This window comes from Oncorhynchus mykiss, chromosome 23 (genome assembly GCF_013265735.2).
Source record: "Oncorhynchus mykiss isolate Arlee chromosome 23, USDA_OmykA_1.1, whole genome shotgun sequence".
NCBI classification, from domain to species: Eukaryota; Metazoa; Chordata; class Actinopteri; order Salmoniformes; family Salmonidae; genus Oncorhynchus; species Oncorhynchus mykiss.
The window spans coordinates 31,143,661-31,432,018 of record NC_048587.1 but is presented as its reverse complement, the minus strand read 5'-3'; the positions used below and the strand labels follow the sequence as shown (position 1 = coordinate 31,432,018).

General features: G+C 42.4%; 5 protein-coding genes across 11 annotated transcripts in view; 3 read left to right on the top strand and 2 right to left on the bottom strand.

Annotated features, from left to right (window-relative positions):
• Positions 1-8,792, top strand: part of LOC110503101 (zinc finger protein 664) — a 14,001-nt gene extending 5,209 nt beyond the window's left edge. The window contains exons 2-3 of the mRNA XM_036960415.1: positions 4,126-5,085; positions 5,170-8,792. Coding sequence (XP_036816310.1) covers positions 4,126-5,085; positions 5,170-5,339 — 1,130 coding nt within the window. The 3' untranslated portion in view covers positions 5,340-8,792. The remainder of the gene's footprint in view (positions 1-4,125; positions 5,086-5,169) is intronic.
• A 43,002-nt stretch (positions 8,793-51,794) lies between these two features.
• Positions 51,795-75,572, bottom strand: LOC110502577 (sulfotransferase 6B1). Its single transcript, XM_021580723.2, has 7 exons — positions 75,228-75,572; positions 60,012-60,124; positions 58,916-59,005; positions 54,689-54,815; positions 54,445-54,539; positions 54,190-54,346; positions 51,795-52,938 (listed from the first exon to the last, which is right to left on the bottom strand). Exons 1-7 carry the CDS (start codon positions 75,406-75,408, stop codon positions 52,811-52,813), a joined length of 891 nt encoding a protein of 296 aa, XP_021436398.2. The 5' UTR covers positions 75,409-75,572; the 3' UTR covers positions 51,795-52,810.
• An 18,545-nt stretch (positions 75,573-94,117) lies between these two features.
• On the top strand, positions 94,118-176,948 carry LOC110502576 (zinc transporter 6). Of its 6 annotated transcripts, none has more exons than XM_021580718.2 (15): positions 94,118-94,225; positions 103,407-103,453; positions 103,908-103,994; positions 109,372-109,456; positions 136,334-136,376; positions 136,561-136,626; positions 151,260-151,340; positions 152,353-152,388; positions 153,119-153,213; positions 160,163-160,211; positions 170,924-171,043; positions 171,967-172,069; positions 172,675-172,722; positions 175,061-175,129; positions 175,785-176,948. In XM_021580718.2, the coding sequence occupies exons 4-15, from the start codon at positions 109,396-109,398 to the stop codon at positions 176,349-176,351; spliced, it is 1,338 nt and encodes a 445-aa protein (XP_021436393.1). In that variant the 5' UTR covers positions 94,118-94,225; positions 103,407-103,453; positions 103,908-103,994; positions 109,372-109,395; the 3' UTR covers positions 176,352-176,948. The 6 variants fall into 6 exon arrangements, with proteins under 6 accessions (XP_021436393.1, XP_021436391.1, XP_021436394.1 ...); XM_021580716.2 differs by lacking the exon at positions 94,118-94,225 and adding an exon at positions 94,499-94,885; XM_021580719.2 differs by lacking the exons at positions 94,118-94,225; positions 109,372-109,456 and adding an exon at positions 94,689-94,885.
• A 15,868-nt stretch (positions 176,949-192,816) lies between these two features.
• LOC110502574 (acylphosphatase-2) lies at positions 192,817-280,370 on the top strand. Of its 2 annotated transcripts, XM_021580715.2 has the most exons (4): positions 261,996-262,150; positions 262,580-262,596; positions 262,794-262,903; positions 279,845-280,370. In XM_021580715.2, the coding sequence occupies exons 1-4, from the start codon at positions 262,084-262,086 to the stop codon at positions 279,957-279,959; spliced, it is 309 nt and encodes a 102-aa protein (XP_021436390.1). In that variant the 5' UTR covers positions 261,996-262,083; the 3' UTR covers positions 279,960-280,370. The 2 variants fall into 2 exon arrangements, with proteins under 2 accessions (XP_036816061.1, XP_021436390.1); XM_036960166.1 differs by lacking the exons at positions 261,996-262,150; positions 262,580-262,596 and adding an exon at positions 192,817-193,021.
• LOC110502572 (forkhead box protein G1-like) lies at positions 239,804-242,669 on the bottom strand. The gene has a single exon (XM_021580714.2). It carries the CDS (start codon positions 242,600-242,602, stop codon positions 241,463-241,465), a length of 1,140 nt encoding a protein of 379 aa, XP_021436389.2. The 5' UTR covers positions 242,603-242,669; the 3' UTR covers positions 239,804-241,462.
• Positions 280,371-288,358: the final 7,988 nt, after the last annotated feature.

Genomic DNA, 288,358 nt, shown 5'->3' with positions numbered 1-288,358 from the left:
AGCCTTTTTGAGTTTGTACTACAGGATGCAAATTTCTGTTTTAAAAAGCTAGCCTTAGCTTTCCTAAATGCCTGTGTATATTTGTTCCTAACTTACCTGAGAAGTTGCATATCACGGGGGCTATTCGATGCTAATGCAGAACGCCACAGGATGTTTTTATGCTAGTCAAGGGCAGACAGTTCTGGAGTGAACCAAGGACTATATCTATTCCTAGTTCCATTTTTTTTTAATGGGGCATGCTTATTTAAGATGGTGAGGAAAGCACTTTTAAAGAATAGCCAGGCATCATCTTCTGACGGGATGAGGTCAATGTCATTCCAGGATACCCCGGCCAGGTCGATTAGAAAGGCCTGCTCGCAGAAGTGTTTTAGGTAGCGTTTGACAGTGATGAGGGGTGGTCGATTGGTCGCAGACCCATTACGGATGCAGGCAATGAGGCAGTGATCGCTGAGATCTTGATTGAAAACAGCAGAGGTGTATTTGGAGGGTGAGTTATTTAGGATGACATCTATGAGGGTGCCCGTGTTTACGGATTTGGAGTTGTACCTGGTAGGTTCATTGATCATTTGTGTGAGATTGAGGGCATCAAGCTTGGATTGTAGGATGGCCTGGGTGTTAAGCATGTCCCAGTTTAGGTCACCTAGTAGCACAAGCTCAGAAGATAGATGGGGGCAATCAATTCACATATGGTATCGAGGGCACAGCTGGGGGCAGAGGGAGGTCTTGCAAGTGGCAACCGTGAGAGACTTGTTTCTCGAAAGGTGAATTTTTAGAAGTAGAAGCTCAAATTTTTGGGAACAGACTAGAGGTCGACCGATTAATTGGAATGGCCGATTAATTAGGGCCGATTTCAAGTTTTCATAACAATAGGAAATTGGTATTTTTGGGCACCGATTTCCGATAATTTTTTAATAATTTTTTTATTTTCATACCTTTTATTTAACTAGGTAAGTCAGTTAAGAACACATTCTTATTTTCAATGACTGCCAAGGAACTGTGGGTTAACTGCCTTGTTCAGGGGCAGAACGACAGATTTTCACCTTGTCAGCTCAGGGGTTCCAATTTTGCAACCGCACAGTTAACTAGTCCAACGCTCTAACCATTGCACTCCATGAGTAGCCTGCCTGTTATGCAAATGCAGTAGAAGCCAAGGTAAATTGCTAGCTAGCATTAAACTTATTTTATGGGGCGGCAGGGTAGCCTAGTGGTTAGAGCGTTCAAACCCCCGAGCTGACAAGGTACAAATCTGTCGTTCTGCCCCTGAACAGGCAGTTAACCCACTGTTCCTAGGCATTGAAAATAAGAATTTGTTCTTAACTGACTTGCCTAGTTAAATAAAGGTAAAAAAACGTATCTTACTAATCCAGTTTAGCAGGCAATATTAACCAGGTGAAATTGTGTCATTTCTCTTGCATTCATTGCACGCAGAGTCAGGGTATATGCAACTGCCTGGCTCATTGCGATCTAATTTGCCAGAATTTTACGTAATTATGACATACATTGAAGGTTGTGTAATGTAACAAGAATATTTAGACTTAGGGATGCCACCCGTTAGATAAAATACCGAACGGTTCCGTCTTTCACTGAAATAATAAACGTTTTGTTTTCTAAATGATAGTTTCCGGATTCAATCATATTAATGACCTAAGGCTCGTATTTCTGTGTGTTATTATGTTATAATTAAGTCTGATTTGATAGAGCAGTCTGACTGAGCAGCAGCAGGCCTGTAATCATTCATTCAAACAGCACTTTCATGCGTTTTGCCAGCAGCTCTTTGCAAGCACATCGCTGTTTATGATTTCAAGCCTATCAGCCTAATGGCTGGTGTAACCAATGTGAAATGGTTAGCTAGTTAGCTGGGTGTGCGCTAATACTGTTTAAAACGTCACTCGCTTTTAGATTTGGAGTAGTTATTCCCCTTGCGCGGCAAGGGCCGCGGCTTTTGTGGAGCGATGGGTAACAATTGGCTAGCCAGGTAGGGGCGAGGAGGGGGACGGAAGCTATACTGTTACACTGGCAATACTATAGTGCCTATAAGAACATCCAATATTCAAAGGTATATGAAATACAAATGGTATAGAGAGAAAAAGTCCTATAAATACTATATTAACTACAAGCTAAAACCTCTTACCTTGGAATATTGAAGTCTCATGTTAAAAGGAACCACCAACTTTCATATGTTCTCATGTTCTGAGCAAGGAACTTAAACATTAGCTTTTTTATATGGCACACATTTTTACATGGCACATATTACTTTCTTCTCCAACACTTTGTTTTTGCATTATTTAAACCAAATTGAATGTGTTTCATTATTTATTTGAGGCTAAATTGATTTGATTGATGTTTTATATTAAGTTAAAATAAGTGTTAATTCAGTATTGTTCTAATTGTCATTATTACAAATAAAAATATATAAAAATCGGCTGATTAATCGGTATTGGCTCTTTTGGTCCTCCAATAATCGGTATCGTTGTTGAAAAATCATAATCGGTCGACTTCTAGTACAGATTTGAATAGTAATACAGAACTCTGCAGGCTATATTTGCAGTAGATTGCAACACCACCCCCTTTGGCAGTTCTATTTTGGTGGAAAATGTTATAGTTAGCGATGGAGATTTCAGGGTTTTTGGTGGTTTTTCTAAACCAGGATTAAGACATCCGGGTTGGCAGAGTGTGCTAAAGCAGTGAGTAAAACAAACTTAGTGAGTAGGCTTCTAATGTTAACATGCATGAAACCAAGGCTTTTACGGTTGCAGAAGTTAACAAATGAGAGCACCTGGGAGTGGGAGTGGAGCTAGGCACTGCAGGACCTGGATTAACCTCTACATCACCAGAGGAACAGAGGAGAAGTAGGATAAGGGTACGGCTAAATGCTATACGAACTGGCCGTCTAGCACGTTCGGAACAGAATGCCTGATTCACATAGTCTCCTCTGAACAGTTGATGTTGAGATGTGTCTGTTACTTGAACTCTGAAGCATTTATTTGGGCTGCAATCAACTCTAATGAACGTATCCTCTGCAGTAGAGGTAACTGGGTCTTCCTTTCCTGTGACGGTCCTCATGAGAGCCAGTTTCATCATAGCACTTGATGGTTTTTGCGACTGCACTTGAAGAAACTTCTTGAAATGTTTTTGATTACTTTAAGACATGAAGGTCAGTTAATGATGGACTGTCGTTTCTCTTTGCTTATTTGAGCTGTTCTTGCCATAAAATGGACTTGGTCTCATCTTTATACCACCCCTACCTTGTCACAACACAACTGATTGGCTAAAACGCATTAAGAAGGAAAGAAATTCCACAAAGGAACTTTTAACAAGGCACACCGGTCAATTGAAGTGCATTCCTTGTGACTACCTCATGAAGCTGGTTGAGAGAATACCAAGATTGTGCAAAGCTGTCATCAAAGCCTAGGGTGGCTACTTTGAAGAATCTCAAATATATTTTGATTTGTTTAACACTTTTTTTGATTACTACATGATTCCATATGTGTTGTTTCATAGTTTTGATGTCTTCACTATTATTCTACAATGTAGCAAATATTTAAAATAAAGATGAACCCTTTAAAGAGTAGGTGTGTCCAAACTTTTGACTGGTACTGTATATGTGACTAACAGATGCATATCTGTATTCCCAGTCATTTGAAATCCATAGATTAGGGCCTAATGAATTTATTTCAGTTCACTGATTTCCTTATATGAACTGTAACTATGTAAAAACGTTTAAATTGTTGCATGTTGCAGTTATATTTTTGTTCTGTAGAAAATCTTAGCTCACCATTTTTGCTAACATTAGCGTGCACACGGCCCTCATGCGGCAAATTTTAGCAAACCTAGAAGGGAGCCTGCCTATATTGGTGACCAAAAGTAATCTGGCACAGAACGAAGGGTTTCAGAAAGTCTCATTTATTTCTAGCCTAGAATAATCCACTTTACCACTGATGTGAAAAAATATATAATATGACTGTTGTTGTCACTTGACTGTCTTTAAGACAATTGGCAAATACATTTGTAAAAGCATTTATACTTCATTAGACAGTCATGGGAATCACCTTTTAGCTGAAATAAACAGGGGATTTTTGCTGTTGTGGGCCTTTAACCATCTGTCTGACTTTGTTGTTCACACAGGAGAGAGACTTGACTATCGTGGATCCTCTGTAGAGCCTCAACAATATCATGAAGCTGACGAGGCAGAGAAGAGTCTCTCCACATCAGAACACCTCAAGAAAAACCAGCGGAAACCCACAGGGAAGAAATCTCACCGATGCTCCGACTGTGGAAAGAGTTACTCAAGATCAGATACACTAAAGGTACACCAGAGAATTCACAATGGAGAGAAACCTTATACCTGTGATCAATGTGGCAAGAGTTTTGTTACATCTAGCCGTCTGACTATACACCAGAGAACACATACAGGAGAGAAGCCATATAGCTGTGATCAATGTGAGAAGAGTTTTGTTACGTCTAGCCATCTGACTATACACCAGAGAACACACACAGGAGAGAAATCTTACCATTGCTCTGACTGTGGAAAGAGTTACTCAAGATCAGATTCACTAAAAGTACACCAGAGAAGTCACACTGGAGAGAAACCTTTTATCTGTTATCAGTGTGGGAAGAGTTTGAATGATCCAAGCAGCATGAAAACACACCAGGGAATTCAGGCTGGAGAGAAACCTCATTGCTGCTTTGACTGCGGGAGGAGATTCACCCCTTCAGAGGACCTTAAAAAACGTCAGAGAATTCATACAGGAGTGAAACCTTATAACTGTTATCAATGTGGGAAGAGTTTTACTGAATCTAGACAGCTGACAATACATCAGAGAGCACACACAGGAGAGAAACCTTACCCCTGCCCTAACTGTGGAAAGAGTTTTGTTTCTTCAGTACATTTAAAATCACACCAGAGAACACACACTGGAGAGAAGCCTTATAGCTGTAACCAATGTGGGAAGAGTTTTACTCACTCAAGCTGCCTGATGGTACATCGGAGAACACACACAGGAGAGAAACCTTATAGCTGTAACCAATGTGGGAAGAGCTTTGTTACATCTAGCCGTCTGACTATACACCAGAGAACACACACAGGAGAGAAGCCTTATAGCTGTGATCAATGTGGGAATAGTTTTACTACATCTAGCCATCTGACTATGCACCAGAGAACACACACAGGAGAGAAGCCTTATAGCTGTGATCAATGTGGGAAGAGTTTTACTACATCTAGCCATCTGACTATGCACCAGCGGACACACACAGGAGAGAACCCTTATAGCTGTAATCAATGTGGGAAGAGATACACTGGTAGAAAATCTCTGATTAAACATCAGAAAATACATATATGAGGACATTGTACCATGATTTCAATTAAATAATGTCACAATGTAGAATGCTTTTAACATTGTAGTAGGAGTATTTTAATGTCACAATGTATAACCCTAAACTTTTTCCCCCCATTCTATTGATATTAGCCTCATAAGGGCAAAAAAACAGGCTCTGAATTGAAAGAGCACTATTTATGTGATTAACAAAGAAAGTGTTGCGTTACACTTACCGTGTTGGGACCCACTTGAAAAAAAATGCAACACCTCAAAATGTAGCTAGATGTTTTTCAACAAATTGTCCTCTAACCAGTGAGGTAAACATTATTCCCAGATTCCATGTGGTTTTTGAGCTGTTAGTTTTAACAGGACATGTAACCTCATCTCCCCCCTCTCGTGCAACTGATTGGTGAAGCTGGTTGAGAGAATGCAAAGCTGTCATCAAGGCAAAGGGTGGCTACTTTGAAGAAATTCAAATATAAAATATGTTTTCTATATGTTATTTCATAGTTGTGATGTCTTTACTATTATTCTACAATGTATAAAATAGTAAAAACAAAGAAGAACCCTTGAATGAGTGGGTGTGTCCAAACTTTTGACTGGTATTGTACGTTCACTTTTGGTTGACAGTGAAAGTTGAAAATACACATGTTTCAGTTTGTTATTTCAATGACTTGAAAACAACTTAATTTCAAAATACTTGCAGCTTATACACATGGACAGAGTATTAAAAAATTGGTCTATTAACAATTGTATTAACAATCGTACATCACTCTAGTATTTATACACACTATTTATTTACAACATTCAAGTGCTAATTGTATTTATTCCTCTTCTGAAGAAGCGTGACTCAAATCACCTACTCATGTCAAACATCCAGCGTGGCAAAATATATATATTTCGTATTATTCCATGCCTCACCATTAAGGGAATTATTGCCAATACCTATCAACAAAGGGGTGTACATTTGGTTATATATATATATATATATATGTCATATTTACATTTCATGTAACATTTAGTCATCTTAATTATTCATGCAACCAACTTTTTACAAGTATTTTCTTTACAAACAATGGAGTAAAACAAACTTATATTTTGGGTTGGACATTGCATCCTATTCTTATTATTTTAGCTAATGGCATTTCCTGCTCGTTAGTCTTTGTTTTTATCTTTATTCTTTTGTTTTTTATCCTCTTATGTTTGTTGTGTAGTAAATATTTCAGTTCTTTTTTTATTTTTCTATGAAGTGCATTGCATCCATGTCTGAAATGTGCTATATAAATAAAGCATAAGTTAATTTTAACATATTGCTAAACAAATGGAACCAATGACCAACTTCACCCAATCCAGTGCATTTTTGTTGAAAAGGAAAAATGTTGAAATCAATAATGCGTCAAAGGATTCAACTACTGAAAACTGAAACAAACAAATGGATCAAACAGATCAATCCCACTTTTCAAGCCTGCTGAAGGCCTGGTGGCATGGTAAACACCACCCCGGGCTCTACCAGGGGCACACTTGGGGTGGTCTCCCACAGCTCTGCATACTGTATGTGGCAGTAGGTAGTACCAATGCCTGACCTAGCGCCTGAAGACAAAAGTCAGACACAGATTCCAAATGATGGTCATTAAATGATTCCATTAGGTTCAATACATGAAGTAATAGCTTCAAAATAGATGTCTACCATCTCTATAATGAATAGGCTGATCAAAATATAGCATAGTCATTTCGAGTTTCAATAATAATAAATCAGTTATTTATTGCTTTTCTTATGTGCCAAAAGTGCCAAAACAGTGTGAGCCAGCAATCTGTCTTTACATTGAGCATCACCCCTTACCTGCGATATCGTGATTTGCCAAAATGATCAGTGACGCAAAATCTGCATACCTGAACAAAGTTCCTCGTTAGTCGTTGCACAGTCTTGATAGCATAGAGATAGATAGGCCTCAACTTTGTGTCATTGTGGTATCCGTGACCGCATGGGCTGCGCCATTGAGGCTTTACAACCCATAGGAATCCCCACCCAGTTGACAACTCTGACTATTTTAAAATGGTGGAAGCCCTCAATGTCTCTGCCCCACGCTAAAACGGCCATTTGGCCACTAGAGGCCTCTATTATTCTCTATGGTTGACAGATGCTGCTACTGTACAATTTATGTTACCTGCATCTGTCCCTGAGTTTTCTCTCATGGACAGAGTACAGCTGACAAATTACGCAAATTCTGGGTTAACCTAGATTAGTTCATGAGAAATTACAAGTTCCATAAACCATGGTTCATGAACAGAAATTTGCATTTTTGGCAACCGGAGGGAAATGATTGCCAATTTCCTGGTTTGATTTGTGTTTAATGAGGATGAGGGTGTGTTAATGTCTGGAGCTCTCGTCAAACATGAGGTCTGGGCCATGTTGACATTGATGTGCTATTGGCACACAGAAGCCTTGGGCCTCTTTCTCTGTTCCCACTCTCTTCCTCAAATGCAAAACTGGTAACCTGGGAAAAAGGTCTGAACAGAAATTTATCACCGGGCATTAAGTTTATTATCGAGGACCATCCTCCCCAAATGCTCTTTATGGTAAGTATAGGAGCATCACAGGGCCATCAGAGATTATTTAACATCAGATTGAATGTCTGACCTTGTTAGCAACCTTGCTTGGAGAAATCTGAAACCTATTCCTGTCAAATAACAACACAAGACTTACAATAAGAACCACATGGGAAGACTGCATTTGAGCCCTATTCAATCGGATAAGACCGCCAATATATGTAAGGCGCTAACCATGTAGTTTAACATAGGGTACTTGCTGTGTGTTGCCCTATACGACCTCCAAGTACTTCCAAATATCTGAGGTTTTCTGGACACTAATCACACGATTGGTGTAGCAGATGCAACTGTTGGTGTTCGCAAGCAAATAACTGTTAGGCCTCTTAGTGCAATAAATCGTTATGCTTCTGAGTCAATGGAGGTGTTTACTCTACTTACACAGTTCTAACAATGCTCAAGTTTTAGCCCAATTATACTAACCGAGTAATTGAAAATCCACCACAGCTGTGGTTTCTGTATGTGCTTGACTGTATTACTGCATGCATGGTTAATGAATACCACGGTAAAAAACTTTTTAGCCTTTTGGATTACGATTGTTTTCCAAGTAGTCTTGTTATCAAAGATATTAGATGTAACCATAGATCTTGTGGCAATGCTGAGATGCTTAAGCAGTGTTGGAATGTCAACATTTCCAACACTAGGCTCATTGAATAGAGAGCAGGTATGACATCAGTATACTTCTGCTTCAGTATCTAAACACCAGCTGTATACAGACATCATCCACCATGCCCAACCTGTCTGTCCAATAATTGTACTTTTGAATATCGTGAAGTCAGTGTGGAAGAGGTGCAAGACAACAATCATTTTATCTTAAATGTGAGTCTACGATAAAGTGTGTGCCCTCAGGCCTGGCGAGAAGCTAAAGTCATTCCGCTACCCAAGAATAGTAAAGCCCCCTTTACTGGCACAAATAGCCGACCAATCAGCCTGTTACCAACCGTTACTAAACTTCTGGAAAAAATAGTGTTTGACCAGATACAATGCTATTTCACAGTAAACAAATTGACAACAGACTTTCAGCACATTATAGGGAAGAACACTCAAGAAGCACAGCACTTACACAAATGACTGATGATTGGCTGAGAGAAATTGATGATAAAATGATTGTGGGGGCTGTCTTGTTAGACTTCAGTACAGCTTTTGACATTATCGATCATAGTCTGCTGCTGGAAAAACTTGTGTGTTATGGCTTTACACCCCCTGCTATAACGTGGATAAAGAGTTAGTTGTCTAACAGAACACAGAGGGTGTTCTTTAATGGAAGCCTCTCAAACATAATCCAGATAGAATTCCCCAGGATAGCTTTTTAGGCCCCTTGCTTTTTTCAATCTTTACTAACGACATGCCACTGACTTGAGTAAAGCCAGAGTGTCTATGTATGAGGATGACTCAACACTATACACGTCAGCTACTACAGCGACTGAAATGACTGCAGCACTTAAAGAGTTGCAGTTAGTTTCAGAGTGGGTGGGAAGGAATAAGTTAGCCCTAAATATTTCTAAAACTAAAAGCATTGTATTTGGGGACAAATCATTCACTAAACCCTAAACCTCAACTAAATCTGATAGTAAATAATGTGGAAATTGAGCAAGTTGAGATGACTAAACTGCTTGGAGTAACCCTGGATTGTAAACTGTCATGGTCAAAACATATTGATACAACAGTAGCTAAGATGGGGAGAAGTATGTCTATAATAAAGCACTGCTCTGCCTTCTTAACACTATCAACAAGGCAGGTCCTACAGGCCCTAGTTTTGTTGCACCTGGACTACTGTTGAGTCGTGTGGTCCGGTGAGACAAAAAAAGACTTAGGAAAATTGGCTCAGAACAAGGCAGCACGGCTGGCCCTTGGCTGTACACAGAGAGCTAGTATTAATAATATGCATGTCAATCTCTCCTGGATGAAAGTGGAAGAGAGATCGACTTCATCACTACTTTTATTTATGAGAGGTATTGACATGTTGAATGCACCGAGCTGTCTGTCTAAACTACTGGCACACAGCTCGGACACCCATACATATCCCACAAGACATGCCACAGGAGGCCTCTTTACAGTCCCCAAGTCCAGTACAGACTATGGGAGGCGCACAGTACTACTTAGAGCCATGACTACACGGAACTCTATTCCACATCAAGTAACTGATGCAAGCAGTAAAATTTGATTTAAAAAAAACGGATTAAAAAAACACCTTATGATACAGCGGGGACTGTGAAGAGACACAAACATAGACACATGCACACACACACACACACACATAAACATGGATTTAGAACTGCAGATGTGTGGTGGAGTAGGGGCCTGAGGGCACACAGTGTGTTGTGAAATCTGGGAAACATTGAAATATTTTTTTTAATTGTATAAACTGCCTTAATTTTGCTGGACCCCAGGAAGAGTACAGCTAATTGGGATCCATAATAAATATAATACAACGAGAGGAAATCATAGGATGCCTCCTTTCTGTCTCCAAGTGCGTGACATTAACAAAAGCCTACTACTTTGCATCCACACACTGTCATCTGACTGACTTGAGAGTTTTACACAATGTTCTAGCACTAAAACCAACCGTGTGTTTGAGAAGTTCACATAGAACCAGAAGCATCACACAAAGACAAAAATATATCACCTTGAAAATGTTTTCTGAAGGTAAATGTTATGTCTCAAATCAATGCTACAAAGTATTGAATCAATGCTACTTTCTAATAACTAATTAGAAAGGTTCATGCAGGTGACTGACTGATTGTCTATGGAGGAATCCATAGATTCTTGGCAGTATGCCCAGAATATTACTATGGGAACAACCGAGGTATCTCAGTTTCAAGGTCTCAACTTGGAGACAGAGAGCCTCGTGAGATATTGGTCAGTCACATGTGCAAGCCACTGGTAGTGATTAAATCATGCAAATATAACTTGTCGGTGTATAGCCGTATATAAGACAACTGCTGGGACTGCCCCAGAAGAGTGTTTGATAGACCTGTACAGTGTGTATGTCAGTGATTCTACCTGTGGAGCATCCCAGTGAAGGTCTGCGAGGGAACACTGGTGGCGCATTCCATGTGAAGGCATGCAAGGGAAATTCCTGTCTGACCAAAGACGATGTGGACCTGCCCGCTCAGACTTTTACTGTGAGCTGCACCGGGAAGTTGCTAGAGTGAGGGCAGGAGAGGCCACACTGACAATTGTCTGTAAACATTTATATGAAAAGAGACTTCGTGGTCTGAGAACCATTGATAATAGCACATGGTGTTATTTAGGCATTTATGAGAAGTGTATATGTGGTCAAGGAACCACTGCGAATAGCATAAGGTGCACCATAGCATTTATGACAATATAAACTATTGATACTATGATGCTGAGGGACTATAGATGCTGTAGGGACCATAGATGCTATACCTATAGTGACTATGGATGCTATTGGGATTATTGATGCTCAGGGACCATTAATACTGTAGAAACTATGGAGACTAGAGGAACAGCAGAAGATATACACTGCTCAAAAAATAAAGGGAACACAAACAACACAATGTAACTCCAAGTCAATCGCACTTCTGTGAAATCAAACTGTCCACTTAGGAAGCAACACTGATAGACAATACATTTCACATGCTGTTGTGCAAATGGAATAGACAACAGGTGGAAATTATAGGCAATTAGCAAGACACCCCCAATAAAGGAGTGGTTCTGCAGGTGGGGACCACAGACCACTTCTCAGTTCCTATGCTTCCTGGCTGATGTTTTGGTCACTTTTGAATGCTGCCGGTGCTTTCACTGTAGTGGTAGCATGAGTCTACAACCCACACAAGTGGCTCAGGTAGTGCAGCTCTTCCAGGATGGCACATCAATGCGAGCTGTGGCAAGAAGGTCTACTGTGCTGTCAGCGTAGTGTCCAGAGCATGGAGGCGCTACCAGGAGACAGGCCAGTACATCAGGAGACGTGGAGGAGGCCGTAGGAGGGCAACAACCCAGCAGCAGGACCGCTACCTCTGCCTTTGTGCAAGGAGGAGCACTGCCAGAGCCCTGCAAAATGACCTCCAGCAGGCCACAAATGTGCATATGTCTGCTCAAACGGTCAGAAACAGACTCCATGAGGGTGGTATGAGGGCCCGACGTCCACAGGTGGGGGTTGTGCTTACAGCCCAACACCGTGCAGGACGTTTGGCATTTGCCAGAGAACACCAAAATTGGCAAATTCGCCCTGTGCTCTTCACAGATGAAAGCAGGTTCACACTGAGCACATGTGACAGACGTGACAGTCTGGAGACGCCGTGGAGAACGTTCTGCTGCATGCAATATCCTCCAGCATGACCGGTTTGGCGGTGGGTCAGTCATGGTGTGGGTGGCATTTCTTTGGGGGGCCTCACAGCCCTCCATGTGCTCGCCAGAGGTAGCCTGACTGCCATTAGGTACCGAGATGAGATCCTCAGACCCCTTGTGAGACCATATGCTGGTGCGGTTGGCCCTGGGTTCCTCCTAATGCAAGACAATGCTAGACCTCATGTGGCTGGAGTGTGTCAGCAGTTCCTGCAAGAGGAAGGCATTGATGCTATGGACTGGCCCGCCCGTTCCCCAGACCTGAATCCAATTGAGCACATCTGGGACATCATGTCTCGCTCCATCCACCAACGCCACGTTGCACCACAGACTGTCTAGGAGTTGGCGGATGCTTTAGTCCAGGTCTGGGAGGAAATCCCTCAGGAGACCATCCGCCACCTCATCAGGAGCATGCCCAGGCGTTGTAGTGAGGTCATACAGGCACGTGGAGGCCACACACACTACTGAGCCTCATTTTCACTTGTTTTAAGGACATTACATCAAAGTTGGATCAGCCTGTAGTGTGGTTTTCCACTTTCATTTTGAGTGTGACTCCAAATCCAGACCTCCATGGGTTGATAAATCTGATTTCCATTGATCATTTTTGTGTGATTTTGTTGTCAGCACATTCAACTATGTAAAGAAAAAAGTATTTAATAAGAATATTTCATTCATTCAGATGTAGGATGTGTTATTTGAGTGTTCCCTTAATTTTTTTGAGCAGTGTATATGTATGCATAGTAGTTAATGACGAGTGATGCGGGAGATTACTGAGTGTGTTTGGGAATAGTACTAAGTGAATATGGATGAGTGTATTGTGTGCTTGACTAATTAACTGAACAGGGTTTAAGCCCCGGTGTGAATGTGGGATGACGTGTTAAGTTTTTTTCTAAAGAGTTGCACAAAGGGTTTGAGTATGGGAAAGGGAAATAGTAAGAGTAGGATGGAGGATATGTGCTGTGAACCAAAAGGGTCGTGTTGTGTAACGGCAAAATCAATTGGTAGGGTACTGAACCAAACAGAGGACTAGACAGAATGGACAGATGGACATTTCCCTGTTGATGGGACACGAAGCACAGAAAGACTGGAGTTTGTGAGAGGCCAACTTGAAAGTAAAGAAAGGAAACAGAAGAAGGTTAAAGTGAAGTGGGACGATTACAGAAAGTGGGAGAAAGAAGCAGAAAATGCAGAGGATAAGGCTGTCAGAGGACTGATGGTAAAGCAAGTGGAACCGGAGAAGAAAGAGGAAGATGGGAAGAAAAAAAGAAGAAAGAAAAAGAAGAAGCCTGGCTGGCCATTCTCTGTCGGGAACCCTTGCATGGGGCCCCCCTTGTATCCCCCTCTGCCAAATCCTCCACCAGCACACAGAGCTGTGGCCTCCCACCCCCTCCTAACCCAGTTGGGGTTGGGCATGTGCCAGGTGGAGGAGCTGTGGGATTAGGAGCTGTTGGAAGGGCTGCAGGTGCTAAAGACACAAAGCTAACGGCAAAAACAAGGACCAAAGCGAACGAGCCGAGCGGTACAGAGGAGAGAGAGAGAGAGGAGCTAGAAGAGCTCTGGAGAACTGGAGAACTGGAGAAACGTAAGAGAAAGGAGGAAAGTAGAGAAACAGGAAGCAAATTAAGGAGTGCAAACAGGAGGAATTAAGAAGAAAGTAGCCAAGATGATAAAGATAAAAAGAGCAGCAGTGAGGACAGCAATGAAGGCCAAGGAAAGACAGTTGAAGGAAAATTAAACAAAGGACGGAAAGACACTGAAGAAGGCACAGCTGATGTACTACTCTGGAGGAGGAAGAGGACACCAGGAAAATGGTGGCAACCAAGGAAACAGAGGAGGTAGAGAGGTAGAGGCCAAGGGGCCCCTGCTGGAGCTGACATAGGGAGAGACTGGAGCTGCTACAACTGTGGGAAGGTAGGGCATCTTTCTCCCAGTAGGAGAAGTCCAAGGAGAGTGGCTGTCCCCACCTGCAGGTGTGCAGGTGAACAAACCATTTGGAAAAGGAGGCGGACGAGGGGGCTACCAACCATAAGATGAGGCGGAAACAGAAGAAGAAACGAATTAAGAAAACAATGATGAACAACCAGAAGAATCCTGTCAAATACTAAAATGTACCACCTTGTCAACCCAAAACCCCATTAATGATATCTTCGGTAATAAACATAAATTCCATTCTTGGTGGACGCAGGGGCCACGGTCCCAGTGTTTAAAATGTCTGCCCTGTCTGTCTCCCCCTCAAAGAAAACAATGTCAACAGTGAGAGAGTCTGGGCAAATGGAGACACTGATTCCCTATGCCCAGTAAATTTATTAGGAAGAGATTTTATGTGTAAAATGAATTTATCTGTTGCCTGTACTGAAGAAGCATTGTCATTGGGATGGATAGAACATGGAATCTTCCCATTCCTGATTAATTGTTACTATGCTTGGCACCTGAATGATCTCCATATTGAGGGACAGTTGAGATAGCAATCCCTCTCTCCCCGTTGCATGGTAACTGGGAAGTGTCTGAATACCTACATTGTACTGCTGCTGTTCCCTCATGCGAAGAGGATCCAGAATACCAACAGAGATGATCAAAACAAAAAGAGAAAATTGAGATAACCATGAATGGGATATACAGGAGAAGACTTTGTAGCAGCTGGAGTGTTGTTGATGGATACTCAGATGAGTTTGTATGAAGTCCCTGGCTCTGTTTCCCATTGTAGCTTATCAAAAACTCCAGAAAAACAATGGAAAGATGTGGGTATTTGGATGAAGAAAGTGATGGAAGCAACTGATTGGGTGGCCTGGGAAGGGGAAGGACAGTGGTCAGCTTCTACAGCAACTTTCTATTCCCCATACTGGGCTGCTGCAATGACCAAGAAAACAACCAATTCCTGTTGAAACCATGCCTGTGGTATTACAAGATAATTCACATATTGATTTGCTAAAAGATATCCCTGAAGAACATTGGGCTAAATCAAAGCCCAACATTGGATGCATGAAAGGAGCTGCACCAGTTGTGGCAATTCCAAAAAGCATCCACAAAGCTCAGTACCCTCTTAGCAAGGAAGCCGAAAAGGGTATCATTCCCATTCATAGTGTGTTAGTTGAAAGAGGCACTCTGGTTCCCTCCCCGAATTCACCTTGTAACACAGGTTCAGTATGTTTACGATTTGTTGGTTTGCTCAAAATCTTCAAAGAAAGATTAGAGGCAATTTAAGCTTTGCCTAAACCTGTTACCAAGCAGTACATTATATATTTTTTGGGTGTGGCTGGTTAATGTCAACCATGGTTGAAAGACTGTGCAGAGATAGTTCAACTGCTGCAGGATGGTATTTATGGGAGAAAGATGGATGCGAGTGAAGTTGTGGTCTGGACGGATGAGACTGAGGTGGCATTGGTAAAATTGAAACAAGCATTTATATCTACCCCTTGCTTGGGTTTGCCAGAACATAATAAACGCAGTATCATGGGGTGGGATATAGACCTGTTGGTTATTATTCTAAACTATTAGATTAGATAGTGTGATCAGGGGAATGGTTTCCTGTTTGAGATCAGTAGCGGCTACTACTGAGGCTGTTTTGGCATGTTCTGATATTGTGGCTCTCTCCCCCCATACCATCCATGTGCCCCATGCTGTGCACACAGCTATTACACAGGCAAGAACGGCTCATTTGACGCCTGCTAGATTATCAGAACATTCTTTTGACAATGTCTCATTTTACTCTGAAACGATGTTCAATTCTTAACCCCCTCAACTCTTCTCCCTACAGCAGATGCTGGTGAAGATCATGACTGTGACATAGATTGGATTTGAGAGACACCCCGTTAGATAATCCAGACTTCGTTTTTTTGTAGATGGGTCTGCCCAGAGAAATTAAAAAGGGGATCAATTAGTTGGTTTTGCTATTATGACTGTTTTGGAAACTGTGGAGAGTGCTCTACTCCCTTCACACTTATCATCCCAGGCGCCAGAACTTTTTGGCCTGACTAGAGCTTGTATTTTGGGAAAGGACAGCTCTGTTAACATTTACATTGAAGCAGGTATGCATTGTGCATGATTTTGGAACATCGTGGAAGGACAGAGGGTTTTTGACCTTGTCTGGAAAACAGATTGCTCACAGTAACCTTGTTTTGTCTCTGTTACAGGCTATCCAGCTGCCCTCGTCTGTTTCTATAATCAAGTGTCAAGCACATTCTTTCTCTAACGACAACATCTCTCTGGGGAACACTAAAGCTGACCGTGCAGCTATATTGTCTGCTTCCTCTTCTGTTTCCCCCTTCCTACAGATGGCAGCAGTTCCAGCCCCCACCAACCCTTTCTCTGTTGATGACGTGGTTGCTTTGCAGGCAACGGCTGATGAGTCAGAGAGACGCAAGTGGGTTGGGTACTGTTGTAAAGACGCATCGGGTGTATGGCTGGATGAGAGGAGCAAACCGTTGTACTTTCCATTTCCTTGCCAAGTTGTCACATGGTCAGGATCATGTGTCCAAAGGAGGGATAGTGGATCTTGTAAGTAAATATTGGTGTACAGTAGGTTTTATTGGTGTACAGTAGGTTTTACTGTGTTTGCAGAAAATATCTCCAAGAACTGTTTGATTTGCATGACTAATAATATTGGACGTGGCATTTCAGTATCCCCCACGTCCCATCCAAGGCCTGAATGACCTTTTGAGCACTTAATGATGGACTGCATTGATATAAATATAGGGCTTTCTCCTATAGAGCTCCATTTTTATGGAACGGTCTGCCTACCCATGTCAGAGACGCAAACTCGGTCTCAACCTTTAAGTCTTTACTGAAGACTCATCTCTTTAGTGGGTCAAATGATTGAGTGTAGTCTGGCCCAGGAGTGGGAAGGTGAACGGAAAGGTTCTGGAGCAACGAACCGCCCTTGCTGTCTCTGCCTGGCCGGTTCCCCTCTTTCCACTGGGATTCTCTGCCTCTAACCCTGTTACAGGGGCTGAGTCACTGGCTTACTGGGGCTCTCTCATACCGTCCCTGGGAGGGGTGCGTCACCTGAGTGGGTTGAGTCACTGATGTGATCATCCTGTCTGGGTTGGCGACCCCCCCCCTTGGGTTGTGTCGTGGCGGAGATCTTTGTGGGCTATACTCAGCCTTGTCTCAGGATGGTAAGTTGGTGGTTGAAGATATCCCTCTAGTGGTGTGGGGGCTGTGCTTTGGCAAAGTGGGTGGGGTTATATCCTTCCTGTTTGGCCCTGTCCGGGCGTGTCCTCGGATGGGGCCACAGTGTCTCCTGACCCCTCCTGTCTCAGCCTCCAGTATTTATGCTGCAGTAGTTTATGTGTCGGGGGGCTAGGGTCAGTTTGTTAAATCTGGAGTACTTCTCCTGTCCTATTCGGTGTCCTGTGTGAATTTAAGTATGCTCTCTCTAATTCTCTCTTTCTCTCTTTCTTTCTCTCTCTCGGAGGACCTGAGCCCTAGGACCATGCCTCAGGACTACCTGACATGATGACTCCTTGCTGTCCCCAGTCCACCTGGCCGTGCTGCTGCTCCAGTTTCAACTGTTCTGCCTTATTATTATTGGACCATGCTGGTCATTTATGAACATTTGAACATCTTGGCCATGTTCTGTTATAATCTCCACCCGGCACAGCCAGAAAAGGACTGGCCACCCCACATAGCCTGGTTCCTCTCTAGGTTTCTTCCTAGGTTTTGGCCTTTCTAGGGAGTTTTTCCTAGCCACCGTGCTTCTACGCCTGCATTGCTTGCTGTTTGGGGTTTTAGGCTGGGTTTCTGTACAGCACTTTGAGATATCAGCTGATGTATGAAGGGCTATATAAATACATTTGATTTGATTTGATTGAGTTGACCCCTTGTGATGGGAACAAGTATTGTTTGGTGATTGTTGACATGTTTTCTAAATGGATTGAAGCTTTTGACAAAGAACATGGAATGGAGGAATACATGGTTGATTATTGCGTCACCCTTAAATAATGCAGAAAACATCATGGGGTCAGGGTCAAGTCCATTTGTATATTCAGATTGACCCCTATGGAAACTCCCACAAGTGGTAACCTGCTCCTACCTTAATTGGCCCCAACCCACACACCCAACACTCTTTTTGTCCAGATGTAAGATTAGCAACCATTTCTGCTCTAGAGAGGAACAGATTTTCCTCATGGTTATGAGGGCCCAATGATCATCTACTTCTGTGCCACTACTCCGAACCTGCGTTGGCCCCGTTGGCTCAGGACTTATCTCATCCTCTGTCAGGTTTCCAACAATAGGAAAAACCTGCTGTTTTTATTATCACTCCTGTGCTAACACAGAGGAGGGCCACACTGCACCACTTGAACTGGCGAAGCCTCATTTCTCCTGGATCAGGAACTCGTCTGCAGAGCAACACGTGGATCCAGGTGTCTCTCTCAGCAACCTTCACCACAGTAGGGGTGATCAGAAGAACTTGGAACTTGGACCCCTCTTCCAACTCTTTCTTCACTCTTTCTCCTGAAGTCTTTGACCACTACGTAATCACCATGGCTCAAACAGTGCTCAGCTCCACTTGCCAAGTTCAGCAAAGACGCCTTCACTCGAGGAAAGAGAGTCTTGAAAACACTTAATCACATAGACCCACCATCATTTGCTAGGCCAGAGAATACTTTACTCCCACCCATGTCAGTTGGTGCAGAACAGATGTCGCTGCAACCCGATGGTGGTAAGAACTATGTAAACAATGGTTAAACATTGAGAGATTTAGTCAATCCTAAATTTGCAGATCCCGTGTGTATGTGTGTGCAATTCAGATTGTAAAACCCAGAGTGAACGGCTTGTAAGATTGGAGTGTCTAGTGCAACGTATTGATTTCACTTACTTTAATATAACCTCCTTTGATAGAAGCTATAATCTAATGCTTACATAAACATTTTACAATAATTATCACAGTGATAAAATAAGGGAATGTGAGGGAAATGTTATGTTTAATAATCAAATCAATGCTAAAGTATCGAATCAATGCTACTTTCTAATAACTAATTACAAAGGTTCATGCAGGTGACTGACTGATTGTCTATGGAGGAATCCTCACTATCACTGTTCAACTTGGCAGTATGCCCAGAATATTGCTATGGGAACAACTGAGGTATCTCAGTTTCAAGATCTCAACTTACAGACAGAGAGCCTCTTGAGGTATTGGTCAGTCACATGTGCGAGCCACCAGTAGTGAACACAACTGCAGGGACCACCCCAACAGAGCTTCTGATAGATATGTACGGTGTGCAGAGTTTGCTGTAACCTCTCCAGCGTGCTAATAATAAAGAGTGACTCATTTTAAGGTTGGCTTCAGGTGTCCCTGGTGTTGAATTTCCACCACAGTATGATATATTAAGAGCAGTAGATGGTAGGTAGAGGGTTCTTTCCATCCTAAAAACAAGTAAGACCTTCATGCCACCCCCACAGTTAGAGAGACAGAGATACAGGGGAGAGACCCTGATAGTACCCAAAAAAAGGGGCTTACCTGGTTATGAAGGACTCAAGGCAGCTTCCCTAAGGCAAAGCAGCAATATAATCAAGCACATACAGGATGGGTAGATAGCTGTTTAGGTTGTATACTAAGACAGTGAACACTATGGCTGATGCAGAGATATGGGAAGCTGGACACACGTGGCAGAGGAACAGCAGACTCAAGTGAATGATGTCACTTCATGAGGTCATTACTCAGCGATGGTACAGTAACACCGGAATGTATCACATTACCTTGTAAGGAACTCATGAAACGTGTTCAAAGCTTTGTTTCTGAGAACTTTCCATAGAACCTACCTGATGATCAAAAGCAGAGCTTACAGTGGCTTGCGAAAGTATTCACCCCCCTTGGCATTTTTCCTATTTTGTTGCCTTACAACCTGGAATTAAAATATATATTTTTTAAAACATTTTATAATTTGATTTACACAACATGCCTACCACTTTTTATTTATTTATTTTACCTTTATTTAACCAGGTAGGCAAGTTTGAAGATGCAAAATATTTTTATTTTGAAAAACAACAAATAAGACAACAAAAACAGAAAACTTGAGCGTGCATAACTATTCACCCCCAAAGTCAATACTTTGTAGAGCCAACTTGTGCAGCAATTACAGCTGCAAGTCTCTTGGGGTAAGTCTCTATAAGCTTGGCACATCTAGCCACTGGGATTTTTGCCCATTCTTCAAGGCAAAACTGCTCCAGCTCTTTCAAGTTGAATGGGTTCCGCTGGTGTACAGCAATCTTTAAGTCATACTACAGATTCTCAATTGGATTGAGGTCTGGGCTTTGACTAGGCCATTCCAAGACATTTAAATGTTTCCCCTTAAACCACTCGAGTGTTGCTTTAGCAGTATGCTTAGGGTCATTGTCCTGCTGGAAGGTGAACCTCCATCCCAGTCTCAAATCTCTGGAAGACTGAAACAGGTTTCCCTCAAGGATTTCTATGTATTTAGCGCCATCCATCATTCCTTCAATTCTGACCAGTTTCCCAGTCCCTGCCGATGAGAAACATCCACACAGCATGATGCTGCCACCACCATGCGTCACTGTGATGAGAGGTGTTGGGTTTGCACCACAAAGCTAAATTTTAGTCTCATTTGACCAGAGTACCTTCTTCCATATGTTTAGGGAGTCTCCAATGTGCCTTTTGGTGAACATTATTGCTTATTTTTTCTTAAAGCATTGGCTTTTTTTTCTGGCCACTCTTCCGTAAAGCCCAGCTCGGTGGAGTGTACGGCTTAAAGTGGTCCTATGGACAGATACTCCAATCTCCTCTGTGGACCTTTGTAGCTCCTTCAGGGTTATCGTTGGTCTCTGTTGCCTCTCTGATTAATTCCCTCCTTGCCTGGTCTGTGAGTTTTGGTGGGCAGCCCTCTCTTGGCAGGTTTGTTGTAGTGCCATTCTCTTTCCATTTTTTTATAATGGATTTAAACTCTGTGGGATGTTCAACGTTTCTGATATTTTTTTATAACCCAACCCTGATCTGTACGTCTCCAGAACTTTGTCCCTGACCTGTTTGAAGAGCTCCTTGGTCTTCATGGTGCCGCTTGCTTGGTGGTGCCCCTGGCTTAGTAGTGTTGCAGACTCTGGGCCTTTTCAGAACAGGTGTATATATATTGAGATCATGTGACACTTAGATTGCACACAGGTGGACTTTATTTAACTAATTATGTGACTTCTGAAGGTAATTGGTTGCACCATATCTTATTTGGGGGCTTCATAGCAAAGGGAGTGAATACATATGCATGCACCACTTTTCCATTTTTTGTTTTGTAAAATTTTTTGAAACAAGTTATTTTTTTCATTTCACTTCAACAATTTGGACTATTTTGTGTATGTCCATTACATGAAATTCAAATAAAAATCATTTTTTATTACAGGTTGTAATGCAACAAAATAGGACAAATGCCAAGGTGGATGAATACTTTTTGCATGGCACTGTATGGTTTCATACTGAACAGTAAGAGACAGAGGAGTGAAACACTGGTTTCACACATACCTTCATTAGCAAGGTCTGGTCTTCTTCGACTGGGCACACTTGAACTAGAACAAACTGCTCTAGAGTTACTATGGAAACAAAAACAAGCAATGAGGTTAAACAAACAGTGCTATTACCCAGCCAGGCAGTGGGTCACAAATGTTCAGACTCAATGCAGTGACAGTCACACTGAATCACATTTAATGGAAACTTCATGAAATAATGGGTTCTCTTTTACAGTTCATAGCGTTGCCTTATTGTGATACAAAACAGGATACCATATGCACGTGATTAATTATAGTCATTAGATTGAGTAATCAACAAGTATGAATTGATTGACTAAATAAATCCTAACAATAAACACATTAAAGAAAGTATCTGAATATGCATCTTATGTAAATGACATAGAACTTAAATATTATGATATGCATTCCTGAATCACTGTTAAGAAGTATGAGGCAGTTGGCCAATTGTGGTGGCGACACCTACAACCACACTCACTATAGTAGAGGATCTCATCACATTTGGTCATAGTGATACTAGGCATAACCACTAACCCACTCACACTGGGTTATGTGCTACTGCACAAAACTACTATGCAACTACAGTGCAATTGAGGGAACTTTTTTTTCAAATCCTGTTAAAACTCTTTTTGGCAAAGGCATTAAATTGCTAAGGCATAAATATTTAATATTTCAACAAAACCCTTTCACACTGATGGTGCCTCAATGTATCAGTCAGCCCCCAGACCGCTCTTATTTGTCAAACATCAGAGACGTTTGTGTTGTTTATTGCCTTAGGGCTGGTTAAGGTTGTAAGACTGCCTGTGTGTGTTTGTCAGTGGTGTAAAGTATTTAAGTAGTTTTTTTGGGGGGGGGGGTATCTGTTCTTTACTTGACTATTTATATATTTTTGACAACTTTACTTTTACTTCACTACATTCCTAAAGAAAATATTGTACTTTTTACTTCATACATTTTCCCTGACAACCAAAAGTACTTGTTAGATTTTGAATGCTTAGCAGGACAGGACAATTGTCAAATTCACACACTTATCAAAAGAACACATGGTCATCCCATACTGCCTTTGGTCTGGTGCACTCACTAAACAAAAACTTAATATTTTGTAAATAATAGTGTTGGAGTGTGTCCATGGATGTTTTAAAAACAAGAAAATGGTGCTGTCTGCTTTGCTTAATAGAAGGAATTTTAAATTATTTATACTTTTACTTTTGATACTTAAGTATATTTTAGCAATTACATTTACTTTGGAAACTTAAGTATATTTAAAACCGAATACTTTTAGACTTAAGTCGTATTTTAATGGCTGACTGCAAAACTATACAAGTCAGCTACTACAGGGAGGGAAATCACTTAACGAAGTGGGCGGCAAGGAATAGGTTAGTCCTAAATATTTCAAAAACCTAAAGCATTGTATTTGGGACAAATCCTTCACTAAACCATAGACCTCAACTAAATATTGTATTAAATCATGTGGAAATTGAGCAAGTTGAGGTGACTAAAATTGTTTGGAGTAACCCTGGATTGGAAACTGTCATGGTCAGAACATGTACAACAGTAGCTAAGATGGGGAGAAGTCTGTCCATAATAAAGTGCTACTCTACCATCTTAACAACACTATCATCAAGGCAGGTCCTAGTCACACCTGGACTACTGTTCAGTCGTGGTCACGTGCCAAAAGAAGGACATGTACAATTGGCTCAGAACAGGGCAGCACGGCTGGCCCTTAAAGGTACACGGACAGCTAACGTTAATAATATGCATGTCAATCTCTTATGGCTCCAAGTGGAAGAGAGACTGACTTCATCACTACCTGTTATTGTAAGAAGTGTTGACAAGCTGAATGCACCGAGGTGTCTGTTTACACTACTAGCACACAGCTCGTACACCCATACATACCCCACAAGACATGCCACCAGAGGTCTCTTCACAATCCCCAAGTCAAGAAGAGACTATGAGAGGCGCACAGTACTGCACAGAGCCATGGCCACATGGAACTCTATTCCACATCAGGGTAACTGATACAAGCAGTAGAATCAGATTTTTTATTTTAACAGATACAAATACATATTCTGGGACAGGCACAGACACGCATACACATGATAAGACATGCACTCTAAACACATGTACAAATCCATTTTGTATTGAAGATATGTGATAGTGGAGTAGTGGCATGAGGGAACACACTAAATGTATTGGGTATACTGTTATGAAATGTAATGTTGTGTAATATTTTAAATTGTACCTAACTGCCTTAATGTTGCTGGACCCCTGGAAGAGTAGCTGTTGCCTTGGCAGCAGCTAATGGGGATCCTTAATAAATATAAATACAAATACTTGAGTAACTTTCCATTAAGGTATCTATACTTTTACTCAAGTATGACAAATTCATACTGGGTGGGTGGGTGGGTGTGTGTGTGTGATGAAAGTGAGTGAATGGAAAGGTTATTGTCTTATAAGAGACAGAGGTGTCTTTACATAGGTAACACGTTACTGTAGGTGTCCTTATTCATGCATTCATAAAGCCTTTATAAACAGCTATATAACACATTACAACATTTGTTGTAGTTTTAATTAGTTATGAGCATAAGATTTTATAAAACTAGTTATACATGACTTCATTTGACCTCATCAAGCCATGAGGTCAAAGGAATTGTCCGTAGAGCTACGAGGCAGAATCGTGTCAAGGCACAGATCTGGGGAAGGGAACCAAAACATTCCTGCAGCATTGAAGGTCCCCAAGAACACAGTGGACTTCATCATTCTTAAATGGAAGAAGTTTGGAACCACCAAGACTCTTCCTAGAGCTGGCCACCCGGCCAGACGGGGAAATCCGGGGAGAAGGGTCTTGGTCAGGGAGGTGACCAAGACCCCAATGGTCGCTCTGACAGAACTCCAGAGTTCGTCTGTGGAGATGGGAGAATCTTCCAGAAGGACAACCAGCTCTACAGCACACCAACAATCAGACCTTTATGGTAGAGTGACCAGACGGAAGCCACTCCTCAGTAAATGGTACATGACATCCTGCTTGGAGTTTTCCAAAAGGCACCTAAAGACTCTCAGGCCATGAGAAACATGATTCTCTGGTCTGACAAAACCAAAATTGAACTCTTTGGCATGAATGCCAAGCGTCACGTCTGGAGGAAACCTGGCACCATCCCTACGGTGAAGCATGGTGGTTGCAGCATCATGCTGTGGGGACTAGGAGACTAGTCAGGATCGAGGCAAAGATGAATGGAGCAAAGTACAGAGAGATCCTTGATGAAGACCTACTCCAGAACTCTCAGAACCTCAGACTGGGGTGAAGGTTCACCTTCCAACAGGACAACGACCCTAAGCACACAGCCAAGACAACGCAGGAGTGGCTTCAGCACAAGTCTCTGAATGTCCTTGAATGGCCCAGCCAGTGCCCGGACATCTCTGGAGAGACCTGAAAATAGCTTTGCAGCAATGCTCCCCATCCAACCTGACCGAGCTTGAGAGGATATGCAAAGAAGAATGGGAGAACCTCCCCACATACAGCTGTGCCAAGCTTGTAGCGTCATACCCATGAAGACTCAAGGCTGTAATCACTGCCAAAGGTACTTCAACAAATTACTGAGTAAAGAGTCTGAATACTTATGTAAATGTTATATTTTTTATATAAATTAGCAAACAAAAACCTGTTTTGGCTTTGTCGTCATGGGGTATTTTGTGTAGATTGATGAGGGGAAAAAAACAATTTAATAAATGTTATAACAAAGCTGTAGCCTAACAAAACGTGGAAAACGTTAAGCGGTCTGAGTACACGGACACAAACACCCACAAACCAAAAGTGAGACCCAGGCTACCTACGTATGATTCTCAATCAGAGACAACTAACGACACCTGCCTCTGATTGAGAATCATACTTAGGTAGCCTGGGTTTCACTTTTGGTTTGTGGGTGTTTGTTTCCGTGTGAGTGTTTTAGCCACACGGTACTGTTTCGGTTTTGTAAATTCACATTGTTATTTTCTGTTTAGTGTTCTGAGTTTGAATAAAAAATCAGTGCGGGCTATTCCACACTTACCACGCTGCGCTTTGGTACTCCTCTCTATCTCCAGATGACATCCGTTACAGAAACACCCACCACAAAAGGACCAAGCAGCGTGGTAACGGGCAGCAGAAGCAGCGATCGCAGGACTCCTGGACTTGGGAAGAGATTCTGGATGGCAAGGGACCATGGGCACAGGCTGGAGAATATCGCCGCCCCAGCCCCAAGGCTGAGCTGGAGGCAGCGAAAGCTGAGAGGCGGTGGTATGAGGAGGCAGCACGGCGGCGTGGCTGGAAGCCCGAGAGGCAGCCCCAACAAAGTATTGGGGGGGCACATGGGGAGTGTGGCGAAGGCAGGTAGGAGACCTGCGCCAACTTCCCGCGCTTACCGGAGAGAGAGAGGGACCGGGCAGGCACCGTGTTATGCGGTGGAGCGCACGGTGTCTCCGGTGCATGTGCATAGCCCGGTGTGGTACATTCCAGCTCCTCGTATCGGCCGGGCTAGAGTGGGCACCGAGCCAGGTGCCATGAAGCCGTCTCTACGCATCTGGTCTCCAGTGCATCTCCTCGGGCTGGTGTACATGGCACCAGCCTTACGCATGGTGTCCCCGGTTCGCCAGCACAGCCCAGTGCGGGCTATTCCACCTCGCCGCACTGGCCTGGCTACGGGGAGCATTCAACCAGGTAAGGTTGGGCAGGCTCGGTGCTCAAGAGCTCCAGTGCGCCTTCACTGTCCGGTCTGTCCGGTGCCACCTCCACGTACCAGCCCTCCGGTGGCAGCCCCCCGCACCAGGCTGTCTCTCCGTCTCCTTCCTACCGTCTAACCTGAGCTGCCAGAGTCTCCCGTCTGTCCTGAGCCGCCAGAGTCTCCCGTCTGTCCTGAGCCGCCAGAGTCTCCCGTCTGTCCTGAGCCGCCAGAGTCTCCCGTCTGTCCTGAGCCGCCAGAGTCTCCCGTCTGTCCTGAGCCGCCAGAGTCTCCCGTCTGTCCTGAGCCGCCGGAGTCTCCTGCCTGTCCGGCGCTGCCGGAATCTCCCGTCCATTCGGGACTCATGGCTAGGGTCCTCAGTCGGAGGTCGGCGGTGAGGTTCGCCGCTCGTAAGAGGCCACGGGGATGCTTGAAGAGGCGGACAAAAACTGTGGTGAAGTGGGGTCCACGTCCCGCGCCAGAGCCACCACCACGGACAGACGCCCACCCAGACCCTCCCCTATAGGTTCAGGTTTTGCGTCCGGAGTCCGCACCTTTGGGGGGGGGGGGGGGGGGGGGGGGGGGGGTACTGTCATTTCTGACCTTAGTTCCTTTGTTTTGTCTTTGTTTATATGGTCAGGGCGTGAGTTTGAGTTGGGGTGGGCAGTCTGTTTGTTTTTCTATGTTGGTTTTTGAGTTCGGCCTAGTATGGTTCTCAATCAGAGGCAGCTGTCAATTGTTGTCCCTGATTGAGAATCATACTTAGGTAGCCTGGGTTTCAGTTTTGGGTTGTGGGTGTTTGTCTTCCGTGTCAGTGTTTGTCGCCACACGGGACTGTTTCGTTCATTTCACGTTTATTGTTTTGTATTTCGTAGTGTTCAGTTTGTTTTAAAATAAACATTATGGACACTTACCACGCTGCGTTTTGGTCCTCCGATCCTTCTCGCTTCTCCTCAGAAGAGGAGGATGAGGTTTGTTACAATTCTAAGTTACATAATCTGTCTGTAAACAATTACTTGTGTCATGCACAAAGTAGATATCCTAACCGACCTGCCAAAACTATAGTTAGTTAACAAGAAATTTGTAGCGTGGTTGAAAAATGAGTTTTAATGATTCCAACCTTCTGACTTCAACTGTAAACTTCCGACTTCAACTGTATTTCCTATAAATCTGGAAACACTGGACAGTTACAAAACTTAAAAGGGACAGTGCTAACTTAAACCACAGCCCCTTTTGAAAACCAGGCTAATTGCAACAACACTTGCATGCATTCAAACAACTCCCCACATCTCCCACATCCCCTTCTCCGCAACCTCTGTGGATACTAGCCCTTGAGTCATGTACCTTTGGTTTTGTCCACCAGCTTCAAACAGCTGAAAATATGATAATTGTGGTTATTTTAAATGTATTTCACAGCGATTTAGATGGTACAATGATTCTCTACACTCTATATTGCTTTTTTGTCACAAACTGAAATTGTGCGAACAGGTTAGAATTTTAGCAGCCATGAAATGGCAGAGTGTTTTCTACATGTACGTTCACCCCAGTCTGCCAGTCTGAGTGAAGCTGATCGAAGAGAGGGATGGTGCGTCCTTCCAATTTGACAACAAGGAAAAAAATATTGTGAAACACTATTATTCCACTATTACTGTAGATCTATTAGGGACATTTTCTGAAATTACAATGCAAAACTAGATGGTAATTTTCCATGAACAAAAAATGTGTGACAGCTCTTTGAAAGTATTTTTGTGGCAGTGGATAGGATAGCTTGAACATGTGGAAGTTGGTTTGGTGTCTCGAGCTTGAACGGTTCAAGAGTTACTGTTGGGGAGTTATTTTATGCAAATGTTTTAAATGTTTTATGTCACATGCATAAGAACAGTGACATGCCTTTCTTGCAAGCTCCAAACCCAACAATGCAGTAATCAATATCAATGTAGCTCTAAAAATACACAAGGTAGATCAAAAACACATAAGAAATAAAAATGAGAAGTAAGAAGCTATATACAGGGTCAGTTCCAATACCACATTTACAATGTGCAGGAATACTTGAGTGATAGAGGTAGATATGTATAGGGCTAAGGTGACTAGGCATCAAGATATATGTTAAACAGAGTAGCAGCAGTGTATATGATGATTTTATCTGAGTATGTAGAGTCAGTATAAATGTGTGTGTGTGTTATTGTGCCAGTGTGCATAGAGACAGTGCTAACTTAAAAATTAAATACAAGTGTCAACTCAGATTCTGTTAGCTACATAGCAGTCTCATGGATAGAAGCTGTTCAGGAGCCTGTTGGTGTCAGACTATAAATGAATTTTAAGCACTGATATAGAGGTCCTGGATGGCAGGGAGCTCGGTCCCAGTGATGTTCTCGGCTGTCCGCACCACACTCTGTAGCACCATGTGATCGAGGACAGTGCTGTTGCCATATCAAGCAGTGATGTAGCCAGTCAAGATGCTCTAAATGTTGCAGCTGTAGAACTTTTAAGGATTTGAGGCGATGTTGCCTACCCTCACCACCTGGGGTTGGCCCGTCAGGATTTCCAGGATCCAGTTGCAGAGGGAGGTGTTCTGTCCCAGGGTCCTAACCATGGTGATGAGCTTGGAGGGGGCAATGGTGTTGAACACTGAGCTGTAGTCAGCATTCTCACATATGTATTCCCCTTTTCTAGGTGGGTGAGTGGAGTGTGGAATGCAATTACGATTGCGTCGTCTATGGATCTGTTGGGGCGGTATGCAAATTGTTGACATGTGCCAGGGGTGGCAGGTAGCCTAGTGGTTAAAGCGTTGGGCCAGTAACCAAAAGGTTGCAGGATCGAATCCCTGATCCAACAAGGTAAAAAACTGTAATTCTGCCCCTGAACAAGGCAGTTACCCCACTGTTCCCTGGTAGGCTGTCATTGTAAATAAGAATTTGTTCTTAATTGACTTTGCCTAGTTAAATAAAGGTTAAAAAATATATATATAATAAAATAACCAGCCTTTCAAAGCACTTCATGATTACAGATGTGCTACAGGGCAGTCTTAAGACATATGGGGATTACAGACTGGGACAAGGAGAGGTTGAAATTTACCATGAATATGCCTGCAAGCGACCTTGCAAGTGTTGACCTGATTAAAGACCTTACTCAAGCCGGCCTCGAATAGAGTGAAATAACCCAGTCAGTGGGGACTATCAAACCCGGTACGGTGTTGTTATTGTCAAAGTGTTCCTAAAATGCACTGATTTGTCTGGAAGAGAGGCATCTTTAGGCAGATCCCTGCTGGGTCTTCCTTTGTAATTCGTAATGGACTGTAGCCATCGGAGCCTGTGTGGTATGATTCCACCTTATTCCTACATTGTCCGTTAGCTCATTTGAGGTCGTAACAGGACTTCTTGTACTTGTTTCTGTCCTCAGCCATAGCCTCAGGTTTGTCTGCGATATTCCTTTGTGTGGTAGTCCTGTCCTTTATTTTAGCGCCAACCTCAGCTTCTGCTTGTAAACAGAAAAAAGGAGTACGAGTACAGCATCATGATCTGATTTGCCAAATGGTGGACGAGGGAGGGCCTTGTATGCTTGCTTGTGGGTAGAGTAACAGTGGTCTAGGACTTTATCGCCGCTAGTGGCAAAGGAAATGTGTTGATGGAAGTTGGGTATCACGTGTCTTGACGCAGAATGAAAATCACCTGTGACAAGAAAGGCAGCCTCCTGATGTTAATGTTCCTGTTTGTTCCTGCCTCGTACAGTGCATGTAGTTATAGCTGATAAAGATTCTAAAGAATTTGAAGTTAGAATAGCCTAAATGTTTTAAATTTGGTCTTGAAGCTTAGTTAATCTTGTTTACCTTTAACTAGGCAAGTCAGTGAAGAACAAATTCTTATTTACAATGACGGCCTACATCAGCCAAACCCAGACGATGCAGGGTCAATCACGGCCGGATTCAAACCAGGGTGTCTTTAGTGACACCTCTAGCATTGAGAGGCAGTGCCTTAGATGCAGTGCCTTAGACCGCCACGCCACTCGGGAGCTCCCGAGGAGCCAAGGATCATTAATTGGCCAAGGAGGAGGACATTTTGAATAGCTACCTCTGTATTGCTATGGTTCTCATTCAAACCCATGTTAATTTATGCACATTTTAAATGTTTATAGTTCAAAAAGTATATATAGTATCTAAAATATTTTGACAAGCAACCTAAGTAGGGTCAGTCTGAACATCTCAATATTGACTTGGAGTGAAAGAGAAGACTGGTCTAGATAAAAAAAAAAGGTTTTTACCATTCTAGTGTATGGCCCTTTTTTTGCTATTGAAATGCATTGGTATCCATAGCAACGGCTCATTTGGGCTGCTCAATGACAAGACATTAGAGAGCTGTTAGCTGACTTTAGCTAGTTAGTTTTCGTCACTCTAAACTCTGACAAACAGCTGTAGCTTTTGTTTGGTAGCACATCATTCTTATTCCACATCTTGTTGTGATAAAGCCTGAAATCAAAATGTATTACATTATTTTGTTTCTCACATATCACATATCAATGTTTTGCAAATGATTTGAATATAAAATATTGAAATGTCTAATTTATATACAGTATGTATTCACAGCCCTGAGTCAAAACATGTTAGAATCACCTTTGGCAGTGATTACAGCTGTGAAATTGTATGGGTAAACCTAAGAGCTTTGCAGACCTGGATTGTCATCAGGTTCCAGGTCATTATGACCCAGATGCAGACAGTGTCAAAGAAACAAACATTTATTTATACTACAGTTGCAAGCAAACAACAGGTCAAAGGCAGGCAGAGGTCAGTAATCCAGAGAGGGTGCAAAAGGTCCAGAACGGCAGATATTCTCAGGGCAGGCGGGTCAATAATCCAGTGAGGTGGGGCAAGGTATAGAATGGCAGCCTGGTTCAAGGCAGGCAGAGTTGTTAAAACTGGGAAGGACTAGAAAACATGCGCAGGAACAGACAGGAGCAGGGGAACAAGCGCTGGTAGGTTTCACAAAACAAAACGAACTGGCAACAGACAAACAGAGAACACAGGGGATAATAGTAGTCACAGTGGGAACAACATCCCCTACACACCTCCTGATGAACTCTGTCACTGTGTCAGTGTATGCATCAATGTTGTTCTCAAAGGTAACCCGGAACATATCCCAGTCCGCGTGATCAAAAACAATCTTGAGGCATGTATTCCAATTGGTCAGACCAGAGCTGAATAGACCTCAGCACAGGTACTTCCTGTTTGAGTTTCTGCCTATAGGAAGAGAGGAGCAGAATGGAGTCATGATCTCATTTCCCGAAGGGAGGGCGGGGGAGGGCCTTGTAGCCATCCCTGAAGGGAAAATAACAATGTTTGAGAGTTTTTGAAGCACGACTACTACAGGCAATGGGTTGATAGAACTTCGGTAGCGTTTTCCTCAAATTTGCTTCGTTCAAGTCCCCAGTTTTAATAAATGTGGACTCAGGATATGTGATTTCCAGTTTGCACAAAGTCTAGTGAAGTAATTGACGGGGAATATACACGACTGTCACGACATACACTACCGGTCAAAAGTTTTATAGAACACCTTCTCATTCAAGGGTATTTCTTTTTTTTGTTTACTATTTTCTACATTTTAGAATAATAGTGAAAACATAAACTATGAAATAACACATATGGAATCATGTAGTAACCAAACGAAGTGTTAAATAAATCAACATATGTCTACCACTGTCATGGTTAAAAGGGAGTACAAGATGGGGCTGAGCACACACCCCTGGGGGCCTACGTGTTGAGGATCAGCGTGGTGGAGGTGTTGTTGCCTACCATGACAACCTGGGGTCAGCCTGTCAGGAAGTCAAGGACCCAGTTGCACAGGGATGGGTTCAGACCCAGTGATAAGCTTGGAGGGCACTAAGGTATTGAAGGCAGAACTTTAGTCGATGAACAGCATTCTCACATGGGTATTCCTCTTGTCCAGGTGGGATAGGGTAGTGTGCAGTGTAAATGTGATTGCGTGGATCTGTTGGGGCGGTGATATGATATATACAATACAATAACATATAACAAAATATGTTTTATATTTGAGATTCTTCAAATAGCCACCCATTGCCTTGATGACAGCTTTGCACACTCTTGCACACAGCTTTGCACACTTTCGTTTATTATCTATTTCACTTGCTTTGACAATGTACACATGTTTCCATGCCAATAAAGCCCCTTGAATTGAGTGTAAAGTTAATTACTTGTGAGTTCATCAATAGTTAATTCGATAGTTATTTTTTTGCTTTGTCACTGTAAGCCATCATGACTCTCAAAAGCCGTGACAGCCGCAGTTTACTTGTGAAGATAGGGTTTTTAGGGTGGCGCTAAAGTTATTCAAATTCGACACAAAGCTTCTGGATATCAGGACAGCGATCACTCACCTCGGATTAGACAAAGATTTTTTCAACAACAAGCAAGACTCACATGATATTCTCCAAACAACCGGCAGGGCAGGCATCCCAGTTATTCGCAAGAGGAAGCGACGCAGGTACAGAGGACAAAGAGCCGGATGCCTCGTCAGGACCCGCTGAAGGCGAGTAGGAAAGATGCCGTTACCGTCAATATTACGCGCCAACGTGCATTCATTGGACAATAAATTAGACAAGGTACGACCACGAATATCCTACCATTTTAGGTAGGGAAAGGAAATGGAGGAATGGAGGAAATCAGACATTTTCGCAGGATCTGCAGTGGTCTTTGAGGTGTAGAGGTCTTGATAAAACTTTGTGAAACATGCATTAATTTCTTTTGGGTCCCTAATAACAGCTCCTGTACTATATTTAAATATGTGAATAGCTCTATTGGCCTGTATATCTCTCAGCTGGCGCGCCAGTAGTTTCTCCAGTTTGTCACCCAACTCTAAGTGTTTTTGTTTAATCTTTAATGGCATTGTGTTTACTTGGTTAGAGAGAATAGTATTGTATTAATTTGAGTTTTATTATGTCATTCAACTTGGAAGATAAGGGAAATTTCATGAAAATGAAAGTGAAATTGTTCATCATTGAGTAATGTTGGATTAAATCGCCAACTGAATTGAGGCCTTGTTCTGCCGAAATCCATTTGTAATAAAAAATCTAATCAAATTGTATTAGTCACATGCGCCGAATACAACAGGTGTAGACCTTACAGTGAAATGCTTACTTACGAGCCCCTAACCGACAGTAAAGTTTAAAAAAATACAGATAAGAATAAGAGATAAAAGTAACACGTATTTAAAGAGGAGCAGTAAAAAACAACAATACATACAGGTGGGTGCCGGTACAGAGTCAATGTGTGGGGGCACCGGTTAGTTGAGGTAGTATGTACAGTGCATGTAGGTAGAGTTAATTAAAGTGACTATGCATAGATGACAACAGAGTGACAGTGGTGTGCAGAGGGGAGGGGTGGCAATGTGAATAGTCTGGGTAGCCATTTGACTAGATGTTCAGGAGTCTTATGGCTTGGGGGTAGAAGCTGTTTAGAAGCCTTTTGGACCTAGACTTGGCGCTCCGGTACCGCTTGCCGTGTGGTAGCAGAGAGAACAGTCTATGACTAGGGTGGCTGGAGTCTTTGACAATTTTTAGGGTCTTCCTCTGACACCGCCTGGTATAGAGGTCCTGGATGGCAGGAAGCTTGGCCCCAGTGATGTACTGGGCCGTTCGCACTACCTTCTGTAGTGCAGTGTGGAGTGCAATAGAGACTGTATCATCTGTGGATCTGTTTGGGCGGTCCACAGATGATGAGGTCTCCATTGCACTCCACACTGCCCTTTCCCACCTGGACAAAAGGAACACCCTTGCCCACCTGGACATCACAGTTGATGGCCCATGATAATGTCCCTATTTCGATATCTGGGAAATTCATCAGATTTTCCCAAGCACACAAGTCTCTCACCTGAGCCGCCACCACCATTCTGTACAGTCCATTCTGTCTGGTTCATTTTCCCACCAGTGCACCAGCAGCATGAAAGGAGTTTGAACGTGATCCCTCTCCATGCTCACTCCATATGCAAGGTCTCGGGACTCATGCCGCACTCCTGCCACTCGTACACAGGTTGCTGGCTCAGACTCAGGTCTCAGTAGAAGTGGTGCAGGACAGGGCCCTAGTGAACGCCACTTCTTCAGCCGGGTGGGGGGGTGAAGCTCACTGTTCTCGTCGTATTATTCCTTCCATGCATATAGATACAATCAGTAGTCACTATCGCCATAACTTCAAGAGAGGCCAGACCAAAACAACAGTTTAATTAATTTCTGATTCAGAAAATCCAAACAACTATTTACCATATGTGACCCGTATCAGGAAAGTAGGTGCATGTCATGGGTCATTACTTCACAGGAGAGTCATTTGAAGAGCCGTTTGCAATTTTATCAAAATGCATTTTTTGGCATTTTTTGGATATCAGCCTTCTCAAACGTGCATTTTCATGTGCCTTAATAACAAATGTGTATTCCATCTGTAAATATGAATAAAATTGTTAAATTACGAGCCTACTTGTTAGAGCCAAAGAAAATGTTAGCAACCTTCCCACTAGCCATGATTGGCTAATGAGTGTTTCTCTCCATTTTCTGGAGGACTGAGTTTTGAAATCAGTGGAATTTGAGTATGATAGCTAAGGAGATGGAGAAAACACCTGTCTCCGGATTACATCTTCAAACTAAGGGCAACCATGGCATCCGACGGGAGACACGTCCAACCATGAATGATGTATACAGGTAAGATAGTCTAGCTAGCTACATTTTCAGATATTACACGCTTCTAACTTTGACAGAAAGACCCATTTGCTTGGCTAGCTATAGCCTAATGTTAGCTAGCTAACATTGAACCTGGTCGGTTAGCTACCTGCAGATTCATGCAGGGTAGTAATGTCATGAGTTGTGACTATGGTTCATTGTTTACCTAGCTAGCTAGCTAACGTTATCTGGCTGGCTCGCTAGCTAACGTTATGTATATGACCTTATTAGTCGTATCGCAGAGACATTTGCTTAGCTAGCTATAGGCCAATTTTATCTAGCTAACATTGAACCTGGTTGGTTAGCTACCTGCAGATTCATGCAGGGTAGCAACGTCATGAGTTATGATTATGGTTCATTACTTACCTAGCTATTGCTAGCTACATTTCTTAACAACAGACTCCACAATGCAAATAACCATTTCGGTTGCCTTCGTAAATTCAGTCTGGCAACCTACTCCGATTTCAGCGCACTCTTGTGTGAGTGTTCCAGAGAGCGCAGAATAACTGATGTATTTACGAACGCTCAAGACCCATTGTATATGGCCGGTGTTAGTAAACTCATCGGCCAGAGCATCCAGTGTGCGCTCTGAACGGGTTGAGTACACCCGCAACACCCTTCCTTGCTCTGCCGCGTGTCTCTCGCCCTTCGAGTGTTCCTTGGGATATCAGCCTCTTCTCTTCCGTGAGCAAGAGGAAGAAGTCAGCAATCCCTCTGCCTAGATGTTCAACCGCCGCTATCACCGTACCTGGAAGAGAGCCCGGGCCGCTCTGTTGAAGATCACTTCCAGGTATAGGCGACAAGCGGATTGCCACCGGACCCCTGCTCCATGCTATCGGCTCGGGCAGAGGGTATGGCTCTCCACCAGGGACCTGCCCCTCCGGGTGGAGTCCTCTTTCCCCCCGTTTCATCGGCCCGTTCCCCTACTTTCCATGTGTCTAGGATTAAGCCCGTTTCTCACAGCCCTTTGTCTTCTGTTTCCAGGCCCACCCCTCCTCCCCATGTCATCGATGGCCATTTGGTGTACACGGTGAGACGCCTCCTGAGTGTTCGACCACGGGGCAGGGGTTTCCAGTACCTGGTTGACTGGGAGGGTTATGGCCCAGAGGAGAGGTGCTGGGTCCCTGCTAGAGACATCCTGGACCCAGCCCTCATCGCCGACTTCCACCGTTGGCACCACGGTCAACCAGGTATGCGCCCGGGTAGGACGCCATGTGGCGCCCCTGGAAGGAGGGTACTGTCACACCCTGATCTGTTTCACCTGTCGTTGTGATTGTCTCCACCCCGCTCCAGGTGTCACCCATCTTCCCCTGTGTATTTATACCTGTGTTCTCTGTCTGTCTGTTGCCAGTTCATCTTGTTTGTCAAGTCAACCAGCGTTTTTGTTCTCAGCTCCTGCTTTTCCCAGCCTCTCTTTTTCTCGCCCTCCTGGTTTTGAGCCTTTTCTGTCCTGACTCTGAGCCCACCTGCCTGACCACTCTGCCTGCCCCTGACCCTAAGCCTGCCTGCCGACCTGCACCTTTGCCCCACCTCTGGATCATTGAGCTCTGCCTACCCTGACCCTGAGCCTGCCTGCCGACCTGCACCTTTGCCCCACCTCTGGATTATTGAGCTCTGCCTACCCTGACCCTGAGCCTGCCTGCCGACCTGCACCTTTGCCCCACCTCTGGATTATTGAGTGCCTACCCTGACCCTGAACCTGCCTGCCGTCCGGTACTGTTGCCCCACCTCTGGTTTACTGACCACTGCCTGCCTTGACCTGTCTATTGCCTGCCCCTGTTGGATTATTAAACCATTGTTAATTCGATGTTGTCTGCACCTGGGTCTTACCTTCCTACCTGATAGGCGACCTCACCGCAGAGTTACTGGGTCAGAGGGTTAGAGAGCTAACCCTTAGGGAGAAATCCCAACCATACTGCAGACCCAATCTGGTGAGATTTGTATCGAAACAAAACTTAAAACCAAAACAATAACAGCTATACACTTCTTCATATTATACTTAAATCTCACCCAATGGGTGGCAGGTAGCCTAGTGGTTAGAGAGTTTGGCTAGTAACTGAAAGGTTGCTAGATCGAATCCCAGAGCTGACAAGGTAAAAATCTGTCGTTCTGCCCCTGAACAAGGCGGTTAATCTCTCTTGGGTAGGGGGCAGTATTTTGACGTCTGGATGAAAAGCGTGCCCAAAGTAAACTGCCTGTTACTCAGGCCAAGAAGCTAAGATATGCATGTAATTGGTAGATTTACACTCTAAAGTTTCTAAAACTGTTAAAATGATATCTGAGTATAACAGAACTTATATGGCAGTCGAAACCCCGAGGACAAACCATCCCCCCCAAAAATAAATTCAGCCTATCCACAATTTTCAATGGTTACAACTTTTATAATAAGGCCAAGTCCTCCCAGATTGCAGTTCCTAGAGCTTCCACTAGATGTCAACAGTCTTTAGAAAGAGTTTCAGGCTGGTTTTTGGAAAAATGAGCCAGAAATGGTTGTTGACCTAGGTGGCTCCCATTTTGGCTGTAGTGTTTCCAAGCGCGTGGAAGAGAGCGCGTTCTTGGTATTTTTTGTACGTCTTAAATTGTATTGTTTGTTTACGTATTAGGGTCCCTAAGGTTTGATTATAAATGTTGTTTGACTTGTTTGGAAAAGTTTATTAGTAACGTTTGGGATTTATTTTGTATGCATTTTGATGGAGGGAAACTGGGTTGATTATTGACTGAAGCGCGCCAGCTAAACTGAGTTTTTATGGATATAAAGAAGGACATTATCGAACAAAATTACAATTTGTGATGTAACTGGGACCTTTTGGAGTGCCAACAGAAGAAGATCATCAAAGGTAAGGCATTTTTTATATCGCTATTTCTGACTTTCATGTCGCCATTGCCTGGTTGAAATATGTTTTTCGTGTGTTTGTATGCGGGGCGCTGTCCTCAGATAATCACATGGTTTGCCATCGCCATAAAGCCTTTTTGAAATCTGACACAGTGGCTGGATTAAGTTAACCTCTCTGGGATATATGGGACGCTAGCAGAGCGCCAAATTCAAATAAATTACTAAAAAAATCTAACTTTCATTAAATCACACATGCAAGATAGCAAATTAAAGCTACACTTGTTGTGAATCCAGCCAACATGTCAGATTTCAAAAAGGCTTTTCAGCGAAAGCAAACGATGCTATTATCTGAGGATAGCACCTCCGTAAACAAAGAGAGAAACCATATTTCAACCCTGCAGGCGCGACACAAAACGCAGAAATAGAAATATAATTCATGCCTTACCTTTGACGAGTTTCTTTTGTTGGCATTCCAATATGTCCCATAAACATCACAAATGGTCCTTTTGTTCGATTAATTACGTCGTATCCAAAATGTGCATTTATTTGGCGCGTTTGATCCAGAAAACCACTGGTTCCAACATGCTCAACGTGACTACAAAATATCTCAAAAGTTACCTGTAAAATTTACCAAAACATTTCAAACTACTTTTGTAATACAACTTTAGGTAGTTTTTAATGTAAATAATCTATAAAATTGAAGACGGGATGATCTGTGTTCAATACAGGAAGAAAACAAACTGAAGTATGCTTTCTGGTCACGCGCCTCTATCTCAAATCAAATCAAATCACATTTATTTATATAGCCCTTAATCATCAGCTGATATCTCAAAGTGCTGTACAGAAACCCAGCCGAAAACCCCAAACAGCAAGCAATGCAGGTGTAGAAGCACGGTGGCTAGGAAAAACTCCCTAGAAAGGCCAAAACCTAGGAAGAAACCTAGAGAGGAACCAGGCTATGAGGGGTGGCCAGTCCTCTTCTGGCTGTGCCGGGTGGAGATTATAACAGAACATGGCCAAGATGTTCAAATGTTCATAAATGACCAGCATGGTCAAATAATAATAATCACAGGCAGAACAGTTGAAACTGGAGCAGCAGCACGGCCAGGTGGACTGGTGACAGCAAGGAGTCATCATGCCAGGTAGTCCTGAGGCATGGTCCTAGGGCTCAGGTCCTCCGAGAGAGAGAAAGAAAGAGAGAATTAGAGAGAGCATACTTAAATTCACACAGGACACCGGATAAAACAGGAGAAGTACTCCAGATATAACAAACTGACCCTAGCCCCCCGACATAAACTACTGCAGCATAAATACTGGAGGCTGAGACAGGAGGGGTCAGGAGACACTGTGGCCCCATCCAATGATACCCCCGGACAGGGCCAAACAGGAAGGACATAACCCCACCCACTTTGCCAAAGCACAGCCCCCATACCACTAGAGGGATATCTTCAACCACCAGCTTACCATCCTGAGACAAGGCCAAGTATAGCCCACAAAGATCTCCGCCACGGCACAACCCAGGGAGGGGCGCCAACCCTATCTAACAGTATCTAATCTAGTAATCATATTTGAGTTAACTGCAACTGTATACAGCCTACTCTATTTCAATAAGACCAGACATTTTTTATTTAACTAGGCAAGTTAGTTAGAACAAATTCTTATTTACAATGACGTTCTACCATGACCTAACCCGAACGATGCTGGGCCAATTGTGCACCACCCTATAGTACAATCATGAACGGATGTGAATCAGCCTAGATTTGAACCAGGTACTGCAGTGACGCCTCTTGAACTGAAATGCAGTGTCTTAGACCACCGTGCCACTCAGGAGATGTAGTATGTGCACTTGAACTCTCACGCCCAACTAGGAGAGGTAGGCTACTGGTTGAAGCTGCCTATTCTGAGAGTGAATAATATGAAAAATATGTGATTTTAATAGAACAGGTAGGCTAACGCATACAAAGCAGAAAGAGGGCCGTTTCCAAATAATCTGTGCGACAACTCAAATATTTTCATCCCAAAGTCGTCTGTCTGACCGACCGCACCACAAGGATCTCTGTCGGGACTGCAGCCCTCTAGAGCACAGTCAGTACACAACACTGCTCATCATGTCTTAGCAGGATTAGATGGTGACAGGGGTCCCAGCAGGGTCAGACAGCCAGGGAAGACCAGCCTACGGATCTCAGGTGAATTTTGCAGTATATTAACAATATCAGTGAATGATACAAAGTTTCATCTTGAATTGATAGATACACCTACAGTAGCTACAGGACAGCAGTTTAAGCTTAATGCTACAGTTTGGGATCTGGGAATAATAGTAATTTCAATTATTGAACCATTGATTCTATTCTTTCATAATATAATGTATAAATGTACACCAAGGTAATTCTTTGTCAGGCCTCATCTTAGGAGGATCAGATGTTAACAGGGGTCTCAGTAGGGCCAGGCAGCCAGGGAAGACCAGTCTGTGACGGAGTTGAGGTGAATATCTACGGATACAACACTATCCTTTCTGTGGAGCAAACATTGGACAAGCCAGATGCTATTTTAAGGCAGTCTGATAAACCTCAAGTTGATTTCCAAACTGTATCAAGGGTTGAGAGAGGCTTTTCCTGATGACACAAAACATGTCAAACAAATATTTCAGGAAGATCTGGCAGAAGCTATTGATGATGATGAATGGATACAGATATATTTGAATGCCCAGTCACGTTCATATCATCTCAGACATAAATTACTGCAGTTTAAGACCATCCATAGAACGTACTATATGCCAATGAAACTGAACATCATGCACTCAGAAATTGTATTATGGAGATGCAAAGAGGACACATTTGCATATGTTGTGGTCTTGTGAAGGCTGGCTGAATTCTGGCAAAGAGTATGTTCTTTTATGTAATGTCTACAGATTCTCCCTTACCCCTGTTTTTGTTTGCTTGGAACTTATTGATACTGGAGACTTATCTGAAGAAACGGTGTAACCAAGCATTTATAGCGGCTAAGACATGGATTCCCATTCATTGGAACGTTGGTTATCCTCCCACAATGTCAAGTCATGTATCACTAGCATTGATTTATTATCAGATTAAAGGGTATACTGGGCAACTTTCATAAGGTCTGGATGCCTTATACAGAATACAGTATGACTAAAGGAGTTTGTATTGAAAACATGCCCACGTCAGGGGAGATATCTATTTAGGAAATCCCTAGCTGCTGGGCTGCTCAGTCCTGGCCCTGGGGATCTGCCGTCCTGTTGGTTGTCTCTCTGACCCAACACACCCGAAACCAATAACTTCATGTTTCACTAAGATTCTTAAGCTTAGTGGAGTGTGTTGGGGCGCTGCAGAGTGGTGGACCACTAGGGATAGGATGGTGCGATAGGATGGTGCTATTTTGCGTGCAAGTAAAATGCCTATGAGATTAATTATATGTAGAATTTCCTGTTTCTGTGTATTAATGTATGTTAAGAGTTTTTTTTTATCTTTATGTTTACCTTTCCCTTGGGAATTAAACAAAACTGAAGGTGGGAACTGGAAAGGAAATTGTATTGGGAGAGAGTTGAGTTATTGACTAGACTGGTGGGGGTCATGCGTGCAGGTGGGTCGGCCTTGCTGGTCAGTCTGGCTGAAATTTGATATTGAAAATGTATTAATAAAGACAATCAAAAGTTGTTCATTTGTTAGGCTGTTAGTTAAAGGTGCAACACAATATGTATTATTGAATTTACTTTGATCTAGCTCAGCCTTATAAATCGCTTAAACATATTTAATAACGATCTCTTACCTAGCTTTGAATGTGGACATTTTTGCTTACTTTTTGTTCTAAATAGAGACACCATATTTGATTGTGTAAAAGTGCAGGAAATTAGCTTTAGATGCCCCAAAAAATTCTGGAGGAGGACCCCCGGATCCTCCACCAGGTTATGTCCCCCCACACTTCTGTGCACAATGCCAACCGTCGGCCGGAATGGTGTAAATGGTGTAGAGCAGTGGAAAAGTGTTCTCCTGAGTGATGAATCACGCTTCACAATCTGCCAGTCTGATGGGTGAAGATGTCTTTGGCGTATGCCAGGAGAACGTTAGCTGCCCCAATGCATAGTGCCAACTGTAAAGATGAATGGTCTTGGACTGTTTTTCATGGTTCGGGCAAGGCCCCTTAGTTCCAGTGAAGGGAAATCTTAACGCTATAGCATTCTAGTCGATTCTGTGCTTCCAACATTGTGGCAACAGTTTGGTGAAGGTCCTTTCCTGTGCACAAAGCGAGGTCCATACAGAAATGGTTTGTCAAGATCATTGTGGAATAACTTGACTGTCCTGCACAGTGCCCTGACCTCAACTCCATGGAACACCATTGGGATGAATTGGAACAACGACTGCGAGCCAGACCTAATCGCCTACCATCAGGGCTCGACCTCACTAATGCTGTTGTGGCTGAACGGAAGCAAGTCCTCGCAGTAATGTTCCAACATCTAGTTGAAAGCCTTCGAAGAAGAGTGGAGGCTGTTATAACAGCAAAGGGTGGACCAACTCCATATTAATGCCCATGATTTTGGAATGAGATGGTCAACAAACAGGTGTCCACATACTTTTGGTCATTTATGGGCATTAATATGGACTTGGTCCACCCTTTGCTGTTATAACAGCCTCCACTCTTCTTCGAAGGCTTTCAACTAGATGTATGATTGTACAACAGTTGGTCTGACACAAAACCACCTTGTTCACATAGTCACACCCTTGTAAACACACTCCATCAACCAATTCAACCACCTGTCTATAGAGATACAGTTTCATCCTCCATGATGAAATCAAACTTGGACAATGATTTCACAATCCAGTTTTTGAGCTTATAATGAAATAATCTTATTCCTGAGTCTCCCTCTACCTCGACAGCACTGTATCTGAATGGTGACCTTGTTCCTGTTATCTCAGAGTTTTGTGTGTGTGTGTGTGTGTGTGTGTGTGTGTGTGTGTGTGTGTGTGTGTGTGTGTGTGTGTGTGTGTGTGTGTGTGTGTGTGTGTGTGTGTGTGTGTGTGTGTGTGTGTGTGTGTGTGGTAGCTCATCACTTCAACTTCAGTCCAAGTTGCTACGTAGCTCCCCTCTACAAATCGCAAAGGAGAAATGCCCTTCATCCCATAAAGCTGATGGTTCTATGCACAGATCAAGTTATTGCAAATCCAATTGTGTGAAAATGCACACTAACGACCTTTATTCTCAAAGCACAATCACCTTCTAGAAAATCTCAGTCTATAGTTTTTCAAAAAATGTGAGGTTCATCTCACTCGTTTGAGAAACAATGGCAGACTCTGTGATCTCTATCAACACGTTTGTCTAGAAGCCATGGTTAGCATTTAAAACATTTCACATCAAAAGTGTGATGAACAACAAAACAACGTAATATGGTACTTGCAATTTCAGATAAGGGGTGTGGAAAATATTGAAGAGAACTTTGACCTGCTTTTGGTTTTCCTACATGTCACATGATGATGTTGTCACCTTCAAACGTGACAAATACATCTGTTACACTTCAGAGCTGGGATTTGATTCTCCATTATAAAACCCTAACAGAGAGAAGAACACACAGAAACCTGTAATCTACTGGTATTAAGACACACCTCATTTGCATACAGTAGTGATGGGCTTCACATTCATATGTACAGTACGTTAATGAAATGAGTTGTCAGGAACCCTGGTCATAAAATGCCACAGATTATGTTTAAAACAAAATCCAGTCCAGCACTAGAACACCTGATTCAGCAAATCATGGTACAGGGACCAGCAGGGTCGTTGACTAATATGTTGACCAAATTAAATAATAGATCAACGTTACAACCTTGAATATTTTGACTTTTGAGAAATGAGACTCAAACATGTTCACAGTTAATAAAAAAATCACAACGGCTTCACTTCTGAAAGCAGTGAAATGAGCAGGTAAATGTCAGACGATGTCACTACAAAGTGCGGTCTGTGTAGGATCAGACACTCGAGAGATGCGAGCACTCCCACATGACAAAGTGCAGTGTTGTGGTTTCCCAAGTTGCCCTTACATCACCTCAATGAGAAACACTCAAACCTATTCATCACATTATTAGAGACTTGATACAATGAAACCACCCTCTACGACTGCAGTACTGCATCGTCGAAGAACCCTCGGCACTCCTTCATGGACCAGATCCACAACAAGACAATGGGCCTGGGTCTTTAAATGAGTAGTGGGGAGTAGTGGTATTTAAGATAAGATTGGAATAATGCACGTCACATACACGTCTACAAGTGATTGAGAGCTTCAAGTTCCTCAGTGTCCACATCACTAAGGACCTATCATGGTCCAAACACACTAACACAGTCGTAAAGAGGGCACGACAACGCCTCTTCCCCCTCAGGAGGCTGAAAAGATTTGTCAGGGGCTCTTAGATCCTCAAAAAGTTATTCAGCTGCACCATTGAGAGCATCTTGATTGGCTGCATCACCGTTTGGTATGGCTACTGCCTGCGTGTGGCCCAGTACATCACCGGGGGCGAGCTCCCTGCCTTCCAGGACCTCTATACCAGGCGGTGTCTAAGGAAGGCCCTAAAAATGTGATCTCTGCTAACGCACGGCAAGTGATAGCAGAGCACCAAGTCTAGGACCAACAGGCTCCTGAACAGCTTCTATCTCCAAACCATAAGACTGTTGAACAGTTAATCAAATGGCTACCTGTACTATTTGCATTTTGGCTCTATGAACACTCACTGGACTCTACCCACACAGTCACACATACTACACTGACACTCCAACACACACACACACACACACACACACACACACACACTCTTCACATATGCTGCTGCTACTCTGTTTATTATCTATCCTGATTGCCTAGTCACTTTTACCTCGACCTACATATACATATTACCTCAAATAGCTCGTACCCCTGCACATTGACTCTGTACCAGTACTCTTTGTATATAGCCTCGTTGTTGTTATTTTACTGTGTAACTATTCCTATTTGTTTTGCTAATATTATTGTACTTTATAATATTTTTTTCTTTATAGTACTTTATAATATTATAATATTTTTGTACTTTTTAACTCTGCATTGTTGGGAAAGGCCTTGTAAATAAGCATAACAAATACGATTTGATTTGATTTGATAATGCATCATCATAATAGTAAGACTGCCATCTAGTGGCATCAGATACTAGTGCTCTTTTCACCACGAAGTCAGTCATATCTCAAACCCATCAATCGGTATGTGAGGGGAAAAAATGTTTAAGAATAGTGTTTCGGTTTTATATAGCCCAGTGTATGGTCCTGAGAGTGGAGGCAGTTTTAAGTGGTGTTTGATGATGGTCTCCTCTGATATTGGTGTGTCTAGAGGTAGTGTTAAAGAAATGCTCCGGAACTTTGGCGACTACTAAGTATTTTTTAAACCTCCCACTTTGGGCTGTATGTGTCAATGTGTAGTTCATATATGCATAATGTTTGAGCAGAATTACTGTCTTACCTCAATTAGCCACAAAATCCCTAGTTTGAAAGTGACTGTTTCTCTGGAAGCTGTGCTGCCAGATTTTTCCCACATGGGCCAGCCCCCTAGCAATTCCTGTTCAACCAATGAGCTTCAGCCCCTTGCCATTTCAGTGACGGCTAGCAAGAAGCACATGATGCACCCCCAGCAGAGCAAGAGAGAGATAGAGCAATGACGTGGTGCACATATCTGCACATATGTGATGGAATACGCCATTTTCGGGGACCACTTTTGGCTGAAAAGTATACTGGCTAAAAAGTATACAAAAGTACCGGAGGATCTCTTTAACAGTATCTGGTGGTGAAGGTGAGAGCCAGAGCTGAAGCCAGGTGAGGCATCAGTCTGTGGTACTGGGTCTGGTGCTCAATGATCGTCAACTCTTCCTTGTCCTTCTGCCCAAACTGAATGACGACTGGAAGGAGAGAGGAGAGCGGAAGAGAGTGACGAGCGAGTAGAGCCTGAAAGAGGCTTACATTTGTTGTGTGTGCATGTTTTGTCCTGTGAGTATGCATATGCTGATGTGGTGGAACATTAGTTTTGTGGAGTGTATGTTGAGTGGTGAGATGTGGTCATCGCCACACACATGCCTTGATGTGCACCTGTTGCTCTGGAAGCACTACAAAGCTTATCTCTGACTACTGCATATCTAAAACAGCACAGGTGCCTCAGAGGGGAGAGTGGGGGAGGGTTTGGGTAGACAAAGGCGATGGATGGTTTACAGGGTACATGAAGATATTGCCGTCTCAAAAGGAGGCACTGTTATCATTCATCTTCTGATTTCTAGACTGAAAGGCAAAATATACTAACTTTGATGACATAAGCTAACTAACCACGATACTGTAACGTTCATGTAATGTGACACTCAAATGTTTTCATTTAAAAACAATTTTTTAACCTTTATTTATACAGGTGTTTCTCATTGAGATAACATCTCTTTTCCAAGAGAGACCTGGTCCAATAGCAGCAGGTGGAACAAAACAACTTTCAGACAAAACAACTTACATACACTAACACAACATTAAACAAAACTACAAACACACATACAGTACAACAATTACATATTACTTTAAAAACACAGAAGTCTTGACTAAAAACAGCTGTCCTAAAGACAATTAATCTCTTCTATGAGTATTACATCGATCAAGTGTTTAAACTCCACCAACGAAACTAGATCATCACATTTTTTAATATTCAGGAGTAAATTCCAGAACCACGGAGCTAAGTAAATAAAACTATTTCTTCCATTGGCCTGTTCTAATTTTTGGTACTACTGTGACTACTGCAAATTATGTACTTCTGATGTATTGTTTAAGTTGTACACCCCAACTGTACGATTCACAGTCCAATGTTACTGCTAAGATGTGTTAACCAGAAAGATCACACAGATGTTTCTACTATGTCAAGGATTGTCCCCAATCTGCTTTGACACAATGCCAGACCACAGAAAAGAACACACCTGGGTGTTAATACAGAAGGGGAAGTCCTCACGCAGACGACATCCTCACAACCTATCCTCCAAGTACAGTAGTCTCGACTCTGAAGACCAAGCTAACAGTATACAATGTACTGTTCAAACACAGCTACAGTGCCTTCAGAAACTATTCATACCCATTGACTTATTTTGTTGTGTTACAGCCTGAATTCAAAATTGGGGAGAATTTTCCTGGAGTAAAATGACCAAATCGCCCTCTAGTGGCCTCATGCCTGAATTGCTTTAATATTTGTCTTAATTTCTTAATTATTAATTAATTAACATGAAGAAAATTTTAATTCCAGAAATCCAGTGTTTCTATGCCAAACGGTTTTGTTATATTTCAGTCTTATGTGATGAATATAAAGTGTAAAATTGGGACGCAAACTCGAAATTGAATACATTTCAACTTTATATCTGACATGGTATAGGTGTCTTCTTTTTTAAGCCCATACCCATGTGTGTGAGGTGTATACTTTTGTTCCAAATAGATTTGTTTGACTACCAAGAAACACTGTGTGACCCTGATTTAGTCTACTGCAGTAAAAGGTTCAATCTTTTTTCCCCTCACCCATCCACACACCATATTGACAAAGTGAAAAGATGTTTTTAGACAATTTTTTTCTAATTTATTGAAAATTAAATACAGAAATATCTCATTTACATAAGTATTCATAATCACAACCAAGTGTCAATACTTTGTAGAAGCACCTTTGGCAGAGACTACAGCTGCAAGACTTTCTGGGTAAGTCTTTAAGTGTGACATTAGTGCTAGTACGAACTCGGACCCAGGCGCAGAGAAACACAGCAGGCAGAGGTAAGGGTAAATCCAGAATATTTACTTAAGGTCTTCATCGCAAAACAACAACGCAAGGGCACACGAGAACACTGACCAAAACTTGAGACCTGAGCAACTGGCCCAGTCCACAGAGGAACCTAAATTGTCATCCAGCAGGTGATCCCAATAAGCCCAATCAGGGCCACCTCGATACTAGAAGTAACCCAACGGTGCTCTCCAGTGGCAACCGCAGGTAGTACACTCCAGGGAGAAAACCTGACCTAATATTTTTGAGAATTCTTCAAGTTCTGTCAAATTGGTTGTTGACCATTGCTAGACAACGATTTTCGGGTATTGCCATAGATTTGAAAGTAGATTTAAGTCAAAACTGTAACTCGGTCACTCAAGAACATTCACTGTCTTCTTGGGTTATTGTCATACTGAAAGGTTAATTAATCTCCCAGTGTCTGGTGGAAAGCAGACTAAACCAGGTTTTCCTCTAGGATTTTGGCTGTGCTTAGCTCCATCCGTTTATTTTTTTATCCTGGAAAAACTCCCCAGTCCTTAACGATTACAGGCATTCCCGTAACATGATGCAGCTACCACTAGTCTTGAAAATATGGAGAGTGGTACTCTTTGTATTCAGGACAAAAAGTGTACTTTATTACTTTAGTGCCTTGTTGCAAACAGGATGCATGTTTTGGAATGTCTTTATTCTGTACAAGCTTCCTTCTTTTCACTCTGTCAATTAGGTTAGTATCATGGAGTAACTACAATGTTGCTGATCGATCCTTAGTTTTCTCCTATCACAGCCATTAAACTCTGTAACTGTTTAAATTCACCCTGAGCGGTTTCCTTCCTCTCCAGTAACTGAGTTAGGAAGAATGCCTGCATATTTGTAGTGACTGGGATACACCATCCAAAATGTAAGCAATAACTTCATGATGATCAAAGGGATATTCATTGTCTGCTATTTTCTTTTATCCATTTACCCTTATTTGCGAGGCATTCAAAAACCGCCCTTGGCTTTATGGCTGAATCTGTGTTTGAAATGTACTGCTCGGCTGAGGGAGCTTACCAGATAATTGCATGTGTGGAGTACATAGATGAGGTAATCATTCAAAAAGCATGTCAATCACTATTATTGCACACAGAGTGAGTCGATGCAACTTATTATGTGACTTGTTAAGCATATTTTTACGCCTGAACTTATTTAGGCTTGCCATAACAAAGGGGTTGAATACTTATTGACTTGAAAACATTTAATCTCTTCATCTATTATTAATTTGTAAAAATGTTGAAAAACATAATTCCACTTTGACATTAAGGGGTATTATGGGTAAGCCAGTGAAGAAAAAAAAGCTGTTTAATCAATTTTACATTTCGGCTATAACACAACAAAATGTGGAAAAAGTCAAGGGGTGTGAATACATTCTGAAGGCACTGTAACCCTGATTGTATGTCTGACACTCTACGAATGTCTAAAACTGGCCACATGGCCCGAATACACCCCATATATATATATATATATATATATATGTGTGTGTGTGTGTGTGTGTGTGTGTGTGTGTGTGTGTGTGTGTGTGTATACCAAGACCACTACCCCCACTTTAAGTTCTTGAAGGTTTTACTATGTGTGTTGGTTGTGCATTGGTGGGATTGGTGGGGTGGGGGTTCTTGGTTTTGTTGTGGGTTCTTTGTCATGGTGCCAGATGGAAAGCCTGATACCACGGTTAGGTACAGAACAGAACATTTGTCACAAAACAGGAAATGTGTCCTCCATGTGCAGTAGCCTGTATCTACCTTGTGATTGCCTCCCTCCCTCCCTCCCTCTTTTTCTTTCTTTCTTTCTTTCTTTCTTTCTTTCTTTCTTTCTTTCTTTCTTTCTTTCTTTCTTTCTTTCTTTCTCTCCACATGGGGGTTATTCTGGGGATACCAACCACAGAGAGAACCCTCCCCTTCCCCTCCACCCACGCATTTGCCCCCATATTGGAAACTTCAGCAGAACACACGCAACCCACATGTGAGGATGCACAAAAACACAACAACAGATACAGAAAAAAGAGACTCAATAGGGCTGTCAAAAGAACTCTGTTTTCTGAGGTGAACAAAATTATGCTTCATAACAGCTGTTGTTTTCTTTCCATTTTGAGCAGTTAATGCTTTTGTTGACATTCTAAACATATTACACCTAAAAGGAATTAAATGGAGTTGGGTCAGCTCTGAATTGAAATATAGTCATCTACATACATAATGTATTACATACAGTATATTATGCGATGAGCTGGTTTGGAGCTAACCTATCACTTCTATTAGCCTTATGGAAATGTTCCACATAATGAAAATTGCTTCAAATCAACTATTGTGCTTGAGCAGGGAGTACAAAAGGCTACCTCTAAAATGACTGTCAGAACCTTTTACTTTTCAGTTGGAAATACAACTGAGAAAATGATATATTCCAATATCAATCACATGTAATGCATATGTATATGCATACAGTACCAGTCAAAAGATTGGACACACCAACCCATTCAAGGGTTTTTCTTTTTTTACAATTTTTTACTAAAAATAAACCAAAACCCTGGAATGAGTAGTTGTGTCCAAACTTTTGACTGGTACTGTATATAAACTCAGCAAAAAAAGAAACGTCCTCACACTGTCAACTGCGTTTATCTTCAGCAAACTTAACATGTGTAAATATTTGTATGAACATAAGATTCAACAACTGAGACATAAACTGAACAAGATTCACAGACATGTGACTAACAGAAATGGAATAATGTGTCCCTGAACAAAGGGGGGATCAAAATCAAAGTAACAGTCAGTATCTGGTGTGGCAACCAGCTGCATTAAGTACTGCAGAGCATCACCTCCTCATGGACTGCACCAGATTTGCCAGTTCTTGCTGTGAGATGTTACCCCACTCTTCCACCAAGGTACCTGCAAGTTCCCGGACATTTCTGGGGGGAATGGCCCTAGCCCTTACCCTCCGATCCAATAGGTCCCAGACATGCTCAATGGGATTGAGATCTGGGCTCTTCGGTGGCCATGACAGAACACTGACATTCCTGTTTTGCAGGAAATCACTCACATAACGAGCAGTATGGCAGGTGGCATTGACATGCTGTAGGGTCATGTCAGGATGAGCCTGCAGGAAAGGTACCATATGAAGGAGGAGGATGTCTTCCTTGTAACGCACAGTCCGATGATGCTGTGACACACCGCCCCAGACCATGACAGACCCTCCACCTCAAAATCGATCCCGCTCCAGAGGCCTTGGTGTAACGCTCATTCCTTAGATGATAAACACAAATCCGACCATCACCCCTGGTGAGACAAAACCGCGACTCGTCAGTGAAGAGCACTTTTTGCCAGTCCTGTCTGGTCCAGTGACGGTGGGTTTGTGCCCATAGGATACGTTGTTGCCGGTGATGTCTGGTGAGGACCTGCCTTACAACAAGCCTACACGCCCTCAGTACAGCCTCTCTCAGTCTATTGCGGACAGTCGGAGCACTGATGAAGGGATTGTGTGTTCCTGGTGTAACTCGGACAGTTGTTGTTGCCATCCTGTACCTGTCCCGCAGGTGTGATGTTTGGATGTACCGATCCTGTGCAGGTGTTGTTACACGTGGTTTGCCACTGCGAGGACGATCAGCTGCCCATCATGTCTCCCTGTAGCGCTGTCTTAGGCGTGTCACAGTACGGACATTGCAATTTATTTCTCTGGCCATATCTGCAGTCCTCATGCCTCCCTGCAGCATGCCCAAGGCACTTTCACACAGATGAGCAGGGACCCTGGGCATCTTTCTTTTGGTGTTTTTCAGAGTCAGTAGAAAGGCCTCTTCAGTGTCCTAAGTTTTCATAACTGTGACCTTAATTGCCTACCGTCCGTAAACTGTTAGTGTCTTAACGACCGTTCCACAGGTGCATGTTCATTAATTGTTTATGGTTCATTGAACAAGCATGGGAAACAGTTTAAACCCTTTACAATGAAGATCTGTGAAGTTATTTGGATTTTTACAAATTATCTTTGAAAGACAAAAAGGGGTGTTTCTTTTATATAGGGAGTAGATCAGCTTTAATATTGCAAATACAGTAGATTGTGGCTTCTATCAATGTAGTTGTATGCATAATTTCCAATCCCCATATATATTTTGGGATAAATATATATATATATTATTTTATACACATATTTGTTAAATATATTTTCCTTCTTTATTATTTTCTCCTAACCCTTACACCACTCCCCTAATTGGAATAAACTAATGGACAACAATAGTTAGGCTTCTACTTCCAGTTCATACATACACTATATACATTTTAAGGACACAATATATTTGGTTTGTTTTTAGATTCCGTTTAATTACTTAAAAATCATACAAAGTGATTTTCTGTATTTTTGTTTTAGATTCCGTCTCTCACAGTTGAAGTGTACCTATGATAAAAATGACAGACCTCTACATGCTTTGTAATTCGGAAAACCTGCAAAATCGGCAGTGCATCAAATACTTGTTCTCCCCACTGTATATATATTTTTCTAGTATTGTATGCATTTCAATCCAACGGTCTTATTGCGTGTAATCTGTCATATTGTTGGCAAGCATGACCATTACGACAAAAGCCAGTGCCAACGTCAAAAGGCATTCTTCCTAGGACTTTGAACATGATTATTATAGTTCACCTCATGTGGCATGTAATTCATGGAACTACACTGTGTGGTACATATGATCCTGGAGTAAAATTACGTTACTCTGAACTGAATGCTTAATATCATAAAATACAGACAAGGAGGCTGATATCAATCATTGAACCAACTTGAATTGACATACTTAAGTGCAGTGGTATAAAAACAAGGATTACAAGATGTGTATAAAGAATCCAACATGAAGTATATCATGTCTACTCTATCTCATGTCACACTTTCACAAAAATGCCCTTGAATGGCTGCAGTGTAAGACAGTCAAGTGGAGTAACAAGTGTCACACCACCAAATTCCTCATTGTCTATGTCAGTTTAGCTACTGCATACCAGCTCTCCTCCCTGTTGGGGTTGAACTTTCCTAATCTGTCAGTGTTTCCCTTGCGTCCTGTCTCAGTTCAGTCAGTGCTCATCCTGTCTGCTATCTACTTGCAGTACAGGTCATACTTCAGTTTAGCCCCCAGCTTAGTCCCTGCCAGGTGCTTCTCAAATGCTGTGTCCATCTCCTGGCTTTGGGCTGGGCTGAAATGGTTCTTCCAGTCTCCTACTTCACCTGGGGAGGAAATACCCATTAAACACACATGAGCAAGACTAAAACACGTGATCAATGTAGAGCAAGTACATGACATAAGTTATCTTTTGATTACAGTTATTCATAGATTACAGTTGACCTAGTCTTTTAGGTAGTGTGAGGTAACCAACATATTATAAAACATAACTTTGATTGATAATAAGATTACCTCAACCTCACACCTAAGACATGCAGCATACCGTAGTGAATGTGCATGGCGAGTATGAAACATACAGTATAATTACACAAATGTAACCGAGAAATCCCAGTCCACCAAGTTTAACGTTGGTGGTGTGATAATCATGTGTGAAACTAACTAAACAAGTGTGCAACAGCCTTTTAGGATTGTGTATGGAGTGTGCGCTGCTATTATCCATTGTGATCAGTGGACAAAGCTGACATATGATTGCATTATATAACTGGCAGTCAATTAGATTAGCAAGTGGGATTGTTTATTATTTTTATATTTACACATTTGTGATCTCAATTAATCCTAATACACAATGGATAATATTATAATTTGTAAAAATAAAAAAAAACTGCATTTGTATCCCTTAATAAGTTTCAGTGAGCTCAATGTCACATATGCTGTAGAGGGCCATATCTGACCCTTGGCCTGCTATACATGCGCGAATTTCACGTATAAGCTGTTAAACTATCGGCCTAATGTTAAAAGACACGCCCAGCATGAGGCTGTCTGTTCAGCACAGGCATGTTAAGGTTGTGTCAGGTCATGTAGAAAAAGAGAGAGAGAGATGTTCTCCTATGCTAGCTATATCATACCTCAGCAGAGTGACACGACACAAGTCAATGAATGACAGACTATATACTGCACTGTATTTAGGGGTAACAGTCATGGTTTGTTAGGCAGACAGACAGCAATTGATTAATGCATTCAACTTACAGGAGGTTACCAAAGGTTATTAGCTTTCTCTCCCTGAAAAGGACAAGGGTTGTTTTTGGAGGAACATGAGACCTGAGACATGAGTCTGTATTTAAAGTTGACAGACACAATGTCAAGTGTATGTTTGTCTCACCATAATGCCACATTTTCTGTCTCATGTAGGTGGGATTAAACAAACACAGTCACTCTGGAACAAAGCTCACTCATACAGCTCACTCTCTCTCTCTCTCTCTCTCTCTCTCTCTCGGTCTCTCGCTCTCTCGGTCTCTCTCTCTCTCTCTCTCGCTCTCTCTCTCTCTCTCCCTCTCTCTCTCTCAAAAAACACACACCTTTCCTGAACAAGACGTTGCCCATCTGGCCGTGTGAGTCATTGGAGCTCTCCTTCATAGCATTGAAGGTGCTCTCCTCTGAGATGGCCTGGATCTGAGGATCACTGAGACTGAAACCAAAGAACTCAGAGACCCTTCGCACACCTTCACTCAGGTCCTGGGTGGGTCACAATAAACAAGACAGAATGTAAATGAAAAAAAGCTAAACCTATCAAAAATATGGTCTGTATCCAAAACACAAGGAATGTTTGATACCTGTTTTAACTCCTCAAAGGTGACTATTATCACGTTAGGGTCATCCATTCTCCTCTCCCAGCCAAGTACATGGTCGAAATATGAACCCCAGGGAACTAGGAATAGGCACAAACTATTCTGATGAGGGTTTGTAATGTATAGATACATCTCTTACTGTAATACCAATGACTCAAGTTGTATTTTTAGATAAAGCAAACCCCAAAATATAAACCCAATGTTCATAAGAGCTCTTTACTTTAGGTACCTTTTCCACTCATAAACTCTGAGAGGAAGCGGTCCCAAGACTCGGCAGTGGGTAGAAATGGGTTTTTATTGGAGAAGTGATAGAAGGAAACCACTGTGTCTTTCGGGTTCCTGAATATCACCAGCATCTGTTTTTGATCAACAGAAGACCATAACATAATAATAATAACTGATCCAGGCAGTCTGGTCTCATAAACTAGACGCAACGTAGTAAACAAACATCACTCAAATATGGTTGATATGTTATGTTTGGTGTGGTTACATAACATAAAGGTTAATATATATATATATTTTATATATACTGTATATCCATCAATGTAATTGCATAATTTCCAATCCCCCAAATATTTTTTTGTAAATATATATACTACCGTTCAAAAGTTTGGGGTCACTTAGAAATGTCCTTGTTTTTGAAAGAAAAGTACATTTTTTGTCCATTAAAATAACATCAAATTGATCAGAAATACAGTGTAGACATTGTTAATGTTGTAAATGACTACTGTAGCTGGAAAAGGCAGATTTTTATGGAATATCTATATAGGTGTACAGAGGCCCATTATCAGCAACCATCACTCCTGTGTTCCAATGGCACGTTATGTTAGCTAATCCAAGTTTATAATTTTAAAAGGCTAATTGATCATTAGAAAACCCTTTTGCAATTATGTTAGCACAGCTGAAAACTGTTGTGCTGATTAAAAAAAGCAATACAACGGGCCTTCTTTAGACTAGTTGAGTATCTTGAGCATCAGCATTTGTGGGTTCGATTACAGGCTCAAAATGGCCAGAAACAAAGACCTTTCTTCTGAAACTCGTCAGTCTATTCTTGCTCTGAGAAACAATGGCTATTCCATGAGAGAAATTGACTGGCGGTTGGATTGGGGATGGAATCCGGAGGATGGGCTGGCCGACGACCCATTAAAAGTGCAGAACGCCTTCCAGAGCTGAGACGAGAACTGAGGAACGCGGTCGGAGACAATGTCCTCTGGGAGTCCATGGATCTGGAAGATGTGCTGCACCATGAGCTGAGCCGTCTCCTTGGCCGAGGGTAGTTTGGGGAGAGGGATGAAATGGAGAACCGATCCACTACCGTCAGAAAGACGGTGTTGCCATCAGACGGAGGGAGCCCAGTGACAGTCCAGAGAGATATGGGACCAGGGATGAGGGACAGGTAGTGGCTGAAGGAAGCCAGAAGTAGCTTGCCGTGGAGTCTTGTTCTGAGCACACACAGTGCACGTGGCAACAAAGGCAGAGACATCGGGAACCATTGTGGGCCACCACAAATGTTGTCGGAGGAAGGCTAGGGTTTGACCAGAACCTGGATGACAGGTCAGCCTGGAGGAATGAGCCCATTCCAGGACCCGGGACCGGACTGAGTTTGGGGCAAACAACTGGTCAGCCAGGCCCCCTTCAGGTTCAGGCTGGGAGCGTTGGGCCTTGCGAACCAGGGTTTCAATACCACAACCCACTGAATCCGCAAGGCATATGAGGTAGGGAGAATGGTTTCTTAGACCGAGGGTGTGGCAGAGGAATTGTATAGGGTGGAGAGGGTGTCAGGAAGTTCAATCTTGTAAATAACAAAGCCCACCGGGCCTGCCTGGAGTTAAGGCGCTTGGCTGTACGGAGATATTCAATTTTTTTATGGCCGGTCCAAACAAAAAAAGGCTGTTCTGCTCCTTCCAGCCAGTGCCTACACTCTTACAGCACCATCCTGACAGCTAGAAGTTCTCGGTTGCCTACTTCGTAGTTCCTTTCTGCTTGATTGAGACGATGGGACAGGAGGGCACAGGGATGGAGCTGGTCCTGGGCAGATCGCTAGGACAGGACTGCCCCCACTCCAACATCAGAAGCATCAACCTCTACCACAAATTGACGACACAGTTCCGGATGGACGAGGATGGGTGCTGTGGTGAATCAATGCTTCAGGTCCACAATGGCTCTGTCAACATCTGGAGACCATGTGAAAGGTACTTTGGGAGAGGTGAGTGCAGAGAGGGGGGCCGCCAGGGTGCTGTAGCCCCGAATGATTCGGCGGTAGAAGTTGGCGAACCCCAGGAAACGTTGTAACTGCACCCTGGACGTAGGTTGAGGCCAATCCACCACTGCTTTCACCTTTTCAGGCTCCATTTGGACATTTCCACCCGGGGTCTTGATGCAACTTCGATCGGAACAAAGAGGGCTGGGGTTCGAAAATGAGGGAGCACTGGGAAAGGAATGCCAGGCAGGTACCAGGATCACCTGTATAATGCTCCGGAGGAGGTAAGCAGGGTTCTCGGGAAGCCGGGGTAGGTTGAACCAATCCACAATTAGTAGAAAGGTTACTGGGTGGTTGGGAGGTCTCAGATGTGGCGTGCCTATGAGCTACTTCACAGATTTGCTCCATTATCGCCTTAAACCCTTGGTCGTGGCGTTCCATCAGGGAACGAAGCCCTTCCAAAAGGTGCTGAAGTAGCTCCTCATGCCTCCCAAGCTGATGGAGCTGGTCCAAGTCTGATGGGTCTGTCATGGCCAGTTCGTACTATAAGGGCACAAGGCGAGACCCAAATGCAGACACAGGAGGCAGATGGTTGAGCTCCGATATTTATTACGGCAAAAGGGGTAGGCAAAAGGCAGGTCGGGTACAGGTGAGAGTTCATAAACCAGGTCAGAGTCCAAACAGTACCAGGCGATTGGCAGGCTTGAGGTCTGTTGCAGGCAGAGTGGTCAGGCAGGCGGGCTCAGAGTCAGGACAGGCAAGGGTCAAAACCAGGAGAGAGAGAAAAGAGAGACTGGGAAAGCAAGAGCTGAGAAACAAGAACGCTGGTTGACTTGACAAACAAGACGAACTGGCACAGAGAGACAGGAAACACAGGGATAAATACACCAGGGAAAATAATAAGACCACTGATACAAGACCACTGATAATCTCCCTCGATCTGGGGCTCCACGCAAGATCTCACCCCGTGGGGTCAAAATGATCACAAGAACGGTGAGCAAAAATCCCAGAACCACACGGGGGGACCTAGTGAATGACCTGCAGAGAGCTGGGACCAAAGTAACAAAGCCTACCATCAATAACACACTATGCCGCCAGGGACTCAAATTCTGTTGTGCCAGACGTGTCCCCCTGCTTAAGCCAGTACATGTCCAGGCCCGTCTGAAGTTTGCTAGAAAGCATTTGGATGATCCAGAAGAAGATTGGGAGAATGTCATATGGTCAGATGAAACCAAAATATAACTTTTTGGTTAAAACTCAACTCGTCCTGTTTGGAGGACAAAGAATGCAAAGAGTTGCATCCAAAGAACACCATACCTACTGTGAAGCATGGGGGTGGAAACATCATGCTTTGGGGCTGTTGTTCTGCAAAGGGACCAGGACGACTGATCCGTGTAAAGGAAAGAATGAATGGGGCCATGTATCATGAGATTTTGAGTGAAAACCTCCTTCCATCAGCAAGGGCATTGAAGATGAAATGTGGCTGGGTCTTTCAGCATGACAATGATCCCAAACACACCACCCGGGCAACGAAGAAGTGACTTCGTAAGAAGCATTTCAAGGTCCTGGAGTGGCCTAACCAGTCTCCAGATCTCAACCCCATAGAAAATCTTTGGAGGGAGTTGAAAGTCTGCGTTTTCCAGCAACAGCCCCAAAACATCACTGCTCTAGAGGAGATCTGCATGGAGGAATGGGCCAAAATACCAGCAACAGTGTGTGAAAACCTTGTGAAGACTTACAGAAAACGTTCGACTTCTGTCATTGCCAACAAAGGGTATATAACAAAGTATTGAGATAAACTTTTGTTATTGACCAAATACTTATTTTCCACCATAATTTGCAAATAAATTCATAAAGAATCCTACAATGTGATTTTCTGGATTTTTTTTCTCATTTTGTCTGTCATAGTTGAAGTGTACCTATGATGAAAATGACAGGCCTCTCATCTTTTTAAGTGGGAGAACTTGCACAATTGGTGGCTGACTAAATACTTTTTTGCCCCACTGTATCTATGTCTGTGTGGTACTCTAGAAGAGAAACACTAGCTCTGACACTGCACAGGAAAAGCTTTCACAATTACATAACAAGGGAATTACAAGTTGTTGTTTGGAGGAAGTCGTGGTAGAATTTCATATCACTCATTTCAAAAGAGGAAGTTCTGTGGGCCCAAAGCATAAAAACACTGCTGGAAAAATAAACATGGTAATCGTGAGTTCCATCACAACAACACTTAGATACCTGGTTGAAAGTACATACCTTTGTTTTCTTTGTGGTGAAGGATGCAGGAATGTTATCTGGGTGCATGTGTGTCCCTAGAAATCTGGGGGACGGGGCATTGTGAATAACCTGCAAGTTAGACAAGGCGTCCATTTAACGCTACATGAGCCATGGTATGCTGTTGCTCTTATATGCTGAAGAGACACTGTGCATACAGGCATGTTATGTTGTTTTAGGCATAGGGGATCACAGGGAACCAATGTAAGAACAGTTACACACTCTTCAATCCTGATACAGCTGGCCATACAAACCACTGTTATAATATAGCATCTCACTATATCCTCCATGTTAATTGCATTCGGTGTGAGAATCATGGGTGTATACTGTAGGAAGACCACTCTTGTTGGATGAAGTTTAAGGTCTAGCTGTGCTAACATTTCCATACACAAGGGCTCATTAGGGCGTTCATTGGAGGCCACTCACAGCACATGTTTGTAATTCACTAACATTCACTAATGGACCTTACTGGATCACAGCATGATTGCAACACATGCATCTAATTATTGTGACTAGTTACAGAACAGTAAAATGACATTATTGTTTGCCTGTGTAACAGATGGGGGATCTGTGAAACTCACTCCTCAGCCTGAAGTGTCTCCACTTGCACTGGTGAAGAGAAAGCTTTTCGGTGGTGCGACTGGGTAAGATGCTCCAGGGGTGCAATCACATGTGATTGCGAGGCAGAGGTCCTGGGTTGGAGCCTCTGTATGAGCCGAATCATTAGGAAGCAGTACTTGCTAAGCAGCGTGACGTCCTTTACACCTGACTGTATAGACATTCTCTCTGTTTGTAACATAAGTAGGATAGAGAACAGTGTCCTGACCTGACATTGTGTCATGAAAACCTCCTTTATGGACCTAAAGTGGGCTAAAAACTTCCCAGTATAACTACAGCGCCTCTTTATGCTACAGGGAATGTGTGAATGTGTGAAACATACAACCCCACACAACACATACACAGCATTTCCAATTATTACACACAAAGCATATTACATTATTTACATATTTGATTTATTTGAGGCTGACAAACCTGCAGTGTTGCTAAAACTACAGGGGAGTCAAGCAGTATAACACACCTGCTGCATTTCTGGCCCAAAGAACTCCATCAATGGAGGGGTTTGGGATTCTGCTTTCTCACCAATTGCTGCTGCTAGTATTTTACGAAGCACCGCCACCATCCAATTAAAACCTGCCAGAGACAGTGAGCATTCAGGTCCATTAACATTTGAGCATAAGAGAAAGTTTTTCAATTTACACAGAGGGATCAGGAATAGAAAGGGTTAGTGTCCTTTGATATTCTTTTAAAAAATTCCCCACGTTTCACAATTAGGCAAGAGTGTTATTAAGTTATTATCCCAAAATATTTGTCATGTGAGTGGCAATCTGCTAAGGAGCAGTTTCCCAGAGAGATGAAGTCTTGTCTTGGTATAAAAACCATTCTCAATTGAGAATCTCCATTAAAAGTTCATTTTAGTCCAGAACTAGGCTTATTCTGGGTCTGGAAAACTAGCCCTTAGTGTTTTGTAATATCCATAAAATGGTTTCATGGACTGTGAAAGGTACAGCTAAAAAGAAACAGGGTTAGCATCAATGAGGCCGTTTGAGGTTAAAAGGGGAGACAAGGTAAAGGGTGGGACACACCTTCAAAATCAGGATTTGAAATATACTCAGAGTGCACTTTGCATTTTCTAAATTGTCCTTTACAATTTGCATTGTCCTTACAAGATACTTTGAATGGTAGGCTATGTATGCTTTGAACTGTGTACTGAAGATTTCAAAAGGACCAAACATTTAACGATATACCTGTTTTTTTACACCAAATTAACAATGTATAAGGCAGGCAGAGCCACGGGAGGTAGTGGTGCTTGGGGTAGCACCCCCTGTGGTGAAATGGTGAAATGGCACCACTCCCTGCAGAAGAGGTGTAACAATTTGTGTTGTTGCAATGAAAACGACAAAACTATTTTTCCTTTGCACTATTGCTATAAATTATACTAGGATTGGGGTAAGGGAGAGACAAAAAACATGGGATATTTATATAGGGACCCCATTCTTAGGGTGCTCCCGAGTGGTGCAGCAATCTAGGTCCAGGTTATGGTCATTGTAAATAAGAATGTGTTCATGTTTATGAGTGACTGACCTCACTTGCCTAGTTAAATAAAGGTTAAATAAAATAACATCTCTGCATGGAAAGCTCTCAGCTCTGTTTTGTAAGTGGTGCGTTCATGATCTTATCTATTCAGTTGTGGGGGTTTGGAGTCGGAAACACGCTCTTCTGTACAACAGACAGTTCAGTTTGAGTTGAGTCGGGTCTCTCTCTCCCTCTCTGTTCCTCTCTCATCTTTTGCTCCCTCTTCTTTTCTCTCCCCCTTGTGGTGGATATTAAGTGATCTGGAGCATGCTCACAATAGTTTTCCACTTATATTTTCTATAAGTTTACAATTCTAAACTTTGATAAAATGGGAACAATATAAAAAAAGGAGTATGAATTGCACAGCTGTAATTTGTGCTCAGTTTGAATTGTAACAATCTTGTTTTTACTAATTTAGTTACAAAACCCATCTAATTTTCTCTCTCTCTCACACACAGACCCATTGTACTAATGCACTACAAAGACATGTACGGTCTGTTCACAACGGTCTATTTTGTTTTGCAAACAGTCATGAGGTAAATTAACTTAGGCGGTAGTGAATACTGTAACCGAATATTGTCCTATGATTAGGCTACTCGTCACATTAGGAATCGTATACTATTGTTAGCCTGCAAGCGCGTTATTATAAAGGTGCTTTTTTTAAAGATGATTTGGAGATAAAGTTCGGGAAGGAAGGTCTCTTCTACCACATAAAATATGCATCCAAGCCAAGATGAAATCTTATCAGAAACATGTTGGGTCTCTTTCACAGCTTTCTATTTCCTTACAACCAGTCAAATTGATGTACATTTTTAATTTTGCACAGATCTTTCCCATCATTTGTTTTGCCATTCCATTTTCTCCCAGGTCCCTAAACGTCTTTGCTCCGCGCAAGAAGCAGACATGACAGAGAAAACTTTACCAATGTCAACTAGATTGAAGTATTCATTCCATAATTTATGACACTATTCTTTATTCAGTCTAGGGCAACATATAATAACAGAAGAGAAGCTGCGTGTGTGTATATGTCTTATATACAAGTTGACTAACAAATAGCCTAACAAAATGTTGGAAATTATGAGCAGAAACATGTCAAATGTGGTCCATTTTTCTTTTTGCATCCCCTGTCAAAAAACGTGTACCTGTGAGTGTGTGTGCAACGTGCATTTGTGTGTTTGTAATACACATTGAGTCTGTATATGTGGGTATATACCAGTATGTGTGTTACGGTTAAATTAAAGATATATAATACATTCATAACACCTTTATTAAACTATTCATAACCACTTTGTGAATTGTGCAGTATCATTTATTATAACCTGTATAACACATTTATACAATATCATTCATATGAAACCTTCAAAATAAAAGTGTTTTTTCATTACAGCATTACAATTTATTTTATTAGAAATATATTGTGGGAGTGAGCCGGACAGTTGCTGGTGTTACTGCCTGTGTTAGACTTGCTGAGCTAAAGCCAAGTCATTAGCTTGTGGAGCTAATGCAAGTCTCAGGCAAGGTTACTCGACATATTACAATGACACCAATTGCACTGGTGCCCTCAAGACCTGGGTGTAAATAGTATTTGAAATCGTTCCAGTACTTTGAGGGTTTGCCTGGAGTGCCAGAAGAATTCACACTTTTGGGACTACTCCATTGGTTCCATTGCGCCAGGAAAGCACAATCATCAAGTACATTGAGTTAAAGCATTTGAAATATAGGGTCTACAATTTACACCCAGGTCTGGCTCCATTGTGGACTTGAGCCAGGCACATGAACCCAAGGAATATATACTGAACAAAAATACTGCATGAACTCAACATGCAACAATTTCAATAATTTTACTGAGTTTCAGTAAAATCAGTCAACAGAAATAAATTCATTAGGCCCTGATCCATGGATTTCACATGACTGGGCAGGGGTGCAGCCATGGGTGGGCATGGCAGGGCATAGGCCCACCCACTTGGGAGAAAGGCCCAGACAATCAGAATGAGTTTTCCCCCCCACAAAAGTGTCCACCGAAACGATCCCACAGGTGAAGAAGTCAGATGTGGAGGTCCTGGGCTGGCATGGTTACACGTGGTCGGCGGTTGTGAGGCTGATTAGACGTTAAATTCTCTAGAACAACATTGGAGGCAGCTTATGATAGAGAAATTAACATTAAATTCTCTGGCAACAACCCTGGTGTACATTCCTGCAGTCAGCATGCCAATTGCACGCTCCCTCAAAATGTGATACATATTTGGCATTGTGTTGTGTGACAAAACGGCATATTTTAGAGTGACCTTTTACTGTATCCAGCATAATGTGCACCTGTATAATGATCATGCTTAACACTTTTTTGGTTACTACACGATTCCATGTGTTATTTCATAGTTTTGATGTTTTCACTATTATTCTACAATTTAGAAAACAGTTCAAATAAGAAAGACATTTGAATGTATCACATTTTAGGGAGGACCTAGATGCAGACAGTGTCAAAGTAACAAAAGTGTATTACTAGAACAGGGGCAGGCAAATCGACAAGTCAAGGGCAGGCAGAGGTCAGTACTCCAGATCAGAGTCAAAAGGTACAGAATGGCAGGCAGTCTCAGGGGCAGGCAGAGGTCAGTACTCCAGATCAGAGTCAAAAGGTGTGACGGCCCTGAATTATTTTGAGCCGTCTCAGTGCTTCTCCTTCCAATAGGGTGCTTTCCCTTTAATTCCCAATTAAATAGCCAGCATCAGCTGCGCAAAAGTGGCGTTTGTTTTTGGAGACGTGACTGAGGATGTGTTCCCGAAGCTTCTCTATTCCGGTTGTTTTGTTGCTGTTAAACGTGTGTTTTGTAGCCTGAGAGTTTACCCAGGATCGGATCCACTCTTTGCGTCCGTGGACTACTCCTCTCTATTCTTCGTGGCCTTTCTCCGCTGGAGATCTGTTGGCGGATTGGATTGTCTGACTGACCGACTGACTACCACCTTTTTTGTATACGGTATTTCATTTGTTTTGATATGATGTATACGGTGATGATTTATGTAGTTAGATGTAGTTGAGGAATTAGTAAGAGCAGATACGCTTTAAAGTTCTGTGGTAAAATTGTTATATTGATTGTATGATTTAATACTGGGTTTACGCTACACGGGATGAACGGACAAACATTGCGTGACAAAAGTCACTTGAGTTCACTGAACTCCTTTACCGGGCTGGACTCTTTTTAGGCCCGAGGTACAGGACATTTCTGGAGGAACCAGAACTCATTGTGTTATATTATTATGTGTGTGTAATCCATTGATGTTGCTAATACAACCCACGCAAAAGAATAGTTGTTTTTGAAGTTCTTTTCAATGTTTTAAGGGTTTATGAAAAGTTGATTTCCCTTCTGACGTTTACATAAGTCCTTTGTAATGGTGTAGACTTGACGGACCAGATGGGACTCATTCCCTCCCAAACTAAAAGGAGAAACCAATGTTTTCTCTGGTAGGCACAACCTACCTGGCACCCCTATAAAAAACAACCTCAAGTCAAAACCGTTACATAAAAAATGGCACCCCAGATGGGACAGCTCAACATTGAGAACTAACCAAAGCAAATATTTTGTGTGGAATTAAAACAATGGATTCACCCCAAGATAATGTACTCATCCATGTCATACCTGTCAATGGGAATATACAGGGCCATTCTGACCATCAAGCTGACAATACAAATCATAATGTGAATGGAGATACTGGAGTTGATTTGGGCCAGAGCCCTGGGAATCTGAATGCTCGGTCTGAACCACAGGCCACAGGAGGTCTAACCAGTTACTCACTTATTGACATGGATCTGTGTGGAAGTACTGAGCTAGCCCTCCCTCTGACACCCAACCTTCTTCCATTGTCTGGTTTATCTCCAGAGGTGGGAGTCTTACAACTTCAAGGTGACATCCTTGATATTCGTCGGACTCAACAACATCTCCAAACTCTTATCCACTATAAATTCAAATGTCTGAGGGAAGAGCAACAACAGAGTGCCATGGAATTCAGAAACTCACTGAGCACTCTAACCCACACGCTGACAGAGCTCAGTGAGAGTGGAAGACGGGAAATTACTGGTGCCATGGACAGGCAGTTTGACTACCAACGAAACCAACTCACTGCCACTCTCCAATGGCGCCTGCAACATCATCACACTGAGGTCCTCAAGGACGTTAATTCTGTTTTTTCTCCCATGGTTAACACTGTAGACCACTTGCAAACAGAGCTCTCTAATTGTGTTAAAATGTTGGATGACGTGTCTGTGGACATGGCCTCCATTAGGCACAACTCCTTACAGAGTTTCTCTGGTCTCCACTTCTGTTCAGACCACTGAGGGCCAAGCTGGCACCTCTGAAGAGCCAAGACAAGGCCATGCTACAGCCACCCCTTGCAGGATGCAATCCACCATGCATCCTGGTGTTCATTTTCATTGTCCGATAACGCCCTCCCCCTCTACTTCCTCAATCCCTCCTAGCTCGTTTGTTCATGGTGAATTGAGTAGACGTCATGTGGGAGCGATGCCCATTAAATTGCAATTTCCCACCTTTGGGAAAAAAGATGACAGTCCGGATCCGCTAATGTACCTAGAAAGATGTCGTGACTTTCTTGCCCTCAATCCCCTGGCTGACGAAGAACTCCTTGCCACATTGAGGAATGTGTTGCATGGGACAGCTCGAGACTGGTGGGATGTGGCACGTCTCACCACTACCTCCTGGGCTGACTTTGAGGCCAAGTTTTCCTCTGCATTTCTGTCTGAGGACTACACAGATGAGCTGGCAGACAGAGTCAGGAATCGAGTGCAAAGAGAGAAAGAGAGTATCCGTGACTTTGCATACGGTTACCACTCCCTGTGCAGAAGGTGGAAACCTGGCATTGAGGAGGAAGAGGTCATTAAATTGATCTTGAAGAACATCAACCCACTACTAGCCAGTCAACTCCGAGAACGAGTCACCACTGTCGATGGACTGGTTCGCTTGGGACAGCAGTTTGAGAGGGACAGAGAATGCCAACAGCAATATGACCAAAGAAAGAAACAGACACCCAAACAGTTACCCAAGACAGACCATCAACAACAGCCAGAGTCTCAAGCCATGACCCCTCTCATGTTCTGTTGGAGATGTAGCCAAAAGGGACATTCTTCAGCTACATGTCCAAGACCGTATCACGAAAACCCTTCCAGAAACCACAAATCACAACAGGCCAACACACCTAACTCTCTTCGCAGGAATGACCATCCTTCTCTGGGTGCTTTAACCAGAGCTGAAATCCCAAGAGTCACTGCCTACGCCCCCCCATCGACATCCCCTTCCTTTCAGTTCATACCGCACCAACTGGTGTTACCCCTGTCCATAGGCCCATGGACAGGAAGAGCCATCCTGGACACCGGGTCATCCTACACACTGCTCAATGAGAAACTGTGGAAGGAGGTTAAAGGTCCGCAATACAACTTGAAGCCGTGGACAGAAGGTCCACTCTACCTGGCTGATGGTGAGGCTAAACGACCACTTGGATGGAGTGAGGTAGAGTTCCGCCTGTGTAACCGCTCCTATATGATTCCTTCGGTTATCCTACAAACCAAGAACCTTGCTTTTCCTGTCGTGTTGGGAATTGATTTCATGTACTTCAGTGGTGTCCTGATTGATATCGCACACAATTGCTACTGGTTTCCATACAATCCGAGCAAGAAGCATTTCTTCCAATCAGAAGCTACGAAGTTACATGATTGGGGTTCAAATGTGGCAGTCTTCTCTGCCGTTGCTCCGTTACCACTAACCCTTGATAATCCTTCTGACGATCTCCTTTTACAGGCTGTAAGAAGAGCTCAGCTGGAACATCCAGAGGAGTTAAGGCTGTTGGAACAGCTGCAGAATAATGCTGATGTATGTACTTCAAGGCTAGGACGCACCGGGCTCCTGAAGCACAAAATATTCCTTACACAGGAAATGCCGATCAAGCAAAAGCCATATCGTTTGTCCCCAGCGAAGCTAATCATCCAAAAGGGACTCATTAATGATATGTTAACACAAGATATTTTGTTGTTTACACTGATGCAAGTGATGTTGGACTTGGTGCTGTCCTAGTCCAACAGACTGGACTTGGCACTGAAGAAGTGCTAGCGTTTGCCAGTCGGACATTGAATGGAGCAGAACGGAACTACTCCACAACCGAGCAAGAGTGCCTTGCAGTTGTCTGGGCTTTGGAAAAGTGGAGGTACTACCTGGAGGGAAGACACTTCACTGTGGTCACTGACCATTCCTCCCTTGTGTGGGTGTTCAAGACCAACAAACCAAGCACCAGACTCATAAGATGGGCTCTACGGTTGCAAGAGTTCACCTTTGCAGTAGAATACAGGAAAGGAAAATACAACACTGTTCCAGATGCCTTATCCAGGGCTCCTGCTTGTGATAACGGTGGCCCTCATTTTACATGTGCTACTGTCCTGTCAAGCAGTCGAGACTCGCCCAAAACAGACTTTCCCATCTCTGATGAGACCATATGGAAAGCCCAACAGGATGATCCAGAAGTACAGGCTTTGTACCAGACTATCCTGGAAGATGGAGAAAAGATGGTCAATCCTACCACAAAGCTGACCATCATGGAAGACAAAGTCTACCGTGTTGTACAACTACCTCACAGAACCCTCTACCAATTGTACATACCTGAAACTCTACGCCTACAACTGCTTCAACATTTCCATGAAGACCCATTAGCTGGTCATTTGGGCAGGTTCAAAACCTACAAGCGGTTGCAAGCGTTACTGTACTGGCCACATCTGAGCATGGATGTGAAGTCACACATCCGAAACTGTCAGGTTTGTCAAATGTACAAACCCGAAGGTAGAAAGCCTGCTGGCAAGTTGCAGCAAACGGTGGTTACCCGACCTTGGGAAATGCTAGGAGTGGATTTGATGGGTCCATTTCCTAGAAGCTCCAATCAGAATGTGTACATGCTTGTGTTTGTTGATTATTATTCAAAGTGGGTGGAACTCTTTTCCCTGCGTCAGGCCACAGCAAGGACCGTCTCTAACATCCTTACGAAAGAGATCCTGACTCGCTGGGGAGTGCCTGATTACATCCTGTCTGATCGAGGTTCCCAATTTGTCTCTGATCTCTTTGAGGAGACCTGCCAAAGATGGAACCTGAGACAGAAGTTGACCACGGCCTATCACCCACAGACCAATCTCACTGAGAGAGTAAATCGAACCTTGAAGACAATGATTGCTTCCTATGTAGGGACCCAGCACAAACACTGGGACAAGCACCTTCACGAGTTTCGATTTGCCCTGAATTCTGCTGTGCAAGAGTCCACTGGAGTCACACCTGCAGAGCTGAACCTAAGTCGTCCCCTCCGAGGACCCTTGGATATGGTGCTACAGCCCCACCAGATTACTCCAGACGCTGCTTGCTATGACCAGGTAGTCCATCTCCATGACTTGAGAGCTCTTGTCTCAAAGAACATGACCCAGGCTCGACTCAAGCAGAAGAGAAATTATGATAAGAACAGACGAGACATGCAGTTTCAGCTTCGTGATCGGGTGTGGCTTCGCTCTCATCCTTACTCGAAAGCTGAACAATTCTTCTCTGCCAAGCTCGCTCCTAAATGGCAAGGACCATATAGGATTGTGGAGCAGATGGGCCCTTTGAACTACCGAGTGGTGAAAGAGGACACAGGTGAAGATATGCGCGTTGTCCATGTCTCACGCCTTAAGGCCTGTTACCCCTCGGCTGAGGAATTGGAGGCGATTGAGCGCCGCAAGATCTTGGATATCTTTGAAGAGGAAAGTGAGGAGACTTTTCTCGGATTCCCAGACCCAGAAGTCTCACACCTTAAGGCCTGTGACCCCTCAGCTGAGGAGCGTGAGCTCCAAAAAGTCATGAAAATTTTTGTAGAGGAAAGTGATGAGGAGACCTTTCTCGGTTTCCCCGAACAAGATGTGCCTTCCAGGGCAATGGTCGGCTTTTTCCAGGGGAGGGGGTGTGTGACGGCCCTGAATTATTTTGAGCCGTCTCAGTGCTTCTCCTTCCAATAGGGTGCTTTCCCTTTAATTCCCAATTAAATAGCCAGCATCAGCTGCGCAAAAGTGGCGTTTGTTTTTGGAGACGTGACTGAGGATGTGTTCCCGAAGCTTCTCTATTCCGGTTGTTTTGTTGCTGTTAAACGTGTGTTTTGTAGCCTGAGAGTTTACCCAGGATCGGATCCACTCTTTGCGTCCGTGGACTACTCCTCTCTATTCTTCGTGGCCTTTCTCCGCTGGAGATCTGTTGGCGGATTGGATTGTCTGACTGACCGACTGACTACCACCTTTTTTGTATACGGTATTTCATTTGTTTTGATATGATGTATACGGTGATGATTTATGTAGTTAGATGTAGTTGAGGAATTAGTAAGAGCAGATACGCTTTAAAGTTCTGTGGTAAAATTGTTATATTGATTGTATGATTTAATACTGGGTTTACGCTACACGGGATGAACGGACAAACATTGCGTGACAAAAGTCACTTGAGTTCACTGAACTCCTTTACCGGGCTGGACTCTTTTTAGGCCCGAGGTACAGGACATTTCTGGAGGAACCAGAACTCATTGTGTTATATTATTATGTGTGTGTAATCCATTGATGTTGCTAATACAACCCACGCAAAAGAATAGTTGTTTTTGAAGTTCTTTTCAATGTTTTAAGGGTTTATGAAAAGTTGATTTCCCTTCTGACGTTTACATAAGTCCTTTGTAATGGTGTAGACTTGACGGACCAGATGGGACTCATTCCCTCCCAAACTAAAAGGAGAAACCAATGTTTTCTCTGGTAGGCACAACCTACCTGGCACCCCTATAAAAAACAACCTCAAGTCAAAACCGTTACAAAGGTACAGAACGGCAGTCAATCTCAGGGGCAGGCAGAGGTCAGTACTCCAGATCAGAGTCAAAAGGTACAGAACGGCAGTCAATCTCAGGGGCAGGCAGAGGTCAATAATCCAGGGCGGTGGGACAAGGTACAGAACTGCAGGCAGGCTCAGGGCAGGCAGAATGGTCAAACCGTGAAAACTAGAAAACAGGAACTATAGAAAAAGACAGGAGCAAGGGCAAAACCGCTGGTAGGCTTGACAGACAAAACAAACTGGCAACAGACAAACAGAGAACAGAGGAATAAATACACTGGGGATAATGGGGAAGATGGGTGACACCTGGAGGAGGGTGGAGGCAAGCACAAAGACAGGTGAAACAGATCAGGGTGTGACAGAATGAGGAGGTGTGTCCAAACTTTTGACTGGTACTGTAGACCTTCTCCCTGTGCACGCCCTCCATGAATATTGCAACACCAACGTTTGATTGAACATTAGTTTTGTGAGATACGTAATTATAGTAATGTTTGTTTGCCTGTGAGAGAAATCTGATATTGCTGCTAACAACTGAAGTTTGTCTTGAAGGACAGATGTGTGGAGCTCTTAGACCCTAAGATGTTGTATGGAAATTATGTAAGCCTATGGAGATTGTGCTATTCTTGTGGCGCTGAAACTGAAATAAATTGTTGCATCACTTCATTTGTCTGTCCTTGATGCAAAGAACCTGTGCTTATTTTAGTCCCAAGGACCTCACCTTGTGTATAAAAAGGTGGCGTATTGTACAGGAATAGCTATTTGTGTAAATCTCCCACGTTAGATTGGGAGTAGCGTGATTCAACTGTGGGCTTTGCCTGTGCCTCTCAAGGACTTTCACATTCGTATTCTGAAGCCATTCCAGTTTTGCTTTGGCTGTATGCTTGGGGTTATTGTCCTGTTGGAATGTAAATCTTTGCCCCAGTCTAAGGTTGTTTGCCCTCTGCAGCAGGTTCTCATCAAGGATTTGCCTATATTTGACTCTATTAATTGTTCCCTCTATCCTTACTCGTTTCCCAGTCTCTGATGAAAAGCATCCCCATTGCATGGTGCTACACCACCATGCTTCACGGTAGGGATGGTAATAGACAAGTGATGAGCTGTGCCGGGTTTTCTCCAGACATAGTGCTTTGCATTCAGGCCAAAGAGTTCAATTTGCCTCATCAGACCACATAATCTTTTGCCTTATGATCTCAGAGTCTTTCACTTTACTTTTTTCAAACACCAGGCGTGCTGTCATGTGCCTTTTTCTCAGGAGTAGCTTCGGTCTGGCCACTCTCCCATAAAGCCCAGATTGGTGAAGTGCTCTAGACACTGTTGTCCTTCTGGCAGATTCTCCCATCTCAGCCAAGGAACTCTGTAGTTCTGTCAGAGTGGTCATTGGGTTCTTGGTCACCTCCCGGTGCCTGACTAAGGTCCTTCTTGCCCAGTTGCTCAGCTTGGTCAGACGGCCAACTCTAGGCAGTGTCTAGGTTGTTCCATATTTTTTCCATATACCAATGATGGAGACCACTGTGCTCTTTGAAACTTTCATCGCTCTAGAAATGGTTTTATACCTTTCCCTTAAAGTTCCAAAAGTATTGGGAAGTGACAATTTTTGTTTTGTTTTTGCTCTGTGCTCCACCACGCCAGAGCAGAAACTATACAATGAAGTTCAAGGAACTGTCCTTAGATCTCTGAGAAAGAATTCTATCTCAGAGATCTACGGACAGTTCCTTGGACTTCGTGGTGTAGTTTCTGCTCTGACATGCACTGTCAACTGTGGGGCCTTATATAGACAGGTATGTTTCTTTCTAAATCATGTCCAAACAATTGGATTGGCCACACGTAGACTCCAATAAAGCTGTAGCGACATCTCAAGGATGATCAAAGGAAATTGGATGCACCTGAGCTCAATTTGGAGTTTCATAGCAAAAGTGTGTGATATACTTAGTGCCATGCAAAAGTATTCATCCCCCTTGGTGTTGTTCCTATTTTGTTGCATTACAACATGTCATTTAAATAGATATTTTAATTTGGATTTCATGTAATGGACATACACAAAATAGTCCAAATTGTTGAAATGAAATTTAAAAAAATACTTGTTTAAAAAAAAGAAATGTAATTATGAAAAAGTGGTGCGTGCATATGTTTTCTTTGCTATGAAGCCCCTAAATAAGATCTGGTGCAACCAATTACCTTCAGAAGTCAAACAGGTTGGGGACAAAGTTCTGGAGAAGTACAGATCAGGGTTGGGTTTTAAAAAAATATCTGAAACTCTGAACATCCTACGGAGCACCATTAAATCCAGTATTAAAAAATGTAAAGAATATGGCACCACAACAAACCTACCAAGAGAGGGCCGCCCACCAAAACTCACGGACCAGGCAAGGAGGGCATTAATCAGAGAAGCAACAAAGAGACTGAAGATGACCCTGAAGGAGCTGCAAAGCTCCACAGCGGAGATTGGAGTATCTGTCCATAGGACCACTTTAAGCCGCACACTCCACAGAGCTGGGCTTTACGGAAGAGTGGCAGAAAAAAAGCCATTGCTTAAAGAAAAAAATAAGCAAACACGTTTGGTGTTCGCCAAAAGGCATGTGGGAGACTCCCCAAACATATGGAAGAAGGTACTCTGGTCAGATGAGTCTAAAATTGAGCTTTTTGGCCATCAAGGAAAACTCTATGTCTGGCGCAAACCCAACACCTCTCATCTCCACGAGAACACCATCCACAGTGAAGCCTGGTGGTGGCAGCATCATGCTGTGGGGATGTTTTTCATCGTCAGGGACTGGGAAACCGGTCAGATTTTAAGGAATGATGGATGCCGCTAAATACAGGGGAATTCTTGAGGGAAACCTGTTTCAGTCTTCCAGAAATTTGAGACTGAGACAGAGGTTCACCTTCCAGCAAGACAATGACCATAAGCATACTGCTAAAGCAACACTCGTGTGGTTTAAGGGGAAACATTTAAATGTCTTGGAATGGCCTTGTCAAAGCCCAGACCTCAGTCCAATTGAGAATATGTGGTATGACTTAAAGATTGCTGTACACCAGCGGAACCCATCCAGCTTGAAGGAGCTGGAGCAGTTTTGTATTGAAGAATGAGCAAATATCCCAGTGGCTAGATGTGCCAAGCTTATAGAGACATACCCCAAGAGACTTGCAGCTGTAATTGCCTCAAAAGGTGGCTCTACAAAGTATTGACTTTGGGGGTGGGGATATTTATGCACGCTCAAGTTTTCTGTTTTTTTGTCTTATTTCTTGTTTGTTTCACAATAAAAAATATTTTGCATTTCAAAGTGGTAGGCAAAAATCCCTCTTAATTCCAGGTTGTAAGGCAACAAAATAGGAAAAATGCCAAGGGGGGTGAATACTTTTGCAAGCCACTGTAAATAAGATATTTCTGTTTTTAATTTTCTATATATATGTCAAAAGATTTCTCAAAACATGTTTTCACTTTGCCATTATGGGGTATTGTGTGGATAATAAAATCAAATTTAAACCATTTTGAATTCAGGCTGTAACACAACAAAATGTGGAATAAGTCACATGGTATGAATTCTTTCTAAAGGCATTGCATATATGTGGTTAGTTGTTATATTGAGTAGTGTCAAATAAGTGCATATATTTGTCCTATAATGAAGTCGTGCGTTTACAACAGAGAATACAGCACTCCTTTTCTCCATATGAAGTTTCTAGTCAGACTCTTCTTTCACTTGTTATTAGTAACCTTTATTCATGTAGTTAACTTCTCTGTTTCTCTATGACCGTGTAGAAGTGGGAACATGACCATCTCAGTAGATGGCAAGATGTAGGTCTATTCAAAGAAAATTTGGATTCTGTCTTGATATTGTGGCATCTGGATCATCCTATTCCAATCCTTTTTTAAAAACTGCCTCAAAATCGGATTAAAAAAGGGGATTACACAATCCGGATAATTATTATCCAGAATAAATATTTTTAAGGCTGGGCCCTGAGGCTTACCCAGTGGTCCCAGACTTTTGCATAAATCATGTGTCAGGGGGTTGGGTACCGTGGTAGCAAAAATACAAACTTCCTTTGTAATAATAAATAAAGAACTATTCAAAGGAAGTTTTGTTTTGAAAGTTACTTACGAATGATGTTGAATAAATGTGTAATAACGGTTGTTATGACTGATATTGCAACACTCATAAAGGTGTTATAACTGGTGTCATAAAGATGTTATGTATACCCCCTTCATATAAAGTGTTACCTGTGTTTCTGTGTGTGTGTGTCTGTGTATCTGTCTGTGTGTGAGTGTGTGTGTATGGGTCTATGACTGCATGTGTGTACATTTCAATGTGTGCTTGTGCGTGTGTGTGTGTAAGTGTGCGCATTGGTTTGTGTGTGTATTTTCAAGAGGTGGAGAGTGGTATGTGCATTCAAATAAGGGAAATGATACATGTTTTATTTTAGTACGCTATAATTGATTGGTTGCACATACTTTGGCTATTAATCCAAAAAGTTGTTACATGGTATTACATTAACCGGTTTTATTACATTATAAATATTAAAGTTTATTACATGAACCGTTGTTACAAGGGGGCCTCTATGTCTGCAGTATGTAGAGTGGCCTGTGTTAAATTCAACATTCATCAACACTAATAACAAGGTTAAAACCAGAAACAGACTTTATTGCAACCAATTTTGCCTGCCGGGAGGCCCTACTCCAAAGCACACAGATCATATTCAGCAAGTCCAAATGCTCAGAGGCCCATCCATTGTGAAATTGAATTATAGGTCACTTTTGTAAGAGAATACCCCAAACCCACTCAGCAAATCAAAAACCTTTTGTATAACTTTGAATACACGCTGCAATAAAATGGCATACACTATGAGCTATGAGTAAGACAACACTAGAAGTAAGATGAATTGCCCCAATTGTATAATGAACTTGAACTTTGAACCTTATGTAGGTAAGGCCATAGAGTAGACAACTGAAGACCAAGAGGAACACTCCTTATTTTACTGATTAAACTTGATACAATAGTAAAATCAAATCAGAAATCGAATCATGTTGTATCCGTCACATGTTTCATAGACAACAGGTGTAGACTAACAGTGAAATGTTACTTACGGGTCTTTTTCCAACAATGCAGAGGTAAAGATTAAAAGATAAGATACAAAATAAATGTAAATGTAAATAGTGACACTGTGAATAACGAGTAAAAATAACATGGCTATATAGTGAATGACTATTAGAAAATGTAAATGCTTAATCAAGATGCCCATTGCCCAAGGATGACCATCTAAATGTTTAACAGTATTTCCACATTCAAATATTTTTGACTTACCACATTTGGGATATGCAACTAACATTACATCATCTGCTCTTGCTTCCAGCCTCTCCATAGCCTTCAGGTTCTCCACTGGACTCATGATGACAGGGTAAAGCACTCCATTATATCTGTACAACTTATCCTCCTCCTTCATATCTTTAGCCAGTTCCATTTTGGCTGAGAAAGAGCTACTCATTTTGGAGAATACTGCAGAAAATCTCAAGGTAAAGAAAATTCAGTTTCCACCGCTAACAGGCATTCAGTATATTTGTGCAGCTGGACGGCCACGAGCTCCGCTCTGTGTATGAGTGTGGGTGTGTGAATGTGGGTGTGTGTGAGAGAGAGAGTACAGTAGGAGGAGAAGGAGGCACGTCCTTCAAAGATAGAGCTTGCGTGAGAAGCAGGGGTTTCCTGGTTTCTGTAGGGGAGAATGGAAGATCTGGTGTCCTGTGTGATTGATGGGGAGATGCCTGTGCAATACTAACCAGATGGGAGGGACTGCTAGAGCTAAGAATACAGTAGGTCATTGAATGGAAGGAACTGTTTGGGTAGGGTATCCAAAGACAGCTGGCCAATATCTGTCCAATGTTGCATGAAAGTAATCTATTTCTATTACATATTTTTTTTTCCTAAGTGTCTAAACAACACTGTGCTATCTGACAGGGAACATACTGTAAATGAATCCCTTTGAGAGAATGCTGTGAATCCCTTGCTACACATTTTGCCATTATGTAAATAGAGAGCGTTTGAATTATCCCAGATGTTGAAATGTCCTGCCACAAGTGTTTTTATAAACAATACCTATGTGGATGTATTTCCCTTAGAATCTAGTGGCCCCCATAGCTTCATCCACTCAAAGGCAAAAGTAAAAACTGTTGCCTCATTCACATTTTTTACTGTCACTTGATTAACCATTTCTGTACAATGTGACTATTCATGCCTATAGAAATAAGCAAATAAGCTTCCTCTCTGGCCTCCCTCTTGGCATGGTGCCACCAACTCAAACACACTCAGCGGGACATAAAGCATGGCATGTGGTTACGCTTCACATTTTCCATACTCTTACTGGAAATGAATCATCTCTGAATAATGCTTTGAAAATGAGGCCCATTCAACAGTGCCAGCAATAGACAACGTCAGAGGTCGGTGAACATTGAGATAGGAAAATATTAACGGGCGTAAATTAATAAAATGGGAGGTTTTAGCTAGATAATTTTCTCGGTTTCACTGCGAAGAGTATCATGCTGTCATCTCTGTATGCATACATCATTAAGTATCCCTTTTAGGTTGTTGTTGTTGGACTATTCTTTACTGAGACATCCATATAGGGAAAATGATGACACCCGATCAACCCATAAAAGCCCAAAACAGGTCTAGTTTATTAGTGGTGAAAGTGTGCATTGGATGAGATTTTGACATGATGTGATATGTTATGACTGTGGTTATTCTGACCCTGCTGATGTACCATCGACAGAAACGATACTATTTTTCTGGATGACTTAGACAGGTTACATACTGTATAACACCCACCCACACATAGCACTATAATGAACGACTCACGGGTGTTTTACCACCCAAAGCTGCACAGCACCCAGACTCTAACTCACCTTGACACATGTCAAAGCCTATTGGAGAGAAAGCGGTGACTGTGTTTCAAAAGATGAGGTCCTCCTTTCCAAGCAGCCAGTCAGGAGATGTGCCCTGTGCTAAACATAAGAAGCTCTAGCAGGCCTCCAGTCTCTCCAAGTGACTACAGGACTTACAACGGCTGGATGACCAAGTGAATTCAGTGAGTGCGGATGTGAATCTGAACACAAACAACACAGCCTTCTCCCATAGCTCTGCAGTGTTGTAGCAAGCACATAACACTGTGATAACCTGGGGAGAAATCATGTAAACCGACTGACTGTATGAGGTGCCGAGATACAGAGTGAAATACAGAGTAACAGTAGAACCAAACTGAACCATCACTGGCATGTTCATGGATCCCTCAAAATTGTCTCCCACTGCTGACAAGTGTTTGGCAGTCAAGTTAGCCTTGATTCACTGTGAAAGCCCATTTGTGTGGGACTGTATTATGTAAAGACAGTAAAAGAGAGATACATTGTCTGTATGAGGGAGCCAAAGGTTTAAGGATCTGCTAATATTGCTCTTGTATTAGACAAGAGCTATTATTACCCAACTGAATCACATACAGTAGCCTGCTGTTGAATAATCATTCAGCACTTTGCTTCGTGTTATGTGTATTATTTGTATTATTATTTTAAGTCTCTGTATCTGCAGAATAATGCTTACACCCACACTACGTGTTTCCAGTTATACAACAAGTTAAGTTGCTGGTCACACGCAACATGATTTTATCTTCTATTTTATTACTGCAGAATCCAAAGAATGTAGCAGGCACATGACTATTGTGGTGGTCAACCAAGAAAAAAGGGGTGTGAGCAGATCTGGGTCCAGATTTACTGGGCTTTTGCACTTGTTCAACCTTTCTATGATATTATTTCTAGAATCAATAAAAATAAATAAAAGTACAATTAAGGATGAAAGACTCATATCAACACAGTTTCATGTTTGTTTGTTTTTCATTGTTATCTACTTGGTTGGTCACATATTTTGCTAACTATTTGTGCAAACTAAATACTATATAGTATTTATATATACTATACAGTACTATGTTTTTTATGTTTGTGGAAACTATAGAGTACATGAGTAATATCTACAGCTATTTAACTTTTGACTGTGTAATGGTGTTGATAACAAGTGGGTTGGGCCAGGTGGTAAAACACTGACAGACCAGTTAGGCAGCTTGTTGAGATATACAATGAGTATACAAAACATTCAGATGAGGTCCAATGTACTGCATAGTGCAGTGGCACATACTTAAAAGGACTTCAGTTTGTGCTTACCAATCCAATCTACTGTTATGTTATGTATATCCACACCGTATGTAATACGGTTTACAGAGAAAGTACACAAACACCAAAAAAGTATACTGTTTTTTTTTTAAGTAAGGTGATCTCCTTCTCATGTCATACCACAGTGTAATTACTTAACACTAACTTTCCTTGTTATCTTATCAAATAGCATAGTAGCATCTGAACCTTTGTTGAAGTGTATTTCATTTACTGCCCATGTGGATATGCCTTGTTTGACACTGTTTCCGCATATGAATGAGGGAGTTCGATGAAGCTGAACCGGTGTGCACCGGGCTATGGCTCATGACATGAACGGGCGATTTGTTGTGGCCTGTTCCACCTGTGCCCAATGCAAGTCCTCACGAAAGCAATCGGCTGGGTTGCTCCAACCTCTGCCCATACCCAGCCGGCCCTGGTCCCACCTGTCCGTAGACTTTATCACAGTTCTCCAAGGCAGCCCATTTCATTGCCTTACCCAAGTTCTATACAGACTTCCCATGGACATCGTCTCGGATAGTTGGCCCCAGTTCATCGTACGGTATTGGAAAGCGTTCTGGTCCCTGTTGGGGGCGTTAATGAGTCTCTCCTCGGGATTCCACCCACCCCCCAAACAGAGCGGGCCAACACAGAGCTGGAGAAGTTACTCAGCTGTTTCGTCTCCACCCAGGCAAGCAGCTGGAGCAAGTTCCTTGTCTGGGCAGAGTATGCTCAGAACACATTGCCGAACTCGTTCACTGGACTGTCGCCATTCGAGTGACTTCAACCAACTATGTGGTGGTTGCCCTGGCTCCGCGGCCTAGAAGAGGGGGTACTGTCATGGTTCCACCTGTCACCAGAGGCCGGCAGAGACCGTCCTAGAGATATTAACAACACTCTGGTGTGTCCAATTTACTCATTATGATTTACATGTTAAAAGAGGTGTGTTTTCTATTGTCCTTTGCAGAGCTTGAATTGTTTCCCGTGTGCATGTGTTTCCTGAGTGAGTTTTCGAGACTTAGTGTTTGTTGTTTTTCCAAGTGTACTGTGTTCCTGCGGCTATCATTTCTTAGTAAAGTATTATGTTTATCCTTAACCACGGATTCCTCGTCTGGTCTCTTTTCTACACCTGGGTCCAACCTTAACACGTCACACTTTCCTAATCATTTGATAAAAATGTTTACTTTCCATCATTCACACTATGAAAATAGATACTTGATACAAATAGGCTATCCAATATCATAGCTTAGGCTACATGTTATTGCATAAACACACAGACAATAGGTCATACATTGGTTACTGACATGATAGAAAAGTCCCTAGTGGGCTAAGCCGATATGACGTCTTGGTAGACAAAGGAAAGGGGGTGGGGACAGCTCAAGAGCGGGAAACTCAGAGAGAATTCACTGTAATACAGTTGATAACTACACTCATGAAATGCTAGTACTTTTAACATGAACAGCATGAACATTCGAAAATAAATAGCAATTTACATATTTACGAGTGCATGCCTTTGTTGTCCCGCTCTGTGATCACTGGTCCGTCTGCTGAATAGTCAGTAAACAGAAAGCCTCTGGTTTGTCCACCAGAGATCAAAGTCTGTTGGAGTTGTAGGTTGTTATAATGAATACTTCAGAGTAACATTCTGAATTGTTCTTAGGTCAGATGCGTTTACCAGACTAAAGTATTTAAACAGCTCCAGCCTGAATACTTGTTCTTTAGTTTGTAGATTTCTTTGCCATTTCAACGTGGGAACTCCCGTCCCTGAGTTTTTGACTAATGTCAATTTTGTTGGAAGTGGCTTTCATACTAGAGTAGAAAAGGGGGCGGTCCATGACGGCAATGTAAATATCTGTACTCACAGGGTGTCGTCACTGACTAGTTAAAACTCGATATGAAAACCCATACTCTCATTTAGAAGGCTAACATCACATTTCATCTTCTCACAAATAGTTTAATATTTAATCAGATATTTTATACCATATTCAGATGAAAACCCCATAATTGAGAAGTGTACACAACCAAAGACACAGTAATGTGTTTTTCTTGTCCTTCATGAGATCAGTGTCCACGGACCACTCCCACATTCTCAAAAATAGAAATATTGTTTAATTCTCCAATTCTAGGGATTAGGAGTTTTGGCAAGAAGGAGCCATGATATACACCCAAAAGGGCCACCTCGTGACAACTATATAGCCTGAAAACCCATATTGCCCAAAAAGTTATACTTTTGAATCATCTGTCAAAAAGAACATTCTTCCAAGAGTCAAATCAAATCAATCAAATCAAATTTATTTATATAGCCCTTCGTACATCAGCTGATATCTCAAAGTGCTGTACAGAAACAAAGCCTAAAACCCCAAACAGCAAGCAATGCAGGTGTAGAAGCACGGTGGCTAGGAAAAACTCCCTAGAAAGACCATTTTTTATTTTTTATTTCACCTTTATTTAACCAGGTAGGCTAGTTGAGAACAAGTTCTCATTTGCAACTGCGACCTGGCCAAGATAAGGCATAGCAGTGTGAACAGACAACACAGAGTTACACATGGAGTAAACAATTAACAAGTCAATAACACAGTAGAAAAAAGGGGAGTCTATATATACATTGTGTGCAAAAGGCATGAGAAGGTAGGCAAATGATTACAATTATGCAGATTAACACTGGAGTGATAAATGATCAGATGGTTATGTACAGGTAGAGATATTGGTGTGCAAAAGAGCAGAAAAATAAAATAAATAAATAAAAACAGTATGGGGATGAGGTAGGTGAAAATGGGTGGGCTATTTACCAATAGACTATGTACAGCTGCAGCGATCGGTTAGCTGCTCGGATAGCAGATGTTTGAAGTTGGTGAGGGAGATAAAAGTCTCCAACTTCAGCGATTTTTGCAATTCGTTCCAGTCACAAGCAGCAGAGAACTGGAACGAAAGGCGGCCAAATGAGGTGTTGGCTTTAGGGATGATCAGTGAGATACACCTGCTGGAGCGCGTGCTACGGATGGGTGTTGCCATCGTAACCAGTGAACTGAGATAAGGCGGAGCTTTACCTAGCATGGACTTGTAGATGACCTGGAGCCAGTGGGTCTGGCGACGAATATGTAGCGAGGGCCAGCCGACTAGAGCATACAAGTCGCAGTGGTGGGTGGTATAAGGTGCTTTAGTGACAAAACGGATGGCACTGTGATAAACTGCATCCAGTTTGCTGAGTAGAGTGTTGGAAGCAATTTTGTAGATGACGTCGCCGAAGTCGAGGATCGGTAGGATAGTCAGTTTTACTAGGGTAAGTTTGGCGGCGTGAGTGAAGGAGGCTTTGTTGCGGAATAGAAAGCCGACTCTTGATTTGATTTTCGATTGGAGATGTTTGATATGGGTCTGGAAGGAGAGTTTAGAGTCTAGCCAGACACCTAGGTACTTATAGATGTCCACATATTCAAGGTCGGAACCATCCAGGGTGGTGATGCTGGTCAGGCGTGCGGGTGCAGGCAGCGAACGGTTGAAAAGCATGCATTTGGTTTTACTAGCGTTTAAGAGCAGTTGGAGGCCACGGAAGGAGTGCTGTATGGCATTGAAGCTCGTTTGGAGGTTAGATAGCACAGTGTCCAAGGACGGGCCGGAAGTATATAGAATGGTGTCGTCTGCGTAGAGGTGGATCAGGGAATCGCCCGCAGCATGAGAAACATCATTGATATATACAGAGAAAAGAGTCGGCCCGAGAATTGAACCCTGTGGCACCCCCATAGAGACTGCCAGAGGACCGGACAGCATGCCCTCCGATTTGACACACTGAACTCTGTCTGCAAAGTAATTGGTGAACCAGGCAAGGCAGTCATCCGAAAAACCGAGGCTACTGAGTCTGCCGATAAGAATACGGTGATTGACAGAGTCGAAAGCCTTGGCAAGGTCTATGAAGACGGCTGCACAGTACTGTCTTTTATCGATGGCGGTTATGATATCGTTTAGTACCTTGAGCGTGGCTGAGGTACACCCGTGACCGGCTCGGAAACCAGATTGCACAGCGGAGAAGGTACGGTGGGTTCAAGATGGTCAGTGACCTGTTTGTTGACTTGGCTTTCGAAGACCTTAGATAGGCAGGGCAGGATGGATATAGGTCTGTAACAGTTTGGGTCCAGGGTGTCGCCCCCTTTGAAGAGGGGGATGACTGCGGCAGCTTTCCAATCCTTGGGGATCTCAGACGATATGAAAGAGAGGTTGAACAGGCTGGTAATAGGGGTTGCGACAATGGCGGCGGATAGTTTCAGGAATAGAGGGTCCAGATTGTCCAGCCCAGCTGATTTGTACGGGTCCAGGTTTTGCAGCTCTTTCAGGACATCTGCTATCTGGATTTGGGTAAAGGAGAACCTGGAGAGGCTTGGGCGAGTAGCTGCGGGGGGGGGGGGAGCTGTTGTCCGAGGTTGGAGTAGCCAGGCGGAAGGCATGGCCAGCCGTTGAGAAATGCTTGTTGAAGTTTTCGATAATCATGGATTTATCGGTGGTGACCATGTTACCTAGTCTCAGTGCAGTGGGCAGCTGGGAGGAGGTGCTCTTGTTCTCCATGGACTTCACAGTGTCCCAGAACTTTTTGGAGTTGGAGCTACAGGATGCAAACTTCTGCCTGAAGAAGTTGGCTTTAGCTTTCCTGACTGACTGTGTGTATTGGTTCCTGACTTCCCTGAACAGTTGCATATCGCGGGGACTATTCGATGTTAGCGCAGTCCGCCACAGGATGTTTTTGTGCTGGTCGAGGGCAGTCAGGTCTGGAGTGAACCAGGGGCTATATCTGTTCTTAGTTCTGCATTTTTTGAACGGAGCATGCTTATCTAAAATGGTGAGGAAGTTACTTTTAAAGAAAGACCAGGCATCCTCAACTGACGGGATGAGGTCAATGTCCTTCCAGGATACCCGGGCCAGGTCGATTAGAAAGGCCTGCTCACAGAAGTGTTTTAGGGAGCGTTTGACAGTGATGAGGGGTGGTCGTTTGACTGCGGCTCCGTAGCGGATACAGGCAATGAGGCAGTGATCGCTGAGATCCTGGTTGTAGACAGCGGAGGTGTATTTGGAGGGCCAGTTGGTCAGGATGACGTCAATGAGGGTGCCCTTGTTTACAGAGTTAGGGTTGTACCTGGTGGGTTCCTTGATGATTTGAGTGAGATTGAGGGCATCTAGCTTAGATTGTAGGACTGCCGGGGTGTTAAGCATATCCCAGTTTAGGTCACCTAACAGAACAAACTCTGAAGCTAGATGGGGGGCGATCAATTCACAAATGGTGTCCAGGGCACAGCTGGGAGCTGAGGGGGGTCGGTAGCAGGCGGCAACAGTGAGAGACTTATTTCTGGAGAGAGTAATTTTCAAAATTAGTAGTTCGAACTGTTTGGGTATGGACCTGGAGAGTATGACATTACTTTGCAGGCTATCTCTGCAGTAGACTGCAACTCCTCCCCCTTTGGCAGTTCTATCTTGACGGAAGATGTTATAGTTGGGTATGGAAATCTCAGAATATTTGGTGGCCTTCCTGAGCCAGGATTCAGACACGGCAAGGACATCAGGGTTAGCAGAGTGTGCTAGAGCAGTGAGTAAGACACACTTAGGGAGGAGGCTTCTGATGTTGACATGCATGAAACCAAGGCTTTTTCGATCACAGAAGTCAACAAATGAGGGTGCCTGGGGACATGCAGGGCCTGGGTTTACCTCCACATCACCCGCGGAACAGAGAAGGAGTAGTATGAGGGTGCGGCTGAAGGCTATCAAAACTGGTCGCCTAGGGCGTTGGGGACAGAGAATAAGAGGAGCAGGTTTCTGGGCATGGTAGAATATATTCAGGGCATAATGCGCAAACAGGGGTATGGTGGGGTGCGGGTACAGCGGAGGTAAGCCCAGGCACTGGGTGATGATGAGAGAGGTTGTATCTCTGGACATGCTGGTTGTAATGGGTGAGGTCACCGCATGTGTGGGGGGTGGGACAAAGGAGGTATCAGGGGTATAAAGAGTGGAACTAGGGGCTCCATTGTAAACTAAAACAATGATAACTAACCTGCACAACAGTATACAAGGCATATTGACATTTGAGAGAGACATACAGCAAGGCATACAGTAATCACAGGTGTTGAATTGGGAGAGCTAGCTAAAACAGTAGGTGAGACAACAACAGCTAATCAGCTAGCACAACAACAGCAGGTAGAATGGCGATTGATTAGGCAGAGAGGGTCGGATTAACTACACACAGAGCCTAAGTGCGGCTGGGGCCGACAGATAAAACATAAACAAGCAGAATGGATTACCGTGAATTAATGGACAGTCCAGCCTGCATCAGCTATGTAGCCAAGTGATCAGTGTCCAAGGGGCAGCGGTGGATGGGGCAGGGAAGCTGGACTGGCGAGTGTTATCCAGGTTAGAAAACTAACAATGACTAAATAGCTTGTAGCCAGTTAGCTGGTTAGCTTCTGAAGGTTCTTGAGTGTGTTCTAAAAATGTAAAGATAATAGCGGTTCCGTATCACATTGGGTGAGGCAGGTTACCGGAAGGTATAAACAAATTAAAAATCGAAAAGGGATAGAAAGTAAATATGGGTTCAGTGAGTGTTTGGGACGCGGCGATTCAGATGGTTAGCAGGCCTGTGCTAACAAGCTAACAGTTAGTAGACGGTGCTAAACACGGTAGCAGTTAGCGGACCGGGCTAAACAAGCTAGCAGTTAGCAGGCCGAATTTGCAAGCAAGGAGATAGCAAGGGCTAGAGAGTTAGCCTTTGGGGACGTCGCGATGGGGGGAGTCTGTTTATTCCTCTTCATGCGGTGACATCAATGGACCGGTCGTGGGTCTGGATATTGTAGCCCAGGAGCTCAAAATGTTCCGTTTGCGATGGGAATCCGGGGGTAAAAATAAAAATAAAATAATAGATAGGTCCGTTATGCTCTGGTTAGAGTCGCGTTGTTCGAGGAAGAAGAAACCTAGAGAGGAACCAGGCTATGTGGGGTGGCCAGTCCTCTTTTGGCTGTGCCGGGTGGAGATTATAACATGAACATGGCCAAGATGTTCAAATGTTCATAAATGACCAGCATGGTCGAATAATAATAAGGCAGAACAGTTGAAACTGGAGCAGCAGCACAGTCAGGTGGACTGGGGACAGCAAGGAGTCATCATGTCAGGTATTCCTGGGGCATGGTCCTAGGGCTCAGGTCCTCCGAGAGAGAGAAAGAAAGAGAGAATTAGAGAGAGCATATGTGGGATGGCCAGTCCTCTTCTGGCTGTGCCGGGTGGAGATTATAACAGAACATGGCCAAGATGTTCAAATGTTCATAAATGACCAGCATGGTCGAATAATAATAAGGCAGAACAGTTGAAACTGGAGCAGCAGCACGGCCAGGTGGACTGGGGAAAGCAAGGAGTCATCATGTCAGGTAGTCCTGGGGCATGGTCCTAGGGCTCAGGTCCTCCGAGAGAGAGAAAGAGAGAAGGAGAGAATTAGAGAACGCACACTTAGATTCACACAGGACACCGAATAGGACAGGAGAAGTACTCCAGATATAACAAACTGACCCTAGCCCCCCGACACATAAACTGCTGCAGCGTAAATACTGGAGGCTGAGACAGGAGGGGTCAGGAGACACTGTGGCCCCATCCGAGGACACCCACGGACAGGGCCAAACAGGAAGGATATAACCCCACCCACTTTGCCAAAGCACAGCCCCCACACCACTAGAGGGGTATCTTCAACCACCAACTTACCATCCTGAGACAAGGCTGAGTATAGCCCACAAAGACCTCCGCCACGGCACAACCCAAGGGGGGGGGGGGGGGGGGGCCAACCCAGACAGGATGACCACATCAGTGAATCAACCCACTCAGGTGACGCACCCCCTCCAGGGACGGCATGAGAGAGCCCCAGTAAGCCAGTGACTCAGCCCCTGTAATAGGGTTAGAGGCAGAGAATCCCAGTGGAAAGAGGGGAACCAGCCAGGCAGAGACAGCAAGGGCGGTTCGTTGCTCCAGAGCCTTTCCGTTCAACCTCCCACTCCTGGGCCAGACTACACTCAATCATATGACCCACTGAAGAGATGAGTCTTCAGTAGAGACTTAAAGGTTCAGATCGAGTTTGCGTCTCTGACATGGGTAGGCAGACCGTTCCATAAAAATGGAGCTCTATAGGAGAAAGCCCTGCCTCCAGCTGTTTGCTTAGAAATTCTAGGGACAATTAGGAGGCCTGCGTCTTGTGACCGTAGCGTACGTGTAGGTATGTACGGCAGGACCAAATCAGAGAGATAGGTAGGAACAAGCCCATGTAATGCTTTGTAGGTTAGCAGTAAAACCTTGAAATCAGCCCTTGCTTTGACAGGAAGCCAGTGTAGAGAGGCTAGCACTGGAGTAATATGATAAAAAATGTTGGTTCTAGTCAGGATTCTAGCAGACGTATTTAGTACTAACTGAAGTTTATTTAGTGCTTTATACGGGTAGCCGGAAAGTAGAGCATTGCAGTAGTTTAAACTAGAAGTGACAAAGGCATGGATTAATTTTTCTGCATCATTTTTGGACAGAGAGTTTCTGATTTTTGCAATGTTACGTAGATGGAAAAAAGCTGTCCTTGAAATGGTCTTGATATGTTCTTCAAAAGAGAGATCAGGGTCCAGAGTAACGCCGAGGTCCTTCACAGTTTTATTTGAGACGACTGTACAACCATTAAGATTAATTGTCAGATTCAACAGAAGATCTCTTTGTTTCTTGGGACCTAGAACAAGCATCTTTGTTTTGTCCGAGTTTAAAAGTAGAAAGTTTGCAGCCATCCACTTCCTTATGTCTGAAACACATTCTTCTAGCAAGGGCAATTTTGGGGCTTCACCATGTTTCATTGAAATGTACAGCTGTGTGTCATCCGCATAGCAGTGAAAGTTAACATTATGTTTTCGAATAACATCCCCAAGAGGTATAATATATAGTGAAAACAATAGTGGTCCTAAAACGGAACCTTGAGGAACACCAAAATTTACAGTTGATTTGTCAGAGGACAAACCATTCACAGAGACAAACTGATATCTTTCCGACAGATAAGATCTAAACCAGGCCAGAACTTGTCCGTGTAGACCAATTTGGGTTTCCAATCTCTCCAAAAGAATGTGGTGATCGATGGTATCAAAAGCAGCACTAAGGTCTAGGATCACGAGGACAGATGCAGAGCCTCGGTCCGATGCCATTAAAATGTAATTCACCACCTTCACAAGTGCCGTCTCAGTGCTATGATGGGGTCTAAAACCAGACTGAAGCATTTCGAATACATTGTTTGTCTTCAGGAAGGCAGTGAGTTGTTGCGCAACAGCCTTTTCTAAAATTTTTGAGAGGAATGGAAGATTCGATATAGACCGATAGTTTTTTATATTTTCTGGGTCAAGGTTTGGCTTTTTCAAGAGAGGCTTTATTACTGCCACTTTTAGTGAGTTTGGTACACATCCGGTGGATAGAGAGCCGTTTATTATGTTCAACATAGGAGGGCCAAGCACAGGAAGCAGCTCTTTCAGTAGTTTAGTTGGAATAGGGTCCAGTATGCAGCTTGAAGGTTTAGAGGCCATGATTATTTTCATCATTGTGTCAAGAGATATAGTACTAAAACACTTGAGCGTCTCTCTTGATCCTAGGTCCTGGCAGAGTTGTGCAGACTCAGGACAACTGAGCTTTGAAGGAATACGCAGATTTAAGGAGGAGTCCGTAATTTGCTTTCTAATAATCATAATCTTTTCCTCAAAGAAGTTCATGAATTTATCACTGCTGTGAAAAAGTGAAAGTCATCCTCTCTTGGGGAATGCTGCTTTTTAGTTAGCTTTGCGACAGTATCAAAAAGGAATTTCGGATTGTTCTTATTTTCCTCAATTAAGTTAGAAAAATAGGATGATCGAGCAGCACTGCATTCCACAGTAAGAACCTCAAGAGTCTTGATGATCATCCAGGTGCCTCCAGCTGCTTTTTGGCAAACTTGAGTCAACTTTTTTGACAACATGGTGCCCATTATGTCTGGCGAAAACCAAACACTGCATTCCACAGTAAGAACCTCATACCAACGGTCAAGCATTGTGGTGGTAGTGTGATGGTTTGGGGATACTTTGCTGCCTTAGGACCTGGACAACTTGGCTTTCTATGAAAAGTGGGATTGATCTGTTTTGTCTTTGTTTGTTTCAGTTTTCAGTAGTTATCCTTTGACTTATTGTTGATTTAATAATTTTTCATTTTCAACAAAAATGCACTGGATTGGTTGAAAAGTGATACTAAACTTAAACTAAGGTTGTTTCTCAAAATTCATACTACCGTGCTCCGAGCACACCAATTGGAGCACGGAGGGTCGGACTAAGAGTCCAAATAAAAAGTATGCAAAACGGAGTATGGAAGGCAGTTCTCGAATGCGTACACTGTTTGTAGATATTTTTAAGCATGCATCGATGCAAGCTTCAACGGAAAGTATGCAAAGAAATTTGAGCTGAAGCAAGAGAAAATGCACTCAGACTTCAGAATGAAATGTTGCTTATTCACATCTCATTAATAGGCACGAATAATTGTTAGCTATCTACCCACAAAAAATATACATTGACCTTGTATAAAATTTGTTTTAGGTCATTTTTGTCTGTTTAACTAGTCGGCTAGCTAGATTATTATGAGTCACATATCTAGCTAATAAATATATATATAGAAGTTTGCCTTGTGTATATCTTGTTTCTTCTATTGTTGCTATAGTTCCAACATCAGTCGCCGTTCCAATTCCTCCCAGAGTTGTTGGGGAGTTTTTTGATAAGACACGTAGCTAGCTATCTTAACAATGAACCATAATCACAACTCATGACGTGACTACCCTGCATGATTCTGCAGGTAGCTAACCATCCAGGTCCAATGTTAGCTAGCCAACATGTGTCTATAACAAGCAAAGCAAATGGGTATGAGATACGAAAAATATGATAATACACATAATGTTAGCTAACGAGCCAGTCAGCTAATGTTAGCTAGCTAGCTTGAAAATACTTCATGTCAAAATTAGCATTGTGTAATATCTTAAAATGTAGCTAGCTTGACAATCTTACCCGTGGTCTGAAATCAGAGTAGATAGGCAGAGTGAATTTACCAGCTAGGATATCGTCTCCGACCGTGGCCCCCAATTCACGTGACTGGTATGGAAAGCCTTTATGGAGAAGCTGGGGGTCACGGTCAGCCTCACCTCTGGGTACTGGCCTCAGTCTAACGGGCAGATGGAGAGGATGAACCAGGAGTTGGGGATGTTCCTGAGTAGTCACTGCCAGGACCGGCAGGGGTAGTGGGCCCGATTCCTTCCTTGAACGGAATATGCCCAGAATTCATTGCGCCCTTCCCCCACCGGGCTGACTCGCTTCCAGTGTGTTCAGGGTTACCAGACAGTCCTGGCCTCATGAACTTCGAGCCAGACCAAAGCTCCTGTGGTGAACGAGTGGTTCAGGCGCGCAGAAGAGGTGTGGAACAATGCTCATGTGAGGCTCCAGCGTGCCATTCGCTGTCAGAAGGAGCAGGCGGATTGCCAGTGAAGAGACGACTCCGGGATGCTGGCCTTCTAGGCAGAGTTCCTCTGTCCAGTGTCTGTGTTCTTTTTGTTCTGTTGCCCATCTTAATCTTTTATTGGCCAGTCTGAGATATGGCTTTTTCTTTGCAATTCTGCCTAGAAGGCCAGCATCCCGGAGTCGCCTCTTCACTGTTGATGTTGAGACTGGTGTTTTGCGGGTACTATTTTATGAAGCTGCCAGTTGAGGACTTGTGAGGTGTCTGTTTCTCAAACTAGACACTCTAATGTTGTCACGGCTTTCTTCTGTTGAAGGAGAGGCGGACCAAAACGTAGCGTGGTTATTTTGATACATCTTTAATAAAGATGAAAATAGAACAATATACAAAGACAAGAAACGCGAAAAACCGAAAACAGCCCTATCTGGTGTAACAAACACAAAGACAGCTACAATCACCCACAAAACCCAACACAAAACAGGCTACCTAAATATGGCTCCCAATCAGAGACCATGACTAACACCTGCCTCTGATTGAGAACCATATCAGGCCCAACCACATAAACAGACAAACAAGACATCCAACATAGAATGCCCACTCAGATCACACCCTGACCAAACAAAACATAGAACATACAAAGCCCCCCCCACCAGCGTGACAGAATCACCCACCAACCAAGGACCAAGCGGCGTGGTAAACAGCAGCTGCAGCAAAAGCAGCAGCAGGAGCAGCAACAGCGGCCAGCATCACAGGACTCCTGGACATGGGAGGAGATATTGAACGGAGAGGGACCCTGGGCACAGGCTGGGGAATATCGCCTCCCCAAAGCAGAGCTGGAAGCAGCGAAAGCTGAGCGGCGGCGATATGAGGAGGCAGCGCGTTACTGCACGGTGTCGCCAGTACGTGCCCATAGCCCGATGCGCTATAGGGCAGCCCCCCGAAAGTGTCATGCGAGTGTGGGCATCGAGCCAGGGCGTATGGTGCCTGCTCAGCGTGTCTGGTCGCCAGTAGGCAGTTTTGGTCCAGGGTATCCTGCGCCGGCTCTGCGTACTGTCTCCGGGGCGCTGGGAGGTTGCAGTGCATCCTATGCCTGTGCTCCGCTCTGCCGGGCAAATGTGGGAGTGGAGCCTAAGGGAGAGGTGCGTGTAGTAGGCACTAGATCTCCAGTGCTTACCCACAGCCTGGTTCAACCTGTGCCTGCACTCTGGAGGGTCCGGGCTAGAGTAGTGATCCAGCCTGGGGGAGTGGTGCCAAGGCTGCGCACCAGAGCTCCAGTGCTCCCCCACAGCCCGGTCCTTCAGGTGCCTCCTCCTAACACCAAGCCTCCTGGAGGTCTCCTGTGGGCAGCCCCACGCACCAGGCTGTCTCTCTGTCTCCTCCCTACAGGTGTTCCCGCCTGTCCGGCGCTGCCGGAGTCTCCCGCCAGTCCGGCGCTGCCGGAGTCTCCCGCCAGTCCGGCGCTGCCAGAGTCTCGCTCCAGAGGCGCCAGAGCCCCTCAGTCCAGAGGCGCCAGAGCCCCTCAGTCCGGCGCTGCCAGAGTCTCCCGCCTGTCCGGCGCTGCCAGAACTTCTGCGCCTCTGTCCTGAGCTGCCCCTCTGTCCCCAGCTGCCCCTCTGTCCCCAGCTTCCCCTCTGTCCCGAGCTGTCCCTCTGTCCCGAGCTGCCCCTCCGTCCAGCGCGGTCATTTAGAAGGGTCGCCGTGGTTAGGAAGCCACGGAGGCGGACAATGAGGCGGACTAAGACTATGGTGAAGTGGGGTCCACGTCCCGCGCCAGAGCCGCCACCACGGACAGACGCCCACCCAGACCCTCCCCTATAGGTAAAGGTTTTGCGGCCGGAGTCCGCACCTTTGGGGGGGGGGGGGTACTGTCCCGTTCTGACCTTTATTTCTGTTGTTTTTGTCATTATTTAGTATGGTCAGGGCGTGAGTTGGGGTGGGCAGTCTATGTTTGTTTTTCTATGATTTTGGGATTTCTATGTTTCGGCCTAGTATGGTTCTCAATCAGAGGCAGGTGTCATTAGTTGTCTCTGATTGAGAATCATACTGAGGTAGCCTGGGTTTCACTGTTTGTTTGTGGGTGATTGTCAATGTTGATTGCTTGTGTCAGCACAGTTCTCATTAGCTTCACGGTTGTTATTTAGTTTATTGTTTTGTAAAGTGTTTCAGTGTTTTCTTTATTAAAATTCATGATGAACACATACCACGCCGCATTTTGGTCCTCCGATCCTTCTCGCCTCTCCTCTTCAGATGAAGAGGACGACTGTGACAAATGTACATGTCCTCTTGCTAAGTTGTGCATTCGGGCCTCCCACTACTCCTTCTATTCTGGTTAGAGCCCGTTTGCGCTGTTCTGTGAAGGGAGTAGTACACAGCATTGTACGAGATCTTCAGTTTCTTGGCAATTTCTCGCATGGAATAGCCATCATTTCTCAGAACAAGAACAGTTTGTGGGCACTGCTTGTCGCCATTATAGTGCAATTAATATATTGTTTAGTGTTGTTTAGTGTCTTTGCTGGCATGCATCTAAAAAAATTTTTGGGAGTTTGCCCCACCAAGATTTTACATGCTAAAAACTAGAGGTCGACCGATTAAATGGAATGGCCGAGAAATTAGGGCATATTTCAAGTTTTCATAACAATCGGAAATCTGTATTTTTTACACCTATATTTAATCTTTATTTAACTAGGCAAGTCAGTTAAGAACACATTCTTATTTTCAATGACGGCCGAGGAACGGTGGGTTAACTGTCTCGTTCAGGGGCAGAATGACAGATTTTTACATTGTTAGCTCGGGGGATTCAATCCTGCAACCTTACAGTTAACTAGTCCAACGCTGGAACCACCTGATTACATTACACTCCACAAGGAGCCTGCCTGTTACACAAATGCAGTAAGCCAAGGTAAGTTGCTAGCTAGCATTAAACTTATCTTCTAAAAAAACAATCAATCAATCATAATCACTAGTTAACTACACATGGTTGATGATATTACTAGTTTATCTAGTGTGTCCTGTGTTGCATATAATCGATGCGGTGCGTATTGTTGCTCCAATGTGTACCTAACCATGAATATCAATGCCTTTCTTAAAATCAATACACAGAAGTACGTATTTTTAAACCTGCATATTTAGCTAAAATAAATCCAGGTTAGCAGGCAATATTAACCAGGTGAAATTGTGTCACTTATCTTGCGTTCATTGCACGCAGAGTCAGTGTATATGCAACAGTTTGGGCCACCTAATTTGCCAGAATTTTACATAATTATGACATAACATTGAAGGTTGTGCAATGTAACAGGAATATTTAGACTTATGGATGCCACCCGTTAGAGAAAATACGGAACGGTTCCATATTTCACTGAAAGAATAAACGTCTTGTTTTCGAGATGATAGTTTCTGGATTCGACCATATTGATGACCTAAGGCTCGTATTTCTGTGTGTTATCATGTTATAACTAAGTCTATGATTTGATAGAGCAGTCTGACTGAGCGATGGTAGGCACCAGCAGGCTCGTAAGCATTCATTCAAACATCACTTTTGTGCGTTTGCCAGCAGCTGTTAATGACTTCAAGCCTATCAGGCTCGTGTAACCAATGTGAAATGTCCAGCTAGTTAGCGGGGTGCGCGCTAATAGCGTTTCAAACGTCACTCGCTCTGAGACTTGGAGTGGTTGTTCCCCTAACTCTGCATGGGTAACGTTGCTTCGAGGGTGGCTGTTGTCGATGTTTTCCTGGTTCGAGCCCAGGCAGGAGCGAAGCTATACTGTTACACTGGCAATACTAAAGTGCCTATAAGAACATCCAATAGTCAAAGGTTAATGAAATACAAATGGTATAGAAAGAAATAGTCCTATAATTCCTAGAATAACCACAACCTAAAACTTACCTGAGAATATTGAAGACTCATGTTAAAAGGAACCACCAGCTTTCATATGTTCTCATGTTCTGAGCAAGGAATTAGCTTTCTTACATGGCACATATTGCACTTTTACTTTCTTCTCCAACACTTAGTTTTTGCATTATTTAAACCAAATTGAACATGTTTCATTATTTATTTGAGGCTAAATTGATTTTATTGGTGTATTATATTAAGTTAAAATAAGTGTTCGTTCAGTATTGTTGTAATTGTCATTATTACAAATACATTTAAAAAAATGTGCCAATTAATCGGTATCGGCTTTTTTTGGTCCTCCAATAATCGGTATCGGTATTGGCGTTGAAAAATCATAATCAGTAGACCTCTACTGAAAACGTCACTGGGCATATGGCCAATATACCACGGCTAAGGGCTGTTCTTGGGCACTACGCAACACCCAGAGGTGCCTTATTGCTATTATAAACTGGTTACCAACATAATTAGAGCAGTGGAAATAAATGTTTTGTCATAACCCGTGGGATACAGTCTGATATACATCGCCTGCCAGCCAAAGACCATTTAAAAAATATACTGTTTACATGTGTACGTTGAAATGACCTGAAACGTCTTTTCAACGAAAACCGAATGTAGACGGACATCTTTGTAGTCGTCTTTTCAATGACATGAAAGATTCTGTCTTTTCATCTTGCAACCAAAACCGACTGTAGATTGGACGTCGGGCATAGCAGTCTTTTCAACTACATTTTGCTAGCTAGGTAATTGTCTGTGTCGTGTACAGTTCATGGATCATAAAAAGGCCTAACAATTTTCAAATGGCAACTTTAATTACGATTTTCTCAACAAAAAAAAGACAGAATGGTAAAAAATAGCTACATTTCCAACATTGATCGCAACTATGTTGGAAATGTGTATCTATATTTTTCTTATCAACCACCAACATAACTACAATTTTATTTCAAACAGAAAGTGGGCTTTCAATTTATCATTCAGAGATCTGTGATTGAATTAAAACAGCAAAATTAACAAAAAAAATTGCGACAAAAAATGTATTTTCTCGACTTCCGTTGTATTACGCGCTGAAATCACTGACTTCTAAGCATTGTAAACAATCTTATTTTGGCTTAGCCAAGAGCTAAGGTTACATCACGATTATATTATTTACAGATCTGTGCATTTGCGCAGGCTTTTGACAGTTCAATCGATTCATTTTGTGGCTGAAGAGTAAAAAATGGCGATGGACGGTGGCATGTCCACGTCTCCATCAGGACTATCGTATCACAATGTTGGGGACTTCTACCCCAGAAAATTCGGTTCCAAGCCGGACGTGGTGCCGTCCGGGGTGACCGAGAGGAAAGTTGGTCCCCTTGATAAACCTGACATGGTGGCGGTGGACGTTGTCAACATCAACGACTCAGGTAGCTGCTAACGTTACCGGTAGCTAGCTAGCTAGTTATGCTAGCTAGCCAGTGCAATGCAATTTAGTTGGAGTAACTAGCTAGCTGTCTAGCCACGTTTAGCTAGCACCATATACAGCTGTGAAGCCTCTTTCCACAACTGTGTGTCGCTAGTAGCGAGCTAGCTAAATCTTCACTTTGGCAATGAATAAAATACACTAGCTAAGACAATATTTGCTTTAGAGTTTACCTGAATTCCGTGGCAAAGCTAACTAACGTTAGCAATGCTCTATCATCTAACGAACGCTATGTAACGTTGTCCTTTGTATATTCTTTATATATACTTGTGTTCCCCCATGTACTTTTTGTATTGATTTGTTCTTAATAATAAAAAGTACAATAATAAAAAATATATATATATCTCAACGTTAAAAAGTTTAGCAAGGCCAGGAAACCAAAGCAAAGATGGTGGATAAAATTAAGATGTCCAACTCAGGCTGTTTACCATAGGAAAAAAAGGGTAAGTTCTGGTCTGCTTAACCGGTTTGCTCTCACATAGGCACAATTTCATTAGAATCTGCGTTTTGTCAGAGAGGGTCCACTCCTGTCATAGGAATACAGCGATTCTGCTTATTCCCGCCGTTGGGACAACTCTCATTGTTATATACAGTATCTCTGGTCTGTATTTCAACCAGAACAAATGCGGGAGTGCGATGTCTCGCTTCCTTTTCCGCCTCTGACCGAAGCAGCTATACAGTTGAAGTCGGAAGTTACATACCAGTCATTAAAACTAGATTTTCAACCACTCCAAACATTTATTGTAAACAAACTATAGTTATGGCAAGTCGGTTAGGACATCTATTTTGTGCATGGCACAAGTAATTTGTCCAACAATTGTTTGTAGACAGATTATTTCACTTATAATTCCCTATATCACAATTTCAGTGGGTCAGACGTTTATGTACACTAAGTTAACTGTGCCTTTAAACAGTTTGGAAAATTTCAGAAAATTATGTCATGGCTTTAGAAGCATCTGATAGGCTAATTGACATAATTTGAGTCAATTGGAGGTGTACCTGTGGATGTATTTCAAGGCTTACCTTCAAACTTAGTGCCTCTTTGCTTGACATCATGGGAAAATCAAAAGACATCAGCCAAGACATCAGAAAAAAACTTGTAGACCTCCACAAGTCTGGTTCATTCTTGGACAGTCAAGATGCTGAAAAAAATGTAGCATGGGCCCTTAGATCCTCAAAAGGTTATACAGCTGCACCATTGAGAGCATCTTGACTGGCTGCATCACCGCTGAGTATATGGCAACTGCTTGGCATCCGACCAAAAGGTGCTACAGAGGGTAGTGCATATGGCCCAGTACGTCACTGGGGCCAAGCTCCCTGCCATCAATGAACTATACCAGGCAGTGTCAGAGGAAGGCCCAAAAAATTGTCAAAGGCTCTAACCACCCAAGTCATAGACTGTTCTCTATGCTATCGCATGGAAAATGGTACAGATGCACCAAGTCTGGAACCAACAGGATCCGGAACAGCTTCAACCCCCAAGCCATAAAACTGATAAATAGTTACTTAATTAAATAGTTAACCAAATAGCTACCAGTAATATATGCATTGACCCTATTTCACTACCTCTTTTGTCTCATCACATAGACAGTTAAAAATATAGATAAACTCGCTTGGTAAATAGTATTGTCTGCAGCTTATCATGAGGGATTCTATCTCAGATGAGCAAAACCCCAAGACTTCCTTAAATTTTGAGATCACGCCCCAGCAGACACACATCTCCCCCTTAACCTTACCCGAAGCTGCTGTTCGGTCGAGACGAACTATAGAAAAACCATCTAGATGTGTGTTATCCATGTTCTTGTTCAACCATGACTCCGAGAAACATAGGATATTACAAGTCTTCAGGTCCCGTTGAACGGAACTCGTCCAGTTCTCTAGTGGTTGTATGTTCGCCAATAGAAAAGAAGGTATAAGCGGTTTATTTAGTTGCTGATGTAGTCTCGTCAGACAGCCCGCTCGTTTGCCTCTCTTGTGCTATGTCTTCCTCTTTCAAGTACCGGGGATTAGGCCCTGGTCCAGAAGGAGCACTTCCAGAGATGCCGACTCATTGAAGTAGAAACCTTCAACCAAATTGAAGTTAGTGATCGCTGTTGTGATGTCCAGAAGCTGGTCATATGAAATGATGGCGGAAATATGATGTAAAAATGACAATCAACTTTTAAAAAAAACATACAAAATAGAAGAATTGGTCAGGAGCCCGTAATACTGCAGCTATCTACTGCAGCTTCATCTTCCATTGTCGCATCGTAGCACCCCCTCGCTGCACAAGATACGACCGGAAATTTCTGGCATGCCAGAGAAGTAATCGGGACCTAAGATTCTGATCAGCAGAGCGCAAGTCCCATAATTGCACGTCTTTCACTCGCTCACATTATGCGACCTACAACGTCTTGGTTGTAGCCTACGATGTTAGGATGTACCTGCAGTCCCCGGAATTTGTTGTGGATCCCAAACTGGCTCCTCCGTTGCGACGTCTAGCCGTGGCCCGCTAGCTGTCTAGAGCATATTGGACTGTTCGCTTAAGAGGCCCATCATACAAATTCTTTGGCCACTATACCTATTCTGCCAATTGACCTGGATAACTTTTACCACACAAAGCCCTGCTGATCCACGACAACTGGTCTGCAGACATAACAGCACGAGGGGGCTACAACAGACTTTCCTCCATCGCAACGTCCCTCTAAGGCCCTTCTGCTAGCTTGCTATCCACGGCACGCTAGCTGCCTGAATCACCGTGTCTCTGGCCCGAGCCACTCACTGGACCCTATGATTACTCGGCTACGCATGCCTCTCCCTAATGTCAATATGCCTTGTCCATTGCTGTTTTGGTTAGTGATTATTGCCTTATTTCACTGTAGAGCCTCTAGCCTTGCTCAATACACCTTAGTTAACCCTTTAATTCCAACTCCCACACATGCAGTGACCTCACCTGGTTTAAATTGTTTCGAGAGACAATATCTCTCTCATCGTCACTCAGTGCATAGGTTTACCTCCACTGTATTCACATCCTACCATACCTTTGTCTGTACATTATGCCTTGAATTTATTATATCGCGCCCAGAAACCTGCTCCTTTAACATGTTTGATATTAAAAATGCTTTTCGGCGAAAGCATAAAAAGCTATTATCTGATGATAGCACAACAGTAAACAAAGAGTAGCATATTTCAACCCTGCAGGCGCTACACAAAACGTAGAAATAAAATATAAAACATGCCTTACCTTTTGACGAGCTTCTTTTGTTGGCACTCCAATATGTCCCATAAACATCACAATTGGTCCTTTTGTTCGATTTAATTCCGTCCATATATATCCAAAATGTTAATTTATTTGGCGCGTTTGATCCAGAAAAAAACAGCTTCCAAATTGCGCAACGTCACTACAAAATATATCAAAAGTTGCCTGTAAACTTTGCCAAAACATTTCAAACTACTTTTGTAATACAACTTTAGGTATTTTTAAACGTTAATAATCGATCAAATTGAAGATGGGTCTATCTGTTTTCAATAGAGGACGCTACTTTTCAAGTCTTGCGCACGGTGGAAAATATGTTTTTGGTCAATAACAAAAGTTTATCTCAATACGTTGTTATATACCCTTTGTTGGTAATGACAGAGGTCAAATGTTTTCTATAAGTCTTCACAAGGTTTTCACACACTGTTGCTGGTATTTTGGCCCATTCCTCCATGCAGATCTCCTCTAGAGCAGTGACGTTTTGGGGCTGTTGCTGGGCAACACGGACTTTCAACTCCCTCCAAAGATTTTCTATGGGGTTGAGATCTGGAGACTGGCTAGGCCACTCCAGGACCTTGAAATGCTTCTTACAAAGCCACTCCTTCATTGCCCGGGTGGTGTGTTTGGGATCATTGTCATGCTGAAAGACCCAGCCACGTTTCATCTTCAATGCCCTTGCTGATAGAAGGAGGTTTTCACTCAAAATCTCACGATACATGGCCCCATTTATTCTTTCCTTTACTCGGATCAGTCGTCCTGGTCCCTTTGCAGAAAAACAGCCCCAAAGCATGATGGTGTTCTTTGGATGCAACTCAGCATTCTTTGTCCTCCAAACAGGACGAGTTGAGTTTTTACCAAAAAGTTATATTTTGGTTTCATCTGACCATATGACATTCTCCCAATCTTCTTCTGGATCATCCAAATGCTCTCTAGCAATCTTCAGATGGGCCTGGGCATGTACTGGCTTAAGCAGGGGGACACGTCTGGCACTGCAGGATTTGAGTCCCTGGCGGCGTAGTGTGTTACTGATGGTAGGCTTTGTTACTTTGGTCCCAGCTCTCTGCAGGTCATTCACTAGGTCCCCCCGTGTGGTTCTGGGATTTTTGCTCACCGTTCTTGTGATCATTTTGACCCCACGGGGTGAGATCTTGCGGGGAGCCCCAGATCGAGAGAGATTATCAATGGTCTTGTATGTCTTCCATTTCCTAATAATTGCTCCCACAGTTGATTTCTTCAAACCAAGCTGCTTACCTATTGCAGATTCAGTCTATCCCAGCCTGGTGCAGGTCTACAATTTTGTTTCTGGTGTCCTTTGATAGCTCTTTGGTCTTGGCCATAGTGGAGTTTGGAGTGTGACTATTTGAGGTTGTGGACAGGTCTTTTATACTGATAAGTTCAAACAGGTGGCATTAATACAGGTAACGAGTGGAGGACAGAGGAGCCTCTTAAAGAAGAAGTTACAGGTCTGTGAGAGCCAGAAATCTTGCTTGTTTGTAGGTGAACAAATACTTATTTTCCACCATAATTTGCAAATAAATTCATAAAAAATCCTACAATGTGATTTTCTGGATTTTTTTTCTCATTTTGCCTGTCATAGTTGAAGTGTACCTCGGATGAAAATTATAGGCCTCTCTCGTCTTTTTAAGTGGGAGAACTTGCACAATTGGTGGCTGACTAAATACTTTTTAGCCTCACTCTATACACAGTCCGTTAGGAAAGCAAAGGCTAGCATTTTCAAACAGAAATTTGCATCCTGTAGCACAAACTCCAAAAAGTTCTGGGACACTGTAAAGTCCATGGAGAATAAGAGCACCTCCTCCCAGCTGCCCACTGTACTGAGGCTAGGAAACACCACCGATAAATCCCCGATAATTGATAATTTCAAGAAGCATTTTTCTACAGCTGGCCATGCTTTCCACCTGGCTACCCCTATCCTGGTCAACAGCCCTGCACCCCCCACAGCAACTTGACGATACCACCCCCATGTTCTGAAAGAGCTGCAAAATCTGGACCCCTACAAATCAGCCGGGCTAGATAATCTGGACACAAACTTTTTTAAATGATCAGCCGAAATTGTTGCAACCCCTATTACTAGCCGGTTCAACCTTTCTTTGGTATCGTCTGAGATCCCCAAAGAATGGAAAGCTGCCACGGTCATCCCCGTCTTCAAAGGGGGAGACACTCCGATTAATCGGAATGGCCGATTTCAAGTTTTCATACAATCGGAAATCTGTATTTCAGGGGCAGAACGACAGATTTTTACCTTGTCAGCTCGGGATTAAATCTTGCAACCTTAGTTAACTAGTCCAACGCTCTAACCACCTGATTACATTGCACTCCACGAGGAGACTACCTGTTACACAAATGCAGTAAGCCAAGGTAAGTTGCTTGGCTAGCATTAAACTTATTTTATAAAAAACAAACAATCAATCAATCATAATCACTAGTTAACTCCACATGGTTGATGGTATTACTAGTTTATCTAGCGTGTCCTGTGTTGCATATAATCGATGCGGTGCGTATTGTTGCTCCAATGTGTACCTAACCATAAACATCAATGCCTTTCTTAAAATCAATACACAGAAGTATATATTTTTAAACCTGCATATTTAGCTAAAATAAATACAGGTTAGCAGGCAATATTAACCAGGTGAAATTGTGTCACTTCTCTTGCGTTCATTGCACGCAGAGTCCGTGTGTTTGCAACAGTTTGGGCCGGCCTAATTTGCCAGAATTTTACATAATTATGACATAACATTGAAAGTTGTGCAATGTAACAGGAATATTTAGACTTATGGATGCCACCCGTTAGATAAATTACGGAATTCACTGAAAGAATAAACGTCTTGTTTTCGAGATGATAGTTTCCGGATTGGACCATATTAATGACCTAAGGCTCGTATTTCTGTGTGTTATCATGTTATAACTAAGTATGATTTGATAGAGCAGTCTGACTGAGCGATGGTAGGCACCAGCAGGCTTGTAAGTATTAATTCAAACAGCACTTTTGTGCGTTTGCCAGAAGCTATTTATGACTTCAAGCCTATCAACTCCCGAGATTAGGCTCGTGTAACCAATGTGAAATGGCTAGCTAGTTAGCGGGGTGTGTGCTAATAGCATTTCAAATATCACTCGCTCTGAGACTTGGAGTGGTTGTTCCCCTTGCTCTGCATGGGTAACGCTGCTTCGAGGGTGGCTGTTGTCGTTGTGTTCCTGGTTCGAGCCCAGGTAGGAGCGAGGAGAGGGACAGAAGCTATACTGTTACATTGGCAATACTAAAGTGCCTATATTATGAAAAATCATAATCGGTCGACCTCTACTCTCGACCCAAACTGCTACAGACCTATATCTATCCTACCCTACCTTTCTAAGGTCTTCGAAATCCAAGTTAACAAACAGATCATCGACCATTTCAAATCCCAACGTACCTTCTCCCCTATGCAATCTGGTTTCTGAGCTGGTCATGGGTGCACCTCAGCCACGCTCAAGGTCCTAAACGATATCATAACTGCCATCGATAAGAGACAATACTGTGCAGCTGTATTCATCGACCTGGCCAAGGCTTTCGACTCTGTCAATCACCACATTCTTATCGGCAGACTCAACAGCCTTGGTTTCTCAAATGATTGCCTCGCCTGGTTCACCAACTACTTCTCTGATAGAGTTCAGTGTGTCAAATCGGAGGGCCTGTTGTCTAGACCTCTGGCAGTCTCTATGGGGGTGGCACAGAGTTCAATTTTCGGGCCGACTCTTTTCTCTGTATACATCAATGATGTCGCTCTTGCTGCTGGTGACTCTCTGATCCACCTCTATGCAGATGACACCATTCTGTATACTTCTGGCCCTTCTTTGGACACTGTGGTAACTAACCTCCAGATGAGCTTCAATGCCATACAACACTCCTGCCGTGGCATCCAACTGCTCTTAAATGCAAGTAAAACTAAATGCATGTTCTTCAACCGATCGCTGCCTACACCTGCCCGCCCGCCCAGCATCACTACTCTGGACTGTTCTGACTTAGAATATGTGGACAACTACAAATACCTAGGTGTCTGGTTAGACTGTAACCTCTCGTTCCAGACTCACATTAAGCATCACCAATCCAAAATTTAAATCTAGAATCAGCTTCTTATTTCACAACAAAGCATCCTTCACTCATGCTGCCAAACACCCTCGTAAACGGACTATCCTACCGATCCTTGACTTCGGCGATGTAATTTAAAAAATACTCTACTCAGCAAATTGGATGCAGTCTATCACAGTGCCATCTGTTTTGTCACCAATTCCCCAAATACTACCCACCATTGCGACCTGTATGCTCTCGTTGGCTGGTCCTCACTTCATATTCGTCGCCAAACCCAGTGGCTCGAGGTCATCTATAAGTCTTTGCTAGGTAAAGCCCCGCCTTATCTCAGCTCACTGGTCACCATAGCAACACCCACCCGTAGCACACGCTCCACAGGTATATTTCACTGGTCACCTCCAAAGCCAATTCCTCCTTTGGCCGCCTGTCTTTCCAGTTCTCTGCTGCCAATGACCCGAACGAACTGCAAAAATCACTGAAGCTGGAGACTCATATCTCCCTTACTAACTTTAAGCACCAGCTGTCAGAGCAGCTCAAAGGTCACTGTACCTGTACATAGCCCATCTGTAATTAGCCTATCCAACTACCTCATCCCCATACTGTTATCTATTTTATTTATTTTGCTCCTTTGCACTCCAGTATCTCTACTTGTACACTCATCTTCTGCACATCTATCACTCCAGTGTTTAATTGTAATTATTTCACCACTATGGCCTATTTATTGCCTTACCTCCGTTATCCTACCTAATTTGCACACACTGTATAGAGACTTTTTCTATTGTATTATTGACTGTATGTTTGTTTATTCCATGTGTAACTCTGTTGTTTGTGTTGCACTGTTTTGCTTTATCTTGGCCAGGTCGCAGTTGTAAATGAGAACTTGTTCTCAACTTGCCTACCTGGTTAAATAAAGGTGAAATAAATAAATACAAATCATGGCAAAATCGCAGTTAAAAATGGTCTAATGTATGGCCAGTTTAAACCAGACCAACCAGGTTATTGGTGACATTTTGAAAAACATGCATAGTCAGACATGCGTCGTCCTGGTATCTTGAAAATAAAGTTGGATTAAACTTCACTTTGTGTACAGTCCACATCAGTCATCTGTTGTTTTTCATTTTTCATAACCAAATACTTTCTTTGCAGATATCCCAATCCACAGAAAAAAGCAAGAAACTGACACGTATTCGCTGGTAAGTTTTCCTTATTCAAAACACCAGTTGATAGGGTCTAAAGCAGGGATGTCGAACTCATTTAGCCACATTTGTTCTTTAACGAGGTCCGGAGGGCGTTACTGAAAAAAATGTGAGAGAAAAAATTCCTCCATCCATTGTTTTTGCCATTTCCGATGCTCCCTGACTTTATAGTATTCATTTAGGTGATTTATTAGTGAGCTGTACTCTGTCAAGAACATTTCCACACAATTGATTTTTTATTTGATTTCAGTCATAAAGTATATTGAGTATGTCCCGCCCCCCTCCACCCAAATGCCATATGTTTGACACCACTGGTCTAAAGCAGAATTTTGTTTTACAGGCAGCCTACTGTAGCTAAATACAAAGCATAAACACTAGATGGTGGTGCTTCTCTCTGAGTCCTTAATCTCACATCCTACCATGTGACTGTGTGTTTGTGTGGTACCCACAGGGCACTATACACCCATTCCGGAAGACGCACAGATCCTTCTTTGGGAAACTCTCTCAAGAATTCCGCTTGGTGACTTCAGACAGACGGGTAAGGAATTAGTAAGGGGTGTGTGCATGCGTGTACATTAACATGCCACAGAGACAACTGTCCCACAGTGCTCTTTGTTTTGGAATTCCTCATCCCTGTATAATGACACTTAATTTATTATTGCATTATTCTGGTAAGCTGTTTAGACACCTCATTTCATAGGCAAGCACCCTAACACCATGTTAATCGTTCAAACATTTTTAGTTGGGGGCAGCAGCCCATTATTTGGTTACACCACCCCAAAAATATTTTGCAGCGTCACACAATAGAAAAGTGAGTAGTCAATCATTAAGTCATTCACAATGCTTTATTAAGAAGTGTGATAATAGACTACTGAGATGGTATTCATTAAATTCGTTGTTACCTCTAACAGGTCCAGGCAGGAATGCATGATTCAACATATTTTAATATTCATCCTAATCCAGTGATTGTCATGAATTTTAGGTTGACAATTAGACTATTCTTGCTATAATTTACTGTTAAAATTATGCTGCAGAATAGAGATGAATTTGCCTTAATCTTTATGTGCACTAATATTACATATAGGCCTAATTCAATTAACCACCTGAGGAAGTGGAAACTCAAAATAGATGGCCAACTCTAGATAGCTAGATCGCTAACTCTAAAAATGACACCTACTGCTTGTAGCAATGTATGAATCAGTAAATGTAATGTCTTAAAAAAACTTTGCATCGGTAGTAGTGCCTAGGAATGTGTAGCTGGGAAAATCAGAAGCAGGCTAGCTCAGTATTTAGAAACTGATGAATTGACACATTGACCAAAATTGAACATGTTGCAAATATTAGTTTAGTTTATTCACTAATAATAAGGCGACTTATCGACTTGCCCAGACATGCATGCAATAAGCAAGCTAGCTAGCTAAGTAGATAGCTATGTGAAATGTTAGCAAAGTTGATGATAACTAAACCTTTCATCTGTGGTGTTAGCTAGCTAGCTAGCTAACGTTAGCTAGTTATCAACATGCACCATTTTCTTCCTGATCATGATTTTTTTAAATTTTTTTTATGCTATACTGAACAAAAATATAAACACAACATGCAACAATCTCAACGATTTTACTGAGTTACATGGGTGGGCCTGGCAGGGCATAGACACACCTGATGGGGAGCCAGGGCCATCCAATCCGAATGCGTTTTTTCCAACAAAAGGGCTTTATTACATACAGAAATGCTCCTCAGTTTCATCAGCTGTACGGGTGGCTGGTCTCCGATGATCCCACAGGTAAAGAAGACAGATGTGGAGGTCCTGGGCAGGCATGGTTTCACTGAGATTTTCAACCTGTCCCTGACCGAGTCTGTAATACCAACATGTTTCAAGTAGATCAGCATAGTCCCTGTGCCCAAGAACACTAAGGTAACCTGCCTTAATGACTACCGACCCGTATCACTCACGTCTGGAGTCATGAAGTGCTTTGAAAGGCTGGTCATGGCTCACATCAACACCATTATCCCAGAAACCCTAGACCCACTCCAATTTGTATAGCGCCCCAACAGATCCACAGATGACGCAATCTCTATTGCACTCCAAACTGCCCTTTCCCACCTGGACAAAAGGAACACCTACGTGAGAATGCTATTCGTTGACTACAGCTCAGCGTTCAACACCGTAGTGCCCACAAAGTTCATCGCTTAGCTAAGGACCCTGGGACTTAACCACCTCTCTCTGCAACTGGATCATGGACTTCCTGACGGGTCGCCCCAAGTGGTAAGGGTAGGGAACAAAAAATCTACCATGCTGATCCTCAACGCGGGTGGCCCTCTGCGTACTCAGTCCCCTCCTGTACTCCCTGTTTACTCATGACTGCATGGCAAGCCCGACTCCAACACCATCATTAAGTCTGCCAACAACACAACAGTGATCACCGACAACGATGAGACAGCCTATAGGGAGGAGGTCAGTGACCTGGCAGTGTGGTCAAGACAAAGTAGATGATTGTGGAACACAGGAAAAGGAGGGCCGAGCACGCCCCCATTCTCATCGGTGGGGCTGTAGTGGAGCAGGTTAAGAGCCTCAAGTTCCTTGCTGTCCACATAACCAACAAACTGTCATGGTCCAAACACACCAAGACAGTTGCGAAGAGGGTACGACAATGGCTATTCTCTCTCAGGAGACTGAAAAGATTTGGCATGTGTCCTCAGATCCTCAAGAAGTTCTATAGCTGCACCATCGAGAGCATCCTGACTAGAGGTCGGCCGATTAATCGGAATGGCCAATTAATTAGGGCCGATTTCAAGTTTTCATAACAACCGGAAATCGGTATTTTTGGACATCGATTTTGCCTATATTATTATTGGATACCTTTAGGGTTATTTATTTTTTACACCTTTATTTAGTCTTTATTTAACTAGGCAAGTCAGTTAAGAACACATTCGTATTTTCAATGACTGCCTAGGAACGGTGGGTTAACTGCCTCGTTCAGGGGCAGAACGACAGATTTGTACCTTGTCAGCTCGGGGGATTCAATCTTGCAAACTAAGTTAACTAGTCCAACGCTCCAACCACCTGCCTCTCGTTGCACTCCGCGAGGAGACTGCCTGTTACGCGAATGCAGTAAGCCAAGGTAAATTGCTAGCTAGCATTAAACTTATCTTATAAAAAAAAACAATCAATCAATCATAATCACTAGTTAACTCCACATGGTTGATGATATTACTAGTTTATCTAGCGTGTCCTGCGTTGCATATAATCTGAATAAGCATACAAGCATACAAATATCTGACTGAGCGATGGTAGGCAGCAGCAGGCTCGTAAGCATTCATTCAAACAGCACTTTCGTGCGTTTTGCCAGCAGCTCGCCGTTGTGCGTTGCGCTGTTTATGACTTCAAGCCTATCAACTCCCGAGATTAGGCTGGTGTAACCGAAGTGAAATGGCTAGCTAGTTAGCGGGGTGCGCACTAATAGCGTTTCAAACATCACTCGCTCTGAGACTTGGAGTAGTTGTTCCCCTTGCTCTGCATGGGTAACGCTGCTTCGAGGGTGGCTGTTGTCGATGTTTTCCTGGTTCGAGCCCAGGTAGGGGCGAGGAGAGGGACGGAAGCTATACTGTTACACTGGCAATACTAAAGTGCTTATAAGAACATCCAATAGTCAAAGGTTAATGAAATACAAATGGTATAGAGAGAAATAGTCCTATAATTCCTATAATAACTACAACCTAATACTTCTTACCTGGGAATATTGAAGACTCATGTTAAAAGGAACCACCAGCTTTCATATGTTCTCATGTTCTGAGCAAGGAACTTAAACGTTAGCTTTCTTACATGGCACATATTGCACTTTTACTTTCTTCTCCAACACTTTGTTTTTGCATTATTTAAACCAAATTGAACATGTTTCATTATTTATTTGAGGCTAAATTGATTTTATTGATGTATTATATGAAGTTAAAATAAGTGTTCATTCAGTATTGTTGTAATTGTCATTATTACAAATAAATTAATAAAAATCTGCCGATTAATCGGTATCGGCTTCTTTGGTCCTCCAATAATCGGTATCTGTATTGGTGTTGAAAAATCATAATCGGTCGACTTCTAATCCTGACTGGTTGCAGCACCGCCTTCTATGGCAACTGCTCGGCCTCCGACCGCAAGGCACTACAGAGGGTAGTGCGTACGGCCCAGTACATCACTGAGGCCAAGCTTCCTGCCATCCAGGAGCTCTATAACAGGCCGTGTCAGAGGAAGGCCCTAAAAATTGTCAAAGACTCCAGCCACCCTAGTCATAGACTGTTCTCTCTGCTACGGCATGGAAGGCGGTACCAGAGTACCAAGTTTAGGTCCAAAAGGCTTCTTAACAGCTTCTACCCCCAAGCCATAAGACTCCTGAACATCTAACCAAATGGCTACCCGGACTATTTGCGTTTTAACACTGCTGCTACTCTCTGTTTATTATCTATGCATAGTCACTTTACCTCTACTTACATATACATATTACCTTGACTAACCTGTCCCTGCACATTGACTCTGTACCGGTACCCCCCCGTATATAGCTTTGCTACTGTTATTTTCTTATTGCTCTTTAATTATTTTTCTATTTTCTTATTGTTTTATTTTTAATTATTCACTTGTTTACTTCAGTTTATTTAGTTAATACTTTCATAACACCTATTTTTTTCTTGAAACTGCATTGTTGGTTAAGGGCTTGTAAGTAAGCATTTCACTAAGGTTTACCTACACCTGTTCGGCGTATGTGACAAATAAAACTTGATTTGATTTGTGGAGACTGCTCTCCCTAGAAGCCGTATGGAAGAGACTGGGTTAGATTCTATAGAACCAGAGAGACTGATCGGGGTAGAGTCAACAGAGTTCACTTCACATGCATGGAGAAGAGACTAAGTTTCCCAAAAAGAACGTTCCTTTGGCGGAGAAAGTGGAGAGTGGTTTCTTTCTTCATAAGGGTGTGATGATGTGTGATTATTTAGGTTAGGCTTACTGTGGCTTGACACTGGGCGTCTGCTCCATCCATGCACTAGGCAGTGGGAGTCTTCCAGACTGATGCTGCTGTTGACCTGGCAGTAAAACTCTTCTCTCCTTCTGTGCTGCTGAGTAGCCCTATATTTGTCTGGATTAAAGCTGATGATGAAGTACATGACGTAGGCATATTATCTACAGATGATATATCAGCGACAGTGTTCTGTTACTCAGGGAGGCTGATGTTCCTGAAGGTGTTTGCGAGTGTCACTCCAATGTAAGATCTAACCTAGATATGTGATGTCTAAAGAACAACCCTCAGGAAAAAGATTTGCCGACACGTTTACTTGCAATATCTCCTTCACCCAGAGGGTGGCAGTGACATCTCGTTGTTTCCTGCTTTCCCAGAAAGTGTGTGTGTGTGTGTGTGGGGGGGGGGGATTGTATGTGTTGGGCAGCATGCTGTTGCTCTGTTTGCACACTGACACAGGCAAAGCGATCTACAGGGCCCTGAAGCTGCAACAGGCCCACACACACACACTTCAGCTCCCATCTCTATCCCTGGCTCCAGCTGTCACAAGACGCCCTAGTCCTGTCATAACACGGTGCACTGCAGTAATTGTAGATTTCACAGCACTCCAAGGACAGCCACTGACTCCAACACAAAGTGACAGACAAAGACGTGGTGGATAGCCTTGAGTTTGTACCGTCCTCACATTTTTGCTTTCCATTTTGTACGTGGTTTGTCTGCAACAAAGCATTCCCTGAATTGGCAAATTAACAATACAATATTATTAGATTAGCCTAACTAACAGATAGGTTAGGCAATGCCATAACAAATCATCCACCTGCATTAGCTATTAATGCACCACTCCAAGCAATCCTATAGATCTAAATGAATTCATTGGTTTAGAAAGCTCTGGTTAATGTTCTGTTTGTGTTTTAGTCATGGAGAATCCTGGTGTTCGGGATGCTGAATGTTCTTTGTACTGGCTGCCTGCTGATGTGGTGCAGCTCCACCAACAGTATGGGTGAGTACTCATCTACATGACACAGTGTTCCACACAGCCAGCCAGGCAGAGTTAGCCTAGAGGTTAGAGGGCCCACTGAGTAAACAAGGACATCTATGGACTACAGCTTTGGATACTACGTAGTAGAGTACATCAGTGAGAACACTATGTACTGACATTGTTCTGATACTGTGCTCAGACATAATTCTGTTCTCCCTTAAGTTCTTCACCTAGGGCACTTGCAGTTCCCACCATTATAATGATTATTCTCCAGCTTCCTAGATCCACTCATGATGTCACGTATCCAGAGGGGGAGAGATCCCATATTATAGAGTCCTGCTGACCCATAGGAATAGTAATTAATCTACTATGTTCTGACCTCCCACCCCCACACAGATTAGATCTCTGCTGGTGTCGCAGTGTTATTGTGATGGTGTGTTCAGGGCTCTAAAGTGCGACCATTTTGGCCGCATATGCTCCTAAATATTTTGCTGTGCGGCTATTAATTTGGGAGGACCAGTGGGCCTAAAAAGAAAATCATCCAGATGTAATGATGCAGAAAACAGGATCCCTCATTCAAGTTAAGTAAAAAAATTACAAATAAAAATAGTTTAAGAGCATCAATGAAGTAAGAGTAGCGAGGCTATATACAGGAGGTACCGGTACAGTGTGCGGGGGCACAGGTTAGTCGTGGTAATTGAGGTAATATGTACATGTAGGTAGAGTTAAAGTGACTATGCATAGATGATAACCATAGAGTAGCAGCAGCGTAAAAGGGGGGGGGCATAGTCTGGGTAGCCATTTGATTAGCTGTTCAGAAATCTTATGGCTTGGGGGTAGAAGCTGTTAAGAAGCCTTTTGGACCTAGACTTGGCGCTCCAGTACACTTGCCGTGCGATAGCAGAGAGAACAGTCTATGGCTAGGGTGGCTGGAGTATTTGACAATTGTTAGGGCCTTCCTCTGACATCGCCTGGTACAGAGGTCCTGGATGGCAGGAAGCTTGGCCCCAGTGATGTACTGGGCTCTACGCACTACCTTCTGTAGTGCCTTGCGGTCGGAGGCTGTTGCCATACCAGGCAGTGACGCAACCAGTCAGGATCCTCTCGATGGTGCAGCTATATAACCTTTTGAGGATCTGAGGTTACATAATTTTTAATGTGTTGGTTTCATGAGCTGAATTAAAGATTCCAGCACAAAAATATTATTTCTCTAAAATGTTAAGCACAAATGTGTTTACGTCCCTGTTGGTGAGCTTTTATCTTTTGCCAAGATAATCCATCCATATGACAAGTGTGGCATATCAAGAAGCTGATTAAACAGAATGATTATTACACAGGTGCACCTTGTGCTGGGGACAAAAGGCCACTTCTCAGGGAAGCTCATCTGTGTGCTTGTCGTCCTCACACCGGCCATCACAAGTCATGGAGGCAGTCAAATTCCACATGACCATTTAGTCACGGTAATTAGGCGTCTCCAATCTCTGATGCTGCTGATGGCCATAGTAGTCTACCAAACTTGCTAACTGCCTGGTACTCAGCACTCTATTGTCCCTCTAATCACTCTGACATCAATGCAAATGTAATAGAAAATCTAATCAAACAAACACTTCATGAGCGCAACATATATGTATATATATATTTATTTTTTAAATTTTTAATTTTACCCCTTTTTCTCCCTAATTTCGTGGTATCCAATTGTTGTAGTAGCTACTATCTTGTCTCATTGCTACAACTCCCGTACGGGCTCGGGAGAGACGAAGGCTGAATGTCATGCGTCCTCCGATACACAACCCAACCAGCCATACTGCTTCTTAACACAGCGTGCATCCAACCCGGAAGCCAGCCGCACCAATGTGTCGGAGGCTACACTGTGCACCTGGCAACCTTGGCTAGCGTGCACTGCGCCCGGCCCGCCACAGGAGTCGCTAGTGTGCGATGAGACAAGGAGATCCCTACCGACCAATCCCTCCCTAACCCGGACGACGCTAGGCCAATTGTGCGTCGCCCCACGGACCTCCCGGTCGCGGCCGGTTACGACAGCCTGGGCGCGAACCCAGGGACTCTGATAGCACAGCTGCCGCTGCAGTACAGCGCTACCATATTAAGCACATTGATTATATTTACAACAGGAGTATAGCCTACCTTGCTGGCATGAAAACAAATCCCCGGGAAAATCGTCCTCAATTCGGTATTTAACCTCTAGCGTTGAGCAATCCCGTATCCGGGAGCGTAATCATAGCCTCAAGCTCATTACCCTAACGCAACGTTTCCTATTCATGAAAATCGCAAATGAAATGAAATAAATATATTGAAACACAAGCTTAGCCTTTTGTTAACAACACTGTCATCTCAGATTTTCAAAATATGCTTTAACCAAATCTACACAAGCATTTGTGTAAGAGTATTGATAGCCTAGCATAGCATTAAGCCTAGCATTCAGCAGGCAACATTTTCACAAAAACAAGAAAATCATTCAAATAAAATAATTTACCTTTTGAAGAACTTCGAATGTTTTCAATGACGAGACTCTCAGTTAGATAGCAAATGTTCATTTTTTCAAAAAATATTATTTGTGTAAGAGAAATAGCTCCGTTTTGTTCATCACGTTTGGCTAAGAAAAAAAAACGAAAATGCAGTCACTTACAACTTTTTTCCAAATTAGCTCCATAATATCGACAGAAACATGGCTAACGTTGTTTAGAATCAATCCTCAAGGTGTTTTTCACAATTCTATTCGATGAAAAATCATTCCTGGCAGTCGGTTTGTCATCTTGCTGTGTCTGAATCCTGGCTCAGGAAGGCCACCAAAAATTCAGAGATTTCCATACCCAACTATAACATCTTCCGTCAAGATAGAACTGCCAAAGGGGGAGGAGTTGCAGTCTACTGCAGAGATAGCCTGCAAAGTAATGTCATACTTTCCAGGTCCATACCCAAACAGTTCGAACTACTAATCTTGAAAATTACTCTCTCCAGAAATAAGTCTCTCACTGTTGCCGCCTGCTACCGACCTCCCTCAGCTCCCAGCTGTGCCCTGGACACCATTTGTGAATTGATCGCCCCCCATCTAGCTTCAGAGTTTGTTCTGTTAGGTGACCTAAACTGGGATATGCTTAACACCCCGGCAGTCCTACAATCTAAGCTAGATGCCCTCAATCTCACACAAATCATCAAGGAACCCACCAGGTACAACCCTAACTCTGTAAACAAGGGCACCCTCATAGACGTCATCCTGACCAACTGGCCCTCCAAATACACCTCCGCTGTCTTCAACCAGGATCTCAGCGATCACTGCCTCATTGCCTGTATCCGCTACGGAGCCGCAGTCAAACGACCACCCCTCATCACTGTCAAACGCTCCCTAAAACACTTCTGTGAGCAGGCCTTTCTAATCGACCTGGCCCGGGTATCCTGGAAGGACATTGACCTCATCCCGTCAGTTGAGGATGCCTGGTCATTCTTTAAAAGTAACTTCCTCACCATTTTAGATAAGCATGCTCCGTTCAAAAAATGCAGAACTAAGAACAGATACAGCCCTTGGTTCACCCCAGACCTGACTGCCCTCGACCAGCACAAAAACATCCTGTGGCGGACTGCAATAGCATCGAATAGTCCCCGTGATATGCAACTGTTCAGGGAAGTCCGGAACCAATACACGCAGTCAGTCAGGAAAGCTAAGGCCAGCTTCTTCAGGCAGAAGTTTGCATCCTGTAGCTCCAACTCCAAAAAGTTTTGGGACACTGTAAAGTCAATGGAGAACAAGAGCACCTCCTCCCAGCTGCCCACTGCACTGAGGCTAGGTAACACAGTCACCACCGATAAATCCATGATTATCGAAAACTTAAATAAGCATTTCTCAACGGCTGGCCATGCCTTCCGCCTGGCTACTTCAACCTCGGCCAACAGCCCCGCCCCCCCCGCTGCTCCTCGCCCAAGCCTCTCCAGGTTCTCCTTTACCCAAATCCAGATAGCAGATGTTCTGAAAGAGCTGCAAAACCTGGACCCGTACAAATCAGCTGGGCTTGACAATCTGGACCCTCTATTTCTGAAACTATCCGCCACCATTGTCGCAACCCCTATTACCAGCCTGTTCAACCTCTCTTTCATATCGTCTGAGATCCCCAAGGATTGGAAAGCTGCCGCAGTCCTCCCCCTCTTCAAAGGGGGAGACACCCTGGACCCAAACTGTTACAGACCTATATCCATCCTGCCCTGCCTATCTAAGGTCTTCGAAAGCCAAGTCAACAAACAGGTCACTGACCATCTCGAATCCCACTGTACCTTCTCCGCTGTGCAATCTGGTTTCCGAGCCGGTCACGGGTGCACCTCAGCCACACTCAAGGTACTAAACGATATCATAACCGCCATCGATAAAAGACAGTACTGTGCAGCCGTCTTCATCGACCTTGCCAAGGCTTTCGACTCTGTCAATCACCATATTCTTATCGGCAGACTCAGTAGCCTCGGTTTTTCGGATGACTGCCTTGCCTGGTTCACCAATTACTTTGCAGACAGAGTTCAGTGTGTCAAATCGGAGGGCATGCTGTCCGGTCCTCTGGCAGTCTCTATGGGGGTGCCACAGGGTTCAATTCTCGGGCCGACTCTTTTCTCTGTATACATCAATGATGTTGCTCTTGCTGCGGGCGATTCCCTGATCCACCTCTACGCAGACGACACCATTCTATATACTTTCGGTCCGTCATTGGACACTGTGCTATCTAACCTCCAAACAAGCTTCAATGCCATACAACACTCCTTCCGTGGCCTCCGACTGCTCTTAAACGCTAGTAAAACCAAATGCATGCTTTTCAACCGATTGCTGCCTGCACCCGCATGCCCGCCTAGCATCACCACCCTGGATGGTTCCGACCTAGAATATGTGGACATCTATAAGTACCTAGGTGTCTGGCTAGACTGCAAACTCTCCTTCCAGACTCATATCAAACATCTCCAATCGAAAATCAAATCAAGAGTCGGCTTTCTATTCCGCAACAAAGCCTCCTTCACTCACGCCGCCAAGCTTACCCTAGTAAAACTGACTATCCTACCGATCCTCGACTTCGGCGATGTCATCTACAAAATGGCTTCCAACACTCTACTCAGCAAACTGGATGCAGTCTATCACAGTGCCATCCGTTTTGTCACTAAAGCACCATATACCACCCACCACTGCGACTTGTATGCTCTAGTCGGCTGGCCCTCGCTACATATTCGTCGCCAGACCCACTGGCTCCAGGTCATCTACAAGTCCATGCTAGGTAAAGCTCCGCCTTATCTCAGCTCACTGGTCACGATGGCAACACCCATCCGTAGCACGCGCTCCAGCCGGTTGTATCTCACTGATCATTCCTAATGCCAACACCTCATTTGGCCGCCTTTCGTTCCAGTACTCTGCTGCCCGTGACTGGAACGAATTGCAAAAATCGCTGAAGTTGGAGACTTTTATCTCCCTCACCAACTTCAAACATCAGCTATCTGAGCAGCTAACCGATCGCTGCAGCTGTACATAGTCTATTGGTAAATAGCCCACCCATTTTCACCTACCTCATCCCCATACTGTTTTTATTTATTTACTTTTCTGCTCTTTTGCACACCAATATCTCTACCTGTACATGACCATCTGATCATTTATCACTCCAGTGTTAATCTGCAAAATTGTAATTATTCGCCTACCTCATGCCTTTTGCACACATTGTATATAGACTCCCCCTTTGCTTTGTTTTCTACTGTGTTATTGACTTGTTAATTGTTTACTCCATGTGTAACTCTGTGTTGTCTGCTCATACTGCTATGCTTTATCTTGGCCAGGTCGCAGTTGCAAATGAGAACTTGTTCTCAACTAGCCTACCTGGTTAAATAAAGGTGAAATAATTTTTTTTAAAATAAAATCAGAGGCAAACGGAAAAATACTGCAGCTGGAGATTACGCAATAATTGCGACGGAGGACACCAAGCGACCACCTGGTAAATGTAGTCTCTTATGGTCAGTCTTCCAATGATATGCCTACAAATACGTCACAATGCTGCAGACACCTTGGGGAAAACGTGGAAAAGGTAAGCTGACTCCTGGCTCCTCCACAGCCATATAAGGAGTCATTGCCATGAGGCGGTTTCAAAAAATGCGGCACTTCCTGATTGTATTTTTATCTGTTTTTTTTCTGTAACATCTTTCACTCACAGACAATATCTTTGCAGTTTTGGAAACGTCAGAGTGTTTTATTTCCAAAGCTGTCAATTATATGCATAGTCGAGCATCTTTTCGTGACAAAATATCTTGTTTAAAACGGGAACGTTTTTCATCCAAAAATTAAAAGAGCGCCCCCTATATCGAAGAAGTTAAGTGCATAGATGACATGTATTTTTTTTCAGGTGCATGATAATGGTTCATTCTAAACAAATGTCACACATATATTATTTAGTATATGTAAAGACAATATTAAATTAAGAATAGTCTGATGGGTGCCAATTTTACTCTATCACTTGTGAATTACATATCACTTGTGAATGATGCCCAGCATAAGAAACACTGACTTTTTTTTGGCAACTTGTTCAACTCATAGTTGCACACCTCATGTAGCCTAGCCCATAGGCCTATATGTTTTAATAAGGTTTGTGTAACTTCTTAAATTAAAGCACATTAATCCGCTTTACAAGGGGTGTAGAGTCTAACTGGCATGTATAAGCAGCACGTGAGTTTCAAGTTTGGGGAAGATCATTTTCACTATTAAAAATGTACCTTTATAATAAAAGCATTACATGCATAATTGCATTTGCGGTCACTTTTGATAATGATGTTTTCTGCTAATGGAACATTCGTGCTTATAACCTACTACCATGCGCGCATTTCTGTGCTTATGTGAAGAAATAACCTCATAGTTAATCAAAATTTTAAGCTACATGTTCTGTTGCGTCAGCCACATTGCATAAAAATATTTTTTTGATGCTGATGGTTGTAGTAATTTGGGATCTATCGCATCCCACAACTTTCCCAGACTGTTTGGAATATTTATTTCTCACACAGAATAGAATAGGTTGAGTGAGAGAAGCTTCGGATTGCGCAGCACACTCAGGGAGAAGGGCACAACGCAGCACTCCGGGCCTCAAAAGGCATGGATTTTTTTAGGGTGCATTATTGCCACAAAGGGGATGCGGCTGTGAAGTTCAAGTAATTATCAAGTGCTGGTCAAATTGTGAATGACAGACTATTGGAGTGTGTACGGCCTGCGCAAAAAAAACTAAGCAGAAATCAAGCAACTTTTTTCAAATCATCATTAGTCTCACCATGTAGCCTTACAATGTATTAAAATTCTAAACATATAGCCCGACGTTTGTAGAATAACTAAAGTAACATTAATAACTATAAATTAAGCATGTAGGAGTACCTATTTCTTTGTAAACCGCGCAACAAAGAATAGCTGCACGTGTGGACTCCCTCAAATCGTTTTGAGAAAATATGTATTTTTTTATTCAGCTTTGTTCAATTGTATTCTTCATACTATAAAATAATGCCATGGAATTCTAAGCAAATCTTGTCTGCTAAATGAACTAAGTGTAGCCCACAGCCATTTGGCATAGCCACATCAGGACCTAACATAAGGACAACTCAGAGTATGCTATTCATTTTCTTCATATTATGTTTCTTTAGACCTGTCTAAAATAAATTATGGATTTATTGTGAAGGTGTAGGCTGTATTACATGGATTTATTAGACTTTTTAAAATGGCTTGTAGGTTACAGTATATGTGGAAGCCAGGAGATGCTAAATGTGTTTGTTTATTGACGGTCAATTACCGTGAGACTGACAGTTATATGCTTGACAATCACCGACCGACAAAATTTTGTGACCGCCACAGCCCTATCCCCACCCCTACCTTTAAAAAAAAAAATCTTTGACCAACATATGCATATTTGTAAGCCTAGTCATGTGAAATCCATAGATTAGGGCCTTATTCATTTATTTCAATTGACAGATTTTCCTTTTATGACCTGTAACTCAGTAAAATCTTTAAAATTGTTGCATTTTTATTTTTGTTCAGTGTAGCTTTCTTCCACATCTCAAGATGTTTTCCAGTCATTGCATAAAGACCCTGATGTGGCGCTCTGCGCGTTTGGTTTCTGGTTCATTAGATTCCCTTCCCCTCCTGTCCTCTCTTTCCATCCCTCCCACTTCATAGTAAACAATGTCACCATTACAGCAAAGCTACACTACCTCAGCTGCTGCTACAAAGGAGATGTACGATTGTCATACTTGTGCTGTACTGCCTCTGGTGCCTTGGGTGGACTTTAATTATTCCAGGAGAGTGTAATAATCATGACCTGAGGGACGGTGTGATTACGAGAATCTCTAATTGCGTTTTATACAATAATGCACCAAGGCCATGCAGCAGGGAACCACAGAATGCGGTGTTTGCATTATCGGGCCATCATTTATCCTATCAGCGGCCATATAGTCACAGGGAGAGGAAGAGCGAGGAAGGGCTGTTAGCCTGGTCTGAGAACAAGTCTGAAGTCCCCATCAGCAGCACTGAGCTTCATCACTGTGACTGGTCTTAGCTGTGAATGTAGCTGCTTGGTTGTGAGACAGCGGCTTACTGAAGAGATCTCCTGTTGTAAACTTGAGCAGGATCTGTGCTTCCATTACAAATTCCTTGCAGATTGTCTAGAATCAATGTTCACTCCACAGAGTTTGATGCAAACCCGAGGGTGACGAGGCCTTCACTGATCTGTAAAGTTCAAGCTCAGGGTTTGTCGTTAAGCGAGATAATTTTATCTTAGTTAATCATTATCTCATTGTTCCACTTTCCAATTCAGTGACACCCTCTCTGACTTTTAGGTATACTTAAAGTACATTTCATAAAGCGGTTGCTTTACGTTACTTGGAAGAGAACACATAATTAACAGTGACATTGCAGGCTATTGCTTGTCTTACCATGTATGGTGAATAGAATACATCTAGGCCCTGCAAAAAACTAGTGCCCTCTCCAGCTGCCTCACATTACAGAAACAGGAGATAGGGCAGGAGCCTATGTGCTGTTCTGGCTCGGGTGAGGATACTTACTTATTTAGGTCACAATTTTTGTATATCGAGTGTCTGGATGAATCGAGAACACCATACATTGAAAAGGTGGCCTATCCCTTTAAGAAGCCATTACCAAGAAGTCTTGAAAATTCGAAAGGAAGACATTGCACTGCAACCAATTTTCAGTTTGTTTCTCATCTGAAAAAAAGAGCGCTTGATCTCTTAGGAGGCTACTTTTGCTGATATATGTACATTATCCTCAGCAGCTAGCCTAATAGCTATGAAAAATAGTGGGAAGATATTAGCTTGTAATTTACTGAATTGTTGCCAATTCTGGAAGAATGATATTTGCTTTTAGACATTTATAAGGTAGCTACCGGAAATATTTGTACATGTTTTGATCCGACGAAAATCTTCTGGATCAAAACGAGATTAAATGGGGAAAATATTTGCCATCAAACAGTGTGTAGGCCTTTGTTCTTTTCATGTATGTACCATTAGCCCAGCACCTAAGTTTCTTGATGGATGTGCATATTACCACAACCATTTCTTCAGCTGAAAATGTTCCCATTCGATAGCAAATTATTAGATTAGATTTTTCTTTGTCTGATTTTCACAGAAATCTGCTTAACATACAAGGAAATCCACTGTGATATGGTGAAAGACATGGCATAGGCCCGACATAGCATCAAACATACATGACAATAATGACCGCTTAAAGTGGAACTGACAGCATTTTAGCAACATGAAATCTTATTTTAATGTGTTCATATACACCCCCAGGAAGAATATGGCAGTCAAGCGAGCACTTAGATATGGTCATTTTCACGTTTTCATAAATTCTAGCCAATCAGAGCTACAGTAGGCCTTTATGCAAATATGCCTTTTGCCACACGGGCCTGCCATCATTCACTTTGAACTGGACTGTGTGTATACAGGCAGTTGCAACAGTGTGACTTTAGATCATAAGAACGCATTTGCAAACAGCCACAAAATAAACCTGAATGGATTTCTGCAAATACAGTTTGTCGTAAGTTTACATACACTTATGTTGGAGTCATTAAAACTCGTTTTTCAACCACCACCAATTTCTTGTTATCAATCTATAGTTCACCATTTAATACATTCACCATTTATTGTAGCACAATTCCAGTGGGTCAGAAGTTTACGTACACTAAGTTGACTGTGCCTTTAAACAGCTTGGAAAATTCCAGAGAATTATGTCATGGCTTTTGATAGGCTAATTGACATCATTTGAGTCAATTGAAGGTGTACCTGTGGATGTATTTCAAGGCCTACCTTCAAACTCAGTGCCTCTTTGCTTGACATCATGGGAAAATCAAAAGAAATCAGCCAAGACCTCCAAATGCCTGAAGGTACCACATTCATCTGTACAAACAATAGTTCACAAGTATAAACATCATGGGACCACGCAGCCGTCATACCGCTCAGGAAGGAGACGCGTTCTGTCTCCTAGAGATGAACGTACGTTGGTGCGAAAAGTGCAAAAAAAACTGTTACACCAGCTCTGTCAGGAGGAATGGGCCAAAATTCACCCAACTTATTGTGGGAAGCTTGTGGAAGGCAACCTGAAACGTTTGACCCAATTTAAAGGCAATTCTACCAAATACTAATTGAGTGTTTGTAAACTTCTGACCCACTGGGAATGTGATGAAAGAAATAAAAGCTGAAATAAATAATTATCTCTGCTGTTATTCTCTTCAAATAAAGTGGTGATCCTAACTGACCTAAGAAAGGGAATTTTTACTTGGATTAAATGTCAGGAATTCTGAAAAACTGAGCGTAAATGTATTTGTGTAAGGTGTATGTAAACCTCCGACATCAACTGTATGTACAGTGCCTTGCGAAAGTATTCGGCCCCCTTGAACTTTGCGACCTTTTGCCACATTTCAGGCTTCAAACATAAAGATATAAAACTGTATTTTTTTGTGAAGAATCAACAACAAGTGGGACACAATCATGAAGTGGAACGACCATTTATTGGATATTTCAAACTTTTTTAACAAATCAAAAACTGAAAAATTGGGCGTGCAAAATTATTCAGCCCCTTTACTTTCAGTGCAGCAAACTCTCTCCAGAAGTTCAGTGAGGATCTCTGAATGATCCAATGTTGACCTAAATGACTAATGATGATAAATACAATCCACCTGTGTGTAATCAAGTCTCTGTATAAGTGCACCTGCACTGTGATAGTCTCAGAGGTCCGTTAAAAGCGCAGAGAGCATCATGAAGAACAAGGAACACACCAGGCAGGTCCGAGATACTGTTGTGAAGAAGTTTAGCCGGATTTGGATACAAAAATATTTCCCAAGCTTTAAACATCCCAAGGAGCACTGTGCAAGCGATAATATTGAAATGGAAGGAGTATCAGACCACTGCAAATCTACCAAGACCTGGCCGTCCCTCTAAACTTTCAGCTCATACAAGGAGAAGACTGATCAGAGATGCAGCCAAGAGGCCCATGATCACTCTGGATGAACTGCAGAGATCTACAGCTGAGGTGGGAGACTCTGTCCATAGGACAACAATCAGTCGTATATTGCACAAATCTGGCGTTTATGGAAGAGTGGCAAGAAGAAAGCCATTTCTTAAAGATATCCATAAAAAGTGTAGTTTAAAGTTTGCCACAAGCCACCTGGGAGACACACCAAACATGTGGAAGAAGGTGCTCTGGTCAGATGAAACCAAAATTTAACTTTTTGGCAACAATGCAAAACGTTATGTTTGGCGTAAAAGCAACACAGCTGAACACACCATCCCCACTGTCAAACATGGTGGTGGCAGCATCATGGTTTGGGCCTGCTTTTCTTCAGCAGGGACAGGGAAGATGGTTAAAATTGATGGGAAGATGGGGGGGGGAGCCAACCCAGACAGGAAGACCACATCAGTGACTCAACCCACTCAAGTGACGGTATGAGAGAGCCCCAGTAAGCCAGTGACTCAGCCCCTGTAACAGGGTTAGAGGCAGAGAATCCCAGTGGAAAGAGGGGAACCGGCCAGGCAGAGACAGCAAGGGCGGTTCGTTGCTCCAGAGGCTTTCCGTTCACCTTCCCACTCCTGGGCCAGACTACACTCAATCATATGACCCACTGAAGAGATGAGTCTTCAGTAAAGACTTAAAGGTTGAGACCGAGTTTGCGTCTCTTACATGGGTAGGCAGACCATTCCATAAAAATTGAGCTCTATAGGAGAAAGCCCTGCCTCCAGCTGTTTGCTTAGAAATTCTAGGGACAATTAGGAGGCCTGCGTCTTGTGACCGTAGCGTACGTGTAGGTATGTACGGCAGGACCAAATCAGAGAGATAGGTAGGAGCAAGCCCATGTAATGCTTTGTAGGTTAGCAGTAAAACCTTGAAATCAGCCTTGCCTTGACAGGAAGCCAGTGTAGGGAGGCTAGCACTGGAGTAATATGATAAATTTTTTTGGTTCTAGTCAGGATTCTAGCAGCCGTATTTAGCACTAACTGAAGTTTATTTAGTGCTTTATCCGGGTAGCCGGAAAGTAGAGCATTGCAGTAGTCTAACCTAGAAGTGACAAAAGCATGGATTCATTTTTGGACAGAAAGTTTCAGATTTTTGCAATGTTACGTAGATGGAAAAAAGCTGTCCTTGAAATGGTCTTGATATGTTCTTCAAAAGAGAGATCAGGGTCCAGAGTAACGCCGAGGTCCTTCACAGTTTGATTTGAGACGACTGTACAACAATTAAGATTAATTATCAGATTCAACAGAAGATCTCTTTGTTTCTTGGGACCTAGAACAAGCATCTCTGTTTTATCCGAGTTTAAAAGTAGAAAGTTTGCAGCCATCCACTTCCTTATGTCTGAAACACATGCTTCTAGCGAGGGCAATTTTGGGGCTTCACCATGTTTCATTGAAATGTACAGCTGTGTGTCATCCGCATAGCAGTGAAAGTTAACATTATGTTTTCGAATGACATCCCCAAGAGGTAAAATATATAGTGAAAACAATAGTGGTCCTAAAACAGAACCTTGAGGAACCTACATTTACAGTTGATTTGTAAGAGGACAAACCATTCACAGAGACAAACTGATATCTTTCCGACAGATAAGATCTAAACCAGGCCAGAACTTGTCCGTGTATCGGATACAATACACGGACAAGTTCAGAAGTTCTGAGCCTACCCCGAAAGACCTCAGCCTGCAAATAAAGTACTTGCGTTGTTGCACCTTAGCACACAGTCCACATGGACTCTCCATCTCAGGTCATAGTCAACATGTACTCCCAGATATTTATACGAGTCGACCTGCTGGATCTGTTCACTGTGAATTATGACCTGGTTCCGGTCAGCCACTGATGTGGGGTCAAAGATGACGACCTGTGTTTCTTTTTTTACATTCAGGACCAGATAATTTGTCTCACACCAGGCTGTTTACACTGTCTAGGTACAGAGGGAGGTTGCTGTTGTCACCCATTAAGGCCAGCAGGACGGCGTCATCTGAGAACTTAGTTATGTGATGCTTTGTATTTTGACTTGTGCAATCGTTGGTGTTCAAAATGAAGAGGACGGGTGAGCTCACACAACCTTGCGGGCCCCCGCAGCTGGTGACCACAGGAGGGGGAGAGAGTGTTGTTTACCTTGACCAACTGAGTTCCGTCACTGAGAAATGAGTGATAGAAGTGAATGAGGTGTGGGTTAATGTCCAGTTCTTTCATTTTGGTTAGGAGAAGGCGTGGTTGTATGGTGTTAAAGGCAGATTAATCTATAAAGAGTGCTCTGGTGTAGGTTTTTGGTTGGTCAAGGTGTTTCTGGATCAGGTGTGAGGGTGGTCACTGCCTCCTCTGTACTGCACCCGTTTCTATAGGCAAACTGGTAGGTGTCCACATTCTTATCCACAGAGAGTTTTAGGTACCGAACCACTTCTCTCTGGAGATTTGATGAGCACTGAGGTCAGGGCCACTGGTCAGTAGTCATTGTGCTCCATGGGGCATGGCTTTTTTGGGATGGGGATGATGTGAGATGCTTTCCAGGTCTGTGTGTGTGTGTGAGTCGAGGGATAAATGGAAGAGGGATTGCCAGACTGGGCCAAGCTCCTCAGCGGTCTTGAGGAGGAATGGGCTCACATTATCTGGCCCTGAGGCCTTCCTTGGGTTCAGCTGTTTAAAAACCTTTGTCACCTGCTCTGTGGTAATTATGATTTCCACTGTGTCAGAGGTAGGGACAGTCTGTAGGACTACAAAGTAGGCATTTGTGTGATTTTTGGATGTCGCCAAGCAGCGCACGGCAAGTATCCGATAAGGGTACCTTAAAAGGTGGTGTTGGGACGTTTCCAGAGGGGAATCTAAATTGTATTTCCTTGATTCTTTGCGTCCTCTGCTCACCTTTTCCTCAAAATGCATTTTGTGTGTGTGTGCGTGTGTGTGTGCGTGTGTGTGTAACTTATCCTAAAGTGGTGAGCTCTTCCGTAGCCTTTCATAATAAAACATATGAGTCTACAGGATGCTGTTTGGTGTTGTCAGCTGGTCCAGATCATATTTTGCACCGGTAGACTAGATAAAGTTTCAAGCTGTTGAAAAATGCTTTAATTTGATATGCACATTCCTCTTTTGTCAACACTTATTTTAGCTGGATCAATACTCGCTGGGGAAAGTGGGTTGTGTAGGTCATTACAGACAAACTCAAACTGACTGCACAAAGTTATTGTTTTCAAGGCCAATGATCCTCTAGGTTTATTCCCTTCTTATACTGTGTTTGTTTACTATGCCAATTATTATGCTAAATTGATACAGGGGATTATACTGGATGATTATAGAGAGTTACTTTTTTGTGATTTCTGGAAATTCAGGACTTTTCTGCGTTGATGGTGTTATGGAACATGGACACACACACACACACACACACACACACACAGAGGTTAGTTGATCAGTGTGAGTGTGTTTTCTTGTTATAGGTTATGTTTGTTTATGTGTTAGTTGGTGCATCTGATGTCTTTCTGCTCCTTTATATCAGACAGCATCCTGTCAGAAGCACTAGTCTCTGGGACTGTGTGTTCCCGCTTTACACCGTATTTCTACAGCTGGAGGAAGCCAAGCGAAAGGAGGTCAAGTGCCTGTTCTGCAGGCTTATAAACACCCCTCCTCCTCCTCCCTTATCCTCCCCATCTCCATCCTTCCTCCTGCTCAGGGAGCGAGAGAGCTGAATGAAAGGGTTTACCCTGTCGGACAACCCCCCCCCCTAGTCTGAGCTGCTGGCCCAGTGTGGCTCTCGGGAGACTGGCATGGTGGCAAACTCTATGCAGATGCCCCCCAAAAAAGTATGTGGGTAAGAGAGTGTGACTGACAGTGATGGAAAAAGAGAATGTGTGTGTGGGACTTGAGACTGAGCTTGTCCTCGCTAGGCTCTTGCAGCATGTGTGTGTACAACTGTCCATGAGTTTGTTTGTTTGTCAGTGTGTGTTTGTTTGTCCGTGTGTGTTTGTTTGACAGTGTGTGTTTGTTTGACAGTGTGTGTTTGTTTGTGTACATGTGCGGCTGTGTATAAGTGTGTGTGTGTTTTCGGTGAAGGGAGAGTTGGTTAGTCCCCAGGCCCCTCCTGTTCTTCCACGTTAGAGCACAGCTGGTGAAGCCATTGAGTCCCACAGGGCTATGAGTAAAGGGAACAGTCCTACATTCAGATTCACTGCCTGTTCCAAATGATTCTCAGCTTTGCCTATAATGAACTCACTTACTTTATTCCCCAAACGACCACATCAGGAAGATCACATCTGCTTTACTTAGAATCTGTCTAAGTAAAGCACGCCGGGATTTAAAGGTAATCGGTCCATGGGGTTAGCTTTTTTCATAGAAATGTAGCTAATAGGCTAAGAACTAGGTGATGTCGACACTACAGTCGTGGCCAAAAGTTTTGAGAATGACACAAATATTAATTTCCACAAAGTTTGCTGCTTCATTGTCTTTAGATATTTTTGTCAGATGTTACTATGGAATACTGAAGTATAATTACAAGCATTTCATAAGTGTCAAAGGCTTTTAGTGACAATTACATGAAGTTGATGCAAAGAGTCAATATTTGCAGTGTTGACCCTTCTTTTTCAAGACCTCTGCAATCCGCCCTGGCATGCTGTCAATTAACTTCTGGGCCACATCCTGACTGATGGCAGCCCATTCTTGCATAATCAATGCTTGGAGTTTGTCAGAATCTGTGGGTTTTTGTTTGTCCACCCGCCTCTTGAGGATTGACCACAAGTTCTCAATGGGATTAAGGTCTGGGGAGTTTCCTGGCCATGGACCCAAAATATGGATGTTTTGTTCCCCGAGCCACTTAGTTATCACGTTTGCCTTAAAGCAATGCGCTCCATCATGCTGGAAAAGGATTGTTCGTCACCAAACTGTTCCTGGATGGTTGGGAGAAGTTGCTCTCGGAGGATGTGTTGGTACCATTCTTTATTCAAGGCTGTGTTCTTAGGCAAAATTGTGAGTGAGCCCACTCCCTTGGCTGAGAAGCAACCCCACACATGAATGGTCTCAGGATGATTTACTGTTGGCATGACACAGGACTGATGTCAATGCTCACCTTGTCTTCTCCGGACAAGCTTTTTTTCGGGATGCCCCAAACATGCCCCATGCCCCAAACAATCGTAAAGGGGATTCATCAGAGAAAATGACTTTACCCCAGTCCTCAGCAGTCCAATCCCTGTACCTTTTACAGAATATCAGTCTGTCCCTGATGTTTTTCCTGGAGAGAAGTGGTTTCTTTGCTGCCCTTCTTGACACCAGGCCATCCTCCAAAAGTCTTCGCCTCACTGTGTGTGCAGATGCACTCACACCTGCCTGCTGCCATTCCTGAGCAAGCTCTGTACTGGTGGTGCCGCGATTCCTCAGCTGAATCAACTTTAGTAGAAGGTCCTGGCGCTTGCTGGACTTTCTTGGGCGCCCTGAAAGCTTCTTCACAACAATTGAAGTTCTTGATGATTCGATAAATTGTTGATTTAGGTGCAATCTTACTGGCAGCAATATCCTTGCCTGTGAAGCCCTTTTTGTGCAAAGCAATGATGACGGCACGTGTTTCCTTGCAGGTAACTGTGGTTGACAGAGGAAGAACAATGATTCCAAGCACCACCCTCCTTTTGAAGCTTCCAGTCTGTTATTCAAACTCAAACAGCATGACAGAATGATCTCCAGCCTTGTCCTCGTCAACACTCACACCTGTGTTAACGAGAGAATCACTGACATGATGTCAGCTGGTCCTTTTGTGGCAGGGCTGAAATGCAGTGGAAATGTTTTTGGGGATTCAGGTCATTTGCATGGCAAATAGGGAATTTGCAATTAATTGCAATTCATCTGATCACTATTCATAACATTCTGGAGTATATGCAAATTTCCATCATACAAACTGAGGCAGCAGACTGTGAAAATGAATATTTAGTCATTCTCAAAACTTTTGGCCACGACTATATGTTCAGTAAGGCTAATGTATGTCCTCATCTGCCTCGTCTTCTGTAATCTCTTTAGAGCTACCATCCGTCCGAATGAGCTAATCTAATAGCGGCGTCCGGTTTTGTTGCTGTTAAATAAAGAAGAGACTAGTAAGACACCTAAGACATTCCACAGGCACAGACTGAGATCCACCCTCACAACAGAATCCTATCCAAGCCAAGTCTGGCCACAGACTGTATTCAGCTCAGGGTTGGAGCAGGGAGCTCGCTCTCCTGTCTCCAGGGCAGGGGACGATATCACTACAAGCTGGTATGAAGCTCCTCAGGGGCCTGTCCTTGTACCCCTATTCATTTCTGACAGCCTACTTAAAGTGTAGGGTTCCAGTCTCCATCTGTAGCTTCACGTTACACAAGCCTATTCCTTCTTGGAAAAAAACTATGTGCTGCTCACCCATGTCTTCCTATTCACAGAGGGTTACATCCTACTAGCCTCATCCATCAGGATTCAGTGTAGCCTGTCACTCTGACAACAGTAGGGCCACCTTGTATAAGGGGGGGTTGGATGGGGTGCTCAATTACACTAAACTTTGGAATAGGTGAGAATTGATGGGCAGGTGGTTATTTTATATTCTTGATGACAACTAGAATTGTCTTTAGGCGCTGCGCTGTGAAACACCAACTGTCAAGAGTGAACAAGTGAGAAATCTTTACATAGAACCTGCAGCTTTTTAAAGTTGTGGTTAAATCCATAAAAATACAATCTCATTAAATTCTGTGGTTACAACACTATACCTTGACCATTATCAGAACACTATCCTCCTAAATCAGTCGTGTACCCATCTTCACTTTGTTTCCACTGAATGGTAAATAAAAATGTTGATCTCAGAGGTCAGGTTTTCTTTCAAGCAGTTACTCCATTTATTTAGTGGTCTGGTAAAAGTTTCTTAGTGAGAGCTGGTAGTCACTGCTAGCTTCAGGTTTTGGTTACTGATGTGTCAAGTTTGATGGGTCAACTCTATCTCATCAACAGTTGTGTTTTTATATGTGTATATATATATATATATTTGATTTCACAGAAGTGTGATTGACTTGGAGTTACATTGTGTTGTTTAAGTGTTCCCTTTATTTTTTTGAGCAGTGTATATATATTTTTTACACACACACATATATATATATATATATATATATATATATATATATGTGTGTGTGTAAAAAATATATATACACTGCTCAAAAAAATAAAGGGAACACTTAAACAACACAATGTAACTCCAAGTCAATCACACTTCTGTGAAATCAAACTGTCCACTTAGGAAGCAACACTGATTGAGAATACATTTCACATGCTGTTGTGCAAATGGAATAGACAACAGGTGGAAATTATAGGCAATTAGCAAGACACACCCAATAAAGGAGTGGTTCTGCACGTGGTGACCACAGACCACTTCTCAGTTCCTATGCTTCCTGGCTGATGTTTTGGTCACTTTTGAATGCTGGCGGTGCTTTCACTCTAGTGGTAGCATGAGACGGAGTCTACAACCCACACAAGTGGCTCAGGTAGTGCAGCTCATCCAGGATGGGACATCAATGCGAGCTGTGGCAAGAAGGTTTGCTGTGTCTGTCAGCGTAGTCTCCAGAGCATGGAGGCGCTACCAGGAGACAGGCCAGTACATCAGGAGACATGGAGGAGGCCGTAGGAGGGCAACAACCCAGCAGCAGGACCGCTACCTCCGCCTTTGTGCAAGGAGGAGCAGGAGGAGCACTGCCAGAGCCCTGCAAAATTACCTCCAGCAGGCCACAAATGTGCATGTGTCTGCTCAAACGGTCAGAAACAGAGGGTGGTATGAGGGCCCGACGTCCACAGGTGGGGGTTGTGCTTACAGCCCAACACCGTGCAGGACATTTGGCATTTGCCAGAGAACACCAAGATTGGCAAATTCGCCACTAGCGCCCTTTTGCTCTTCACAGATGAAAGCAGGTTCACACTGAGCACATGTGACAGAGTTTGCAGACGCCATGAAAAATGTTCTGCTGCCTGCAACATCCTCCAGCATGACCGGTTTGGCGGTGGGTCAGTCATGGTGTGGGGTGTCATTTCTTTGGGGGGCCGCACAGCCCTCCATGTGCTCGCCAGAGGTAGCCTGACTGCCATTAGGTACCGAGATGAGATCCTCAGACCCCTTGTGAGACCATATGCTGGTGCGGTTGGCCCTGGGTTCCTCCTAATGCAAGACAATGCTAGACCTCATGTGGCTGGAGTGTGTCAGCAGTTCCTGCAAGAGGAAGGCATTGATGCTATGGACTGGCCCGCCCGTTCCCCAGACCTGAATCCAATTGAGCACATCTGGGACATCATGTCTCGCTCCATCCACCAACAGACTGTCCTGGAGTTGGCGGATGCTTTAGTCCAGGTCTGGGAGGAGATCCCTCAGGAGACCATCCGCCACCTCATCAGGAGCATGCCCAGGCGTTGTAGGGAGGTCATAGACACGTGGAGGCCACACACACTACTGAGCCTCATTTTGACTTGTTTTAAGGACATTACATCGAAGTTGGATCAGCCTGTAGTGTGGTTTTCCACTTTAGTTGTGAGTGTGACTCCAAATCCAGACCTCCATGGGTTGATAAATTTGATTTCCATTGATACTTTTTGTGTGATTTTGTTGTCAGCACATTCAACTATGTAAAGAAAAAAGTATTTAATAAGAATATTTCATTCATTCAGATGTAGGATGTGTTATTTTAGTGTTCCCTTTATTTTTTTGAGCAGTGTATATACAGTGGGGCAAAAAAATATTTAGTCAGCCACCAATTGTGCAAGTTCTCCCACTTAAAAAGATGAGGCAAGTAATTTTCCTCATAGGTACGTACACTTCAACTATGACAGACAAAATGAGAAATAAAATCCAGAAAATCACATTGTAGGATTTTTTATGAATTTATTTGCAAATTATGGTGGAAAATAAGTATTTGGTCAATAACAAAAGTTTATCTCAATACTTTGTTATATACCCTTTGTTGGCAATGACAGAGGTCAAACGTTTTCTGTAAGTCTTTACAAGGTCTTCACACACTGTTGCTGGTATTTTGACCCATTCCTCCATGCAGATCTCCTCTAGAGCAGTGATGTTTTGGGGCTCTTGCTGGGCAACACGGACTTTCAACTCCCTCCAAAGATTTTCTATGGGGTTGAGATCTGGAGACTGGCTAGGCCACTCCAGGACCTTGAAATGCTTCTTACGAAGCCACTCCTTCGTTGCCCGGGTGGTGTGTTTGGGATCATTGTCATGCTGAAAGACCCAGCCACGTTTCATCTTCAATGCCCTTGCTGATGTAAGGAGGTTTTCACTCAAAATCTCACGATACATGGCCCCATTCATTCTTTCCTTTACACGGATCAGTCGTCACGTCATGTCATGATTTTTTTTTCTTATCACTTAAATTATAAAAAAGGGTTGTTTAAACATTTAATAAAAATCACTTTTGTCACATCTGTTGTGTGAGTGTGTGTGCTCTCAGCTCTCAACGCTATGTACCAGGCAGCCCTGAGTGTGTTTCCCTGGTCCCCCCTGTGGCTGTCAGCACAGGCCCAGACCAGCAGCAGCTTCCTTTGCACGGCTCCCATTTCCCCTGCCAGGTGTTTCTATGTAGTAAGTCAATAAAGCTTTTAGTTTACATATGGAGCGATTTATTGTTGTTTTAATGTGCCACGTCGACAGACACCTGAGATGCCCCGGTCGATGCGTGTTTCTCTGCACAATGACAGTCCACACAGCTGCAGTTAGCAAATCTCTCCTATCTGAGATACTGTGTGTGTGGGGAGGGTGCTATGGGTGTATACTAGGGTTGAATATTTTCCAGGTATTTTACAAATGTTCCATCCCAAGAAAAATCACTTTTCTCCGGGTTAACCTGGTACTTCCCGCCACAACCGTAAGTTTCAGTTTAAAGCATATAAATAGGCTTTGATCGAAAATTCAGACATTAAATACATTTTATGAGCCCTACATTAAAGATATTTTATGAGCCCAAGCTCAAAAAGCCCAAATGATTGTGCCGTTATCCAAGAGAGCATATAGCTAGGGCTATATGTTCTCTCAGCTTTATCATGGTTTGAAAGAGGAGCGTAAATCCAGTCCAGATAATTCAATTCACACTCAAACAGATTAGCCTACTGGAGCTTTACCCAGGAGAGCATATAGCTAGCTACATCTATAGGCTTTAAAGTTTTTCTGTCGTCTATGGGCTTTTATGTTTATATAGCTATATGCTCTCTTGGGTAAAGCTCCAGTAGGCTAATCTTTTTGAGTGTGAATTGTATTATCTGGACTGGATTTACACACCTCTTTCAAACTATGATAAAGCTGAGAGAACATGCGATTCTGGTGCAGCACATGTGGCCTACAAAGTTACAAGTAGAGGTCGACCGATTATGATTTTTCAATGCCGATACCGATTTATCGGCCGATTTTAAATAAATATATTTATTTTTTTTGGGGAAAAAAATTATATTTCATTTATTTGTGACATTTACAACAATACTGAATTAACACTTATTTTAACTTAATATAATACATCAATAAAATCAATTTAGCCTCAAATAAATAATTTGGTTTAAATAATGCAAAAACAAAGTGTTGGAGAAGAAAGTAAAAGTGCAATATGTGCCATGTAAGAAAGCTAACGTTTAAGTTCCTTGCTCAGAACATGAGAACATATGAAAGCTGGTGGTTCCTTTTAACATGAGTCTTCAATATTCCCAAGTAAGAAGTATTAGGTTGTAGTTATTATAGGAATTATAGGACTATTTCTCTATACAGTTTGTATTTCATATACCTTTGACTATTGGATGTTCTTATAGGCACTTTAGTATTGCCAGTGTAACAGTATAGCTTACGTCCCTCTCCTCGTCCCTACCTGGGCTCGAACCAGGGACACATCGACAACAGCCACCCTCGAAGCATCGTTACCCATCGCTCCACAAAAGCCGTGGCCCTTGCAGAGCAAGGGGAACAACTACTTCAAGGTCTCAGAGCGAGTGAAGTCGATGATTGAAACGCTATTAGCGTGCACCCCGCTAACTAGCTAGCCATTTCACATCGGTTACACCAGCCTAATCTCGGGAATTGATAGGCTTGAAGTCATAAACGGTTCAATGCTTGAAGCACAGCGAAGAGCTGCCAGCAAATGCAGGAAAGTGCTGTTTGAATGAATGCTTCTGAGCCTGCTGCTGCCTACCACCGCTCAGTCCGACTGCTCTATCAAATATAAAATCATAGACTTAATTATAATATAAGAACACACAAGGCATTGATGTTTATGGTTAGGTACACATTGGTGCAACGACAGTGCTTTTTTCACGAATGCGCTTGTTAAATCATCACGCGTTTGGCGAAGTAGGCTGTGATTCGATGAGAAATTAACAGGCACAGCATCGATTATATGCAACGCAGGACAAGCTAGATAAACTGGTAATATCATCAACCATGTGTAGTTAACTAGTGATTCTGTGAAGATAAGTTTAATGCTAGCTAGCAACTTACCTTGGCTTCTTGCTGCACTCACGTAACAGGTAGTCAGCCACAGTCTCCTCATGGAGTGCAATGTAATCCGCCGCAATCGGTGTCCAAAAATGCAGATTACCGATTTGTTATATGTACTTGAAATCGGCCCTAATTAATCGGCCATTCCGATTAATCGGTCGACCTCTAGTTATAAGTGTAGGCTAGCAAATTTTATTTTAATTTGGAAATATAATTTATCCTATTGTTATAATTAGTAGGCTGATGCAGATATGCCTTTCATAATATTTCCCCTAATGTTATTAGCCTACCTCTTTCTCTTTCTATTGTTGCTTCATTGCTTTCTCGCTTTCAACAGTTAAGTGAAATATGTTTCATTGTCTTTATTTTCATCATTCTATTGACATGCTTGAATAATATATGGCTAGAATTAGATGCAGACGGCTTTTACTTCTCTTCATGGCCTTCCGAGTGGCGCATCGGGTCTAAGGCAAATTGCAGTGCTAGAGGCATCACTACAGACCATGGTTCATTCGCAGTCTGTGTCGCAACCGGCCGTGATCGGGAGTCCCATAGGGCAGCGCACAATTGGCCCAGCGTCATCCGGGTTAGGGAAGGGTTTGGGGGGGGGGGGTTAGGATGTCATTGTAAATAAGATTTTATTTTTTACTGACTTGCCTAGTTAAATAACATTTAAGATTGAATGGTTATTGGTCTGGATAAATAACTGCTATAGCCTACCGCCATCGTGCGTTCACTCTTCTTTCAATCTACCTGTGAGTTCTATTGGCTGCTGTATTTAACATTTTGCGTCCCTCTTCGAATAGTCTATTGGTAAAAGAAATGCTACAAAAAAAATGCCCAGCAAGCTATTCTAGTCTAGCTTTTCCTGCATGGGACTCCAAGAGCTAAGGAGTGTTTTTTTGTTTTAGGAAGAGAGGCCATTGAATTTATTACCTGAAAGAGATATATGGGACATCTAGATTAATCCTGTTCAAGATATCTATTTATTTTGGATGGAATTGATGCGGAGAGAGAGACTGCTCACTCATGCTCTGATTTAAAGCAATGATATTTGAGTGATAGGCTGTTTTAAAATGTAGGCCTACCTGTCACAAGAAAAAAAGTTACCATGATGAGATGATAGGTTTACATCCATTGTAAACTGCACTCCAAACTGAGATGGGCTGTCTGTCCCCACCATGAGCATTGATGATTTGATCATGCAGAGAGAAGGCCATAGAGAAGACAGATTTAGCCATTGTATATCATTTAACAGTTCCATTTCACGTCATGCTGTTGATTTAAAAAATGTATTATAATTGACCGGTTTCTCTGAGTTTTTTATCCCGGGAAAAGGGACTAGTTTTGGGCGGTTGATCTCAGAAACTGTGTTCCCGCCATTCAACCCTAGTGTATACCTGTGTGAAATTGTCTATGCGCCAAGGCAGATAGGACCCAACTTGGCCTGGCCCAGGGAAAGGTGATACACAACAATGGTCCAAAGGCCCCTTTTAACGTTTGCTTATCCTCCGATAACCAGGCAGCACTTAATGCCGTTAATGGATTTTGTTCCCTGGGGTGGGTGTGACTGATGGGCTGGGGCTAGGGGGTGAGGATGGGGCTGGGGCTGGGATCGAGCTGTGGCTGGGATGGCAGAAAGGCATGGGGCACGGTCAGCTGATCAGACTTGTTTGGACTTCTGCTCTGCAGACATCATTAAATATGCAGCTCCTGGGTCATATTCCTCCACTCTGCTCCTTTTTTTTTATCTCCCATTGATCAGGTCTACAAACATACACAAATGACCTTTAATCTGGACACGTTATGCTTCACATATTGGGTTCAGCTCCGGAGGGAGCCGAAGTTATGACTAATGTACTTGTGCTGCATGATACCAGACAAGTGTTTTGAGTGCCAGTGTTTGTATCCATGATATTTGGAGCGAAGTCTATTTTAAAACAAAAGAGAGCAGAGACAGTCAGGTGGGTAAGTGTATAAACTGCTTAGTGTTAAACTCATTCAGACAGTTGGGTAGGATATGTGTCCTAACGGATGCAATGTGTCGTGAATTGAACACTGTGTGATGGATGTAAAGTATATTGTAAAGGCGCTGAGCTGATATGGCCGTAAGAAAATCTCACCCTCTATTGTTTTATTAAACATGGTCCGTCTTCTAATCATTGAGTGAATAGACCATGCCTAGCACCAGGGCTCATCCAATTGGATAATTTATTTACCAATAGGCAAGTCTAGCCTATGTCCTCCCTGATGTTCTAGTACATTCACATGATTAAAACCAAATGTTAATGCCTGTACCACAGTGGATTTTATAGGATTGGACCACAGTTGAAAAGCCATATGGGATGATACCCTATTTGAGGTGATCTCATGTACCTGTTTGCTCTGGCAGTGACACAGTCACTGTGGCAGCGTGGCCTGGACAGAACAAGCAGAGCTCAGTCAGTCCGATAGATCCACTGGGGTGAACGGATAATGGATTATGTCAACTCAATTTAGTCAACATGGTAGAGCAGTGTGAAAACAAAATGTTCCTCTCCATGCAAAGCTTTGCTAATCTCTCCATCATATTCGGCTTACATAAAGCTGGGTTTGGAGGCCGGCAGATATCACTCTGCCTCCACCTCTGTCTCCTCCTCGCCATCCAGCCTACTGCTTCTCTACTCTACAGCGCCCCCTAGGACCAGGGAGTTTACTCCATGTGTTTTTTAAAAGTATAGATGCATTGAGGAGCAGTAGATGGCTGGAGACTGGTTAAGGCCTGTTCACTGAGTATTCACAATTACTGACTTTGTTTATGTGCATGTGTGGGAGTTGGCATTTTAACTTAGACACCGCAGCTACACTGTCATCTCTACTGGATAGGAATAACACAGTTTTTGTCAACCAAATAATATGAATGTTTGTGTGTCCGTGAAATGGCTGGTACACTAAAGGTGTTACGACCGACGTATCATTATAGAACATTAGTCTTGTTGATTGACAGTATATTCAATTGTCTTTTATCTCACCAAAATAGGCTATATTCTTTCAACTGGTGTATTGCAGCTACCAGCTTCACACTTAAACCTGTAGTGACACCCAATCCCGTGAACGGGACCAGGACTCCCAGGTAGACAGCCAAAGTTCATTTTTTTCCCAAAAGATAATTTTTGTAGGCGAAATAGCTCCGTTTGTTCTTCACGTTTGGCTGAGAAATCGTCCGGAAATTGCGGTCACCACAACGCCGAAAAATATTCAAAATTAGCTCCATAATATCGACAGAAACATGGCAAACGTTGTTTAGAATCCATCCTCAAGGTGTTTTTCTAATATCTATTCGATAATATATCCGTCGGGACAATTCGTTTTTCAGTAGGACCGATTGGAATAATGGCTACCTCTGTATTTTACGCGAGAATCTCTCTCGGAGCCACCATGTGACCACTTACGCAATGTGGCTGCCTACGGCTATTCTTCAACAGAAATGCGTAAAACTACGTCACAATGCTGAAGACACCTTGGGGAATACGTAGAAAGCGTACGCTCGTTGATGGTACATTCACAGCTGAATAGGGAGTCATTGGAACGCAGCGCTTTCAAAACCTGGGGCACTTCCGGATTGGATTTTTCTCAGGCTTTCGCCTGCAACATCTGTTCTGTTATACTCACAGACAATATCTTTACAGTTTTGGAAAAGTTTGAGTGTTTTCTATCCAAAGCTGTCAATTATATGCATATTCTAGCATCTATTCCTGACAAAATATCCCGTTTAAAACGGGAATGTTTTTTTTCCAAAATGAAAATACTGCCCCCTAACACCAAGAGGTTTTAAACGTGTTGCAATAGCTTTTACAGAGCAAAACAAATATTTCCTTGATTTCTATTATAATAATTTCACGTAAAATATAGTACACACTGATCATCTATTTCTTTCATTTCAGCCTTAACTGCATTCACGTACCTCACCATCTTCGATCTCTTCAGGTGAGTAAGTGGGAATCCTGGGGCTCATTATGTTTTGTCATCGCTGTCTGAAGTAGTTTTACACTAAGCTAAGTTGTGTACCTAACATTTTGTGTTGAGCTCTTTTTACTGCTGTGCAACTGCTTGTGTTGAGCTGTTGTTGTTAGTCATGATGACTTATGTGTGTGTACCTGTTGGCCCACAGTCTGATCACCTGTTTGCTGAGCTCTTGGGTGGCAATGAAGAAGCCTAGTCAGCTCTTCTCTTTTGGGTAAGTCCACTAGCACACTGATTCTACAGTAGCCCCCACTGTTAATCTTGATTTTAAAAATGTAGTCATTAGATTATCGTGTTTCCATTGGCCTGTATTGATTATTAATAGTATGTGTGGTGTTCATTTGTGGTGTGTATGCATTAATGTATGTGATACAACACTTACATACCAACACAGCTTAGGTTGTTTAAGCCCCTGGGGGTACGACAACGACTATGGATCTGTCTCCGTCTGTTCGCACGTTTTGTCCCCCACAATTGTGGTGGGGAATAGATTAAAAAATATATATAATGCTGCTACTCTTCCTTCCTATATGATTTGATGACACTACATAACCGCCTGGTATTTTGTCACAACTTGTCACAAATTAATTTTTTACATAAATGTGCATGCATTAGATATTCTCAACTTCGTTTTTTTTGCGAGTACTTGATAATAATTTAAGCGAGTACTCACAGTGAAATAATTTAAAATGCCCTAGGAGTGTCTTACATGCCTACTGTATAGAGACCGTTTGCATAAGTGTAAACGATCTACAACAGTGGATCGATGTGAATATTTCAGTCAATTCATTGACATGGGACCATTCTGTTACTTTCAGTTTAGTCTAGCGAGACTACTATCAGTATAACTGTCTCTCGTCTGCCCATAAAAATAAATCCTCTTTATATCAATGCTTCTTCCTATCAAGCAGTGGAGTCCGTTCTCTGACATCCCGTCCATTTTGAGCTATCAAGTTTTGATTTCAAGTGAGGGGAAAAAAATACTTTGTTTTTTTGTTGTCTCTCTCTCTCATTAAACCATGCAACATACATTTTAATAATTGTCACGAATTGGGGGCGAGGGACAACATGTTTACTGTTGCCTTGAAGGGGTACGACAGTTGAACTAAGCTCATGCGGCATTTCTAAGTTATTTTCTTCAGTAATCAGTGGGTACATATCATAAGTCAAAAACATTTTTATGTAGCAACTGCTGATTGCCCCTTTACAGCTGGAAAGGCTTCAACATTGGTATAAATGTGCAAGAGTATATGATCACATACTGAGATATGGAATTTGAGATGTATTTTTCCGTGCCTTTACTTTACTTCAAAATGTTAGCCCCACAAATTTTGTGGAACAGAAAGAAGAATATTTTATAACTGAAAATGATGCATATACAAAGCTGATCCCGGTTGTAATTTGTTGTTTTTGGTTAACATTATTCAGTATGATTTTGAATATATATGAAAAGCGTATTCATAATTTGTTAGTGGTCGTTTTGTTCCCACAGTTTTTGGACAGGTTTAGGACGAGCTCATTGATATGGATTTCCATCCCAGCGAGTTAATGGGTTCACAACGCTCTCTCCTTAGCCCCTTACAGCAGTACAGCAGTACACTTCTCTGCAACTCCCTGACATCAAGGGGACCCCCATTTTGATTTTGTTAGTTATAATTTTAACATGGCATTAATCATGGCAGAATGTGTAGAATTTCATGAAATTCGCTTTAAAACAGCAAATGTTTCTCTCCACCCCATGGCAAAATGAGTAGAATTGCATGAAATTATTAATAAAATTACTAAATTCTCTCCGGCCTATGGCAAGATGTGTAGAATTGCAGGAAATTAACTTGAACAATTTTAGGGTGGGGGGGCAACCAAATCGTGCTTAGGGCCCCCCAAAAGGCTCATGGTATTACAGTACTGGGAGCCACGCTCCACTTCTCTGTTACTCTCTGCTCAGCCCCTAATGCAGTATTTTGCATTTTATTTGGATCCCCATTAGCTGCTGCCAAGGCAGCCACTACTTTTCCTGGCGTCCAAACAGGAACAAAACAATATATCGCAGCAAAACAATAGTCTACACTCTCTGTGAACTTGGCTAGGCTTAGCGGGCGGAGCTAGGGGGGGGGGGGTCAATATCGAGCCTTTGTTTTACAGGGGTGTGTTTGAGTTCAACTAAAGGGTCTGTTTGCAGTTCTGGCAAACACCAGAGTGACCCAGTGACATTTGGATGTTGGCTTGACGGCCCCACAGAATGGGACATGGCACTCTGTTGCCCAAACAACCCATTAGGCTTCATTTTGGGGATATGCGATGCCTCGCCCTCTTTTTGTGTTCTGCTTTTTGTGGCCAGTGCTATGGTGTGTTAGCAAAACAGAAGTTGGGTTTGCAACATTTTACACATGAGTTTTTTATTTTGATATTCTAGTTACCAGTAGACATCAACCCAACTGATGTAGTATTGTATTATGGTTTGTCTTTGGGTTTTGGGCAGACCACTGAGGCTGAAGATGGCGTACTGGTTTGTATCCCGGTCAGGGGAACAGTTTTTGAAGATGAATGGTCATTTGTGTTATCTGGGATTAAAATGATACAGTAGCACTTTCATTAAGGCTTACAGAGAATTGTCCTGTGCATCATATCACCCAGTCCCAAAACTCATACATTGTATGTTGTTTTATTTATGGACATCTATTATTGTTTCACAGAATGTTTATATTTACCTCTCTGTTGAGGTTTTCATAAGACACAATGAGATCAGTGACAAATGTTTTGTTAAATCTATTTTCAAGGATTTTAGTAGTCTTTCAGTAGTTTAAATGAAAATGCATGAGTCAAAGCACCTTCTCTGATGTCAGTCATGTGTATTTTCACTTATGTCAGTTTGCTTGATTGCTCATGTATTGTGTGTATTCAGTGTGGGTGTGTGTTCGGTCTTTATTTGGATAGTCCATCTGTAGATGCTTCTTGCATTGGAATTATATTGAATTCTGCTTATATTATCATGCTACACCACAATAAACTTAACATTCAAATGCTAAGACTCCGAGATCATTGAGTGCTTTTGAAAGTTGAAGCTTATCTCTGCTGCGCTGTATCAGCACAATGGACAGCGCCGTACAGCTAGGTAGTTTGGGTAATGAATATAGGCTACAAGATAGATAGGGCAATTCACAAATTACAAGCAGCATATTTGAATGCAGCTGTACACACTGCTGTCTTACCAAAATAATGCAAACTAAATGCTGAAAGTACTGGCCTAGTCATTTATGCATAAAAACTAAAATACTGAATAGCAGTTTGCCTTAGAATACTGACAACTGTGAATGCAAACCGAATAAAACAGCGGTGCCAAGTAGTAGCGGTGCCAAAATATCAGATCAAAAAGGCATGACAATCTATATTTAGGCTAGTTACATTAACAGTAAACAAACACAGTAAACAAAAGGTGAATGGAGATCCAAATTACCAAAATATAGCCTACTACAGTGAGATGCAGCCAGTAGGGTTGGGCGGTATACTGTATTTTACTATATACAGTGGCATGCAAAAGTATTCACCCTCTTGGCATTTTTCCTATTTTGTTGCCTTACAACCTGGAATTCAAATGGATTTTGGCTGGGTCTGTATCATTTGATTTACACAACATGCCTGCCACTTTGAAGTTGCAAAATATTTTTGTGAAGTAAACAAGAAATGAGACAAAAAAACAGAACTTGATCGTGCGTAACTATTCACCCACCTAAGTCAATACTTTGTAGAGCCACCTTTTGCAGCAATTACAGCTGCAAGTCTCTTGGAGAATGTCTCTATAAGCTTGGCACATCTAGCCACTGGGATATTTGCTCATTCTTCAAGGCAAAACTGCTCCAGCTCCTTCAAGCTGGATGGGTTCCGCTGGTGTACAGCAATCTTTAAGTCATACCACAAATTCTCAATTGGACTGAGGTCTGGGCTTTGACAAGGCCATTCCAAGACATTTAAATGTTTCCCCTTAAACCACACGAGTGTTGCTTTAGCAGTATGCTTAGGGTCATTGTCCTGCTGGAAGGTGAACCTCCGTCCCAGTCTCAAATCTCTGGAAGGCTGAAACAGGTTTCCCTCAAGAATTTCCCTGTATTTACCTCCATCCATCATTCCTTCAATTCTGACCAGTTTTCCAGTCCCTGCCAATGAAAAACATCCCCACAGGATGATGCTGCCACCACCATGCTTCACTGTGGGGATGGTGTTTTCTGGGTGAAAAGAGGGGTTGGGTTTGCGCCAGACATTGCATTTTCCTCTCATCTGACCAGAGTACCTTCTTCCATATGTTTGGGGAGTCACCCACATGCCTTTTTGGCGAACACCTAACATGTTTGCTTATTGTTTTCTTTAATCTTGTAACTACCCATCCCTGATCCGGGAGAATTGTCATCAACTGACACTAAGTAGCAACGGACAAAAAATCTTTACTAGAAAATATTCATGAGATCACAAGTGAAATATATTCAAACACAGCTTAGCCTTTTGTTAATCACCCTGTCATCTCAGATTTTGAAAATATGCTTTACAGCCAAAGCAAGACAAGCATTTGTGTAAGTTTATCGATAGCCTAGCATAGCCTTATGCCTAGCTAGTAGCAGGCAATCTGGTCAAGAATATCAGAAAAAGCAATCAAATTAAATTGTTTACCTTTGATGAGCTTCGGATGTTTTCACTCACGAGACTCCCAGTTAGATAGCAAATGTTCCTTTTTTCCAGAAGAACTATTTTTGTAGCCAAAAATAGCTCCGTTAGTTCTTCACGTTTGGCTGAGAAAACGACTGGAAATTGCGGTCACGACAACGCCAAAAAATATTCAAAATTAGCTCCATAATATCGACAGAAACATGGCAAACGTTGTTTATAATCAGTCCTCAATGTGTTTTTCAAATATTTATTCGATAATATATCAACCGGGACAGAGCTTTTTTCAGTAAGACTGGGTGGAAAAATTACTACCTCTGTCTTTTGCGTGAGAAATACACAGAGCCATCAGGTGGACACTGACACAATGTTGTCGCTCAGGCTCATTTTTCTAAATAAAACCCTGAAACGATGTCTTGTGATACTAGACACATTAAGGAAGCCATAGAAAAGGGAATCTTGTTGATATCCCATTCACTGCTCAATAGGGAAGCATAGGAAGGGACTCTTATTTAGAAACCGCTGCGTTCCTGATTGGATTTTTCTCATTCTTTTACCTGCAATATCAGTTATGTTATACTCACAGACACTATCTTTACAGTTTTGGAAACTTTAGAGTGTTTTCTATTATGTCAATTATATGCATATTCTATTTTCTGGTCCTGAAAAATAGCCTGTTTACTTTGGGAACGTTATTTTTCCAAAAATAAAAAAAGATTCAACAAGTTAAGCAATGGCTTTTTTCTGGACACTCTTCCGTAAAGCCCAGTTCTGTGGAGTGTGCGGCTTAAAGTGGTCCTATGGACAGACACTCCAATCTCTGCTGTGGAGCTTTGCAGCTACTTCAGGGTTATCTTTGGTCTCTTTGTTGCCTCTCTGATTATGCGTTCCTTGCCTGGTCCGTGAGTTTTGGTGAACTGCCCTCTCTTGTCAGGTTTGTTGTGGTGCCATATCCTTTCCATTTTTTAATCATGGATTTAATGGTGCTCCGTGGGATGTTCAAAGTTTCAGATATATTTTTATAACCCAACCCTGATCTGTACTTCTCCACAACTTTGTCCCTGACCTGTTTGGAGAGCTCCTTGGTCTTCGTAGTGCCACTTGCTTGTTGTTGCCCCTTGCTTAGTGGTGTTGCAGACTCAGGGACCTTTCAGAACATGTGTGTGTACCTACCTACCTCCCTCCCTCCACCGGGGCCTCCCACAGGTTGGGAAACGCGCAGTATTAAATAGAACCATGACTACATGTAACTCTCTGCCACCCCAGGTAACTCAAGCTAGCAATAAAAAACAGCTTAAAAAAAGAGATAAAAGAAAAACTTACTGCACAAGGGGGAGGGTGAAGGGACACAGACATTTTATATCAATCATATTCAATCAATCAAATTCATTTATAAAGTTATTTTTACATCAGCAGATGTCACAAAGTGTTTATACAGAAATCCAGCCTAAAACCCCAAACAGCAGGCAGCGTTGAAGCACAGTGGCTAGGAAAAACTCCCTAGAAAGGCAGGAACCTAGGAAGAAATGTAGAGAGGAACCATGCTCTGAGGGGTGGCCAGTCCTCTTTTGGCTGTGCCGGGTGGAGATTTTAAGAGTACATTGCCATTAAGGCCAGATTGTTCTTCAAGATGTTCATAGATTCCCAGCAGGGTCAAATAATAATCACAGTGGTTGTAGAGGGTGTAACAGGTCAGCACCTCAGGAGTAAATGTCAGCTGACTTTTCATAGCCGATCATTCAGAGGTCAAGACAGTAGGTGTGGTAGAGAGAGGGAGAGTCAAACAACAGGTCTGGGACAAGGTAGCATGTCCGGTGAACAGGTCAGGGTTCCATAGCCGAAGGCAGAACAGTTTGAAACTGGAGCAGTAGCACAAACAGGTGGACTGGGGACAGCCAGGAGTCATCAGGCCAGGTAGTCCTATGGCATGGTCCTAGGGCTCAGGTCCTCCATTAGGGGAGGAAGATGGGGTGAGATAATTAGAGGAAGCATACTTCACACAGGACACTAGATAAGACAGGAGAATTACACCAGATATAACAGATTGACCCTAGCCCCCCGGTACATAGACTGTAGCAGAATAGATACTGGAGGCGGAGACAGAGGTGCGCCATCAACAGACCACCAACTTACTACCCTGAGACAAGGCTGAGTATAGCCCACAAAGATCTCCTCCACCGCACAAGCCAGAGGGGGCGCAAAACCAGAAAGGAAGATCACGTCAGTGACTCAACCCACTCAAGTGACGCACCCCTCCTAGGGACGGCATGGAAGAGAACGAGTAAGCCAGTGACTCAGAGGCAGAGAATCCAAGTGGAGAGAGGGGAGCCGGCCAGGCAGAGACAGCAAGGGCGGATTGTCCTTGCCATTTACCTTCATACCCCTGGGCCAGACTACTCAATCATAGGACCTACTGAAGAGATCTCGAGACCGAGTCTGTCTCTCTCACATTGATAGACAGACCATTCCATAAAAATTCAGCTCTGTAGGAGAAAGCACTGCCTCCAGCTGTTTGCTTAGAAATTCTAGGGACAATAAGGAGGCCTGCGTCTTGTGAATGTGTCGGTATGTAAGCCAAGACCAAATCGGAAAGATGGATAGGAGCAAGTCCATGTAATGCTCTGTAGGTTAGCAGTAAAACCTTTAAATCAGCCCTGACCTTAACAGGATGCTGGTGTAGAGAGGCTTGCACTGGAGTAATATGATAAAATAGTATTGTTCTAGTGAAGATTCTAGCAACCGTGATTATCACTAACGGAAGTTTATTTTGTGCTTTATTCGGGTAGCCGGAGAGTAGAGCATTGAAGTAATTGAATCTAGAAGTGACAAAAGGATTGATGGACTTCTTTGCATCATTTTTGGACAAAGAGTTTCTGATTTTTCAGAAATCAGAAACGAAAATGTAAAATAACTGGCCTTGAAATGTTCCTGATATGTTCGTCAAAAGAGAGATCGGGGTCCAGAGTAACGCTGAGATCCGTCAGTTTTATTTGAGACGACTGTACAACCGTCAAGATTAATTGTCAGATCCAATAGCAGATCTCTTTGTACTTGGGACCTAGAACTAACATCTCTGTTTTGTCCAAGTTTAAAAGTAAAACATTTGCAGCCATCCACTTCCTTATATCTAAAATACAGGTTTCCAGTGTAGGCCATTTTGGGGCTTCACCATGTTTTATTGAAATGTACAGCTCTGTGTCGTCCACATAGCAGTGAAAGTTGATTTTCTGAAAATTTCCGAATGACATCACTATGAGGTAGAATATTTAGTGAAAACAATTGTGGTCCTAAAACAGAACCTTGAGGAACACTGAAACGTACAATTAATTTGTCAGAGGACAAACCATCCATGGACACTGACTGATATCTCTCCAACAGATAACTAAACCAGGCAAGAACTTGTCCGTGTAGACCAAATAGGGTTTCCAATCTCTCCAAAAGAATGTGGGGATCGATGGTGTAAAACGCTGCACTAAGGACTAGGAGCATAAGGACAGATGCAGAGTCTTGGTCTGACGCCATTAAAAAGGTAATTTACCACCTTCACGGGTGCAGTCTCAGTACTATGATAGGGTCTAAAACCAGACTGAAGCATTTCGTATACATTATTTGTCTTCTGGAAGGCAGTGAGTTGATACATAATTGAAATTGAATTCTATATAGGCTAGAGGTCGACCGATTACTCGGAATGGCCGATTAATTAGGGTCGATTTCAAGTTTACATAACAATTGGAAATCGGTATTTTTGGACACCGATTATTTTATTTTTTATTTCATCTTTATTTAACTAGGCAAGTCGGTTAAGAACACATTCTTATTTTCAATGACGGCCTAGGAATGGTGGGTTAAGTGCCTTGTTCAGGGGCAGAACGACCGATTTTTACCTTGTCAGCTCGGGGATTCAATCTTGCAACTTTACAGTTAACTAGTCCAACTCTCTAACCAACTGATTACATTGCACTCCACAAGGAGCCTGCCTGTTACGCGAATGCAGTAAGCCAAGGTAAGTTGCTAGCTAGCATTAAACTTATCTTATAAAAAAACAATCAATCAATCATAATCACTAGTTAACTACACATGGTTGATGATATTACTAGTTTATCTAGCATGTTCTGCGTTGCATATAATCAATGCGGTGCGTATTCGTGAAAAGACTGTCGTTGTTCCAATGTGTACCTAACAATAAACATCAATGCCGTACTTAAAATCAATACACAACTATTTATTTTTAAACCTGCAAATTTAGCTAAAAGAAATCCAGGTTAGCAGGCAATATTAATCAGGTGAAATTGTCACTTCTCTGGCGTTCATTGCACGCAGTCAGTGTATATGCAACAGTTTGGCCCGCCTAATTTGCCAGAATTTTACATAATTATGACATAACATTGAAGGTTGTGCAATGTAACTGGAATATATAGACTTATGGATGCCACCATGGGTGCCACCAATACGGTTCCGTATTTCACTGAAAGACTAAATGTTTTGTTTTTCGAAATGATAGTTTCCAGATTCGACCATATTAATGACCTAAGGCTCGTATTTCTGTGTTATTATGTTATAATTAAGTCTATGATTTGATAGACCAGTCTGACTGAGCGGTGGTAGGCACCAGCAGGCTCGTAAGCATTCATTCAAACAGCACTTTCGTGCATTTTGCCAGCAGCTTGTCGCTGTGCTTCAAGCATTGCGCTGTTTATGACAAGCCTATCAACTCCCGAGATTAGGCTTGTGTAACCGATGGGAAATGGCTAGCTAGTTAACGGGGTGCGCGCTAATAGCGTTTCAAACGTCACTCGCTCTGAGACTTGGAGTGGTTGTTCCCCTTGCTCTGCATGGGAACGCTGCTTCTAGGGTGGCTGTTGTCGATGTGTTCCTGGTTCGAGACCAGGTAGGAGCGAGGAGAGGGACGGAAGCAATACTGTTACACTGGCAATACTAAAGTGCCTATAAGGACATTCTATAGTCACAGGTTAATGAAATACAAATGGTATAGAGAGAAATAGTCCTATAATAACTACAACCTAAAACTTCTTACCTGGGAATATTGAAGACTCATGTTAAAAGGAACCACCAGCTTTCATATGTTCTCATGTTCTGAGCAAGGAACTTAAACGTTAGCTTTCTTACATGGCACATATTGCACTTTTACTTTCTTCTCCAACACTTTGTTTTTGCATTATTTAAACCAAATTGAACATGTTTCATTATTTATTTGAGGCTAAATTGATTTGATTGATGTATTATATTAAGTTAAAATAAAAGTGTTAATTCAGTATTGTTGTAATTGTCATTATTACAAATACATTTTAAAAAATCGGCCGATGTAATCGGCATCGACTTTTTTTGGTCCTTCAATAATCGGTATTGGCGTTGAAAAATCATATTCGGTCAACCTGTAATATAGGCCAATAGTTTTTTACATTATCCGGGTCAAGGTTTGGCTTTTTCAAGAGAGGCTTTATTAGTGAGTTTGGTTTCCAGAGGTTATGGAGACATTTATTATGTTCAACATAGGAGCACCAAGCACAGGAAGGAGCTCTTTCAGTTGTTTAGTTGGAATAGGGTTTGGTAAGCATCTAGAAGGTTTAGAGGCCATGACTATTTTCGTGAATGTGTCGAGATGCATGATTAAAAAAACTTGAGTGTCTCCATTAATCCTAGGTCCTGGCAGTTCTGTGTAGACTCAGGATAACTGAGCTTTGCATATATATGCAGATTCAAAGAGGAGTCCGTAATTTGCTTTCTAACGATCATGATCTTTTCATTGAAGAAGTGAATGAATTCATCACTGCTGAAGTGAAAGCCATCTTCTCTTGGGGAATGCTGCTTTTTAGTTAGCTTTGCTACAGTATCAAAAATAAATGTTGGGTTGTTCTTATTCTCCTTAATTAAGTTGGAAAAATAAACTGGTTGAACAGCAGTGAGGGCGCTTCGGTATTGCACAGTACTGTCTTTCCCTAGACAGTGCCATTTCCGTAAAAATGTTCTGGAAGATTGCTTCAGGGCTTTGGTATTTTCCGTATACCATGGAGCTAATTTCTTATGACAAATGTTTTTTGTTTTTAAAGGTGTGACTGCATCTTCAGTATTACGCAAGGTTAAATTTAGATCCTCAGTTAGTTGGTTAACAGATTGCTCCGACGTCCTTGGGTAGGTGGAGGGAGTCTGGAAGGGCATCTAGGAATCTTTGGGTTGTCTGAGAATTTATAGCATGGCTGTTGATAATCTTTGGTTGGGGTCTGAGCAGATTATTTTTTGTGATTGCAAACGTAATACGATGGTGGTCCGATAGTCCAGGATTATGAGGATAAAAAAAATGTATCCAAAATATGTATTCCTCTGGACAAAACTAGATCCAGAGTATGTATGTCACAATGCGTAGGTCCGGAGACATGTTAGACAAAATCCACTGAGTCTGATGGCTGCGAAAGCCTTTTGGCGTGGGTCTGTGGACTTTTCCATGTGGATATTGAAGTCACCAAAAATTATCAGCCTTGACTACAAGGACCAATAGAAATATTCGGGAAATCAGTGAGGACCGCTGTATATGGCCCAGAAGGCCTGTAAACGGTGACTATAAAATGTGATTGAGAAGGCTGCATAGATTTCATGACTAGAAGCTCAAAAGACAGTTATTTTTTGGGTTGGTAAATTTTGTTGTTGGAAATGTTAGCAACACCTCCGCCATTGCAGGATGCATGGGGAATATGGTCACTAGTGTAACCAGGAGGAGAGGCCTCAGCATGCTTGAGCCATGTTTCAGGCCAATCACATCAAGGGGGGGGGTGTATACTACTATCTGTACTTACTGGTGGCACAGACGTTGTTTCTTCCTTTCCTACTCTTAAATTTCCTTTGCCTAACGATTGCATCTGAAGCTGGGCTAGCAAATCGGCTATCCTCACCATAAGGCAGTAGTTCTCCTGCATATTATGAGTACAGCGTCTGCAATTAGATGGCATAGCGTTAATGTTATTACTTTGCTTTTTTTGGCTTGTGGATGTTCTATAGAACCATGTCCAGATAAAGCGTCCGGGGTGAAAAAGTTCAGCGAGCAAAAACTAAGACGTTGGTTAATGTGTTAAATGCAGAGTTTTGATTAAACTGTTATTAAAAGTAAAAAATAAAACATTTGGCAGGTAACCAAGTAGCAACAAATAGCACAGCAGCACGGATACATTCCGGAAGTGTGACATATTGTAATTTGCACTATACTATGTATTAGACCTAGATATTGTGTGTACAGTCGTGGCCAAAGGTTTTGAGAATGACACAAATATACATTTTCACAAAGTTTGCTGCTTCAGTGTCTTTGGATATTTTTGTCAGATGTTACTATGGAATCCTGAAGTATAATTACAAGCATTTCATACGTCAAAGGCTTTTATTGACAATTACATGAAGTTGATGCAAAGAGTCAATATTTGCAGTGTTGACCCTTCTTTTTCAAGACCTCTGCAATCCGCCCTGGCATGCTGTCAATTAACTTCTGGGCAACATCCCGACTGATGGCAGCTTATTCTTGCATAATCAGTGCTTGGAGTTAGTCAGAATTTGTGGGTTTTTGTTTGTCCACCCGCCTCTTGAGGATTGACCACAAGTTCTCAATGGGATTAAGGCCTGGGGAGTTTCCTGACCATGGACCCAAAATATGGATTTTTTGTTCCCCGAGCCACTTAGTTATCACTTTTGCCTTATGGCAAGGTGCTCCATCATACTGGAAAAGGCATTGTTCGTTACTGTTCCTGGATGGTTGGGAGAAGTTGCTCTTAGAGGATGTGTTGGTACCATTCTTTATTCATGGCTGTGTTCTTAGGCAAAATTGTGAGGGAGCCCACTCCTTTGGCTGAGATGCAACCCCACACATGAATGGTCTCAGGATGATTTACTGTTGGCATGACACAGGACTGATGGTAGTGCTCACCTTGTCTTCTCTGGACAAGCTTTTTTCCGGATGCCCCAAACAATCAGAAAGGGGATTCATCAGAGAAAATTACTTTACCCCAGTCCTCAGCAGTCCAATCCCTGTACCTTTTGCAGAATATCAGTCTGTCCCTGATGTTTTTCCTGGAGAGAAGGGGCTTCTTTGCTGCCCTTCTTGACACCAGGCCATCCTCCAAAAGTCTTCGCCTCACTGTGTGTGCAGATGCACTCACACCTGCCTGCTGCCATTCCTGAGCAAGCTCTGTACTGGTGGTGCTGCGATCCCGCAGCTGAATCAACTTTATTAGAAGGTCCTGGCGCTTGTTGGACTTTCTTGGGCGCCCTGAAGCCTTCTTCACAACAATTGAACCGCTCTCCTTGAAGTTCTTGATGATTCGATAAATGGTTGATTTAGGTGCAATCTTACTGGCAGCAATATCCTTCCCTGTGAAGCCCTTTTTGTGCAAAGCAATGATGACGGCACGTGTTTCCTTGCAGGTAACCGTGGTTGACAGAGGAAGAACAATAATTCCAAGCACCACCCTCATTTTGAAGCTTCCAGGCTGTTGTTTGAACTCAATCAGCATGACAGAATGATCTCCAGCCTTGTCCTCGTCAACACTCACACCTGTGTTAACGAGAGAATCACTGACATGATGTCAGCTGGTCCTTTTGTGGCAGGGCTGAAATGCAGTGGAAATGTTTTTTGGGGGATTCGGTTCATTTGCATGGCAAAGAGGGACTTTGCAATTCCTCTGATCACTCTTCATAACATTCTGTAGTATATGCAAATTGCCGTCATACAGCAGACTTGAAAATGTATATTTGTGTCATTCTCAAAACTTTTGGCCACGACTGTATGTATTGATATGTAGGCTGTGTGAAGTTTTAAATGTATGTATTTCAGTCCTTAACTAATAATGTCCGGTACTATGTTTCATGTGGACCCCATGAAGAGTAGCTGATGCTTTTGCAATGTGGATCCTAATAAATACCAAAGCATATTTAGAACTTGTATTATTCAAAAACATTCAAAACCATCATACCGTCAATAATGTGAAAAATATTGTGATATGATATTTTGGCCATATCGCCCAGCCCTAGCAGCCATGTACAGCTGTCTTGCCAAATAAATAGGCCTATCCAGGCCCGCTTCAAGCATGGAAAATCATGCCACTTGCTCATGAGTTCAGCAACACGTTGTGAAATGGCACAATACAATTCTGTGAATCAAATTTGACCAACGTAATCAATTAAGCAATGCCACCCTACCATAGAAACGCTTCCATTATATACAGTTGATTTTACAGAAACTGAAACCAATAGGCTATCAAGATAACCATAATAGCATCTGCAGTAACCAAGTGTTCCAGCCACACTCTTCCTATGAACCAGTTGCTATAAAGTAACATTTTTGGATAGAACCTGCGGCTGGGGTAGGATTCTAAGCTAACCTGGGCTGGCTCCTCTGTTCCAAGATCATCAGGGACAGTTGGAGGCGGCTTTGGAGCCATTATCCTGGCTGCGCTTGTGGAAGGGTGGGTAGGCTCTCAACAAGGAGTTAGCTGGAGCTCGGCAGCGGCCTTGGTGGTTTGATGCTGCTGCTCATCACTCCTTCTCCTTTGTTTGGGTACTTTGGCAAAGCAAATTTCTGATATTCGTCTTGCCAGATTAGCTGGTTCGAGCTAGCTAAATAGGCTAAGGCTAATAACAGTAACACGTTTTACAGCTAGCTAAGCGTGAAGCAGCTTCAATAGTTAACTTGACCGCGCCCTTATAAATCTAAATCAAATATTACAGGCGTTTTCACGTTATTCACTTAGCCTGCCACCGAGATGAGAGATAAGAAGCGTTTTTTCATGGAGTCCTACCTAACCGCCCAGTGGCTTTCCGTAGCCCCCCTACACACACCACGGCACGTCCTGTCCATTGTGCTGACACAGCGCAGAGGAGATGCAGATTTTTTTTGCGCCTACCTGTCACTCATTTGAAAGTTTTTGCTATTTTTATAAAGGGACATAAAACTAAACTGAGGGGGCTGTGCCACCTTTAGCCCCCTCGTGGAGCGGGGCCCAATGGTCATACGATTAACAAACTATCTGTTGATAAGCAATTGCTTGTTATGGTTATGGCTTGGGTTAGGTTTAGAATAAGGGTAAAAGTTCAGTTTAGGGGTAGGATAAGGGTTAAGGCTACGGTTGGTAGATAGTTAGTGTTTAGACCGTATACAGATGGATAATCCAAATAAAGTGTTACTGTGTGTTCCTCCAGGTTTGAGCGGCTGGAGGTCCTAGCTGTGTTTTCCTCCACGGTGCTGGTGCAGCTGGGAGCTCTGTTCATCCTGAAGGAGAGGTGGGTGGAACCAGGGTTTACCCCTGTTTGTGACAGGGGATGGAGTGGGGTGGGGGACTGGGGCTTCTGAATATTTCAGCTGTGGGAATGTCTCCTCCTGCCTGTGCCCACACCTAGGCCCAAGCGCCCAGAGCCAGGGTTTATCCAGCGGTCACGGCTCAGGCAGGGAAGGGGTGAGGAGGGGAGTGAGTACTGCCAACTAGTACATCAACCATGTGTGTGTGTGTGTGTGTGTGCAGTGTGGCTCTTAATTCCAATAGCATAGAGCGTAAGAGCGAGAGAGAAAGAAAGACTGAGTGGGGTTATATGAGGAGAAGATGTATGTTTGTGTTGATGAGTGTAGGACATATTTCAGAGCTGTGGTCATGTTTGCTCCTGCATATGTCCACACCTTAGCCTGAAGCACCCATTATAGAAGACATGGTTTATCTGAAGGTCACATTTCTGGAAGGGGAGGGGAGAGATGATGATGTTACACCGTCGCACAAGCATGTGTGTAACAAGGCTCCCGCTATTCAGAGAGAAACGGAGGGGGAGGGGAGGGCAAGATGAGAGAATACATACTGTGTATTTGTGGTAAATGTATGGTAAATATAGACTGGCTGCATGCCTTCTTGCCTCCATGAATACTGGACACAGGTTTTGATCGTCCACCTTAAAAGGGTCAGGTTGATGTTGTTGTCATGTTTACATGTCGGAATTTATCCTGTTGAAATATGCAAGAACACTTCTGTATAGCCTTGAGGGGTGTTTCTGATGGCTGTTGTCACGGTGAGTGGTACTCGTGTCACTATCAGACTTAATCAGCCATTTAGCTCCCAGCGTGTCCTGGCCATCTATTATATCACTCTGCTTTAACACATCAGCACAGGCAACAGTTTTTCCCAGTCAGGTCACGTGGTACCTTTTTTATTTTTATTTTTTTTTACATTTTTTGTTTGTTTATTTACTTGTCCCATATTGCCCCATGTTTCTGTGTGACAGTTTTTCTTCCCTTCTGTTATTTTGCCAGTCTGGAGAGATTCGTGGAGCAGCCGGAGGTGCACACGTAAGTAGGCCCCGGTCCAAACACGCACGCCCACGCACCCCTGTTCCACACACACACTCCAGGGAGAACATCAGCCCAAACAAACATCACAGCTGGGTCTGGGTCCAGATAGAATTAGCCTACCATTCCTCTCATCCCTCTAAACTGAACGCAGTGGGATTTTCAGCTAATCAGGTTGCTGACCCTCGCTGCAGCTGCACCATCCTGGATCGCCATTATGAAACAGATTAGTAGTTTGATGAAAACACGCCCGATTTAAACCCGTCTTCGTTGACGAGATTACCTTTTCAAAGCAGTGGAACATTGGAGATGTAATGTTGGGTGTAATGCAGGGCAATATCACTAAAACAACAGATTATTATCACTGCTGGGCAGCAGGTGCCAGCCAGGCAAGATGCCACATGTTCTAGGTAACAGAACACTTAATCTAGTGGAGAACATCCATTTACACTGCAGCACCAACTGAATTCATCCAGCATTAAAATCGGCCTCTATTTTGATGTTTATGTGGAGGGTTGTGTTTTGGAAACGTTTACATGTGTTTGTTTTCCATTATGATTCACTTATTTCACTTTATTGTGAAAGTGTCATGTATTCCAAATGTAATTTTAGCAATAATATTGAAGTCAACGGAGACTACTGTACAAGCCATGGAGAGTATGTGCTGTGTTTGACATGTGTTACAAGTATGCATCTATGTTGTACTGATAATGGTCTTCTGTGTGTGTAGGGGTCGTCTGTTGGTGGGGACCTTTGTAGCACTGTTCTTCAACCTGTTAACTCTGCTCTCTGTGAAGAACAAGCCCTTTGTCTATGTCTCAGAAGGTAGGTCAACTCTGACTCTCCTCACCTCTCACTGCCTAGTATGTCTGAGGTTATAATAAACTGCTATACTAACTTACTGTGTGTAAAAAGAGGTTGACAATATTAGTGTCAATAATAATTTATGCCAACTATAATGCATCATTATTGTGGTTCATTCTGGGATACTATCAGGTTTTTGGCTGTTTTTGTTAGTAATGGATTTCACATGGTCATTGATAATCAATTATAGCTGTAGTACATGCCAGTCCTAGTACCATGGTGCCTCCTCACTTTCCCTGGTTCTGCTGTATGTGGCTCTGCCTGCTGCAGTTTGGCTGTTATTCCCTGAGCTGCCAGCAGAGGGCCTGGCGCTGCATGATGCCTGTGGCTGCAGTACTCCACTAAGCAGGGCCCAAGCTGTCATGGCTCACTGTTTGTTTGTAAATCCTCATTGACACAGTTATGGACTCTTGGACAATCCAGACCCCAGACTAGTTGACCCTCTAAATCTGTCTGCCTGAAATCCAATGCGACTTTTAATTTTATACACCGTGTACACACAGCCCTGGGCACGTCATTTGCACTGTCTCTACTCTAGCCCAAGATTGAACCAAGTAGTCAGAGAAAAAGTTTGCTAGGAGAGATGGGAGGGATGCAGTAAGGCGAGAGAAAGAGATGAGAATGGCCATAGAAGAGAGCCAGAATGAATGAATGGAGGGAGACGGGAGGAAAACACAATACCTGGAGATCACTCAGTCAGCATAGAAATCTGACCTTCCTGTTTTTGTTTGTTTGTTTTGAGCCCAATGTTTACGACACAAGCAAAACGTTGTCTTTGTCCCCTTCGCCTATGGTTTGTGCTGTATTAGTGTCAGTTCCGATTTGCCCAATGTTTTTGATTGGTCCAGATGTGGTCCATTTGATCCATGGCCTCTTAGAGACTATATAGCTTTGCTCTTATGTAATTAAGGGCTTTAATTGAGCAGTATGCTCGATTAGGAGCACTACGACTGTCTTGCCTTCCTCCTTTGCCTTTCATTGGAATGACTTAATCTGCTCGAGGAACATTATTAGGACTCGAGACAAGACTTATATCATGGACGGCTTGTCTTCTCTGTCAGCCTGTCTGTCACCCAGTCACGTGGCACAGAGAAGAGCTCTGAATGGCTCTGGTTGTTCCTCTCCCCACCAATCCTCTCCTTGGTTTGGAAGGACTTCTTCCTGTGTTTTGGCCCTTAGCAGGTTGTATTGAGTAACAGTGATGTAGTGCACAATGACTGAAGGTTTTCATGTTAGTATGCACATTTAGATGGTGCTGTTTGATTGATGAGTTGTGGTGAAGCTGTACATTGGATACATTTTGTCTGGGTCATTCACTTTACCCCACACTCAAATTAACAAGGCTAAATGAACAGGCTAACTTCATTTAACATCTCATTGCCAGGAGTGCATTAGTCAGGCTAAAGGCACACCGCGCACGCACACACAGTGAGTTCAAAATGGTATTATATAAGCATGTTCCAGACGGCAGAGCCCTGAGGCAGCCAGACAGGCTGCCATATCATAAATAAGTCACTCTGCTAAAATGGTTCATTCATGGAGTAGGCCCAGCAAAATTGCCCTTCCTGTGGCTTTACTCAACACAAGTCCCCAGAATGGGGGGTGGGTTTCATGTGTTACTCTGACTGTTTTTGTACACTAAGATGGTTTGCATTATGATTATAAATCATTGTTTTTATCCATAATGATTAGTCATTATTCAAATGAACATGTATAGACTTAAACACCTTTATAATGCTGTAACGGAAATGGGGCTATGGACAGTAAACTTGACAGAGGATTACTTATCTGTTGGTTAGCAAGCAGACTTTCTAGGACTATTCCTGTCTCCATCACAAGCACCTCATTCTCATATCCTTAAGAAGCGGTACATGATACTAGGGTTGGGGTATTTTATGATTGCATCATCTATAGAACTTTTCAACTGTCAAATCAATAACACATTTCTACTCTACATAACCAAAGTATATGGACACCTGCTCATCAAACATCTCATTCCAAAATCATGAGCATTAATATTGTGTTAGTCCTCCTTTTTCTGCTATAATATCCTTCACTCTTCTGGGAAGTCTTTCCACTAGATGTTGGAACATTGCTGCGGGGACTTGCTTCCAATCAGCCACAAGAACATTAGTGAGGTCGGGCACTGATGTTGGGCGATTAATGTTCCAATTCATCCCAAAGGTGTTCGATGGGGTTGAGGTTAGGGCTCTTTGCAGGCCAGTCAAGTTCTTCCACACTGATTTTGACAAACCATTTCTGTGTGGACCTCGCATTGTCATGCTGAAACAGCAAAAAACTGTTGCCTCTAAAAAAAGAAGCACAGAATGGTCTAGAATGTCATTGTATGCTGTAGCATTAAGATTTCCCTTCACTGGAACTAAGGGGCCTGAACCATGACAGCCCCAGACCATTATTCTTCATCCACCAAACTTTACAGTTGGCACTATGCATTGGTGCAGGTAGTGTTCTCCTGGCATCCACCAACCCAGATTTGTCCATCAGATTACCAAATGGTGAAGCATGATTCATCACTCCAGACGCTTGGCGCATGGGGATAGGCTTGTATGCATCTGTTCGGCCATAGAAACCATTTCCTGAAGCTCCTGACGAACAGTTCTTGTGCTGACGTTGCTTCAAGAGGCAGATTGAAACTCGGTAGTGAGTGTTGCAACCAAGGACAGATGATTGTTACGCTACGCGGAAAAAATCTGAATCCACTAATTTCAAGTGGTGTCCACATACTTTTGGGGGTCATTGGAAAAAAAAAATTCCCCCCCAATTTATGGCCGTGGTCGAGGGAAAGTCCTTATGACATTAAAAGCAACTCGGAGTATGAACAATGTTTGACAGCCATCACTGATGGTGACGACATTGTGATGTCACAAACAATGGTTTAGCATATTTGAATTTGACTGCAACTCCTGATGAAACTGAGTATTTTTGTCTGTAATAAAGCCCTATTGTGGGGAAAAACTCATTCTGATTGGCCTATGCCCTCATAGGCCCACCCATGGCTGCGCACCTGCCCAGTCATGTGAAATCCATGGATTAGGGCCAAATTAATTTATTTCAGTTGACTGGTTTCCTTATGTGAACTGTAACTCAGTAAAACTGTTGAAATTGTTGCATTTCTATTTTTGTTCAGTAGAGTGTAGAAAGAGCAGAGAGCACCAAAGCAGAGCAAAACGTCAGATAATGCCTAACATGTTTTATTTCATCCTCTCCAATGTCAAATTATCATGGGCCTTTTGCAGCAGACACTCTGGTTTATTGTTTAAAATCTTAATTTCCCTTGATCTCCCCAATCTCCAATCGATTTTAATGTGACTTGTTGGCCTAGGCATAGCCTACTCTTTCATGATCAACCATCTCACACCTGTCTATATAAGGTCCCACAGTTGACAGTGCATTTCAGAGCAAAAACCAAGCCTTGAGGTCAAATGAATTGTCAGTAGAGATCCGAGACAGGGTTGTGTCGAGGCACAGATCTGGGGATTGCCTGCAGCATTGAAGGTCACCAAGAAACAAATCAAATGTTATTTGTCACATGCGCCGAAGGTGTAGACCTTACCGTGAAATGCTTACTTACAAGCCCTTAACCAACAATGCAGTTCAAGAAAGAGTTAAGAAAATATTTACTAAATAAACTAATGTAAAAAATAATAATAATTGGGAATCAAATCAAAAAGTAGCACAAGAAAATTCCATAACAACGATAAGGCTATATACATGGGATACCGGTACCAACTCAATGTACAGGTTATTCGAGGTAATTTGTAAAGTGACTGTGTAATATGACTATCAGTGTGAAAACAGGATTGGGGGAGTCCATGTAAATAGTGCGGGTGGCCATTTGATTAATTGTTCAGTAGTGTTATGGCTTGGGAATAGAAGTTGTTAAGGAGCCTTTTGTTCCTAGACTTGGCGCTCCGGTACCGCTTGCCGTGCGGTGCCTAGCTTGGTCCCAGTGATGTACTGGGACGCACCTACTACCCTCTGTAGCGCCTTATGGTCAGATGCCGAGCAGTTTCCATACCAGGCGGTGATGCAACGGGTCAGGATGCTCTCAATGGTGCAGCTGTTGAAATTTTTTAGTATTTGGGGACCTATGACAAATCTTTTCAGTCTCCTGAGGGAGAAAAGGTGTTGTCATGCCCTCTTCACAACTGTCTTGGTGTGTTTGGACCATGATAGTTTGTTGGTGATGTGGACACCAAGGAACTTGAGGCTCTCGACCCGCTCCACTTCGATGTTAATGGGGGCGTGTTCGGCCCTCCTTTTCTTGTAGTCCACGATCAGCTCCTTTGTCTTGCTCACATTGAGGGAGAGATTGTTGTCCTGGCTCCACACTGCCAGGTCTCTGACCTCCCTATAAGCTGTCTCGTCGTTGTCGGTGATCAGGCCTACCACTGTTGTCGTCAGCAAACTTAATGATGGTGTTGGAGTCGTGTTTGGCCATGCAATCGTGGGTGAACAGGGAGTACAGGATGGACCCAAGTGTTGAGGATCAGCTTGGCAGATGTGTTGTTGTCTACCCTTACCACCTGGGGGCGGCCCGTCAGGAAGTCCAGGATCCAGTTGCAGAGGGAAGTGTTTACTCCCAGGGTTATTGGCTTAGTGATGAGCTTTGTGGGCACTATGGTGTTGAATGCTGAGATGTAGTCAGTGAACACAGTGACCTCCATAATTTTTAGTTTTGAACTGTCAAGACCTTTTCTAGAGCTGGCCGCCCAGCTAAACTGAGCAATGGGCGAGAAGGGCCTTGGCCAGGGAGGTGACTCTCAGACCATGAGAAACAAGATTCTCTGGTTTGATGTAACCAAGATTGAACTCTTTGGCCTGAATGCAAAGCGTCACGTCTGGAGGAAACCTGCCACCATCCCTACGGTGAAGCATGGTGGTGGAAGCATCATGCTGTGGGGATGCTTTTCAGCAGCAGGGACTTGGAGACTTTTCCGGATCAAGGGAAAGCGGAATGGAGCAAAGTACAGAAAGATCCTTGATGAAAACCTACTTCAGAGTGCTCAGGACCTCAGACTGGGGCAAAGGTTCATCTTCCAACAGGACAATGACCCTAAGCACACAGCCAAGACACCGCAGGAGTGGCTTCGGGACACGTCTCTGAATGTCCTTGAGTGACCCAGCCAGAGCCCGGACTTGAACCAGATCTAACATCTCTGGAGAGACCTGAAAATAGCTGTGCAGCGACTCTCCCCATCCATCCTGACAGCGCTTGAGAGGATCTGCAGCGAAGATTGGGGGAAACTCCCCAAATACAGGTGTGCCAAGCTTGTACGATAGTGTCATACCCAAGAAGACTAGGCTGTAATCGCTGCCAAAGGTGCTTCAACAAAGTACTGAGTAAGGGTCTGAATACTTATGTAAATGTGATATTTCAGTAAAAAATGATGGGGTATTGTGTGTAGATTAATGGGGGGGGGGGGGGCTATTTAATCCGTTTTAGAATAAGGCTGTAACGTAACAAAATGTGGAAAAAGTCAAGGTGTCAACAACAATCAGATAAAAAAGTATTATTTATCCTATAATATCACTTATAACACTTGAATGAACATTGGCTTCGGCAAAAAACCTAATAGGCCCATTATCCTTAAGGCCTTTTGCGTGTCGAACTGTAAAAATCCTAAATCTATAAACCGATAAAGCAAATTATTATTTATAACATTCTTTATAGCCTAACACATGAAAACAAATGAACAGTCGCTTAAAACAGGCCTATTTGGATATGCCTTTTTCCTATCGTAAATCCTAAATACAAGCCTGCGAGTTATAAAATACATTAGTTAAGTTGTGTAAACAAAATGCGAAACGACCTAAATTAGTTTAAAAAAATATATTTTCAAGGTTTTGACGGAACATTTTTGCCTATCACATAGGCTATGTCTTTCGAATAAGATGCATCTGGATTTGAATATAATAGGCTATATTTAAAAGTTTTTTTTTTTTACCATGTTTTAGGCCTACCGAATATCATAGCCACGGGAACTAAGGGTGCTGAGGATGCTGCAGTTGGGAAAAAATATTATTTAAAAAAATGACTTGGTGTACTAGGCCTTTTATTACTCCTGTATGAGCAGAGAACAATACTCACCAGCAGAGAGGAGGGGAAAAAAGCAATAGCTTTGGATTACACATTTGCAACTTATCAATTTCTTAACATTTTGTGTTTTGTGTTTTTGCGTATGTACATGATTTATCAGTACAAATGAATTAGAGCATAAGACTATGTCCTGTCCCCTTTGCCACACCAGAGTCTCTTTCAGAGAATATTGTCGTACAGAATCTGGACCAAACATTTAGCTTTGCTTTGCAAATTTGGATGTTCTGTGTCCCGTTATCTCAGAGTCAGGGAGAGACATGTTCAAGGAGAGCAAACACGCAAACACGCATACACAAACACCCCAAAACTCCTAGTGTGGTCAGGCTTATGTGGAGGAGTGAAAATTGGATTTGGGGAAGGCTTTTTTTGTAGTCTCTCCCAATGCCTCTCTCACTTATCTGCCTAAACCACAGTAAACTAGCCAATATGAGCTGAGAGGTTTGCTCTGTAGCCATTTGTGTTTAAACGTCACAGATGGCAGTGGGATACTCTAAAATCATATATGTGCCCTCCCCTGGTCAGTCGTCTGTGATTGTAACCCATCCTGTGGGGTGGACAGCTGAGGACACACTCTGCTTGCTGATCAAATGGCACTCGGGCTCCTGTTACTGCCACAACAATGGCCACTGTGGAGGAAGATATATGGGAACAGACTGCAGATAAGGGCTGCTAGAGTGATGCTCTCTCACTGTGTTGATGTGTGTAATTCTGACCCCTGTCTTCTGTCTTCTCTCTCTTTTTTTCCTCCATCCCTCACTCTCTCCCCCCTCCCCACCATCCTCCCAACAGCTGCCAGCACCAGTTGGCTCCAGGAGCATGTCGCAGACCTGAGTCGAAGGTAAGATCCTCTTTCAATGAGTCATCCTGCTGTATTGATCCTCCTTGTTTTCCCCCTGTAGTCCAGAAGTGGACAGTTTCCCTCCCAAGCATCCCTCAGGAAATGTATGCACCACAGTGTATGTGTGTAATGTGATTAGCAGTCTGTCCCAATCAAACTGAGGCTAAAGGGTAAATAGACACACAAAACTACCCTACGCCTTGACCCTTTTCTCCCCTTTTTCTCCAGATGAAGTCCTGCGACTAGTGAGGTCCGGTCACCCGACAACCTGTCCGCTCAACCCTATCCCCTTCTCCATACTATCTCTGGAGACATTCCCACTTCCCTCAACTCATCCCTGACCACTGGCTGCATCCCCTGACTACAAAATGGCCCGAATCGATCCCTTCCTAAACAAACACTTGACTCCTGACGTCAAACTACAGACCTTCTTTATTTTCTTTCCAAAACACTTGAGCGTACTGTCTCTGACCAACTCTCTTGCTATCTTTCTCAGAATGATCTTCTTGACCCTAACCAGTCAGGCTTCAAGACGTGTCCCTCAACCGAGACTGCTCTTCTCTGTGTTACGGAGGCTCTCCGCACTGCCAAAGCTGACTCTCTCTCCTCTGTTCTCATCCTCCTACATCTATCCGCTGCCTTCGACACCTTAAACCGTCAGATCCTCCTCTTCACTCTCTCAGGGCTGGGCGTCTCAGGCTCTGCACCCTCTTGGATTGCATCGTACCTGGCAGGCCATTCCTACCAGGTGACGTGGAAACTATCTGTGTCTGCACCACGTGCTCTCACTATTGGTGTCCCCCAAGGCTCAGTTCTAGGCCCTCTCTATACACCAAGTCACTTGGCTCTGTCATCCTCAGATGGTCTCTGCTATCATTTCTATTTGGATGACACTCAACTACTCTTCTCCTTCCCCGTTCTGACACCCAGGTGGCGACACGCATCTCTGCGTGCCTGGCATATTTCTCCGCTTGGATGTCGGCCCACCACCTCGAGCACAACAACACGGAGCTGCACTTCCTCCCGTAGAATGCCTGCCCGCTTCAAGACCTCTCCATCACGGTTGACAACTCCACGGTGTCCCCCTCCCATAGTACAAAGAACCTTGGACAACACTGTTGTTCTCTGCAAACATCAAAGCAGTGACTCACTCCTGCAGGTTCATGCTCTACAACATTCGTAGATTACGATCCTACCTCACACAGTAAGCGGTGCAGGTCCAAATCCAGGCACTTGTTATCTCCTGTCTGGACTACTGCATATCGCTGTTGGCTGGGCTCTCCGCTTGTGCCACCAAACCCCTGCAACTTATCCAGAACGCTGCAGCCTGCCTGATGTTTAAGCTCTCTCATGTCACCCCACTTCTCCACACACTCCACTGCCTTCCAGTCGAAGCTCGCATCCACTACAAGCCTGCATCCACTACAAGCTCGCATCCACTACAACTTTCCTACGGAACAGCAAGAGGGACTACCCCTTCCTACCTTCAGGCTATACTCAAACCCTACACCCCAACCCAAGCACTCAATTCCGCCACCTTTGGTCTCTTGGCTCTCCCAACCCTACGAGAGGGCAGACCCACAGCCCAGTCCAAGCTCTTCTCTGTCCTGGCATCCCAATGGTGGGACCAGCTTCCCCCTGAAGCTAGGAGAGCAGGGTTCCTGCCCATCTTCTGAAAACATCTAAAACCCTACTTCTTCAAATAGTTAAAAAAAAATAATCCCACAGCATCCGTCTTGCACCCCCTTCCATGAACTAACACTCGCACTTGTCTCCCCCCCTTTACTAGCGCTGACTTTGCTGATAGCTACTTTATTGAGGCAAAATGTGCTTACTATGAATGTGATATATGGGTGTCCGTCCCACTTAGCTGTCTTAAGATGAATGTACTCTGTAAGTCGCTCTGGATAAGAGCATCTGCTAAATGACTAAAACATTTCAAAATGTATGTCAAATATGACATGGGGTGTAGTATTTTTTTCAGCAAGATGTTAGGGAGTGGCTTTTTCAGGGAAACATATTGGCTTAATCGATTGAGCTTCTTGGAATTATTGTAAGGTATCTGGACAGCAAGGGCCGGTCTCATGTCATTTCCAATAGATGACAATGACCCCCTCTGGCGAAACCTGCCTGTAGAGGTCAGATGTGAAACTCTTATCTTCCTTTTCAACCTTCTCCGTATAGTGCTGTGTGCCCTTGCCCTGGGGTTAAGACCTGATGGATACTCTCAGGTCAGCCACTTCCTGGCCCTCACCCCTGGAGACCCTGTGCAGGGCTGGGGAGAGGCTTGACAATGAAACTCCACCCCTCTTCCCTCATATAGTAGCTTCCAGAATGATGAATCGCCTCATTTGTTTTGTCTGAATAATGGATGTTAGTGGGTTTTGTTTCAGTCCAGAGTGTTGAGATCACTTTGCACCTCTACTTTCTCTGCTGGTGCCCCGGTCTGGATTATGCCACTCAGGAAGTGGAATATGACAAAAGGCCGAGTCATGTTTGGAGTTGGAGGACTCATTGAAAAAGAACCCTCCCTTACCTCCTAATGGGTTATGTGAATGAGCTGCTGAGGGTCATGTTAAAACAAGCCTCTAACTCATTGCAGGTCCAGCTATATTTTGCTTTCCATTATGCAGGCGTTCCCTCATAGCTATAACACCCTGATCTGAAATAATATACCAGTAGCACTCTATGAAACAAAACTAGACCTAAATAAGATGGATTCTCATCTATTCTAAAACCCCAAATATTATTGAAGTGGCTTTCTGTCGCATTCCATCCTGAATAGTAAAAGGCACGTACAATCCCACCCACTCTCCAGGTTACCTAGGGCAAAAGCACCTAATATACATTTTAACAAATTTATTGAAAATTAAATTACAGAAATATATAATTTACATAACTATCCACACCCCTGAATCAATACATGTTAGAATCACCTTTGGCAGCAATTACAGCTGTGAGTCTTTCTGGGTAAGTCTGTAAGAGCTTTGCACACCTGTATTGTACATTATTTGTACATTCTTTTTAAAATTCTTAAAGCTCTGTCAAGGTGGTTGTTGTTAGCATCTAGACAGCCATTTTCAGGTCTTGCCATAGATTTTCAAGCCGATTTGAAGTCAAAACTGTAATTAGGCCACTTATGAACATTCATTGGAAAGAAACTCCAGTATCTATTTGGCCTTGTGTTTTAGGTTATTGTCCTGCTGAAAGGTGAATTTCTATCCCACTGTCTGTTGGAAAGCAGACGGAACCAGGTTTTCCTCTAGGATTTTGCCTGTGCTTATAGCTCTATTCTGTTTATTTTTATCCTAAAAAAAATCCCTAGTTTTTGCAGATGACAAGTATACCCAAAACATGATGCAGCCACCACCAAGCTTTAAAATATGAAGAGTGGTACTAAGTGATATGTTGTTAGATTTTCCCTAAACATAACACTTTGTATTCAGGACATGAAAGTACATTTATTTTCCAAATGTTTTGCAGTTTTACTTTAGCATACTATTGCAAACAGGATGCATTGAATATTTTTATTCTGTACAGGCTTCTTTCTTTGCACACTGTCATTTAGGTTAGAATTGTGGAACTACAATGTTGTTGATCCATCCTCAGTTTTCTCCTCTCACAGCCATTGAACTCTGTAACTGTTTTAAAGTCACCATTGGCTTCATGGTGAAATCTCTGAGCGGTTTTCCTTCCTCTCCAACAAGTGAGTTAGGAAGGATTTGAGGAGTTTCTCCCATTCTTCTCTGCAGAACCTCTCAAGCTCTGTCAGGTTGGATCGGGAGTGTCGCTGAAAAGTTATTTTCAGGGCTCTCCAGAGATGTTCGATCAGGTTCAAGTTAAGGCTCTGGTCAAGCCACCTAAGGACATTCCGAGACTTGTCCCGAAGCCACTCCTATGTTGTCTTGTCTGTGTGCTTAGGGTCGTTATTCTGTTGGAAGGTGAACCTTCGCCCCAGTCTGAGGTCCTGAGTGGTCTGGAGCAGGTTTTCATCAAGGATCTCTGTACTTTGCTCCGTTCATCTTTCCCTCAATCCTGACTAGTCTCCCAGTCCCTGCCACTGAAAAACATGTCGACACCATGATGCTCCCTCCACCATGCTTCACCATAGGTATGGTGCCAGGTGTCTTCCAGACGTGACGCTTGGCGTTCAGACCAAAGAGTTTAATCTTGGTTTCATCAGACCAGATAATCTCATTTCTCATACAGTGCCTTGCGAAAGTATTCGGCCCCCTTGAACTTTGCGACCTTTTGCCACATTTCAGGCTTCAAACATAAAGATATAAAACTGTATTTTTTTGTGAAGAATCAACAACAAGTGGGACACAATCATGAAGTGGAATGACATTTATTGGATATTTCAAACTGTTTTAACAAATCAAAAACTGAAAAATTGGGCGTGCAAAATTATTCAGCCCCCTTAAGTTAATACTTTGTAGCGCCACCTTTTGCTGCGATTACAGCTGTAAGTCGCTTGGGGTATGTCTCTATCAGTTTTGCACATCGAGAGACTGACATTTTTTCCCATTCCTCCTTGCAAAACAGCTCGAGCTCAGTGAGGTTGGATGGAGAACATTTGTGAACAGCAGTTTTCAGTTCTTTCCACAGATTCTCGATTGGATTCAGGTCTGGACTTTGACTTGGCCATTCTAACACCTGGATATGTTTATTTTTGAACCATTCCATTGTAGATTTTGCTTTATGTTTTGGATCATTGTCTTGTTGGAAGACAAATCTCCGTCCCAGTCTCAGGTCTTTTGCAGACTCCATCAGGTTTTCTTCCAGAACGGTCCTGTATTTGGCTCCATCCATCTTCCCATCAATTTTAACCATCTTCCCTGTCCCTGCTGAAGAAAAGCAGGCCCAAACCATGATGCTGCCACCACCATGTTTGACAGTGGGAATGGTGTGTTCAGCTGTGTTGCTTTTACGCCAAACATAACGTTTTGCATTGTTGCCAAAAAGTTCAATTTTGGTTTCATCGGACCAGAGCACCTTCTTCCACATGTTTGGTGTGTCTCCCAGGTGGCTTGTGGCAAACTTTAAACGACACTTTTTATGGATATCTTTAAGAAATGTCTTTCTTCTTGCCACTCTTCCATAAAGGCCAGATTTGTGCAATATACGACTGATTGTTGTCCTATGGACAGAGTCTCCCACCTCAGCTGTAGATCTCTGCAGTTCATCCAGAGTGATCATGGGCCTCTTGGCTGCATCTCTGATCAGTCTTCTCCTTGTATGAGCTGAAAGTTTAGAGGGACGGCCAGGTCTTGGTAGATTTGCAGTGGTCTGATACTCCTTCCATTTCAATATTATCGCTTGCACAGTGCTCCTTGGGATGTTTAAAGCTTGGGAAATCTTTTTGTATCCAAATCCGGCTTTAAACTTCTTCACAACAGTATCTCGGACCTGCCTGGTGTGTTCCTTGTTCTTCGTGATGCTCTCTGCGCTTTTAACGGACCTCTGAGACTATCACAGTGCAGGTGCATTTATACGGAGACTTGATTACACACAGGTGGATTGTATTTATCATCATTAGTCATTTAGGTCAACATTGGATCATTCAGAGATCCTCACTGAACTTCTGGAGAGAGTTTGCTGCACTGAAAGTAAAGGGGCTGAATAATTTTGCACGCCCAATTTTTCAGTTTTTGATTTGTTAAAAAAGTTTGAAATATCCAATAAATGTCGTTCCACTTCATGATTGTGTCCCACTTGTTGTTGATTCTTCACAAAAAAATACAGTTTTATATCTTTATGTTTGAAGCCTGAAATGTGGCAAAAGGTCGCAAAGTTCAAGGGGGCCGAATACTTTCGCAAGGCACTGTAGTATGAGTCCTTTAGGTGTCTTTTGGCAAGAGGGCTGTCATGTGCCTTTTACTGAGGAGTGGTTTTTGTCTGGCCACTGTACTATAAAGGCCTGATTGGTGGAGTGCTGCAGAGATGGTTGTCCTTCTGGAAGGTTCTCACATCTCCACAGAGGAACACCGGAGCTCTGTCAGAGTGACCATTGGGTTCTTGGTCATCTCCCTGACCAAGGCCCTTCTCCCCCGATTGCTCAGTTTGGCTAGGCGGCCAGATCTAGGGAGAGGCTTGGTTGTTCCAAACGTCTTCCATTTAAGAATGATGGAGGGTTCTGTGTTTTTGGGCACCTTCAATGCTGCACACATATTTTGGTACCTTTCCCCAGATCTTTGCCTTGACAAAATCCTGTCTCTGAGCTCTACGGACAATAATTTCACCTCATGGATTGTTTTTTTTTTCTTTGACATTGTCATTGGCACTGTCAACTGTGGGATGGACAGGTGTGTGCTTTTCCAAATCATGTCCAATTGAATTTACCACAGGTAGAATCCAATCAAGTTGTAGAAACATCTCAAGGATGATCACTGGAGCCAGGATGCACCTGAGCTCAATTTTGAGTCTCATAGCAAAGGGTCTGAATACTTATGTAAATAAACTATTTCTGTTTTTGTTTGTTTGTTTTATAAATTTGCAAACATTTCTAAAAACATGTTTTTGCTTTGTCATTATGGGGTATTGTGTGTAGATTAATGCGAGGGGGGGGGGGCTATTTAATCAGTTTTAGAATAAGGCTGTAATGAAACAAAATGTGGAAAAGTCAAGGTGTCTGAATACTTTCCGAATGCACTGTACACCATCCAAAGTGTAATTAACTTCACCATTCTCAAAGGGACATTCAATGTCTGCTTTTTTATTTTTACCCATCTACCAATAGGTGCCCTTCTTTGCGAGGCATTGGAAAATGTCTCTGGTCCTTGTTCTTGAGTCCGTTTTTGAAGTTCACTCCTTGACTGAGGGACCTTAAAGATAATTGAACAGAGATGAAGTAGTCATTAAAAAATCCTGTTAAACACTTATTGCATACAGTGAGTCCATGAAACCTATGTGATTTAAAGCACATTTTTACTCCTGAACGTATTTAGGCTTGACATAACAAAGGAGTTGATTACGTATTGATACTATCATTAATAAAACTTTTTTTTTTCATTTGTAAAAATGTGTAAAAACATAATTCCACTTTGACATTATGGGGTACGTTGTGTATGCCAGTGACACAAAATCTGAATTTAATCACTTTTAAATTCAGGCTGTGTTAAACAACAAAATGTGGGAAAAGTCAACGGGTGTGGATACTTTCTGAAGGCGCTGTATGACAGAGTAAAGTTCTGATTGTTCTGAGTAGAAGGCACAGTGGACAGGATGTCCCGGACTACTTTGACTCATTGTTTCATTATCTGCTTTAATCGTGTCATCCGTGTCTCTGGGCCTCACCACCCTCCCTGATGTTTGGTGGGTAGACATTATATAACCCTCGGAGCTAGTCCACTGTGTACTATTATTTGGGCAACAGCGTTTAGCCTGTATTTATAGCCGACCGACATCATATCAAGTGTTTGTATGTCTCACCGTAATCCCACAATTTCTGTCTCCAGTGGGTGGGATTATGCAAACTGTCACTCTGGAACAAAGCTCCCTCTATCCACACAGTGTTCTCTCTCGCTCTCTCTCTCTCTAGGCAGCGCCGGATGCACAGACTGTGCAGACAGACGGTCGTGGAATCACACGACCCTGTCCCTAGTACTCAAATTATATCAATGCAGAGGGGAGATTTAGGAGATTATTGGGATTGTAAATCCTGCTACCCCCCCCCCCCGCCCCAATGTTGGCTTCAAATTAAGTGACCGGAGGTTGAGCTTCTTTAGGTTAATGGGTTTTCTTTTCTTTTTTAAAGATAATGCCTCTTTTTTTTATTGTGTCCTTGTTGGACATCAGTGGACTAGTATCCATGCATGTTTAATAAGAGGTTGACATTGGACAGGGATGCAGTTTAAAAACACTATATAGAATTCATCTTCTCAGTATTTATCTAATCATGACCTATTTCAAATAATATTATGCCAAGATAGGAAAACATCACTGCAGATAAAAAAAACAGGGCTAAATGTCATGATTTCACACTGGCTAAATGTGAGTGAACTCATTGCCCTCTACTCCCCCTACTGATGCTGATGAGTATGATGTGTGGTCTCAGACACTGTGATCCCCAGTGTTGACAGCACATCCCTTCATATCATATCATCACGTTTACTCTGATGGGTTACCCCTTCCTAATGCACTGCATTAACATCTCTGATTAAACACAAATACCTGATCTGTAAAGCATGCACACTGCCTCATCACCACACAACTGTAAGATCCTGAGGGGGTTCCACTCACTATAGGGATCTCGTTTTTCTTTTTGTGAAATGAGAGCAATGTATTTATTTTAGTCACATGCTGAAAAGCGACACACATGAATGCTTAATTGTACATTAATTGTATCACAACGGCATAATGAACCGCTAGCCATTTGAATTAGATCAGACATTGGTCATTTATGAACAGGACGAAGCACATCCCAAAAATATAATCTGATCTAAAAACACACCACGTAGAGAGAACACGGGATGAATGCATACATCCATCTGTCTGTAAAATAATACATAGAAGTGTTGGTGCCCAAGAATATACACTACATGGTCAAAGTATGTGGACACCTGCTCAACGAACATCTCATTCCAAAATCATGGGCATTTATATGGAGTTGGTCCCCTTTTGCTGCTATAACAGCCTCAACTCTTCAGGGAAGGCTTTCCACTAGATGTTGAAACATTGGTGCGGAGACTTGCTTCCATTCAGCCACGAGCATTAGTGAGGTCGGACACTGATGTTGGCCGATTAGGCCTGGCTCGCAGTCTGCGTTTCAATTCATCCCAAAGGTGTTCGATGGGGTTCAGGTCAGGGCTCTGTGCAGGCCAGTCAAGTTCTTCCACACCGATCTCAACAAACCATTTCTGTATGGACCTTGCTTTGTGCACAGGCGCATTGTCCTGCTGAAACTAAGATTTCCCTTCACTGGAACTAAGGGGCCTAGCCCGAACCATGAAAAACAGCCCCAGACCATTATTCCTCGTCCACCAAACTTTACAGTTGGCACTATGCATTGGGGCAGGTAGCGTGCTCCTGGCATCCGCCATCCCAGATTTGTTCATTGGATTGCCAGATGGTGAAGCGTGATTCACCACTCCAGAGAACTCGTTTCCACTGCTCCAGAGTCCAATGGCGGCGAGCTTTACACCACTTTACACCACAGCCGACGCTTGGCATTGTGCATGGTGATCTTAGACTTGTGTGTGGCTGTTCGGCCATGGAAACCTATTTCATGAAGCTCCCGACGAACAGTTATTTTGCCAATGTTGCTTCCAGAGGTAGTTTGGAACTTGGTAGTGAGTGTTGCAACCGAGGACAGACGTTTTTTATGTGCTCGGCAGTCCCGTTCTGTGAGCTTGTGTGGCCTACCACTTCGCAGCTGATCCATTGTTGCTCCTAGCTGTTTTCAATTCACAATAACAGCACTTACAGATGACCGGGGTAGCTCTTGCAGGGCAGAAATTTGCCGAACTGACTTGTTGTGAAGTTGGCATCCTATGACGGTACCACGTTGAAAGTCACTGAGCTCTTCAGTAAGGCCATTCTACTGTCAATGTTTGTCTATGGAGATTGCATGGCGGTGTGCACGATTTTATACCCCTGTCAGAAACGGGTTTGGTTGAAATAACCGAATCCACTAATTTGACGGTGTGTCCACATACTTTTGTGTATGTATATTGTGTATTAGTGTTTCATATTTCATAAATTCTAACATCAGTAAAAAAAAAATTCTTCCACTTTTACAATAGAGTATTTTGTGTAGATTGTTGATGAAAAATGGCATTCATTTTAATCCCACTTTGTAACACAACAAAATGTGGAAAAAGTCAAGAGATGTGAATAGTTTCTGAACACACATTGAACAACACAGCAGCTTTTCAGCATGTTTTGTTATTTCCTTATAACCAAAAGTCGATGAAGAACGTTTGTTTTCCAAAATTTGTGGTCGTGGTCGAGGGGAATTCTTTCATATGACATGAATACCGACTCGGAGTATCAACCATGTTTGACAGCCATCGTCGATGGTGACGGCATCGTAATGTTACAAACAAGGATTTAGCAATGGTTTAGTACAAGCATTTCGCTACACTCGCAATAACATCTGCCAACCATGTGTATGTGACCAATGATTTGAGCATATTTAAATTTGACTGCACCTCTGGAGTCTGGCAGCACAGTGAGCACACCAGCCACCTTGAACATCTGATGAAACTGGCTGTAATAAAGCCTTTTGTGGGGAAAAACTAATTCTCATTGGCTGTGCCTGGCTACCCAGTGGGTGGGCTCCCCAAGGGGGCTATGCCCTCCTAGGCCTACCCATGGCTGTACCCCTGCCCAGTCATGTGAAATCCATAGATTAGGGCCTAATGAATTTGTTTCAATTGACTGATTTCCTTATATGAACTGTAACTCAGTAAAATCGTTGAAATGTTTTGCATTTATATTTGTGTCTAGTAGATTGTTATTACAATCACTTAGTCTCAGCATTATTAATATTTTAACTTTTAAGAAGATGTGTATATTACAGGTGCTTTCTGTGAGTCCCTGTCTTGGATTGTTTGTGTGATTTCTTTGGTTGCCCTTTGGTAATGTGTGTTGTCAATTTGGTAATGTGTGTTGTCACAGTAACTCTAACAAGTTTAGACACGTTTGGAGCATCACCACAGGGTTGAATGGCTCAGTATAGTCATTTTATTTTTGTGTTTGTATGTTTTCAGCCTGTGTGGGATTATCCCTGGTCTCAGCAGTGTCCTTCTGCCTCGTATGAATCCCTTTGTCTTAATCAACGTGGCCGGAGCTCTCTCACTCTGCATCACCTACATGCTCATTGAGATCAAGTAAGTCCTCCCCTCTGACATGGTGTAATGGAATTAGTTAGTGGATTCGGGGAAGTTTATAAATCAATATTGTTGAGGAATAATATGTACTCTGAATTCTGTTCCCACAAAGCCCCCATTATCGACATGATGTGTGTTTGACATCCCTCTTGTTACTTATCAACCTCCATGATAACTCTTGACATAGAGAGGGGACGATAAACCGAAAATTATCGACACCGACCACTTATCGTGGGCATTTAATGATATTGCTCATAATGATAAGTTGCCTATACTAGAGAAATGTGAACTTTGAAATGAAATAAGTCTGCTTATATGGAAATAGCCTTGCACTAGCTGCTCATAGGGCAGGAGCCAAAAGCTAGTCTATCGCACGGCCTTACCCTCAATCTATCTCCTTAATGCGGCAGGTATTAAGGACTGGGCGGCAGGTAGCCTAGTGGTTAGAGTGTTGGGCCAGTAACCGAAAGGTTGCTGGATCGAATCCCGAGCTGACAAGGTAAAAATCTGTCGTTGTGCCCCTGAACATGCATGTTCCCTGGTAGGCCGTCATTGTAAAAAATAATTTGTTCTTAATTGTCTTGCCTTTATTTAACTAAAAAATAAATGTAAAAAATGCTGAGTGCCAAGCAGTGACTCTTCAGGTGCCATTTTTACAGTCTTATGACTTGGCCGGGGATCGAACTCACAGCCTTCCAATCTCAAGGTGGACACTAACCACAAGACTGAGTTGGTGATTGTGAATACCGTTATGGTGTACATGGATGTTATAAACGTATCGTTATCATGATAATTCAGTCAGTTTATCGTGATATGGATTTTTGTCCATGTCTCCCAGCTCTATCCTGACAGCTATATGCTCCTAACTTTATAACGTACTAATAGTATCTATTATGAAGTACCTGATGATTCTCTCTCTCTAGTAATTACAATGCTGTGGACACAGTTTCGGCGGTGGCCATCGGCCTCATGATCTTTGGCACCATGTATCCTATGAGTGTGTACAGCGGGAAGGTGCTCCTTCAGGTAGGCTATTCAAACATGTCCACAGTCAAAGTTGTGGATCGCACAACTTTACTGTAACTCAACTCAACACTGTAAACTCTTGGAAAGCCTGAGTTATGTTCTGTCCGGATTATGTTTGGTTTACAGTGGTTCTTCCTATAAATGTTGCAGCACGTCATTTAAGTGTCAGCCATTGTTGCCAGAATGACACAATTTACCACCATCTACCACAAACGGTCGTGGTATAAGCTCAAAACTTTTAAAGGAAGAAGCACTGTTGGGGCGGCAGGTAGCCTAGTGGTTAGAGCGCTGGGCCAGTAACCGAAAGGTTGCTGGATCGAATCCCAGAGCTGTCGTACATAAGAATTTGTTCTCAACTGACTGTTAAAAAATACGTTCAAGAGAGCATGTTCTGGGATGTTTTTGCACGTCAGCAGTCAAGTTTTGGACTTTTAAGAAGCAAAGGCCACATCATCATGATGATGCAGGAGACATTTTGGGACTGCATCAACAGTGGACTAATGAAAGAAATACTAAAATAGTTTTTCTGTGGATTTTCTGGAGCACTGTGTTTTGAACAGAGACACTCTGGTGACTCACACCTGGCTGTGTTCTGTCCTCTTTAGACCACTCCCTCCCATGTCATCGGTCAGCTTGACAAACTGCTCAGAGAGGTAAGAGCACTCAAGTGGGGGTGATGATTTTGTTTAATTAACTATTGAAATAGGATGGGAGGTCAATTAAGGACGGTTTTAACTAGGTGGTATACAGCTACGGAAGTTACTTTTTTGTAGCTGGTTAGTAGAACTTAGGCAACGGGTCTGAAGAATTAACGTAGCAAGTTAGGTGAATTAGGAAAGGGGTTAGCTAAAATGCTCTTCTAACCTGCTACAAAAAGTGACTTCCGGTCATAGTTGTACTCCATCTAGACAAAAGCAATGAGGACAACCCTAGTGAATTGTGGAGCGGAGATAATCCTAACAATAAAGTCAGTTGTACAACTGAATGCATTCAACTGAAAGGTGTCTTCCGCTTTTAGGGCTGCCTTAATTGACATCCACGTCATCAGCACAACAAAGTGTAATGTAATGTCCAAATGGAGCTAAAGTTAGACATGAAGTACAATGTTAATAACGAGGCATATGAAGTGGAATACATGTAAATTATTTACATAATACGGGATATTTACACAGTCATCAAACCATTCACAGAAAACATTTAAATAATGATTTTGATGGTCCAACAACTCTGGAGTTGTTTGGCGCCATGGTTGTGGAGGGCAAAGTGCTGGAAGCGAATGGGAACCTCTCATCTTTGCTCCTAATGGCAATCAGTGATGCGTTTGCTGAGGGTTGTCCTCTTTTGACCTCTTTCCTATTTTTCAAGCACGTTGCACTCGCTAAATAAGGCAGTTGAAATGTGTTGCGTGTACCATGTGTATTGAAGCCAATTTTTGTTTCTGTGCTTTATATGTATATATTATTGAAGTGTATTTCACAGTGTGAAACAGCTTGCAATGAATCCCTAACATGTTTTAAAATATATTGTGCCCCTTGGGATCCTATTGTGCCACTCTAGCAATATTATAACTAGAGCCAGTTTATAGTTTTTTCAGACCATGGGCATTGACTGGGACTGGTCACCTCATGGCAGAGACTCTGTTAGACACCTACAGCGATTGTGGCGCGGTCTGCATTTTTCATGATGCGGTCAGATCCCGCAGGTTATTTGGAAGCAAACATCTTTCTGCTTTGTTTGCCTTCCTATTGTATTAAAAGCACCTCTTTGTCGTGTTTTTCACACACCCTCAGAATTTCGCTGCTTCAAGTTCAGTAGCCTTCCTCTCCTAGTTGGGTGTGCAAGATCATGTGCACCAACAGTATGTGTGGTTTCAGTGAAGTAGAGTAGGCTGCCTATGCATGGGCAGAGAATCACGTGGCTAAAGCCCGACTGATATAGTTTTTGGGGTCCAATACTGATTCCGATTTGTTTTTTTGTGTGACAAAACATCTGCCGCTATATCTTCCAGTTGTTTTACTCCAGGGAAATTAAACCGATATAGCATTAAAAAAAACTATATCGGCCGATTTTAATATCGGGTTCTACACGTTGCAGTTATCGTTCCAAAGGAAATTAATTTCAATATGATTAGGCTATAGTTTACTACAGTGTCTGTAAAGTAATATTGGTAATGGAAAGAAGTGTAGGGCCCTCAACCAATGTGAGTCCAGGTGCAATCAAAAAAATGTATAATTGAAAAGGCGCAATGCATGCATAGGCTACCATCGTGAGTGAGCATTGCGCCTTTTCCATAAATATGAATTACCCATTTATTTGTCTCTGCCTGCAAATTGTCCTGCTCCTAAAGGTAGGCTACATCCTATATGCAAAACATAGCTCAAGAAAAAATGCAAGTGTCCGCCCTCATAATTTTTGCTGCTTCAGGTTCAGTATCCATATGTGCAAGATCAGGTGGGCATGTGGTCTCAATTAAATAGAGAAGGCTATAGCCTATGCATGTGTGGAGAATGATGGGGCAGTTATCATTTCCAAGGAAATCGGATTTATACGATAGTTTACTACATTGCCTTGAAATAAGTACTGATCAGCCATATGTCCCATCTGAAAATTGTCCTGCTCCTTAAAGGTAGGCTATAAAATGTAGCTCAAGAGAAAGTGCAAGTGTTCACACTGCTCTCTTCAAACTCCATCTAGCCTGTTGGTTGATATAGCCCAGTAATACCTACCGTTAGCCTAATATAATGGGCCATGTGACGTAAGAATCGTAGGTATTTTTGCACATTTTGATACTGCCTATAGGATGCAGAATTGCTGGGACCATGGCTGGCAAGTAAGCCGCGTCACATATGCCTAAAATAACATTGCGGGACGGTGGTTGGGTTCGGGACCAGTTGGAGTGGGTGGGAGTCAGACAGAAAGCCAGCGGGAGCGGGCAGGAGCAAACCTCTAGACTGTATGTATGTGTGTAAAACAGTACTTGTCTTCCATCAGGTCTCCACTCTGGATGGGGTCCTGGAGGTCCGTAACGAACACTTTTGGACGGTGGGCTTTGGCTCTCTGGTACGTCATCATCGTTTTGTCCCTGCTGTCTCCTCATTATACCCAGCAGACTCCTAGCGTAATGCGTCACGCTCTGTTTGCTCTGCCTCTAGGAGAAGCAAGGCCATGTTCTTTGATTCCCATTGTGAAGACAGAGTAGTCACACAAAAAGATGACAGTAGTCACGTCGTACTCCAATACAGGGAATATGGCATAAAGACAGAAATTGAGTCATTCTGGTTTCATTGAAACGCCTGAGATGTGAATTATTCAGACTGTGGCTCTAACAATGTTGCTTCACGTAGAATTACTTAAATACAGATTCTGTCTGTTCTGCTGCTACGTTAAATCTCATTCAATAAAATAACACTTATTTGCACTCTGCATAATAGCAGTATAATGTCATTACGCAATTACAGCATCACTGCTGTCATATAGATAAATAGACCAGCTTCTTGGCTGCACTTGTAAATTCCTGTGTAGACTAAGTTTATACAGTGGTGTTGCTGCTGTGCTCAGTTGTTGTCACACAGTTCTGGGTTGTTGCCACACTGTTCTCTCCAGATTGTATGCCGTAGTAGAGCTAGAGGGAGAGAAAGGGAGAGAGAGAGAATGTGGAGTAAACACGCAGACTGACTCTTTAACTCCTTGTCTCCTCCACCGGCTTTGTGTGCAGGCTGGCTCTGTCCATGTCCGAATACGCCGGGATGCCAACGAGCAGATGGTGCTGGCCCATGTGACCAACCGCCTCTTCCCCCTTGTGTCCACGCTGACGGTTCAGATTTTCAAGGATGACTGGATCCGGCCTTCCCTCATGGCCGGAGTGCTCCCAGCCGGCACACTCAGCCCCTCTGACCACGGGGGCCTGTCTAGCTTTGTCCCCCCTCCCCCCAAATCCTCTGAGGACATGGATCGGCTCACCTCCACCCCATCCAAACTCAGCAGTCCACCGCCAGAGTTCTCCTTCAACACCCCAGGGAGGCATGTCCAGCCCATGGTGCTTCCCAGCACCCAGCACCAGAGGCCCTACAGCATGGGCCTCAACTACGGTGCCTCCCCCTACACCAACATGCTCAACCAAAACCTAGCCCGGCCGGGGAGTGAGCTGGGGATGGGTATGAACCTGGGAATGGGTGTAGGGATGCCTTCATCACAACAAGGTTTCAGAACTGCCTTAGGCGCAGCGCCACAGCGATTTGGAATCAACCCTCTTCCATCACAGTACAGCCAGTACAGACCCTGATGTTTAGAACAAAAGGTATAGAAGTGGGATATTCAGAGAGAGAATATATTATGGTATTTATTTTGATGGGACCAGGACATACATTCTGACCTTTGGTGGATTTTCTATATTTTTTTTGTACTATTCTTCAAAAAGCAAATGACTTTGAAATTAACTGTAGGCATGTGTTCTGTATATGATATGCCAGTTAACATTTTTCTTCTGATTGGGAATCGTGGAGGAGCTCTATGGCTTTTGTGTGCTTTAAACCATTAATTGACTTTCGTGCTCATAGGATTTGAATGTTTGATTACATTAACTATTATTCCCTTGGTAAATGGTCATCACAAGATGGTCAGCTCAGCCGTTCCTACCTGGAGTAATATTTGTAGGTAGAAAACGGTGACCTAATGCAGGGTCAATACATAATGGGGAAATTAGACTCTTATGTTTTGCCCCATAACTGCTGCATTAAAGGCATCACTTTGTTACACTAATGTTTCTTAATGCCAACCTCATTGTGAAGGAGTGGTCTGTATGTATTTTCACCTTTAATGGAAAACAAAAACTGTCATTTTCCGTTTCAGTATAGTCTGCAATAAATTAAATGCAAATGTACTATACTTGCCCTATTATTTGTCACTTTAACTTTATAGGTCAATGTCTATTGAAAGACTCTCCAATGGGTTTGGCGACTCAGCGTGGGACATTAATTATCCTAGGCATATAGGCCTGTCTGGATCGGAGTTTGGGTATAAGAAATGAGGTAGGCCTACGTAAATGTTCCAACATAATATCCTGACCGAAGCTTTAAGACATTGAGTAAAAAAGACACCTGGGATACCTGTGAGTGTTGTTGAGAGCGAATGTTGAATAGTGAAGAGGACCATAAAGAAAATGTAAGTGTGGAATGAAAGTATGCCGTTTAATTTAAAACAAATCTGATTTGTATTTCTCTTTTTGTTTTAATTCATGTTAACAGTAATTCATACAAAGTGTGTTAAACTAATTTGGACATTTTAATTTATTGGCAATTGGTTAAATAAAATCAGAGCGTAAGACCATAACTAAAGAAATTTTAATTTTCCATGAAGAAAAATTGTGACTTGCAAGAAGTTAAAACTTTTGATTGAGATGTTGAGTGAATGTTGAATAGTGAAGAGGCCCATAAAGAAAATGTAAGTGTGAGATGAGTGTTTAATTTAAAAATCTGCAGTGCTAGAACGTCACTACAGACCCAGGTTCGATCTCATGCTGTATCACAATTGGCCCAGTGTTGTCCGGATTAGGGGAGGGTTAGGCTGGGGTGGGGCTTTACTTGGCTCACCGCACTCTAGCGACTCGTTGTGGCAGACCGGGCGCCTGCAGGCTGACCTCTGTCAGATGAACAATGTTTCCTCCGACACATTGGTGTGGCTGACTTCCGGGTTAAGCAGGCGGGTGTTAAAAAGCGCGGTTTGGCGGGTCATGTTTCAAAGGACGCAGGACTCGACCTTTGCCTCCTGAACACGTTGGGGAGTTGCAGCAATGAGGCAATATCAAAATTGGGGAGAAAGAGGGTAAAATACTACTACAACAACAACAAAAAATACATGCATACATACAGTACCAGTCAAACGTTTGGACACACCTACTCATTCAAGGGTTTTTCTTTATTTTTTATATTTTCGACATTGTAGAATAATAGTGACAACGTCAAAACTATGAAATAACACATATTGAATCATGTAGTTACCAAAAAAGTGTTAAACAAATAAAAATAGATCTTAGATTCTTCGAAGTACCCACCCTTTGCCCCGATGACAGCTTTGCACACTCTTGGCATTCTTTCAACCAGCTTCACCTTGAAGGAGTTCCCACATATGCTGAGCCTTTGTTGGCTGCTTTTCCTTCACTCTGCGGTCCAACTCATCCCAAACCATCTCAATTGGGTTGAGGTCAAGTGATTGTGGATGCCAGGTCATCTGATGCAGAACTCCATCACTCTCCTTCTTGGTCAAATAGCCCTTACACAGCCTGGAGGTGTGTTGGGTCATTATCAAATGATAGTCCCACTAAGCGCAAACCATATGGGATGGCGTATTGCCGCAGAATGCTATGGTAGCCATGCTGGTTAAGTGTGCCTTCAAGTCTAAATAAATCACGTGACAGTGTCACCAGCAAAGCACCCCCACACCATCTCACCACCTCTTCCATGCTTCACGGTGGGAACCACACATGCAGAGATCAGCCGTCACCTACTCTGCGTCTCACAAAGACACGGCGGTTAGAACCAAAAATCTCAAATGTGGACTCATCAGACCAAAGGACAGATTTCCACCGGTCTAATGTCCATTGCTCGTGTTTCTTGGCCCATCAAGTCTCTTCTTATTGCTGTCCTTTAGTAGTGGTTTCTTTGCAGCAATTCGACCATGGAGGCCTGATTCACGCAGTGTCCTCTGAACAGTTGATGTTGAGATGCCTGTTACTTGAACAATGTGAAGCATTTTTTGGGCTGCAATTTCTGAGGCTGGTAACACTGCTGAAGAGGATACGTTCATTAGAAGTAACTCTGGGTCTTCCTTTCCTTTAGTGGTCCTCGTGAGAGCCAGTTTCATCATAGCGCTTGGTGGTTTTTGCGACTGCACTTGAAGAAACTTTAAAAGTTCTTGACATTTTCCTGATTGACTGATCTTCACGTCTAAAAGTAATAATGGACTGTAATTTCTCTGCTTATTTGAGCTGTTCTTACCATAATATGGACTTGGTCTTTTACCAAATAGGGCTATCTTCTGTTTACCACCCCTACCTTGTCACAACACAACTGATTCAGAAGGAAAGAAATTCCACAAATTAACTTTTTACAAGGCATACCTTCTTTTAATTGAAATGCATTCCAGGTGACTACCTCCATGAAGCTGGTTGAGAGAATGCCAAGCGTGTGCAAAGCTGTCATCAAGGCAAAGGGTGGCTACTTTGAAGAATCTCATATAAAATATATTTTGATTTGTTTAATACTTTCTTGGTTACTAAATGATTCCATTTGTGTTATTTCATAGTTTTGATGTCTTCACTATTATTCTATAATGTAGAAAATTGTAAAAAAATAAAAATAATAAAGACCCTGGAATGACCGGTTGTGTATGTACAGTTGAAGTCGTAATTATACATACACTTACATTGGAGTCATTAAAACCGGCACAGCCAGAAGAGGACTGGCCACCCCACATAGCCTGGTTCCTCTCTAGGTTTCTTCCTAGGTTTTGGCCTTTCTAGGGAGTTTTTCCTAGCCACCGTGCTTCTACACCTGCATTGCTTGCTGTTTGGGGTTTTAGGCTGGGTTTCTGTACAGCACTTTGAGATATCAGCTGATGTACGAAGGGCTATATAAATACATTTTATTTGATTAAAACTCGTTTTTCAACCACTCCACAAATATCTTGTTAACGAACTATAGTTTTGGCAAGTCGGTAAGGACATCTATTTTGTGCATGACGCAAGTCATTTTTCCAACAATTGTTTATAGACAGATTATTTCACTTATAACTCACTATCACAATTTCAGTGGGTCAGAAGTTTACATACAATAAGTTGACTGCCTTTTAAACAGCTTGGAAAATTCCAGAAAATTATGTCATGACTTTAGAAGTTTCTGATAGGCTAATTAACATCATTTGAGTCATTTGGAGGTGTACCTGTGGATGTATTTCAAGGCCTACCTTCAAACTCAGTGCCTCTTTGCTTGACATCATGGGAAAATCAAAAGACATCAGCCAAGACCAATCTTGGTTTATCAGATCAATGTCTCACACATAATGCCTCCAGTTGCAATGATTTTTTTACGAGTGCTTTTTAATTGGAGTTCGTTTCTGGTAATGGGTCTTTGGTATATTGTCTGAGGATGTGTGCGTGTCCATATTCATTATATATTTCTGAATTGTCATGATCTACTTCACACTTATCAGTGCAATTTGCCCTTTGTCTGTCAAGTATTAATTGTTTAGGCCACTGCAGCTCTCAAGTGGCACAGATCGACTGAATGACTATATAGATGATTTATTCTGTTCTGTGCCATTTCTGTTTAGTAGCAGTATTTATTGGGATCCCCAATTAGCCACTGCCTTTCCTGGGGTCCAAACAGGAAACAAAACAAAAATATATAAAACTATATAATCTCCTGCTGCCTCACGAAAGAGGAAATGGCTCCTGCCCTATGAGCCGTTCCGGTTCGCACAAGCCTAGGATTCGTGCAAGGCCACCCACCTATATAATACAATAAATACATAATTACAATACAAGATATAGAAAAATGGCTGTCTCTTCACAGTACTCGTTGTGCCGTAAGGTGTTCTTTTATCAATTTTTTGTATCTGTTTTTATTGCTAGTTTGAGTTACCTAGGGTAGCAGAGAGTTCCATGTAGTCATGGCTCTTTAATACTGTGTGTTTCCCAGCCTCTGTTCTGGACCTGGGGACTGTGAAGAGACCTCTGATTGCATGTCTTGTGTTGTGTCCGAACTGTGTGCCTGCTGCTTGAATGGTTCCAAATACGAATACAATTTGTCAGCGAATGTCTGACTTCTAAATACAGTGTTGAAGAGATTTTGGATGTATTGATTCCATGGCACATGGTGGGTTGAGTGGTTTGCTGATGTTAACGTTGTGAACAAAGTGCCCCATGGTGGGGTTATGGTATGGGCAGGCATAAGCTACGGACAACGAACACAATTGCATTTTATCAATGGCAATTTGAATGCACAGAGATACCGTGACGAGATCCTGAGGCCCATTGTCGTACCATTCATCTGCCGCCATCACCTCGTGTTTCAGCATGATAATGCACGGCCCCATGTTGCAAGGATCTGTACACAATTCCTGGAACCTGAAAATCCCAGTTCTTCCATGACCTTCATACTCTCCAGACATGTCACCCGCTGAGCATTTTTGGGATGTTCTGGATCGACGTGTACAACAGCATGTTCCAGTTCCCGCCAATATCCAGCAACTTCCCACAGCCATTGAAGAGGAGTGGGACAACATTCCACAGGCCAATCAACAGGCTGATCAACTCTATGTGAAGGAGATGAGTCGTGCTGCATGAGGCAAATGGTGGTCACACCAGATACTGACTGGTTTTCTGATCTATACCCATACTTGTTTTTAAAGGTATATGTTGCATCCTAAGATGCTGGGTTCTTTTACTGAAGACTCCAAAGCGTACTTATAACAAACGGAACAGATTTATTTAATGTTCTCCTTCACACATTACAGTCGTCTACAGTACTCTCTACAGTGTCTTCAGCCCAACTCTCCAATACTCTCCAGAACTTTTACTGCCCTTGTATCTCGTAATCCAATCACTTCAATGCAAGAACGGAAACCCCATTATCATTTGTTAATTCAAATAACTCAACCCCTACATACAAAGCCCATTGGCTATTTGCAACCATTTTACTTCTCAACTCATTAACACATAATACAGTTCTCAATACATCACACTCCCCGGATATTCTCACTTCCTCTGAAAACATCCTTGATGAATAGCATGGGTTTTCCAAAACAGTTTTTCCACTTATCAACTCATATACAACCTGTTTACAGATCCAATTGGTCCGGAGGCCTTCTGACCATTTTTTGGCCTCTCATGATGCTCTAGGCCCTCAGGCTCAGGGCCTGGCATAATCTGTGTCTCTGTATGCGTGCCTGTCACGGTCATAGTTCCCAAGTCCCAATCAGAAATGTTCCACTCTGACACATTCAGGTCTTCTCTTTCATTGTGTTGCATCATCATTTGATCCACATGCTTCTTACACAATTTTCCCTCAGTCTGCACTAAGTAGGTTACAGGACCAAGTACCCTTTTCACAACCCCGGGTACCCATTTCTCTCTCTCTCCTCCCCGGTAATCTCGGACAACACTGTTTGCTCCTACTGAAACAAACGAAGACGCTTGCACACCCCATTGTCCTGTATCTTACACGGAACCCAAACCGGCTGCACAAGTACGCCATCGTGCATAACTTTATTTTGTCCCCCCACACCAACCGCGATCACGACACGCAGGTTGGGGACAGGTCGAAAAGCATTAAACATGTACGGCAACTTAGCTAGCTAGCTTGCACTTGCTAGCTAATTTGTCCTATTTAACTAATTTTTCCTGGGATATAAACATTGAGTTGTTATTGTACCTGAAATGCACAAAGTCCTCTACCCCCGACAATCGACACATAAAACGGTCAACCGAATCATTTCAGGTCATCTCTCCTCCTTCTAGGCTTTTTCTTCTCTTGACTTTATATTGCGATTTTCAACTTTCATAAATTAGGTGCATTACTGCCACTGACCTCATTCGTCTTTCAGTCACCCACGTGAGTATAACCAATGAGGAGATGGCACGTGGGTAGCTGCTTGTATAAACCAATGAGGAGATGGGAGAGGTAGGACTTGCAGCGCGATCTGCGTCAGAAAAATGAACTGACTTATATTTTAGCCCTTGACAATGCAGGCGCTCGTTGGCGCGCGCGAGCAGTGTGGGTGCTATAATTTAATAATATAGAGTTCTACATTTATTTTGCAACGCTCGTGCACGTGATGGAGCGGTGTAGTCAGCCTGTTAGACTGCATGTCAGCTGAAAATCGGGGTTCACTCAGTGATAACCTTGTTCTAACCTGTCGTTTTAGGAACAACTCTGCTGGAGTTTTTCCAGTTGTGGCATATTCCTGTAGGCAAATAGTAAGTTGTCCACACTATGCTGTACAGACCGTCCTGATGACTTGTCCTTATCTAGAGCCTGTTTCAGATTCTGTACAAGTCGCTCTGCTGTGCCATTTGAAGCTGCATAATACAGAGCCGACTCAACTGGAAGAATGTCTCCATCTCTTTTGACACAAGCTATGGCCCATTGTCTGAAACACACCCCTCAACTAACCCATAGACTGAGAACATTCCCCGGAGTGTCTCTACCGTGTAGCTGAAGTATTACTAACACACTTTACTTCTGGCCAGCGTGAGTATGCATCCGTAACTACTAAGAACAGGTGCTTTCCCATTTGAGCAAAATCTATATGGATGTACTGCCAGGGCCTCAGGCCATTTCCAAGGATGCACTGGTGCAAGGTTTGGCATATGTCTATTAGACTGACACACCTGGCATCTTCTTACCATGTCTTCTATGTCTGAGTCTAACCTGGGCCACCAAAAGTGTCTCCTTGCAAGAGCTTTCATTTTTGCCATTCCCCAGTGGTTTTCATGTAGCTCCTTCAGTAGATCCCTCTGTAGAGTAGTCGGCACCACCGCTCTCATACCCCATAACACACAATCACTTTCTACAGTAAGCTCATCCCTTCTCCCCCAGTAAGGCTTTAGTTCAGGATCAGTAACATGGTTAGGCCACCCTGTAAGTGTGAAGTGCTTCACTTTTGCCAAACCCTTGTCCTTAGGTATGGTAGTTTCCCTGGCCCATGTCCTTAGCTAAAATGGGAAGTACATCTCAAAATGACACTCGATAGTTTGGATTGCTCCCCCCCCCCCCCTCTATCTTTCTGTAAGAGCTCTGTCGTAGGTTTGTTGGGAGTAGAGAGATTCTTCATGAACTTGCCATAGTAGGTAAGTAAAGCCAGATATGCTCTGAGCTCTGTAACGTTTGTTGGCACTGAAGCCTTTGCTATGGCTTCAGTCTTGTCCTGCACTGAATGTAGCACCTGTTTGTCTATCCTGTGACCTAAGTGACACTAGACTGAAAAAACGCACACTTGTCCCTGTTTACTCTTAACCAAAGCTCTTGCAGCTCTTCAACACTGCTTCTACATTCTGTAAGTGGTCCTCCGCCGATTTCCCTGTGATACGAATGCCATCAAGAAAGCACACAACCCCAGGTAAATCCTGTAATACATTGGTCCATAATATATTGGAATATAGCTGGAGCGCTTGATACTCCATAAGGCAGTCTATTCATCTGGTAAAAACCCTTCAACGTGTTTATAGTCAGGAAATGCTTTGACTCTTGAGCTACCTCCACTTGCTGGTAGGCCCGTGTAAGGTCTAACTTTGAACTGTTTACCACCGGCTAGATCAAACAAGTCCTGCGTCTTTGGTAAGGAGTACTGGTCCACATCCACCCATGCATTTACAGTCACCTTGTAATCATGACATATTCTGACGCCCCCGTTTGTCTTTGGAACACAAACTATAGGTGCAGCCCATTCACTGTATTCTATGGGTGTGATCACTCCTTGTTTTTCTAGCTCTGTAATCTGTTTGTCTACTGCTTCTGAGTGTATAAGGCACAGGTTTAGCCTTACAAAACTTTGGAACAGCTTTCTCTGACACTTGAGTTTTGGCTTTAACTCCCTTTACCACACCCAGTTCACCACTAAACACCTCTGCATATTTATCACACAGCTGCTGCAACTGGGTCTGACACATTGTTCACTCTTAACCAATCTAATTTGAAGTGCTGAATCCAGTTCCTCCCCATTAGCTAGGACCCTTCCCGTTTGACACTAATAGAGGTGGTGGTAACACCTGAGCACCACATTTCACTTTAACCTCTAGCTGTCCCCATAACTGAATTGGCTGAGCTGAGTAAGTTCTCAAAATAACATAACATGGTTGCATTTTATGCTTCTTAAAGCTGCTGTTGTACAGCTTCTCTGAGATAATAGACATGGCAGCCCCAGTATCTACCTCCGACTTTTCCCGTTACATCTCACCATGTAAGGTTTCACATACTCACAGTCACGATCACTACACACAGTAAAAAGTCCCAAGTCCTTTTCTGACTGGTGATTTCTGACTGTGCTGGATCCTGCAGGTGTAACGGATGTGAAACGGCTAGCTTAGTTAGCGGTGGTGCGCGCTAAATAGCGTTTCAATCGGTGACGTCACTTGCTCTGAGACCTTGAAGTAGTTGTTCCCCTTGCTCTGCAAGAGCCGCGGCTTTTGTGGAGCGATGGGTAACGATGCTTCGTGGGTGACTGTTGCTGGTTCGCGCCCGGGTATGGGCGAGGGGACGGTCTAAAGTTATAGAAGTTATAGAAGTTCGGCCTAACTCTCATTAGCCCATGCACCGTTTCTTCCCAGCTGACCAGTTAATTTACTAACGTTAGTTCTAGCTAACTTTCTAGCTCGTTCACTCAGTTGGTCATCAGTAGTCTGAGGATTTTGCCTCAGAATTCCGTTATCCTCGTTGCCAGTTGTTGCATTCTAAGATGCTGGGTTCTTTTACTGAAGACTCCGAAGCGTACTTATAACAGACGGAACAGATTTATTTAATGTTCCCCTTAACACATTATAGTTGAATACTCTCTACAGTGTTTTCAGCCCAACTCTCCAATACATCATTGAACTTTTACCGCCCTTGCATCTCGTAATCCAATCACTTCAATGCAATAACGCAAACTCATTGTCATTTGTTAATTTAAATAACTCAATCCATGCATACAAATCCCATTGGCTATTTGCAACCATTTTACATCTAAACTCATTAACACATAATACATTTCTCAATACACCACAGTATCTGTGACCAATAGATGCATATCTGTATTCACAGTCATGTGAAATCCATAGATAAGGGCCTAATTGACTTAAATTGACTGATTTCCTTATATGAACTGTAAAATCTTTGAAATTGTTGCATGTTACATTTATATTTTTGTTCAGTGTAAGTGCAACACGTGCTGCTCTGTTTTGGATCAACTGCAATTTCCATATGTCCCTCTTTATGGTGACTACACAACTGGGCAGTAGTCCAGTTGCTACAAAACTTAGGCCTGAAGGACCTGTCTGGTCGACTGAGATGTCAAGAAAGCAAAGAAACACCTTATCATGGACCAATCTCTTCCCATTTTAGCAATCTTTGAGTCAATATGTTTTGACCATGACAGCTTGCTATCTAGGGTTAAATCCAGCAGTTTAGTCTCCTCAACTTGCTTTGACAGAATGTCAGTTTAGCTCTTGTGGATGTTTTTATTTTAAAGCCAGGTGTTATTGTTTGAATAGAGCTGTGCTTCCCAAAATGTCTACACTACCTAGAGGTGGACTAACAAGTGGTGAAAGAAGCTCTTGGTGGGGTGTTAAAAGGGCCACAGCTGGTGTGAAAACTGGTGCTAGCCCTGAGCGAACAACCCACGCCTCAGATATGCTATGAAAGCTTAGCTGTCACATTGGATGAAGGGGGAAAAAGCTACACAGTACACTGTGAACCATTCCCAGGGAGGGAGTAATTGTGATGCCAACAAATGTTATCACCTTTCACCCCGATGCCCATGGAAATGGTGAAAAAAAAGAAAGCTTTTCTGCAGAAAATGTATTGTCTGAATTCCCCTTGCTTCCTCTATTACTCATTATTTTATGCACTTTCATCCAAGCAACTTGTTATCATGTGACTCCCAACCACTAACTGTATTGCTTTACTCTCAATGTGGATTGGAATAGACCACTTGATATCATAATCTGATTGCCTGCCAGTACGTAAGAGAAGTGGACAATGCCACCACTGTGTTGGACACACTTGACCTTTTTGCTCAAGTTCACTCTTGAATAACTGTACATCATGTCTTGCTGCCCGACTGCATATCCATCTAATGCATTTGTGAAGATAAAATAGTGCATTCCACAAACTGGGAACTTACAATTATCCCACAAAATGATTTTATTTTTCTAAGCTATACATTCCCTTCATTAGACAACATCTGTCTGTTTTGTCGGAAGTGTTACGCAAATGACTTTTCCACTTGTGACTCAATAGAGATCTCAGTGTTTGGTTCCAAATCTGAATACAATTTGTCAGTGAATGCCTGACGTTTGCTGCGAAGAAACAGAATCACTAGATCATGTATTATGTTATTGCCCCTATGTAGATTGTTTCTGGTTAGCAGTGTTGGGCAATTTGGAAAGCCATACTCCATCAATAAATAATATAATAATACTCGTAGGAAGGTTTTCCATCTTCAGCTCACAATCTGTGGAATCTATATGATTAGAAAGGTTTAAAATGTATGTAAAACATCACAGAACAATTGAAAAATATATGGCACATAGAAACCAAACCAGGCTGGTCTATGGTGATAGGTGGGATGGGCTGAGAGTGGCTGAGGGGTGGGATTAAAGAGTTTATGTTTGGTAATGTATTATTGATATGTGATTGCTTTAATTAAAAGTGCCATGTATGCTAAATGTATATGTAAAATGTATGTATATGTAGCAGAAAAATGAAGAGGGTAGATGGGTTAATAAAAAATGGAAACAAATAGTGTTAGAGAGTTGGTCCAGGGTCAAATGATGAACCAGCACCACTCTCCTGCTTCACAGTTCTCATTCAAGAAAAATGAATCCTCTACAGACAGACTGCTAGTTCATTTTAACTGTGGGATTTGACTAATGGCAGATGAGATCAGAATTTCGTACCTGCAGTCACTGCCCAGGTGTTTTGACTGCACCTGCACCCATTGGCTGTGCCCACTCTAGCCTACATGTTTCTCTTTTAGACGGTTTATTGTCTTTGGTGCCTGTGAGCATTAGAGCACGGAACAGGAGGGTGGTTGGAAAACGTTCCGGGACATTTCCTACACCAAACCTGATCCACAGAAAACAGAATCCTTATCCCCATAGTTAAGGATAAAAAAATGTACCAATGGATGACACTACCCTGTTCTGGATTGCCACTAAAGCAGTGTGCCGCAAACCCAGTTCAGCCCGTATGCTATGCCTGTCCAGGAATGTGACAGGAGGGGAGTGTTTCCATGATGGCTGCTGGTGGAGCCTGAAGACTCCCAGCTCTGTTAGGGGTTCCTCCTCTCAACCTGAACAGACACAGGGCACTAAAAGCCCCCAGCCAAGCCCGCTTCTCAGTGTGTTCTCCACGCCTGCCTTCCACACAATGCAAACTGCCCACCCCTACTGGTGCAGAGACAGTGTGTCTGTTACTTGCTGCCACTAATGACCTCCTGGGTGTGCTCAGATCAGGGTCACCAGCTCACTGAAGCAGAACCATGCATGTCAGGAATTCAGAGGCCTCAGCTCCATAAACCTACTCATGTAGGGACCCCTCTCTCCCTTGCGACTGTCCTCACTGTACACATGTACATCCCTTTAGTGTCTCCCATACAGCCCCCCACAGTGCAGTTAACGAACAATCAAGAATGCTGAATGGATTTCCGTGATACGTGGAATTTGATCATTCATGCACGCTTGGTTTTGCATTATTAGCAAAGACTGCATGCTATTTTCAATATTAATGCATGCATTTGATGCATTGCACAACATTCAGTGCAAGCTTAATATTTAGTGCAAGCTTATTTATCTATAGTCCCTGGTTACATCATGCAAGGTAGTAACACCTAGCCGTGTGTTTGTTTTTTGTGGATAGTGCTGCCAGATGTGAAGATTTGACTGAGCATTTGTGTAACATGATGTTGGCTCATGGATATGGAATCGCGTTGGTTTATAACACATGATATGGGCTAATGACTACATGTATAAGTTTGTGCTGATATGGCAGAACTTTTGCATGGAGGATGATGTCAGTCGGTGACCTACTAGCTCTTGACAAAAATGTTTATCTGTTAACCTCTTCCTCTATACATTCTATTAGCAATAAAGCGTAATATCTGCAGCCTTTAAGTCATTACTGAAATATTCACAAAGATAGATTGTCACACTGTAACAATTTTTGTTTCTTGATATACAACTAAAGTCGCATATATAAACTTGCCATTTCTGGTTGTATTTCAAAGTAACCTACTGCCTGGAGCTGGCTTGGTTACCCCTAGGGTACCAGACCAGTATAGAATGTGAAAACATTGATGTAGGTTGATATGACAACATACTCTGAGGGGGGAGGCAGCCTGGTGTAAGGGAGAGTACCATTTAAATGTCTTCCCTCCAAGTTGTAAATGTTACATAACAAGGATTAACCTACTTGGAGGCTATAAATATAAGTGTACACTGTGTACAGACATTTAAGATCAGTGCATCTGTGATGGTTGAGATATGTCTGCACGGTCCTAATGCTTTATTGGATTCAAATTAAAATATGAAAAAAATCCTCTCTCCTAATTAGGTTGTCTTTTCGCTTCAGATCTGGTTAGAATCAAGAGTTTGTGGATCAGAGTCTGGTTCAGTGGGTAAAACTCACCTCTGGATAGACCGGAGTCATATACTTCCCTGCATGAGCCCTACGCACAACTCTGTCTCTTTTCTTCTGCTCCTATCCTGTCTTAAAAATAAAATAAAAAAACATAAGGATTTATGAATTCTGTTCTCCTAATATACATATATATACATATATAACATTTTTTATCAAGAGTTTGATCCAGACAGGACTTGACGTGCTACTGTAAAGGTCAAATGCAGAGTGGTTTTACCATTAAGAATACATTAATTCGGAAAGTACTCAGACCCCTTGACTTTTTCCATATTTTTTTTACGTTACAGCCTTATTCTAAAATGTGTTAAATTGTTTTTTTTCCCTCATCAATCTACACACAATACCCCATAATGACAAAGCAAAAACAGATTTTTAGACAATTTTGCAAATCTATATAAACAGAAATATCACATTTCTAAGTATTCAGACCCTTTACTCAGTACTTTGTTGAAGCACCTTTGGCAGCGATTACAACGTTGAGTCTTCTTCGGGTATGACGCTGCAAACTTGGCACACCTGTATATAGGGAGTTTCTCCCATTCTTCTCTGCAGATCCTCTCAAGCTCTGTCAGGTTGGATGGGGAGAGTCGCTGCACAGCTATTTTCAGGTCTCTCCAGAGATGTTCAATCGGGTTCAAGTCCGGGCTCTGGCTGGGCCACTCAAGATCATTCAGAGACTTGTCCCGGAACTACTCCAGCATTGTCCTGACTGTGTGCGTGGTTTGTTGTCCTGTTAGAAGGTGCTGCTGAAAAACATCCCCACAGCATGATGCTGACACCCCCATGCTTCACTGTCGGGATGGTGCCAGGTTACCTCCAGATGTGATGATGTCCTCAGACCAGAGAGTCTTGTTTCTCATGGTCTGAGAGTCCTTTAGGTGCCTTTTGGCAAACTCCAAGAGGGCTGTCATGTGCCTTTTACTGAGGAGTGGCTGTCTGGCCACTCTACCATAAAGGCCTGATTGGTGTAGTTCTGCAGAGATGGTTGCCCTTCTGGAAGGTTCTCCCATCTCCACAGAGGAACTCTGGGAGCTCTGTCAGAGTGACCACCAGGTTCTTGGTCATCTCTCTGACCAAGGCCCTTCTCCCCCGATTGCTCAGTTTGGTCAGGCGGCCAGCTCTGGTCTTGGTGGTTCCTAACTTCTTCCAACTAAGAGTGATGGAGGCCACTGTGTTCTTGGGCAAATTCAATGCTGCAGAAATGTTTTGGTACACTTCCCCAGATCTGTGCCTTAACACAATCCTGTACCGTAGCTCTACAGACAATTCCTTCAACCTCATGGCTTGGTTTTTGCTCTGACATTCACTGTCAACTGTGGGACCTTATATAGACAGGTGTCTGCCTTTCCAAAATCATGTGCAATCAATTAAATGTACCACACATGGACACACATCAAGTTGTATAAACATCTCAAGGATGATCAATGGAAACAGGATGCACCTGAGCTCAACTTCGAGTCTTATAGCAAAGGATCTGAATACTTACAGTAAAAGTCAGAAGTCTACATACACCTTAGCCAAATATATTTATACTCAGTGTTTCACAATTCCTGACATTTAATCCAAGTCAGTTAGGATCACCACTTTATTTTAAGAATGTGAAATGTCAGAATAATAGTACAGTGATTTATTTCAGATTTATTTTCAGATTTCCCAGTGGGTGAGAAGTTTACATACACTCAATTAGTATTTGGTAGCATTGCCTTAATTATTTTACTTGGGTCAAAAGTTTAGGGTAGCCTTCCACAAGCTTCCCACAATAAGTTGGGTGCATTTTGGCCCATTCCTCCTGACAGAGCTGGTGTAACTGGGTCAGGTTTGTAGGCCTCCTTGCTCGCACACGCTTTTTCAGTTCTGCCCACAATTTTCTATAGGCTTGAGGTCAGGGCTTTGTGATGGCCACTCCAATACCGTGACTTTGTTGTCCTTAAGCCATTTTGCCACAACTTTGGAAGTATGCTTGGGGTCATTGTCCATTTGGAAGACCCATTTGCAATCAAGCTTTAACTTCCTGACTGATGTCTTGAGATGTTGCTTCAATATATCCACATAATTTTCCTCCTTGATGATGCCATCTATTTTATAAAGTGCACCAGTCCCTCCTGCAGCAAAGCACCCCCACAACATGATGCTGCCACCCCCGTGCTTCACGGTTGGGATGGTGTTCTTCGGCTAGCAAGCTTCCCCCTTTTTCCTCCAAACATAATGATGGTCATTATGGCCTAACAGTTGTTGTTTCATCAGACCAGAGGACATTTCTCCAAAAAGTACAATCTTTGTCCCCATGTGCAGTTGCGAACCGTGGTCTGGCTTTTTTATGGCGGTTTTTGAGCAGTGGCTTCTTCCTTGCTGAGCAACCTTTCAGGTTAGTAGATATAGGACTCGTTTTAATGTGGATATAGATACTTTGTACCTGTTTCCTCCAGCATCTTCACAAGGTCCTTTGCTGTTGTTTTTTGGGATTGATTTGCACTTTTCGCACCAAAGTACGTTAATCTCTAGGAGACAGAATGCTTTTGAAGGCACAGTCAACTTAGTGTATATAAGCTTCTGACCCACTGGAATTGTGAAACAGTGAATTGTAAGTGAAATAATTTGTCTGTAAACAATTGTTTTAAAAATGACTTGTGTCATGCACAAAATAGATGTCCTAACCGACTTGCCAAACCTATAGTTTGTTTTAACAAGAAATTTGTGGAGTGTTTGAAAAACGAGTTTTAAGGACTCCAACCTAAGTGTATGTAAACTTCTGACTTCAACTGCATGTAAAGAAGGTGTTTGTTTTTTATTCATAATAAATTTGCAAAAATGTCTAAATACCTGTTTTTGCTTTGTCATTATGGGGTATGATGTGTAGATTGATGAGGAAAATAAATGTATTTAATCCATTTTAGAATAAGGCTCTAACGTAACAAAATGTAGAAAGTCAAGAGGCCTGAATAGTTTCCGAATGCACTGTACATTGTGTTTTCATTGTGCTTAGTTATGAATTGCAGTATGGCTCACATTTTGATGCTTTTAAAATACATGATTTATTAGAAATAAGTCCTGTAAACTATGATATTCTTTAGATTCAAACCATTTCATCTTAAGTCATTACGATAGGGCTCATTCCAAAACTTGACAGACTTACCTCGAGGGAATCTATCTTGAATTATGAAACGAGGGGATGTGAGGTTGTGTCCTCTCATTCAGAACTCCAGTGCCTCTCCTCTCTGTCTGGTTGACTGGGCAGGTGAGCCTTATGCTCTGTGTCAGAGTGGAGCCACCAGGTCGCCCAATGGGACGCTACAGGACCCAAGTCAACCCTGTCTGACTGACTGCCTGGTAGTGTTTGGCTGTGCCTCTTTCCCCTAACCCACCACAAGACCGTAGATAACCCATCAGCTCAGCTCTCACCACTTCTGTGCCTATGAGTTTCTGGGATGAGAGGTGCTCTTACCAAAAGAGAAGGAACTATGTGACATGATATTGGATTGGCTGACGTGAAATCCAGGGCCTCATGGCTATGCTGAGGCAGTATCATGACGACACAGGCTTTAGTGAGAGGAGCCTGAACCCTGTGAGTACAGTTCACATACTTTCCCATAGTTTGGTTCCTCTTGTTTCACTTCAGATGTTGGCTTATATCACTCACCGGTTTAAATGCTTGGTATGGACATGATCAAGTTAATGTACAGTGGGGGGAAAAATGCAGATTTGACCAAGTACTTTCTTGCAGCCATGTATTTATACATTGTACAAATAATTGTTAATATCTCTTTTCTGTTTGCAACACATCTGTAGTGTGAGCTGTAAATTGGTTATGTCAGAGAGGATAATCTGTTCAAATGCAATGTAGTACTTAAAATGATTCCCATGTAAATGTAAGTATTCTGCTGATGACGTTTGCTGTACTGTCAGAAAGCACATTAGTGCCTGGTTTGGAGTGTAGTCCAATACTCTACTGTTGTATAAGTGCTGTTTATGGATGGTAATGAGTACGATGCAGTTTAGGGATTGACCTAAGCATGGGGCCTAAACTTGTAACGGTGTGGGGTGTCCTTTCAACTGAGCATTTGGCAATCTCCACTTAACCTCAAAAGCCTGTCAGTACTGTAGCTATTTGCTAAATGATTAGTAGAACTGACACAAGTAGATAGACACATGCATCCAAACTCAGGCTGAGATGACAATTGTCATGATGTTCGCCTGGGGGAGGTTTATGACAGTCATAAATACCTCTTCCCCCCTTTTTCCTCTCTCTACCCTACTGATGTTACATTTGCAAAACCCTTGGTTAACATAGAGATTCTGGGAACATCAGAAGTTGGGGGGAAATTAACTATATTCAGGTAATCGGACCAATTGAACATATCCAGTGGTACTTAATGAATATGATGTCAGTTCGGTTGTCATCTGAGACATTCTCATCAATGATAAGATGACAAACTCTACAGTGGAAAGTCTACACATCGGAGTTATCGGATTCACATGGAATTGTTGTTCAATTTAAATGTTTGAATATGAAATTATTTGTGATGGGATGAAATGTGATTTTAGCTTCTAAAATGTGAGAATTGGGGTTTTATAAGGTTAGGGCTCTGCTCAATCAGTGGCCCGCCCCTGTGAAGGGACATGGGCTATAAAACTTTTCAAACACGCCCTCCTCTCCCTTCCTATATAAAGCCTTGACGACAATATAACCTCCTGTTCCGAGGATGTGAGGACGACGGTCCGATGTCAGAATGGTTCAGATAATAACTACAGAACGAAGCCAACATCAGCGTGAGCTTTGGTTGCGAATGGTATGAACTTTGAACTCTTATTCACTTCAGAAGTGATACCTCCTAGCCGTTGAGTTAGCAACAGCAGCTGCAAACGAGGCCTGCATGAGGAGCCGTGAGAAAACATACCTGAGCAGGTTGTAGTGGTGTGGGGTCAATAAAGAGAACTCTCGCCTCCGGACAAAACGAGTAGAAGACCTAATGGCCCAGTACATTGACAGCCATGACACTGTTCAAATCAAATTTGATTGGTCACATACACATGGTTAGCAGATGTTATTGCGAGTGTAGTGAAATCCGACAGTGCAGTAATATCTAACAAGTAATAAAGAAAATCCACAACAATTACCTAATACACACAAATCTAAGTAAAGGGATGAAATAAGAATATACAGTTGAAGTCAGAAGTTTGCATACACCTTAGCCAAATACATTTAAACTCAGTTTTTCACAATTCCTGACATATAATCCTCGTAAAATATCCCTGTCTTAGGTCAGTTAGGATCCCCACTTTATTTTAAGAATGTGAAATGTCAGAATAATAGTAGACGGAATTATTTATTTCAGCTTCTTTTTCTTTCATCACATTCCCAGTGGGTCAGAAGTTTACAAACACTCAATTAGTATTTGGTAGCATTGCCTTTAAATTGTTTAACTTAGGTCAAATGTTTTGGGTAGCCTTACACAAGCTTCCCACAATAAGTTGGGTGAAACTGAGTCAGGTTTGTAGGCCTCCTTGCTCGCACACGCTTTTTCAGTTCTGCCCACAAAATGTCTATATGATTGAGGTCAGGGCTGTGTGATGGCCACTCCAATACCTTTGTTGTCCTTAAGCCATTTTGCCACAACTTTGGAAGTATGATTGGGGTCATTGTCCATTTGGAAGACCCATTTGCGACCAAGATTTAACTTCCTACCTGATGTCTTGAGATGTTGCTTCAATATATCCACAGAATTTTCCTCCCTAATGGTGCCATCTATTTTGTGAAGTGCACCATTCCCTCCTGCAGCAAAGCACCCCCACAACATGATGTTGCCACCCTCGTGCTTGACAGTTGGGATGGTGTTCTTCGGCTTGCAAACCTCCCCCTTTGTCCTCCAAACATAACAATGATCATTATTGCCAAACAGTTCTATTATTGTTTTGTCAGGCCAGAGGACATTTCTCTAAAAAGTACGGTCTTTGTCCCCATGTGCAGTTGCGAACCGTAGTCTGTCTTTTTGGCGGTTTTGGAGCAGCGGCTTCTTCCTTGCTGAGCGGCCTTTCAGGTTATGTCGATATAGGACTAGTTTTACTGTGGATATAAATAATTTTGTACCTGTTTCCTCCGGCATCTTCACAAGGTCCTTTGCTGTTGTTGTGGGATTGATTTGCACTTTTCACACCAAAGTACGTTAATCTCTAGGAGAAAGAATGCGTCTCCTTTCTGAGCAGTATGACGGCGGCTTGGTCCCATGGTGTTTATATTTGCGTACTATTGTTTGTAGAGATGAACAAGGATGAACCAGACCTGTGGAGGTCTACAAATTGTTTTCTGATATCTTGGCTGATTTCTTTTGATTTTACCATGATGTCAAGCAAAGAGGCACTGAATTTGAAGGTAGGCCTTGAAATACATCCACAGATACACCTCCAATTGACTCAAATTATGTCAATTAGCCTATCAGAAGCTTCTAAAGCCATGACATTACTTTCTTGTCCAAGCTGTTTAAAGTCACAGTTAACTTAGTGTATGTAAACTTCCTACCCACTGGAATTGTGATACAGTGAATTATAAGTGAAATAACCTGTAAACAATTGTTGGAAAAATTACTTGTGTCATGCACAAAGTGGATGTCCCAAACGACTTGCCAAAACTATAGTTTGTTAACAAGAAATGTGTGTGGTTGAAAGTGGTTGAAAAACGAGTTTTAATGACTCCAACCTAAGTGTATGGAAACTTCTGACTTCAACTGTATACATATAAATATATGGATGAGCAGTAACCGAGCGGTATAGGCAAGATGCAATGCATGGTATAAAATACAATATACAGTGCCTTGCGAAAGTATTCGGCCCCCTTGAACTTTGCGACCTTTTGCCACATTTCAGGCTTCAAACATAAAGATATAAAACTGTATTTTTTTGTGAAGAATCAACAACAAGTGGGACACAATCATGAAGTGGAACGACATTTATTGGATATTTCAAACTTTTTTAACAAATCAAAAACTGAAAAATTGGGCGTACAAAATTATTCAGCCCCTTTACTTTCAGTGCAGCAAACTCTCTCCAGAAGTTCAGTGAGGATCTCTGAATGATCCAATGTTGACCTAAATGACTAATGATGATAAATACAATCCACCTGTGTGTAATCAAGTCTCCGTATAAATGCACCTGCACTGTGATAGTCTCAGAGGTCCGTTAAAAGCGCAGAGAGCATCATGAAGAACAAGGAACACACCAGGCAGGTCCGAGATACTGTTGTGAAGAAGTTTAAAGCCAGATTTGGATACAAAAATATTTCCCAAGCTTTAAACATCCCAAGGAGCACTGTGCAAGCGATAATATTGAAATGGAAGGAGTATCAGACCACTGCAAATCTACCAAGACCTGGCCGTCCCTCTAAACTTTCAGCTCATACAAGGAGAAGACTGATCAGAGATGCAGCCAAGAGGCCCATGATCACTCTGGATGAACTGCAGAGATCTACAGCTGAGGTGGGAGACTCTGTCCATAGGACAACAATCAGTCGTATATTGCACAAATCTGGCCTTTATGGAAGAGTGGCAAGAAGTAAGCCATTTCTTAAAGATATCCATAAAAAGTGTTGTTTAAAGTTTGCCACAAGCCACCTGGGAGACACACCAAACATGTGGAAGAAGGTGCTCTGGTCAGATGAAACCAAAATTGAACTTTTTGGCAACAATTCAAAACGTTATGTTTGGCGTAAAAGCAACACAGCTGAACACACCATCCCCACTGTCAAACATGGTGGTGGCAGCATCATGGTTTGGGCCTGCTTTTCTTCAGCAGGGACAGGGAAGATGGTTAAAATTGATGGGAAGATGGATGGAGCCAAATACAGGACCATTCTGGAAGAAAACCTGATGGAGTCTGCAAAAGACCTGAGACTAGGACGGAGATTTGTCTTCCAACAAGACAATGATCCAAAACATAAAGCAAAATCTACAATGGAATGGTTCAAAAATAAACATATCCAGGTGTTAGAATGGCCAAGTCAAAGTCCAGACCTGAATCCAATCGAGAATCTGTGGAAAGAACTGAAAACTGCTGTTCACAAATGCTCTCCATCCAACCTCACTGAGCTCGAGCTGTTTTGAAAGAAGGAATGGGAAAAAATTTCAGTCTCTCGATGTGCAAAACTGATAGGGACATACCCCAAGCGACTTACAGCTGTAATCGCAGCAAAAGGTGGCGCTACAAAATATTAACTTAAGGGGGCTGAATAATTTTGCACGCCCAATTTTTCAGTTTTTGATTTGTTAAAAAAGTTTGAAATATCCAATAAATGTCGTTCCACTTCATGATTGTGTCCCACTTGTTGTTGATTCTTCAGAGGCCCATTATCAGCAACCATCACTCCTGTGTTCCTATGGCACATTGCGTTAGCTAATCCAAGTTTATCATTTTAAAAGGCTAATTGATCATTAGAAAACACTTTCACAATTATGTTAGCACAGCTGAAAACTGTCGTGCTGATTAAAGAAGCAATAAAACTGATATTCTTTAGACTAGTTGAATATCTGCAGCATCAGAATTTTTGGGTTCGATTACAGGCTCAAACAGGCCAGAAACAAAGAACTTTCTTCTGAAAGTCATGTCTATTCTTGTTCTGAGAAATGAAGGCTATTCCATGTGAGAAATTGCCAAGAAACTGAAGATCTCGTACAATGCTGTATACTACTCCCTTCACAGAACAGCGCAAACTGGCTCTAACCAGAATACAAGAGGAGTGGGAGGCCCCGGTGCACAATTATCCAAGAGGACAAGAGTACATTAGAGTGTCTTGCTTGAGAAACAGCAAATCATAGTCCTCAACTGGCAGCTTCATTGAATAGTTCCCGCAAAACACCAGTCTCAAAGTCAACAGGATGCTGGCCTTGTTGGTAGAGTTCCTCTGGCCAATAAAAATTAATCTTAATCTTTTCTAAAAATGTTTTACCCCTTTTTCTCCCCAATTTCATGGTATCCAATTGTTTAGTAGCTACTATCTTGTCTCATCGCTACAACTCCCCTACGGGCTCGGTTGAAAGCCATGCGTCCTCCGATACACAACCAAACCAAGCCGCACTGCTTCTTAACACAGTGCGCATCCCGGTCGGTTACGACAGAGCCTGGGCGCGAACCCAGCGTCTCTGGTGGCACAGCTAGCACTGCAGTACAGCGCCCTTAACCACTCCCTTAATCTTTTCTTTTTATTGGCCAGTCTGAGATATGGCTTTTTCTTTGCAACTCTGCCTAGAAGGCCAGCATCCTGGAGTCGCTTCTTCACTGTTGACGTTGAGACTGGTGTTTTGCGGGTTCCATAAAAAATCTGCCGTTTCTGATCAATTTGATGTTATTTTAATGGACAAAACATATGATTTTCTTTCAAAAACAAGGACATTTCTAAGTGGCCCCAAACCTTTGAACGGTAGTGTACATATGAGATGAATAATGCAAGATATGTAAACGTTATTAAAGTGGCATTTTTAACGTGAATAGTGATCCATTTATTAGTGCCAAGGATTTCAAGTCTGTATGTTGGCAGCAGCCTCTCTATGTTAATGATGGCTGTTTAAGAGTCTGATGGCCTTGAGATAGAAGCTGTTTTTCAGTCTCTCGGTCCCTGCTTTGTACTGACCTCGCCTTCTGGATGGTAGCGGGGTGAACAGGCAGTGGGCTCAGGTGGTTGTTGTCCTTGATTATCTTTTTGGCCTGCCTGTGACATCGTGTGCTGTAGGTGTCCTGCAGGGCAGGTAGTTTGCCCCCGGTGATGCGTTGTGCAGACCGCACCGCCCTCTGGAGAGCCTTGCAGTTGTGAGCAGTGCAGTTGCCGAACCAGGCGGTGATACAGCCCAACAGGATGCTTTCAATTGTGCATCTGTAAAAGTTTGTGAGGGTTTTAGGTGACATGCCACATTTATTCAGCCTCCTGAGGTAGAAGAGGTGCTGTTGCACCTTCTTCACTACACTGTCTGTGTGGGTGGACCATTTCAGTTTGTCTGTGATGTGTACGCTGAGGAACTTAAAACTTTCCACCTTCTCCACTGCTGTCCCGTCGATGTGGATAGGGGGGTGCTCCCTCTGCTGTTTCCTGAAGTCCATGATCATCTCCTTTGTTTTTCTGATGTTGAATGAGAGGTTGTTTTCCTGACACCACACTCCGAATGCGCTCACCTCCTCCCTGTAGGCTGTCTCGTCATTTTTGGTAATCAAGCCCATTCCTGTTGTGTCGTCCTTAAACTCGATGATTGAGTTGGAGGCATGCATGGCCACACAGTCACCCTTGTGGGGCCCCAGTTTTGAGGACTATGTTGAGTGTAAATGAGTTTCAAGGTCTGACTTTTTCTGATAAAGATGTTATATATTAATCAGGACCGGACTACCGCACTTAGTCATGAGGCTAAGAGAACATTTTCCAGTTTTAAAGTACATTCCCTGCAATTCTATACTTTTCGCCATGAGTCAGAGAGAAAAATATGATGTTCCCTTTCAGTCAGTCAACTTCAGTACAACATACTATGGGGGGAGTCGCACTCTCCCGACTTTGGTTGAAGGATCAACAATCACGCCTGACTAGGCCAACCGAATTCGCGCCTCGCTGGAAGCCCTGCCTTCCACAGGTGATAAGTGTTCTACTCTTCAATTATTCCACTATTAACCTTGTGTGAATAGGAATGATTCACACTAATTCACACCATTCCTATTTTCATTGTTGGAGGGAGTAGAAAGAGAGAGGGGCTTGCGTGCTCCTCCAATGAGGAAGTAGCTCCCGAACAGTTGTGCCACAAAAACATTGCTGTGAAGACAGTGCCTCCACTTTCAGTTACTTCAAACGGGGTACTGCATCAGCCATTGCCGGAGCCCTCTGTGCCCATAAGAGGTAAGGGCTTCATGCAGGCCAAACAGTCTCAAGGAAACAGAACCTGTTTTCAAATTAAATTGTATTAGTCACATACAACAGTGAAATGCTTACTTACAATCCCTTATCAAAAAATGCAGTTTTAAGATAAACAATGTTCAGAAAGTATTTACTCAAATAAACTGAAGTAAAAAAAAGTGGAAAAAAAAATACTTAACTAGAAAAATAACATGAATTAAAGCACAACAATAAAATAACAGTAGCGAGGCTATATATACAGGGGGTATCGGTACAGAGTCGATGTGCAGGGGCACAGGTTGGTCGAGGTAATTGAGTTAATATGTACATGTAGGTAGAGGTAAAGTGACTAGGCATAGATAATAAACAGAGTAGCAGCAGCGTAAAAATGGTGGTTGGGGGCAGGGTAAGTTCAAATAGTCTGGGTAGCCATTTGATTAGCTGTTCAGGAGTCTTATGGCTTGGGGTAGAAGCTGTTAAGAAGCCTTTTGCACCTAGACTGCTACTGCTTGCCGTGTCGGTAGCAGAGACAACAGTCTATGACTAGGGTGGCTGGAGTCTTTGGCAATGTTTAGTGCCTTCCTTTGACATCGTCTGGTATAGAGATCCTGGATGGCAGGAAGCTTGACCCCAGTGATGTACTGGGCCATACGCACTACCCTGTGTAGTGCCTTGCAGTCGGAGGGCGAGCAGTTACCATGCCAGGTGGTGATGCAACCAGTGATGCTCTCGATGGTGCAGCTGTAGAACTTTTTGAGTATCTGGGGACCCATACCAAATCTTTCCAATCTTCTGAGGGGGAATAGATGTTGTCATGCCCTGTTCACGAATGTCTAGGTGTGTTTGGATTGACGCTTTGCCTGTTCGATGGTTCGTTGGAGGGCATAGCGGGATTTCTTATAAGCATCCAGGTTAGAGTCCCGCTCCTTGAAAGCAGCAGCTTTACCCTTTAGCTCAGTGCGAATGTTGTAATCCATGGCTTCTGGTTGGGGTATGTACGTAGGGTCACTGATTTGCCAAATGGAGGGCGAGGCAGAGCTTTGTACTGTACGTGTCTCTGTGTATGGAGTAAAGGTGGTGTCAAGATTTTTTCCTCTGGTTGCACATGTAACATGTTGGTAGAAATGAGGTAAAACAGATTTAAGTTTCCCTGCATTAAAGTCCCCGGCCACTTGGAGCACCGCCTCCTGTGTGAGCATTTTCTTGTTTGCTTATGGTATTATACAGCTTGTTGAGTGCGGTCTTAGTGCCAGCATCGGTTTGTGGTGGTAAATAGACAGCTTATGAAAAATATAGATGAAAACCCTTGGTAAATACTGTGGTCTACAGCTTATCATGAGATACTCTACCTCAGGCGAGCAAAACCTTGAGACTTCCTTAATATTAGATTTTGTGCACCAGCTGTTATTTACAAATAGACACAGACTGTCACCCCTTGAGGCAGTTGTTTTATCTTGCAGAGAAAACCCAGCCAGCTGTATGTTATCCATGTTGTCGTTCAGCCACGGCTCGTGACAAATTAAGATATTACAGTTTTACAGTCTCGTTGGTAGGATAGTCTTTATCGGAGCTCATCCAGTTTATTATCCAATGATTGCACGTTGGCTAATATGACTGATAGTCGAGGCGGATTACCCACTTGCCGTCGGATCCTTACAAGGCTCTCTGACCTACGTCCCCAATATCTCTGTCTCTTCTTCCTGCGAATGATGGGATTTGGGCCTTGTCTGGTGTCTGAAGTAAATCCTTCTCGTCCGACTCATTAAAGAAAAAAATCTTCATCCAGTGCGAGGTGAGTAATCGCTGTCCTGATATCCAGAAGCTCTTTTCGGTCATAAGAGATATACGTTACAAATAATGCCAAAAAACACACACAATAGCACAATTGGTTAGGTGCCCATAAACGGCAGCCATCTCCTCGGGCGCCAGTTACAACTGTCCATGTTTAATGCCCCTCTTTTACCCCACGTTTCATGGTGTTCACATGGTTCAAGGGGTGTAGCATTCTCCCCATGGTGGGAGTGATACAGGTTATGGGCCCTGTTGACAATTGGTGGTTGGGAGCAGAGTCGAGGGAACAAGCAGGGTTGGACACAACCATGCTATTATCGCACACACAGTCTGTGGTTCATCTGGACGTTGTTGAACTATAAGAGATATTTGTGCTGCTGCAAGTTGGGCCTCATGACACGTTTTGTGAGGTTTTATCACTTGCATGTCACGCCTCCAAGTGTAGCCCACAGGGTTTTTACGGCTAGGACAGGGGAAATTCACTAGACAGTGCGCCATGTGCTCAGTACCCAGACTGCTGCATCTGTCGTAGTCAGGTCTGGGTGGTCTGCCATAGGCTGTTTTAATTTAGTATCCATTGGGGTCAGCTGGGGGCGTGATTATATTTTCCCCATAGTATGTTATACCGAAGTTGACTAACTGAAAGGGAATGTAATGTTATGGCTATAACTACTGTTCCTTGAAGGAGGGAATTGAGGTACAACACCTGTTTGGCCCCGCGCTGCCCGTTCCTGGGCTCGGTGAAGACCAGAGGAGCACTTAAGTCCCACTCTCTCTACTGTCTCCAACTCCAGAAATTGAACATAGGAATGGGGTTGCCATAGCTCTGGGAGAACGCTAGAAAGCTTAATTCACCAGAAGTTATGCATGCTAACCAAGAGGGTCTTTAGTCTAAGCTAGGCTAGCTAGCCTTTGAACGCAGCACGGTCTGTTTAGAATAACCAAGCTAATTTGATCAAATTTGATTTAATTGATTTGATTTGATACCCAAGAAACTCCACCATGGGGAGGCAGGAATACCTAGTAGTAGCTAGCTCGCTATGCTAGCCTGATCTCCATCATTCTTAAACAGAAGAAGTATGGAATCACCAAGACTCTTCCTAGAGCTGGCTGCCAAACTGAGCAATCTGGGGAGAATGGCCTTGGTCAGGGAGGTGACCAAGAACCTGATGGTCACTTACAAAGCTCCAGAGTTCTTCTGTGGAGATGGGAGAACCTTCCAGAAGGACAAACATCTCTGCAGCACTCCACCAATCAAGCCTTTATGGTAGATTGGCCAGACGGAAGCCACTCCTCAGTAAAAGGAACATGATAGCCCACTTGGAGTTTGCCAAAAGGCACCTAAAGACTCTCAGATCTTGGCCTGAAGGCCAAGCATCATGTCTGGAGGAAACCTGGCACCATCCCTACGGTGAAGCATGGTGGTGGTAGTATCCTGCTGTGGGGATACTTTTCAGTGGCAGGGACTGGGAGACTAGTCAGGATCAAGGGAAAGATGAATGGAGCAAAGTACAGAGAGATCCTTGATGAAAACCTGCTCCAGAGCACGCATGACCTCAGACTGGGGCAAAGGTTCACCTTTCAACAGGACACCGACCCTGAACACACATGAATGGCTTCAGAACAATGCATGAATGGCTTCGGAACAAGTCTCTGAATGTCCTTAAGTGGCCCAGCCAGAGCCTGGACTTGAAGCCGATCGAACATCTCTGAAGAGACTGTGTAGCAACGCTCCTCGTCCAAACTGACAGAACTTGAGAGAATTTGCAAAGAAGAATAGGAGAAACTCCCAAAAATAAAGGTGTGACAAGCCTGTAGCGTTATACTCAAGGAGACTCAAGGCTGTAATCGCTGCCAAACGTCTCTGAAGAGACCTGAAAATAGCTGTGTAGCAACAATCCCCATCAACCTGACAGAGCTTGAGAGGATCTGCTAAGAAGAGTAGGAGAAACTCCCCAAATACAGGTGTGCCAAGCTTGTAGGGTCATACCCAAGAAGACTCAAGGCTGCAATCGCTGCCAAAGGTTCTTCAACAAAGTACTGAGTAAAGGGTCTGAATAGTTATGTAAATGTGATATTTCAGTTATTTATTTTTAATAAATTAGCAACATTTTCTAAAATCCTGGTTTTGCTTTGTCATTATGGGGTATTGTGTATAGATGGATTACGAAAAAAAACTATTTAATCAATTTTAGAATAAGGCTGTTACGTAACAAAATCTGGAAAAAGTCAAGGGGTCAGAATATTTTCCAAATGCACTGTATGTTGCCTGCAGTGGTCCGGTAACCCTCTTCGATAGAATAACAAAAACCAAACCTCATGAGTAATCAATAGGTCAGCTCTCTGAGGATGCTATCATTCATGGATGAGCTGACTCCCACCACCTACTGTAAAGTGCTAGATATGATTCCTACACAGAGTATACAAAACATTAGGAACACCTTCCTAACAGGAAGTTACACCCACAATATGTCAATTTTAATAAATGTGGCATGTATTTTAAGTGGAATTCAGTGTCTGTTGGTGCTGTTTAATATGAGGGAGGACGCTAATTATTTTAATGAGGATGGCCTTATTTCTATTACAGCATATTCAGTAACTGTCAGTCATATTCCATTCAGCCAGCTCAATGTAACATTGATAGGTTTAGGCTACTACATGATACTCAAATTGTCTCTATACCCATCATGAGGTTGCTACAACCTAGCCTATGAATGAAAGTTTACAACAGATCGAGAGAAATTGGAGTAATCAAGGTGACAGACATTGACACATTCAATACCGCCTTGCACACTCTTGCCTGCATCTGGCTGATCTATGGTTATATCATTAGTTAAACAGTTGCACGCAAGTTTCTATTGGACAAATTCAGGTATGTTTATCCCCGTTTTGTTCTGTTTGTTTCCATTTAAGAAATGTTTTTCAACAGAATCGGTGGAATGATTACTGCAAACAAAGTTCACTTTCATAGCAGCCACATACAAACAGCATGATCGCTTTGATCGTTGTATTCCTTCTCACATCTATGCGCTCTCCTCCTTTCACCTTTTCCCTTTGCTTGTGGACTTCAGTACGCAACAGATCAGCCTTCTGTGACCAGGTGAAAAAAACGCTACACACAGCCTTCATCGTTGTCACCATATTAACGTCATAGTCAACATAGCTACTAGAACTAACGCGTTGGTAAACTTGCTACACTACTATGCAGTACAGCATACAGTTAGCAGCAAGCAGTTTAGCATTTACACCCCAGTGGCAATAAGTTAATAAAACCAAAAGCTTACCTTGACTTGGAAGAGTTCCAGTGTTGGATAGCCATGACCAGCTAGCTAACATAGCACCCCTCTTTGTTTGACCCGGGTGTTTGAGTAGGCTAAACTAGCTAGCTGCATTCACTAAGTAAGTGAAGAAAATACAACAAAATATCTCTCTCTCTATCTCCCTTGCTTCTCCGTAATTTTTCTCTCTCTTTGAGTCAACTACTCACCACATTGTATGCACTTCACTGCTAGCTAGCTGTAGCTTATGCTTTCTGTAATAGATTTTCTCTAATACTTTGTTTGGATGGACAACATGTCACTTTATGCTTCAGGAGCTCTGATAGGTTGGAGGATGTCCTCCGGAAGTTGTCATGATTACTGTGTAAGTCTAATGAAGGTGGTGAGCACCAGGAGCCTCCTAGGTTTTGTATTGAAGTCATTGTACACAGAGGAGGACAGAAACTAGCTGTCCTCCGGCTACACCATGATGCTACCCTACAGAGTAATGTTGAGGATACTGTAGACTTTCATTGCAAAACCATGTATTTTAATCAATGATTTGGTGACGTGAATACATTTAGTAGAGTTCTATCTTTAATGTTTCTCTATTTTATGAAATTCACTGAGGAGGATGGTCCTTCCCTTCCTCCTATGAGAACCCTCCACTGGTGTAATTGGGCTATGACCATTTTATAAACATGTTTACTAACAAAACACCATTTATAGCTTTGTGAATTCCATATTTGAAAGTTACAAATAAATAGGGAAATTCGGGCTCCTGAGTGGTGCAGTAGTCTAAGGCACTGAGGTGTCACTACAGTCCCTGGTTAGATTCCAGGCGGTATTGGAAGTCCCATTGGGAGGCGCACAATTGGTCCAGCATCGTCCGGATTTGGCCGGGGTACGCCGTCATTGTCAATTTGTTCTGACTTGTCTAGTTAAATAAAGGTTACATTTAAAATAAAATAAAAATGGTATAGGTATTAAATAAATTGTAGCATATTGCTTTGAAATGAAGAACGACTGTATAATTCACCTCTCAGAAACATGAAAACTGTAGGCCATGTCACCCCACGTTGATGCTCATGAACGGGAAATGCGGACATTGTGTCAAGTTGGCTGGATGTCCTTTTTGTGGTGAACCATTCTTGAAAAATCTAGCAGTATTGCAGTTCTTGACACAAACAGGTGTGCCTGGCACCTATTACCATACCCAGTTAAAAGGCACTTAAATATTTTGTCTTGCTCATTCACCCTCTGAATGGCACACATACACAATCTATGTCTCAATTGTCTCAAGGCTTAAAAATCCTTCTTTAACCTGTCTCATCCCCTTCATCTACACTGATTGAAGCGGATTTAACAAGTGACATCAAGAAGCGATCATAGCTTTCACCTGGATTCACCTGGTCAGTCTGTCATGGAAAGAGCAAGTGTTCTTAATGTTTTGGATACTCAGTGTAAATGGAGGCTGCTGCTGAATTAGTTGAGATTGCAGTGCCTTTTCCTCCACAGTTGGTGCAATACTCCCTTTATACTGTGGAAGCTTCAACAATGGTACAGTACAGAGGTCAGGAAAAGGGGATAGGGGATAGTAGTGATGGAGCTGTAGATACTCTAGAGAATACATTTGGATACCTGAACACACCTGAAGAACACTCTTTGTCTTTTCACAATATTTGACCACATTCATAACTGTTCTTCTATTGTTGTCGTGACCATCTTATCTGGAGGATTACATTGTATGTGTTTGTTGAAAGGAAAACATGCATTCCGAATATCCTGTACACTCTGTTTATGTCTGCTTACAGTATGTTTACTCTCTGCTTATGCCCAATTCATTGTATTGTTACAGTAACATAATGAAACTGTCTGTTTTCATTCCAAAGATTTTCTGCGTTCACCAAATTCTGTTATCATCTAAATATATGATTAGAATTGTGAAATAAATGTGCTAAATTGATGTAATATATAAGCTGCTTTTGTTTGTTTCATGATGTCAATGTCAACAGGGCAGTACAAATCCTGCAATTCTCATTTGTCAGCAGGATGTAAGTCTCTGTGTGTGTGTGTGTGTGTGTGTGTGTGTGTGTGTGTGTGTGCGTGTGTGTGTTCTGCCAAGTCTGACAAAATATAATCGAGAAATTTGGTATCCTACATAACATGAGACGTACTACATTCCTCTACACAGCACATGTAATCTATTGTTTATTGCTGTATAATATAAAGGCCTGTTATACTGCCAGACGGGTGCCAGTGCTGGACTGAAGAAAAGCCTGCACACACTGTATTGTAGCTCTAAACGAAAGCCAAAGACAAGTGCTTATGGAGACTTATCTGAAAATGTACAGTACCAGTCAAAAGTTTGGACACACCTACTCATTCAAGAGTTTTTCTTTATTTTTACTATTTTCTACATTGTAGAGTAATAGTGAAGACATCAAAACTATGAAATAACACAAGGAATCATGTAGTAACCAAGAAAGTGTTAAACAAATCAAAATAGATTTTAGATTCTTCAAAGTAGCCACCCTTTGCCTTGATGAAAGCTGTGCACTCTCTTGGCCTTCTCTCAACCAGCTTTACCTGGATTGCCCTTCCAACAATCTTGAAGGAGTTCCCACATATGTGTTGGGTCATTGTCCTTTTGAAAAACAAATTATAGTCCCACTAAGTGCAAACCAGATGGGATAGCGTATCGCTGCAGAATGCTGTGGTAGCCATGCTGGTTTAGTGTGCCTTGAATTCTAAATAAATCACAGACAGTGTCCCCAGCAAAGCAACAAAATGAGTATGTGTCTCAAACTTTTGACTGGTACTGTATATGAAACTAGAGTGAATACGAAGCTTCATTAACAGTCTAGGATTTAAATGCCAGCTTTTGATGTTTATTTCAGGTAGTGTCGGACATGTAGTTTGTTTTACAGAAAACTAATATTGCCAGAATTTAGTTCATATTGGTAGCATTTCTGTATGATGAAGAGTCAGAGACTTTGTTTTTTGTACCCCTGCTTATCGTATGAGTACATCTATCAGAATAGATATTTTAATTTCTGCAAGACGCACTTGAAAAGGATGTACACAAATGACGCTCATTAGACAGCTCAGCTATAGAGGCAGGGGGTTAAAGGGCCGTTTTTTTTAGCTTTTGTGATTTGATAATTCAGCCGTTGGTGGTAGCAGGCCATTAGCAGCACGCCATGCTAACCCAGCTGCCCGTCTGTGAATGGACAGTGCCAGGGTGAGTGAATGCATGTAATAAATGACAGTAACAGTATCGGGAGTCTAATCATGGCTCCACAAGCCAGTGTTACTGGACATCAGCTCAGCACCCTAATGGAGGTTGCACACCTAAGATGGCAGGTAAATCATGTGCTTCTTCTCTTCTCTCCTTTATGACTACAGTGATCCCTGTGTTCCAATGCAATTCACATTTTACACCCATAATTATAAATATTCCCTCATTAGGCCTATAACCACATCTGTGCTATGATGTGCCTGCAAGTATTTATATGTTGTTATTTGTTGGACAGTGTTTTTTTCTCTGTTATGAGCTGTGTGTTCATCCTGTGCTATGAATTTTTTCGCAAGGGTGAAGGCACAGCTGTGTTTGTGTGTGTGTGCATATGTGGGCAGTACTGTTTATTTGTGTATGTGTGTGTTTACAGTTTGTTTCTGTGAAACGGCATAATGTTACGGTACAGTGGTATGTGTGCGCTTGTGCGTGAGCTTGTGCGTGTGTGTGCGAGTGTGTTTGCATGTGCTCAGTCAATGTGTTCTCTGACTTGTGTTCACCTCTGTTCTGCAGTCTGTTACGTTGGCCAGGGCTGTTTGCTATTCCCTAAGCAGAAAGACTTCCATTAGCTCTGATGATCACATGTATTATCACTGATTAGGAGGCAGGGGAAAAGGCTGTTTCACCTTATTGCTTTTCCCTTCATTTATTTAGGCATATTCATCCTTTGATTGTCATGGGTTGCAGATGTCTCAGAAAACTGAATTATGGTGATTTGATGGTGATTGTAAATAATAGTACTCCACTTGATCTTAAGTGTACTTTCTGTCTTACTATTTAGGGAAAATGTAAAGGCAGAGTACTGTCTCCTGCTTCCTACTGGAATGTCGTTTGAGAGGGTCACAAGAAATAGGACTACACTGCAACTTCTACATTAGTACCACTGCCAAATGCCAAACTTGACCCTTTTGACCTAGAGTCAAGATCTTCAGTGACAAGTAAGCTAGGCCTAGAGGGGTACTGTATATCAGTAGCAGTGGTGTAGTGGAGGTTAAAAGCATGTCAATGTTGTTTACTCACCTTTTGCAGAAAAATGCATTTAAAGTATAGGTAGCGTTACTTTTTTCACAGTGACCGGCGATCAGAGTTGACCCATTATTTGTTTTACCACTACATAACTGATCAGTAACCGACCCATTGCCAAACTACAGGTGTGAAGACATTTGACAATCAAAAACAAATAGTGAAATCTCATAGTAACTTGGGTGCCTGCTTCACTGCTTTTTCGCTGTGTAGTGCTGGTTTTCTGGTTGGAATCAAGTCAAGAAAATGAGATAAGGGAAAATGTTGTTCTATTCAGGGGTCGATACCTCAATTGCGGAGGTCAGTAGCAATCACAGTACCTGTGTACATAAATAAGATCTTTACATGCATAAGCCAGAGAGATTTTCTGAGGGAACATGCTCTATAATTACCAGAGTGCTGGTACAAAACGCTTCAGGAAAACGTGTATGTTTATTTGGATTACAGAAAAACAGAATTCTGTCCTCCTGAGGGACATATAGGTTTAAAAGCTTACTTCGGTATATGTGATATTTTTGAAAGAGGGGTAACAAAAGCTCGTGTCACAGGGCACCTCCAGTCTCCCAGCCTAGGGAACTAAATGCACTTATTCCGAAAGAGTGTGTGCGTGTGTGTGTGTGTGTGTGTGTGTGTGTGTGTGTGTGTGTGTGTGTGTGTGTGTGTGTTTAAATAAATAATTTAAAATCCCAATGCCACAGTTTTGATGAGTGTTTACCCAAATTAGTACAACAGACTCTTCCAATAGGGGATTAACTATGGGGAGATGTTGAGAGTGCCTTCGCTGCCTCAGAGGCAGATGGAATAGGTTACAGGGATGCACTGATCACAGGATCCTGTATGGCACTTCACCCGCACAAGGTTTGAAAACATTGAGAGAATTATATTTTACAAACAGACCATCAACGAACAGTGAAAGGTGAAGACACTTTTATGGAAATGAGTTTGATTGTATGTAATAGAGGGGGGATAATGGTGCTGTTGAAAGCAAAAGGAGCAAGAAGGCTAAACTACCTTAGGTCTTGATGTATCTGCGCATCATTATGTGATGGTCTGTAGCTAGTAATGCTAACTGGGAAGTTTCCATTGAAAACATGAGGTCATTATTCAGGAGAAATTACTTTAGAGTGTTGCAGCGGTTGTGTGGAGGACGAATCTGAACCTACCGGGCTTCTAATCTGATCCAGTAAGATTGCAAAGCCGTTTAGTCTTGAATTTGACTTGAAGGCGGCTTTGCAGTATGTCAAAACAAGCGCAAGTTGTACAAATAGACATTTCTGAGTGGTGTTTACACATAACAAATATGTCCTTGACCTTGTGTCATTGTCCTTACTTCAGGTGTGACAGTTCCCTGCTTATTTCTGAGTGAGAGGAGTAAACAAAACTTTCAAGACGTTATCCTGAAGAGGTCACACATAACCTTAATCAGAATTGGTTGTCTTTACTAAATCCTGCTTAAACCATGGATCTATGGATTATTATGAAAGGTTATTATTATAATTGTTTTGTGTGTGTATACGTGTGTTTTTCATTGTAATACATATGCCCTTGACTTTATGTCTTAGAAATCCCACATAGGCTTTCTGGATATTACATGGTGAAACGTATAATCTTTACAATTCCAAATCATTTACAATTGAAATGTTATTTTATTAGGGGTTGAAATGTTTTTGTTTATTAAGGCGTGCCCTTCTGAGATTTCTATTGTCTCTGCTCTTAAATGACGATGAATATCATGATCGCTTTGTCAAAGACCAGCCCTATAGTTATCAGACAGACAAGCCTGATCGAATGCATATGGATCTCTTCCTTAAGAGCCACAGAGGGTTGTGATGGCCTTTCCCTGTCATTATATCCCAGGAAGTCCAGGCTTGTCCTCCCTTTACAAATGGAGGATATCAAAATGGACACCAATTAGGATGGAATAAGGGGGCTAAATCCTGTGCAACATTGTATGCAAATTTTAAAATACTAATCTCAATGAGTAGGTTAAGTGCAGAAGTGGAGAATACATTGTACTCATGTTGGGAACATTGTACAGGTCTGCGGTATATAATCTAATGGACATACAAATTACCTATATTTTGATTCATTGTGTGATGGCAATAAACTAGAGGTTCCCAAACTAGGGGTGGCAACCCCATTTGGCAATACCCAAAAAATATATATACAGCGCATTCGGATAGTTTTCAGACCCCTTGACTTTTTTCCACATTTTGTTATTTTACAGCCTTATCCTAAAATGCATTAAATGTGTTATTTTTCTCATCAATACCATATAATAACAATGCGAAAACATGTTTTGAAATTTTTGGGGAAAATTTATTAAGTATTCAGACCCTTTGTTATGAAACTCGAAGTTGAGCTCAGGTGCATCCTGTTTCCATTGACCATCATTGAGATGTTTCTACAACTTGATTCGAGTCCACCTGTGGTAAATTCAATTGATTGGACATGATTTGGAAAGGCACACTCCTGTCTATATAAGGTTCCACAGTTGACAGTGCATGTCAGAGCAAAAAACCAAGCCATGAGGTCGAAGGAATTGTCAGTAGAGCTCAGAGACAGGATTGTGTCGAGGCACAGATCTGGGGAAGGGTACCAAAACACTTCAGAACCATTGAAGATCCCCAAGAACACAGTGGCCTCCATCATTCTTAAATGGAAGAAGTTTGGAACCACCAAGACTCTCCTAGAGCTGGCCACCCAGCGAAACTGCGCAATTTGGGGACAAGGGCCTTGGTCAGGGAGGTGACCAAGAACCCAATGGTCACTCTGACAGAGCTCCAGAGTTCCTCTGTGGAGATGGGAGAACCTTCCAGAAGGACAACCATCTCTGCAGCACTCCACCAATCAGGCATTTCTGGTAGAATGGCCAGACGAAAGCCACTCCTTCGTAAAAGGCACATGACAGCCCACTTGGAGATTGCCAAAAGGCACCTAAAGTCTCTGAGACCATGAGAAACAATATTCTCTGGTCTGATGAAACCAATATTGCACTCTTTGGCCTGAATGATAAGCGTCACGTCTGGAGGAAACCTGGCAGTATCCCTACGATGAAACATGGTGGTGGTAGCGTCATGCTGTGGGGATGTTTTTCAGCGGCAGGGACTGGGAGACTAGTCAGGATAGAGGGAAAGATGAATGGAGAAAAGTACAGAGATCCTTGATGAAAACCTACTCCAGAGCGCTCAGGGCCTCGGACGGGGGTGAAGGTTCACCTTCCAACAGGACAACGACCCTAAGCACACAGCCAAAACAAAGCAGGAGTGGCTTCGGAACAAGTCTCTGAATGTCCTTAAGTGGCCCAGCCAGAGCCTGGACTTGAACCCGATCCAACATCTCTGGAGAGACCTGAAAATAGCTGTGCAGCAATGCTCCCCATCCAACCTGACAGAGCTTGAGAAGATCTGCAGAGAAGAATGGGAGAAACTCCCCAAATACAGGTGTGTCAAGCTTGTGGGGTCATTCCCAAGAAGACTCAAGGCTGTAATCGCTGCCAAGGGTGCTTCAACAAAGTACTGAGTAAAAGGTCAGATAAAAAAATATATTTCTTTTTTTTTCTAAAATCTTGGTTTACTTTGACATGATGGGGTATTGTGTATAGATTGATGAGGGGAAAAAAATTTCATGAATTTTAGAATGACGTAACAAAATGTGGAAAAGGAAAAGTGTCTGAATACTTTCTGAATGTCTATACAGTAGCAGTCAGTTTGAACACACCTACAGTGCATTGCGAAAGTATTCGGCCCCCTTGAACTTTGCGACCTTTTGCCACATTTCAGGCTACAAACATAAAGATATAAAACTGTATTTTTTTGTGAAGAATCAACAACAAGTGGGACACAATCATGAAGTGGAACGACATTTATTGGATATTTCAAACCTTTTTAACAAATCAAAAACTGAAAAATTGGGCGTGCAAAATTATTCAGCCCCTTTACTTTCAGTGCAGCAAACTCTCTCCAGAAGTTCAGTGAGGATCTCTGAATGATCCAATGTTGACCTAAATGACTAATGATGATAAATACAATCCACCTGTGTGTAATCAAGTCTCCGTATAAATGCGTATAAATCAGACCACTGCAAATCTACCAAGACCTGGCCGTCCCTCTAAACTTTCAGCTCATACAAGGAGAAGACTGATCAGAGATGCAGCCAAGAGGCCCATGATCACTCTGGATGAACTGCAGAGATCTACAGCTGAGGTGGGAGACTCTGTCCATAGGACAACAATCAGTCGTATATTGCACAAATCTGGCCTTTATGGAAGAGTGGCAAGAAGAAAGCCTTTTCTTAAAGATATCCATAAAAAGTGTTGTTTAAAGTTTGCCACAAGCCACCTGGGAGACACACCAAACATGTGGAAGAAGGTGCTCTGGTCAGATGAAACCAAATTTGAACTTTTTGGCAACAATGCAAAACATTATGTTTGGCGTAAAAGCAACACAGCTCATCACCCTGAACACACCATCCCCATTGTCAAACATGGTGGTGGCAGCATCATGGTTTGGGCCTGCTTTTCTTCAGCAGGGACAGGGAAGATGGTTAAAATTGATGGGAAGATGGATGAAGCCAAATACAGGACCATTCTGGAAGAACCTGATGGAGTCTGCAAAAGACCTGAGACTGGGACGGAGATTTGTCTTCCAACAAGACAATGATCCAAAACATAAAGCAAAATCTACAATGGAATGGTTCAAAAATAAACATATCCAGGTGTTAGAATGGCCAAGTCAAAGTCCAGACCTGAATCCAATTGAGAATCTGTGGAAAGAACTGAAAACTGCTGTTCACAAATGCTCTTCATCCAACCTCACTGAGCTTGAGCTGTTTTGCAAGGAGGAATGGGAAAAAGTCTCTCGAAGTGCAAAACTGATAGAGACATACCCCAAGCGACTTACAGCTGTAATCGCAGCAAAAGGTGGCGCTACAAAGTATTAACTTAAGGGGGCTGAATAATTTTGCACGCCCAATTTTTCAGTTTTTGATTTGTTAAAAAAGTTTGAAATATCCAATAAATGTCATTCCACTTCATGATTGTGTCCCACTTGTTGTTGATTCTTCACAAAAAAAATACAGTTTTATATCTTTATGTTTGAAGCCTGAAATGTGGCAAAAGGTCGCAAAGTTCAAGGGGGCCGAATACTTTCGCAATGCACTGTACTCACTCAAGGGTTTAAATGTATTTTTACTATTTTCTACATTGCATAATAATAGGGAAGACATCAAAACTATGAAATAACACATATGGAATCATGTAGTAACCAAAAAAGCATTAAACAAATCAAAATATATTTTTTACATTAAATTGTCAAAAGTCGCCACCCTTTGCATTGATGACAGCTTTGCACACTCTTGGCATTCTTTCATCCAGCTTCATGAGGTAGTCACCTGGAATAATTTTCCAACAGTCTTGAAGGAGTTCCCACATATGCTTAGCACTTGTTGGCTGCTTTCCCTTCACTCTGCGGTCACTGTCATTCCAAACCACCTCAATTGGGTTGAGGTCAGGTGATTGTGGATACCAGGTCATCTGATGAAGCACTCGATCACTCTCCTTATTGGTCAAATAGCCCTAAGACATTCTGGAGGTGTGTAGGGTCATTGTCCTGTTGAACAATAAATGATAGTCCCACTAAACGCAAACCAGAAGGGATGGCGTATCGCTGCAGAATGCTGTGGTAGCCATGCCGGTTAAATGTGCCTTGAATTCTAATTAAATCACCGACAGTGTCACCAGCAAAGCACCTCCACACCATCCCACCTTCTTCTCCATTCTTCACAGTGGGAACCACACATGCAGAGATCATCTGTTCACCTACTCTGTGTCTCACAAAGACACGGCGGTTGGAACAAAAATCGCACATTTGGACTCATCAGACCAATGGACAGGTTTGCCCCAGTCTAATGTCCATTGCTAATGTTTATTGGTCCAATCAAGTCACTTATTATTATTACTGACCTTTAGTAATGGTTTCTTTGCAACAATTTGAGCATGAAGGCTTGATTCACGCAGTCTCTGAACAGTTGATGTTGAGATGTCTGTTACTTGAACTCGGCTAACGCTGCCAGTGGCGCAGCGGTCTAAGGCACTACATCTCAGTACATGAGACATCACTGCAGTCCCTGGTTTGAATCCAGGCTGCATCACATCTGGCTGTGATTGCGAGTCCCATAGGGCTTTGCACAATTGGCCCAGCGTCGTCAGGGTTTGGCCTTGGTAGGCAGTCATTGTAAATAAGAATTTGTTCTTAACTGACTGCCTAGTTAAATAAATGTAAAAATTATATTCGGGGTGCAAGCTGATGTGCAGTTAATTGCCGATTTCTGAGGCTGTTAACTCTAACTTATCCTCCGCAGCAAAGGTAACTCTGGGTCTTCCTTTCCTGTGGTGCCCCTCATGAGAGACAGTTTCATCAAAGCTCTTGATGGTTTTTGCGAATGCACTTGAAGAAACTTAAAATTTGACTGACCTTCATGTCTTAAAGAATTGATGGACTGTCGTTTTCTCTTTGTTTATTTGAGCTGTTCTTGCCATAATATGGATTTGGTATTTTACCAAATAGAGCTGTATACCAACCCCATCTTGTCACAACAGAAGTGATTGGCTCAAACGTAATCAGAAGGAAAGAAATTCCACAAATTAACTTATAACAAGGCACACCTGTTAATTGAAATGCATTCCATGAAGCTGGTTGAGAGAATGCCAAGAGTGTGCAAAGTTGTCATCAATGCAAAGGGTGGCTATTTTGAAGAATTTGAAATCTAAAATATATTTGATTTGTTTAACACTTTTTTGGTTATTACATGATTCCATGTTTTATTTAATAGTTTTGATGTCTTCACTATTATTCTTCAATGTAGAAAATAGTTAAAAATAAAGAAAAACCATGGAATGAGTAGGTGTGTCCAAAATTTTGACTATTACTGTATATTATAATATTGTCTTTGTATCTCAAATTCATTGTAATGTGGTTAACCTTAAAAATGCATATTATTCAAATCTAAAAGATACAATTCAACCACACCCATAGCTCATGGAAACACTTGGCCGTTGAACTTGAATCATTCCCAGGGGAATGGCTATGTCCGCTATGCTATGAGACCATACACTACTGCAGAGACTTTGATATTACCGGCTGCAATTTATATGGTGAAAGTAATTTTGGGAGAGGCGGAGGCACATAAACTCACATCAATACCTTTGTCAGATAACACTGTTAAACGAATAACTTGTGCTATTGCTTGCTATTAAGAGTAAACTCTGACTGAACGACTCAAACTCCCCAACTTATGCTCTCCAAATGGACGTTAGCTGTGAGCAGTGCTTGACTTGTGCCGAAGCTGTCCGGAACGCCATACCGGCACTTCTATATTAAACAATAATATAAAAGCAAGATGTAATGTGTTGGTCCCATGTTTCATGAGCTGAAATTTAAAAAATCACTGAATTTTTCCATACACACAAAAATATGATTTATCTCAAATTTTGTGCACACATTTGTATCCATCACTGTTAGTGAGCATTTCTCCTTTGCCAAGATAATCCATCCACATGACAGGTGTGGCATATAAAGAAGCTAATTTAACAGCATGATCATTACATAGGTGCACCTTGTGCTGGGAACAATAAAAGGCTTCTTTCACATGTGCAGTTTTGTCACACAACACAATGCCACAGATGTCTCAAGTTTTGCGGGAGTGTGCAATTGGCATGCTGACAGCAGGAATGTCCCCCAGAGCTGTTGCCAGATAATTTAACATTGTTTTAGAAAATTGATCAGTACCTCAAACCAGCCTCACAACCTAAGACCACATATAACCCCTCCAGCTCAGGACCTCCACATCCGTCTTTTTCACATGTTCTGATTGCCAGGACCTGGCTTCCCAGTGTGTGGGCCTGGTTGCCAAGAGGATGGGCCTATTCCCTCCCAGGCCCACCCATTGATGACTGCACACCTGCCCAGTCGTGTTAAATCCATAGATTAGGGCCTAATTGATTTATTTAAATAGACTGATTTACTTATATGAACTGTAACTCAGTAACATCTTTGAAATTGTTGCATTTATATTTTTGTTCAGTATAATTTTGGGGGAATTGCGTACCAACTTCTATATCAAAACAAGGTAGCCTAAGGCAGCAGGTACCCTGCCGGGTAGGAGCGTTGCGCTGGTGACCGAAAATTTGCTGGATCGAATCCCCGAGCTGACAAGGTAAACATCTTTCGTTCTGCCCCTGAGCAATGCACTGTTCCCCGGGCGCCGAAGACGTGGATGTCGATTTGAAGGCAGCCCTCCGCACCTCTCTGATTCAGAGGGGTTGGGTTAAATGCAGAGGACACATTTCAGTTGAATGAATTCAGTTGTACAATTGACTAGGTATCCCCTTTCCCTTTATATCGCTGGCCCAGATTCACACACCGAAGCAAACATGTCCGATCAAGCGGAATGAAGAAGGGATATTCATTGAATAGCAATGTAGAGTGGCATTCATTTCCTGATTACGCTTTTTCAAGTTTATTTGCCGCTAGTCTGTGAATCTGTGAATTACAGTAGGTTGTTCGAGATTGCGCAGATTGTAATTAGTTTCATAATTGTTGTTAATGTAATGAATGAAATCACACTTTTAAATACGATCAATCAATTGAAAAACGACACATCAGCTATTATCGGAATTACTCTTCAGTGCATGTCTGTGGTGCTGCGTGTGTGCCTGTACGAGTGGGCCTTGGCCTCAGGAGAGAGAGCGCGACATTTCAGCTGCAGGTGTACAATGACAGATCATCAATTCAAAACATAACTGGTTGTAGTTATATCGCTAGTTAACTATAGCTAACTAAGCATTAATTTCGTCGTTGCCTTTCCACCGGTACTGTAGAGCCTAAATAAATCGGCACCGTTGGAAAACTGGGATTCCCGTCTATTAAACAGTATCCATGTAATTGCGACAACGTTAAAAATATTCTAATAGCCTAATTGACAAATAACTTGCTGTGCATAGATCTCGCCCGAAACAATATTTGAGCCGTATATATAAATATGTCAAGTTAGATACCTTGCTTTGAAGTAGCCTACCTTGTCCATTTGATCCTTGATTTTCTGAATGAGGGAATCATTTTATAAAGACAAAAGTATTTGGTTGTAATGTTGAAAAAAACAAGTTCTCAATATATATATATATATATTTAACCTTTATCTAACTAGGCTAGTCAGTTAAGAACAAATTCTTATTTACAATGTTATATGTGGCGGCTAAGTGCCTTGATCAAGCGCACAACGGCAGGAGGTGGTCTACATGGGATCAGACACAGCAGCGTTTCAGTGTCAATAATGCTTACGTTTTCATGTAGGCTATAATAATAGTCATGAAGATTTGGTCAAAGGTCATGGACAATGTGTATAAACCATTAACATTGTATAATCATGGGTTTCTATTGCATGTCATTTGCGAATTTCAGTGAACTGTGTCTAATGGACCGAAATGGAAAAAGTGCGCACTGTTGATCACGCCCCCTGACTTTGATAAGCTCAGATGCGACGTGCATCTAACACACCCATCTCACTAGTGGTGGTGTGTTAAGATACCTGGTCAGACTAATTTGCAATTGACTGTCATAGCCCCACATGAAAAGTATGTGATTGTAGTTGAGAAGTCAATCAGAAATAGCCTACCTTTAGTGTTTTTCAACTGAATGTCTTAGCCTAAAATAAAAAAAGTAATTGTTTACTGCATGAACTGCATGAACTGCAGAAATTCTGTAATCAAAGGTCATGAAGTTTTGACTGCAGTCTACTGCAAGTTTCTACAGTTGCTCTTCACCAGCTTCACCCTGCTTCCATCATGGCAGTGTAGAAGGTAAAAAGCGTTCCTCGGCGTACACATCACTGACAATCTGAAATGGTCCACCCACACAGATAGTGTGGTGAAGAAGGCACAACAGCACCTCTTCAACCTCAGGAGGCCGAATAAATTCGTCCTGGCCCCTACCACTCTCACAGACTTTTACAGGATGCTCCCCTTCTAATTTCCTTAATTTTGTCTTGAGTCAAATACTTTCTGTGGCACACATCAGTGTCAAATACTTTCTATAGAACAAACTTCTCGTCAGGATAGGCAACCAAAATGTATAATTCATGTATATGTGTTATATTAAACATGGAGGAGGGAGTAAAATGTAGGCAAGCATTAGACATTTCAGAACAACTACTAGTCGAATAAGACATGGGAGAGATGACGAATTTTGGCAAAGAGATTTATTTATAGACTAATACGCTTGAAACAAATAGCCAAACCGAAAACTGCAGACATTACTAGTGCCTCCCTCGCGACAAACAGCCATAAAAATAAAATGAAACGCAGCATAACGTGGTCACTGACAGCTGCCTTGAAGGATACAAATAAAACATGTTTTCTGCTACTAAGATCAGTGAAATGTAGGCTAAACTGACAACGGAGTGAAGAGCAGCAATCTCAACTAGCAAGCAAGTCGCAGCAATGAAGAATTGAATGTGTGCGCGTTCACGCGAAGGAGAGGGGGGGATTCTGACAGAGAGTCAATTTTCGGCACCACACCGGTCTTGTGGCTTGTCTATTTGGTCTCCTTCGCGACGCGTTCCCTGAAGTATCGCGATGTTGTGCCTCAGTTGTGCCTCATCATTATGTGATGGTATAGCTAGTAATACTAAATGGGAAGTTTCCATTGAAACATAAGGCAGGAGAAATGGCTTGAGAGCGTTGCATTGGTTAACGTGACCAGCGGTTGTGTGGGGGACGAATCTGAACCTACAGAGCTTCTAATCTGATCCAGTAAAATTGCAAAACTGTTTAGTCTTGAATTTCATCTTGACTTTAAGGCAGCATTGCACTTTGTCAAAACAAGCACAAGTTGTAAATATACATTTATGAGTGGTGTTAACACATAACAAATACACTACATTGGCAAAAGTTTGTGGACACCTGCTCCTCTAAAATCTAATTCCAAAATCATGAGCATTAATGTGGAGTTGGTCCCCCCCTTTGCTGCTATAACAGCCTCGACCTTTCTGGGAAGGCTTTCCACTATATGTTGGAACATTGATGCGTGAACTTGCTTTCCATTCAGCCATAGAGACCATTAGTGAGGTCTGATGTTGGGCGATTGGACCTGGCTCTCAAACAGCGTTCCAATTCATCCCAAAGGCATTAGATGGGGTTGACGTCAGGGCTCTGTGCAGGCCAGTCAAGTTCTTCCGCACCGATGTATGGATTTCGCTTTGTGTACAGGGGCATTGTCATGCTGAAACAGGAAAGGGCCTTCCCCAAACTGTTGCCACAAAGTTGGAAGCACAGAAACGTCTAGAATGTAATTGTATGCTGTAGTGTTAAGATTTCCCTTCATTGGAACTAAGGGGCCTAGCCCGAACAATGTTAAACAGCCCGACCATTATTCCTCCTCCACCAAACTTTACAGTTGGCACTATGCATTGGGGAAGGTGATGTCCTCCTGGCATCTGCCAAACAATGATTTGTCCATCGGACTGCCAGATGGCAAAGTGTGATTCATCACTCCAGAGGATACGTTTCCACTGCTCCAGTCCAATGGCGGTGATCTCATGATCTCTTTGTCAAAGACCACTCCTATAGTTATCAGACAGACGCGCCTGATCAAATGCCTATGGATCTCTTCCTCAGGAGCCACAGAGGGTTGTGATGGCCTTTCCCTGTCATATCCCATTTATGGCCATTCATGTCTCTGCGGAGCACCAGGAAATCCAGGATTGTCTTCTCTTTACAAATTGAGGATATCAGAACGGACACCAATTAGGAAGTAGATCGGAGATAAAATCCTGTGCAACACAGAATGCAAAACTTAAAACACTTCTCTCAAGGAATATGGTAAGTGCAGAATAGGGTAAGTGGAGAATACATTGTGCTCATTTTGAATTTTTTGTGAACTTTGTTCAAATTTAGTTACAGATTTGAAGGCCTGCGGTACATAATCGAATGGACATACAGTATGATTTATCTACATGTTGATTGTGTGTGATGGCATTAAACTGTCGCATGGCCAACTATACAGCACAGGCACAGCTAGACAAACTACCAGTTTCCTTAGGAAAAACAATTATTCTTTGATCAGTGTAAATGTACTTTCTTGAATGGTGATGAATAACATTATGGTTGCACCCTCTTTGGCTGACAGGACAGGCGGATTATTATCAAAGCCCATGGCTGTTTGCTTAACCTGCTCACCCTGCTGAGGTCAAGGTGCCCAGCTACGCCCCGTCGTTACCACGATTATATCACAAGTTGTCAAGCACACCAGGGGAGGTCTTCATGATGGGGAGGTTGTGTGACTCTGAACTGCGGAATAGATTCTTTCTACCTGTGCTCAAGGAGCTACAATATGTGAGGCCCTGGCCAATATGGTAAAGGTCTGCACTTGCAAAGTATTCAATTTGAACAATTACAGCATTCATCAAAGCTAATAAATCTCTGATTAAGGCCTTGAGGCTGAAATGTTAGCAATGAATGAAAGTGATACTTTACCAGCGCAGTGAGTGGGAGCTTAATTTCTTTTAATATAATTTCAACATGTCTGAGGCACATGCTGAAACATCCTTCAGGTGTGCTAGTGTATTTCATTTTCAATGGGTTATCCTAGCTAACAACAAACGTTCCCGCAACTTTAGAGAACGTTCCCTTAAGGGTCTCATTAGGTCATTAACTAATGTTTACATAGGAATGATCCTGTGATGTGCAAGTAATGTTTCCAAGATACATCCCTTAATGTCAAATAGAACTTAGCCAGAACGTGGTACCATTTTCTCAGAGGTTTAAGATATTAATGTTCTAGACACATTTCATGGGAACATTGTAAGAACATTCATGTGTCCAGTTTCAAATCTAATCAAATTTAAGTGGTTTATTGGTTTTCTGTGGGTTAGGAGAATATTCCATCAACGTCCCCCCAAACATACACAGAACATAGATGCCATGTTCCCAGAACATAAGATATTAATGTTCTAGACACGTTTCATGGGAACGTTGCAATAACTTTTGTGTCCAGTTTTCCTAGGGCTAGGAGAATATTCCATCAATGTCCCTCCAAACATATCCAGAACATGGTTACCAATTTCTCAGATCATAGGATATTAATTTTCAAGAAACATTACCTGTGAACTTTGCAAGAACTTTTCTGTGTACCAAAAAAGCGTTCTCCCAAAAAATATGTGTTTCATTACACATCACGCCTTGTTACTTTTGCCGATCCAATCAAGGCTCTGATTGGTGAACTACTGATCCATTCATAGCTTATTAATCACACAGCGTTTTTAACATAGTGTTTTCACCTTAAATATCTGACACACTTTGATATACATGATTACATTGTGCTTGTTCATTTATATAGTAATTACTATTCAACAGTCCTGACCTCAGATTTGATCTTACAACCTCTTGGTTAATGGTATGCCAATTTTCCTTCAACGGCACCATGTCCGTGTCCGGACCATTGATTTGATTTACATATTTCAGCAATTTAAGGGCTTTCAGTATAGTTGTCTAATGTTGGTGAGGCATGTTAATGACACCCCTGAATCACTGTGATCAATAAGTGGAATTTAGTGTAGTTTTAACAGAGCTGAGATTTACTTCAAAGTGCCAACATTAGAGAACTATACAGAAAGCCCTTGAATTCTTGAAATAAGTAAATCAAATCAATGATGAGAATAGTCAGATTAACCAATACCTGACACGGACATGGTGACCTACTGGGAAGATGGGAGTACAGTGAACCAAGAGGTTAGGTTGTGAGTTCAAATCCCAGAAGAGGACATGTTGTAAATGAACACACACAATATAATCAAATATGTAAATTGAAAACATTATGTTAAAAGCACAGCGAGTCTGAGTATGAGTCTGAGTATCCCTAACCTCGTCAACAGAGAAAGCTATGAATGAATCAGTGGTACCCCAATGGTACCCCAAAAGGCCATGATTGGCTCGGAAACAGTATAAAGGCGTGATGTTTAATTACATTTTTAAAAAATGGGGGGGGGGGGGGGGGGGGGGGGGCGTTTCTTTGGAATAATCAGGCAACGTCCTGACAACTGATATACAGAAATGTTTCTGCAACGTTCCCATGAAACGTGTCTACAAGATTATTATCATGGCAACATGACAACCATGTTCTGTGTATGTTTGGTGGGACGTTGATGGAATATTCTTCTAACCCTCAGAAAACTGGACACATGAATGTTCTTGCAATGTTCCTATGAAAAGTGTCTAGAACAAAACTATTTGATGTTCTGAGAACATGAATATGTTATGTTCTGACAACATGGCAACTATGTTCTGTAAATGTTTGGTGGGATCATTGATGGAATATTCTCCTAACATTCAGAAGACTGGACACATTAATGTTTTTGCAATGTCCCATGAAGCGTGTCTAGAATATTCATATAGTAAATTCTGAGAACATGGCAACCACGTTTGACATTAAGGGAATGTTCTCCAAACTTTAACGCCAAAACATGCTAAAAAAGGTTATCTGAAGGTTTTTGCTAACATAGATAGAATGTTCCCCCTAACTAATAGAAAACTGGACACTCAAACATTATGGGTAACATTACAAAAATGTAACCTGGGTGTTACAATGCATGCGCTGCCCTGAATGTTTTGTTTGTCTGTCCTAGTTTAGGAGCGCTAGTCTCCTAATACCTATATTCTCGTTCAAGAATTGCAGACACCTAGAAGGCCTGGAGTCAAGGTGGCGAATTTGGCTCTCTGAAAACCTGACAATCATGTCATTCTGCAGAGATACTGTAGGTGTATGTCTGTGATCTAGCTCTGTAAGATTGGACCATCTCTTCTTGTTGTTTTCAGTAATTGGGTCAAGAATTTGACATCTGCGTTAAGCCACACCCCCAAAATAATGGCTTTGGCTGCCAAAGTAATCCTAGGTATTTGTCCTACCGTTCGCCAAAGTATTAACCTTAGAATCCTGTCTTACACGGAACATAAACCGGCTGCGCGCGTGAGCCATCGTGCATTAATTAATTTTGTCCCCCTACACCAAACGCGATCACGACATGCAGGTTAAAATATCAAAACAAACTCTGAACCAATGACATTAATTTGGGGACAGGTAGAAAAGCATTACACATTTATGGCAATTTAGCTAGTTAGCTTGCAACTGCTAGCTAATTTGTCCTATTTAGCTAGCTTGCTGTTACTAGCTAATTTGTCCTGGGATATAAACATTAGGTTGTTATTTTACCTGAAATGCACAAGGTCCTCTACTCCGACAATTAATCCACACATAAAAAAGGTCAACCAAATTGTTTCTAGTCATCTCTCCTCCTTCCATGCTTCTTCATAGTTTTATGTATATGGTGATTGGCATCTAAACTTTCATAGTATTACCACGACAACTGGCAACAGTTCGTCTTTCAATCACCCACGTGGGTATAACCAATGAGGAGATGGCACGTGGGTACCTGTTTCTATAAACAAATGAGGAGATCGGAGAGGCAGGACTTGCAGCGCGATCTGCGTCAGAAATAGGAATGACTTCTATTCTAGCCCTTGGCAACGCAGACGCTCGCTGACGCACTCGAGCCGCGTGGGTGCAATAATTGAATAACATAGATTGCTAAAAAAAAATTGTGACGCGAGCGGTGTAGTCAGGGTATTAGCACACTGAAATATAGCTATTTGCCACATTTGCCATTTTTTTCAGCAAATAAATGTCTGAGCCCCATATAAGCCACTCGATGTAGCTCCAATTGTAGCCATTGGCCATATAAAATGTTGATACTTAGCCATCAGTAAGTGTCTAACATCACATTCCATGTTTAGTCAAAAGGGAGTATAGCATTAGCCCCCAGTGTTGCATCGGTTATTATCCACTGGAATATGTGGCCAACTGTAGTGTTGGCGAACGTTATAATCCACAGAATTAATCCTGTTATCTCCAATCATTATCCCTTCACGTGTTCCTAACATTAGTGACCTATGTAAGCCCCTATAGTGGCATTAAGTATCACCTCAGGTTAAGGAGTTGTGTCTAAGTAAACAGAATGTAGCTATGACTAGAATGGTTACAGCTGGCATGTGGGTAACATACATGCTAGGCTAAAGTAGACCCTTAGCTGAAGTATTAACTGTAAACAGTTACTTTATCCTCTACAATCTGAACACCTGTCTTTTTGTAAGCATTGGACAATTAGAAACAAGTAGGCCTATAGATTGTTGTTTTCTTAGGGTAAATTACCCTATTTCATAGTTTTTTGAAATTATGATAATAGAAGTCAGATGCAACCTCAGAGTATAAAGATTGATCACAGACATAATTTGACTTGTTTTCTCATAGGCAAAATAATAAATAAATAACATCGTGTTCAATTTGCTCCCATTGTTTTTAGGTAAAAAGTGTTGATGGCAGTTGATAGCATTGGCAAGTATGCACATTTACATTTTCTCTATTGATTGCAGTCTATAAATCAGTTAAGATAAATTGGCTAACATTTGAGTATATATGATCTGGAAATGTTGAGGCCTGACTGCGTAGTTTAGCCTATGCATCTGCGGCAACGGATGAATAAACATAATTTTTTTCCTGGGCAATCGTTCATGTGTAATGTGCGCTCAGGAGGGCATCTAAAGTGCTTATTGTAGCTTTGAGTGGTTTGGACTTTTTACGTGTAATTTTTTTATAAACTCCTTAAATATTAAGTCAGTTAAGAACAAATTGAATAGCAAACAGTGTATACATTATTTATGTAAGCTATGTAATTGCGAATTTAAATTACATAAAGGTGTAATATTCCAAGGTCTGATTTTTAATCAGCATATACAGTGGGGGGGGGGGGGGGGGAGTATTTAGTCAGCCACCAATTGTGCAAGTTCTCCCACTTAAAAAGATGAGAGAGGCCTGTAATTTTCATCATAGGTACACTTCAACTATGACAGACAAAATGAGAAAAAAAATCCAGAAAATCACATTGTAGGATTTTAAATGAATTTATTTGCAAATTATGGTGGAAAATAAGTATTTGGTCACCTACAAACAAGCAAGATTTCTGTCTCTCACAGACCTGTAACTTCTTCTTTAAGAGGCCTCTGTCCTCCACTCGTTACCTGTATTAATGGCCTGCATTAATGTATTTATTTATTAATAAAAGACACCTGTCCACAACCTCAAACAGTCACACTCCAAACTCCACTATGGCCAAGACCAAAGAGCTGTCAAAGGACACCAGAAACAAAATTGTAGACCTGCACCAGGCTGGGAAGACTGCATCTGCAATAGGTAAGCAGCTTGGTTTGAAGAATCAACTGTGGGAGAAATTATTAGGAAATGGAAGACATACAAGACCACTGATAATCTCCCTCGATCTGGGGCTCCACGCAAGATCTCACCCCGTGGGGTCAGATGAAACCATAATAGAACTTTTTGGTAAAAACTCAACTCGTTGTGTTAGGAGGACAAAGAATGCTGAGTTGCATCCAAAGAACACCATACCTACTGTGAAGCATGTGGGTGGAAACATTATGCTTTGGGGCTGTTTTTATGCAAAGGGACCAGGACGACTGATCCGTGTAAAGGAAAGAATGAATGGGGCCATGTATCGTGAGATACAGCAAGGGCATTGAAGATGAAATGTGGCTGGGTCTTTCAGCATGACAATGATCCCAAACACACCGCCCGGGCAACGAAGGAGTGGCTTCGTAAGAAGCATTTCAAGGTCCTGGAGTGGCCTAGCCAGTCTCCAGATCTCAACCCCATAGAAAATCTTTGGAGGGAGTTGAAAGTCCGTGTTGCCCAGCAACAGCCCCAAAACATCACTGCTCTAGAGGAGATCTGCATGGAGGAATGGGCCAAAATAGCAGCAACAGTGTGTGAAAACCTTGTGAAGACTTACAGAAAACGTTTGACCTCTGTCATTGCCAGGGTATATAACAACGTATTGAGATAAACTTTTGTTATTGACCAAATACTTATTTTCCACCATCATTTGCAAATAAATTCATTAAAAGTCCTACAATGTCCTACAATGTGATTTTCTGGATTTTTTTTCCTCATTTTGTCTGTCATAGTTGAAGTGTACCTGTGATGAAAATTACAGGCCTCTCTCATATTTTTAAATGGGAGAACTTGCTCAATTGGTTGCTGACAAAATACTTTTTTGCCCCACTGTATACAGTGCCCTCAGAAAGTATTCAGACCCTTTGACTTTTTCCACATTTTGTTTACGTTACAGCCATATTATTTGTAAAATTTTATTGAACCTTTATTGAACTAGGCAAGTCAGTTAGGAACAAATTCTTATTTTACAATGGCGGCCTACCCCGGCCAAACTCTCCCCTAACCCGGGTGACACTGGGTCAATTGTGCGCCACCCTATGGGACTACCGATCACGGCCGGTTGTGATACAGCAACCAGGGTCTGTAGTGACGCCTCTAGCACTCAGAAGTAGTGCATTAGACCGCTGCGCCACTCAGATTCTAAAATGGATTACATTTTTAAAAATCCGCAGCCATCTACACGCAATATCCCATTATGACAAAGCAAAAGCAGGTTTTTTTAAACATTTTTGCACATCTATTAAAAGTAAAGAATAGAAATACCTTATTTACATAAGTATTCAGACCGTTTGCTATGAGACTCGAAATTGAGCTCTGGTGCAACCTGTTTCCATTGATCATCCTTGAGATGTTTCTACAACTTGATTGGAAACTCTCCAAAAACAGATGTGCCAAGCTTGTAAGCGTCAGACCCAAGAAGACTCGAGGCTGTAATCGCTGCCAAAGGTGCTTCAACAAAGTACTGAGTAAAAGTAATACTGCAGTTTTTAATTTTTAGAAATTTGCTAAAAAAAATCTAAAATCCTGTTTTTGCTTTGTCATTATTGGATATTGTGTGTAGATTGATGGGAACACCCCAATTACAGTTCAGCAACCTACTTAAAAACAGCTGTGCAGTGCTTGGTTACGCAACTATCAACAAAAACATTTTAATGCTGAAGCAGTAGTTTTTCATTGATGGAGTTGTGTTTCTCTTTACTTCAAATGGCGCCTTTTGTTCCTCAGGGTGACGATGGGGGCAGACGACATGTTGTAGCTGAGACTGGTCGCGTTCCCCTGCTCAGACATTGCGTGCATCAACCGATGGTTGTGTGCCACGTCATCGATTATGCCATCAGCTGTGTCATCAGCTGCTGTAACATATGATGCGGTTAGCTGATACTTAAAATACCTATCGTGACAGTTGCCAGCAACGCCTGGGCAGAGGAACGCAGGCTGTATCTGTCATTCAGCTTGGCCTTAACCCTAACTGTTTCCCACACAGCTTTAGTGAGAACCCCAACTCTTCCGCCTTTCATCTCCGCCCACATTCCTGCCCTTCCACCTTCGCAGTGCCAGGGAGCATACGAGTCTCAAACATCACTGTCTGTATGCTAGAAAATATCTCTACAGACCCAATTTAAGCTCTTTCAGCGGTTATGTACAATCTATAACACTATTACAGCTTATTGTGAAATAGACACAAATGACTTATTCGGAAATACTTTGTCATTTTTTTTGTGTGTATTACACACATTTTTTTCTGCGCAACGCATTTCATGTACATTACACAGATTCCAATTTGTTGTGGCTAACGTTAGCAAGGCTAACTAGGTGGCTAATGTTATCTAGGCTAGGGGCTAGGTTAAAGGGTTAAGGTTAGGGTTAGAGGAAGGGTAACTAACATGATAAGTAGTTGCAAAGTATCTAAAAAGTAGTTAGTAGTTTTAAAGTTGCTAATTAGATAAAATGCTAAAGTTGTCCATGATGAGATTTGAACATGCAACCTTTTCAATAAGCAATTTGTGTTTATATCACAGTCTGTGATACTGGGTTGACAATCTCATCAACTCTTCATTCCAGCTGTCAAGAGTTCAATGCTTTCATAACTACAAAATCTTGGAGATTAGCCTTGAGTGAGCCAGATTTACCCATGACTTCATGGCTTTAATGACTTTAAAGTTATCAATAAATTAACCAATGTAGAATAAAAACAATAAGGCTGACGCTTAACAGACATTTGGAAAACTATAAGGAAAAAATGCAGGAAATGTGATGGTACAATAAAATAGAATTTTAAGGTTATAACCAAATGTTTCATTAACATTATCTTCACCAACACTATGAAGCTATTCAAGCTAATATGAAAGATTAAGAACTGTTGGCACTGAAAATGGGGTCCCGCAAAGAGTATGACTGCTTTACATCTGACAATTTGCATGCCTAAACTCAAAGTACTTTACAGCAGATGGGGTTTGTAAAAAACGAGGGAAATAAAAGCCTGCATACATAATAAACTGAAATGATGATAAGAAGTGGAGTGTATCAGCCACACTTTGTTCGTGTACATGCAGAACTCTAAACAAAGAAAGCTCAAATGGAGCGACGGGGAGGGCGTAGTCAAGAAAGTGGAGGCATCTCTGAAAAGCATTAAGATTGGAGTTTTGAAAATAAAGCCAGTGGAAGATTGAAATAATTCTAATTAGAAGGGACTCTGTGTGCCAGTGATCCATGCTGACTATTAGTGTTGTCATGAAATGCTGCAGATGCTACTGCGCACTGGCACCCTTGCATCATTGCCAGTTTAGGGAAGGTAATCTCGCCTGGGTGTACATGCTCCCAGAGCCAACAGTGGGTCTATGATTCTGCACGCAATCATTACCAGGGGCGGGGGGAAAGGTGTCTGTCCATGGAGGTTTAAGCACATAGGTTTCTGCTTGTTTGTTTCAAAATAATGCAGAAATGCCTCACAAAATCCAAGCTAATGTTGCAGGGTCACTGATGTTGTTAGTGATTTAAACTGCGGGTTCAAGATGTTGACCTCAGCCAAAGTGTATTGAGTTTGTGCTAAAATGGCAGAGACCTTTGAAAGAAAATGGACAGGGAAATATCATGGATTAGTAAGATTCTGGTGCTACAATTCCTGCTACCAAATCTTTTTAGTTATCCAAAGGCAATTAATTATATGATTTATGTTAGTAATTTTAACAATTATATAACAGTGGAATCACACTGGTTCTCAATTAAGCCAAATGTTTTGACACAGTTCAAGGATGTTTGATATTTTAAGACTATCAAACATTATAGCGGCGGGAAGACAGACATCATATTACAAATCTAATTCATATGCCGTGCAATACTAAGGCCCAAGCGGTTCAGTTTTATGTTGTCAGAATACTTTTCTGCGGTGACCATTGCATTCCCCAATGTGATATAGTGCCGGATAATATTGACCGAAATATAGTGGATAATATATTGCACAATATGTATGTTCCTTATAGAACCCAAAATATATGGAACCCCTTTAAGTTTTCTATAGAACCTGTTTATAGGGTTCTTTGATCAGAACCCAAAGGATTTTTCTTCACTGAACCAAAATGTGTTCCATTTATAACCCTGTATAGTGTCATTTATGAATTATGGCTACTACTAATAAAAAAAATCAGGTATAGCTTTATATTTGTTTCTACAAAACATAGAAATGTGCTGTTTTCACATATGTAGACACTGGTATTGTGCTGGATCATGAAAATGAGGTTGAAAAGTGGTGGAATTCCCTTTAAGTGTTTGTTTTCAGAGTAAAACATTTTTCAAAGGTAACTTCTAATACTTCATGTCTGTCTTAGTTCTTCAGAGTGTATAGTTTCTAAGTCTGATTTCCCATTGATGTGAAATGGCTGCTTAGGCTTAGTCAGTGATGTGGAAAGTCTTAAGTGCCATGGTATGATTTTTAAAACTATCCTATCAAACAGATGATAGGTGGGTAAACATTATGGTAGAAAAATATAGCGAAATATTGAGAGACGTCATTCAGTGTGGGGTTAGATCTTATCTTTAGCACTTTTATGTCTAAGAAAAAAACATGATTCTATCACTAATGAAAACAGTATGATGATCATTGTTGAGAAGTAGATGTTAACAGGCTAAACTTGTTTTTAATGGACCAAAGATACCTGCAATCTGTTGTAGACGTCTATAATAAATCACAGATATACAATTCCTTCAGAAAATGTTCATACCCCTAGACTTGTTTCACATTTTGTTGTGTTACAGCCTGAATTAAAAATTGGTTATATATAATTTTTGTCTCACCCATCTACACAAAATACCAAATAATGACAAAGTGAAAATATGTTTATAGAATGTTTTGCACATTTATTGAAAATGAAATACAGATATATCTAATTTGCATAATACGTATTCACACCCCTGTGTCAAAACATGTTTGCATCACCTTTAGCAGTGATTACAGCTGTGAGACTTTCTGGGTAAGTCTCTAAGAGCTTTGCAAACCTGGATTGTACAATATTTGCTCAATATTTAAAATATTCAAGCTCTGTCATGTTGGTTATTGATCATTGCTAGACAGACATTTTCAAGTCTTGCTATAGATTTTCAAGACAATTTCAAGTCAAAACTGTAATTAAGCCACTCAGGAACACTCAACGTCATTTTGGTAAGCAACTCCAGTGTATATTTGGTCTTGTGTTTTAGGTAATTTAGGTGAATTTGTCTCCCAGTGTCTGTTGGAAAGCAGACAGAACCAGGTTTTCCTCTAGGATTTGGCCTGGCCTGTGCTTAGCTTTATTCTGTATCTTTTAATCCTAAAAAACTCCCTAGTCCTTGCTGATGACAAGCATACCCATAACATGATGTAGCCACCACCATTCTTGAAAATATGAAGAGTGGTACTCAGTGATGTGTTGTGTTGGATTTGCCCCAAATATAACGTTTTGTATTCAGGACATAAATTAAATTTCTTTGCCACATTTTTTGCAATTATTCTTTAGTGCTTTATTGCAAACAGGATGTATGTTTTGGTTTATTTGTATTCTTTACAAGCTTTCTACTTTTCACTCTGTCATTTAGGTTAGTTTTGTGGAGTAACTACAATGTTGTGGATCCATCATCAGTTTTAGCCGTTAAACTCTAACTGTTTTAAAGTCACCATTGGCCTCATGGTGAAATCCCTGAGCGGTTTCCTTCCTCTCTGGCAACGGAGTTAGGAAGGACAGCTGTATCTTTGTAGTGACTGGGTGTATTGATACACCATCCAAAGTGTGATTAATAACTTCACCATGCTCAAAGGGATATTCAATATCAGCTTTATTTTTATCCATCATCCAATATGTGCCCTTCTTTTCAAGGCATGTGAAAACCTACCTGGTCTTTGTGGTTGCATCAGTATTTGAAATTCACTGCTCGACCTAGGGATCTTACAGCTAATTGTATGTGTAGGGTATAGAGATAAGGTAGTCATTCAAAAATCATGTTAAACACTATTATTGCACACAGAGTGAGTCCATGCAACTTATTATGTAATCTTTTACTCCTGAACTTATTTAGGCTTACCGTAAAGGGGTTGAATACTTATTGTGTCCCATCCTGATCTGTTTCAACTGTCTTTGTGATTGTCCCCACCCACCTCCAGGTGTCACCCGTCTTCCCCATTATTCCCAGGGCATTTATTCCTGTGTTCTCTGTTTGTCTGTTGCCAGTTCGTCTTGTCAAGTCAACCAGCAAGTTTTTTTCCATGCGCCTGCTTTTTCCTTGTCTCTGTTTTTCTAGTCCTCCTGGTTTTGACCTTTTGCCTGACCTGACACTAAGCCCACCTGCCTGACCATTTAGCCTGCCCTGACCTTGAGCCTGCCGCCCTGTACCGTTTGGAACTCTGACCTGTTTAATTAACTTTTGCCTGTCCTCGACCTGCCTCTTGCCTGCCCCTTGTTGTTTTAATAAATATCAGAGACTCTAACCATCTGCCTCCTGTGTATGCATTTGGGTCTCGCCCTGTGTTGTTATTTTTTTACTTAAAATATTTCAACTTTTTGTTTTTTATTCATTTGTAAAAATTTCAAAAAATACAATTCCACTTTTACATTATGTGGTATTGTGTATATTGCCAGTGACACATTCTCAGTTTAATACATTTTAAATTCAGGCTGTAACACAACAAAATGTTGAAAAAGTAAAGGGGTGTGAATACTTTTTGAAGGCACTTTTTAAAATATTTTTTTATCAATTGGCATTTAAGTTTTATCTCTCCCTTCCGTTATCTCTTCTTTTTGGGATCACTTTATTGTATGACTCCATAACATATAAGCTAATTTTGAATGTGATACTGGATTGATACATTACTTTAAAACAACCTCTCTACAGCACCCAGTATATTGTCCTATACATTAATTGTGGAATGTTGGTTTTTGAGGGTTGTATTGCCAAACAAAGTCCATCCGTTGTCAGAACATTTTGATTAAGCTCTTCTCCAGTAGCCTATTTAGTGCTATCAAAATGAACCACAGTACATTTTGAAGAAAACAAAAATCTTCATGTTCTACTATGGAGAACTGAATATGAACATTAAATCCGACATTTGTTGTGTGTAAGTTAGCCAAATGTGTCAAGCTATAAACTAATAGGCCTTTAAACAATACTGTATTAATAAATTCTACTAATATTCAGCTGGCATATGTAAACTCAAGTTAAAATGTGTCATTCGTTTGAAATTCAACCTATTTTAGCCAAATATTGTTGTCAAATAGATGGGGCACAGTGGTCCAACGCATTCCAGGGCAATATTTCAGCATCCGAACTGACTCCGAAAGGATTAACATGATCTCGCTGAAGTTGAAATGATGTCTCCATTTTACCAATTTCACACGAAATGCTTAGATGATAATAATTATACTATACATTGGGACTGTAAGTGAATATCACACACATGTACTGTATGTGTATATATACACGTACTGTATGCCCCTATATACTGTATATGACAGCCCTATATATATGGTTCATTCTACAGAAGTGATTCAAATTGCTGTCCACAATCAAATAAACTATTTTAAAAACACAGGGAAAGAATTGATGTCTTTATTGTCACATACACCAGATAGGTGCAGTGAAATGTATTGTTTTACAGCGTCAGCCATAGTAGTATGGCACCCCTGGAGAAAATGAGGGTTAAGTGCCTTGCTCAAGGGCACATCAACAGATTTTTTTTTACCTTGTTGGCCAAGGTATTCAAACCAGCGACCATTTGGTTACTGGCCCAACACTCTAACCGCTAGCCCTTAATTAAAACATTAAAATACTAGAATAAGGCACCATAGACCCTGTGCCAATGCGTTTGTCAAACTCCAGGCAGTGCTATAGTCAGATGACATGAGAATATATCTCTTTGGCCACACACCCCAGTGGTGGGTTTGGCATTGAAAAACGTAAACATATGCAGAAAAGTACCTCATACCTAAGGTAAAATATGGTGGTGGATCTTTGATGTTATGGGGAAATGCCAACTTCCACAGGTCATGGGGCCCTTGTTAACGTCAATGGCATCATGAACATTACCAAGTATGTAGACATTGTATCCAAAAACCTGGTTGCCTCTGGCAGGAGGCTGACACTTGGCAGCAAGTGGATCTTCCAGCAAGACAATAACCCCAAGTATACTGAAACCATCCACTACGTGCAAAGCATTGAGCAACAAAGTTGAAGGAAAACTTACAGTAAGTCAAACAATAAACGGGCGTTTGGTTATATAACGGCAAAAACGTAATTTGCACAGAAGTAGCTAGCCAGTTATGCTAACGTTAGCTAGCTAACCAAATAAGAATGTTTAGCTGAATCCCTCTAGAATCAACACAAATATTTTAGCTAACGTTCATCAGAACAGAACTTCCATTCCATTTAGCTGTTTTTGGTGTAGTTTTCAGTTCAAAAGATTAAACAAATGATCCAAAAGTTGCCTACTGTAGCAGCTTATGACTAGTTCATGTTGAACATGCATAAGAAGTAAGGCTAGATCGAAAAGTTACATTAAGTTTTATATCAGATCTGGCTGAGATGTTATTGTCTGAGAATATCGTTTTTTGTGTGATTTCTAACACTATAATAAAAATACATATTATACAACCTAATGGAATTTTAAATTAAAATATCTTGTTTCTATTATTTTACATTTACATGTAAGTAAGTTAGCATTTCACTGTTAGTCTATACCTGTTTTTTATTAAGCATGTGACAAATAACATTCAATTTGATTTAATCTTTAATTAGGTTCAAATTTGAATTCGTTATAAAATTGTGATTAATGGTAGTTAACTACAGATAAATATTGTTATCGTTAGACAGCAGGGAAACTCGAGTTAACTTTTTGTAATTTTAGTGCACTCATTTTTTATCTGATAGCGTTGAAAATAAAATACATAATCTATAGACTAAGGCTTAAAAACATGGTGATGTCAAAACAAGATGACATTGAGGTTAAAGAAAGTGTGCTTTATCAATATACCAGTTTTTGCAAAACGTTAGCCCTACTTTTGATAAAATCCAAGAGGTCAGTAATTATTGTAGGCTTCCTGTATAAAAACCGGCTATCACGTTGTTTCTTGTTTCCTTCTTTGAGCCAAAGACCCAAGACCCTCACGGTTTGTGTCGTCTATTCATGCAGGTGTGTTGCATGCAGATGTGTTGTCTGTATTACAGACCTCTTTTTTTTTTTTAACTAGGAACTACTTCTTAACAATGACGGCCTACACCCGGACGACGCTGCGTCCGCTCTTTGGGACTCCCAATGTTACAGCCTGGATTCGAACCTGTAGTGACGCCTCTAGCACTGAGATGCAGTAGTGCCTTAGACCACTGCGCCACTTGGGAGCCCTCATTCATCCAATGTTACATGACAAGTAATCCAGTAAATCCTTGCAGAACAATTGGTTTTACAACGTCTAACCTAGAGGCAATGCTATGTCTAACCCAGAGGCAATGTGAGATTCCCAAATATGAAGCTTATATTTCTACTTTTTTTTGTTCTCTGTGGTGAGGCCCACAGAAACCTCTATGTGCGGTCTTCGGGGGAGTAGGGACAGCAATTATTTTTCGACTTTAAAACTATTTGCATTTTGTAGCCAACTATTTATATTGAAAAGCTTTTATCTGGCTATACGTTGTGTACTGTTTCTAGATATTGTTTAAGGCAAAGCTATACTCTGGAATATCTTCCTGATAAGCAGTTTGTTTGTTTTCTTCTTTAATTAACTACTGTAGTAGCACTCACGTTTAGGCTGTAACAATTGAATAACGGAATAATTATTTAAACTGATCCATAATAACAATATATCTAAAGTGTTTTGTGAACGTATCTAAAATGTTTGACCTTTCTCGAGAATATAGGAGCTTGGAACAGTTACATTCTGAAATCGTTAGCCTATGCTCTAGTAGAAATGCAATAATGCATGTAAATTGTGGAGGAACATGACCAAAGTGGTCAACAATATTAGTTTGATCTAATGTGCTATATGAACAACAAACATAAGGATGATAACTCCAAGATATAGGTATTTTCATGCACACTGGCAGTAGAGAAATCTTGCACGCGTTGTAGAACTAAAACAGTAGCCTACTTATATCAATGTGGTGCGCTATTATCCATATAATAGGGAAACATATTTGTATTTATACGGTTTAAGTGAATAAATCCTCAAAATAATTGTTATATTCACAAGTTCACACATATTCATGCCCACACCATCAGCAGCATATTGCTTGCCGCCAGAACAATGCATGCTTCACGGTCCAATTTGTTTATGTTTTGTAAAGTGCCAATGACATGGATATAAAATCATCCTGAACACAGGGAGAATATGATTGTTTCTATCCATTTTCTATAGCATATAAGACATAGACCCTGTCCTTTGTGTGATGTCGTGCTGTTCTGGTCACATCAAAGTTCCAATGCATCATTCTGAGAGTTTATTTCATTTTGTTTCCTAATATGGTTTCACTTTCTCTACATTTTTGTCTTCAACAACCTTTCTAAACTTTAGAGTACGAGCCCCCGAAACAGGCCTCCTCCCACATTTAGCTCCTGGCTACTCTTGAGCCTGTGTAGCCTATGCCTTTGCCATTAGGCCTATTTTTGGGGGGGATACAGGCCTAGAAATGAAATGAATGATTGAACGGCAATGTTCGTTTTGAATAGTGTATGAAAAATAGGCCTACACTCTTATAAAAAAAGGTTCTATCTAGGGTTTTTTGGCCGTCCACATAGGATAACCCTTTGAAGAATCGAATCAAATCAAATGTATTTATATAGCCCTTCTTACATCAGCTGATATCTCAAAGTGCTGTACCAGCCTAAAACCCCAAACAGCAAGCAATGCAGGTGTAGAAGCACGGTGGCTAGGAAAAACTCCGTAGAAAGGCCAAAACCTAGGAAGAAACCTAGAGAGGAACCAGGCTATGAGGGGTGGCCAGTCCTCTTCTGGCTGTGCCGGGTGGAGATTATAACAGAACATGGCCAAGGTGTTCAAATGTTCATAAATGACCAGCATGGTCAAATAATTGTCGAGGGTGCAGCAAGTCAGCACCCCAGGAGTAAATGTCAGTTGGCTTTTCATAGCCGATCATTAAGAGTATCTCTACCGCTCCTGCTGTCTCTAGAGAGTTGAAAACAGCAAGCACCCTTTTTGGTTCCAGGTAGAACCCTTTTGAGTTCCATGCAGAACCTTTTCCACAGAGGGTTTTACATGGAACCCAAAAGAGTTCTACCTGAAACGAAAAAGAGTTTTACCTGGAACCAAAAACGGTTATCCTATAGGGACAGCCGAAGAACCCCCTCGGTACCCTTTTTTAAAGAGTGTATATGTGGTCCAATCACTCAAAGAAATGTGATCTTCACATATTAACCCAACACTTTCGGACTACTTTTGAGTCCATTATTTCATGAATTTTTTTTTTTTACATGTATTTTGGGTGGAATTGGGCTATGACCATTTTGTACGATTTTGTTCTAACAAAACACAATGAATTTATGTTTATGTGAATACAATATTTGAAAATTATAAATGAATAGGCATAGATATTAAATAAATTGTAGCAAATAGCTTTGACATTAAGAATAGCTGTATACGTTGCCTCTCAGAAACACGAACTGTACTCCATGTCACCTCACGTCATTGTTGTTAATGAATGGGAAATGCGGACATCGATCCTTTAACTGCAATTGAATCATATGCCATGCTTATCGAACACTCTCCACGCATTGCACATTTCACTTTAATTTACACATGTTTAGACTATTTATTATTTATCTGTATTATATATATTTTATCCACAGAAATATAAATTATTGAAGCGTAATTGCACCCAGAACAAATTACCCTATTGCCTATTGCAATATTTTGAAAATAATAATATTTCAATATTTTGAAAATAATTCATTAGGTTACTTGGGCTGATTGTCTTCACAGAAAAACACATTTTTTGTTGTTGGGACAAGCATAACATATTATATTTATTTAGATTTAGCCCTTCACCTTGTTAGATTCAGCAACAAAATCGGACTATTGGATAGGATATGGGATGCTGTTATGGTGTAGACGCCCAATTTTATGTGAATTTGCACTTTTTTCACGCAAGCATAAAAATGTGCTTATTTGTTTATGTTGATAAAACAAGGCTACATACATTAGGAACACCTTCCTAATATTAAATTGCACCCGTTTTTGCCTTTAGAACAGCCTCAATTCGTCGGGGCATGGAGTCTACAAGGTGTCGAAAGCGTTCCACAGGGATGCTGGCCCATGTTGACTCCAATGCTTCCCATAGTTGTGTCAATTTGGGTGGATGTCCTTTGGGTGGTGGAGCATTATTGTTGAGCCTGAAAAACCCAGCAGCGTTGCAGTTCTTGACACATTCAAACGGGTGTGCATGGCAGCTATACTATTTCCCATTCAAAGGCACTTAAATCCTTTGTCTTGCCCATTCACCCTCTGAATGGCATACATACACGTCCCAATTGTCTCAAGGCTTAAATCCTTCTTTAACCTGTCTCCTCCACTCCATCTACACTGACTAAAGTGGATTTAACAAGTTACATCAATAAGGGATCATAGCTTTTACCTGGATTCACCTGGGCAGTCTGTCATGGAAAGAGCAGGTGTTCCTAATGTTTTGTACACTCAGTCTAGTTTTCCTCTGTCTATAGCGTGTCTGAATGTATAACAGTAGGCCTACATTAGGTTTGTGTTGTTCTTCTTCCATTCATGATAGCAAACTTATTGCAAACTTGTAATGTCTTACACTTTAATCAAGTTCATTTTTTTCATACAGCAACAAAAACAGATAATACTCACATTAGATAGGCCTATTCTAACAACAAAAAGTGCAAAACTTTGAAATAACATTTACAAAAAAAAAATCGTCAACATCGAAAATATAACGTTGTTAAATAAATAAAACTATAGTATTCCCAATAAAGGAAATACATCTGTCAAATGTTAGGCCAAAATGTGTCAAATGTAGCCTAATTGTTATTTGTTGTGTTAATCAGCGCATTCTTCTCCAGTATTAATAGGCTACTATTTTGCTAGTAAATAGGCCTATTGGGTAATGAAAGCTTAACTGCTTATTACAATAACAACTCCGGATGTCATTTATTTGGATCAGCGTTTGCCAAACTGTGGTACTGTAAGCCTACCCCAGTGCTACGCAATCCAGATTCAGGAAGTAGATTATCATTGATGATCTTGTTGTTGAATTTATTTGAATAGTCATAGGCTAGACTATATCAAACTAGTTTTCTCAGAATGTGAGGTGTAATCCTAAAGTAGGCTAATTTACAGTTGAGTAAAATCCTAATTTACAGAATAAAGTAGCACAAAATGGGCAATAGCAAAGGGTCAGCAGACATGTTTGTAATTTTGTCAGGGCAATAGCTATAGGACGCTGGTAGGCCTTATACATCGTTATTTGGGTTTAATTATAATAGGTAGACGTGACTAAGAAAACATTGGGAACCACTGATTTAGAAGTGAAATTCTATATTGGTGTGGATATTATAGGCTACGTCGGTTTGCCAAATTTGAACTTGATGTAGCCTAATAAAGCTAAATGATCAGACAATTAAAAGGGATGTATTGCAGGCCTGAATAAGTAGCCTATAACACCGTATCAAGCATGGCAAGGTTCAAGACAAGAGGAACTGGTTTTAACGAGAAACTGAAACTTCAAGCGCTTTATATGAAAGATGGAAACAAATGCGAACAAAGGGTCAGTCACCGGGCATGCTATTATAAGAGGAGGCCTGCACTGTCATGCACTGTTGTATCTTATAATCTACATGTGCTCATTATGGCTCGATCAACAAAACAGAGGACAAAATAGGCTATAATTAACTTATGAGTACACAAAACTCCACTTCTCTCTAAAATGTGTTGCATACATTACAGATACAGCAGTAGCCTAGATTGGAGTCTATAGGAGAACCTGAGAAGACATAACTTGTAGGCTTTTGTTATATCCCGCGTGTCTTATTAACCCTGATCTTTATAAGGCGTTTTCCCCCAAAACATATTTCGAAATTAATTATTATATGAATAATGAAAAATGCTGTATGTTTTTTTATTCAATACTGATGAATACACTGTTTAATAAATAGCCTACCAAACAAAAATAAACGATTCAAAGAATTACAATCTTTGTACAAGATATAAATAGCCCGAAATATAGTTACATTTGGCAAGTCTAGTTACAGTTTAAACCCCACAGGTAACGACTTTTGTCCCTTTAACGCAAAAAGAATACATCGTTGCACTTCAGGATACATAGCCTAATATGGCCATATTTGCTTTCAGGAATTGTCGTTTCTGACCTAATTAGTGATCACTGTTTGTTTAATTGCCATTTTTATGGTGCTTTTATTTGTCCTTCCCATGTTGTAGTTGTGTCATCAATTTAAGAAAGCATTTGGAGTGATCCTCTTTTGATGTGACAACATTCCTGGAAACCCGCTAGAAACTCCCGGTGAAAAAGACTGTAGGGACGTTCGAAGTGAGTCCGAGAGCAGTGTTTGTGGGGAGCTCGTGGGTACACCGTAGCCTTGCGCGCTCTGCTGGAGATGCGGCGGCTGATGCTGACTCCCTGAGACAAAGTAGCCACTCTGTCCGGATAATAGACTAGACGTGCTTACACCGTAACTGTTTGACAAGCCCAGAGCACCGACAGATCCACTTAGATGGCGCGTAAGGTCCCCATTACTCAGCTGGTCCACCCCGGGGAGTAGGGACCCATACGCGTGCCCTTGGTTCAGAAATCCTGCTGATGATCCATTGTAATGGGGATGGTGCAATGATAAAAACGGCGAGATTTGCCAATACAGAGGGTTGTTTGCCCTGTCGTTTATTCCCAAACCAAGAGGCGAGAAGCGCATTCCACGTTTCATCGCCAACTTGCCCCTGGAGGTAGCAGAACGTCTCCGAAGTTTCCCCGTAGTTCCACCAATAAATACATCATCGCTCGAAGGGTCCAACATCCAGTAGTTCCCTTTGCCCGGGTCGTCGTAATGCCTTGGCACTTTCACAAAACACTTATTGAGGCTCAGGTTGTGTCGGATAGAGTTTTGCCAGCCTTGCTTGTGCTCTCGGTAATATGGAAAGTTCTTCATAATAAACTCATAGATACCGTTTAGAGTCAGTCTCTTCTCGGCACTCTGTCTGATAGCCATCATAATCAAGGCGTTGTAGCTGAATGGCGGTTTATCATATTTCCCATTTTTGCTAGGCTCTGTCGCCCGCAAGGTACCCTCGTCTTCCTCCTTTTGTTTCTCCCGGTCCAAAGGTGCAGATTCCATATCAGGATCCAGTGATTTTTCCGAATCAGACCCGGAAGAACCCGTGTTTTTTTCCGGGAGCACGGAGTCCTGTTTGTCACATTTTGAGGGAAGCAGCAGACTCTTGATACTAAATGAAGTAGATCGGTGCACCATCGGCGGTTCTTTCTGATCTTCCATGCCGGACACTGACAAAAAAAAGGATTGGGCTTTGTGTTTAAAAAGGAAAAGGTAAGACGCAATTGGATCAGGGCATTGCATGCATTAAGGAACTTATAGGATGGAGAGTTAGCCGGGACTGGGATGTAGAAATTACTAATTAAGGAGGTTCCGTTTTATCACTAGGCTACAGGGGAGGAGCCTGTAACTTGCAGATTTGTATCCCTCTTTCCCATTCGATATTGTTAAAACACGAAATAGACTTTCAGTGCACATATAGCCTATATAAAAAACATTTTCGTAAGGATTTGACTGAACGGCTGTATTCGTTTACCCAAAGGCGTAACGCAGTTTTACGGCCCATTCTAAAAATAAAATTAAAGGATTATGACGTGTTAGTATGCTCATAATATTTTATGTCAATGCTAATATGGCAAAAAAATCGCTAGCTGGCTAACCAACAACTGTAACGATGTATTTGAGAGACAAGTGCTCATTGTGCAAATGTTAACTATTAATGTTATTTTTTGTAATCAACATTAGACGAAATATAGAAATATATGTTGTCAACAATCTATGCCAACCCCCTCTGTTTTGCCCCATACTTGGGCATGCTCAGTTTTGTTGCTAAACAACCAACCCATCTGGGTCAAGATACAAATTTGCAGTTTTATAACTAACTTATCTCATTATATTTTACACATTTTGCCATGAGGCTGAGTGAAAATGTAGCGGTTTTAGAGCTAATTTCTTGCTATTCTACACATTTTGCCATGAGGCTGAGAGAAAATATTACCGTTTAAGATAATTTCCTGTAAAATAAAAAAGGCATGGCTCATGACGTGTTCATATAGTCTAATATCTGGAACACAAAGCTATGCGGGTGTGTGGCATACGTGCATGCCCTTGTAACTTTTTCTGTCTATGTGTGGTATGGTGTACGCGTCAAAGTGTTCGTCGTAGTGAGCCTTGTTGTATTGAGGACAATGGTGGTTTGAATAGGCTACAATGCATTTAATACTGCCTTGAGCATTCTGGATGCGCTCCAATCATACTATTGTTCTGAGTACTGGACATATCAGATGCACATCAGAGAGCCCACTCAGGCTGAACACAACTACTTGAGCGCCTCTAGTGTACTGGGATGTTCCTGCATTGAGTGCGCACTATTTTAGCAGCATGCAGGCCGGTTTTGTGACTAAATATAGGCTAATTGACTACAAACATAACATTTGGTGCTACTAACGAGCTGTGTAGCCCTATGAGTAACATGTTTGTTTTGGTCTATTCACTTAAAATAGAATGGCCTAGACTTGACTTGAACAAATAAGCAACAGACTTAATTTGTTTTCGATCTCAGAAACTTTGTTTACGACTGCGTAAAGATCCCGATACAACCAGGGTTAAAATGATACTTTTTTTTATGGTTGTTAACTTGTACTTGTATATACATTACAATTTAGGTCAATGTTATCTCCCATTCGGAATATTAATGCATTACATGACATTTTAGTGACATTTTTAACTGAACGTAGACCTAATGATGGTATACAAAAACTAGTAAGGTTCTATGCCATTACTAATCATTACTAGTAGGCCTACTTTTGTTCATTGAATATTTGTGAACTCTTTAATAATTATCATAGGCCTACCATTACAATAGTGCAATTTTCTATGCTTGTTATTATTAGTGTGTGTGTTGTTGTTGGAGTAGTAGGTGTAGTAGTAGTAGCTCAGTTGGAATAGTAGTCTTTTATTTTATTTTGTTGAAGTATTGTTTGCACTAGTAAAGTTTTGCCCTCATGGCAAAGTTTTCATAACCAAGATTATTATCATCCTTGTTATTATAAAAGTAATATGTACTATCATGATACATTGAGATGTCATTTTCGGTTAGGAGATTTTTTCCAAATGTAGTACCAACTTTTAATTACATTGAATTGAAAGTAATATTGGCTCTTAGGATTGATCCCTGATCATCATCAACATATTGATGGTTCACCAGAGGTATTTTTTAAGAGGTACAGTGCCTTGCGAAAGTATTCGGCCCCCTTGAACTTTGCGACCTTTTGCCACATTTCAGGCTTCAAACATAAAGATATAAAACTGTATTTTTTTGTGAAGAATCAACAACAAGTGGGACACAATCATGAAGTCGAACGACATTTATTGGATATTTCAAACTTTTTTAACAAATCAAAAACTGAAAAATTGGGCGTGCAAAATTATTCAGCCCCCTTAAGTTAATACTTTGTAGCGCCACCTTTTGCTGCGATTACAGCTGTAAGTCGCTTGGGGTATGTCTCTATCAGTTTTGCACATCGAGAGACTGAAATTTTTTCCCATTCCTCCTTGCAAAACAGCTCGAGCTCAGTGAGGTTGGATGGAGAGCATTTGTGAACAGCAGTTTTCAGTTCTTTCCACAGATTGTCGATTGGATTCAGGTCTGGACTTTGACTTGGCCATTCTAACACCTGGATACGTTTATTTTTGAACCATTCCATTGTAGATTTTGCTTTATGTTTTGGATCATTGTCTTGTTGGAAGACAAATCTCCGTCCCAGTGTCAGGTCTTTTGCAGACTCCATCAGGTTTTCTTCCAGAATGGTCCTGTATTTGGCTCCATCCATCTTCCCATCAATTTTAACCATCTTCCCTGTCCCTGCTGAAGAAAAGCAGGCCCAAACCATGATGCTGCCACCACCATGTTTGACATTGGGGATGGTGTGTTCAGCTGTGTTGCTTTTACGCCAAACATAACGTTTTGCATTGTTGCCAAAAAGTTCAAATTTGGTTTCATCTGACCAGAGCACCTTCTTCCACATGTTTGGTGTGTCTCCCAGGTGGCTTGTGGCAAACTTTAAACGCCACTTTTTATGGATATCTTTAAGAAATGGCTTTCTTCTTGCCACTCTTCCATAAAGGCCAGATTTGTGCAATATACGACTGATTGTTGTCCTATGGACAGAGTCTCCCACCTCAGCTGTAGATCTCTGCAGTTCATCCAGAGTGATCATGGGCCTCTTGGCTGCATCTCTGATCAGTCTTCTCCTTGTATGAGCTGAAAGTTTAGAGGGACGGCCAGGTCTTGGTAGATTTGCAGTGGTCTGATACTCCTTCCATTTCCATATTATCGCTTGCACAGTGCTCCTTGGGATGTTTAAAGCTTGGGAAATCTTTTTGTATCCAAATCCGGCTTTAAACTTCTTCACAACAGTATCTCGGACCTGCCTGGTGTGTTCCTTGTTCTTCATGATGCTCTCTGCGCTTTTAACGGACCTCTGAGACTATCACAGTGCAGGTGCATTTATACGGAGACTTGATTACACACAGGTGGATTGTATTTATCATCATTAGTCATTTAGGTCAACATTGGATCATTCAGAGATCTTCACTGAACTTCTGGAGAGAGTTTGCTGCACTGAAAGTAAAGGGGCTGAATAATTTTGCACGCCCAATTTTTCAGTTTTTGATTTGTTAAAAAAGTTTGAAATATCCAATAAATGTCGTTCCACTTCATGATTGTGTCCCACTTGTTGTTGATTCTTCACAAAAAAATACAGTTTTATATCTTTATGTTTGAAGCCTGAAATGTGGCAAAAGGTCGCAAAGTTCAAGGGGGCCGAATACTTTCGCAAGACACTGTATTTTAAATTATGAAATGTTGCGTTGGGGTAAATTAACCCTTTACCAATTACAGTGTCAAGGGCTTTGAAACCCAGTGAAGAAATACAATACAAAACATCTGAAATGTTTTATGCTTTTAGCTGGGGTACTGTCTCTGTGCTTCCATTGTGTCCAACAATACCTTGAACAAATAAGTGTAAGTAAGTGACGCGGCTCCACTAGTAGGCCTTTGGGGTAAGAATGAATAACAAAACAGGCCAAGGACTAGAGGTTGTCTGAAATGATTGTCAACATGTTTGGGTGTTATGTAAAATAACACGTTTCCTGTCTGTATTTAAGAAGTTTAGATATCAATTCAATTTGAGTTTTTATTTAAAAAGATACATTGTGGAGATTATATTACTTTATTGAAACTATAATACATGTATACTGTATTATAAATATATTGTACCTATCATTTGTGAAATTAAATGTTCCTTTTGGGGAAAAACACTATGGGATATCATTCCGTACATTTTGTGTCACTGAGGAAGGCCTAAGGCTTTTGATTACATTGTAATTGGGAGTAATATGTGTTGATTTTTAGTTCATGCAGACATTGTTTGTACTGTTTGACAGCTGAGACAAAATCCTCCATTTAACAAATCTCAAACACAGACCCCAACAAATCTAATCTTAAATGATGAGAAGCCGATATTGCCCCCTTTGTTTAGGCCTGTCAAACAGCAGCAGGTGTTATAAGGCTCTACATACTCAGTCTAAAGGACTGTTATCTAACAGAAATGCTGAAGGTAATAATAAGTAATAGTATTCACTGCATGTTGGTCATTGGGGCGGCAGGTAGCCTAGTGGTTAGAGTGTTGGGCAAGTAACCGAAAGGTTGCTAGATTGAATCCCTGAGCTGACAAGGTAAAAATCTGTCGTTCTGCCCCTGAACAAGGCAGTTAACCCATTGTTCCTAGGCTGTTATTGTAAATTAGAATTTGTTCTTAACTGACTTGCCTAGTTAAAAAATAAAATTGAGGTACTGTTTTTGAAGCAATCGGCCTCAGAATCTTGCAATTGTGTTCGTTGTCCGTAGCTTATGCGTGCCCATACCATAATTCCACCGCCACCATGTGGGTACGCTGACAACAATGACATCAGAAAACTGCTCGCCTACACGACGCCATACACACTCTTTGTCATCTGCCCGGTACAGTTGAAACTGTGGTTCATCCTTCAAGAGCACACTTCTCCAGCGTGTCAGTGGCCATCGAAGGTGAGCAGGTGAAGAAGCCGGATGTGGAGGTCCTGGGCTGGCGGGGTTACATGAATGCCCACTCTCTATTGCTATTCAATGAAAATCCTGACTTCATTCTGCTTTGATCAGCCTTTTTTGCCTTGGTGTGTGAATCTGGGCCAGCAACAGGCTACTTTTATAGAGGATCTGGTACGCAATTCCCCAGGTGAATTAGCCGGATGTGGAGGTCCTGGGCTGGAGTGGTTTCACGTGGTCTGTGGTTGTGTGGTAGGTTTGACCTACTGCCTAATGACGTTGAAGGAGGCAGCTTATGGTACAGAAATTAACACTCAGTTCTCTGGCAACAGCTCTGGTGGACATTCCTGCAGTCAGCATGTCAGTTGCACACTCCCTCAAAACTTGAGACATCTGTGGCATTGTGTTGTGTGACCAAACTGCACATTTTAAAGTGGCCTTTTATTGCCCCCAGCACAAGGTGCACCTGTGTAATGATCATGCTGTTTTATCAGCTTCTTGATATGCCACACCTGTCAGGTGGATGGATTATCTTGGCAAAGAGGAAATGCTCTCCAACAGGGACGTAAACACATGTGTGCACAAAATGTCAGAGAAATAAGCTTTTTGAGCGTATGGGATATTTCCGGGATCTTATATTTCAGCTGATGAAACATGGGACCAACACTTTACATGTTGTGTTTATATTTTGGTTCAGTGTATAATCACACTGGTATTATATAGAGATACGTCTAGAAAAACAGTTTGACATTAACCTCCGTCAAGTCACTACATTACCATTGTTCTGTAGGGAAACACCTACATGTTTCACTGTAATATCTCTACTACTACACCCGGCATCAGTGTGTTACCACAGACTGTCAGTTGACAAATGTTGGATAAAGTCAAGAAATCATTTCCATTTCCCCCAGCAATGAATTATTCCACAGCTGCACAGATTAAAGCAGTATTGCCACAGTACTATTTAAGAGCAAGTTTTAAGTGCGAGATGAATATTTTTTGGTGTCTCTAAACATGAACTTGGCTGACACTCCTCTCATCCACTTGAAATCATAAGAGATGGAGAGTGAGAACTTTGGAATAAAGTCATATATGAGAGTCCGGTCAGAGAGGTTATTTTCTTCACACTTAGTGTTTTATACTAGTTTGTGCTATTTCATTTATTGGATCCAATGTCCCCTTTACACATCCTGGGAGTTCTGTCCTTTTGTGTAACAAATTGGGGTGGTAGCAGAGTTTTACAGGTCTTTTAGATTTTATTGTTTTGAGTGAATTTTAAAAACATTGCATTCTCTAACTTTTCAAGTGGCTTCACAAACCTGTGACCCGTCAGTCAACCTTTTAAATTAAATATGAGAATGTCCTATCATAATGCCACATTCACTACATAGAAACATATTCTGGCATTGTCAGTCGGAAAAGTTCAAACACAAGTTCAAACACAGCTTTACTAGATTGCAAGGATAGTCTTGATGGACATTAAAGAAAAGGACTCTCTGTCAAAACATTAGTCTAGCCCATCAAACAGGACATCTGTGTGCCAGAGCACCCCCTAGGGATTCTTGGAGGATCTACCATTAAATACTCTTAAAGCCTAACCTAACACACCAACGCCAAATTAAATCAGGTTGAATCGCCAGCAGTTTCGGGGTCATTCCAAGTTTACTGCTATTTATAGAGCCGAGGTAAGGAGCCTTTTCCAGGGCTACGATGGTAACGCCCCCACACAGCGTGCCTGATTACTTTAGCTCCATCAGGGCTGGAAGAGACACAATGCAACAAGCCAGGATGTTCCCACAGGGAAGTTATAGCTACCGTACACAGAACATCCCATTGTGGGCTTTCTCCTGCTCTAAATCTGGTCTGTGTTGTCACACTTGCTCACATGAATGGGTTTTGTGTGTGAGTGTGTGCACAGAATTCACAGCAACACCCCACACATAGTCGTGCACACACACACACACACACACACACACACACACACACACACACACACACACACACACACACACACACACACACACACACACACACACACACACACTGATAGAAGATGTTGTGGGAGTTTATATTGGTAATCAGATAATGTAGAAGTGTGTCTCAGCAGTAACGGTTTCAAGCTTAGGTTCATTGTCTGGAATGCCTCTAATAGAACATGAGGCTAGGTCATTTTAGGTCAGGGAAGCTATTGATTAATTACCTCTTATTGAGGTTGGTTCCAGGGGTACCACAGTGTTGCTCTAGCTTATTACAGTAAATCAATGTTTTTTTTAAAGTTTTGAGGAAACAGCTAAAGTTTTACTCCATTTATTGTGGTCTGTTTAGAACTAATATTTGTGATTGTGTTGATGTTGGTGATTGGCAGGTTCTCCATCCTGGGTTAGAGGTTAATAGGTCAGTTTTCTGAAGTTCAGAGGCTTCATAAAGGTTCATATTACGTTCCTGGCTAACTGCCCTATTTAAGGTATGTTCAGGAGATTGTTCTTGGAAGTAATTACTGATACGAGTCACTCTGATAGTTTTAATGTTTATGCATAACTCATTATAAATATTTGTAAATTCTTTATGAATTATTACATGTGATAGATAAATGCTTATCAGTTGTAATGCTTATAGCTGTAAATGTTTACAAATTATTTAATACTTAATTACGAATTGTTGATTAATCACATTTTTATTCATAAAAATGATTATGAAGGAATATTTAACAACGACTTCACAAATTACCTTTTTTAATCCTGTTCTGTTTGTTGATGGAGAGTTAGCTTAGCTGTATTACCAGACAAAATGTTCCTCTTGTCATATTGATTATGCAGACACATTTAGCTGGGACTGGTGTGGCTGGGGAAAGCGCCTCTGAAGCCAGCCATATACCCTGATGTAGCCTGGGGGCTATGGGAGCAGGGGCCGCTTCCAAGTCAATTGTCCTCCCTGCTGTAAGTCAAAGCCAATGGGTGCATACAAGTCTTCATTCAAGACCGTACGCACTGTATTACATAGAAAAAAATGGCTATGATGAATCATGCAACTAGGCCAACTATTAAGCCTATAGCTAATTTACATAATTACTGTAATGGATTTAATTTAATTAATGTATTGTTTATTGAAGGAGGATAGTCCACTCAATAACAATCACAGGTGTTTTTCACAGAATCCTTGGATCCAACTGAACTGTCTCTTTCTACATTAGTCAAGGCAAACAAGACTGAAGATAAGAGATGGAGTGTACTCCAACGCTGCGCCATTCACATGAGTTATTCACTGCTTTAAAACAGAATCCATACTAAGGCTGTTTAGACAGGCAGCCCAATTCTGTTATGCACTAATTCATCATTTGACCAATCACATCAACTCTGAAAAAGATCTGATGTGAAAAGATCTGATGCGATTGGCCTGTCTAAACGCAGCTTAAGCAACATAGACAGAGGCAAAGTTCAGAAGCATTATTCTCAGAGCACTTCAGCAACTACTGTACATAGTAAATCCTGCGTTACTGTTTGTGTTCAATGTATCTGACAGTGAGGAAATACAAACAATCCTCAATATAGAAATAATCCATAAAATGTTTGGACTCAATGGAATACAGTTTATGGGCTATACTCTTTGGGGGTTTATGTGATACCTTAGTGGAGGACTATTACACCACATAACATCAGTTTAGCTTTATATCACTGCAGAGGATCAAAAGATGGATTAGAACATGGATAGACTACTTTCCCATGTATGTGTGTGTTTGAAGCATTGTGGCTTTTTACTGGTACTCCAAACATACAGTCTATGACAAAATCTACCATAACATGTTATTGCACAATTTACAGTACCAGTCAAAAGTTTAGACACACCTGCTCATTCAAGGGTTTTTCTTTATTTTGACTATTTTCTACATTGTAGAATAATATCGAAGACATCAAAACACATATGGAATCATGTAGTAACCAACCAATCAAAATGTACTTTATTTTTGAGATTCTTCTAAGTAGCCACCCTTTGCCTTGATGACAGCTTTACATATTCTTGGAATTCTATCAACCAGCTTCACCTGGAATGCTTTTCCAGCAGTCTTGAAGCAGTTCCCACATATGCTGAGCACTTGTTGGCTGCTTTTCCTTTACTCTGCGGTCCAACTCATCCCAAACCATCTCACTTGGGTTGAGGTAGCATGATTGTGGAGGCCAGGTCATCTGATGCAACACTCCATCACTCTCCTTCTTAGTAAAGTAGCTCTTACACAGCCTAGAGGTGTGGTACGTCATTGTCATGTTGAAAAACAAATGATGATCCCACTAAGTGCAGACCAGATGGGATGGTGTATCGCTGCAAAATGCTGTGGTAGCCATGCTGGTTAAGTGTGCCTTGAATTCTAAATAAATCACAGACAATGTCACCAGCAAAGCACCTACACACCATCACACCTCTTCCTCCATGCTTCATGGTGGGAACCACACATGTGGAGATCATCCATTCACCTACTCTGCGTCTCACAAAGACACAGAGGTTGGAACCAAAAATCTCAAATTTGGACTCATCAGATCAAAGGACAGATTTCCACCAGTCTAATGTCCATTGCTTGTGTTGGTTCGCCCAAGCGAGTCTGTTCTTCTTATTGGTGTCCTTTAGTAGTGGTTTCTTTGCAGCAATTCAACCAAAAAGGCCTGATTCACGCAGTGTCCTCTGAACAGTTGATATTGAGATTACTAGAACTCTGTGAAGCATTTATTTGAGCTGCAATTTCTGAGGCTGGTAAATCTAATGAACGTATCCTCTGCAGTAGAGGTAACTATGGGTCTTCCTTTCCTGTGGTAGTCCTCACGAGAGCCAGTTTCATCATAGCACTTGATTGTTTTTGCAACTGCACTTGAAGAAACTTCAAAAGTTTTTGACATTTCCCAGATTGACTGATCTTCATGTCTTAAAGTAATGATGGACTGTTGTTTCTCTTTGCTTATTTGAGCTGTTCTTGCCTTAATATGGACTTGGTCTTTTACCAAATAGAGCTATCTTCTCTATATCACCCCTACCTTGTCACAACACAACTGATTGTCTCAAACGCATTAAGAAGGAAATAAATTCCACATATTAACTTTAACAAGGCACACATGTTAATTGAAATGCATTCCAGGTGACTACCTCATGAAGCTGGTTGAGAGAATGCCAAGAGTTTGCAAAGCTGTCATCAAGGCAACGGGTGGCTACATTGAAGAATCTCAAATATAAAATATATTTTGATTTGTTTAATACTTTTTTGGTTACTACATGATTCCATATGTGTTATTTCATAGTTTTGATTTATTCGCTATTATTCTACAATGTAGAAAATAGTCAAAATAAAGTTTGTGTCCAAACTTTTGACTGGTACTGTATATTTCATCATTGGGAAACATAAATGTTCTTGCATTATTCAAGAGGACAATGCAGTGCAATGCAATCAATCAATATGATTTCAGTCATAAAATGGTTAATGGAAACACCTGAAAGTAGTGACAGATGTTAAATACAGATTCTGGTTTTGAATAATATGCGATATGTACGTTTGTTGACAAGATGGAAGTGGTTTTGTTATGTTTAAAAAAAACATTTTTTACTGCTTTTGTAATTTTAGCCTATACACAATCCACCCACAATTATATCCACCACAAACCCAGCGACAGCATTTTTTTACTGCGACCTAACGTAGCATAATGTCCTAGGCTGAACAGTCAGTACCATTGAAAGTCTTTGAACTGCTGCAGGTGTCTTTTGACAAGTCCATTGCTGTTCATGGATGTGCCCTAATTCTCTCCTCCCCCTTGGGTTTGTGTACACTAGCGCCTAGTGTTCCCGTGTCCTTTACAAAGGTCAATTTGGCTGCTTTGGTTGGCCACACACTTCCTCCCTAACCAGCCTCAACCCCAGCCTCAACCCCACACTGATCATCAGACACATCAGGGAACAGGCCGACCAGGGCCAACTGCATACAATGTATTTAATGGAGCTCTATTTCCTTATCCTTTGTTATGTAAAGTCATTGATGTGTGTGCATGCGCCGGTGTCAGTGTGAATTCTTGGTTTGTGTGTGTGTATTTGTGTGTGTTTGTATGTTCCGTGTGTGCGTGCGTGGATGCACAGGGAGGGGAGATGGACTCTGGCCACGGATGCATTCTGTTGGATGATATTACTAAAAGGAGCCGACATGTTACACAGCAGACATGGCGTAGCTTTGCCTTTCAGCTCAGCTCTCTGCCCCCGTGCCTGACAAGGCCTCAGGGATCACCCCAGTCCACAGCGAGGCGCAGAATAGCACTCGACATCTTTCACAGACGCTGCAAAGAACACTGCGACCTAAAAACCCAGCTCACAGAAAACCCTGCATTCCAAACAGAAGAGTCATCCATGTGTGAACACAGTGAACACACACTGAAATTCGATTATATCACCACTCTCCAATAATTTAGCAAGACTGTAAAATTGTTCCCTGTCGCCTGCAATGTGATGAGGGGGGGGGGGGGGGGGGGGGGGGTTGTTATGGAACAGTAGAGTAAATATTTCGATAGGAGCGATCATCGTTGTTTCATGTGACGATCCTCAGCTGTCAGTTCTGCTGCTCGTCTGTCTCATTCTCTCTTTATCAGTGGATGCTGTGTCTGTTTGCCTGTGCGTTGGTGCGCGCCTGCCTGTCCAGTGGTATGTGTCTGCACACGCGTGTCTGTCTATCTGTGTGTATGTGTGTTTGTTTGTATTCCAGCCTCTTTCATTTTGTGCTTATGGTAATTATGCTCTTGCCTTAGTCACAAAATAGCTAGTTTGTAGAGGCTAATTAGATGAATGTCAGATGCAATCTTGGTACCTATCCACCACAACCCTGCAGCTGTATGCTAACTTTAAGCTTCATACAGACCTGCAGCTGTCTAGTACTTGTCTGAGACTACCTGATATACCTGCTAACACGAGGCTACCTAGCTGAGCTATCGGTAACTACAATACAGCGTTAACCTTGGGCTAACTGATAACTAGGGCTCTTTGCCAACCTGGGGCCCCTTAGCTATGACCTGCTGACTCAGAAACATGAGCTGAACTGGACTCCTGACTGATCTTTGCCTGCAGCATCAACCTCACACTGACTTTGGGGGCAAAAGTATAAATAGCACAAATATGCCGTTACTAACCCTTGGAATTCACCCCCCCCCCCCCCCAGTACTGTGGCAATTAGCCAGGCAGAACCTGGATCAGTCAGTAATGTGGTACCTTATCCCAAGTATGCATTAACGATTGTGGAAACATAACGTGATTTAAATAGAAAGCTTTATCAAATCAGATAACCTGTTCAGATTTTTGTCCAGCACATGTTGGGCACAATGCCTATCTGATTCAAAGTGATATGAGAAATGTAAACACATTAACACAGAATAAGAGCAAATGACCTAAGCAGGCTACTGTAGCCGTTGGCAAATGCAGTACTGAATAAAATAGATCACTGTGGACTGTGAACCTAAGGATGGTATTTGCTGTAGGGTTGTTCTGGGTTTGAGCATAAAGATTCAATTTACAAACCAGAAACTATCAGTTCAAGTTTAGAAAATAACGGGGCAATATTTATGCAATGCATTTTTTCTACTGGAAATGTTGTACAGTGTATGAGCTTGTATTTCAATTTGGAGGTAGTAGTAAATATGAATATACTGAATTTGAATGGAAATATATTCCCTTGGATATGTAACATGAGTATTGACTGGGTTTGGAAATGTGAGTCAATGTGGGTGGGAGGATTTATTTTCTGGGATCTGGATTGGAAATGAATTACAAGGGTTAGGAATGGCACATTTGTGCTATTTATACTTTTGCCCTCCAAGTCAGCATGAGGTTGATGCTGCAGGCAAAGATCAGTCAGGAGTCCAGTTCAGGTCAGCTCATGTTTCTGAGTCAGCAGGTAGCTGCAGGTCATAGTGCATTCGGAAAGTATCCAGACCCCTTCACTTTTTCCACATTTTGTTACATTACAGCCTTATTCTAAAATGTGTTTTTCTTCTCATCAATCTACACACAATACCCCATAATGACAAAGCAAAAACATACCTTATTTACATTTATGTAAATACCTTATTTACATAAATATTCAGACCCTTTGCTAAGAGACTCGAATTTGAGCTCAGGTGCATCCTGTTTCTATTGATCCCCCTTGAGATGTTTATACAACTTAATTGGAGTCCACCTGTGATGAATTAAATTGATTGGACATGCTTTGGAAAGGCACACACCTGTATATGTAAGGTCCCAAAGTTGGCAGTGCATGTCAGAGCAAGAACCAAGCCATGAGGTCGAAGGAATTGTCCTTAGAGCTCCGAGACGATTCTGTAGAGGCACAGATCTGGGTAAGGGTAGCAAACAATTTTGGTACCACCATCATTCTTAAATGGAAGAAGTTTGGAACCACCAAGACTCTTTCTAGAGCTGTCCCCCAGCTAAACTGAACAATCGGGGGAGAAGGTGCTTGGTCAGGGACGTGACCAAGAACCCAATGGTCACTCTGACAGAGTTCCAGAGTTCCTCTGTGGAGATGGGAAAACCTTCCAGAAGGAAAACCATTTCTGCAACACTCCACCATTCAGGCCTTTATGGTAGAGTGGCCAGACAGAAGCCACTCCTCAGTAAAAGGCACATGACAGCCCGCATGGAGTTTGCCAATAGGCACCTGAAGGACTATCAGACCATGGGAAACAAGATTCTCTGGTCTGATGAAACTAAGATTTGACTATTTGGCCTGAATGCCAAGATTCACGTCTGGAGGAAACCTGGAACCATCCCTACGGTGAAGAATGGTGGTGAGAGCATCATGCTGTTGGGATGTTTTTCAGGAACAGGGACTGGGAGACTAGTCAAGATTGAGGAAAAGATGAATGGAGCAAAGTATAGAGAGATCCTTGATGAAAAGCTGCCCCAAAGCGCTCAGGACCTCGGTTTACCTTCCAACAGGACAACGACCCGAAGCACACAGCCAAGACGACGCAGGAGTGACTTCAAGACAAGTCTCTGAATGTCCTTGTGCAGCCCAGCCAGAGCCCGGACTTGAACCCGATCTAACATCTCTGGAGAGACCTGAAAATGGCTGTGCAGCAACGCTGTACAGCAACGTAATCGCTGACAAAGGTGCTCAACAAAGTAAAGTAAAGGGTCTGAATACTTATGTCAATATGATATTTCAGTTTTTTATTTTAATACAGGTTTTTACTTTGTCATTATGGGATATTGTGGGTAGATTGATGGAGGGGAAAAAATTGTAGGCTGTAATGTAACAAAAAGAGGAAAAAGTCAAGGTGTCTGAATACTTTCTGAATGCACTGTAGCTAAGGAGCCCCAAGTTGGCAGAGAGCAGTAGTTATCATTTAGCCCCAGGTTAACACTGTATTTTAGTTACCAATAGCTCAGATAGGTATCCTCGTGTTATCCGTTATATCAATATCAGACAAGTGCTAGACTGCTGTAGGTCTGTATGAAGCTTAACATTAGCAAACAGCTGCAGGGTTGTGGTGGTTAGCTACCAAGATTGCATGGGTCATTTATCTAATAAGCCTCTACAAACAAGCTATTTTGTGACTAAGCATTCTTTTCAAATGTTTTCTGAAAAGAACATGAGTTTTACTGCTGTGCTGTTCTGATGTGTAATAGTATCTATCTTTGTATTTGTTGTGTGTGTGCATCTGATTTACACATGTTTGTATTTGTTTGTGTGTGTTGGGTATATAGCCGCTCTGCACTGTATTTTACAGGTTAAGTAGGTTATGCTTTTTATATGTAATTTCAGACCCTGGGGGGGGGGGGGGGTCTATCAAATCAACTAGTTTCCATCAGATAGAGCCAGACATTTGCTGAACCTTCACCTAAATGTTATGTTTCATCCTCACTAATACAGACAATTGACTGTGTGGGTGCTTTTTTCTTCTTCCAATGGCTGGCATTTACCATGGTTATCCAAGATATGAGTGTTTTAGGAAATATGTCTAAAAACAGCAGTAGAGCTGTGGGTCAAATGAGACAGGATGGTTTTTCTGCCATCTAGTGGACAAAGTGGCGCAAGCTTTTCTGTTGCCAGTTCCTCCTGACATTATGCTGGACAACTGTTGGTGTCTTCAAGTTGCTTGTAGTTCTTAATTGCACAGTGTTCCCGTCGTGAGTGACCATACTGTTAAATGATCTGTGTTCCTTAATTTAGGTGCTTGCAAGTGTCCATTGCTCTGTGTTTTTATAAGCGTAGTGCACTTCAGTAAATAAGCAAAGTAACACTTGCTTGCTAAGAGTCTCTGATTTACACTTGCCTTCAAATCAAATCACATTTTATTGGTCACATACACATATTTATCAGATGGTATTGCGGGTGTAGCGAAATGCTTGTGTTCCTAGCTCCAACAGTGCAGTAGTATCTAACAATAAACAACAATACACACAAATATAAAAGTTAATTCCATTATTTAAGAAATATATAAATATTAGTACAAGCAATGTCTGAGGGCATTGACTAAAATACAGTAGAGTACAGAATATACATATGAAATGAGTAAAACATTATGTAAACATTATTAAAGTGACTAGTGTTCCATTATTAAAGTGACCAGTGATTCCATGTCTATGTACATAGGGCAGCAGCCTCTAAGATGTAGGGTTGAGTAACTGGGTGGTAGCTGGCAAGTGATGGCAATTTAACAGTCTGATGGCCTTGAGATTGAAAAACAGCTTCTGTCTCTCATCCCAGCTTTGATGCACCTGTACTGACCTCGCCTTCTGGATGATAGTGGGGTGAACAAGCTGTGGCTCGGTGCTTGAGGTCCTTGATGTTCTTTTTGGCCTTCCGGTGACATCGGGTGCTGTAGATGTCCTGGACGGCAGGCTCTGTGCCCCTGGTGATGCGTTGGGCAGACCGCACCACTCTCTGGAAAGCCCTGTGGTTGTGGACGGCGCAGTTGTCGTACCAGGCGGTGATACCGCCCAACAGAATGCTCTCAATTGTACATCTGTAAAAGTTTGTGAGGGTCTTAGGGGCCAAGCCAAATTTCTTCAGCCTCCTGAAGTTGAAGAGGCGCTATTGCATCTTCTTCACCACACTGTCTGTGTGGGTGGACCATTTCAGATTATCAGTGATGTGTACGCTGAGGAACTTGAAGCTTTTCACCTTCTCCACTGCGGTCCCGTCATTGTGTATTCCTCTTATCCAGATGGGATAGGGCAGTGTGCTGGACAATGGCGATTGCATCATCTGTGGGTCTATTTGGGCTGTATGCAAATTGAAGTGGGTCTAGGGTGTCAGGTAAGGTGGAGGTGATATGATCCTTAACTAGACTCTCAAAGCACTTCATGATGACAGAAGTGAGTGCCACAGAGCGATAGTCATTTAGTTCAGTAACCTTGCCTTCTTGGGTACAGGAACAATGGTGGACATCTTGAAGCAAGTGGGGACAGCAGACTGGGATAGGGAGAGATTGAGGACGTGGCTAGGAATGCCGTCTGGACCTGCAGCCTTGTGAGGGTTAGTACACTTAAATGTCTTACTCACGTCGGCCACGGAGAACGAGAGCCCACAGTCCTTGGGAGCAGACCGTGTCAGTGGCACTGTGTTATCCTCAAAGCGGGTGAAGGTGTTTAGCTTGTCCGGGAGAAAGACGTCGGTGTCTGCGACGTGGCTAGTTTAGCCTTTGTAATCCATGATGGTCTGCAGACCCTGCCATATACATCTTGTGTCTGAGCCGTTGAATTGTGTCTCCACTTTGTCTCTGTACTGACATTTTGCCTGTTTGATTGTCTTACGGAGGGAATAATTACACTGTTTGTATTTGACCATATTCCCAGTCACCTTGCCTTGGTTAAATGCGGTGGTTATCGCTTTCAGTTTTACATGAATGCTGTCATCTATCCATGCTTTTTGGTTTGGGTAGGTTTTAATAGTCACAGTGGGAACAACATCCAATATACACTTTCTGATGAACTCAGTCACCGTGTCCGTGTATATGTCAATGTCAACATATCCCAGTCCTCGTGATCAAAACAATCTTGATGCATGGATTTTGATTGGTCAGACCAGAGTTGAATAGACCTTAGCACAGGTCCTTCCTGTTTGAGTGTCTGCTTAGAGGAAGGGAGGAGCACAATGGAGTCATGATCTGATTTGCTGAAGGGAGGGCGGGGGAGTGCCATGTAGCCATCCCGGAAGGGAGAGTAACAATGGTTGAGAGTTCTTGTAGTGCGAGTACTACAGTCAGTGTTGATAGAAATCCCCAACCACACTAAATGCAACTTCAGTGTTACATACGCCTCTAGGAAGAGGGAACGCAACACCCTGCAACAACTCAACTCCCCATGGAGTGAAAGCGGTATGGGACTGTAAGTGCAAGTAAGGATGACAAAGGCAGAGAATTTACCGTTTACTGGAAATTTATTCCGTCACACAGTCATTTTGGGGAAAACGGGCTGAACGGAAGCAAAGCAAAAAAATTAAATGTCAAAGCCCCCTCTCCTACCTTACCTGCCTACCCACTACTTACCTAGCTTAGCACAACCTGGTGCGCTAACCAAAATACAAGGGGGTGGTCTGCCCAAGTCTTACCTAGTGTATATAGACAGTAAATACTATGGGTTATGTATGCCCGCAGGCCTCTTGCCTAAGCACTCCCTAGGTGCCTTCCCCTTCCTCCCTGGGAACAAATGAAACAGAATAATACAAACAGTTCAACAATCAAAACAGTCCTTTGGACATAAACATACCTCCGCAGGACCGCTACAATATACTTCACAAATAAAACTCTGCGAAACAACTAACTGAGGACACTAAAGAGGCTCTCTCTGAGCAACAAACACAGAATACAGGACATAGCAATACACACTCTCTCTCAGCAACAACCAACACAGGACATACTAATCATCTCCCTTCTGAGCAACAGAACACTGGCTTATATAGCTGGAGAAGGAGTCTGTAATGGGATACAGCTGTATCCTGACGAGAGGGCGGGGTCAGCTCCAATTAGCAATGGAACCGACCAATCAGCTGCTTGGGGGAATTTCAGAACGCCATCCTGAAATACACACATACAAACAAAACCACAACACAGAAACTGAGGAACGTAACACTCAAGAAATGTGGTTTCCACTTTGCACAAAGTCCAGTGTAGTTCCTTGAGGGCCGCCGTGGTATATGCTTGAGGGGGAATATACACAGCTGTGACTATAACTGAAGAGAATTCTCTTGGGAGGTAATAAGGTTGACATTTGATTGTGAGATATTCTCGGTCGGGTGAACAAAAGGACTTGTTCCTCTACGTTATCACAATCACACCATGAGTAGTTACTCATGAAACATACACCACCGCCTTGCTTCTTCCCGGAGAGTTCTTCATTCCTGTCTGCGCGATGTACTGAGAACCCAGCTGGATGTATGGACAGGGACATATAGCATAATGATTCTAACAACCTAAGAGCTTGTTGCTGCATTATTACACCCACTGTGAACCTAAGGATGGTATTTGCTGTAGGAGGAAGCTCATGGATGTTCTGGGCTTGAGCATAAAAGTTAACTTTTCTAAACCGGAAAGTATCAGTTCATGTTTAGAATATAATGGGGTAATATTTATGCAAATATTTTTTTTTCTACTGGATATGTTGTATAAGAACTGTATTTTAATTTGAAAGTGGTAGTAAATATGAATATATTTTAAAGTAATTGTATTCCCTTGGATATGTTAATAAGTATTGCTTGGGTTATGAGTCAATGTGGGTGGAAGGATTTATTTTCTGGGATCTGGAGTGGAAATTCATTCCATGGGTTAAGAAATGGCACATTTGTGCTATTTATACTTTTGCCTTCAAAGTCAGTGTGAGGTTGATGCTGCAGGCAAAGTTCAATCAGGAGTCCAGTTCTCCTCATGTTTCTGAGTTAGCAGGTCACAGCTAAGGGGCCCCAGGTTGGCAGAGAGCCCTAGTTATCATTTAGCCCCAGGTTAACACTGTATTCTAGTTACTGGTAGCTCAGATAGGTAGCTTCATGTTAGCCGGTATATCAGCCTGAGACAAGCGATAGACAGCTGCAGGTATAGATGAAGCTAAAAGTTATCAAACAGCTGCAGGGTTGTGGTGGTTAGCTACCAAGATTGCATGGGTCATTTATCTAATAAGCCTATACAAGCAAGCTATTTTGTGATTAAGCATTCTTTTCAGACGTTTTCTGAATATAATGAGTTTCACTGCTGTGCTGTTCTGATGTGTATCAGTATCTCTGTGCTTGCTGTGTGTATGTGTGTGTGTGCGTTCATCTGATTTACACGTGTATTTATTTGTATGTGTTGGGTATATATCCGCTCTGCACTGTATTTTACAGGTTAAGTAGGTTATGGTTGTTTGTATTTCATTTCAGACCCTGGGGGATCTATCAAATCAACTCTTGCTTCCTTCCAGCCAGTTATTTGCTGAACATTCACCCAAATGCTCTTTTTCAACATGAACACCCTCACTAATACAGACTTTGACACTTTATGTTGTTTTGCTTGTGTGCTCCCCCCCCCAATGGCTGGCATTTACCATGGCTATACAAGATATGAGTGTTTTAGGAAATATGTCTAAAAACAGCAGTAGAGCTGTGGGTCAAATGAGACAGGATGGTTTTTCTGCCATCTAGTGGACAAAGTGGCGCAAGCTTTTCTTTTGCCAGTTCCTCCCGAGATTATTCTGGACAACTGTTGAATTCACCATGTCCAATGACGCAGCTGGTGCAAAATTGTGTTCTGTAGATTTTGAGATTTTTGGCCATGTCCAAGGTTGGTGTCTTCAAGTTGCTTGTAATTATTAATTGCACAGTATTCCCGTCGTGAGTGACCATACTGTAAAATGATCTGTGTTTCTTAATTTAGGTTCTTGCAAGTGTCCATTGCTCTGTGTTTTTATAAGCGTAGTGCACTTCACTAAATAAGCAAAGTAACACTTGCTTGTTAAAAATCTCTGATTTACACTTGCCTTCAATGACGCATAGCCTACAGGTTCTAACAACCTAAGAGCTTGCTACTGCATTATTACACCCACATTCTGTTTACAATCCTGCAGTTAGTTATTAGTTTACACCCACAGAACTCTTAGTACAGTCAATATGGAACCTATCATCATAAGTGAAGACTCAGTCAACTGTATAAGCTAATAAGTGATATAGCCTATTATATTTGTCAGTAATCACGTTCTCTGTTTCTTGTTAGGGGTCTGTTTCAGAATGGTAAGTTTCTCCCACAAGACCCTATAGCTGAATTTCAGTAAAATGAAAATAATAAACATTCTGCTCTGCTATATTAAGTGCCCACCCCTCGCACTTTCACAGAGGAGATGCCAACCAACAGTATAGTGCCTAGTGATATCACTCATGACTGTATGAATCATCTTCATTGCTCTCTCTCTCTCTCATCTTCTCTACAGTACACAGAAAAGGAGGGTCTGAGACTGGGTCTGTGTGGCTGGGTAAAGAACACCAACAAGGGCACTGTGGTCGGCCAGGTTCAGGGGCCTGCAGACATGATCTGTGAGATGTAAGTCCTACACCACTATCTACTGCATTGAAAAAACACTCCATGTTAACCAATGTGCTGAACGCAGGAAAAGCTCCACAGAGTGAAAGGAACAACAGTCTGGTTTGAAATATGGACTTTGAAAATGTTCTAACTATTTTCAACCCTTTCTAAAAGTGATACAGAATGCAATGCCAATAATCCCCTCCCGTTGCTGATCTGTCTTCAAGGCCCTGTGTTTTATATACACTGAGTATACAAAACATTAAGAACACTTGCTCTTTCCATGACATACACTGACTAGGTGAATCCAGGTGAAAGCTATGATCGCTTATTGATGTCACTTGTTAAATCCGCTTCAATCAGTGTAGATGAAGGGGATGAGGCAGGTTAAATAAGGATTTTTAAGGCTCGAGACAATTGAGACATGGATTGTGTATGTGTGCCATTCGGTGGGTGAATGAGAAGAAAACAGTTTTAAGTGCCTTTGATAGTATGGTAGTAGGTGCCAGGCGCACCGGTTTGTGTCAAGAACTGCAACGCTGCTGGGATTTTCACGGTCAACAGTTTCCCGTGTGTATCAAGAATGGTCCACCACCCAAAGGACATCCAGCCAACTTTATACAACTTGTCATATGTGATGACGCTGGAGAGACGAAGCAGGTACGGGGAGTAAAACATTTAATAAAGACGGACATGGAACGAGACAGGAACAGCGTCAGCAAACTAATACTAAAGACAAAAACAATACAGCAGCGGAGAACAGAGCTGGGGACTGACAGATATAGGGGAGGAAATGAACAGGGGATAATTGACTCCAGGTGAGTCCACTAACGCTGATGCGCGTGATGAGGGAAGGCAGGTGTGTCTGATGGATGGCATGATGGATGGCAGGAGTGCATGATGCAGGCAACCTGGCGCCTTCAAGCGCCAGGGGGAGGGAAGAGCGGGAGCAGACGTGACACAAACTGTGGGAAGCATTGGAGACAACATGGGCCAGCATCCCTGTGGAACGCAACTCAATATTAGGAAAGTGTCCCTAATGTTTGGTATACTCAGTATATATTTCCATACTATGAGGTTGGAATAATACTGTGAAATTGTGAAAATGATGATAATGCAATTTTAGTGTAAGAGCCTGTTTTGGTGGGATGGAGTTTTAGCCTGCCTGGCGACATCACCAGGCGATATAAGTTAATATACCAATAATAAAGAGACTTTCAAACCTCCTGAAAACTTCTATTAGGCTCATCCAATTAGGCACCTAACTCAAACCACTCCCAGACTGTCCAAGCAAAGTTCTTGCTTGAGAAATTGCTATTTGCTAAGACCATTTTGACCATTTTAATTGAACAAAATAACAGTAAAGTACTTAATTGTTACCCAGAAATGATTTGATCTTGAGATAAAAAATGGCTGCATTGGGCCTTTAATCAGTGCTTGACTTGGGCAGGAGCTCACTTGAGCTTTTCTACTGCTATTCCACTTATAGAATATTAGCTAAAAAGTATTGTGGAGCTCCTGCACCTAAATGTAAACAGTACCAGCACCCAAAATTAATATCGGCACGTATTTCAGTCCAAGTCAAGCACTGCCTTTAATGTTTTTCTCTTATTATACCAGCAGATGGCACTATTACCCTGTATAGACCAGTTCCAATATTCCATAGTCGTGTTATAGTCGTGTTATAGAACTAAACTCAATAGAATTTAGACTTTTTGGAGTCACACTTCACTCAGTGATTGTTTTTACAATCCTCACAATCCTCAAGTCTGTCTAGCCCCATAGATATGATTGGCTTTATTTTCCTCTGTTCTGGTGGGCAGGGCAATCACAGACCACTGCCGGCACATTCTGTAATGATGAGATAGTGTTTTGGCATAGCCTTCCACTAGAACGTCCTGATACATTCAGTTTCTCTGGGAGAGAAATATCACACGATTCAAACTAAATTTTCCTTCCAAGTTAAGTGCTATTATCCAGACCTATTATTTTGACTGATCTTTGTGTGTTGGTGTGATATGAGCTGTTAATTGTTGTTGTTGTTGGTGTTGGCTCACACGTAAGCTGATTACTATGGATAATGTGTTTCTTCTTGTCAGACTTTGTCACAAATGTTCCCTTTGAGAGTCCGTTTGGGGAGGTGACGGAAACCTGCGACTGTCTGCTCCAATTCTCTTTTTCTACATTTTCTTCTCCTCTCTCAGCATTGCTCTTTTGCTCTCTTCCTCTCTCTCGCTTTCTCTTGCTCTCTTGCTGGCCAGGGACTGAGTTTCTTGGTAGAGATAATCTCACCGACAGGACCGGGGTCCGGGGGTGGGTCTCTCATCCAGATGTGAATCTGATGTCATCGGGGTGGAAGCAGGTCACAGAGATTACATCATAATCTCAAGTGTGTTCCACAGAGAGCTATGAGAGGCTGCTCCACACACCCACCCTGCCGCACACCCTCTCTAATGCTTACTGTATCTCATCACTACGCCCAGAAATTCTTGTAACTAAACACACACACATACACACACACACACACACACATTGTTGATACACTGTAGGAGACAAAGTTTTCACAGATCAAAATTATTTTCGTTTTTAGTTAACGTCAGTCTTTCAAGACCTCTGTCAATGTGAGCCAAAACCGAGCTTTACATCTTTTCTCACTCTTAAAGGTTAATTGGTGTAGAGCACACTCTTTGGAAATGCCAAGCCTTCACAGATCACACCTACCCTTTCATGAGGGATACACATTGCTGTGGGTGTGTGCGTGCATGTGTTTGTGTGTTGTTTTCTTTTACATTTAGCACTATAGTGTAACGGCTGATCCTGTTTCTCCATAGACAGTTGAAGCAGAAAAAAACAGAACAGTGTCTTTGGGACTCAGCAGGGGTCATCTCTTCCTGAGCTCAGCTCTGTTGAGTGTTCTGGATACCTCAATCTGTAGACATGGGATCATTGACAATGCAAACTAAACCCTGGTGCCTACTCACAAGGTCCAGCTGTGCGTGCTGCTATGGTAACAGTGTCATTCCTGGGCCATAAAACCTCTATTTAAAGAGCCCTAATGGAATTATCCCCAATTTACTCTGTCTGGTCAGGAGAGAGAGAGTGGTTTGGCCAGTATCAGTCAGCTTTTGTGTTCCCTAATATGACATGATTTCCTTCTTAATTGTTATTTTAGGCCACAGAATTCTGGGTGGATGGATGAACTCGCCCTGCTATTGGGCCCAGATCATATCTGCATGACTGCTGCATCCATCCCTATTGAGATAATTCAATCAGCCATACAGCTACAATGTATTCTCCTCAAATCATTAACAAGACTATTTCTTTAACAAATAGGTTGACAATTAATAATGTCTGAAGCTATTGGAGAGTATGCAGCTGAGCTCCTGCCTTGAATTAGAGTGTTTTTGATTTTCTCTGAAGCTATACCCAGTACCCCCGGGGGCAGGTAGCCTGGCGGTTGAGAGTTTTGGGCCAGTAACCAAATTGACGCTGGGTCGAATCGCTGAGCCGACTAGGTGAAAAATCTTTCTGTGCTCCTCCTGTAAATCGCTCTGGATAAGAGCATTTGCAAAATTGCTGAAATGTACCCACCCACGTACCTGCATTTGGCCTTTTTTCCCTCATTTTCTACTGCTCTTTCCCTATCCTACTCTGTTCTGTGTTTGGATCATATTCCTTATTGGTATGTCACAAATAACTTATATGTATAGAACAGCGAAACCACCACTGAAATCAAGCTAGAAGTCCCCACCCGTTCATTCAATTTCCAGCTAGCTGATGTAGGCTAGTAGTCTGTATCAGACAGGGAGTGGCATATTATTTTTATGTGTCACATGTGACAGGTTAAAGGAAATATTCATAGCCTGTTATACATTAAAAAGTATTAGTAAGTTTATAGTATGTGAGGATCTTAAAACATCTAAGGTTAAAAAGATGCATTCAGTATTAGTTGATAGAGATTGATAACATTCATATAATTGTGTTAAAGTTCAAATCTGTCAAAGGGTACGAATTGTGAGAGTAATGTGTAAACGTTATATTGATTACTTTATTTTGTGGTGCCTAAAAGTGTTAATCTGTGATCTACGAAATGCTCTTAATCTATGAGCCGGAGATCGATTGCTCTGGTTTCCACCCATATTCCTGGGGAAAATCGCAGTCTTTTCTCATTACACTAAACGTTGAATTGAGAATACAACACCGTATCACACTCATGATTATTTCTCCCCTGTTTTCAGGTACTTTATTGATGATAAAAATAGTAATTTAAATGTTATAACTCGCTAACATGTCAAGAGTGTTTAAGGTGTGTCTTAGTAACGTCTTGAGGAAGTTAGAGTTAAGTTTGAAGAGAGTAATATTAGCCCTGCTCGGTTGAAGTGAAGAATAGCATCGTACTGAGAGTAGCTGCCATTTTATGTCGATTGTGAATGAACATGTACGTTGTTAATAACATATTTTGCTGTGTTAGTTGTATAATGGGTTTTCTGTTGTTTTGTAATGTGTTACTTTTGTGAAATGATGACACTAAACGTTGAATTGAGAATACAACACCGTATCACACTCGTGATTATTTCTCCCCTGTTTTCAGGGGTGTAACATTTTTGGAGGCACCGCTGAGATCGCTGCTCAGATGTCCAGTTTCCACACCCTGGTCGCTGAATTCCGAGCCAGCTAAATCTCCACATAACAACTCAGGCAGGCTGCAGTGAGGAAAGTGTTGCTGTTCGAGGGAAGTTGGAAGTTAGTGGTTAAGTACGTGTCAACTGAGGCCATTGATCGACCATCAGAGACAGGAAGGACCATCTAATTCAGAGTCAACTCCTGCACAGTAAAAGTTCCTCCTGTTCTGTCAACATGACAAGCGCCTTGGAAGAACTACAGGAAGAGGTAGTAGGAGAATTGCACACCCTGACTAAAGACAAATTACTAGAGATATGTGATTTCCTTGAAATATCAGGCGAACAGAGAAGAGATGTTAAAGACAAATCCCGCATAGCATTAATGACTCGCATTATGATGTTCCTTGAAAGAGAGGAAGTCGCAGAGTTAGAAGATGGCGGCATGTCGGAATTGTTGCTACTTAGAGACAAAATGACAGAGATGATCAGTGGCATAGATAACAAAACAGGGCAAATTGACCATGATATTGAACCAGCCGGAACACATCGCAGAATAGAGGAACTGAGAACTGTAACCCCACAACAAGGGGTGGGAACTGAGCAGATTATTGCAGCCAAAGCCAGTGATTCTCTGCGTCAGCCCCAACACCATGCCAATCTTCAGGGGAGCGTGCCGCTCTCACCCAATGCACAGCCCAGCTCATACTGCCGCAAAGAGTTTAAAATTTCTGGTCAGATAGGTGAACCGGGCCAGAAAGAAAAACTGATTTTTTTCCCAGCCTTGCCCATCAGATTGAACATGGACTTAACAGAGGCTATCCTGAGGTAGAAATAGTAGACGCAGTAGTCAGGGCTATTTCTCCAGGCTCACAGCTACGCAGCTACTTGGAAGGTAAACCCCAGCTAACTCTTCCCACACTTAGATGTATCCTGCGTTCCCACTTCCAAGAGAAGAGTGCAACAGAGCTTTACAAACAGCTAGCTTCAGAAGCACAGCATAGCAAGGAGACCCCTCAAAGCTTCCTGATGCGCGTTTTAGATTTGAGGCAAAAAGTACTGTTTGCATCCCAGGAGTCAGAATCAGGGCTTAAGTATGACCCTGCTCTAGTCCAGAGCATGTGTTTTCACACAGTCCTTACGGGTCTCCAGAGTGACAGTATCAGGATAGACATGCAGCCTCTCCTGCTAGAGAGCAAAACATCAGACGAGGTTTTGCTAGAGAAGCTTAACATTGCTTGTGCTAATGAGATAGAAAGACGAAACAAAAAGCGGTTTAATGCCCCACAGCCTGCTACAATTGTAAGTGTAGTCCAGTTAGAAGATACGCCATCTGCAAAGTGTCCTGTGAAGGAAGCCAAAGCTAAGATACCCGCAGGACTGTTAACAGAGTTAGCTGAACTTAAGACAGGTGTAGCTTCTCTAAAAGGTCTCAGTGCAGAGATTGAGGAGACATTACAACAGCCTATGTTTCAGTCACCGCCTTGTGCCTATGCCCCACCCCCAGTTAGGAGGCCAAATAGGGACCCCCAGCCACCTGTTTCCCAGCAGCAGTATTACAGCAGCTACAGTCGGTCCCAAGCACCTGACCCTGCGCAGCATCAATATGCACCTAACTGGTATACCAACCGCTCTGCTCAAGCTCCAAGGAGGTGTTTTGTCTGCCAGCAGGCCAGAACAGATGCACGCTGCACACACTGCTTCCGATGTGGGAGTGGAGAACATTTTCAAGCTGGATGTAAAATCCGGGGAGCCAGACCATCAAGGGAGGCCCCTTTAAACGGAAACGGGTTACCGCTGAGGGACGAGTGTTAACCGTAGCTACCAAAAAGTCCCAGAAATGTGCAAATTGTGCCAGAGAAAATTCATTTGAGAACCTGAAACAATGTTCATCATGTAAAGAGACACTGTACTGTTCCAAAGTATGTCAAAACCAACATTGGACTAAACATAAGGAAAAATGCACTCACCTGAAAATTGACTTGAATAGTGAAAGGTTTTCCTGCACAGAGGAAAATGACCACTCCTTACCATCCCTAGCTCAAGGTTGCCACCCCCGTAAGGTCACCTCGCTAGTCGGCAGACAGTGCCTTATTGAGTGTCACCTGAATCGCCACCACCACCAAGCTCTATGGGACACAGGCTCTCAGGTATCGGTCATTGATGAACGATGGAAAGAGGAATCTCTCCCAAACGCAAGGCTGAGAGATGTTTCAGAAATCCTGGACTCACCTGATGATCTAAGGTTGACTGCAGCAAATGGGACTGAAATGCCGTACCTGGGATGGATTGAAACAACTTTTCGGCTAGCCTCTGAAACTGACCAAACAAAGGAACTGATCATCCCGGTGCTGGTAATGAAAGGCTGTCACCTATCTCATCCCATCATAGGTTTCAATGTTATCGAGCACATCCTGACAATGACCGAAAAGACTAAACGATACAGTACAGTAAAAACAGCTTTCCCAAGCCTCAAAAGAAACAAGGTGAGAGCTTTTATACAGGCTGTTAGCGCAGAACAGACAGATGAATACGCAGTGAAAACCAAGAAAGAGAAGGTTGCTGTACCAAAACACAGTAGCATTCAGATTGAGTGCCGTGTAGCTTCCCAGCCTTTCAAAGATGACATGACAATGCTTTTCCAGCCAGACCTGAACCCGCAGTGGCCAGACGACCTTGAGTTCTTTGACACACTAGTCAGAGTCAGGAAAGGTGTTTTTCCAGTTATCCTGCTTGATGTCTCTAACCCCACTGACCACGACATTGCCCTGCTAGGACGCACAATAATCGGTACAGTACAAACCATTATGACTGTGTTACCTGCCCAAGTCTTTGAAAAAACTGTCACTCCAGCCACAGTGAATCACACCAGCGTTCGAATCCCATGTACTGCTACTGAACAGTGGGATCCACCAGTAGATTTAACTCACCTAACCGAAGAACAGAGAGAGGTTGTTAGGCAAATGCTTAGAGAAGAGTGTCACTCCTCCAGATCAGACAATGACATTGGCTGCATTGAACGATTGAAAATGACTATTTCTCTAAAGGACTCTGAACCAGTAAAGCGCACATACATGTCAGTGCCCAGGCCACTGTATCAGGAGATGAAGGATTACATTTATGACCTCATAGTCCAGGGCTGGGTTAGGAAGTCAAACTCTTCATATTCTTCACCTGTCGTGTGCGTTCGTAAGAAGGACGGGACCCTCCGGTTGTGTATAGATTACAGAGACCTGAACAGAAAGACACATCCCGACCGCCAGCCCATCCCTCGGGTCCAAGACATTATGGACAGTTTAGGTGGTAATTCCTGGTTCTCCCTCTTAGATCAGGGGAAAGCATATCACCAGGGGTTCATCTCTGAAGAGAGCAGATCACTGACAGCATTTGTGACACCGTGGGGACTCTATGAGTGGATACGTATGCCATTCGGCCTCATGAACGCTCCTGCAGCTTTTCAGCGGTGTATGGAGGAGTGTTTGGAAGGGCTCCGGGATAACATCTGCATTCCTTATCTGGACGACACGCTAGTTTTCAGTAAAACATTCAACAGCCTTGTGAATGATGTGCGAAAAGTTTTGCAGCGTCTCAGAGAGTATGGCATTAAACTCAAACCAAATAAGTGTGATCTCTTTAAACCCCAGGTCCGTTATTTGGGCAGAATAGTGTCTGCAGAGGGCAGCCAAGTTGACCCAGCCGATTTTGAAGCAGTAAGAGCATTGAAAGAAATCAGACCAGAGACTGTGGGCCAGCTCAGAAAAATGCTTGGTTTACTCACTTACTACAGACAGTACATCAAAGACTTTTCTAGGAGTGCCAGCTGCCTGTATGACCTCCTGAAAGCAGATTCAGAGAAATTACCTGACCACCCACGGAAAACAAAAACAAAGAAAGTAAGTCATGTGGTGCCCTCAAACAAGCCAATCCTGTGGACTGACCAGCATCAACAGGCACTTGAACAGCTGATTGAGTGTTTGCTTCACCCACCAGTTTTAGGTTTCCCTGATTTCACTTAGCCATTTGTTGTACACACTGATGCGTCACACCAAGGCTTGGGAGCAGTTCTTTATCAAAAGCAAGAGGGGAAGCTTAGGGTCATTGCTTATGGCTCTCGAACCTTAACAGCAGCTGAGAAGAACTATCACTACCACTCGAGCATGCTAGAATTTCTAGCTCTAAAATGGGCAATCACTGATAAGTTCCATGACTATTTGTACTATGCTCTGACCTTCACTGTATACAGCGATAACAACCCGCTCTGCTACATTCTGTCTACTGCAAAACTGAACGCAACCACTTCCAGGTGGGTTGCAGACTTGGCTGATTTCCACTTTACAATAAAGTACAGGCCAGGCAGAGAGAACGGTGATGCAGATGCTTTGTCAAGGATGCCACTGGATGTAGAGTCACTGATGAGAGAATGTTCTGAGGAGCTTCCACCAGACACCATCGCCGCCACGATACAAGCAGTTGAGGTACAGAAAGAGGCTGTTGTACCTTGGTCATTTTCAGCTGCATCTATGTCAGTATCAGCTGAAGGGGAGACAACCACTGCAACAACCAGCTCGATCCCAAAAGATGGGATAAGAGAAGCACAAGAATCTGATCCGGTCATCCGTCCTGTGCTCAATTTCAAACTGTCTGGTTCCAAACCGCCAGTTAAAGAGCAAAAGAAATTCAGTCCAAAGACAAAATGCCTATTCAGAGAATGGGACAAATTGACAGTAGACAGTGATGGCATTCTGTACAGAATCACTACAGCCCGCAAGCAGTTAGTTCTACCAGAGCAGTACAAAGATAAAGTGATGGAAGAGTTGCACAATAACATGGGACACCAAGGTACTGACCGCACTGTTTCACTAGTACGTGACCGCTTCTTCTGGCCATATATGCAATCTGACATCGAGCACTATGTGACTAAAACTTGTAGCTGTGTCAAGCAGAAAAAGCCAGCCCATGCAACAAGAGCTCCTCTGACAAACATTGTGACAACACAGCCATTTGAACTGGTATGTATTGACTTCCTTCATCTCGACAGATGCAAAGGGGGATATGAGTACATCCTCGTGGTTGTTGATCATTTTACACGTTTCACTCAAGCCTACGCCACCACATCAAAGTCAGGTAAAACTGCTGCAAATCTCATCTTCAATGACTTTGCCCTGAAGTTTGGGTTCCCGTCCCGCATCCACCATGACCAAGGGGGAGAATTTGAAAATCAGTTGTTCCATCAGTTAAAGAAACTCAGTGGCATGGCGGGGTCCAGGACAACACCCTATCACCCGATGGGAAACGGTCAAGCGGAACGCATGAACAGAACATTGTTGCAAATGTTAAAGACACTAACTGAGACACAAAAGTCAAATTGGAAGGAGTCTCTGAACAAACTGGTTTATGCCTATAACTGCACTCGTTGTGAAGTGACTGGCTATTCACCATTTTATCTTCTGTTTGGGAGATCACCCAGGCTTCCAGTTGATATGCTCTTTGGATTGTGCACAGAGGCAGGTTCCAGTAACCAGCGAGACTACGTGGAGAACTGGAAACGAGGGATGGAAGAAGCATACGCCATTGCAAATGAAAATGCTCAGAAAGCCGCTGAAAGAAGTAAGAAGTACTATGACACTAAAGTTAGGAGTTCAGTGCTACAGCCTGGCGAGCGAGTTCTGATTAAAAACCTAACACCAAGAGGAGGACCAGGAAAACTCCGTAACTATTGGGAGGATACAATTCACACAGTGGTGAGACAAATGGGTTCAGACCTGCCGATTTATGAATTGAGACCAGAAAGGGGTAGGGGACGCTCCAGGGTCCTGCACAGAAACCTGCTCATGTCCTGTGACCACTTACCTTTTGAGACACAACCAGAAATGACCAAAGTGGACAAGAGTCAGAAAACGAGGAGACACCAGCCTGCATCACAGCCTCTAGATTCTGATGAAGACAGCGGTGATGAATATGACCTTCATCATGAGCCGCTACAGATTCCCACATCTCCTACAGTACCTGAGGAGAGGAATGCTGAACCAGCGAGAGAGTGGGAACACAGGCCCCCAACAGTGAAACAGACAGTTGCATTGCCAGTCCCTGATACGCTACCAGCACAGTCTCTTGTTGCAAAGCGGCTGGAGGAGACAACAACACACACACAGGGTTCTCTCATCCTTAAAATCAATGAAAGTCATCACAGAAAGCACATGTGTTCCTGGGTGTTTTGTAGACTTGGAGAAAGTGGATGGTGATTTAGTGCTCCGTATCAGTTGTACCATGTATGCAGCACTGTGGGACTGACCTGCTGCCTGCTATAACTAATATAGCTCTTCTCTCTCCTGAGTCGTGTGACCCAAATCAGAACAACTTCTGTGTAGGAAGAGACCTACAAACCACCACTAGGAGGGAGGGAGGGATGATTGTTCAAGAGAGTGAGGGAGAGTGACAGAGGGAGAGGAAATTAGAGAAAGCGAAAGGGAGAAACTGAATGATGGATTAAGGGAGAGAGAGGGAGGGAGATTGAGTTAATCTATAAAAGAGTATGAGAGAAGGGGATAGAATGAGAACAAGAGAGGGAGAAGCAGAGGGTGATGAGGGAGGATGATAAAGTAGTTAGATGGAGGCTGTAGGTGCCACTGTTTTCTACAAGGTCTCTGTCCATGGCGGCTGAGACCGCTGGTCAGCGAGTGGCACGGCGGGGACACAGATGGTCTGGATTCTGGCCCATTTAATCCCTCTTAGCCCTGTTTTGATGGAGCCCCAACTAAAGCCTTATTCCTCTCTAAAGCTCTCTATATGAATGTCACTACGCCCCCTATTCACTGCAGCTATGTGTAATGCACTGCATGCAGCTGTTGGGCTGATGACTGTTTGGGGACAGGGGTTTTCAGCCTATTATGAAGCTCAGACTGGCCCAGATGTTTCATTTTGACCTCCTCCAGCTCCAATGGTAAGATTTCCTCTGGAAGTGTTTTCTTTAAAGCTGCTGTTTAGGATGCTTTATATTTTAGTGAACAAACATCCACCAATGTTTTGGTTCCCTTCCCCAGATCTGTGCCTCAACACAATCCTGTCTCGGAGCTCTATGGACAATTCCTTCGACCTCATGGCTTGGTTTTTGCTCTGACATGCACTGTCAACTGTGGGACCTTATATAGACAGGTGTCTGCCTTTCCAAATCATGTACAATCAATTAAATTTACCACACATGGACACAAATCAAGTTGTAGAAACATCTCAAGGATGATCAATGGAAACAGGATGCACCTGAGCTCAACTTCGAGTCTTTTAGCAAAGGATCTGAATACTTATGTAAAGGTGTTTCTAAAAACCTGTTTTTGCTCTGTCATAATGGTGTGTTGTGTGTAAATTGTTGAGGATTTTTATTTATTTAATACATTTTAGAATAAGGCTGTAACGTAACAAAATGTGTAAAAAGTCAATAGGTCTGAATACTTTCCAAAGCTAACACAGTAAAAAAAGCTAACACAGTCAAATACAACTCTGAAATTACAGCTAACTAGCTCCCTTTAAATTTATTTTTAGCTATTTTGCATTGACATTCATGTCCACATTAATGATGCTGCATAATTTCACCTGGTCAGGAAAATAGCTAGCTGACACCCGACACCATTAACTATCTTTGCCAGGGGGAGATCGAATTCGCATTTTGCAACATTGCTTCCATTGTCTGATTGGCAAACTGCAAGGTTCATACAAAGCTGTGCTGTTGCAAACTAAATGCTAGCTAGAAGCAAGAGGAAATTGTGTTTAATAAAAGCATGCACTCATAGATAAAAAGGGTCTCTAGATAGAACCTTTTGGTCAATTCAAATTTGAACTGCCATTCTGATTCAAAACCCAACTGCCATTCCATTATGGTGATGCAACAGGACGGTAGTTGAACTTGCAAATAGCCAACCAATAAGCATGTAATTTATCAATTTATTAAGGTAAGCAAACTTTATGATTTCATTTAAATATATAAAACCAAAAGTCATATGGCAAACTATAGCTAGGCTAGATAAACAAAGTTGTATTCGAATTTGAGCACCATCGTTAAGCTAGCTAACTTTGCCCTCTAGCTGCCTAGCTAGGCCAGGAAGAAGTTAGGCTACTTTAATTAGCCACATTATAAGCTAGCAAGCTAACAAATAAACATTTTTTATTATGGAATATGGCAAATAGAGCTAGCTACTGACCCAGCCTGACATTGGCAATTAGCTTATTGTTACTTTTATTTCAGTTGCAACGTATGTGTACTGTCTAATCAAATGTCCCAAAATTAAATTCAACAAATTAAATTAAAATAAAACCTAACCAAAAACCTAAAACCTTTAGCACACATTCATTTGCATCAAGCCTGTTTTGAGCATTTGGCCATAAATTCTCATCCACATCAAAGTGAATGTTGTTCATGCACCGTGTGAAATAGCTTTTGGCATGGCGAATCCAAGCTTGACATTGGTCTGCATTGATGTCGTCATATGCCTCATCCATGGCCAGAAGGAGGGTGGCAAACTCATGGGGATGGCAATCGTATACCTTCCACCTCCCATTCCTCAAGTGGGTTAAGGAAAGGAGAGTGTGGAGGCAGGTGAAGGGTCATGAATCGGGGATGGGGGCCGAAACCATACTTGAACCGCCTCTGCATGGTGGAATCTGACATTGTCCCACACAATGACTTCGGTGACCCCTTCACCTTGACAGGCCTGGTCAATTTCATTGGGAAACAATGAGGTGTGTAGCTTTGTAGGATCAAAGTAATGGCCTATGTCCTACCACACCATCTTCAGAGATAGCTGCTCACATGGACATGTTTCCCCACGTTGTCCAGGCACTTGAATGGTCGCTCGTTGGCGGATGAGCCTCTGCCCACGACGCAGAGTTTTGGCCAGGTTGAAGCCCACTTCATCAACAAAGATACACTTGTGATGGTTCACAGCAGCATCAAGCACCATCTAAAAATATATATATGTTTTGTAGTATAGTTCCAACATAATATTGTTAAGTAGCATGTGCATCAAATAGTAACAGTAATACAGTATATAGTGCTGTACCTGAACATACTCAGCCCGCGGTTGTTTCACCCAGTCGTTGTTTCTCTCAAAAGGCACCAGGTAAATGTGTTTCATAGATACCTGGTGCTTCTTCAAAAAGCGGGTGATTGTCGGTATACTGATGGTTGCCACATTGGCAAAGGTGTCATCGTTCTCCTCAATGGCCTGCTCGATTTTGGACAGCCGTGTGTCATCCCAGGCCTTCATCATTTCCACCACTGCTGGTCGGTTAACACACGGCCACATCCATGGGGTCTTGTCAATCCTGAGGGTAGAACAGTGTATACTGTCAATAGATCATACTGTAACATATTTTGTGAATTTACATGCATTACAATGTCATTTACTGTACATGTAATGAGAAAGCATAGTGCATATCCTGCAGACTTACCTGTTTTCTTGACGAAATGTTCTCATGATCAAATTGACAATTGATCTTCTCAGATTGGGGTGAACTAATCGGGCGGCCTCTGCCATGGTAAGGCCTCTGTTTACCATATGATCAACAACGATGGCCCGGACTTCATTAGATACAACAGTTCCCGCCGTCTGCCTCCCTCTCTCTGATGTCCACCTCTTTGACGGGGCCCATGTCCACCTCTCTGAGGGGCCCCTTGTCCATGAGCTATTTGATTTCTTCTTCTTCCTTGCTGTCTATCCTGCTCCATGTTGAAAGAAAGTGCAAGTGTTTACACACACCCTTTTATATGGTGACAAATTGTGGTTGCCCCTATGTGAAATCAATTAGCAATAACAAGTGGTTATTATCTATGGTTATCATGTATCATACATATCATTTTATTTTATTTATTTTTATTGAACCTTTATTTAACAAGGCAAGTCAGCTAAGAACAAATTCTTATTTACAATGACGGCCTACCACGGCCATACCCTAACCCGGGCCAATTGTGCGCTGCCCTATGGGACTCCTAATCACGGCCGGTTGTTGATACAGCCTGGAATCGAATCAGGGTGTGTAGTGACACCTCTAGCGCTGAGATGCAGTGCCTTAGACCGCTGCGCCACTCTGGAGCCCATTAGGAGGCCACATTTAGATGTTCATACTTTACAAACACACGTTTTATTTCTGTAGTTCTCAAATCCATATATAGCAGACAAACCAGTTAAAATCTATAGGTTTACCAAACGGTTAAGTGATTAACCATTAAGCGCAATTGGATTAACTGATGGTCAAATGTATTTAAGCAAATGAGAAGAGAATCATATGAAATGTGCTGTGAACATTGCATCGTGAAAGGTATTTTTAGATGAAATGACTAATTAGGTTTAGTCAATTGAAAATATGCTTAAAGTTTTGATGATCTGTTTTGAGTTTTGTACTAAGAGTTGTTCAATATTACCACATACTTGTGAAAATAGTACCAAAGCGACACAAAAAAAAAAAAAAAACTTGTAACCTTGGCAGAGTTTTGGAAGTCCAACTTCATTATAAACCATACAGAGCCGTTAGCCAGCCAGGCCCAGTTAAGATCTGCTCCAGATTGCTCTCCAGGAACAATGCAATGCCTTAGTTTATTCTGCAGCAGAACGTCTTTTTGAAACACATTGAATTCCTTCCCATACGCTGGTCTATGTTATCTCATTTCCTCAAGTGTGTGGGACAAAGGAAATGTCCTTTCCTCTAGAGGCCTGGTCAGTCGGGCAGAGTGGATGCAGTGGGTGGTGCTCACTCAGAGACCAGGCCATTATTATCAACCCACCATCACATGGTCAATGTTAGGTCTTGTTATAGCAGCAGTCATTGCTCTCTCGCCACTCTCGCTCTGTCTTTCTCTCTCTGTGACACACACCAGGTTTGTTTTCTTTTCATGTGCTTATTAGATCAGTTCACACAGTCATGTGCTTCTAAATTGGGATAATTCACTTATTAGGGGGTGGACTGGCGGGTAGCTTTGCTTGACAGGTTCAACCTACGAGTCAAAAACATCAGTCCATCAATTACCAGGACAAGAAGAGCAAATGCTTTTAAAAAGGAAAATAGCCACAGACACATCATATAGTAGATAGACAACCCGCCTTATGCTCATACTCTTTTGGGTTCAATCCTCCATTTTATTTAGCAGAGTAATGTCAGGGGAGATGAATATTTACCTGATGCAACGGGCGATTTAGAGCTAACCTCTAAGCCCTGTGATTGCTGTCAAATCAGCAGTCTGTGGGCTGTGTGCGACACGAGAGCAGAGCAGAGCAGAGAATGCAGATGGAGATGTTGCCTCATCTCTCTCGCTCTCGCTCTCTCCCTCCATTTCACTCTGTCATTGAGGCGCAATGGGCAGCTATTGCGTTGTGTCTCTGTGATCTGACTGAACTCCCATCGCACCAGACCGTGCTTCAGGATGACCACATGTGGCGCACTGATCCTCTACAATCTCTCCACTAATCTACACAGACTAGGAAATAATGTAGCCCATATCGGCCATGCAGCAACTTGAGTGACAGGGCCTCAGTCTCCAGGGCTTGACCTACATGCTGTAGAGTAAGCATGTTGCCTGTTGCTCCTCACTGAGGCATGTCTCATGGTAAACTGAGGTTTAGACTTAAGACAGTGCTGAGTTATACAATTCAATTTACTTGATTATGTTTGTGTTGTGCTTTTCCCAAAGTCATTTGTCATAGAGAACAGTAGAGATGGTGCCAAGAAAAACTGCCTCCTATGCACTGTACCGAGGTTGGCTGGGGCTTGGACTCAGGCTATAGCTGAATCATTTGTCTTTGCTGACAGAGGTTAGGATCATGTTGCTGAACCATTTTTACCAGTCGGCTGAAACAGAGGTTGAAGTTTTAGTGAATGCCCACAGCTGTTTATGACAAAAATCCCAGTTTTGCAAGGGAATAGGAGGGACTATATTATAGCCGATACAGTCAATCTAGTGTCACCCCCAAGGGTTGGCCGGCTTTCTTAGAAAGCCGTGTCCATCTGACATGTGACAAGCCTTATTTGGCCTAGGCACTGGTTGCTGAACAGAAGGGTCTCCAGAAAACCTCAGATTCCCTGCTATCTAGAGCGTGTTCAAACTCTCAAAGTTAATTTTAGCAATGGAATGTATGTTCTCAAGCTATAGAGAACATGGTTAGCTGTTGAACTGATAAACAGATCATGTAGTAGCTTATATTAGAGAAAATAGCCAACACAAGAACAGAGCAGAGTGATCATTCCTTATGGGAAACAGAAGCAGTGTGTTGCCTTAAAAAATGACCGTCATTGACATGAGGGTGGTGGATAACAGAACATCTCTTTCTTTCCCTTTTCTATCTTTCTAATTGCGCAGGAAGGTGTGGCTGTGTAAGGAGGGGAGTCCCAGCTGTTCCATCACCCGGGCCTCGTTCTCCAATGAGAGATCCATTGACAAGGTGGAGCTCTTTGGCTTCAAGACACGCTTCTGAGGAACTCCCTTCATCCAACGCCACTCTAACCACACCCTCTCCAGTGCTTTTACCACATCAATGTCACCTACGGTCTCTGTGGGTACCACCTTATGTTTCTAAATGCATTGTTTCGTTCCCAACCTTTCTGAAAAATACATAAAAAAATGTCAAGATTTTTTCAGATGCCTAAATCGATTATGCAGACAGTTTGAAATTGTGTGACATTTTTGTTTTAAGTAGAAGCTAATCCAAATAGTTGCTCATCCAAAAGTTGTTGTCTTTTTCTGATAAATGCATTCCCCGTCTGAACATTTTGAATGTAACATTCAGGCTGGCAGAGCAGCATATATTGTCTGGCAGCTTTGTGCTTTGCAGATTCTCAATGTTTTTCTTCTGAACATGTAATGCAATAAAACCATTCAAGCTCGATGTTATTAGAATTCAATACAAATGCACTATTAAATAGTTAATGCAAAGGACAAAATATATATTTTTGTTGTCCCTTTAAGATAGATCCTCTTACTGTGTCTCTTTCCTACCTGGTCTCCTCTGGTCCTGAATAATGTTGTGTAAGGTCACGTGATTGTTTACCTAATCCAATTAAACATAGAGAAAGCCAGCCAGTCAGACTGCACCATCACGCTGAGTTGCCAAGACACAACTGGCCAAGTCAGGAGTATTGAATAACCCATTAGAGTTTGTGTGTGTGCGTGTCTGCTAACGTGCATGTGTGTCAGTGGAAGCTGCTGAGGGGAGGACGGCTCATAATAATGGCTGGAATGGATTCAATGGAATGGCATCAAACACATGGAAACATGTTTGTTACCACTCCATTCCAGCCATTATTATGAGCCATCCTCCCCTCAGCAACCTCAATTGGTGTGTATGCTTGTGTGTGTGTATGTTTGTGTGAGTGCGGCGTGCATGCATCTGCATGATTTTCGGTTCATTAGACACGTAGGCCTATGTGTGTGTTTATCTCCATGGCGCTTGCACTTTCTTTCTCTCGCACAAATCATCTCGCTCTCTGTCTCTCGACACTATGTTGTTGACTCCCAGCTGCCCCTGCCCTAACCCCTCTCTACCTTGCCTTGTGCCAACACCATCTCGTCATCACCCAGTCAAGTCTACCTGAGTAACAACATCCATTCTGGTATGCTTTTTACCCAGCATGCAGTGTGGTGGTAAATCCCCCATGTGAGCAGGAGCAGGGCAAAATCCTCTTATCTGACAGAGAAACTTGATTTAACCCAAGGGCTTATGATCCAATACTGAGCCCAGTCTCCTACTGCTCTGCATGGGAATACAGTCTCAGAGAGAGAGAAGCATACTGTACCTGAATCTCTCTTCACAGCAGGAGGCTACTGTCCTTACAGCATTCATATTAACCTATCAGGACCCCTCCAGGGATAATGATTCTTGTTATAGATTTAGCTTTATCTAATTATGATATATGGGCAGTGCTTTATCTAATTATGATATAGGGGCAGTGCTTTATCCAATTATGATATATGGGCAGTGATTTTTCTAATTATGATATATAGGCAGTGCTTTATCTAATTATGATATATGGGCAGTGCTTTATCTAATTATGATATATAGGCAGTGCTTTATCTAATTATGATATATAGGCAGTGCTTTATCTAATTATGATATATGGGCAGTGCTTTATCTAATTATGATATATGGGCAGTGCTTTATCTAATTATGATATATGGGCAGTGCTTTATCTAATTATGATATATAGGCAGTGCTTTATCTAATTATGATATATAGGCAGTGCTTTATCTAATTATGATATATAGGCAGTGCTTTATCTAATTATGATATATGGGCAGTGCTTTATCTAATTATGATATATAGGCAGTGCTTTATCTAATTATGATATATGGGCAGTGCTTTATCTAATTATGATATATGGGCAGTGCTTTATCTAATTATGATATATAGGCAGTGCTTTATCTAATTATGATATATGGGCAGTGCTTTATCTAATTATGATATATAGGCAGTGCTTTATCTAATTATGATATATGGGCAGTGCTGTTTAATGTCATAGACAGACAGGTTTAGAAAGTGGGGGCTTCTTGGTCAATGACTAATTGTTTAAGTGCCCTTTGAAGCCTCATGTGAAGGTTTTTTCCTGGTCTCAGATGAATGGATAAAAGCCTTTGGGTCTCCACTACGCCCCACCCCCACCCTTCAGACAGGATCTCATATAGTAAAGATCAGTGGCACACTTAAAGTGACCAGGTAGCCTAAGCAGTCCCATGTCCTCAAGTCCATTACTACACTTGGGAACGGGGGTGTAATGGCCACTTAACAACAGGGTGGAATGGAGAGACTGACCATGGTAACTTCTTGATACAGCAGTATGATAACCCCACCAGTGCACACACATCACACCCACACAAGTCTCACTTATGCTTCAATGTTCAGTCACAAGATGCTCTCCACTCACTCATAACAGTATGTTTTTCACTGAGTGTACAAAACATTATGCTTTCCATGACATAGACTGACCAGGTGAATCCAGGTGAAAGCTATGATCCCTTATTGATGTCACTTATTAAATCCACTTCAATCAGTGTAGATGAAGGGGAGGAGACAGGTTAAGTAATATGTTTAAGCCTTGAGACAATTCAGACATGAATGGTGTATGTGTGCCACTCAGAGGGTGAATGGGCAAGACAAAATATTTAAGTGCCTTTCAACGGGGTATGGCTGTAGGTGCTAGAACAGGACCACCGGTTTGTGTCAAGAACTGCACCGCTGCTGGGTTTTTCACGCTCAACAGTTTCATGTGTGTATCAAGAATGGTTCACCACCCAAAGGACATGCAGCCAACTTGACACAACTGTGGGAAGCGCTGTTCTGGCTGTTCTGATGACAAAAGGCGTTCCAACTCAATATTAGGAAGGTGTTCCTATTGTTTTGTACACTCAGTGTATAACTCCTCAGTCTAAAGAGCTGTCTGTCCATTGTTTTCTACAGTACAGTGTTTGTCCCTGATATATTGCAATGCTCAGTAAATCATTCCTAACTGTGTCCAGTCCAAAACACACGACCTTCATGATGTTCTCAGTACCCTCTCTCTCCCAGTGTGAGTAGGCTGGGTGCGATGCGGAGTGTGTTGCCATGCCACCCATTCCCAGGACCTTTCTCACTGGAGCCTCTGCAAGGACAAAGGAGGAGGCCCTCTGATTGGAGGTGGCCAAAAGCAGTGGATTTATGTCCCATGTGAATAGGACATGCACCACTAGAGAACCACTCATTTAGGCCCCAATCCGCTACAGTTACATAACCTATACAATCCCCCATTCAACGCAGTCTTCAGCCTTTGTCTGTGTGGTGTGGTATTTATCCCAGTCCTGGCGTTTCCATGACAATGAGTCAGCGGTGTGGCATTGAATCACAGGCTGTGTATTATAACTGTACGTTAATAGCCACCAGTGGTGCTCCTACATGGAAACAGTACAGGGGCAACTCTCCTCTCTGGAAAAAGCTATCCATCACTAATGGGGAGAAAAGGGCACATTGCTGCTTGTGTCGTGGCTACAGTGTAGGAGTACACACTTCCCATCCACACACACACACACACACACACACACACACACACACACACACACACACACACACACTAAATACACACTAAATAGGACTGTGAACATACCCGCTCTCACATACAGTACGTACAACAACAACAAAAGCCCACACATCCTCCTACTCACATACTATAAAATGTGACAAAACACTATTATATAAGAAGAGCTATACAAGGAACAAGGGGACAGTCTTTAGCCCATCAGGTAGGAGATCAACTTGTTGCATATGTTAATAGTAACAGCCCTATATCCCCTCACCATCGAGAAACCCTCTGTACTTCTATCGTGTCTGACTGTGTGCATTGTTCAGTGTTTGGCTTTCATGCTTATTAGTCTCCCACAGTCTGCGCCATCACTGACACAAAGCCATGCTGCCTGAGGGCCAGTATTTCATTACCAGTCATTCTGTCAAAGGTCCTCACTGAAAGCCCCCCATCTGATTGCATCAACATAGAACCAGCTCCAACATAGAACCAGTAATTATATTATATTCAGCCAAATATTTTAATTATATTGTAAGTAAATGTATCGACAATTCTCTTGTCTCTATTTTGGAGTAATGCAGTGATATTCCATGGTCATGCCATCAAATGCCCACTGGCTTGAAGCCAAGCGCAGGCGGATGGAGGCAGAGAGAGAAAAGAGGAGAGGAGAGATCAGAGTGGAGCAACACCGTGCACCCAGACCACCCACTCTCTTCACTCAGCGCTGCGCCACGTCTGAAATCAGGCGTAGAATATCTGCCCCCTCGACCTCCTCTCTCTGCTCTTCTCTTCTCTCTTCCTCTTCTTTCTCCTCCTCCACTTCACACACAGGCCACTTCCACGGCAACCAACAGAGCCAACTCGCACCAGTGGCCATGGTAACCAAACCATGTGGAAGGGTTTCAGAGAAACTAGAAGTGCTGAGGCCTTTTCCATCCCGTCTCTCTATCTCCTAGCACTCCATACAAAAGGGCTTCGCAATCAGCTGCTACATAATAAAGGAGATAGGATCTGATGAATATCTCACAAAGAATGATATTGGTCATATTGTTGTGTGGGTAAACTCAATGGCAATGCAGACTCTTAATTGGAAAACTGTGCTATATCTTTTTAAGTGGTAGAAGAAATCAAATCAAAGCAAATGCTATTTGTCACGTGTCGTATACAACAGGTGCAGACCTTACCGTGAAATGCTTACTTACCAGCCTTTAACCAACAATGCAGTTTTAAGAAAATATGGGCGAAGAAAATATTTACTCATTAAACTAAAGTTTAAAAAAGTAACACAATAAAATAACAATAATTAGGCTACATCCAGGGGGAACTGGTACCCGAGTCAATATGCGTTAGCCGAGGTAATTGAGGTAATATGTACAAGTAGGTAGGGGTAAAGTGACTATGCATAGATAATTAACAGAGAGTAGCAGCAGTGTCAGCAGGGGCGTCACTGCAAATAGTCCGGGTAGCTATGTGTTTAATTGTTCAGCAGTCTTATGGCTTGTGCGTAGAACCTGTTAAGGAGCCTTTTGGACCTAGACTTGGCGCTCTGATACCGCTTGCCGTGCGGTAGCAGAGAGAACAGTCTATGACTTGGGTGGCTGTAGTCTTTGAGCCTTCCTCTGACACCGCCTAGTATAGAGGTCCTGCTACCCTCTGTAGTTGCCATACCAGGCGGTGATGCAACCATGCTGTCGATGGGGCAGCTGTTAAACTTTTTGAGGTCCTGGGGACCCATGCCAAATCTTTTCAGTCTCCTGAGGGTGAATAGGCGTTGTCGTGCCCTCTTCATGACTGTGTTGGTGTGTGTGGACCAGGTTAATTCATTAGTAATGTGGACACCAAGGAACTTGAAGCTCTCGACCAGCTCCACTACTGCCCTGTCGTTGTGAATGGGGGCGTTTTCGGCCCTCCTTTTCCTGTAGTCAACGATCAGCTCCTTTGTCTTGCTCACGTTGAGGGAGAGGTTGCTATCCTGGCACCACACGACCAGGTCTCTGACCTCCTCCCAATAGGCTGTCTCATCGTTGTCGATGATCAGGCCTACCACCGTTTTGTCATCAGAAAACTTAATGATGGTGTTGGAGTCGTGCTTGGCCACGCAGTCGTGGGTGAACAGGGAGGACAGGAAGGGACAAAGCACGTGAAAGCAGGGCATCACTTAGTGGTGTCAAAACATTGAGAAAGTTCCCATTATTTCACTGTTTTGGCTGACAGAAGCTCAACATGACCACAAAAACACAGTCTTTTCTCCCTCTCTATGGGTCCCTCATTACCAGTGACCAAACATTCTCAGTGCCTCCACAGTAAGCTCTAAATGACACAAATTATTATCCATCCATACCATCTATGTTTTTACCTTTCTCTCTATATTACCATACATCGGGGGCGGACATCGTCAACACATCACTTCACCTGTCGTTAAGAGTGTGCTGAGAGGAAACGGTTGCTAGGCAACTTACAAAAGTTCCCGGCTAAGGCCAACTTTCTTGTATCAACAGTTCACAGTGATTTCATTGTGGGGGCGGTATTAGTAAAGCTGAGTATATATATTGTCACCTTGTTTGAGCTATCATTTGAATATACAGTATTTTGCTTCATCTAAGTCTATTGTGCAAAAACAAAGCTGGGAGCAATTACTGAACATTTTCTGCGCTGTAAACTATGTGGAAAATGGAGTAGTCCTTTGTTCTCTCTCAAGTCTGACCTAAGGGAAAGTAATTTTCTTGTAATGTGGTTCAGACTAGAGAAAGGCATAACCAGCCCTGTGTTAGGTTGGTTTGATCGATTGCTTTGACATGGGTGATGTTTAATTCCTATTCACTCCTATTTGCTGTTGGACAGAAGACGGACCTCTGGCCTTCTCACAGTCTCTCGTATCATAACAAACATGGCAGTGCCTATTCACTATGGTGTTTGGTGTCTGAATGGAAATACTCTATGTCATGAACACTGCTGTCTCCTTAAGCTGACCAGATCCAATTCAGCCAGAGAGAATTATAGGACCCCCTCAAGGTCATCCAGAAAAGTTATCTTGAGAAGTAAGTTGACATGGTTCCAACTACATACTGTAAGAGGAACAGTGGTAGTCTCTTCAAATACGATATCTATCTACAGTGCATTCGGAAAGTATTCAGACCCCTTGACTTTTTCCACATTTTGTTACGTTACAGCCTTATTCTAAAATATTTTCCTTATCAATCTACACGCAATACCACATAATGACAAAGAAAAAAAATTTTTTGGGTGCAAATGTAAACATTTAGAACTGAAATACCTTATTTACATAAATATTCAGATCCTTTGCTATGAGACTCGAAATTGAGCTCAAGTGCATCCTGTTTCCATTGATCATCCTTGAGATGTTTCTACAACTTCATTGGAGTCCACCTGTGGTAAATTCAACTGATTGGACATGATTTTGAAAGGCACACACCTGTCTATATAAGGTCCCACAATTGACAGTGCATGTCAGAGCCATGAGGTCAAAGTAACTGTCCGTAGAGCTCCGAGACAGGATTGTGTCGGGGCACAGATCTGGGAAAGAACACAGTGGCCTCCATCATTCTTAAATGGAAGAAGTTTGGAACCACCAAGACTTTTCCTAGAGCTGGCCGCCAGACCAGACTGAACAATCGGGGGAGAAGGACCTTGGTCATGGAAGAGACCAAGAAGCCGATGGTTACTCTGACAGAGCTCCAGAGTTCCTCTGTGGAGATGGGAGAACCTTCCAGAAGGGCAACCATCTCTGCAGCACTTCACCAATCAGGCCTTTATGGTAGAGTGGCCAGACGGAAGCCACTCCTCAGTAAAAGGCACATGACCGCCCACTTGGAGTTTGCCAAAAGGCACCTAAAGGACTCTCAGACCATGAGAAACAAGCTTCTCTGGTCTGATGAAACCTAGATTGAACTCTTTGGCCTGAATGCCAAGTGTCACATCTGGAGGAAACCTGGCACCATCCCTACGGTGAAGCATGGTGGTGGAAGCAGGGACTGGGAGACTAGTCAGGATCGAGAGAAAGATGAATGGAGCAAAGTACAGAGAGATCCTTGATGAAAACCTGGGACGAAGGACTTGAACCCGATCTAACATCTCTGGAGAGACCTGAAAATAGCGGTGCAGCAACGCTCCCCATCCAACCCGAAGAGCTTGAGAGGATCTGGGAAAAAACGTTAATACATTTTAGAATAAGGCTGTAACGTAACAAAATGTGGAAAAAGTCAAGGGGTCTGAATACTTTCCGAATGCACTGTATAAAAAAAGTGTCAAAAAATGTAAACCTCAAGGAGACTAATTTCTAAATATGTTCATTATCCTAATTGTATCAACCAAGTGGTAAGGTATAGTAACAACAACAAATCTGTGGTCCTCAAATGGACTTAAGCATGGACTTGTCTGGTAGCAATTACTGCATTGTTTTGTGATCCAGCTGTGAGGCCATAGGACTGGGATTACTCATACTTCCACAGTGAGCGCAACATCCACCACAGAGCAACAATGTCTGTCTGTGTGTTGCTGTCACTGACTCCACAGCAGGAGGGACGAATTTCTGCCTGCTGGACAGTTCCAGGACTGCAGCCAAGATGGCTTTTCCTGGTAAACACATTGTCATGACAACCATACTTCGATCTAGCACAGAGATGAGTTACAAATGTTACCTTTCCTTCTGTATTTATTGAAAGCATAGTAGGCCTACTGTAAATTATGTGAGAATACTTTACATACATAATGAGCATGACAATGTCTGAATAAGTTACTGCAGAGAAGGGAAAGCACGTTAACAGACTACATATAATTCACTCCATGTAAAGAGGTTGGAACCTGTCCA

Excerpts from the sequence above, each read along its gene's own strand:
- LOC110502577 (XM_021580723.2), bottom strand. The coding sequence starts at position 75,408 with ATGAGTAGCTCTTTCTCAGCCAAAATGGAACTGGCTAAAGATATGAAG. Across the intron at positions 60,125-75,227 it reads AGTTGCATATCCCAAATGTG|GTTTTAATTGGATGGTGGCG; the intron begins GTAAGTCAAAAA and ends TGTCTCTGGCAG. Across the intron at positions 54,816-58,915 it reads TCACCACAAAGAAAACAAAG|ATGCTGGTGATATTCAGGAA; the intron begins GTATGTACTTTC and ends GATCAAAAACAG.
- LOC110502576 (XM_021580716.2), top strand. The coding sequence starts at position 94,699 with ATGGCGATGGACGGTGGCATGTCCACGTCTCCATCAGGACTATCGTAT. Across the intron at positions 171,044-171,966 it reads TACATGCTCATTGAGATCAA|TAATTACAATGCTGTGGACA; the intron begins GTAAGTCCTCCC and ends CTCTCTCTCTAG. Across the intron at positions 172,723-175,060 it reads TTGACAAACTGCTCAGAGAG|GTCTCCACTCTGGATGGGGT; the intron begins GTAAGAGCACTC and ends GTCTTCCATCAG.
- LOC110502572 (XM_021580714.2), bottom strand. The coding sequence starts at position 242,602 with ATGCAATGCCCTGATCCAATTGCGTCTTACCTTTTCCTTTTTAAACAC.
- LOC110502574 (XM_021580715.2), top strand. The coding sequence starts at position 262,084 with ATGTCCAATGACGCAGCTGGTGCAAAATTGTGTTCTGTAGATTTTGAG. Across the intron at positions 262,904-279,844 it reads GCAGACATGATCTGTGAGAT|GAAGGTGTGGCTGTGTAAGG; the intron begins GTAAGTCCTACA and ends CTAATTGCGCAG.